The sequence below is a fragment of the Tenrec ecaudatus genome, chromosome 3 (genome assembly GCF_050624435.1).
Source record: "Tenrec ecaudatus isolate mTenEca1 chromosome 3, mTenEca1.hap1, whole genome shotgun sequence".
NCBI classification, from domain to species: Eukaryota; Metazoa; Chordata; class Mammalia; order Afrosoricida; family Tenrecidae; genus Tenrec; species Tenrec ecaudatus.
This window is the reverse complement of record NC_134532.1, coordinates 134,130,903-134,419,260: the sequence shown is the minus strand read 5'-3', so window position 1 is coordinate 134,419,260 and position 288,358 is coordinate 134,130,903. Positions and strand designations below refer to the sequence as shown.

At 42.3% G+C, this 288,358-nt stretch overlaps 5 protein-coding genes, 1 non-coding gene and 1 pseudogene across 6 annotated transcripts in view; 3 read left to right on the top strand and 4 right to left on the bottom strand.

Moving 5' to 3' along the window:
- The window catches only part of PPM1K (protein phosphatase, Mg2+/Mn2+ dependent 1K), a 31,737-nt gene extending 362 nt beyond the window's left edge, over positions 1 to 31,375 (bottom strand). Inside the window, exons 1-7 of the mRNA XM_075544028.1 lie at positions 31,237 to 31,375; positions 17,462 to 17,978; positions 16,039 to 16,139; positions 8,161 to 8,326; positions 7,851 to 7,995; positions 5,998 to 6,132; positions 1 to 3,760 (exon numbers count right to left, since the gene is read on the bottom strand). The exon at positions 1 to 3,760 is cut by the window's left edge and continues 362 nt beyond it. Coding sequence (XP_075400143.1) covers positions 3,629 to 3,760; positions 5,998 to 6,132; positions 7,851 to 7,995; positions 8,161 to 8,326; positions 16,039 to 16,139; positions 17,462 to 17,901 — 1,119 coding nt within the window. The 5' untranslated portion in view covers positions 17,902 to 17,978; positions 31,237 to 31,375 and the 3' untranslated portion in view covers positions 1 to 3,628. The remainder of the gene's footprint in view (positions 3,761 to 5,997; positions 6,133 to 7,850; positions 7,996 to 8,160; positions 8,327 to 16,038; positions 16,140 to 17,461; positions 17,979 to 31,236) is intronic.
- A 109-nt stretch (positions 31,376 to 31,484) lies between these two features.
- Positions 31,485 to 105,977, bottom strand: LOC142442362 (protein shisa-5 pseudogene; annotated as a pseudogene).
- On the top strand, positions 34,562 to 34,706 carry LOC142443948 (U4 spliceosomal RNA). Its single transcript, XR_012783651.1, has one exon. It is a non-coding gene; the product is annotated as a U4 spliceosomal RNA (small nuclear RNA).
- Positions 105,978 to 137,652: 31,675 nt separating the features above from the next.
- On the top strand, positions 137,653 to 199,664 carry HERC6 (HECT and RLD domain containing E3 ubiquitin protein ligase family member 6). Its single transcript, XM_075543547.1, has 23 exons — positions 137,653 to 137,890; positions 140,258 to 140,417; positions 142,169 to 142,245; positions 144,066 to 144,293; positions 145,852 to 145,946; positions 156,140 to 156,267; positions 157,918 to 158,054; positions 159,654 to 159,721; positions 160,025 to 160,146; positions 161,548 to 161,607; positions 162,230 to 162,323; positions 165,534 to 165,723; positions 170,655 to 170,803; positions 173,761 to 173,874; positions 174,313 to 174,420; positions 180,648 to 180,818; positions 181,452 to 181,595; positions 186,700 to 186,866; positions 192,350 to 192,416; positions 193,394 to 193,464; positions 196,607 to 196,790; positions 196,888 to 196,990; positions 199,367 to 199,664. Exons 1-23 carry the CDS (start codon positions 137,653 to 137,655, stop codon positions 199,609 to 199,611), a joined length of 3,120 nt encoding a protein of 1,039 aa, XP_075399662.1. The 3' UTR covers positions 199,612 to 199,664.
- A 4,996-nt stretch (positions 199,665 to 204,660) lies between these two features.
- Positions 204,661 to 273,861, top strand: HERC5 (HECT and RLD domain containing E3 ubiquitin protein ligase 5). The gene is made up of 23 exons (XM_075544027.1): positions 204,661 to 205,268; positions 207,478 to 207,598; positions 208,812 to 208,891; positions 211,791 to 212,012; positions 213,475 to 213,566; positions 213,819 to 213,949; positions 217,091 to 217,236; positions 221,190 to 221,266; positions 222,766 to 222,869; positions 223,810 to 223,869; positions 224,125 to 224,218; positions 233,034 to 233,223; positions 235,101 to 235,255; positions 250,260 to 250,373; positions 251,319 to 251,432; positions 253,120 to 253,263; positions 257,873 to 258,016; positions 258,324 to 258,490; positions 263,096 to 263,162; positions 264,091 to 264,161; positions 272,236 to 272,419; positions 272,997 to 273,099; positions 273,603 to 273,861. Exons 1-23 carry the CDS (start codon positions 204,980 to 204,982, stop codon positions 273,806 to 273,808), a joined length of 3,075 nt encoding a protein of 1,024 aa, XP_075400142.1. The 5' UTR covers positions 204,661 to 204,979; the 3' UTR covers positions 273,809 to 273,861.
- Positions 273,862 to 280,208: 6,347 nt separating this feature from the next.
- On the bottom strand, positions 280,209 to 280,473 carry PIGY (phosphatidylinositol glycan anchor biosynthesis class Y). Its single transcript, XM_075544025.1, has one exon. The coding sequence runs from the start codon at positions 280,471 to 280,473 to the stop codon at positions 280,258 to 280,260; it is 216 nt and encodes a 71-aa protein (XP_075400140.1). The 3' UTR covers positions 280,209 to 280,257.
- A 94-nt stretch (positions 280,474 to 280,567) lies between these two features.
- PYURF (PIGY upstream open reading frame) lies at positions 280,568 to 284,217 on the bottom strand. Its single transcript, XM_075544024.1, has 2 exons — positions 283,940 to 284,217; positions 280,568 to 280,715 (listed from the first exon to the last, which is right to left on the bottom strand). The coding sequence occupies exons 1-2, from the start codon at positions 284,140 to 284,142 to the stop codon at positions 280,568 to 280,570; spliced, it is 351 nt and encodes a 116-aa protein (XP_075400139.1). The 5' UTR covers positions 284,143 to 284,217.
- Positions 284,218 to 288,358: the final 4,141 nt, after the last annotated feature.

Here is a 288,358-nt window from a genome sequence, read left to right as displayed (position 1 = left end):
AACAGACATCTCAATGAGGTTTGTTCACCTTGTACAGATAAGCCAAAAAAAAACAACAACCAAAATCACTGACCTTGAGGCAATGCTGACTCACAGTGAGCCCCTGTGGGTTTCCAAGACTGTAAGTGTTTACGGGAGTAGAAAGCCGGTCTTTCTCCTGAGAAACTGCTGGTGGTTCGGGACTGCTGACCTGCGAATTGTCACTATATCATCGGCTGCTCTATTCTGCTGAAGCCGTCCAGAGAAGGGAATCTGGCACTTATAGTAACATGGAACCCGATCAAATATCATGTCAGTTTGCCCAGACCTGGGGTCGATGACCATTGAGCTGCTTAAGGGAAATATAAATGCACATTTGTTTTCAACTGTTCAGTGCTAAATGTCCGTCCATCATCCCGCTCCCGTTCTCCGGTCCCAGGGTTTCCTTACTGGCATGTTACCATGAAATTAGATCCAGGCCTGCTCTTAGAAAGGAAACCAAATGTTCTATTTTATACTGAAATAAAGGCCATCGTGGTTAGAACTGGCCTCGCCCTTCTTTGCCAAGCTTCTGAAAAATAAAAGTTCATTTTGAGTAGGCAACGTGTGTACAAAAATAATTTCTAGTTTTTTTTTCTTTTTTTAAATTTTTTAAAATAATTTCTAGTTTTTAGATCAACTGCTCATAAAGTCTTCAAAATAAGTAATGTAAAAATAAACTGTTAGAATTCAGGAGTTCACATCAGAGGGTAGAAAGAATTAAAAACAGATCCTTCCCAAACAGATTTTTTTCCCCCCAGAAAATACATAAGGTCAATTAACTTTGAAAAACTTAACATAAAGACCTACAACAACCAAACAGTTTAGGAAGAGAAAGCATGCCTGTGCTTTTGAGTATATAAGTACTTAGAAACTTAACACTTGTGGAAAATCACAATGCTTTAAAAATTATTCTGGCAAATAAAGTTTGGCAACACAGTACCCAGACTAACGCAACATATTTCAAAGATTTCTACAGTACATAGAAATGAAAGGCGAATATAAATACAACTTATTTACGTTTTGCTATAATAATATAATTTAGACCATATCTACAGCCACGTGGCAAAACCCATGTGGCAAATTCACAGTTACAACTAAGAACGCTGTACTTGCTAGCATGTTTTCACTATTATTCGCATAATTTCCAATAAAAGAAGCCGAATGCAAGTATGCTTACCTTGGTGGATTATAACAACCTCTATCTGAAGTTAGACTTTAGCATCTGACTTGAAAAACAGAAACGCAAGTAGGTTCTATCCTTTAGTCAAATTTGGCTGGTTTCGAGTTTTAATATGTTTTCAGGTAAAGGAGAACACTATCCTACCCATTCTTCTCTGTCCAACCTACAACCCATGTCAGCCTGTGAATCAACTCCACCCTCCCAGGACTCGATAGGACAGACTCTAGGAAGTGTCCCCATACACTGCCAAAGCTCTGGTGGTGCTGGGGGTTAGGCACCGGGTAGCTAGCCCCAAGATTGGTTGTTTAAATCCCCTAGCTGCTCTGTAGGCGAAAGATGAGGCTGTCTGCTCCTGTAAAGTAGTCCAGTCTCAGAAAACTTAGATAGGGTCGCTATGAACTTGGAACTGCTTTCCCGGCAGTGGGTTTGGTGTGGCTGACCTTTGGGGACGCAGACTGCCACACAACTGCATCGCGAGGGCTCTTTAAACAAGGGGCAGGAGGCATAATCCTTTCCTGGGATGGTCTTCCTTCTGCTGCCCAACTATCTTCAAAAAACATTTATTTAGCATTGATTTTTTAAAAAGGACAATTCCTGATTACTTGAGACAAGAGAACTCACGTTTTAGTTTCTTCTCTTCTTGAGGTGAGAAGATGTGAATATTTATATTGGGCCACCTTTCTTCTAATAAATCTTCAAATAAAACTTAAAGAAAAAATCAACTCTGAGAACAGAGATGAAGGTATATGCTATCTTAACCTTTTCTTTTTGGGTTATATTTTATTTCTATAACAAAACCCAATGTCATTCTTAACATTCAATATTTTCCCATATCCTATTCTTTAAAACAGAAAAAGCCTTGTTGGTGCTGAAGTATGTATTGGGCTACTAACAGCAAGATCGGTGGTTCAAACCCAACCAGCATTCTGCAAGAGAAAAGTGAGACTTAATGCTCCCATGGAGATTTACAGCCTTGGAAACCCTGTGTATAAGGTCACTGTGCATCAGAATCCACTTGAAGGCAGTAGGCTTGGGTATTGGTTGGGTGTGCTATTTTAAATACAAATGATCTTAAATACAAATTATCAAATGGTAATTTAATTTCCACATGCTAACTCTGTTCCTAAATTTTCCAGGGGAAGTATCAACTGTATTTCTCTACTGTCTGTCCTAGTTTCCACATCTGACAATGACCACTCGCTTGACTCCATCAGAAAACGGTCCTCAGCTTCTCTGATCAATAATTCAAAGCTCACTGGTGAAGGAGCTACCCAGGATTGTTCCCTTTAACTTTATATTACTCCCAAACATACAAATACACAATCACATATAACACATGTACATACTATGCAGAAAGAAACTGCAGATAAAATTCCAAATACACACTTAGAGATTCACATTTTAACAGCAAAAAAAGCACGCAGAGAAAAGGAAGTTTTTACATTGCTAAATTACATAGATTTATTCTTCCTCGTTAAATCTTAGGGATGAGCTAAAAAAATAAGAAGACATAAATCAACCTATGCCTTTAGCAACATTACTCACTGTGGTATTGTTTTTACTAACAAGGTTCTCCAACTTACTGACACTATATCAAAAGGCATATGTACATATAAGACACAAACATCTATTTAGAGATAACAAATTAAAACTGTATATAAAACACTTGATACTGTCAGTATTTAACCTTGGGCTGTTTTGACCAAAGGCGTCTTAGTCTATGCATTTTCTGAGAATAAGAAAGAGTCACAACTATGTCACCTTCTCTTACCCACAGAAAACAGGAATGGGCGATGGCCAGTGTAACACATGAGTGCTCTGGTCACAAATATACACAGGATTTAGTAACGTCGTAGGATCGGAATCGATTTTGTTCACATTAAACATCTACCGGTAAGTGATCCAGAACAGAACACATAGCAACTGAGACTTCCATTTTCAGACTTACGCCTTGGTGCAGGTGTTAAAAATAAACCCTTGCAGATAACTCTGCCTGTCAAAATACTGACTTTGTTTTGAAGAACTTGGAACCATGAGGCTCTTCAAGTGAATCAAGAGCACCAACAGGACCGCGAGAAACCCAGAGCTGCCTAGGAGTCTGAAAAGTGAAGCAAGTGAACACTCTCACCAGGTGTATTAAAAACCATGGGTCATCTGCTCGTGAAACCGTTGTTCCCTCCAGACTCGCAGGAGCTTCATTCCATGGATCTTTATAGTGAGCGCGGTGGGCCGATCATACATCCAGGAGGTCTTTATGAAACACTACTACATACGCGGTTACTAATTTTACACTGACTGTGTACTGATTTAGTGCGTCATAGCGTCATGCTGGTACACGTGACGGGTTTGATTGATCGTCTAGTATCCCTACGTGCTCCGTGAACAAACTCCGGCACAAAAATCGCAGCCCCAGCAAGCGATCAGGGATCAGGCCCACCGTCCACTGGAGGCAAAGCTTCTGCTGAAAGAGAAGTTGGTCTCGGAGTTCTTGTATTTGCCCCAGGCGCCAAAAGGCACAATTACCGCGGTAGTGTTATCTTCTGCTCCGTACTGCATTGCCTACGAGGTTTTTGAAGGAAGGGCGGGAGAAAGGGTGGAGATTAGAGCCTGCACAGAGAGACATCGCATGGCAACGCTTTATGTGCAGAGGAGACCTGGCCTGTCCCATCGGGGCTTCAAGACTGCGACTTTTCAGAAGTAGGCCGCCAGGTCTTAATTCAGAGGCGCCTGGACACAATGGACAACTAGTATCATCACAAAGAGAAGGAATCACCCTCCCTTGGGTCGCATACACGGCTACTCTTCCGACGATGCCACAACGGCTTGGTTGCTGTAACTCTGTCGTGAAACTTAAACACCACCAAACCTGTTACCATGACGACAATGGCTCCCTTGGAGCAGTGGGTGGGTTTGTAGTGCTGACCTTACAGTTAGCAAGTGCCCAGGCACTTACCAAATGGCAAAACCAGGAACATCAGAGGTGACCTGAAATAACCATATTACCTAGATCCCACTGTAGTAATTTGGGTCACAGAAACATCGGTTAACTAAGTTGCAGCACGATATGCAGATCCTGAGGAAGAGACACAGAAGGCCCAAGACAGAGTGTGCTACACAGCGAGGCCTGGTAAGTATTAGCTTTGACCTCATATTTCCTCGAGGAGTTTAGTCTTAGGAAATAACAATGTAAGGAAATGAAGGTGATTAAAGATACAACAAAAGACAAGAATGTCTATTATACTTCTTATAAAATGGAAAGATAGCTATAAATGAAATGTCCTGCATTAGAAGACTTGTCAATCAATTTTAGGAACTAATTAAAATATTAAAAAAGCAAATGATGTTGTAAGAAGTGCTTCTGATTGTATTTGGCACCGAGTATATTTTAAACCGCCTGACAGCATGAGACTAAAATGTGAAGGAAAGGTTGATTAAAAATGTCTGGTGGAAAAAGATTAAATAATTCAAACAGACATTTACAAACAAACAAAAAACACCCCAAAATGGGCAATGTTGGACAAAGCACTAATAAACTTAGTATATTGGAGTTGCGCATAATAATTATGAAAACAATAAAGACACCAATAAATATTGGGAAAGGGGAAGAGAAGTGATCATCCCAAAGAAGATATGCAAACAGCTAGCAGAGACACAATTCTGAACCTATGGTTTTTATCATGCCTCTCAAATTGGCAAAAAGTCGTTGAAACACTATGGAGAATCACAAACTGCAAAGCATGCCAGTCAGCGTGTACATGGACATGATATTTCTAGAGAGTGACTTGGGAAACTTATCAACAGCTTTGCTGTACTGTGTCTTCTTCTAGCAGCAACAAGTTTACTCCAAGTATACAGCCTGAGCAAATAGGAACTGAGGAAAACCTCAAGGAAATAGATACACACAAAACAATGGACAAGGGAATCCATATCATACTACAGTGCTCTCTGTAACATGGAAAATGGAACCTGAATGAAGTTTGCTGACTAGAACTTTTAAGTGAATTTAAATGAAAAAGCCAAACTTCTACTATTGAGTCAATGTCAGAACTAATTCAGAGCATCCCTATAGGACAGGGTAGATCTGCCCTTGAGAGTTTCTGATACAGGAGTGGAAAGTCCTGTTTTACACCCTCGGAGCAGCTGGTGGTTTCGAACTGCTGACCTTGTGGATCACAGCCCAATTCATACGCCACCAGGGCTCCCTTAAATGAATGATGGTGCACAACTTTGGTTCTCACTATGATCGACAACTTGGCAGTCATAAATATCACTGCCCTGGTGCATCAGGGCGCACATATCTGTCTGTAGGACACATAGTTGGAACTAAGAAAAAAATACTCCTCCATGGACCCTGTCAGACACCTTCTTATCACCAATTAATGTGTACAAAGAAGCTTCAAAAAGTTCACAGAAAAATTCAATTCTCCTTTAAAGCCATTTTTGCATGAATTTCTTGAGGCACTCTTGTATAACTTAATAACCAAGAGAAGGGTTATGTCGACATATTTTGCTATTATTATTTCTTATTATCATGTTAAGGGAGATATAAAAGCCATAAAATGAACACAGCACATCTTCTTGGTTTTTTAATCTTAATTATTTGGGAGAACTGCAGTACTATTTAATGGAAATCTTGTCGTATCAATACAAAAATCCTGACTATTGGAGCTAAAACACAAGATTTCCAAGAAACCTCATGGTGGTCCTGCCAGGCTGCCTCAGGACCACGTGTCCAAATCGTCACTTTACCCCACTCCCTACTTTGGACTTTGGGAGCAACCGAGCAGGAGGGTCACCTGTTCAATCACCACGTGGGCTGCTTCACTGGGGTCATGGCACTGCTTGATGAAGTCACAAATCTCTTGACTATTCACCATAAAGTTAATCCCATCTGTCGTGAGGACCAGGAAGCTGTCATCAGCATGATGGAGCTGCAACCCGAACCAAATGCACATGATTATAAAGCAGTCCCAGATTTTGCATGATCTTGAGAATGCAAAGCGTTCGTCAGTCATCTGATTGGCAATCTGCATGAGAGCTACAAGAAAAATCCAGCCGGCACAGCTGGGCACTAGGAGTCGCTCACCTCCCTTGCACTTACAAAGAGTGGAAAAGGCAAGCCTTTATCTAGGACCCAAACAGGCCACATTAGCTCTCAGCTGCTGAGGACCAATGTTGCACTGTGTAGTCATAACACCACGATAGAAGAGGTGTTGAGAGGCAGCTCAGTGCAGTGATGCTGGTGAGGAGCTCTGTCTCTGGAGCCAGGAGTGTTGGGTGTGAAACGTGGCTCTATTATTTGGTTTGAAGAACATTGACCATTTGTCTTCTCTATGGCTTAGATCTTATAAGGAGCTCTGGTAGTGCAGTGGTTACACATTAGGCTGCAATCCGCAAGGTTGGCAGTTCAAAACCACCAGCTGCGTCGAGGGAGAAAGATGGGGCTATCTACTCCTGTAAACACTTTCAGAGACTCACAGGGGCAGTTCTACCCTATCCTATGGGGTCACTATATGTTGGCATCTATTTGATGGCAGTGTGAGTTTACATTTGCTTTCTTTGTAAAATGGGGCTCTTGAAAAAACTCTCACATGTACAATACCATCAATAAGCTGTCATCAGTGGGGTCCACTTCATGGTGACCTCATGTGTGACAGAGGAAAACTGTTTTGTGGTTTTCCTGACTGCATGCTTTGTAGAAGTAGCCTGCTAGAACTTTCTTTCACGGTGCCATTGAGTGGGTCTGAACTCCCAACCTGCAGGTGTGTAGTCGATAGCAAACCGTTTATGCCACCCAGAGACCTAGTATTAAGACCTGTCTCAGTATTTGTGAGAGTAAATAAGTTTAAGTGGGACAAGAGACACAATTCTTATGCAATGAGGAAAGGTTAGTGGTCCACACAGTGGTCTACACACTGCCATCTTGAAAGCTTACACTATACCCTGCCAGGGAAAATAGTAGGCTCAGAGATTTCAGAGTTGCTGGGGGACTTGGGGGCAGACTGCAGAAGATGTCACAGAAATAGCAGGAGGGCAGATATGACGTTTGGTGGAGAAGAGACGTCACCAAGCCTTCTAAGAAGAAGCAACACCGGATGAGGGACAAGCAGGGAAAGGAAGTAGAAGCCTTCCATCTAGAATGCTTGCTAGAAAATGCCACGGCTGGGGTGGAACAAAAGCCTAAGCAGACATCAGGCCCCTGTTGTTATTGTAAGCTGCCACACAGCCAGCTCCACCTCACAGCAATGTTATTTCTAACAGAACCCAACCTTGCCTGGTCCTGTGCCATCTCCAGAAATGGTGGTGTGTGTGAGCCCGTCGTTGTTAATAATGAGTCAATCAACACATCATATACTCTCAAAACTCCCTAACTCACTGACTCACAGTGACCCTACACAACAGGGTAGAACTGCCCCAAGACTGTAGCTCTTTCTGGGAGTAAAAAGCCTCATTCCCCACCCCACCCCCTACCAAGGTGTTTTGAACGGCCGACCTTGCGGTTTAAGTCACTGCACCTCTTTTATCTTTCTACATATTGTTCCCTCTTAGACATCACTTTGCTTTCAATGGGCACTTCCAAGAAAGGCTCTCGTTGGAGACAATTCGGCATTCCTTCCTTGGGTCGGGCGCTCACAAGGTCCTTTCTTACCTTCATCCTCTTTGTTTCAGGTTCTGCTATCACGCCATTGGCTTTCAGGTCCAAATCGCCAATGCTCCTTGTCATTGCGAGTCTGCCATTTACGTGAGGCTGCCCCAAGCTGTTCCAGGCTACAAAGCCACCACATTTCTTGATCCTGGTCCAGAAAAAGTTCAAAGACTGTGACATGCTATGAATACATCAATGGTGCTGTTAAACATAAGCATTGAACCAGTTTTTAAAATGCCAAGTGCTATTTCTCTCTTGACTCATGAACACCACCCCCCATAAACTAGTGTTGATCAGTGACGAGAGGTAGTACCTTTCTTTTTCATCTTTTCTTTCTGGAGTGTGGTCAACGGTCAGTTTCATGGGCTTTCCTTTTCGACACAATATAGCCTGGCTGTCCCCCACACTGGCTACAACCAGTTCAATACCATCTCGCAACAGGGCTACTGTGGCAGTAGTCCCAGAGTTCAGAAGAGTCGCTACAAACATCATGAAAAAGAGTACAAGTAAGTGACAGTCAAGTGATGGAGTAGATATTATACATCTATTTTACAAACTAAAACACAAGCAGGATAAACTAATGCTGAAATGCATCATTCTGATTTAACTAGAGCTACACAAGTAAGAGGCAAGTGAGCTACAAAAGAAAGAGCATGCAAGGAAAGAGTGATCTAATTCGGTAACAAGGTTTCATGCAATCAAAAAAAAGAGTTGCTAACTGACGTTGGCAAACAATGCATCCCTGTTTCCAAGTGGCGGCTACTTATAAGAAATAGAGCTGGCTTGCATTTATAATCAAAATGACATCTTTGAATGCTCATTAGGTATCAGGACTCAAAGTCTTAAAACTCAATGAGATTGGCTAACACGTCAGGATCACCAGGGTCCACAGATCTTACTCAGGTAAGCAGACTTCTCTAGGGAGCTGGAAGGGTTTCCCTTCCTTTCTGACTCCACTGTGAGACTACTCAGTTAATGGGCTACATGAGATATGCCAAGGGCATCTCTGCGTTTCAAGGGCTCTGTCCTCAATATTCTTCCCTTATGTAACTGTTTCAACTTAACAAATGTTCACCAAAAAGATAGAAAGAGAGAGAGAGAGAATCCTACAATTCTAAAGACTTACATTCTTTTGTTTATCTTTGTTCTCCCCAAACATGAAACAAAGTTACAGGCATCATTTGTTAGCAGAAAGTGCTGAGGGTCCTGAATGTCACTCTAGTTTCCCACAAGCCCGGTGCAGCTTAGCTCCTAGCTCCAGAAGAATCGAATGCAGGCTGTATCCAAATGCAGTAGAGTATACTGCCAAAGAAAGAACATGCAAAGAAAGAATGTTCTTTGCCAAATTCTACACCTGTGGTCCTGCCAGGGTCCAGAGAATACCAAGAATATTAATTTTCTCTAAAAATAAAAGTAAACGTTACTGGTCTTGAGGTTGCCAACCGCTTCCTCTTTGAACATCAAACTGTGCTTTACGTATTCAGGTGATTGACGCTAAGTTCCTTCCTGTGATCTGCCTGGAATTCCTTGCCACTGGTTAAAAGAACTGAAATGCATTGAGCCTTGCCAAAAAGTGAGTACACTGAAATTATGGGCTAAAAGCAAATGGGAAGGAATTTATCAAATAATTTATTTAAAGCAGGTATTGTGTCCAGTAACACCATCAATTCTTTACGGCACCAAAGTGAAATATTCAGGTGACCATTCAAAGATGGCTTGACCCCAACCATCTTTATAAAGGAAAACTCTAGCTCTCGATTTGAGTGATGGAGGGTCCATCTTTCCAATTAGCCTTTTCCCCAATAGATCATTTTTAGAACTTCTTAAGGAAAAAAGATAAAACGAATTCATCAGTAATTGTAAAGAGAAACACATACTGTCAAATATTTCCCCAATCAGTATATTAAAATACCTGCTTTAATCAGAAAACTAAAGTGGCAGAAACATGACTAAGCCCCACGTAATCTTGTATCCCCATGCCGAATTTACTCGTTCGAGGAAAAGCATTTACGGTTGTGCTAGCTTCCCACTCACCTCTTGGATTTTGGAACTGTTGTGCCAAAATAATAGCTCTGCGATGTTAAAATTGCATATATTTGCCGTAAACATTTTCCCCTAAAGCTTAGTGATGTTTTATAAAACTACTGTGTCTTTCTAGCTGACTTAAATGATCAACTAAACAAGTTAACTTGAGTTTCCCCAAACAACTGAAAAAAGGACTCTTACACTTTAACAACTGCGAGATTTTCAAGTGACTGAAAGGGCAGGCAAGAAAGCCCGGCTGCTACCTTTGCAGGGAGATTGAGTATTCTTCCCTTTAGTTTAAATTAAAAAGTGGCAACTTCAGCGTTTTAAAAATCTGTTTCTAATTGGCTAAAGCAAGAGAGTCAAAATTTCTTAAGTGGACAAAATCCAGTTTAGCTGTTTAGTCTTATAACTCACAGCCAAGCCACCTACACAGTTTAAAAAAAAAAAAAAAAAGCTTGGTATTTTACCAACTCAACTTCACAGTTCCAAAATCCCAGGATTTATGGGAAAGTTTTCAAAACTTAACTGCTGATTCTAGTTTGCTAAGCATCTAAGACTATTAATAACTGAATTGGCACTTATTTCCATTTAACATTTAACATGGAAGTACAACTTCTCAATTATTTTCCCCCTAACAACAAAACTATATAAAAAAGAACTAAGACATCTTGCAATAAGTTCTTAACACTCACTGGACAATTTCTACTGCAAGTCATCTCAACTAATGGGGCAAAGAGGCTGTGGGAAGCTTCCAGTAGTCCAGGCTAGGAACCGCCGGACTCCTTCACCTGGGACAAAATTAAGCAGGTCTCTCTTCCCACTGAAGCCCAGCGTATAGCGTCCGCGGGCACCAGGTCTAGAGCTGCTGACCGGGCACTGTTCTCTGCCACAAATGACACGCACAGAGGCAAATAGGAAATTCACCCCAAAACTTTGCTCAAACATCACAAGCCTGCAGCACAGGGGAGGAGAGAAAGAGCTGCAAAGTAAGGGGAAGGGTTTTTATTTTGATGTAAATGTCATCAGAAAATCCACATAATATTCCCAGAGATGCCGATCAATGGTTCCAAACTCTGTTTTGTTCAACTGATGGTATTTCGTAGTTGAGCCCTTTTAGTGCTTGCTTTATTTCCCCCCCTCTTGTCACAGAGGCACAGTTCTTTCTTGGTTTTTAATGGTTTCTCCAGGCAGACAAAAATATTACATCCACATACAAACACTTGATGTGGGCCCACTGATACGTATCTGCGTACTCATGGGCACGAGCTCCAAAACTCGACTTTATTGAATGGACAAAGAGACGCTGTCTATTTGTTTGGTAACAGTATCTCAGAATTGTCCCAGTAACAAGAGGGGAAATCACTGAATAATTAATAATTGCCAAGCAGTAAGTATTTATAGAGCATGTGAGTGGCAGTATACCATCAAATTATTGGAACTGAATGACAGACCAAGAAGAGAATCAAAGCATCTCTTCTATCAGGTACAAGGACTAACGCCATTGGTTAATGGTGCGGAGTCCAGGAATTGCATAGCTAGAAAGCATTCTTCAAGTAGGACTACTTAGGTAAAGGTATTATTTACATAAAGGCTCCTGAAACTCTGGAGCTGGACACCATGGGAACAATTTTACATGATTCAGAAGGTGGGTATTTCTGCAGCTCCCTCTTTCCTCTGTGATACAGGGAGATACATCAAAAGATCAAGATTTTAAATGGTAACATAAAGAGTAAAAGCTGTACTTTTCAAAGTATACCAGCCCCTGATCATATCCCATTGGTAAGGAAGAATACGTATAAACCAACACAGTTTCAACGCTAATTAAAAACGGATGTTCTAGACATTTATGACTTATGAACACCAAGATCCCAGTATGAGCTGAAGCAGTAACAGCACAATAAAATGATGTCTTTAAATGCTGTTCCTTCGTTGTTGTTGTTGTTCCCTAGCACAAAAAGAGTATTCAAAAATGTTGCATTTTATAACACTGGTTATTTTTGGGTTTCATTCTTTCACAACTAAATCGCCTAATAGGAAGAGCATGGAAGGTGGCCCCTGAGACTCACGATGACGCCATCCGCGCCTCCCGCTCTGAAGGTCAGAGCAAGTCTTGTCTTCCAGAACCTTCTGCCGTGGGTGGCTTTCCAAGCGTAAGCAATCTAGGAACACTTTGAAGAGTTCATAGGGTTGATGGGACTCTGGTCTAAGTTCTCTTCCACCACCGGGTTAATTTTTAGTGATTGCCTTTGTTTTTAAATGGATGTTTTTTTTGAGGGTCCTTCCAGAAATTCATGAGAAAAGTAAATTCAAAAGAATTTTTCCATGAACTTTTTGAAGCTCCCTCCTATTAGATCGCTTCATTAGCTGTAAAGAGACACAGGATGGGTATCAGCGGAATACAAACCAACCTCAAGGATGGTCATGGGTCCACACGAGCACATTCAAAATGCACAAACAGGCAAGCAATCAAGATAACTGGCAACTGATGGGAAAAGCAAGAAGGTGGCCTTATTCTTGCTGCTGCTTTTAAGTGGCATCGGATCTTGTTTGGTTGGAAATTATCCTTGGGGCACATGGAAATGTTGTTGTTAGTGGTCTTCGGGTTGGGTTTTCAAGACTGTGGCCTTTTCAAAGAACTTAGAACGACAAGCCTATCTTTAGAGCCAACTCTGGACAGGCTCCAACCACCAACCTTATAACTAGTAGCCAGTGCTTCACCATTCACACTACACATGGACCTAAATTGAAAGAGTGAGCCCTTTAAATGCTGGCAAGAGCAGTTGAAATGTTTTAAGGAGTCCTGGTGGTGCCCTGGGTTAGATGCTGGGCTGCTAACTAGAAGGTCAGTGGTTCAAATCCATTAGTCACTCTGTGTCTACTGCCATAAAGATTTACCGTCTTGGAAACCCGGCACAGGGTTCCTGTGGGTTGCAATGGACTCCATGGCAGTGGGTTTGGGTTTTAGGTAAGCAGATGGGAGGACTTAGGAATTCAGTCTTGAAAGCATCAGGCAGTGGTTCTCAACCTGTGGGTCATCGTGACCCCTTTGGGGGTCGAACACCCCTTTCACAGGGGTCTCCTAAGGCTATTGGAAAACACAAATATTTCATAATATATAATTATGTGATTAATTTTGTGATTAATCACTATGCTTTAATTATGTGTAATCAAGAAAATACATCCAATAGGGCTGATGCTAGAGGAGAAAAGGTGAAGAAACTTGGAGAGGGCAAATTGTACTTATTCACAATGTTGTGTCCCTAATGTAGGCTCTTCTTACAGCGCGACCAAAAGAATATTATCCACTCTAACAATACTGATACTGCTTCAGTTCTTACGAAACACAAGGGACCGTTTCAAATTTGGATAGGTACTTGAAAATCTGAAAAGGCTCATGTTTCCATTTTAACCTACAAATTGAAAAGTCAATTTCAACAGGCAATGTTTTTTCCATTTTTGAAAGCTTTAGCAACAAAGTAAAAGTGAATCTTAACATTTCTCTCAAACCTGTGTCCCAAATGAAAACAAAATCATGGACTAATTGACCTCTGGGAAGATACACACAATAAGATTTAACAACAGCATGTCCCGATAGGCCTTTTTGATTTCTGGTAACCCACGAAGCACCATTCTGTCTTGCTCTGTTATGCCCGCCAACTCTGGCCGCTACATGGAAAATATTTTAAAGTGTCTTATGGAAGTTCCAAGATCATTGCCTCAAAATCTAGGATAAGGAAATTAAAAGAAGCACATTTCAAATGAAATAATGTTTTATGCTTAATTTTTTGGCCGATTGCTTGTGTGAGAAGGGCATCTTTGGAAACTTGCTTTGAGGACAAGGAAGTTCACTAATAACGTCTCCCCAAGCTCAAAACTATCTTCAATGATAACTTACTATTTAATAAATGAAGGTTATCCTCTCATGTTTGAAAACTGATGTTATCACTGATTTTCCTAAAAATCAAGAGTGCATTACACGCAGGGGGCAGGGCGCTAATGTTCTCTCTTGTTATTGGTCACATACCCTTGACAAACTTCAATATTCTCTTCTGCAACCTAACTGAAAACCCGGAGACTGTTTAGCAGCTGTCCACATACCACGGGTATTTAAGCCACATACATGGTGCAAGGGAGAGCCAAACTCAGCCCCCTGGTAATGCGTGAAATGAAAACACAATTAAATTCAGAAAGTTATAAAAATAAAACCACAAGCAGGCATTGTAATATCCTCTCTTCCCCTTTATGTATTTTGTCCAGTAGGAACAAAGATTCATGTTTAAATATTAAACATAACATTCCCCTTCTCTCAGCCCTTTTCTTATTAAGACAAGGGGTGAGTAGAAAGTGGGTGGGAGGGGATTCCAAAGGAATGAAGACATAATGGGCCTGCATAATGGAATAAACTAGACAATAAGTCCCTAACAAAGAGAGAGTTCAGTGTCATGCTCTTCTGAAGAGTAAAAAGCAGGAAACCCACAAGATGGCACTTCTGCCATCCCCCTGCTCCAATCTAGTTCTTTAAATACAGCCAAAGGAATCTCACTGCCATCGAGTCGATTCTGATAGGACAGGGTAGAAATGACCCTGTGGGTTTCCGAATCCAGAGCTGCTGGTGGATTCAACCTGATGACCTTGTGGTTACCAGCCTGCTACATAGTTTACTCTGCAACATCTTTCAGAAAACTCACTGCCATTGAGTCAATGTTGACTCACAGCGACTCCCTGTGGGTTTTCAAGAATGTAATGGTTTACAGGAGTAGAAAGCCCAGTCTTTCTCCCTCAAAACCACTGAAGGTTTCGAACTACTGACCATCCAGGTCACAGTCCAGCGTGTAACCACTACACCCCAGGGTTCCTCTACTATGCTACCGGGGTCCCATTTTTAAAAATATATATGCTAGTGGAAGAGACTACATTCCAAACCCACTGCCATCTAGTAGATCCCAACTCACGGTGACCCCTAGAGGAAGGACAGCGTAGAACTGCTCCTTTGGGTTTTCCAGGTTATAAATCTTTAATGGAGCAGAAAGTTTCATCTCCCTTTGGTGGAGAGGCTGTTGGATTTGAACAGCTGACCTCGCAGTCAGTAGCCCAGTGCTTAGCCTATTACACTACCAGGGATCCTCAGAGGCTCCATCAGGTGCCCCAAATCCCAACCTAACTTGCCACTGACCGTTACCTTCCTCCGAGCTTCAGTTTCTTGTCTGGAAAATGGGGCGAATCTCCATCCCTATCTACTTGAAGAGAAAGAGCGTGAAAATGATCTTTTTTGTGGTGTGCTCTAGTGAAAAGGATGCCCTAAACACAGATGAACGTGACTGTGTCATTCCTTCACTTCGATGACCCCTGAACAAATCTTCAAAATTAATTTTATGAGTGACAGATTTGGGATCAGCTAACTAGAAAAAAACATTTTTCGCTAGATTTTCCTGACACCCTTTTGATAAATTCAGTAAAAGTCAGTGCCATTGTATTGGACACGTAAGGGCAGGGCGGTCATTTTTAGCGCCATCAGGCACGCCCTTAGGTGACGTCGACAAGCAGAACTAGCAGCAGGGCAAAGAAATCCTGCACACCAAGCCTTTTTATTTTTTAAGGAGGAAAAATATCTTTCATCTGATTGTAAATCAGTGCACGTTAGCCACAGTCCCTTACTGTTGTCGGACCAATTAGCATGTGTCTTGCTGTCTGAATCTAGACTCACCTAGACATGATATGCATGCGCTTTGTTTCTGCACTTTCTCGTCAGATTCCTCTACCCATAAAGGAACCCCTCTGAGAGTAGGGCCACCTGGTCCACTCAAACGAGCAATCAAGCAGATGAACGTGCTCCTTAAGTCCTCTTAAAATTAGAACCCAACATCAAAGTAAATTATTGTAACCAACAGCTTTGGAACTTATCTTTCTGAAAAATTCTCCAACACATTTCATTTAAACGTGAAGAACAGATATCACTTTGGATTCCCAAAATGCATATAAAGGGATTCTTCAAATGAAAACATTTACAATGATTTTTGAAATAAAAATGAAATCCTTATAATTAAGCATACAGTACATTTCCCACCCCACCCCAAAGGGTTTATAACTTGTATCTTGTTGACCCCACTCCCACCCCTACCCCCACCGTGTGACAGGTCCTAGGAAATGTGATTGTTTTACGTACCATCCGCAGACAGGTGGGCATGCCTGGAAAAGGCTTTATCTATTTCTAGAAAAGCCATAGTCAACACTCTCTCCAAGTTCTTCTCTTTAGAAAGCCAGTCCCTTGGTAGAGGAGAAACAATCAATCATTTTATGATATGTTTTCTGTCTTCCTCAGAGTTGCTAGGAGTCGGAATCGATTTGATAGAATGAGTTTAGGGATTTTTTTTCTCTCATAGTCACTCTTATTTAGAGGAGTGGTTATTAAACAATCTGACGATCTTGGCTTCTCTTTAGGGGTCTACTGACAAAAGGCTTGTTCGTTAAGCAGTTATGTGTTCGTTAAGCCGGCCGTCTTGGAATCATGGAGACTGCACAAGAGAACTAAGTGCCACTGCATTGACACAGACAGCCACGATGGGCTGGAACAACTGTGAGGACCACGCAGTGTTTAGTTCTGATGTGCTTAAGGTCACTATGGGTCAGAAGCAATTTGATTTTGCACTCCCAGCCCCTTGGCAAGTTGTGGATTGTGCTGTCACGATCCACCACATTCTCACTGGCTGATTTTTCATAAGTGAAAAGTATATTACCAGCCCTTTCTTCCTAGTCTGCCTTGGTCTGGCAGAACGCGGGCCAGCAAAGCACCAAGTGGTGACAGACAATGGTGGCTGCACATTGTGGGTGCAGATTGTCTTAAGGTGCACTCTGCCACTTGGGAGCCCGGGGATTCTGAGCAATAGAGTACACCTTAAGACATGCAGCTCCCCCAGGCTGCTAACTTAAAAGGTCAGTGGTTCAAACCCACCAGATGCTCAGTAGAAGGTTTGGCTATCTGCTCACATAAAAATGTTGGCCTAAGAGACTCTTTGGGGCGCAGTTGTCCTCTGCTATATTGGGCTGCCAAGCGTTGGACTCGACTTGACCGCCCACCACCACCACCTAACCATGCCCAGGAAGGCAAGAAAGGCTCACTTGGTCTAATTCTGCCCGCTTCACCCTCAGTGATGATAACGCCAGGCCATCACGGCGTCCAAGTGAAACTCCTGCCTGCCACGCACGCCTCCCACACGAGCCAGTCTTCACAAAGGCGAGGACTGGTAGACCAATGGCCACTGATTTACTGAAACGCTGAGTGCCAAGAGGAATTGCTCCGTACACGGTCTCTCGGGCACTTTGTGTGGATTTGCTTAACATAGTCAGAACTCATCACACACTAGAAATTCAGGTCCGGACTTCCCCCCTGGAGTTGTTGAAAAGGCACATTTCCGAAATGGTCTCTGCTCATTAAAGCAGTGGCCAGCAGGAAGGGTCAGTAAAATCGGTGGGTGGGCGTCCCTTAGCTACCGCTCTTTCAGGAACAGCCAAGCTTGGCAGTCCCGAAGTTGGACGCTGACAACCTAAGCATAAAGCAGACGGCAAAGAGTGGAAGTCATTGTACGTACATAATGCATCTCTCCATGTGGGTGTGACAGAAATCCGCGGCGCCCGGTCCCCCGTGCCCATCGTACACGGCGAAGTACAGCACCTCCTCCGTTAACTGAGCCACGTCAAAACGGTCCTCGTTCTCTCTCCGTTTGCCAATCTGCGAGGCGCAGCCCACTTTTCCCAAGCTGATTTTGGGGATGGGCTTGCCATACTTAATGCTGGGTGGCAGCAGAATTGGCTCATCGATGCGATTATCCCAGATCCCAAAACTGTCCCAGGTGGCTGGCCGCCCGCTGCCATCGGGGTCAAAGCGGGACCACCTGCGCTCGGAGGTGGAGCCGTGGCAGGCGGGCGTGGCGCGCCGGTCTTCCTGCAGCAGGCGGGAGCTGAGCAGCACCCGCCTTGTCACCTGGCTACGGCCATGTCTTGCCAAAGTAATTAAGGCAGCTGTTGACATACCGCAGCTCCAGGGGACTTAGCAATGAGGGAAAGGCCACAGGAACAGGAACGGACTGTCTTCAAGAGATGATGAAACTGGGTAAAAGGAAAAAAGAAAGGGAGGCTCCATTAATCATTTTTAGTAGAACACATCGCTGTTGCCTGCCACTGAAGGGATCCCAACTCATGACACCCCCTATGTGCAGGCTGGAACTGTGCTCCAAAGGGTGACCAGGGCTGTCACTTTTCCAAGCACACTGCCAGGTCTGACACAGGCACCTCACAATAGGTTTCAACGACAACCTTTTAGCTTCTAGTCACTGCCTGGGCATAGTACTGTATATCAGATAGTTACATGACGATTGAAACAGTAGCAAAATGACAGTGATGTGGTAGCAACGAAAATAATTTTATGGTTGGGGGTCACCACACATGAGGAACTGAATGAAAGGGTCTCAGCATGAGGACGGTTGAGAACCACTGCCTTAACCCCTCCTCTAGCCTATCTGACAGATAAGCAAGAAACATTGTAAATCTTACTCATTGGCAGGTGTCCTCTCCTGACCCCCTCCCCAGGTCCTGCCTGCAGGATAGACAAAGAATGTAACTACTGAATGTTCCCTCCCAATCCAGCCCCTGGTTTAACTGTTGCATAGAGCCTGTCTGCTACCCTTGATGGGGGCGCTAACCTCCTTTGCTTGACCCAGCTGCCTGTAATAAAAGACTGATCCTTCAATCTTAATAAAGTGGTGTGATTTGATCTTGCATTGCAAGTGCACCTCCACTTCCTGACTTTACTCACAAGCTCATCCTTCAAGCCTATCCAGGCATTCCCGAGTATAGTCAGGGGGATTCCTTGGCACTGACAACATTCTGTAGTGCCCGGATGGGTGGGGGCGAGCTCTGTTTCTGGTCATTTTCTACTCAAAGTTGTAAGCAATTATTCATCTCCAGCATCCCATGTTCAGTTGTAGTAAGAACGAAAACCAACTTGAGAAGATGGTAGATTTGAGAATGGCAAGGGTTGGGTAGTCTTATCTGTTGATGCAAAGGCGTGGCTCCCAACTTATTGCCACACCAGGCACCATCCAGTCCCACCATTGTGAAATGGAATGTTTCCATTGGCCTAGTCAAGGGTGACATTCTTTCACCTTACAGGTTTGAATTGAGACACAGGTTTGAATTGAGACACCTTGGTGGCACAATGGTGCAGTGTTCAGCTGCCAAATGAACCCATTAGCAACACCACAGGGGAGAAGACATCCTGGGCAGGAAATCATGCGAGACAATTCTCCCCTGGCCAGCCAACTGGAAAAGCTCTGTGTTCGTGCCCACTCTAGATAACAGAACACGGGATTATCGAACAGGGTAGCATGTAAATGAAATTATGCTGAAGATTATTCAAAAGTGGTTATGGCAATATATCAAGCAGTAATGGCCAGACACTGAAGCTGGATTCAGAAGGCTGATTCAGAAGGCTATGGAACAGGGAGTGAGATCACTGTGGATGCCAGACAGATATTGGCTGAAAGCAGTGAATACCAGAAAGATGTCCGCCGATGTTTCATTTGATCCGACTTCCTCTTTGTCTCCATTCCTTCTTTCCAGGCCAATCAGAAATTTGTATAGATGCTGCTCTTCGATTGTAAATGCTTGATTAGTTTGAGGTGCAGGCTTCTCCCTAGTCTGGTAGTTCCCCCTAAAGACCTGTCTGAAAACCGAGCCCCAGCGTGGTTTCATTTGCACACCCGAATGCCACAGTCTCTGGTGTTCTCCCAATCTCCATCTCACCAGCAAACCTTCCGTGATCTCTTGGATGATTTTGAGATTGTTCTACATCCTTCCCTCACTCTGTCTAGGACCTTCTACTGTGCCCCTTTTCAGCGAAGGTGGTGGAGGTAGCTGGGCACCACGCAGCTCATCTGCTTCAGGGTTGTCAAGACAGGTGTTAGAGTGATCCATTCATCCATAGGACTAATTGTTTGCTTGTGCCTTTGATTTTCACCACTTTTCTTTCTTCCAGACAGGTGAGACCAACAATTGCAGATGGCCACTTACTAGCTTTTTTTTTAAATGTTTTATTGTGATATCCTTCACAGATCATGCAATTTAATCATCCAATACCTCAGTTACTACTTACCAATATAGGATGTAGAACATTGTCTCTGAGGACTATGTTAAGTCAAAAGAATGTAGTGTCCCACAAATGACAGTCCTGAGCCCACATGTGCAGTGATTACTTCCCTCGGGGTGTTTGATTATGCCTAAGGTATTTTCTTTGTGCAATGAAGGTAAACCCACATGTTGAAATACCCTATCTCACCATCCTTATGCAATCTGTATGCTAAGCAAACAAGAATTGGGACTTCATGACGATCACAGCATGAAGATGGAAGGAAGACTTATTAGCAACCTATGACAGGCAGAGGTTACACCTTGTTGCTGAAAGTGAAGAGGATTTGAAGCAATTACTGATGCAGATCAAAGACTACCTAGTCTTCAGTATACCTCAATATAAATAAAACAAAAATCCTCACCACTGTACAACTTATTTAAGCAACATCATGATAAACACAGAAAAGATTGCAGTTGTCAAGAATTTATCTTTACTGGGAAAATTATTTTACTCCTTCCATGTCCATGGAAGGAGCAGTTCAGCAATCAAACCATGGGCAAATCTGCGACAAGATATCTTTTCAAAGCAGGTCTGGGAACGTCCAGTCCTTAGGACACTTAAGGACCCCCAAATCATCAATACCAGCTAACATCACATGCGCCTCACCGAAGAGAAGCAGGTCTGGTCATTACTATAAGGATGAATTAATGAAATGTTGGACCAAATATAGCAGACTAATTTTTAAGTTGACAATTTCATATGGCCTGTAAATGATGTTATTGTTAGAGTAAGCCCGCCTTTAACAACTTCAGGGTCTGTAGGTACAATTGTACGGTGATAATACATAAAGGTCATAGTAAAGTCACAGATGAAAGGAGAGAGAATAAAATAAAGGAGTCAGACATGCTCACTATGGTAGCATGCTCACTAAGCCCCACTTGATGGTCCACATGGATGTGGGAGTTGAGAGTAGGAGAGGGAGTATAATTCTAACCAAGGATTATGTCCACTTGGGGAGCATGCAAGCCACCCAGATTACAGGTAACCACATCGTAACAAGAAGGAGCTGTTCAACAGGCATACACGTGACAGGAAGGGGATGAGCTAGTGTTACACATGTGACAAGATGTGCAGATCCTAAGGCAGCCTAACTTTGATCTTCCTTGAGTTGGCTTGACCTTGTCTCTGGGCTTCTCCTTCAGGGAAACAATCCACCATCCTTATCAGACAATAGTGTGATTGCTCTAGATGGCTGATAACCTCAGGGAGAAAATCTCTAAGCAGCTTGCCTCCAAGTGTGTAGTCATTTACCATGTGTTGCAAGTAGCATCCTGGGTTTGGCATATATTCGGGGTACAACCTGGGGAAAAACCCTTTTGCATCCCAGTTATAAATATCCAAATGATGCTTGGCAAGAACAAAGGTTCCCCACCCCTGCTTTGAAATATTACATAGTCAAGATATCCTTTTGAGGGAGGATGAGGTACACCTGACCCATGCCATGGTCCTTTCACTCATCTCATCAGCATGCAAATGTGCAGGAAAGAATTAGGAAACACAAAGAATAACTGATGCCTGTGAATTATTGGTGAAGAATATTGATTCCTCGATATTGACTACCAGAAGAACAAACAAATCTATCTTGGAAGTACAGCTAGGATGCTCCTTGGAAGTGAGGATGATGATACTCCATCCTATCTACATTGGACATGCTATCAGGAGGAAGCAATCCCTGCAGAAGAGCATCTTGTTAGGCCAACTTGAGGGTCAGCAAAAATTTTAAACAAGGAAGACCCTGAATGAGATAGATTGACACAGTAGCTGTAAATAAAAAAGGGGGGCTCAAAGGAAACAAAAATTGTGAGGATGGTGCTGGGCCAGGAAGTGTTTCCTTCTGCTGTGTGCTATGTGGCCACCAAGAGCTGGAGCTGACTCAAAGGCACAAAACAACAATAGCAAGAGCAGGGAAAGGTCATGTCCAGTCACTGTTGTAAGTGAATAATTCATTCAAGGGTGGACAAGAAGTAGGTTTAGGGGTTCATTCATTCACTTCTGATTTGTAGGTTACATTTTCTTCAGCAACAACAGCTCTACACATATCCCCCATTTTTGAACGTTCTCTCTATGCCAGTTTGCTTTTGTGAACGACTTCCATGATGACCTGTTTCTGTTAGGTAGCTAGCAATAGGAACTGGGGTGCCCATTGTGCCTGCTCAGAGGTTTGAGCTTCTGCCCAGAAAGGGGTCGTATACCTATTTGGGAATTACACCTGGATTGGCCTATCTGGACCTGGTGAATTCAATTCAGCCAATGCTGTCGACCACCCCTCCCAGCGGAGGACCTGAAATGCTAGAATCCAGTCTTGTGACCCCTTCGGCTTCTCAAGCTGCTCCTCTGAGGCCGTGCAGCGATCTCCTCTGGCCTCAGGATTCCACGTGCGGCGATGAAGGGCGCTGAGGTGCCTGTGTAAACCTGAGACTTCTTCTATCTTTCATAAAACTCACTTGGATCATGATCCAGGCTTCGGAGTGAATTCTTTCTCAAGCAAAGTCAGGGACGGAGGTATATTTCTCCCATAAGAGAGCTCTAAAATACTGGTACCATGACTCGGCTCTAAGGTAAGCCAGCCACAGATATTTTCCTGCAGAGACCTTCACATCCTAGTCTCACGGGTTTTGGGGGCACCTTCTGGACTTTTTAATCACCTCACCACCCTCGGGAGACAGCGTGTAATTGGAAAGGAAGCTGGGCTGAACTCCTCCCACCAAAACACCATGGAGGTGGGCTCTTGGGGACACACATAATGTATTGTGGCAGCCCCATCCTCTTCTGTCTGTCTTTTCATCTATTCTCATTGGAATTTGGGGCTCTGTACCTGCCTTTCTGTGTTTCTAGGGGCTCGATTCCTGGGATGGGATGGAAACTCTATGCCTTTTTGATTTTCAATGGTTTGCCTTGTGTTCTGGCCAGCTAGGTGGCTGGGCACACCTGCGTAAGCCATGTTGTTTTCTGCAGGACTCTGCAGTTGCTGCCCCCCGACCCCCCGCTGACTTTCAACTAGGCTGCAAGCTTTGGCCATCATTTTCCCAAACAAGTGACTCCCTGTTCTCTGGCAAAATGGTGTCACCCAGTGTCCGCCATTTGGGCTTCTGGGCAATGGAGCGTATGACCCTGGCCAAGATGGTGCCTGCCACTTCAGACATGGGGTGGGGGGACAGTGCCTAGGTCACTGGTTGCTTGGGCCCTGGGAGTTAGCCCTGCCTAGTCCTGGGAGCCAAATGCTTCCCTCCCCCCACTCTCCATTCCCTTTAGCTTTCTCCTGGTTTTACAAACAAGCTGCTTTAGTGTCGTCCAGCATGGGGTTGTCCTTTTCCTACCAGCTGGTCTCCCGTTGCTCAGGCCTAGGCCAAAGGCATGTGGAAGCTTAGCCCGAGTGACTGTTAACTTTCACCTTTCAGTGATACTGCCTCCAACACCTTTGGGGACAGCTCTTAACACGGTTCTGCTGCCCCAATTTCCCTAAAGGTTCCCTAGTTGCTGGACAAACATCCCTTACTTTCAGAGATTTGAGAGTCTGCTCCTGCAGACTGTGAAGGCTGTGGAGCCACCCCAAACAGTGGCCCTCCTAGCCTGTGGTCTAGAGAATGGTCTGAACCTACATTGACTGCAGAGACTGGTTCCCAAGGGAGGGGAGCAAATGCCTGAGACCTCAGATTTATGGCACCCTAGAGGTGTGTGCTGAAGCTGCAGTTATTGACCTTGAGGTCAGTTATTGACCTCAATAACCTCCTTGTTGTGTGTTTTCTAGATGGGACTTACCAGCTTGACACCCAGGAATTGCCCACCCCCACGCCCTACCCCACCCCACCCCCGGATGTATTCTGTCTAAATGGGATAGATTTGATCTGGAGAGCCTGGACAAACAAGTTGATTTTGTTTTGTAACTGTATTGTTTAGAAAAAGGAGAATCATGGCCAGAGAATGGCACACTTTCCCTTCCAGGCCTGCTTCGGCTAGACCAGTTCTGTGAAGGGACGGGAAGTGGGCAGAGCTCACACAGGTTAGAGCATTGTTCCTTTTGAAGAGCAGTAAAGACCTTTGTTCCAGTGCACCCAGGAACGCTTAAGGGACCATGAGGTTAGTGACAACTATTCCCCTATCCCTGAACCTGCCAATGTTCTACCCATAGGAGAGGCAGCTGGAGTGTTTGGTCCCCAGGCAGTCTGCAAGTTTTTCACTCTAATTGAACTCAAGAAAATTAAAAGTGACTTGGGCACTTACTCTCAGACCCAAATAGTACCTAGAACACTTTCAGCACCTCACTCTAATCTGGAAGGGTGTCATGGTCACACTGGGACAGATCATGACAGACATTGAGAAAGAACGAGTGCTCAAAGGTTCTAGGAAGTTTACAGAGGAGTTACATGTGATGAATGATACGTATCTAGTAGGGGACACTGCTCTACCTTCAAATGACCCTGCTTAGAAGCAGAGTGATCCCGAGGACAAGTGGGCTTGTGAACATTTCCTGGTGTGCATCACGAGTGGACTAAAGTCAGGCAGGCGAAAGGCCATTAATTATGCCAAAGTGACAGCAGTTCACCAGGGAACTGTGGAACCTCCTGTAGGCTTTTTAGAGTGGCCAAGGAGGTCCTGAGGAATCGTACTGCCATAGACATAGATTCCTATGGGTGCAAATCTTACTCAGGGACAAGTTTCTCACACAAGCTACACCAGACATTCTCAAGAAGCTCCAAAGATTAGTGCAGAAACGTGAAGGACTACCCACGAGGAGATGGTTACTTGTGCTAATTCGGCCTTTTACCACAGGGAGCAGGAACCGGAGGTTCAGGCCAAGGAGAAGGCGAGAAGGAAGGACATCAGACATCCCCAAGTGCTGGCCACACTTGCTAACTGCCCGTCAACCGCCCCCCCCCCGCCAGGTTTCCCAGACCCGTGACCAAAGTGTCAATGCTATGTGTGTCAGGAACGGGGCCACTAGGCACAGAACTGCCCTAGCCTGCAAAGACCCGCCCAAGGGCCATGCCACCCCTGTAGGCAAGCTGTCCTATGGCAGATAGCCAAGAGGGAGGATGCCCACAGGCCATTGAGCAGCTGCTCATTAACGATTGGCCCTGCCCAGTCAGCAAAGCAGCAGGAGAGCTGTAGCGGGTCTGGAACCTCAGCTGATCAATGTGGCAGCAAGGTCAGTGGGTGTCCTCCTAGACACTGGGCTGCCTGTCCTGCCCTCACCTTCCCTGGACTTCAGGCACCATTCACAGGTGAAACCCTGGAAGCTGTTGCACCCAGACCCCTCAGAAGTGGAGCACACAGACCAGCACCCCTGAGAGCTGTGGGGGGTGTTTCTCTGCCACCTCAGGACAGATGAGTGCCCCACAGAGAACTCTACCTCAGACCCCTCACAGTCTCAAAGCCAGTGGATGCTTTTACCCCACTCCTGGGTTTACAGGGAACAAGCACCCAGGCCTGTCAGTCTGAAGGATTTTTGCTTCCCATCACACTAACCAAACTCCAAGGGCACTGCCACCTCACAACCTTACCCCTGTCTCACCTAAACTGTTCACCTGTTTCTTTTTTCCAGAAGTTCTCAGGTTACCAAGGTCTCTGAACCAAGTGTGCCAGCTTCAGGACCACCATCTCCTGGACCACCTCAACCTTATCCATCCTGGGCTCTGAGTGGACGACCCCTTCCAGCAGAGTAGGAAGGGTGTGGACCTAAAGCCCCACTCTGCCCCTTTAGCTAGCAGGAAGTAACTAGAGATGTCATTGCCCAGTACCCTAAAGATTTGGGTCCATATCTCTTCAGGGAGGAAATGTTAGGTAGCTAGCATAGGGACTGGGGTGTCCATTATGCATGCTCAGAGGTTCGAGCTTCAGGCCAGGAAGGGGTGGTACACCTATGTGGGCATTACGCCTGGATTGGCCCTTCTGGACCTGGTGAATTCAAGTCAGACAATGGGGTCGACCAGGTTAGTCGACCATGCCTCCCAGTGGAGGACCTGAAAATCCAGAATCCTGAGCCTTGTGGCCCCTTCGGCTTCTCAAACTGCTCCTCTGAGGTCATGCAGTGATCTCTGGCCTCCGGACTCCACGTGCCGGGGTGAGGGACCCTGAGGTGCCTGTGTAAACCTGAAACTTCTATCTTTCATAAAACTCACTTGGTTCATGATCCATGCTTTGGAGTGAATTCTTTCCTGAGCAAAACCAAGGACAGAGGTATATTTCTCCCAGGAGAGAGATCTAACATTTCCTCTAGCTGAAAGAGATCCAAAGAGGACCTTCACTTGTACAGAAAGCAGCCTTCAGCATGTTTTGCAGTCAGACCTTAAAAGAGGCAGTTTGGGCAGTATGCCCTTAAAGGGGCAGCAGAGGTGGCCTCAGCCATCTCCATTCTCAGGGGTCACACTCAGGCTCCTGGGAACTCCGAGAACACTTCCTACAGAAATGCATGGTCCTGGGGCATAAATCATTTTGGCTTACGTGGGTTTCCCAGTAACACTCTACATTCCTCTCTGAAGAAAACTGTTGCGCATTTCCAGACCCATAGCTTGCCTGACCAAATGATACCAAATAACCCATCACGTAAAACCGAAACTAACACTGACAGAGAGTGTTCACGGTCACAGTTCAAAGCTATAGTGGCTTGACGCTTAGATGCTGAGCGCAGCACCTGGGGGAGGAGCTTGAAAGCAATGCCAAACAAATGCCAAATGCGAGTTTCACTTTTCACGGGCTACCTCTATAGAGAATGTCCTGTGGTGCATTTCAAATGATAATGCAATCTAACAATAGAAATCCTAATTATTAACAGGGATCATGTACAAAGTAGCTTTATACCATATAGATAAAAGATACCTTATACCAAACTCCCTGCTGCCGGCCTCATGCCAACTCCTAGTGACCCCACAAGGACAGAGCAGAACTACCCCTTTGTGTTCCTGAGACTAAATTCCTTCTTTCTCCAGTAGAGCGGCTGCTGGTTTTGAACTGCTGACCTTGCAGATCGCAACCCAATGTGTGACCCATTATGCCAGCAGGGTTCCTTGACCTAATTTTTTTTAAGTATTAGGGGAGAGGGGCGGGTGCAGATGTCACAGTAAGGGTATAAAATTGCTATGCCTGTTTCTGTTTTCTTCAAACTCCATTTGATAATCCCTCCAGAGTAGCTAATTTTTAGAAAAAGGAGGCGTTAACCCTGGTGCATTTGGGATTTGAGTCAAGCTCCTCTTGAAATGTTGAAAAGCAGGTCAAAAGGGCAGTTTGCTGTGGTCACTAGAAGCAACTGCCAAAATTCTTCAGGAGTTTGAAGGACTCAAGTACTAGTGAAGCCTGCTTAAATTACCTCCAGCAAAACAAGCTAAAGAAAGCATTCATACCTGCCCACTTTAAAGCGGTCCTCCCATCTGGTTATATTAACATGACTAGACGCCCACATGAGAAACACAAGGATATTTCGGAAAGTCTAAAAGCAAATATCCCTGATCTAAGAAAGGACCTGCACAAATCTGTTTATTGCATCCCAAGAAATTCAAATGATAGGAAAGCTTCCACAATGTATTTCTCTGCCTGGGGAGTTGAGAAAGAATGAATATGTCTTATCTCCCCACGGGAAACCCCAAAACACACGGCAGCCACAACAATTCTTGAGTGAGAAAGGAAGTAGCAGAGGCCCACCGGACTTCCCCTAGGCTGGATGTGGAAAAGTACGCATTATTGTAGTCCTGTAGGTGACCTTTAAACTGTTCAGTTCACGTGGACCCACGCCACAGATCATCCCCCTTAGACTTCCTTGGACAGACATGTTTCCCTCCCGTTCTGTACTATAGGACCAGCACCCTCCTCTTCCTACTTCACCACGCCTCCAGGGGAGGGAGATGTGTGTGATGGTGGCCCTGGAGACTGATGCGCAACATGTGTAACTCAATTTCTAGTGATAGTGGTGGGAAATAGGCACTGATCATGGGTGATGGCTACATGTGGAATATAAAACTGTAAATTCACTGCCATCAAGTCAGTGTCAACTCATAGCGACCCATCTGTGGGTTTATGAGACTGTAACGGGTTACACATGTAGACAACCCAGTCTGTCTCTCTCAGAGGTGCGAGTGGTTTCAAATTGCCGACCACGAGGATCACAGCTTAAAAAGTAGCTACTACGCCACCAGGCCAAAGTGGATGCCACTCAATTGTAATGGATGCCACTCAATTGAAGGCAGGAAAAACATTGAACTGGCAATTGTTGGGTTCTATACATTTTACAACAATAAGTTGCCTAACTGAGCTGTTTTAAGATCCAGTGGTGCACACTAAACCTACAGGGTGGGGAGAGGGGCCGGCCTGGCACACCCACACAGAACAAATCAAGAGAAAAAAAGAGAGTGAGGGACTGCATCCTGTACTGCCCACCAAGCCCTGAGGATGACGGCTCTGCATGGAGCTGCTAAGTCACAGAGAGGACTATAGGGCCAACAACTCAAGACATGATGTCCCCTTGCTGGAGCACACTGCAACAGAAGACAATACAGGGGACACATGACAGGGAGTGTGTCCAATCTCAGCTGACACCCACCCCCATAGTGGGGTGAACCAAGAAGAGAACATACAGATAAGCAATGGGAGTACAGCAAAGCCACAAACCCCTGAGGAGGCCCTCAAATAGACTTCAGGCCAGGGCGGGCAGGTTCCAGAACCCCCCAGGACCAGTGGGGAGATACTTATAAAAGTAGGCAGACAGACCTGGAGTTATGTATGCTTTTTTGGTTTTGTTTGACTAGGGTTTTTTTTCTCTCTCTTTTTATTCAATCTTTTGTTTCCTTTTTGTTTTGTTTCTGTTGTTTTGCCCACACATGTAAGATAAGACTGGGAAGCAAGGTCGAGGAGAAAGTAACTAGATGATGGCTCCAGAGGGACTTGGGGGAGGAGGCAGGGGAAGGGAAGAGTGAGCAAACAGCTCCATGGACAGGGGAACAGCTAGGAAATTAAAATCAACAACAAGGAGGATGTAGAGATCTCAGTGGTGTTGGAGAAACAGCAATTGAGCTGAGAGGAATTACTAAGAGGCTGAAAGAAGGGCAATGAGTGTGATTGGGGGTGGGGCGTTGGAGGAAGGTAAAAGGAAACAGGAAAAACCTAGGAAGCAAAGCTATGGATAGAGATATAAACATAGGTGTGTACATACGTCAATATATTAAATTTTAAAAATAGAGGTATTGCCCTATGTACATATATTTGCATGGCAATACATTGAAGAAGTGGATATGCAAGAACACTATGTTCTAACAACTTAGCATTCTGTGATGCTCACTGTCCCGGCATGATTGATGAAGACAAATGAAAGCAAATATGGTGAAGAAAGCTCATGGTGCCTGGCTATCAAAAGATGTAATGCCTGGGGTCTTCCAGGCTTAAAGTTAACAAGCGGTCATCTAGCAGAGAAGCAACAAGCCCATAGGTAACAGCCATCAGAAGACCACCCCCCCAAATAAAAACATATCATTTTGAATACAAGGGGTTCAGGGCAGAAACCCAAAACCCATCTGTAGACAGTGGGACATACACTTGAAGAAGAATCACAAGGAAGGGATGAGTCAACCAGGATGCAGTATAGCACCGATGAAACACAATATTCCTCTAGTTCTTTGAAGCTCCCTCACCACCCCACTATCATGACCCTGTCCTGCTTTTCAGTTCTGGCTAGATGGAGTTTATACACCAAAGCAGGTAGCGATAAGAACTCACAACACAGGGATACCAGGAAGGTAGGAGGAAGGTGGGGGGAGGAGGGAAAACCATTTGCAATGATCAACGCCACCCCATTCCCAGGGGGCAAACCACAGAAACGTGGGTGACAGCAGTCTGTGTAAGATATGAAAATAATAATAATTTATAATTCATCAAGGGTTCACGAGGGTGGGAGCATGGGGGAGCTGATACCAAGGGTTCAATAAAAAATAAATGTTTAGAAAATGATGGCAACATATGTATAAATGTGCTTGATACAATTGATGCATGGATGTGGTAAGAGCTGTAAGAGCCCCCAAATAAAATGATCTTTAAAAGAAAAAGATCCAGCGGTCTCTCTGCTCATCTCCAGTAAACAGACACACAGTGACACTCGCGTTCTTCATTCTTCTTTCAGGCACACCACCACACCATAACAATCTGTTACATCCAAAGCCATTCCAAAGCCATCTGACCACCTCATTCTATGCACAGGCGGTGCCGGAGAGTGCAAAGCCTATGGCCTTGTTGCACATTCACAGAAAGCCAGGAGAGCTTTAGGGCACTCGCAATCCTCTGGCCATTTGTACGCAGAGCCTTGTCTTTGTTCCTTCCGGCGAATTCTAGAAATTTTCAGACAGCAGCTACAAGCCTTGAGATCATGGTTCCTCTCCTGGCAAATGAAATCCCCGAGCCCACAGATCAAAACCAATGAGACGTTTGCATCCTTCTCGACAAGGATCCCCTGTAAGTCCATCCCTGGGCAGTTCATGATCCTGGACTCTAGGCTGCAGCTTCTGGCCGTGGCATATGCAGCTAGAACACCCTCCCCAAGCGCCACACCCCAGCACTGGCAGATGCCTTGGTTCTCCCAGTACCTTCTGCCGCTGGGTCTCCCACGTCCCAACCTCTAGCTCTTATACAGATCCCAGGCGTCGCCCTGTCTCGCTCGCTTGGGCAGCAGCAGCAGCTGCGGCGACAGGGCCCTGCTCCCTTCAACAGCATCCTTGCTTCCAGGGGCTTAGAGCTGGGCGCCCTCGGAGTCTCACTGGAATAAACGCAGGCAGGCGAGATGGGAGCGGGCAAGTCCTGCTTCCCTTTCATCCTCCCTGCCCGCCTCCCTCCGCCCTGGGAATCCCCACCTCTCAGACCCAGCCCACCCTACCCGCTGGAAGATAGGTACCACATGCACCTTCAGAAAGGGTCAAGTTCAAGGCTTGGCGTGCGATCTGGACAGGAAACGCCACTAGTGGGCCGCACGGCGACAAGGCTCTCTCGACCTCAAAAGGGAAGAGAGATTTGCACCGCGAAGAGCGTTTGACTGTGGGGCTTGGTCCCAGGGGTCTCCTAATGAAAGCAACCCCCCTTCTTTTTAAACCGCCCTTCCCTTTAATCTCCACTCCAGGGGGCTGGGGCCGATGGGGTGAGCCCCGGCCAATAAATAACATTATAAACGGTTAGCAGAAATAAAGGGATCGCGTTCTCTTGGCCGCTTACCTCGTGGTTATGTTCCTGCGAATGTGTTCATTAGCCAACGGAGGGGAGGGAAGGGCGTTCTCGGCCTGTCAATGAGATCGCCCCCTCCGTCGTCCTAATCTCCAGAGCAGGCTTGCCTGCTGGAAATTCTCGAAAATAGTTCAGTGCTGTTGGCCTGATGGCCAAGGAGGGGAGTCTGTTTCCGCGGACTGACAGCTACGCCCGCCAATCGGCGCCGGGCGAGTTGGCGCGGAGGCCGCCGGCGGCAGCTAATCACAGACGCCGCTGGGAACGAGCCTCTCCCGCAACCGCACTTGGACTTCGCACACATGCAGCTGCACTCGGCAGAGCGACGCGGACCGGGCCCAGTGGCGGCTGGCGACGGCGCCCCGCCCTCCACGGGCCTGGGAGCGCGGGCCAATAAAGGGGTTCCTGGTGCTGGGTGGGGCCGCGGGCTTTGCACCAAGCCGGGGTGTAGAGGAGGAGGGTGGGGCGCTGTGGTCAAGGGGGCGGGGTTGTGACCACTAAGACACCAAATGCCTGCACTGGCAGTCCTTCTGTCTCAGAAAGTCTACCCGTTTCCTGCTGTTCTTTAAAACGTTCCTGTGAATCGTTCTTTGCTCGCCATCCGTGCTCTTCAATACTCTAAAGAGGTCGTGTGCAGGAGTATTTAACGCAAGGTGTCGTGTGATCTCGTGACTGCTGCTTCCAGGAGCATTGGTTGTGGAACCAAGCAAGAAAAAAATCCTCCAACCTTGCACTTGCCAAGGATTTGGGGTGGTTGCCAGAATATCACACCCTTATTATTTCAATGTACTTCTTGCTTTATTGAGTTATATATTCATCTGGTAGGCCTCGTTCTGCCATTGCCAGTGAATATTATTGAAGTTTGCCTTATTGCCAACACCCTTTGTTTGTGTAAATAGCTTCCAGCCACTTAAGAATTTAATCTGTACGCGTCAATAATTCATGTATTGTTGTCGATAATCTCCTTTTCTCAACTCTGTTTTAAATGCCTTGCCAATTGGCTTAATTAATGACATTTTCAACAGACTGGCTTTATACCCCATGGAGATGATTGATAATGTTCTCTAAAATAAAATGGCAATGATGTCTCTAAGTTGAACCAGAGACATATATAAACCCTAGATATATAAGTGGATGTGGGGTTAGCACTTAAATCTAGCACCAGCCCCCCCCCCAAAAAAAATAAGCTTTTATGACATGGGCCTGCTTGGTACTCACCCTTGTGAAGAGATCACTGAAGATACGGGTGCTACAGCAAAATGTAGTGAAGAAATTTGATGGTGCCTGGCTATCAGAAAAATAGAATCTAGGGTCTTATAGGCGAGTCTTCAAACAAGTAGCCATAAATCTAAGTGAGGCGTCAACTAAGTCCACATGGAATAAGTACAGCAACCTTTGTGATCTGGGGATTGAAAATGATAAAATCCAAACACAAAGGAGGAAATGGTATCCGAGCTTAAATTGTAAACACCTGGTTTCCAGAGGCTATGGATTACAGCAAAGCCCCCAACCCATTTGCAGGGTCCACACATGAATTAACCCTCCAGTGATTTCCCTCGAATCATAGTCATGGGATGTGAAAAGCTTTGTTATCAGACAGAGTGTTGTGGAGATTCCCGTAGTAGAAATAGCAAGGTGAAAATGTAACAACTGATTTGATTCTTCCCTTTGGCTCATTTAAAAGTTTGTTTATTAAATCATTTTATTGGGGCTCATACAATTCTGATCACAATCCAAACATACATCCATGTGTCAAGAACATATGTACATTTGTTGCCATCACCATTCTCAAAACATTTGCTTTCTACTTGAACCCTTAATATCTGCTGCTCATTTTCCCCCTCCCGCCCCACTCCCCCCTAACTCATGAACCTTTCCATCATTCATAAATTATTATTATTTTGTCATATGGTACACTGTCTGATGTCTCCCCCTGCCTTCTTCTCTGCTGTCCATCCCCCAGGGAGGAGGCTATACGTAGATTCTTGTAATCAGTTCCCCCTTTCTACCCCACATTCTCTCTACCCTTCAGACATTGTCACTCTCACCACTGGATCTGAAGGAGTCATCTGTGCTAGATTCCCTGTGTTTCCAGTTGCTATATGTACCTATGTACATCCTCTGGTCTTCCAGTTAAGGGAAAAAAAGAAATATACACATGGATTAAGATTTCGATTTGGATCACTTGTTGTTCCCTTATCCCTGGGTTTGGTAACACCACTTCCTTTCCCCCCACCTCCTCCTCTCCCATGTCTCCCCAGAAATGTTGGTCCCATTGTTTTCTTCTCCAGATTGTTCATCCAGCCAATCTTCTTTAGACAGATCTGCGGAGATAATAATATGCACAAAAACAAGACAGAGCAAAATCAAGCAACAAAATAAAACAACAACAAGCCAATGACAAAAACAAAACACAACAAGAAAGAAAAACTTGTAGTTAGTTCAAGAACTTTTTGTTGGTCTTTAGGAGTGCTTTCCGGAGGAGTCTGATGGGATACCAAGCCCTGACCCCAAAGTCTATTTTTGCTATTTCCTGGGGATTTCGTTGCTCTGTTCCCCTTGCTAGTCTGTTCCATGCCCTTGGTGTTTTTGCCTCGGTGTAGTGGGAGGAGATTGGGAAGAATTCCCACACTGTGTCTCCAGTGTTGTCCCCTATAGCACTATGGGTCAGTGAGGGATGTCGTATCTCATAGTGGGGCTAGCCATATGGTCCTCTCTGTGCATTGGCTGCTCTGAGTGGGAATATGATCCTCAAGGCTTGGTGGGTCAGGTTGTGCTCCACCCCCACCCCCCACTTCATTTGCTCCTGTGTGCTCTGATCAGATATGTCCCTGAGCTGCAGCTCCCTGCACTGTCATCTGAAATAAATTCATATCATTGTGAATAAGGGGTGTGTGGAGTGGAGACACCAAGCCCATCTGTAGGCAATTAGACATCCCCTTACAGAAGGATCACGGGCAGGAGATGAACTAGTCAGGGTGCAGTGCAGCAACGATGAACCATAGAACTTTCTCCTAGTTCCTAAATGCTTCCTCCCGCCTCCCCGCCACCCACCTCCACACTATCGTGATCCCAATTATACCTTACAAATCTGGCTAGACCAGAGGATGTACATTGGTACAGATAGGAACTGGAAACACAGGGAATCCAGGGCGGATGATCCCTTCAAGACTAGTGGTAAGAGTGGCAATAACTGGGAGGGTGGGGTGGTAAGGGAGAACCAATTACAAGGATCTATATATAACTTCATCCCTGGAGCATGGACAACAGAAAAGTGGATGAAGGGAGATGTCGGACACTGTAAGATGTGACAAAGTATAGCTTTGCACAATCAGTGGCAATATCACAGCAAATGAGATTTACTAGAGGCACGATTATTGCTAATTGAAAACTTTTCCCAATACCCCGCCATGACATCTTGAAATATAGTTGGCATTGGCAATTTTTGACAGACTCCACGGAGACTGAATAATCTGGTATAAAAGTAAGTTGTACTTTCTTCATAATTTTTCCAGGTATAAAATATACCTTTTAAGTTACAAGTACTCCAGCTGGGTTCTTTTGTCCGTGTTTGCTAGTAACTCAAGTATGCTGGGCAGAAGTGTTGTTTACAGGTTTTGTAAATTAGAGACGATTTTGCTGTTAATGAGTTTTTTATTTTCTTGGCTTATAAAACCTACTTAATGGAAAAATATGACAAAATGATAATTTGTAAATTATCAAGGGTTCATGAGGGAGGGTGAAGTGGGGAGGGATGGGGAAAAATGAGGAGCTAATGCTAGGGGTTTAAGTGGAGAGCATATGTTTTGAGAATGATGAGTGCAATGAATGTACAAATGTGCTTTACACAGTTGATGTATGTATGGATTGTGATATGAGTTGTATGAGCCCCTAATAAAGTGATTTTTAAAAACGATTCCAGTAAATCCCCTCTGAACACAGACCAGGGATGTGAGTAACCTTGCTATCATATAAAGTGCATTGGAAAGCGAATTGTTGCAGATATAGTTAGGTTAAAATCGAACACCTAAAAAAATTAACACCTTATCATTTGATATCCCTTTTGACCTATTTAAAAGTTGTTCTAATTTTTAATATTTTTGTTTTCTTTTCGACTCGGATCTTTTCTCTACTTTGTTATTGTAGCTAGCTTTTTTGTGTTTTTGTATGTTTCTTGGTACATAAAATGCAGGATGAATGAATCTATAGAAACTTAATGGTTCTTTGGGAGTGTGGCAGGGAGGTTTGAGAAAATTGAGAGTTAATAACAAGAAGTATAAAAAAGCTAATGTTCAGGAGCAAATGAAGGGGGAGGAAGAGAGAGTGGAGCACAACCTGGCCTGGCCCACCAAGCCTTGAGGACGATATGCCTGCGCAGAGCAGCTAATGCACAGAGAAGATCATATGACTGAACCCACTATGAGACACAGCATCCCTCACTGACCCATAGCCCTATAGAAGACAGCACTGGAGGCACAGTGTGGGAATTGTGCCTAATCTGACCCCACCACACGGAGGCAAAACACTAAGGGCGTGGAACTGATCAGCAAGGGGACCAGAGCAAGGAAGTCTCGAAGGAGTACCAAAAATGGACTTCGTGGCCAGGGCATCGCACCCCATCAGACTCGACTGGAAAGCATTCCTACAGGTGAACAAACAGACCTTGAGCTACGTATAGGCTTTTCTTTTTTTGTCATTATTTTGTTCCTGTTTTGTTTTCTTTGTTGCTTTATTTTGCTGTGTCTTCTTTTTGTGCATATTATTATTTCTGCAGGTCTATTTAGATAAGATAGGTGGGATAAACAATCTAGAGGAGAAAACAACAGGACTGACAGTTCTGGGGGGGCACGGGAGAAGGGGAAGTGGGGGGAAAATAAGTGGTGTTTACAAACCCAGGGACAAGGGAACCAAAAGTGCTCCAAAATCAGTGGCGTGGAGGGTGTAAGAGGCCTGGTAGGACTTGATCGAGAACAATGTAACCGAGAGGAATTACTGAAACCCAAATGAAGGCTGAGCATGATAGTGGGACAAGAAGAAAGTAAAAGGAAATAGAGGAAAGAACTAGGAGTCAAAGGGCATTACAGAGGTCTAAATACAGGCATGTGCATATGTAAATATATTTATATATGACAATAGGGAAATAGATCTATGTGCATATATTTATAGGTTTAGTATTAAGGTAGCAGATGGACATTGGGCCTCCATTGAAGGACACCCTCAGTATAAGAACACTTTGTTCTATTAAATTGACATTCCATGATGTTGACCTTCCCAACACGATCGCTGAAGACAAATGAATACATAAACAAATGTGAAGAAAGCTGATGATGCCCGGCTATCTAAAAGATATATAGTCTGGAGTCTTAAAGGCTTGAAGGTAAACAAGTGGCCATCTAGCTCAGAAGCAACAAAGCCCACATGGAAGAACACACCAGGCAGTGTGATCATGAGGTGTCGATGGCATCAGGTATCAGCATCAAAGAACAAAAATCATATCATTGTGAATGAGGGGGTGTGCGGAGGGTGGACCCAAAGCCCATCTGTAGGCAACTGGACATCCTCCTTACAGAAGGGTGGCAGGAAGAGAAGAGCCAGTCAGAGTGCAGTGTAGCAATGATGAAACATACAATTTTGCTCTAGTTCTTCAATGCTTCATTCCACCTAAGTATCATGATCCCAATTCTACCTTACACACCCAACTAGACCAAAAGATGTACACTGGTACAGACAGGAACTGGAAACACGAAGAATCCAGGACAGATGAACCCTTCAGGACCAGTGGTGTGAGTGGTGATACCGAGAGGATAGAGGGAAGGTGGGGTAGAAAAGGGGAACCGATTACAAGGATCTACATATAACCCCCTCTGTGGGGGATGGACAACAGAAAAGTGAGTGAAGAGAGATGTCGGGCAGAGTAAGATATGACAAAATAATAATTTATAAATTATCAAGGGTTCATGAGGCAGGGAGGAGGGAGGAGGGAGGGGGAAAATGAGGAGGTGATACCAAGGGCTCAAGTAGAAAGCAAATGTTTTGAGAATGATGAGGGCAACAAATGTACAAATGTGCTTGACACACAGTGGATGTATGTATGGATTGTGATAAGAGTTGTATGAGCCTCCAATAAGATGATTTAAAAAAATAAAATGTGTACAAATTAAAAAAAAGAGTTGCATGAGCCCCCATAAAATGATTTTTTTTAAAAGAAAGTGAATGTTCCAAAATTTATTGGGATAATGATTATACAACTCTTCTTGGTATGAGTGAACTATTAGATTGTATGATATTTGTATTGTATCCCCCAAAAACTGTTTATCAGAAAAAAGATGTACAGTTTTGGAAACCCACAGGGACATTTCTAACAGTCCCGTAGGGTCACTCTGGTTCAGCATTGACTTGTGAATTAGGTAAGAGTTTCTGCAGGCGGGCACTTACCAGTCAGTGATTAGAAAGAATTCTCCTGGGGCCCATTCTTCGTGGAGATCCCAAGTGGATTCCATCCTTTCCCTGTCATCATAGCCTTCCACAAACCTAATGCTCAGAATCTGAAACTCTCCTTTTCACCGATCCTCTACTTTGCCAAGCATATCTTTAGATAAAGGTGTGAAACGTACCTTTACGGGGAAGGGTGCTTCTCTTCAGGGGGATGGTTAACTTTTGGAACGAATAATAGTTAACCGCGTAATGAACCCACTGTCACTGTAATATAAGATGCATTTTCAAATATTCTGTTACCAATACATATCTACCACAGTTAAAACATATTCACATCCCGTTCTAAAGTGGCCCGTGAACTTAGTTTAGAAGGAAGTGCATTCATTAACTGTGAAATGAGTACAGAAATGAATGTTCCAGGCAAGAGCGGACAGCAGAGCAAAGATCCTGGGCTTGGGCAGCTGGCATTTTGGAAGACAATCAAGCCTTCCAGTGTGTCTCTAGCTTCGTGAGGAGGTGGGAGCAGCCTGGCATGAGTAGATGAGGCAGACAGGGGCAAGACCTCGGAGTCATGCCATTGAGCTCGCTTTATATATTTTAAATTTATGGAGTCTGCTCAGGCTTTGTACACAAAGCGGGGAAAGCCTCTAATGTGTGGAGAACTGCTAGAACAGGCTGTTGAGTGAATGGTGAAGAGTCAATAGTAGATGCATCTCAAGGTGACAGGTTGTGGGAAACAGGACTTGGAAGAGAGTGTATTTGGACAAACCCTCAACACAAATGCTTCAAGGAGTCTGGGAGTCTGGGGCTGCCATAGGGGGCAAGCTTCACATCCGTAGGTTGGAGATGCGTGCCAGTCACATTCTCCTAAGTAAAATTTATTCCCCTCAACGTTCCCCCAGGATAGTGCCAATTTTGTTGTGCTGTTTACAAGGACATGGTCGCTTGCTCTTCTCTCAAAGGGTAACTGCTTGAAGGCTACTTCCCTGAAGGTTGGCTGCCATCAAGAGCAATCAGAGCCTATTGTCTGCCGCATGCTAAGTAGGGCCCGATCCTGTACCTTTGTGTCACATATGTGCATCTAGTTCAGCGATTCTCAATCTGTGGGTCGCTACCCCTTTGTGAGCCGAATGACCCTTTCACAGTGGTTGCTTGATTCATAAGAGTAGCAAAATTACAGTGATGAAGTAGCAATGAAAATAATTTTATGGTTACAACGTGAGGAACTGTATTAAAGGGTCATGGCATTCGGAAGGTTGAGAACCACTGCTCTAGTACCTGCCCTTCCTACTGCATGTATACTCCTAGCCTGACCCCCTCATGTTCTGTGAATACAGCCCCTTCCTGTTTGCTCTGTGCTTAGCAGGGCTTGCATGCCTGAGATTATGTAAGGCTGGAGAGAATAGATTATTGCCGCATTCTGGTTCTGGTCTCCATCAGAAGAGGTGGCCCCCTTCATGCTTTGTCTCGTGTCTCTTTAATTTACCCCCCAGTCACACAACTGCCCCTTAGGACACATCTGGATGTGGGGCTGGATCCCACGGAAGATGACTGGGTTTGGACTATGGTAATGCCACTGGAAGTAGACAGAAGCAGAGTGACTGGAGACTTTCAAGGTAAATGAGTATTAGCTCATTTTGCCTCCTTAGGTGTCCTTGTCCAGCAACAGCCGTTCTGAATCCAGTTCACCGAACACTCCGTTCAATGTCCCAGTGTACCCCGCTTGGTTCATCACACCGATGGCTCTCAAATCCCAATAATGACATCGCGGATTATTAGCTTGCGTTGACACTTGATTTCTGTGAGCTTTCTGGCATTCTTTAAAACTTATTATGAAAGCACATTGGTGTTCTGATGGCACAATTGATTGCCTGTTGGGGTGCTCCCACAGAGTCACAGTCTCAGAAACCCTAGCGAGCAGTTCTACGCTGCTCTGTAGGGTCACTGTGAGTCAGAATGGACTCCATGGCAATGGCTATGGAAGGATACTACATATGTAGAAAAGTGAACATATCCTACAGCTCAATACCTTTTCACTCTGTGTACCTACGCCACTAAACAGATCAACCTTCTCTCATGCCTCCTTTCTAACTTCTAACAACATAGATTAATTTTGCCCATCACTCACTCTCTCACTGCTATGGGTCAATGCTGACTTGTGCTTAATATATAGTGTCATAAAATGTGCCTTTTGTGTTTGCCTCCTTTAGCATTTAGTTTTTAAGATCCTTCTATGTTGTATGTACTGTGTTAGTTACATACTTGTGTTAGTCTTGGTAGATGCGAGAAATAAATCCATAGAAACTCACATGTGTGTAAGATAGAGGATTATAGACAAGAGTAATTGAATATTGAAAAAAACATCCCAGGCCAGTTCAGATCAAGTCCATAAGTCCGTATGTCTGATACCAATCTATAAAGTCCTCTTCAGACTCACAACGCACATGAAATGACAGGAAAAATAATCTCCTGTCAACTTGCTAAAGGAAGGACTCTAGCCCGTCAATCAGGCCATAGCTTGATGACATCATTTGCAGGTATGAAGGAGATAAATAGCTCTCTGATCCATCTTCCTGCTTACAAACTAGATGTTCTACACTGATGAAGCCAGAACCCTGGGACTGGAGGAGCCGTGTGGAGACCCACACCAGTGCTGAGATGCTTCCACTGCCACTGGATCCACACAACTCTCCACCCACTGGCCTTTGATCTTTCTTCCTGCATTCAGCATCATTGCATGTGCTGCATGAGCCTGAAGAAGAATTTATTGACTGGTAACAAACAAATGGGCTAATATCAGATTTACAGACTTGACCTGGACTGGGCTGGGATGTTATTTTAATGTACAATTGTTCTTTGAGATAAAGTTTTCTCTGACACACATGAGTGTCTATGAATTTGTTTCTCTAGTCTACCCAGACTAATACATGTACATATCATTCAATTTATTCATTGTGTGACTATACCATAGATTATAAATTCAACATTATAATGATTGGCATGAGGGTTGTTTCTAGTTTGGGTCTAATATGAAGAGCACTATTATGATCATCCTTGTATATGCGTTCCAGGAATGCCCCATCCTGTTGGGAAATTTTGATTATTGAATTTTAACTTCAATTCTGTCCACCAATACTATAATGCCATTACTGGTATAGGTCAAGCATTTGGACCCCTGTTGGGGACAAATTATGAAGGACATTGCTCTTATAAACGTGCCAAACTTTTTGCAACACCATGGAATCATTTGAGCTAGGAAATGTAAAATATTTTTATTAATTTTATTTTGGCTTTTTTTTTTATGCACTTTGGAATTGCTTATCCAGAAGTTTAGAAAAGCATGACTTGGATATTATCCTCTTACTATTGGATACTAACACACATTCACCTGCTAAGCAGGTCAGTTCAGGTGTCCTGACTAATATGCACATCATAGGTCTTATACAGTCCTGGAGCTCACAGTTAAAACTGTACCATTCTATGTCTTACTACAATTGACTGCAAATAAAGCCTTCAGCTTACTGCTTTAAAAGTTGAATGATATTTTGACAACTTTTGCTTTATGGAACATAGTAAAACATATTACAAAGAGTTTACCACAAGACTGTTTCAATATTCAGACCACCGCAGAATACCCAAAAGAAAGCAGAGTGTGATAGTCACGTAATCTGGTGTCAGTTTGGGACTTGAGGATTAAGAGTGAAGGGGTGGAGTCTAGTTATCAATTGAGTCATAGCCAATGAGGTTTCTGTGTGGCCATGGTTTTCTCCTGAGAATTCTGGGAACTTTGGTATTTCCTCCTTGGAGGTGGGAGACACCTCTCTCTCTCTCTCTCTCTCTCTCTCTCTCTCTCTCTCTCTCTCTCTCTCTTTCTCTCTCTCTCTCTCTCTCTCCTCACTTCCTTGGAGACTTTCTACTAACAAAGCTGACTCCCTGAGAGACATTCCTGAGGAGAAGCCACATGGGCCTACCCTGATGCAGCCAGAATCCTGGACCTGGAGAAGTCAGGTGGCGACCCTTGCCAGAGCTGAGATGCTTACAATATCACTGGATCTACAAGACTTCCCACCCACTGGCCTGTGATTGTCCTGCATTCGGCATCATTGCATGTGTTTCGTGAGTCTGAAGAGGACTTTATAAATTGGTGCCAAACATATGGGAAAATATCAGACTTATGGAGTTGATCTGAACTGGGCTGCGAATTGTTTCCCTAGCTTACCTGGACTAACACAAAGATGATACACAATTTTATAACTTCAAGTTGACCTATTTCCTTTTTCATTTCATAGTGGGAAGAACTGAACAATTCCTGAAAACAGGGGCTTCAATCTGAGTTGGAAGTGAGTCCACAGTAGTTTGGGTTTGGTTTAGATTATCAGGAAATTTTCCCCAAGATAGGTATCTTAGACTGGGTTCTCTACTGAAGCAAATCATCTCTCTCTCTCTCCCTCTTCCTCTCTCTCTCTCTCTCACACACACACACCACGCATACAAACTCATTTGTAAAAATAAATTTATAACAAGAATATGGTTCACACAGATGTAGGAGTGGCCCAGTTTTCACAGGCTAGTGGTGTAAAGGTGAATGAATCCAAGTTCAGCAGGTCAGATGGCAGGTCAGTGAGGGTTTCTGTGATTGGCATGTAATATGTAGGCCACTGGCTCAAGTCCAAAGGACTAGAATGAGCTAGATGGAAGTGAATGAAATAGACAGAGAATCCATCCAGTAAAAATCAAGCAAGAGCTCTTGACACATGGAATTCAGGACAGGTAAAACCCTCGGGAACAGTAGTGGGAGTAATGATATCATGAGGGTAGGGGGATGGGGAGGAAACGAGGAGAAAGGGAGAACCCATCACAAAGTTTTATATATACCCCCCTCCCCACCAAAGAGGCAAATGACAGAAATGTAGATGAGGGGCGACAACAGACAGTGTAAGATATGAAATAACAACAATAATATCTAATTGATCAAAGATTCACGGGGTGGGGGTGGGAAGAGGGAGAGGAAACGTGAGGAGCTGATACCAAGGGTCAAGTAGAAAAAAAAATTGGAAATGTTGATAGCAACATATATATAAGTAAGATCCCCTCAATAAAATGATTTTTTTTTTTAAAAAACCACTGTGACCTGAGTAAGGGGTTGATTTCCACCTGAATAGTGTTGCAGATGGTTAGTTGCTCTCTGAAGACCCTTTATGGGGGATTACTAAACCATAACTGCCAGACCACTAGAATACTGACCCCGGCAAATTGACACAAAACCTAACTGCATACTGATTGTAGGACTGAGGGTAGGTGGGTGGGATGGAGGCTTATAAAATATCAAGTAAAGGGCTAGCATGTTTGGGGAATTTTTCAAATTCGGAACATACATAAAATAAATATAATGTGTGTGGGGATGGGATGCAGTGTTACTTCCTTTTGACCCTCTTTGACCATCTTCTAATCTTTCGTGCTTCTAGGAGAATTGGGAATGATACCCACTCTTCTTAAATGCTTTAATGCAAGTATTTTCTGCTGAAGACTAACATGAGAAGTGGAATGAAAACAATAGAATGTACTCTACTTGATATTTTGTCAAAATGTAATCAAAGACTACTTAACTCAATTATTAAAAAGAAAGAAGGGCCCATTATACAGCATGTATGTCATTCAGATGCACCTATTGTGTTTTCAGATTAAGGTGTCTAGCAATGGGTTGCCTACTATCTTGAAAAAACAAAATTAATATTGCCAAATATTACAGTTTTGTTTATATTGTATAATTAAGTGTACAGCTTTCTTTTATTGTATATTTAAGAATAATGCTAATAACCTATATAAATTTAAGTGACTTGAGATTTAAAGTACAATCTGCTACTTAGCTAATTCATAAATTCAGAGGAAAGGTTTCTAAAGGCATAGGAACCGAATCTATCTTGTCTTCAAAACCTAGTAACTTTATATATCTCCTGTTAATTGAAACAGGTGTGTGTGCACATATCTGGTAAACCATTAGATATTTAAAGCTTTTTAAAATCTTTCTAATCAGAGAAGTGAATAAAACTTTTTTTTTGTCATTTGAAAATTCAAAGTATAAGGAAGGGAGGTTGGGGAGGGAGGGGGAAAATTGAGAAGCTAATACCAAGGGCGCGTATATTTTGCAAATGATGATGGCAACAAATGTACAAATGTGCTTGATGCAATGGATGTATGTATGGATTGTGATAACAGCTGTACAAGCCCTCAATAAAATGACTAAATATACATAAATTCTATAATTTAAAAAAAATAAAGAAAACTCAAAGCGATGAAAGCACGATTAGTGAAAGTGCTGCAGCAGCAGTTGTAAAGTAACCAAAAACCATGTTCTTTATTTACTGGTCTGTGGCCTTTATTGTGCTTTGGATCAGAATTCTTAAGAAGATTAATAAATAACTCCAGTCTTCATTTTTAAAAGAAAAAAAATCAAGTGAGGACCTAGGAATCTGTGTAAACCAGTTGAAATTTAACCAATTCTACCCACTTTTCTTAATGATTACTAGCCCTTCTATGATTTAAACACTACATAAGAATGAATTTTTAAAAACTAATAATACTCTAATGAATAATCAAAACGCCTTTTGCTGAAAAATTTGAAATGGATATTTTTGTATCTTTAGAAAAACAATTTTCCAGGTATCTGCCTATGTGGTACGTTTGACTTCATGCCTAAAACAAGTGCCTGGGATATTTTCAGGCCGTTTTCCATGGTTAGGGCTATTCTGGTGGCTGTGGATTATAAATTGGGTTGCTAACTGCAAGATCAGCAGTTGAAACCCACCAGTCGCTTTTCCTTGGTAGAAAGATGAGACTTTTTGCATCTGTAAAATTCTATATTTACAGCCTCAGAAACCCAAAGGAACAGCTCTACTCTGTCTTATAAGGTCTCTATGAATCAGCATCAACTTGGTGACAGTGAGTCTTATTGCTGTTTGGGATCTTTATTGCTAGATGTCACATCTTTATGCCACTGGGATAACTGCCGAAACATGGATGTAAATAAGTTATATATTTTGCTCTTCAGTCCAATGAAACTTCCACCAGTGATTTTTATTTTAACCTCCCTGGCAGTCTAATTATGTCAGTAATTTAGTACCCAAAGTGGTATATTATTTTGCATAAAACTTGTTGTATATTGCAGGCCTATAATTCTTAAGATATTTTCATTTTAATCTCTCTAGTAGACATTCCAGGTATGATAAACTTTCATACACAGTTAACATTTACCCTAAGCCACACTCAGGATTACTGCCAGGGAGGTTAAAATAGAATTTTAGGGGAACAGTACAGAAAAAGGATGAAATGATAGAGGAGATAAAGACCATACATCAAAGGGAATTAGCAGATCCACAGACTTCGCCAATCTACTGGAGGAGGCAGAGGACTACACCAGTGACCTAGAGGACAGCCAAATAGGCTTTAACAAATGCCAACAAAAATATAATAAGATCATCAGAGAAGCTTTAAAAAGTCTAAGAGCTATGTCTGATGTATGAAGGGGAACAACATCCAACAACACCCTTTGGTAATGGGATCACCAAAGGAAGGCACAACAAAGAAGTCATCTGCAACAATAGTGAGAGTGAATGAAAATCAGGCAACCATCCAGGAGGCTGAAGGACCACCAGCTAGACTGAATCCCAAGAAGAAGGGAGGTGCTATTTGTTTATGTTTTCATAGGCAAAGGAGATAGGTGAAGTTCTCTTCAACCAGCAAGGCCCAGAAGAAAGGAGGATGCTGATGCTATGACCTGCGAGTTTAGAGAACAGCCCAGAGATCCCTGTCCTGTTAGTGAAGTTATCTAATACATCAGGAAGACCTTGCAGACTTGTGAGAATGGCAATTGCTGCTGTCCTGATACTCAATCATTTCCGCCATTGCTGATGTTACCAGACAGACATTATCATAACTGAAAATTTTATACCATAGTGACTGGACTATTACAATAAACTGTTCTTTTGCTAGAAAATCAAATCATGGACTTGCAACATCAATTAATGTTAAAATGTGATTGGAATGTATAATTCCTTACGCATATAATAAGAAATTGCATGATTGGGATTTGATTAGAAAACATTTGCAAGGGCTTAAGGGAAACATTTAATTAGATGTTAATCAACTAAAAAAAGGATATTTTCCATACATTCAAAGACAGACTCAAGACATCCCCTGGCTCTGATATGATTAAACAATCGGATTGGACCTTCCACTTTGGTTCAAAGTACTGCTCATAGCCTGGGTTTCAGCCTAACAGTGCTGCTCATAATCATAATTTTTGTCCTGGGTATCATGTGTTGCTTCTATAGAAAGCTAAGGTGTATGAAGGAAAATCATACAGTCTTCATTGCTCTTTTGAATTTTGTGCATAAAGCAAACACTGGGGAGCAGAGAAAGGGAAGAGAGTGTATATTTATATATTTATTTTTATTTATTCTCATGCTAAGAAGCCTGGCGGACTGCGTGTCTAGAGGTGGAGGGAGGCCTTCACCCTTGTGAGTTATAGGGAAGTCCTAATCACATGCTCATGATAGTGTTCCCCACTTCACCCTTCAATAGGTTGCTGACTTCAAGTCATCTCTTACAAGCACATAACTGATTGCTGTATGACCATCAGCTTTAACTATAGAAGCAAACATTCCTAGTTTGCTCTATCTCTTCCCACCGTGGCATCCAACTCTCTCATACCTTTCCCCAATAGTAGATGGGCATGGAAAGATTTTATTCCCAACCTAGATTCAAAATGCTTGCCATAAGCCTGAATTTTTCACTTGGCTACTTTAATATTGTCATCAATTTTGTCTTGACAGCTTTCAAGGTATAGAAACTGACCATGTAGCCACGGTAGCTCCTCTTGGTTTTAATACATAAAACAAAAGGGGAAATTGTGAGATACAGAAAGATTTCTCCCAAGTTTTCTCCCCCAAATATATGCCAAACGTAGTTGCTTGCCACACACGGTAAATGACTATACACTTGGAGGTCAACAAAAGTAGTTCAGAGGTTATTCTCCCTAAGGGTTATAAGTCAACTAGAGCAGGGGTCCTCAAACTACGGCCCATGGAATGTATGCAACCCATAGAGGATATTTATCCAGGTTGCTGGGTGTTTTTGCCCCATTTTTTTAACTTCAAAATAAGATATGTGCAATGTGCAGAGGAATTTGTTCAGTTTTTTTAAACTATAGTCCGGTCCGCCAATGGGCCTGAGGGACAGTGAAATGGCCCCCTGTTTAAAAAGTTTGAGGACCCCTGATCTAGAGCAATCCAACTGTATAGTCTGTTCCACCCTAAATAGGGCTCACTCCCTTCTGATAAGGAGAGTAGTAGCTTGTTCCCCTGAAAGAGAGCCCAAGGAGGTCAAGCCCACTCAAGAGTGACCAAGGTTAGGCTGCCATATTGAGTCTAGGGCCTGCCCTTTTTGTCATATGTGCACCCGTAGTCCCTCCTTTTCCTATAGCATGTATACTGCTAGCTCATCCCCTTCCAGTCACACTTATGCCTACTGTACAACCCTTTCCTGTGATATATGTCTTTACCTGTAATTAAGGGCTTGCACACCCCCAAAAGATATGTAAGCCTTGGTTAGTAATAAATCTCTCTCGCTCTCCTGCCCTCTCTGCCTACGCTGTATGTGGACCTGGCTGTTGAGATCCTGGTCATCCAGGAGGGGATCATGCTACCATGAAATGTGTATGACTTCTTTATTTTACTCTCTCTCTCTCTCGTCTCTCCCATTTCTCTGTGACTTTATTATAATCTTTATATGTTTTAACGGTACAATTGTGCATACTGAACTCATGATAGTGTGAGGGGCTGGCTTCCTCACCATATGATATCCAATTAAAAAGGAGGGGAGAAAAGAAATAAAAAGAAATGGGTACTGGGGGAACAGGGTACTAACCCACCCAAGGGAAAGAGGGACCAGACTTTAACCCAGTGCTCCAGGATGCGAATGCAACTTACCGTCATGGAGTAGGGAACCAGTGGAGAGTTCTCAGGGGCTGGCCCCAATTCCAACTATGGGGACACCTGACCCTCCTCACAGAAGGATTTATTTCAGAGGACAGCACTGAAGCTGCAGCTCAGGGAGAGGGACATGTCTGATCAGAGCACACAGGAGCAAATGAAGGGGGAGGAAGAACGAGTTGAGCACATCCTGGCTCACCAAGTCTTGAGGATGATATTCCTGCTCAGAGCAGCCAATGCACAGAGAAGACCATATGACTGACCCCACTATGAGGCATGACATCCCTCACTGACCCATAGCCCTACGGGGGACAACACTGAAAACACAGTGTGTGAATTGCACTGGATCTAACACCACCACACCGAGGCAAAACATTAAGGGAGTCCAGCAGAACAGAAAGGGGACCAGAGCAAGCAAGTCCCAAAGGAGTACCAAAAGTAGACTTTGGGGTCAGGGCATGGCACCCCATCAGACTTGACCGGAAAACACTCCTAAAGGTCAACAAACACATCTTGAACTACTTACAGGCTTTTCCTATTTTTGTCATTGGTTTGTTGTTGTTTTGTTTTCTTTTGTTGCTTTGTTTTGCTCTGTCTTGTTTTTGTTCAATTATTATCTCTGCAGGTCTATCTAGATATAATAAGCGAGATAAATAATCTGGAGAGAAATCAATGGGACTGATGGTTCAGGGAGGGCATGGGAGAGGGAGAGGTGGGGGAAAGGAAGTGAGTGCTAATAACCACAGGGACAAGGAAGCAACAAGTGATCCAAAATCAGTGGTGATCAAGGGCAATGTAATGAAGAGGAATTACTGAAACCCAAATGAAGACTGAGCATGATAGTGGGACAAGAGGAAAGTAAAAGGAAATAGAAGAAAGAACTAGGAGGCAAAGGGCATTTGCAGAGGTTTAAATACAGGCAAGTGCATATGTAAATGTATTTATATATGACAATAGGGAAATAGATCTATGTGCATATATTTTAGGTTTAGTATTAACCTAATGCAAGAACACTTTGTTCTATTAAACTGGCATTCCATGATGCTCATCTTCCTGACATTATTGCTGAAGACAAATGGGTGCCTAAGCAAACATGATGAAGAAAGCTGATGGTGCCCAGCTATTAAAAGATATAGCGTCTAGAGTCTTAAAGGCTTGAAGGTAAACAAGCAGCCATCTAACTGAGAATCAACAAAGCCCACATGGAAGAAGCACACCAGGCTGTGTGATCACGAGGTGTCGATGGGATCAAGTATCAGGCACCAAAGAACAACAACAAAAAATCACATCATTGTGAATGAGGGGGTGTCCAGAGTGGAGACCCGAAGATCATCTGTAAGCAACTGGACATCCCCTTACAGAAGGGTTTCAGGGAGGAGAAGAGCCAGTAAGGGTGCAGTGTAGCACCGATGAAACATACAACTTTCCTCCCCTCAATTAGCATGATCCAAGTTCTACCTTAGAAATCTGGCTAGACCAGAGGATGTATACTGGTACAGTTAGGGACTAGAAACACATGGAAGCTAGGACAGATGAACCCTCATGACCACTGGTGAGAGTGGCAATACCAGAAGGGTGGAGGGAAGGTAGGATAAAAAGGGGAACTGATTACAAGGATTTACATGTAACCCCCTCCGTGGGGGATAGACAACAGAAATTTGGTGAAGGGAGACTCCAGACAGTGTAAGACATGACAAAATAATAATAATTTTTAAAGTATTGAGGTAGTTAGTTTATTGTGCCAACCTGGCCGATAAACACATGTGGGGTTAATTGAAGGGTGGAGAGATAAATGGCTTGGTGAGCCTCGCCTTTCTAGTTCTTGGGTCTCTTGCTTTGTGATGGTCAGACTAGGGTGCAGCTACATTAGCCAGTTCCCTGCTTCATCTGGCAAGTCTCCCGTCCTGCAAAGCATCCTTGAGGAGAAGCCACATGGATCTACCCTGATGCAGCCCTAAGTACTGGAGCACCCGTGAGGAGACCCCTGCCAGCTCTGAGATGCTTACACATTCACTGACTCGGCTTTCCTCCTGCAGTCAGCATCATTGCGTCTGTTTTGTGAGATGGAGGAGGACTTTGTGAATTGGTTTCGGACATATGGGTTAATGTTGGACTTATGGGCTTGGGCAGCACTGGGTTGGGATGTTTTATGGATGCGCACTTAACCTTTGTATAAAACTCTCCCTTATACATGAGTTTCTGTGGATTTGTTTCTCTAAAGTACCCAGACTATCAAAATTATCAAGGATTCATGAGGGAGGTGGAGGGAGGGGGAAAATGAGGTGCTGATACCAAGGGCTCAAGTAGAAAGCAAACGTTTTGAGAATGATGATGGCGAAAAATGTACAAATGTGCTTGACACACATGGATGGATGTATGGATTGTGATAAGAGTTGTATGAGCCCCGATAAAATGATTTTTAACAAAACAGAACTTTCCTCTATGTGTAATTTGTCTCCACAATGTAGAACACATATGTTTTGCCAGTACCAACCCACTGCTATGGAGCAGATGTTGACTCATAGCAACCCACAGCGACCCACAGGAAGGATGGAATTGCCTCCTTCATTTCCTGAGACTGGAACTGTTTCCAGGAGTAGAAATCCCTGTCTTTCTCCCAAGGAGCTGGGGGTTTCACACCGCTGAACCTGTGGATCTCTGCCCAGTGTGTACCATCCACGCCACTGCCGAGTGCCAGTGGTAAAAACATTTGAATTATCATTCCTTTTCCATCTCCGGCTTATCTGACCAGCTTCAACTATTTAATTTCACATGTGTCAGTCTTTCATATGAAACCTTGATGAAGATAATTGCATTTTAAGGTAGTTTAAATTAAAAAATTAAATTTTATTTCAAGCACAGAAGTTCAAAATCAAGGAAAATTTTTTTCTCACTTTCTATCTTCTAGGTAGTTCCTGGTCCCCCTTCTGGCTAATATATAGACCATGTGACTGATTCTGGCCAATGATGGTGAGTGGAAAGAATCAGTGCGTTTCTGATTTGGATCCTGCTCCAGTAGTGCGAACCATCCTCTGACATTACAGCCAATAGCATTCCAGATAATGCCTGCTCCTTCAGCTCACATCCCTGCCTAGCTATGAAGAGTAGTCTCCCTGGCAACCCACCAATGCCATGTAGCTTGAGTGAAAAACACACCTTTGATGTGTGAGCCATTGATAATTTGATGTTTGCTGCTGTATTTTAACCTCACCTCACCTGGAGCGTCCCAGTGATGTTCTTAGTTATACATCCAACAGCTAAGTCTTGGTTGGTGGTTCTAATCCATCCAGAGGTCCTTAAAAAAAGGGGGCTGTGTTGTTTTTGTTTTTGATGGTCTATTTTGCCAAGCATGGTGTCCTGTTAGGGACTGATTTCTCTTGATAACATTTTCAAATAAAGTGAAACAATGATTTTTGGTTTTACGTTGCACCAGGTTTGATACTAAAATCAACATGATCTTTGATTTTTTTAAAATTGAGATTAAGCAGAGGAAGTTAAAACACACCCACTGCGCTAGAGTCGGTGGGTTATGAATTGGATTGCTAATCACTGGGTCAGCAGTTCAAAACTCTCCACCACTCTATGGGAGAAAGAGGACATTTTGTACTCCTATAAATAGTTACCATCCAGAAATCCACAGGGGCACTTCTACCTGTCCTATAGGGTTGCAACAAACCAAATTGAATCTATAATAGTGAGTTGAGCAACCCCCTAAGACAGAATACTACTCATCAGTATTTCTAAGATGTTAAATCTTTACAGAAAAAGATGACTTCATCTTTCTCTAGCAAGGCAGCTGGTGGGTTTGAACCACGAACTTTTCAGTTAATAGCCATCAGCTTAACTCATGTGTTAACCAGTCTTCCCTCATAGGGAGATGATAGGAATGCATTTATGTATTATGGCTGCTGCAATGGGAAAGTATACTATTCTCTAAGTATTATCAGTGGAAACCGGAGGGTGTGGTGGCTAAGCTAACCCTTCTAAGTGAAAGGTGGGAGGTACAAACCCACTAGTCTTTCTTTCTGCTCCCTGGCAGATTTGCAGTCTTAGAAACCTTGTGGAGCAATTATACTGTCATTCTGAGTTAGAATCCACTTGATGACAATGAGTATTAACAGAGAGTCATATAACTTATCTTCCCTTGTCTTTTAAGATTTAGTCTGTTTTGAACCTGATACTATTCTGCCTAGAAATAATAGGGCAAGATAAAACAAGTCCACCGATTGGAATGTCTACTGGTATCATGGAAAGTATACTTACCTCTGGAGTCCAAGATTACTTTAGTACAATGTGACACCTTTGCAAGCATTTAGCCGCTCTGTATTCTGCTTCATCATCTGTAAAACAGTAGCAAACATAGTCTGCCCTTGTTGTCTTACATTTGACTACCAGAATTCAATTAGCTACAAGCAAATGTCCCATCAATACACATGAGGTTAGTACCTTGAAGCACACAGTATGTCTGAGGTGCGTCTAAATGCCCAGTTTTGGACAAATAATGAAACTACATGGAGCACATATAAAACAAGACATAAACAAATTAAAATTACTATTGTATACTTCTAGTTGAGAGACATAGTGTAGAATGTCCTATTGAGAAGTACACCTGTGGCAGTGTTTATTGCCATGTAATGTGTACTGTCACATAATAGGTACTGCTGTTAGCATATGTCTGAAAGGGCAAAAATCCCCTGATGTTATTCAAGAATAGTAAATACTCTCCTTGTCAATAGACTGGAAATAAATATTTGAGTAACTACCGTCATTTTTAGCAGATGGTGAACAGCTCCAGCTACACAGTATTTAGGGGAAAATGCCATCATTTTTGGAACTTGCTGGCAAGGATAGATGATCTCCTGAATGTATTCCTCTCTTCTGAGGTGCATTAGATTACAGCACAGAAGCTCAAGGTAACATTGTAGGAGAACATGAAAGTCATCTTTGTCACTGGTTGCCTGGCAACCAGAAACATGAGTTATTGGCTTGTACAAATGCATATCCTTATTTGGTTCCCAGAGTGGGTGTAGGTGCTGAACTTTGCTTCTACTGGCCAGTCTCTCATCCAATGGTAGAAAAGAGAGTATTGTTTTTCCAGCTAATTAGCATACTCTGGGAAAATACCCAACTGTCTCTCTCTCTCTCTCTCCCTAGTAGTGTTAAATATAGACTTAGAAATCAGGGCTAGCACTTAGTTATTTTATAAGTTATTTTAAAAATAAATATATTTTGGCATTGAGTAGTCTAGATTTTATATGCAAAATACTTCAGAATAAGTTTTTTAAATTCCATAGATGAATTGCATACAATTGTTACGCTCCTTTGTCTTCGTCTCTTAGTGCTGCAAAAGCAGCGGCATTACAAGTTTTATGGTTTTGAGGAATAAAAACGTATTTTTTCACAAATGAGAAGGCTAGAAGTCTGAATTCAGTACCCGGCTTTAAGGGAAGACTTCCCTGTGCATTTTGAGGGAATGTCCTGGTTGGTTCAGCTTCTCTTCCTTGATTCCTTGGTTATCTCCACACACCACATCGATCTGCCTCCACTGATGCTTCCTTCTGGGTCTAATCTGCTTTTATATCCATTTAAGACTCTACCCTGCAACCGCCTCATTGATAGAACGATGAATAAATCTATTCCCAAATGGGATTGCATGCCCAAGCATGTGGTTGTTAGGGGCCCTGGAGTTGATTCTGACTCACAGAGATGCTGTGCACAACAGAACCAAATATCACCCTGTCCTGCAGCCATCCTTACAACTGTTATGTTTGCGCCCATTCTTGCAACCACTGTGCCTATTCATCTCATGGAAGGGTTTCTCCCTTTCTTCTGACCTTTTACAAGCGTGAGTTCCTTCTCCAGAGACTGGTCTCTCCTGACAATTTGTCCAAAGTATGTAAGATGAAGTCTTGCCCCCCTTGCCTCTAAGGAACACTCTGACCTTACTTCGTTCATTATAGAATAATTTGCCCTTTTAGCAGTCTCAGGGACTTTCAGCAGTGCTCTCCAGCACCACAATTCAAATGAATCGATTCGTCTAACATGTTCCTTATTCAATTTTCACATGCATGTGATGCAGTGGAGAACACTATGGCTTGGGTCAGATGCACCTTAGTCCTCAACGTAACATCCGTGCTCTCCAGTATGCAGTGCATCATTTGATCTCTTGCTTGCTGCTTCCGTGAGCATTGATTTTGGTTCCAAGCAATACAACATCCCTGACAACTTCAACGTTTTCTCCATTTATCATAATGTTACCTATTGACCCAGCTGTGAGGATTTTGGTCTTCCTTACATTGAGTTGTAATCTATACTGAAGGCAAAAATCATTGATCTTCATTAGCAAGTGCTTTAATTCTTCCTCACTTTTAGCAAGGAAGGCTGTTTCATCTGCACATCACAGATCGTTAATAAGCCATTCTCCAATCCTGATACCACATACTTCTTCAAATTAGCCAGCTTGTCTGATGATTTGCTCAGTATACAGATTGAACAAGTATGAGAAGAGGAAACAACCCTGACACACACCTTTAAATCATGTGTGACACACTTATGAATTTAAATTGTGCAGTGTTCCCTTGTTCTGTTCTCACAACTCCCTATTGATCCATGTACAGGTTCTCTACGATACAATGAAGTGTTCTGGAATTCCCATTCGTCTCAAGGCTATCCACAGTTTATTATGGTTCACACAGTTGAATGCCTTTGCATAGTCAATGAAACACAAATAAACATCTTTCTGGTATTCTCTGCTTTCAACCAAGATCCATCTGACATCAGCAATGATATCCCTCTTCTCAATCCAGCCTGAACTTCTGGCAGTTGCCTGTCAATGTACTACTGCAACCATTGTATAATCTTAAACAAATTTTCCTTGTGTGCGATATCAATGATATTGTTCTAAGGTTTAGATACTCTGTTGGGTCTTTTTGGGGAGTTGGGGGCGGACACAAATATTGATCTATTTCAGTCAGTTGGCGAAGTTTCTGTCTTAAAATTTTCTTGGCATAGATGAGTGAGTGCTTCCAATGCCTCTTCAGTTTGCTGAAACATTTCTCTGGGTAGTTCATGAATTCCTGGAGCCTTGATTTTGGCTAATGTATTCAGTGCAGTTTGAATTTCTTCCTTTTGCATGATTGGTTCTTGTTCATATTATCCTACTGTTCTTTATGGTAGTGACTATGTTCTTTCCATCTTTGGGGGAGCTTCCTGCATCATTGAATATTTTGCCTATAAGACCTTTAAGTTGTAACTCAAGACTTAAATTTTTTCTTGAGTTCTTTCAATTTCAGATATGCTGAGTGTGTACTTCCCTTTTGTTTTTCTAATCCTAGGTCCTTTCACATTTTATTATAATATTTGAATTAACCATCTTGAGCTGCATTTTGACATTTTCTATTCAGTTCTTGACTTCATTCTTTTCCCCATTTGTTTGAGGTATTCTACAATTAATAGCAAGTTCCAGAATTTCTTCTGACATCCACTTGATATCACCTTTCTTTCTTGTCTTTTTACTGATCCTTTGCTCTCATCATGAATGATGGTCTCGATGTTCTAACACAGGTCATTAATGCTCAGTGCATCAAATCTGTTCTGGTGATGTTCTTGAAGTTCAAGTGGGATAAACTCAAGGTCATATTTTGGCTCCAGTGGTCTTGTTTTCATTTTCTTCGGCTTTATCCTGAACTCACATATTAGCAATTGGTGGTCTGTTCCACATTCAGCCTCTGGTCTGGTTTAAGCTGCTGATATTGAGTTTCTCCATCTTCTCTTCCTGTACATGTAGTCAATTTGATTTCTGTGTTTCCATCTGGGGAAGTCCATGTTAGAGTCACCTTTAATGTTATTTTTAAAATGGTTTTTTGCTATGAAGTCATTGCTTTTGCAAAATTGGATCATGAAATCTCCAGCTTCATTCCTGTCATCAAGTCCATATTTCCCAACTACTGTTCCTTCCTCTCCCAACTTTTCCATTCCAATCATCGATAACTATCAATGCATCTTGATTGCATGTTTGATTGTTTCCTGATGGAAGATATTGGTAGAATTCTTTCATTTCTTTTTGGCTCATGCATACATTTGAATCATAGTTGTATTGATTGGATTTTCTAGAAGGTGGATAGATATGATCCTATCTACATTGCACTTCAAGGTAGATTTAGCAAAATCCTTTCTGACAATGAATGCCATGCCATTCGTCTTAATTGCGCTATTCCCAGCATAGAAAATCATGATTTTCTAATTCAATCTGGCCAATATGGTGGGAAACTGAGAACCTAAAAGAAGGGTATGAAGCCTGCTCCCAGAACTCGTGAACACAGGGCATGATGCACGTCTCCACAATCCAAAATATGGGGAAAGCACCTCAATACACAATATTCCAGGAAGGATGTTTCTCCATAGCACATCTCCCCCGTCCTTTCCCCCCGCCCAATAAATGCTAATATAAATCTGTGTCCTACAGACACGTGACGCATCATGTAGCCAGTTAAGGGATGCCTTTTCCCCTCTCTCCCCCTCCTTTCCTCCCTCATGAACCCTTGATAATTTAAATACTGTTTTTTTTCATGTCTTACACTGACTGATGTCTCCCTTCACCCACTTTTCAGTTGCCCATTCCTCTGGGAGAGGCTTGTATGTAGATCATTGTGATTGGTTTCCCCTTTCTCCCCACCTTCCCCTTACCCTTCTGGTATCTACTCTCATTATTGGTGCTGAGGGGTTTATCTGTCGTGGATTCACTGTGTTTCCAGCTCTTTTCTGTAGTCTAGATGGATTTATATGGTAGAATTGGGGTCAAAATAGTGGGGAAGGGGGAGCATAAGAACTAGAGGAGAGTTGTATGTTTCACAGAGGCCAAACTGCACCCTAACTGGCTCATCTCTTCCTTGTGACTCTTTTGTGAGGGGATGTCCAATTGTCTACAGATTGCGTCTCTATTCCACACTCCCCTTCATTCAAATTGATATGATTTTTTTCTGGGTCTTTGATGCCTGGTACCTGATTCCATCAACACTTCATGATCACACAGGCTGGTGTGCTTCCTCCATGTGAACTTTGTTGCTTCTCAGCTAGATGGCTGCTTGCTTATCTTCAAGCCAAACATGATAGTGGGACAAGAGGAAAGTAAAAGGAAATAGAGGAAAGAACTTGGAGGCAAAGGACATTTATAGAGGTCTAAATACAGGCATATACATATGTAAATATATTTTTATATAACAACAAGGAAATAGATCAGTATACATATATCTATCTGTTAATTATAAAGGTAGTAGATGGACATCGGGCCTCTACTCAAGTCTTCCTCAACACAAGAACACTTTGTCCTAATAACCTGGCATTTCGTGATGTTCACCTTCCCTGACATGATTGGTGAAGACAAAACGGGTGCACAAGCAAGTGTGGTGAAGAAAGCTGATGGTGCCTGGCTATCAAAAGATACAGTATCTTGCCTTAATGATCATTTGCACCCCTTTCTCTTGCATACCTGGTCTCCCTATGAAGAATTCCTCTTAAGGGCTTGGAATGTTCACGATCAGTACATTGCCCATTTGTTTGATGGATATGCATAGCTTGCATGCCTCAAGAACTATAAAAACCAATTTTGAATAAATCTCAGACTTTTCCCTCTTCTCTCTTCTCCAGAGAATGGAGTTGAGTCCCCTGTGCCTCTTTTTCTGTATTATTTTTTCTCTTCTTCAATTATGCACATCACTCCACGGGACCATTTGACTGTGGAGGTGGACCCCCCACTAATCCAGTCCATTTAAGCTCACTGATGCGTAGGTTATCACTCTTCATGCATTCCGGTATATTTTTGACCACTGCCAAGTTTTCTAAATTCATACTTTGCACATTCCAAGTCCTGGTCATGAGAAGAATTTTGCCACTATTTCTCTTTACCTTGAGTCATGTCCCACCAGCAAAAGAAGATCCCGAAGTCTCCACACCTACAGACTGTCCCAGACTAACATCACCATGGTCAATTCCCCTCCAAGAAATCATCTCCTTTTCAGTTACATTTCTAGTGCCACCTCTCAGCAGTATTTCCGACAATGCTCTGTTTCTTTGTTTAGGCTTCCAGTATTTGACAGTTCTTCAAAGCTCTGCATAAGGTTTCCAGGAGCTTCTTCCTCCAAAGTGAGGATCCCAGACCTTAGTTCTTTGCTAAGTCTGGAAGCTCCACTGACATCTCTTTACCATCAGTGGATGGGTTTCAGCGGAGCTTCCAGACTAAGAACAGACAACGATGATCACCACTTGTCTGGGAATTTGTCCTACTGTTGTATTTTGTGTGTTGCTGTGATGCTGGAAGCTAAGTCAATGCTTTTTGGCATAGCTTGCAGAGTGTTGTAGGGGATGGGGAATAACTACAATAAGGAGAAAATGCCAACTATAGATCAGCAAGTGTTTTCTTTTATAGAATTGAGAGTAAACAAGGATAGGAAAAAAACAGATATGGGGAAATGAAATAAAAGGATAACATCATGGAATATTAAATGCAAATGTTCTACACTGAGATGTCTCTTTCTCTGGAGGGGTCCTTATGAAATAGTATATTCATTCGTCAATGAGTTGGTTTGACATGGTGGCTGCAAAAAGAGGCTCAACCATAGAGACAATTGTGAGGATGCTGCAGGACTGAGCAGTGTTTTGGCCTATTGGGCACAGGATCACTATGGTTTAGCACCGATGACATGACAGTTAACAACAACCAACAACAACATATACAATTAGGCTGAGGGTGGCTGGACCTTGAGAGCCTCGGGAGTGGAGACAAGCTTAACCAATGTCTGGTTAAGGAGCATTTTATAGATGATTGATCAGTAGGGACAAGCAATTCAACTATTCACTTATGAGAGTTTGTATCTGGCCTTATCACAGCTAAACAAGGTATCTGTGAATCTTCCCTTTGTCCTATAGAAGGACTGGTCATTTGTAGTGAGCTTTTTTCCAGCCACAGAGGGTGGCAGGAAATCCCTAATCATCACTCATTTCCCCCTGTGTTAGTCCGGGTAGACTAGAGAAACAAATTCCTGGACACTCTCATATGTATAGGAAAGAACTTTATATATAAGAAGAGTTGAACATTGAGAAAACATCCCAGTCCAGTCCAGATCAAACCCATAAATCCGTTATTAGTCCATATGTCTGCTATGAATCTATAAAATCCTTTTCAGACTCACAGAACACATGCAATGATGCTGAATGCAGGAAGTGGGTGAAGCCAGGCCAGTGGGTGCAAAGTCTTGTGGATCTTGTGCAAGCATCTCAGCACTGGCCAGGGTCTCCACTTGGCTCCTCCGGTTCCCAGGTACAAGGTCTATCAGCGTAGTGCCATGGGTCTTGTCAGTAGAGCATCTCTCAGGGAGTGAGCAGAGAGAGACAGTGTCTCCTGCCTCCAAGGAGGAAATACAGGTATTCCCAGCATCCCACAGGAAGGCCAGGCCCACACAGAGGCTTCATTGGCTATAACCCGATTGACAGAATAGACTCCACCCCTTCACTCTTAATCCTCTCAAGTCCCAAATCGACACCAGACTATGTAACTACTACACCCCCATCATAGAACTCAGGTAAAATTTAATATTAGCCATTCTCACTTTTGTTCCAGAAGAATGGTGTTCATTTGTCACTGAGCAGTCTAGAAAGGTTATGAATTTCTGGATTGGCGTGAAGCTGGGCTTAAGAAATAGTCCTTGAGGACTCAGGTTGTAATTGTGTCTGCAAAGTCAGTTGTGCCATCTGTTGAGAAGGGATGGCAAAAGCTGTTTTAGGATCCCACCCACTGTCATCAGTGGGAATGATTTCTTTTAGAAAATGAATGCTAGTCCCAAGAAGGTGGAAGTTAAATATGTCCCAAATGTCCCACTTTGCAATCGCAACTTCCACTCCTCCTACTGATGTCCCAGGGTTCTAAAATTTGCTGCAGTAGTCAAACGGAACTCACAGCAAGAAGGAAAATGGCTCACATAGTTGTGGGTGCTGGTAAATCCCCAAATTCCAAAGCTCAGATATCACACCTTCATGGGCTAGGCTTCAGAAACTGGGTCAGGTGATAGGCCAAAACTCCAGTCCCAAGAAAGAGAGGTCAAGCAAAAACAAAGGCAAACCAGACACAGGGTTCAAAGGACCACATCTATTTCTGACTCTTTCCTAACTGGTAGTGTGATCTCACACCCTGCTTCTGAGCTGGTTCATTTTGTACACATCAGGATGACAATCACAGTTAGCCCTGCTAACAATCACTCACAATCGAATCATATAAACCATCAATCTCTGCCCCCACCACCCCCTTCTTACCCAGACCCATCAGGGAACTATCTGCTGCTTCCTCTTGAAATGGTTGAATGTTGACTAGTTGTTTGTTTGTTTGTTTTGGTGCAGTGACTCTGTGTATTCTGTCCATCTTCTTTGGATGCTTCCTGCATCATTCAATATGTTATCCATAGAACCTTTCAGTATTGCAGCTCGAGCCTTGAAAATACACGATAAGCTAGTGTCTCAATAAGGCTGTCGGCCCTCGGGGAAAGCTGATGATGCTCGAACTTTTCAAAGGACTCTCAGACTGGAGTTTTTAAAAAATCCTCTCAGGGTCAGGAAACCAAATTAAGAACTTGCCATCAGATTTTGTCTTTAGTACTTGTAGAATCCAGCAGGGTTTTTTTTATTCAGTGGTACATAGGGTTGTTATGAGTCGGAGTCAAGTGGACGGCACCTAAGCCTCTCTCTTTTTGAGGTCCCCAAATTGTGTATTGCTTGGGGATACCATGCAGTGACTTTCTTTCTTTACCTGTAAGGCTGGGAACTCTGTAAACTAAGTCCCAGGCTAGTTTTCCTGGGAGGGGTTTCTATGTGTTGGTTCCACCAAGTCAACTTTAGCTCCCTTGATGTGGAGTCATCTCTTATTTATGAGCATCAGTCTCACATATGATGTCCCAGCCAAAGCTTTGCTAAACAGCCAATATTCCCAATTATGCCCTTTTCATTAGAAGCACAAAGCCTTACTGAGCCTATGTAAACAAGTGTATTGCCATGAAAATAAGAATACTCAATGAAAGTTTTCAAATCTGGAAGGATCCGGCTGAAAGACAAAGATAAATGCTTGATTTCTGTAACAATAGCATAGGCTACTCAATGGTTAGGAGTTACAAATCGCTTAAAGGAAAAAAATGTTTTTAGTGAATAAATCCTTTTATTGGGGGCTCTCCCAGCTCTTATGACAATCCTTACATCTTTTTCCGAGGCTGTGCTTTTCTATGGGAGCAGAAAGCCTCATCCTTCTTCCACAGAGTGGTTGGTGGATTTGAACTCCTACTGGCTGGCAGCCCCACTTATGACCTAGTACAGCACTAGTGCTCTTAAGAGAACAGAAAGGATTCCTTATAGAGAGAATAGAGCGTTACAGCAACAGCAGCGTTCCAAACAAAACTCATGGCCATCCGTCATCCACTCCTTTAGCCCTGTGTATGGGGAAGCCTGTGAGAGGCAGATGTCAACAGGACTGCCCTGCGTGTCCAGGTCTCCCAAGTTTTCTGCCCTTGGTGGAATGCAGTTTTAGCACTTTTCTACCATCTCTACACTCAATCAAGGGAGTGAGTTTCCCTTTTCTAATATGTCTCGATCCTATGTAGGTCCTGGCTTTCATAGGTTGTCCGGGTATCAATTCCTGTTCTGTTTGAACTTCAGTTAGCAGTCTCATGAGCCCATCCACTCTACTAAACTGGTTGTCATTGATTCATTTCTGACTCAGGGTGACCTCATGTGTGACAAGGAAGAACTGTGTCCATAGGGTTTTCTTAGTTGTTATCTTTATGGGGAAAACATAGAAGATGTTCAGGTGTTTTGTCGGAGGTACTATTGGGTGACTTCAAATGGCCAACCTTTGGTTTGTATCTCAGTGCTTAACCATTATACTATACAGGCACCTAGCATTCTGGAAATCCTAATTCAGACCAGGGGTATGAGCCCAGTTATTTAAGCAATACCATTAAAACCTGTTCTCAGAGTGTTGGGAGCAATCTTCTCCATGGGTGCCTGAGTCAGTCCTTTTTGTTTGAAGATTAAGTACTATGCTTATAGGCATTTTTTAGAGAAACGCCAGAGTAAAGCAAAAATGATATAGATAACAACAGAGTTAATCTGATGTGATTGATTTTTTTAGTAATTTTTAAATGTGAAAAATTAAAGCAATCCACTGAAAATAAAATCTGGTTGTTTCTGTGACATGTGATTTTTTTAATTAGGTACAATTATGTCTGATTACACAGCTGTTCAGAGAAGATGAGGCAGTCTGCTCCTATAAAGATTAATAGCCTCAGAAACTGTGGAATGCCTGTATGGTCCTATATGGTCATTCATATAGTGACCATCCTATATGGTCACTGTGAGGTCAGAGTAGCTTGATGACAGTGGGCTTGGTGCAGACAACACTTTACTGTAGTCTAGGGAGCCTTTAATATGAAGTGCAATTCACTGTAAAGAAGACCCAAACCCTCACAACTAGACCAACAGGTAACCTCATAATAAATGGAGAAAAGGTTGAAGTTGTCAGAATCGTGTCTTGCTTCACAGTCAATGCTCATGGAAGCAGTAGTCAAGAGATCAAAAGAGAAATTGCATTGGGTAAGTCTGCTCTGCAGGCCCTCTTTAGATTATTGAACAGCATGGATGTTACTTTGAGGACTAATATGTGTCGGACCCAAACCATGGTATTTTTCACTTGCCTCATGTGCATGTGATTGTTGGGCATTGAATAAAAGAAGACCTAAGCAAAATCGATGCATTTGAATGTGGTGCTTCAAAATAGTATATAAAGTTCTATGGACTGCCAAAGAACAAAACAAATCTGTCTCTGGAGAAGTAGAGCCTAGAGGCAAGGATGGCCAGACTCCATCTCGTGTACTGTGGGTCGCTGGAAAAGGCCATCGTGCTTGACAAAATAAAGCAGCAGCAGAAGGAGGAAGACCTTAAACAAGATAGGTGGACACCGTGGCTGCCACAATGCGCTAATGTGCAGGAAAGATTGTGAGGATGGGGCGGACGGGACAGTGCTTCCTTCTGTCGTACAGAGGGTCGTTATGAGTCAGGATCTACTTGATGGACATAACAAAAACAACAATGAACTGGGGTGTGTGAAACACTAAGAGACATTGGTCAATTGCCATTCTTCTGGGTTTAAGAGAGCCACCTTGGAAGCAAAGAGAGACCGTCATTACTGTGGTTGCCATGGAAATCTATAATGAGGTCCCCCTGGACAGGTAGACAGCCCTATTAGTAGGGTGAGGGATGCTGATGGGAAAATCAAGTCAGGAGAGGGGAGGGGGAGGAAACACATCTGGAGGAACACAACTGAATGTCTGTTGGTAGGAGAAGCAGGAGGACTGACTTCCAATTGGGGGAAGAATGACTAAAAGGCTTTGGGGGAGCATTGGGGGGAGTGTCTGCTGGTATGCACCAAAAGGGCCATATTGACCCTGGCTTCTAGGTGTATCTTGGGGACCCAGGCTGGGTGCCGTGGAACACTGGGGCACTGAATCCTCTATGTTCAAGGTGCACGGCACACTCCAGAGGCTGTAACAATGAGATCTGATTCAGAAGCTCCACTGGGTGAACTAGACTGCCTCAGACACACTTGTAACCTGAGGACGTAAGTCGGGAGATACCTGGTGTCTGAGGAAGCAGAAGAGAATTGTACCAAGAGTGTTGAACTGTTGGTAAGCCGACAAAAATGGCCTTGCTACATCGATAGCCTATATGTTGTATTACAATATGTATTATTCTGGAAAACCTGTGACAGATGTTCTGTATTACTTTTGGAGTTTTTTGTTCATATTAGGGGGTATCTCAGAGGTCTTATGTCATTGGGGTCACCCTCTTGAAGTTGTGTTGTATGTTTTTCTGGTTTTCGGTATATGAAACCCAGGACTGGTGAACCTATAGGGACAACAAGTAGAATAAGGGTTTCTTGGGGAGAGGAGGGTAAGTACAGGGATGGTGGTGGAGTATAAGGCAGAAGGATATTAAGGAGTTCCAAGAATAAAAAGTATGTTTGGAAACTGATTATGGGAGCAATTGTATAATTCTCTTGATGTAATTGAACTATGGAATGATAGAAGTATTAACTCTCAATTAATAATACATAAAAAATACATCCAGGAATGTATTTGGGGCTTGCACTAAATTCCTAGCTCCAAGTTAAGAACAATTTGCTCTTACATCACGGCCCTGCTGGATACTGGTCCTCAGGAAGGGAACTCAGGCACTATAGCAAAATGTGGTGAAGAAATTACATGGTGCCCGGCTGTCAGATAAAATAACATCTCGTGTCTTAAAGCCTTGTCTCCAAACAAGCAGCCATCTAAGTGAGATATCAACTAAGTTCACATGGAAGAAGTATACCATTATCAAAAGAATTGTAAATCATAATACAAAATTGAAGGAGGGACTAGTATCAGAGCCTAAAATTTGAGAGTCTGGGCAGCAGAAGCCTGTGGGCTGACAGTGAACTGATGTATGCTGGATCTGATCTGGTTTTCAACATTTTCTGCATTTTTCTCTGTTCATATTTGGGTGTATCTCAGAGGTATTGTGTAATTGCAGGTCACCCTCATGAGGTTGTGTTATGTTTTTCGGTTTATGAAACCCAGCACTGATGAACCTATAAGGACAGCAAATAGAATAAGAGTTTGGGGCATGGGGTTAAAAGGGAAACGATGTCAAGGTGTCCAGAAAAAAAAGAATGTTTTGAAATGGATTGTGGTAGCAATTGTACAATTCTGCTTGACATGAATGAACTATGTGTGTAATGACATGATATATGCACTAACCCCTAATTAATAATAAAAAACTTTTTATTAATTAAAAAAATAAGAAGAAGAACAAAAAGCCCCAGTGGAACATTTTCCAGATTCTGATCTGAAGTGGCAAAGGTAGCAGAGGGTGCGTCACCAAGTCCCTTACTCTGTTTTATAGAAGTTGCCCCACCATTCCTGTCCTCCCGTTCCCCTAGGTAATTACTAATCCAGATACTGTTTCTATAGATACATCTATCCTGGATTTTGTATAGAGAAAATTATAAAAACATAAACACAAAAACAACCCCCAAACCCAACAACGATGACTAGATAAGGAAAATCTCAATTGAACAGAAAGTAGAAAATATTAAAAATCGTAATGTCTTTGAAATGGCCAAAATGAAGATCAAATGATAAGTATTGCATTTTAACCTCACTACATCTGCCACCACTGACTTTATAACCCTCTCTGATACTAAGACTATTTAGAGCCATTGCCTGTGTTCACAGGGGATTCGCCAGAGGTTTAACCCATATGTGGCCCTGGCAAATGGATTGGGGGCTTTCACTGGCTTCTACAAGCTGGATGTTCACAATTTAAACTCCGATACCATTCCCTTCTTTGGATTTAAATTTTATTATTCAGAATCCTTGGATCTGAATAATAAAATTTAAATTATGGTGCACTTATTCTGGGTGGACTTAGTTGGTGCCTCACTTAGATGGCTGCTTATTTGAAAACAGCCCAATTAGACCTCTCAAGCAATTCTTTCTGATAGACAAGCATCATCAGATTTCTTCACAATACTTTGCTCTAACACCATATCTTCAGTGATCGCTTTGAGGCGGAGCATCAAGCAGGGCCATGCTGTAAGAACTAGTTATTTGTAGATTGGGTATAGAATTAAGTGCAAACCCACACTCCATTCCTGCATGTATGTGTGTGTATCCACATCTCTGGTTCACTTGAAAGACATAAAAAGGTAAGATTTATTTTTGAAAACCCGTTTTGGTCAGCTCCTGCTGCTACAACAGAAATGGATGGCTTTAACAAATGTTGTTGTTCCCACGGTTGTTGTTGCTGCTGTTAGGTGCCATTGCATCATTTCTGGCTCATAGCCTGGCCCTATGCTTTTCCTGGTAAGTGTGACGTGTGAGCCTACTGTTGCGGCTGTAGCCTCAAGATATCTCCTTGAGGATTTCCCTCTTTTTCATTGTCCTTTCACTTTGCCAAGCACACGATCCTTCCCCAGGAGTTGGTCTCTCTTGATAGCCTGTCCGAAGTTTGTGAGATGGAGTCTCACCACCTTTCTTTACTAACTCAAGGGTCCATTGCCAGAGGTGGATTTCCCCAAAACAAAACTTTGAAACTTTGTTCTGAGAAATTGAAAATAAAACAAGCCCTTTCACCATGGCCCATGCTGTGCTCCTAGAGTTTCTGGAAGTCCAGCCATGTATCATAGCTCAGTCACCTGAAACAAACTCCTTATTGGACACACTGTAATGCCAACTTTTGCACCACGCTGCCCGTGGCTCTTGGCGTCCCCTCACAGACCCTCTTCTTATACACAGATTACAGTGGGCTAAGCCAAGGGTCTCACCAGGTGGATGTGGTTTCATTTCTTGTCCTTGCCAATTACTGCTAAATATTATTGACTGAGTTATATAACTTCTCAGAGTTTCTGTATTCCCACATGAAATAAGATTAGACGCAAAATGTATCTGCTGTCCTTTCAAAATATTCCCTGCACAATTGTAGACATAAATTTATGCTCAAATTGTATCCTGTTGCTCAGAACCCTTCTTTGTTAATTTTGTTTTCATTCAATATATTATGGATAGCGTTCTATGTCAATACAGGTAGTTTAATCAATAGATAGCAGCTTTCTCTATCAATATGTACTTCTTAATAGTTGCCTAGTGTTACTATATTATGGCTTTAGCATGAGTAACGTAAATATTTATTTGGAAGCAAAGTTCATTTTCATACTGTTTTATTATATGCAGTACAAATGATGCAATCTATGTGTTTTAAAGATCATTGCAATCTTCATCCTCATGAAGAGGTCTCTGATGATATGGGTCCTTTACCAAAGTGTGACAAAGAAGCTAGATGGTGCTCGGCTATTAGAAAGAACAGGATCTTGGATTTTAAAGGCCTGTCTTCCAGCATGCGGGCATCTGAGTGGGGCATCCACTGGGCCCACATGGAAGATGCACACCAGCCTGCGTGATCTAAAGATTGTGCACGATACAATCCAAAGGATGAAATGGTATCAGAGCTTAAATTGTGATCACCCAGTTTTCAGAAGGTTATGATGACAGCTAGAGCCTAAAAGTCCTTTGCAAGACCCCACATGGATTAAGTCTCCATTGAATACCCTCTGACCATAGACCGGGGATATGAGCAGTCTTGATATCATGCAGAAGGCAGTGGGATTTTCGTTTTGTTTTGCTTACTATGTTTTTCTGTATAAGAATTCCAGGACCGGTAAAGCCATGGAGCCCATGCCTGCAGGGAGGGTTTCTTTGGGGGATGGGGGGGGGGTGGTTGGTGGGAGGTGAGGAGAGGATGACAATGAGTATACAAAAAGAAGGCAGTGTTCAAAAGTTGATTGTGGATTGTGCACCTCTTTTAAATACGAATGAACTATTGAATTGTGTGATATGTGAAACATATGCCAATAAAAGTGTTTAAAAAATCCTTGCTACTTTAATGTACAAATAAATCGGAAATGTAAGATCGATGCATAGAAAAACAGCAGAATACATAAATAGGACAATTAGGCAATTTATAGATGAAATAAATGGAAATGACCACTAAATATATGACAATTGCTTACCCTGATTAATCTTCAAAGAAGTGTGAACTATGATCAAGTATTATTTTCAATTCTGTTGTACTGGCAGATATGAAAATCACTGATAATATCATGGGTAGCAAGGGTGGAAGAAATTCGCACTGCCCTAAGCTGGGGGTGAGAATGTCAATTGCTACACCCTTCTCAGAGGGTAATTTAGCAATATGTCTATTGAATTATGTTCCAATTTTTTATTTAACCTGTGTCAATAACACTATTTTCTTAAATAGATTCTATCTTTTAGAGATTGATGGTGAATTACTATGGATTTTTATGGTAATCTGGATTGTTTCTTTTTCTTTCTTTTTTAAATAAAATCATTTTACAGCTCTTGAATAATCCATTCATCAAGCATATTTGCATGTATGTTGCCATCCTCATTTTCAAAACATTTTCTTTCTACTTGAGCCCTTGGTGTCAGCTCCTCTTTTTCCACACCCTCCCCACACTCTCACCCTTGTGAACCCTTGATAAATTATAAATTATCATTATTATCCTATCTTACACTGTTCACTGTCTCCCTTCCCCTAGGTTTCTGTTGTTTGTCCCCCTGGGGAGTGGGGGAGTTATACATTGATCATTGTGATCTGTTCCCCCTCTCTCTTCCTTCCCCCCCATCTTTCCCCTACCCTCATGGTGTCCCTACTCCCATAATTGTTCCTGTGCAATTTGTGTGTCCTGGATTCCGTATGTGGAGAGGTATTATCTGTACCAGTGTACTTGCTCTGGTCTAGCCACATTTATAAGATAGAACTGTGGTCATTATAATTGTGGTAGGAAGCGTTAAAGAACTAGAGGAATGTTGTGTGCTTCTTCAGTGTTATACTGCACCCTGACTGGGTTGTCCCTTCCTTGTGACCCTTCTGGGAGGTGATGTCCAATAGCCTACAGATAGCCTTTGGATCTCTGCTCTGACCGTCCTAATTTGCATAGATATGATTATCTGTTTTGGGTCTTCTGATGCCTGATAACTGCTTCTGTTGACACCTCATGATTACACAGGCTGGTGTGCTTCTTTCATGTGGGTTTTGTTGCTTCCTGGTTAGATGGCCATTTGTTTAACTTCAAGCCTTTAAGACTCCAGACACTATATTTTCTAATAGCTGGGAACCATCAGCTTTCTTCACCACATTTTCCTATGCATCACTTTTGGCTTCTGCAGTCATGTTGTGAAGGTGAGCATCACAGAATGCCAGGTTATTAGAACAAAGTGTTCTTACGTTGAGGGAGTGCTTGAGTAGAGGCCCAATGTCCATCTGCTACCTTGATATTTAATATAAAAATATATGTACATAGACCTATATATGTATCATTATATATGAATATATGTGCCTATATTTATACTTCTATAAATGTCTTTTAGTTTTTTCTCTGTTTAACTTGGACTTTTTCTAAACAGTCTAGTGGTATACAAGGGTATATAAGGGTTTATTACACTATTCTCTTTACTTCTTTTTTTTCTTTTTCTGTTTTAGCTCGAGGAAAATGACAAATTTAGAGAAAAACACATAAACATGCCCTTAATTACGTTTGCCCACTCATGAAGCATCTCCACCAAGTTGTTTCATATTTGTTTGTATGTTTGTTTTAAGAGAAGGATCCATTCTAACTTCTACCAAAGCATTTAACTTGTAGGAGCTGTTCAATCGATAGTTGTGGCAGACAGCCTCATCTTTTTGTCAAGGATCAGCTTGTTGCCTCGAGCCGCTGACCTTATAGCTAGCAGCCCAGTGAGTAAACCAGTGGGCTCCTCTGGTTACTCCTCCAGCTCAGATTAAAAACAGTCTATATAATATCCTGACTTTAATGCTTTGGAGAAGACTTCATATAGAATGTGATTTTACGTCACAACTTAGTAGAGCACTCATGTCTGCGGGTTTGTCCAGTGGAAAGGACACTGAGAGAGCAGTCTTATTCTCTGGGCTCCAGTCTTGCTTTGTCACAGTGAAGTTGTCTGACATCAAAGCCCTGGGAGATGAAACTATGTACCCAGGTTCCTTGTATATAAAATCGAGATCTTAGACCTTGAGGATCTAAGGACCCACTTAACTGGACTATTTAAGGAGCCTCTTTGATCTGTGCTGTTGCCAGTTGAATGACTGCTTATAACACAGGAGGGCAACTTTGAAGGGAGAAACCAATTTGCAGCCCTTAAAATTTAACTCAGTATTTAGTATTGAGTAAATATATCCTGAAGGAGTCATCAAATTACTGGGCTAAAATGGATTCACAAAAGTATTCAACATATCAGGGGGCTTCAAAAAGTGTGTGAAAAAAGCTGACTGTGTCAGTTACATAATTTCATGGCAACTTCATAAGAAAGTGTAGGGTGGAGTCTAGCCTATCAGTCAGGTCACAGCCTAATGATGCCTCCTTGTGGGTACGGCCTTCTCATGAGGATTCTGGGAATGTCCTCTCTTCCTCCCTAGACACAGGTCACATTCTCTTTCTTTGCTTCGCCTTCCTGTTGAAGAGCCACACTGGGAGAGCTGGAGGAGCGATGTGGAGTCCCACACTGGTGCTGCAGTGCTCCTACTGCCATTGGATCAGAAAGACTTTGCACCCACTGGCCTGTGACCTTCATTCATTTTGCATCATTTCATGTGATTGAGTGCATCTGAAGAAGAGTTTATGAATTAGTATTGTGATTATTGGCTAATATGGGGCTTATGGACTTGATCTGGGTTGGGCTAGGATATTTTCTTAATATACAGTTACTCTTTGATATAAAACTCTTTCTTATACATATATGATTGACATTGAAGTTGTTTCTCTAGTTAACCCAGATGAATACACTGACTTAAAAGATAAAGGAATTTTCCCATGAATGTTTTGAAGCCTTTTTGTATCTTTCTAAAATCAAAACTCTCCATCTGGATATTGAGACCTATTTAGGCAAAGCTATTTTGATACTATCCCAAAAAGTCAATTCATTAGTAGCCCTGGCTCAGAAGAAGAAATGCATTTCCAAGCAAAAAGGAAAGTGCCCACCACCTAGTCACTGTTTTGATAAATGATAGCCACTGATCTTAGCTACTGTATAAATGAAAATTCAAGTGATTTCTAAACAAGGAGATATGATGTTCAGAGTTACTATGTTTGAGACCAATCTATAAAGTCCTCATCAGGCTCATGAAACACATGCAATGATGCCGAATGCAGAAATATCACAGGTTTCCTTTAACCTTCAGTCTTAGAGAAGAGTTTTCTTCATGGTACCAGATTTTTTCCAGTCTCAAGTGCAAACCACTAGTTCAAAATTTAGAAATCCATGTAGATCCCCCCTTTTTCCCTTTCAATCTGTCAACCTCCTATTAGGCAAGGCTCTTGAAATGCAAATGTCTTGAATACTCCAAAGCACTGGGTGGGGCTTATCTTTTCCAGAGCCTTCCATGCAGGCATGATCTAACCCATTTAAAGATTCAAATTTTAATGGCTGAAGGCAAGCCTTACAAACTCTCTATTTTCATACTTCCCAATAATTATTTATATCAATCATTATTTCAATAACAATAAGCAAAAGAAACAAATATAAATAAAGTAGAATCAGATAGTAAATTCAAATCTTGAAACAGTCAAGTTCAATCCTTATCTCTTTTATCTTTTTTTTTAACAATTTATTAGGGGCTCATACAACTCTTATCATAGTTCATACATATACATACATCAATTGTATAAAGCACATCTGTACATTATTTGCCCTAATCATTTTTTTCTCCTCTTTTCTTTTTTCACATTTTATTAGGGACTCATACATCTCTTATCACCATCCATACATATACATACATCAATTGTATAAAGCACATCCATACATTCCCTGCCCCAATCATTCTCAAGGCATTTGCTCTCCACTTAAGCCCCTTGCATCAGGTCCTCTTTTTTTTTCCCCTCCCTCCCCTTTCCCCCCTCCCTCATGTGCCCTTGGTCTCTTTTATCTTAATCCTTATATAAACTATTCAATTGATACAAAATATGGGATTGGGGCTCTGACAGCAAAGCCAGGCTTTCTGTCAGCAATTTTAAGCTTCTTTCAGTCATTTTTCCTAAGCAGCACGGCATCTGAGAAATTCAAGGGATGAGTTCTACACCTGAGCTCAAAATACACATTAACAATATTCATTTTCATCATCTCAAACAGAAATAGCCAAAGACAACAACCAAACAAAAGAATCAAAACGTCAACTTCCCCTATTCTGTCCAGAAAACAACCCAGTAAACTACATGGGCATATCTGACTTCTGGCTAGCCAAAGAACAATATCTACCATGAGGCAGGGGTCAAACTAGCTTCCATTCTGCAGCGTTATGATAGGTTTCTTTAGTACCCACTCCTAGTACCATAATGTGTTAGTCTAGGTAAACTAAAGAAACAAATTCATGGACACTAATATGTGTATCAGAAAGAGTTTTATATCAAAGAGTAATTGAATATTGAGAAAACATCCCAGCCCAGTCCAGTTCAAGTCCATAAGTCTAATATTAGCCCATATGTATGATACTAACCTATAAAGTTATCTTCAGACTCATGAAACACATGAAATGACACCAAATGCAGGAAGATCACAGGCCAGTGGGTGGAAAGTCTTGTGGTTCCTATGGCAGTAGAAGCATCTTAGCATTGGGGTAGGTCTCCATGTGGCTCCTCCAGCTCTGGGCTCTGGCTGCATCAGTGTAGTTCCATCAGGCTCATCATCAATAAAGTCTTACAGGGAGTGAGCGTGTGTCCCACCTCTAAGGAGCCTCCTAAGTGCCTCCAAGTGAGGTCATCAAACTGTGACCAGATTGACAGGCTAAACTCCACCCCTACACTTTTAAGTCTCAAATTGATAGCATATTATGTAACTACCACAGTTACGCACAGTGCAAGTCTGAAGTTATGAATAGAAATGTGCTGTTTTACTTGTCACTGTTCTTGATGGTCATTGCTTACATTGTGACTGCTCAATACTGAACCTACTGTTAAGATGTTCAGATGTAGCTTTCAGTGAATTGGTTGCCAACAGTACTAAGACCAATTTCTAAAATAGGCTTTTGATCAATTTTAACATTTCCAAAGACATAAAGGTTCATAAGAATCTATCTCGTGTACAATACTGTATATAAATTCTTTTTTACCAGATATTATACAAATACCTCACCTCATGCTGTATGCAATCAATAGTAATTTTAGAGTAAAGGCACAGACTATCTATTTAAAAATATATTGATACCAATAAAATATTCACATTTTAAAAATTGCACAATGTCCATATATACTGTTAGAAAGCCTACAACAATAGAATATATCTTTGTTGTTTATAGACAGAACATATATAGTTTTGAATTGTTTTATTTAAATGAACACATAAGTGCAATTGGTAAAAAGTAGCTAAGGATAACAGTATACTCATGTGCTAGTTATCTAGTAGGAAATCACTCCAGAAGTGCCAAATTACTTTTATTTGCCTAAAAAAGACCAATAAGCAAGCATTTATTAGTTCGCATGTTTTCTTAGGGCCAAGAATTTGGGAGCTACTTAAAAGGGTGGTTCTTTACAAGGTCTTTTTTTATGGTCTTTTTAAAGATGCCAGTAAAGATGTCAGCTAAGGTCATCATTTTCTAAGGACTTGACTGGGACAGAAGGATCTACTTCTGAGATGACTCACTCACAGTGTTGGCAAGCAGATGTTCTTAGGAGGCTCTGATTATCACCACATGGATATTTTCAAAGGCAGGTGAATGTCCTCCTTACTGGGCATGTAGGCTATGCTGAAGTGAGTATCCAAGAGCATAAGGTACAATTGACAATGTGAACTAATCTTAGATGCCACCCTCCATCATTTGTCCACATGAAATTCAAGAGGGGAACGTCAGAATCGACTTGCCAGGTAATGTCAGAATCAACAAAATAGAGCAAACCAAAACAATTTTACTTTACTGCTCTATCTATGGTTTAATTTCAAGGTTCTTGCTATCTGTCTCCTGTGTGGCCCTCCAAATCTACCCTCCAATCTCTCCTGTCTAGAGACTCATCTGTTAGAATCACTACAGAGGTTTCTCTTGCCAGCTGGCTCACAGTGAGATCCACCCATTGGGGAGTCCTAGCAGGTGAAGGGAAAGAGGAGAATGAGGTAAGGGTATTACGTAAATGTCTTTGTTCCCTTGCTCAAGCTGACAGTAGCCTGAAGCCTAGACCGCAGTTCTCAAGACACTCTTTGCTTTCCTGCTCAAATAACCATGCCCTCCCCTTTCCCATCCAGGCCTAGAGTTATTACTCGACTGGAGGCAGTGAGCAAGGAGAGTGTTACTAACTCCAGGGGATGGCACTATCTCTGGGGTTATCCTGCACTTTAATCTTCCCTAAAATCATCCACCTCACGAACCCACATAAATGGGTCTGACCCTATTTTATGTTGGGATGTAAGAGAAAAGATGTGCCCCTGTTTGCTATTTTGAATAGCTGAATGCACTGTCTCATAAAAACTTTGCTGCTCATATATATCAGGATTTCTTGGGACCATGGAGACATTACAGATAGGGGCATATTTGTGGTCTAACTAAATATATTCTAATAGAATTTGAAATGTAAATACATTATAAATGGGAAACATATTTAAATAGCCAGTTATCAAAGGCATTCTTCAAACATAACTATCATGTATGCATCCACCCATCCATTCGACAACTATTTGTCAAGCACCGATGTTAGTAATACAGCAATGAACAAAGCAGAGTAAACCCTTCCTATTCAGGAACATTATTTTAGGATTGGAAACAAGGCAAAAATGTGGTGGCATGTCTTTTTAATGTCAGATTGGACATTGCTATCAGGCTCATGAAGAATTATTTAATACCCTAGGAGGGAGAGACAGCGTTCAAATCACCCTTTTACTCTTGAGGAACCAGTTGATGCAAGTTGCTTCCAACTCATGGCAACCCCATGCATGTCAGTGGAGAACTATGCTCTACAGGGTTTTCAATCATTGATTTGGGGGAGTAGATCACCAGGCTTTTAAGGAATCTCTGAGTGGACCTGGCCCTCCAGTTTTTCAGTTAGCATCGTTGAATAGACTGCTCAGTTAGCAACTAGGCTCTTAGGAACCTAGGGACCCCTACGTTGGCAAACTTAGTGAAGGTACATGCTTTGTTTCTTTCCCTAGTGATGAAAAGATAACCCCAAAGGTTGTGATTTATAAAATTCCTGTATTCAATTGGATCTGGTCTTAGCTCTTTTGGGTTCCTTATTAACTAATTAGTTGATTGGGTTCCTTATTAACTGATTAGTTCATGATATACTTCTAAGATATACTTCTAATTATATTCTGTCATCCTCATGGAACTACTCTTCATGAACATACCTTCCTTCTTTGTTTTCTTTTTACAGTTTAGGTTTCAAACCAGCCAGGTGACATAGCAACATGTTCCGGGGTCATGTTCCTTCTTTCAGAAGCTTTTCTGGATACTAAAGAAGCATATCAGCCCTGGGCTCATACAGTTCATCAGCAATGCAGATGCCAGATGGTGGATGAAGTCCTGGTGTTATCGTGTAGTTGGATCTTAACAGATCAGGCTGAGGACCAGACAACTGAGCTTCTGCAGGATCACAAATCTGTGAATTGTAGAAGAAGAAACTGCTCTCACTGGTTCTTAATGTCTTACTAAGTGACTCTGCCTCTGGTTATCATTTTCCCCTGGGATGAGACCCCAGTCAAGAGTTCAGCAATGCTTTCCTACTCTCTGCCTTTGGAGAAACTATCCCTACTCAGCTGGGCAGAGTCCCGGTTCACATGAGGGTGAAATGGAAGATTTGGGAACTTCAAGTATACACAAGTAATTCAGCGCAGGGCACCTAGATGGATTTAAATGCATCTTAATCCTTTTTGGCTGAGTGCATGCCCATCTGCCCCTGTGCGGGTTTTCTTCATTTCCCCCTCTTTTTCCGTATTTGGATATTCACTCAATAAATCTTTGTTGGATGCTTATTCAATGTGGTGGAGATTGGAAATTAATGAAAACAAAATAGTTTCTACATGCTATGGAGTTTACAACAATTCTCTCTCCATGAAAAACAGCAATAATAATAATAATAATAAATGCTAATATATAAGAATGAAACCTGCTGCCTCTAAAAGCTGGTGGCTTGGACCCACCCAAAGGCTCCATGGGAAAAAGATCTGGAAATATATTGCTTTAAAGATAATAGCCTAGAAAACCCTCTGGGGTGGGTCTACTTTATCACATGGGGTCCCCAGGAGTTGAACATCCACTCACTAGCTTCTGGCAACAGCCATCCATCGACAGTGCTTCCTGCGTGCCAGGTACGCTTACGAGCAGCTTATATATGTTCACGTTGTTAAACCTCACGCAACCATAAAGAGAGGAGCTATTAGTGCTTCTAGTTTATGGATAAGGAAACTGGGGCGCAGTGTATTTAAGAATTTGTCAAAAGTCACATGGTCGAGCCTGTATACTATTCCTTCTTCTTTAATATAGCTGTCTCCTGAGATAATGTAGCTAACCCATTCACTCACTAGTTTACTCATTCGCCACACATTTATTAAACATCTTTGATGTGCCCAGCATTTGGACTGGATTATGGGTAAACCAAGAGAGATAAAGTGTTCTCCTTGTCATTAAGTAGATTATAGCCTGTTGTAAAGATAGATTCATAAACACATAACTCCAGCCCAACCAGTTCAGTGCAAAGGTGGGGCTACGTATCAAGTGCTGAAGGACCAGAAAAGAGGCAGTGGTTAACGTTGCCTGGGATTGTTGAGAAAGACTTCACAGAAGTGGGTGGGGTGGGTGGAATCCCACTGGGTTGAAGGTTAAGAAGCAATGCATTGGTTAAAAAATAATAGGAGATCAGTAGAGTGAGAGGCGAGGGTATGTGCACAGACTTGGAATCACGCCAGTGCAAGAGATACACAAAAATAATAACTAGAGTTGTTTTTCTGTGGCTAGAGCATTAGGCAAAGCCCCACCCCCCAATAAAAAACAAAACCTAAACTCACTGCTATACTGACTCTATGTAGGACAGAGGAAAACTCCCCCTTTGGGCTTCCAAGACTGTTCATCTTTACCAGAATAATACACTTCAAATAAATAAATACCTTTCTCCCCCAGAGTGGCTGGTAGGTTTGAATTGTGGATCTTGGGTTAGCCCACCTCACTGCCAGTGCCTTGGGCAGGCGGTAAGAAATAGCAAGAGACATGAAGATGAAAGTTTGGAATGGAAACAGATTGTTGAGCATATTCAAGAGTTTGGTCTTGATTCAATCAGTGAGACTTGAAGATGAAAGTTTGGAATGGAAACAGATTGTTGAGCATATTCAAGAGTTTGGTCTTGATTCAATCAGTGAAGGAGTTTACACTGGGCTCCATGCGTACGGACCTGTATTTTAGAGAGGATTTTTCACACCATTTTAAAGGACACCTAGTGCAGAAACTGGTGAAAGCAAGGGGAAAAGTTGGTAACTGTTGCATCCATCCAAGCAGGGGCTGATGAAACAACGAAGGCAGCAGAGCGGAGAAAGTGGACTTGAGAAACTAAACATGGTGACTGTCTCAGCTCTGGGAGAAAGACGAGCTCGGCGGGTCGGTGCACAGTGGCACCAACAGAATCCCCGCCATCGAGTCTATGCTGACTCAGGGCCCGCCCTGTGGGCTCCTAAGATCGTAGCTGTTTATTCCCAATCCCTCTCTCTCTTGAGGAGCTGCTGGTGGTTTCAAACTGCCAACCATCACAAGCAATGTGCTAAAAATAGGTTGCAATGATAAATAAAATTTTCTAAGAGAAATGACCATATGTACTCGCATATAAGCCGTCAAGTATATACAGTATGTGGATGAGGGAAATCATCAGCATGGGGCCATAGTGGTGTCCAAAGGACTCATGGCCACTATATTATCCAAGAAATCAAAAACCAAAGCCATTACCTTCCAGTTGATTCCAACTCCTAGTGACTCTCTATCAGGTGTCTGCGGCTGTAAGTCTTCATGGAATCTGGATAGTTTCATATTTCCCATGTGGTGCAACTCCAATATTGAGAAGTCCAACACTTACCCAATGGTACCACTAGGACTTCTTAGAAAAATCAAACTCGTGGCCATCATATCAATTCTGACTCATAGTGATCCTATAGGGCAGAATAAACTATTGCTTGGGTTTACAAGGCTGTAAATCCTATGGGAGCAGAAAGCCTCCTCTTTCTTCAACAAAGCAGCTAGTGGTCTCTAACTGCTGATCAATTTTTAAAATACTCAGAATCATGATTGGTGGATGATCAATTCATCACTGTTGATGACCATGATTGGGATGTGTACACATTTGCAAATTAGAAATGTTTCCAGGATTGATTCAGAGGTCTTTGGACCACTGGGCTGCTTGATGGTCAGGGTATGACTCATGACCATGGAGGCCTAGTACCCAACTTCCAGGTAACGACTCACATTTGGAAATCATTAAAGACATGCCTACGCAAATTCACCCCGGGCAAAATCACTCTCTATGAGAAGTCTAAGAGTTATGATCTACTTTCAAATATGCCCTTCCTTGGGGAAAATCTGCCACATTGTTGGTGAATGATCACAATGAATTCACAAGGCTGTATTAACTCTAACCAAAAACCCAAACCAAGCTACTGTGTTAGTCTGGGTTGACTAGAGAAACAAATTCATAGAGACACTTTTATGCATATAAGAATGAGCTTTATATACAAAAGCAATTGAATTTGAGAAAACATTACCTTAAGCTAACTGCATTTAGTAAGGAGATTTTTTTTATCAAACTACATAAGTAAAGTAAATTAGGCCACCCTGTTTGCAATTTCTTTAGTGGATTGCCTGAGATGCATCACACTCTGATTTAATACTTAATCAATATTCAAACTTTTCTTTCTTTTCTATTTTTCTGGGTTGGGAATTGAGGAAAATGATATAGGGGCATCTCAGGCCTCCTCTGGCAGCAAAATGCAGAAGGAGATGACCACTCCACCCCAGCCTAGGTGTGATCGCTCTAAGACCCCTGCCAGATATGCCTCAACCTTCAACACTTCTTTACTCTTTTCTAACATCCCTGTCCTCCCAGGGTGGCTTTGCTAATTCATTGCCATGGCCACAGAACTCAGACACCACCCACAATTATGGGGGTTTACTAAGGAAGCTCACAGGCTATAAAACAGTAAGGATACATTTGTTGTTCCCCCCACAACACCTCTTCTCACCAGCCTAGCACACCTGTCTTCTTAGTTCTTGACCTCTCAGGGTGTGTCCAGTAGCTTCTCTGTTAACCGACCCAGATCTCCCAGGGATCTGCTAAGAAACAAAGACAGAGACTGCATGAAGTTTAAGCGGGCAAACTACTTCAGTTGATCAGGCAAGAAGCAAACCAAGACTAGAGTTGTGATGGCAAGCTCCTGAAAAGGGGGTTTGCCATTTTTTACATGTATACCAAGAAGTAAATTGAAGGGATTATAGACATGTAACAGACATCTCGGGAACAATCATGAGCAGGCATGAGGGCGGGTTATAATTCTTGACAGGATATGGCTTATCAGACCCCATGCTTTTCAAATGTCTTTCATCTTGATCTGGGGACATCTTTCAATCATGGAACTTTTGGTTTCTTGAAAAGAGTACTTTTCTTCTAGGGTGACCTAAAGGTCATAAGTATCCTTTCTGCTCATATTTTGGCGTCTGGTCTGGTCATGTTTTACGCCAGGTCTGGTCATAAATATCATAAATAGTACTTGCTTACTGGAATGGATCATGTTCCCAGGAAAAGAAGGGTTCAAAGAAGACAGATTATGAGGAATGAAAACATAGGTTCATCATGTGCCATATACAGTATATAATTCAACTCAGTGGCGTTGCATGCATTGACAAAAAGAACATTTCAAGATCTATCTGGAGGCAAAATAATGTCTGTGCTAGGACAAGATGTATGCACACACAAGGAAATCCACCCAAGCATGCTCTGCCTCACAGTCTCTGTGCCGCTCCTCTGTCTGACCGGATGGTCTCATCATTTCAGCGTGACTCTTTTGCTCTGTCTCATGCTCCCAGTTCTTTAGCTTCCGGTGCCTCTGTCACTTCAGGGAGCAATCTTTAGGGCCCTCCACTGTTGATTCCTTTTTCTGGATGAAAGCAATTTCAAGTAATTTGGCTTCATCACAGAATAAAACTCACTGCCATCTAATCAATTATGATTTATAGACGACCGTTAGGGTTGCGTCAAGTTGGTTGGTCCAGCATTCTCAGTTTTTTGGCAGTAATTCTCCATGATGGGTTTTAATAAAATGCAATGAACTCTGTGATAGTCTCTATCATAATGCCATCAACTTTGTGAGCAGCCCGAAGCTGTGGTGGGTTAGCCCCTTTGATTAGGTGGCAGTCTTGATAAAACTGGAAGAAAGTCTCTTTGGCTGTGTAATCTGCTCCTTTTTAGGCAGATTGTGTGGGAAAGCTTCACTTTTACCGTGTCTGGATCCTGGTTCATTGATCATCCTCCATATTGCCTCTCAGTCCCAGCAGTCGTTAATGAACTGCTGACCTTGGATTTGCTTGACTTTGCACCTACCAGCCGGTGGTTTTCCTGCTTCCTGATTCATCAGCACCCTCAGCTGCATAAGTTAAACCTCCAGTTGACCTCTGAACCAATGATGTGAACTGGACTGACCTTGCCTACTTCTGGAACTGTGTGAGCCCTTTCTTGATATCAGTCTCTTTTTACATACGTACACCTATTAGTGTCGCTACTTATGCTCTTTATCAAAGCTATCCTAGCACAGCAACCCTAGAAGATTGAGTAGAGCTGCTCCTGTGGGTTTCCAAGACTAGAAGATTGAGTAGAACTGCTCCTGTGGGTTTCCAAGACCATAAATCTGTACAGGAACAGAAAACCTCGTTTTCCTCTCTCTCAGAGCGGCTATGGTTTCAAAGTGCAGACCTTGTGGTTAGCAGTCCAAAGTGTAACTCTACCATATCTCTACCATATCTCCTTTAGTTTCCTCACATCATTTATGATTCAAAATATGAAACTCAATTCTATTTGTCTAACATTACCAATGTTAATTTATTAGTTTTGACACATGTATCATGCTTATTTAAGATACTAACATTAAGGGATGAGTGAACAAAAATTATATGGGCATTTATTAGATTCTGGCTCATAGCAATGTGGATACGTGGGCACATCTACCCTATGGAAAGGTATGTCCTAAAATGTGTATTAAAAGGTGGTAAATATATGTATGTAAACCTGTTCCTGGAGTCAATCAAGGATTCCTGGTTGTATTTCATTACTTCCCCTTTTAATTCCATTGTTTCATTCCCTCTCAAAGAAAAATTATTGAGCAGATAACCCATACTAAGACATAGAAGCTAATCATGTTGGGGTGGCTAAACTACTATCACATAGATGGGGATGACCACATAGCTAGCTGAGAATGAAATCAACAAAGAGGAAAATAAACCTGAAGATACAAGTTTCTATTGAGTCAACTCTGACTCATAGCCACCCTATGTATATCAATATAGAACCGTACTTCCTACGTTTGTAATAGCAGATTTTTAAAGTAGATCATCAAGCTTTCCTTCTAACATGTCCTGGGTGGACTTTCAGTCAGCAGCCAAATCTGATACTATTTGCTCCAAACATGGACTCCAAGATGAAAATGGGGCCTGAAAATGGAATAGAAAAGACGATTACATCGTGTGTCTGCATAAAGCCTTGCTCAAAGCTCATTCCTTGATCTTCCAGCTATTGAGCCAGGAAATCTGTTTTCATGTAAACCAATTTGAGATTTTCCCATTTATAACAGAAAGCTTCCTAACATACATCTTTTGTGTTATGTTGACTTTTATGACAGTAACTAGGAACCACCTCCACTTGATAAAATCAAGTTGGTCACTTTGAGCCCTGGGCTCTCTCCAGTTGTCTTATGCTATTGCTAAATCATATTTCACAGTATAGATTGGGCCTATTCAGATTTTCTCATTCCTAGAGGCCTTCTGCCTGGGTCAGATTTAAATATTTTTCTGGCAGCATTTATATAGTGTAGGAAATGAGTACTCAGTTGATTTAGATGAAGCAATTCTGAATATCATCTCTTCCTGGGAAACTTCTCTGATTCCCACACTTAATTGCACTCCCATTTAAGAAAATCTCCTGTTGGGCCGGGTTCTCTAGAGAAGCAAAACTAGGAATGCTTGTACGTGTATGTCTGCAGAAGGAGCTTTATGTCAAGAAACAGCTTACACAATTGTGAAAGTAGGTGAGTCTAGACCAGTTCAAGTCCATAGGTCAGATGTAAGCTGGAAACTTCTGATTTAGGTTGCTTCAGGAACTGAACAGGGAGCAGATGGGCCACAGACTGGTTGAGGCAGAGGAGAATGAATCTGAGGTTGACCAAATGAATCCAAGATCAGCAGTCTGCCGATGGCACCTGGGAGATCCATGAAACAGACAGAATACAGATCCACAGAAGGTGAAGGACAAAAGAGGCCTCAGTTCTTTTCAAGGTCTCAATTACACAAAAGACCACATCCCCAGTGAGATGTCATCGGTCTGGGACCGGATTGATAGGTTGGGCTTCCACTAGCACCTTCACCTCACTGCCCTAAGTGGTTGGCGGCTCATAGTGACCATCTACGACAGGATAGAACTGCCCCTGTGATTTTCCAAAATTTCAACACTGGAACTCTTTGTGGAGTAGAAAGTCCCATCACTCTCTCTCGCTCAGGGATGCTGGTGGCTTTGAACTGCTGGCCTTGCAGTTAGCAGCTCTATGCTTAGCCATTATGCCACCAGGGTTCCTGACTTAGGTACATGGAGTTGACATAAAATCTAACCATCACTCTTCCATAGCATCCTGTGTTTATCCTTAGTTTAGATTTTAGCCCTCTTACTCCATATAATCATTCCCTCCCTGTTTTGGGGAGCCCTGGTGGTGCAGTGGTTACAAGTTAGACACTGCTAACTGCAAGGTCAGCAGTTATAAACCCCTAAACAGTTAGTCTTAGAAACCACAGGGCCAGTTCTTCCTTGCCCTCCAGGGTTGCTGTGTGTCGTCATTAACTCAATGACAGTGAGTTTTTTGCTTTCTTTCCTTTTGAACCTTTTGTCTGAAGTGTACTATGATCTCATTTTGTTTTGTTCTTAATCTCCACTCTAATATGAATGCGTCATACTGAGTAGGCACTTCACATTTGATTATCAAACAATTGGATAAATGATTGCCTGAAAATTTTATTATATTGGCAAAAAATTAGGTGCCTTTCATACATTTTCTATAAGAAGGCTGCAAAAGATCAAAGGATGCATCCAATGGTGAGATTCAGATAATTTAACACCAGTTTGCTGCCCTAATGACCATTTCAAGTATAAAAAAAGATACACTTAAAGGTACTTTATTATTTCACTCAGTTAAAAGTTAAATAAGAACAATAAAAGAGGTACCTAACACTTGATTATGTTTATAAGGAAGATATTTAAAATATTAATGAAAATATTTAAAAACCGACAAAAACAATAAAAGTGTTCGTTAAGGTATTTCCATGTTGCTTCTTGATTGGACGCCTCACTTGCAACATTCTTCGCTTTTAGCTGAACATCATTAGTTGTGTGTTTTTTTTTCCTTAACCATCTTCTCACTGTAGGAGTGTGTGTTAGTCTGGGTCAACTAAAGAAGCAAATCCATAGAAACTCATATGTGTCTAAGAGAGAATTTTATATAAAGGGTAATTGTACATTGAGAAAGCATCCCAACCTAGTCCAGTCCAAGCCCATAAGTCCGATATTAGCCCATATGTCTGATACCAATCTATAAAGTCCTCTTCAGACTCACGAAACACATGCAATGATGCCGAATACAGAACTATCACAGGCCAGTGAGTAGAAAGTCTTAGGATCCAGTGGCGTTGTAAGTCTCTCAGTGCTGGCAGGGCTCTCCACATGCTTCTCCAGTTCCCAGGGCACGGGGTCTATCAGAGTGGTGCCATACGTCTTGTCAGTAGAGAATCTCCCAGCGAGTGAGCAGAGAGAAAGTGTCTCCTGTCTCCAAGGAGGCAAATCCAGATTTCCCAGAATTCTCAGGAGAAGGCCATGCCCACACAGAGGCCTCATTAGCTACGATCCGATTGACAGACTAGACTCCATCCCTTCACTCTCAATCCTCTCAAGTGCCAAATTGACAACAGATTATGTCACTACCACAGAGTGGGATCCCATGCCTTTAGAGATAGATCAGTTAGATAATATTCATTGTGTTTGATCTGTTAGACACAATTAGGTGACCTCTTATCTCTGAACATATTATGTTCATCTTTGACAAAAACCCTTTCCACTTCTGCTGAACTTACAGCTATTGTTCTGATAATATTTTTAGCTTTTGGGACACTTTCAGGAATTGCATAACTCACTCACAGTGTCTTTTGGGATGCTCAGGCAAAACTCAAAGCTGAAAGGAAGGACAACATATCATCGTCTGGTAGTTTGGTACTTTTTTCTTGACCTTATATGTTTGTTTACTGGAGTAGCAAACACAAGGGAATAAAAATGTGATATTTCATCAAAAGTATAATGAATTTTATTAAATGAATAATACATAAATATTACAAGGATACTTCCATCTAGGTTTTTATACCTATGGTGGGATGAACATTACTACAGATGCTTAGACTACACAGATGAACATTAAAAAAGAGTAATGAATGTAAATTTGTGATTTCCACATTGTGATTTCCCTCTGAGACAATATAGATGACAAGTGCCATTATAACAACTGGTTTACCAAACTCAACAAAAATGTAGGCGTCAGTTCTGCGGAACCCGTGAGAACTGGCTGAATACCACCACTGACTACCTCCCAGAATTCTGTTCACTGATCTTGATGCCTTATCTATCTACCAATGAGTCACCCTTGAAGATGGATTTAGCAAGATAAAGTGCTCAAAAGTTAATAACCAGGTAAAGGATGGGAAATTGTGACAAATGAAGAACAATGGAACAAGTGAAAGAACTGGATTTTAGTTTGAAAAGGAAGCCTTAGGGTTGAGAAGACAAGGATTTCGAAATATTTAAAATAGGTAGAACCCAGGGCAAAAACCATGCCACTAAACTCAGACTGATGTTCTTTGGCAGTGGAAAACTTGAACATTTAGGGCAATCTAAGATTAATAAAAAAACTTATTCTACTGAACATCTGCTTCCTGTTTAATGTAACATTTGCAGGTGAAGAGTCTTACCCTCTGCTCAAATGTTCCCCTGATGGAAAAGCCATCAATGGCGTGGCTCGGGGCTTCCGCAGAACAGGATAGGGAAGCAAGGAAAGGCCCAACATAGCATGCTTCTCAAACCTAAGCTAAAGGTTTCATTAGTGTAACTTTGGTTCAAGGGAGTGTGTGTGTGTGTGTGTGTGTGTGTGTGTGTGTGTGTCTGTGTAATTCTTGTTTGCTGTATTCAGGTCACTACCAGCAAGTCAGTGCCGACTCATAGTTGTGGGAAACAGAAAGATTTCTCCCAAGTCATCTCCCCAAAATATGTTACACTTAGGACACTGCTTGCAGCTAATAATTGTCAAGTTACTTCCCTGAAGGCAGTGGGCTGCCAGAGTAGGCCAGAGTAGGCCTGCTCCCTGCTGCTAAGGACAATGGGCTACTTCCCCCTAAAGGCTTATAGTCATTCATTTGGTTCCTGTAGGTGGGGTTCACACCCTACTAATAATGGTCTCTAGTTGAGCCAGGGAACAGGTCAAACTGGCTCAGTGACATCCAAAGTTAGGCTGCCATCTGAATCTAAGATCCGACCATCTTGCCACATGTATACCCTCAATCCCTCCTCTTCCTATTGCGTGTATACCCCTAGATCACCCCCTCCTATTACTGTATTACCTATAGCACAACCCTTTACCATGAGGTATCTCTTCACCTGTGATTAGGGGACTTGCATGTCCCCAGATAATATAAAAGCCTTGGTTAGCATTAAATATGTCTCTTTCCGCATGGACCACCAAGCTGGGCTGAGGTGAGCATGCTACTATGAAATGTGTCTGACTCCATTATTTCAATCTCTCTTCTATCTCTCATGCTCTCTATGACTTTGCTATAGTCTTTACTTAATATCGCTGTACAATTGTGCCTACCGGACCCGTGATGGTGTGTTAGGGGCAGGATTACCCTGACACATAGTGACCTTTTAGGACAGGGTAGAACTACCTCCGTGAGTTTCTGAGAAGTAGAAAGCCCTGTCTTTCTCCTGAGGAGCAGCTGGTAGGTATGAATTGCTGACCTTATGGTTAGATGCTCCATGTGTAACCAACCACTATGCCACCAGGACTCCTTGTCTTTAGGTAGTGGATGCTTAATTATGGATTCCGGTCCTTCATGTGAGAACCAAGGGCTGTGTTTCAAAAGAGTAGTCTAAGCACCACCTGTACTAGAAACTCTTATTTGTTAAAGTTTGTTAATATGCATAGTTTGGGGTACCCATTCAGACTCCCTAAATCAGATTCTTTGTGGGTTGGGCCCAGGAATCTTCATTTTGAAAAGTTCTTTCCAGTACGCATGGTTGGCAGTGAGGTTTGAGGTCGAGACTTCAGGAGGAATCAGGATAGCAGCGAGAGGCACTGTTCTCGAGTGTCAGGAGGCTAGTAGGGAATAGTTCCGCTGACTTTTTTAGTTGCTAATTTCCTGTGAGGGGAAATGCCTTCAATTTGAATGGCAAACATAAAAATCATCCTTTTAATTATTAAATAACTAGAAACATATTTTGAATTATAATAATATAGTTTCTCATTTATTATGTAATGTCTTTGATTGGAAAGAAATCAAGGGTTTGGGGAAATGGGGCACTTGATATATTTGGGGCCTTCAAACAATACCATTGATTAGTTTTTACAAAATTCTCATGTTAAAATAATGAGGAATTATAAATATGAAGACACAAGTGAAAGTCTCACACCTCCACTGGAAATCAAAGGTGTGGTGAAAAGATTACATACCATTTTCTATTTTATACATTGCTCCTAATGGGCACTATTACAGGTCATAGAAAATAAGCTAAGTGCATGACAATTATATTTGAGTTCCACATGTTGTTCTAATTAGGGCATTCTCCCTTGTTCATAAAAAATATCCCAGTCAAGAGGTGTTTGGAGGAAGTTGGAGCACACAGACTGAGGGGTCAGACTTACTCTTTCCCGTAATGACTACAAATGAAAACGAACAACTTTAAATGAAAAGACCATTTCCATTGCAATTTCACATTTCGTTGACAAACAGAGCATGGTCCAGCCAGTATATCCAAATTTCAGGAGTGTATTTCAGAAATGTTTGTATTCTAGCTTTGGCTTTGATTACTGATTTCTAAACAACATTAGACTTCACTGTGTATCCAAAGTGTTTCCAATGATGGTAAGTTGGGTTCTGTGAGTCAGAAGACAATGAGTTTGGTTGGTTTGGTTTGGCTTGTCCTACTGATACTCACTGTGAACAATAAGCAAGTAAAAAGGACAATACAAAGGACAAGTGGTAATATAAATAGGAATCATTTTTCTGGGGTTTTCAATAGCAGTTGAGCCCCCAGTCTCAGTCTATATTTTGCACTTTATTTTTGTAGTGGAGTGAAATATCTTAATTCGGCTCTGCTGCTCAAGACTCTGCGGCTGTGCAGGACTATGCAAATAGGGAGTATGTAATAGAAATAAAATGGACTGGTCCATTTTTATTACATTCCCCCTGACTATAAAAATGAGCCATCTGTTAAGCAGCAGCAGCAGCAGCAGAGAGTGAGAAAACCCTGGACCATCAGAAGAGCACATTCCAGATCTCTGTCTGAAGCGGTGGAGTCAAGATTAGAGGCACTAGACTGCGGCACAGAAACTATGGGACCATCAGCCAGAGATACAACTGGTTTCCTGGTCTGTGGAGGCAGAGGCCTAGAAACAAAGTGGCCGAGGTTGAGGACCAGAGACTTGGCTGCTGGCTAAGGAGAGCCGCTGCTGTAAACTGTATTCATATGGCTTATTGGTTCCTGCTTTGTGGTAAACCTTCCCTTATCAATCTCCATAATCGTGAGGATGGGCAATAAGTTCTGTGTGGCCAGTGAAGCCAATAATTGAACGTAGCATAGAAGTAGAGTGCTGTGAGAAGAATGATTGACGTCAGAGTGGAAAAAGAGGGATAGAGGGTGGAAGCATGTGGGATCCTTGCCTGATAGCAATAGGGAAGACTGAGGAGCGCAGATATCATCCACATTCCATTGAAAGCAATTTCTGATGTTCGAAATGCTGAAGCTTAGACAGCATTCTATTGTCAATGACTACTAAGTTAACAACCAAAATAGCATGGCCCTGTACATCTAGAGACTAGAGTTTTGAGGTGACTATGCAGTGACAATTAGACACGTTATAAGATATTTTGTCTTTGAGATTAAAAGTCAGCAATATCACAGTCTATTGCATTGGCAAACTGCCAGAGATAAGTATTAAACGAAATATAATTGACTTCATTTGATACAGCATACTTTATGTATTGCAATTTTTAAAACCCTTTCTTTATAAATTTACATTGATTTGGTACTGTGATAGTTACATAATTTGTTGTCAATTTGAAACTTAGGAGAGAAGGGGTGGAGTTTACCTGTCAATCAGGTTGCAGCTTGATGACTTCATTTGGAGGTGCTAAGGTGACAAATAGCTTGCTGGAGGTGGGACACTCGCTCACTCCCTGTGAAATATTTCTGATGAGAAGCCACATGAAGCTACCCTGATACATCCAGACCCCTGCGAGCTGTAGGAGCCACTTACAAGGCCACGGGATCCACAAGACTTCCCACCCACTGGCCTGTGAGCTTCCTGCATTTGGTGTTATTGCATATGTTTTGTGAGTCTGAAGAGGACTTTATAGATTGGTATCAAACATATGGGCTAATATAGGGAGTTGGTCTGGGCTGGGCTGGGATGTTTTCTCAATATTCAATTGCTCTGGTATATAAAGCTCTTTCTTTTACACATATGAATGTCTATGGATTTGCTTCTCTAGTGTACCCAGACTAACCAGGTACACTTAATTTTAAGTATATGTTTCACATTTTTATATATGTGTATTCAAAGTAACTTCAATTATGATCAAGATATAGAAAATGTTCAACCCCTTGAAGTACATTTTTATAGCATTTTAAAAATGCATTTAAATGCTATTTCAAATGTCTTAAACAGGGAGATCAAGAGGAAGTTTTACATGGAACAGAAGGCAATTTCACATGGCCCAAGAGGCAATTGGGTGAACAAACTAAGAGACTACTGCATGGTTTTAAATCAGGAAAAGTGTGATTCAGGCTAGTATTTTTTCACCATATTTATTCAACCTGTATGCCGAGTAAATCATCAGAGAAGTTAGATTATATGAAGAAGAATAGGGTATCAAGATGGGAGGAAGGCATATTAGTAGCCTAATGCATGCAGATGACACGACTTGCTTGCTTCAAGGACTTGAAGCACTTGCTGATGAGGATTGTAGCCTTCAGTATATGTTGCAACTCAATGTACAGAAGTTCAAAATCTTCACAACTGGCCAATAGGAAGCATCAATATAAATGAAGGATGCTTAGAAGTTGTCAATAATTTTGTCTTGTTTGGCTCCACAATCAATACTCATGGAAGCAACCATTAGGAGATCAAAAGGTACTTTGCATTGGGTAAATTTGGTACACAAGACCTTTTTATAGTATTGAAAAGCAAGGATGTTACTTTGAGGAGTAAGGTGTGCCTGACCCAAGCCATGGTATTTTCAATTGTCTCATATGCACGTGAAAGTCGGACATTGAATAAGGAAGATGGAAGAAGAATTGATGCATTTGCATTGTGGTGCTGGAGAATATTGAAAGTACCATGGACTGCTGAAAGGACAAATGGAACTGTCTTAGAAGAAGTACAGTCAGAGTGCTCCTTAGAGGCAAGGATGATGAGACTGCATTTTACATACTTTGGACAAGTTTTCAGGAGAGACCAGTCCCTGGAGAAGGACATCATACTTGGTAAAGTAGAGGGGCAGCAAAAAAGAGGAAGGCCCTCAAGGACATGGACAGACACAATAGCTAGAACAATGGGCTGAAGCATAGGAGGAACTGTGGGGATGATGCAGGACCACGATGCATTTTCTTCTGGGTGTGCATAAGATCACCGTGGATTGGAACTCACTCAATGGCACAAACAGTCATAAACAGGGGAGAAAGGGAATATGGCTGCCAGGTGACAAGCATGGGACAGTCCTTACAGCATCTACCTGAGAGGTCCACTGGGAGGCAAATCCTGCACTTCTTGGCATTGAGAAAATCAATGTATATGCTAAATAGCCCCAAGTTTCTTAATGTGAGAGAACAGCAAAGCACACTGAAACATTCCCCTTTAACATTGACCAAAGGCATGAGCCCTGTGGTAGTTACATACTGTCATGTCAACTTGAAGATATAATAAATGTGTAGGGGCGGTATTCAACTTGTCAATCGGGTCACAGCCTGATGGAGCTTCCTTGTGGGCCATAGCCTTCTTATAAGGAGGGTCCTGGGAATCTCCCCTTCTCTCTCTGCTTGGACCTTCCTGCTGCCTGACCCTGACTGTGGCAAGAGTCCTGTGATGCTTTCACTGCCATTGGATCCACATGACTCTGAGCCCACCATGCTGTGATATTCCTGCATTCTGCATCATTGCAGGTGGCTTCGTGAGTCTGAAGAGAGTCTTATGGACTATTATCAGACTTGGTGACTTCTGGGCTTGGATGCTTTCTTGGTATTTAATTACTTTTTGATACAAAGCTTTCTCTTATACATATATGAGTGTCACTGGATATGTTTCTCTAGTCAATCTGGCCTAACACATTATAGTACCTGGGGAGTAGGGTACAAGAGACACAATTCATGGAGCTGGAGAGTGGATGCTGGAGGTCAATCATGACAATGAAGTTTACTGGGATCTTTTCTGGAAAGGACATGGGAGATGAAGGTTTTGATTCCTAGTTGTCTTTGGCTATTTCACTATGAAAATTCATTTTCCAGGTGAAAATGAATATGATAGATGCAAATTTTGAGCTCAGGGAGAAAAATCACTTCTTGAACTTCTCTGAGGCCATGATGTTTAGTCAAAATAGCTGGCTGAATGCCCAACCTTAGTGGTGGAGCCAGAGGCCTAAGGCCATATTGCATATGAATGGGATAGTTTAGATTTAAAAAATGATTGAATTTGACTGTTTTAAGAAATGTGTTTAGTGCCAAAGGGACCAGGGATAAGGCATCATGAAAAAAAAAGAATATGTGTGTGTGTGTGTATGTGTACATATACATATATATACCATATATATATATACCATAGTGAATGAAGGGGGAAGTGCAGAGTGGAGACCCGAGGCCCAAGTGTCGACCACTGGAGATCCCCTCACAGAGGGGTTTAGGAGGGGAGATGGGTCAGTCAGGGTGCCAATGAAGAACACAGCTTTCCCCCAGATCCTGGATGCTTCCTCCCCCCAACTGCCATGATCTGAATTCTACCTTGCAGGACTGGATAGGGCAGAGGCTGTACACTGGTGCATATGGGAGCTGGAGGCACAGGGAATCCAGGGTGGACGATGCCTTCAGGACCAGGGGTGTGAGGGGCGAGGCTGGGAGAGTGAAGGGTAAGTGGGTTGGAAAGGGGGAACTGATTAAAAGGATCCACATGTGACCTCCTCCCTGGGAGATGGATGGCAGAGAAGGGGGGGGAGGGAGGGAGACTCCGGATAGGGCAAGATATGACAAAATAACAATCTGTGGATTATCAAGGGCTCATGAGGGAGGGGGGAGCGGGGAGGGAGGGGAAAAAAAAGAGGACCTGATGCAGAGGGCTTAAGTGGAGAGCAAATACTTTGAGAGTGATTAGGGCAAAGAATGTATGGATGTGCTTTATACAATTTATGTATGTATATGTGTGGATTGTGATAAGAGTTGTGTGAGCCCCTAATAAAATGTAAAAAAAGAAAAAGAAAAAATGTGTTTAGGATTTAGCTGTACTAGGATTATAGTGATTTCTTCTAACTATTGTTATTTTAGAAAGTTTGTAATTCTACTGCCTTTAGCCATTAAACTGGATCTGTTAAATGTGTTAGTATGCAATGCTTGCAAAAAAGGCTTAGAAAAGGGAAGCCCTACCCAGTGCCTTGAGTACTCAATATATTTGCATTTGAAAAGACTTACTGAGAAAGCTGTTGGAACACTGAAATGTAATAAAAGGAGACTTCTGGCCTTTTTGCAGTTTGAACTGGCAGTTTGCTCCTGATGATGGAAAAATATGGAGCCATGAAGAACTCTCCTGTGGGCAGCCTGAAAAGCTCGTGGGTGACCACCTAGATCCGCTTGTTGGGCGAACGTGGGAGGAAAGCACTGATAAAGAGCTGGGTTGAGTCTAGCCACTGACACCTGTGGACCTGGTTCGCAGGAACTAGAGGAGAGACGAGGGCAGGTTGGCTGGTCTGAAGTTTAGAGTTGAGCGGAACCTGAGCCTTTGGCATGACCTAGCCCAAGGGGCTAGGGATGTTGAGAATTTGTAAAGGGGCCCATGGTCCAAAAGCGAAATGGGCATCCTGGTGAGGCTAAATGAGGCAGCACACATCGAGCTGACCAGCCGTGACCAGATGATGATAAGATATTTGAGCCTGTGAACTGGTGCATATTGCTGCTGACTTCTGGACGGCCTGTCCTGATTCGACTAGATAAGGGAGTCATTTGTCACCACTCTTACTCAATATCAGGGTGGAAGTCTTAGGGAAGAAGTATACAACAAGAAGCAATCAAGGGAATACAATTGGGCAAGGAGGAAGTGAAATCTCACTATTTGAAATCTCACTAATCTCTATATGATTTTATAGAGAAAGAACCCCAAGGGCTCCACAAAAGATTGTTAGAAGCAATTGAGAGATTTGGTAAAACAGCAAAATAAAAGAGTAGCAAGCAGAAATAAATCAGACTCCTATCTTCAGTGGAGAGAGCTCTAGACATCTAAAAAACAATACCACTTACAGCAGCCACACAAAAGATGAAATAACTAGGAATGAAACTAACCTAATCTATTGCACAAGACCTCTTCAAATGTTGAAAATCAAGGATGGTACTTTGAGGACTAAGGTGCGCTTGACCCAAGCCATGGCATTTTCAACTGTGTCATATGCTTGTGAAAGTTGGATGCTAGGAACGCTCGGTGTATTTGAATTTTGGTGCTGGTGAAGAATATGTAATGATCTACGAACTACCAAAGAGCAAAAAAGCTTTCTTGGAAGAAGTAGAGCCAGAATGCTCCTTATAGGCAAAGATGACCACACGTCATCTTGTGTACTGTGGACATGTTGTGAGGGGAGATCAGTCCCTAGAGCAGGACATCATGTTTGATAAGGTAAATGGGCAGCAAGAAGAGGAAGACTCTGAACAAGGTGGGTTTCCACAGTGGCTAAAACAATGGCTTCAAACATTGTAACAAGTGTGAGGATGGCACAAGACTCGGCACTGTTTCGTTCTGTTATACAAAGGGTCACTATAAATCAGAACCCCTGGATGGCACCTAGCAACAGCAAAGCTAAGAAACAAAAGACCTGTATAAAGAAAATTACTATAGGAAATTATGACAAGAAACCAAAAGAGACCTACACAAATGGAAGATTATCCTGTTTTAATGGATAGGAAGATGTAAAATTGAGAAAATGTCAATACTACCTAAAGTAGTCTACAAAAACAGTGAGATTCCAATATAAATCCCAATTTCATCCATTAAAGAAATGAAAAAAAATTAATTATCAACTTCATATGGAGAAGGAAGTGGTTCAGGTTAAAGGAAGAACTGTTCAAAAAGAAAAACAAAATAGGAGGCTGTATACTACCTGGCCTCTAAAACTGCTACACAGCCACAGTGGTCAAAGCAGCCTGGACCTGATGCAAGCATGGATGCACATACCGATGGAACAGGACAGAAAACCCAGAAATAAAAGCAGCCACCTAAAGCAGTGGTCCTCAACCTGTGGGTCACAACTCCTTTGGGGGTCGAATGACCCATTCACATTGGTCACCTGATTCATAACAGTAGCAAAATTACAGTTATGCAGTAGCAACGAAAATAATTTTATGGTTGTGGGGCCACCACAACATGAGGAACTGTATTAAAGGATTGTGGCATTAGGAAGCTTGAGAACCACTGACGTAAAGGCAACTGATTTTTGACAAAGGATCAAAAAACCCCAGTTAGGGAAGCAACATTTCTTCAACAAATGGTGCTGGAAAAATCAGATCTCCATCTGCAAAAGAATGAAACAGGACGCATAGCTCACCCCATGCACAAAACAAACTCAAAATGGGTTAGAGACCTAAATGTAAATCTCAGAGCTATCCAGGTCATCAGTGAGAAAAGTGTTACAAGGCATATACAGAAAACCAAATTAATAGAGGAATTACATACCATGGGAGACAAAATAGATGACTAGAACATATTAAAATTAAAACCTGAACATCAAAAAACACTTCATCAAAAGCGAAACGAGAGCACACGGATTGGGGAAAATATTTAGTAATGACACAACGGACAGGGGACTAATTAATAAAAGTCCATAGAATTCTGCAGCACCTCAGTGAAATAAAAAATCAAATAATCCAATTAAAACTGGGCAAAGAACATGAACAGTCAATTCACGAGGGCTGACACTCAAATAGCTACAAACACATGAGGAAGTGCTTGTAACGACCAGCCAAGGAGTACATGTAAACCACAGATATATGAATGGCGTTCGGCCCATACTTCATTCTAGCCCCAATCTAAGAATAACTGGTTCTTATAACATGGCCCAACTTAATGCTTTCCCTCATGAAGAGATCACTGAAGACATGGGTGCCACAGCAAAGTGTAATGAAGAAACTAGATGGTGCCTGACTATCAGAAAGAATAGCTCCTGTGGTCTTATAGGTCTGTTTTAAAACAAACATCCAGCTACATGAGTTATCATCTATGTATACATGGAAGAAGCACACCAGTAGATGTGATCCAAGGATTGTAAATTTGCGCAACCATTCTGCAGAATTCTGCAGAAAGCTATGGGTGACAGTGGAAGCCCAAAATCCATTTTCAGGGACCTCACCTGGGTTAAGTCTCTGGGGAATCCCCTCTGAGCATAGTGCAGGGAGATGAAGAGCCTTACTAACAGATAAGCGCATTATAAAGTTTATTATGGCCGATACTGTCAGGTAAATATAGTAATACATTGTCACTTGATCTCCCTTTTGAACCATTTTAAAATTGTTTCCGTTTTAATATTTTCTGCTTTATTTTTGATAAGTTTTTGTATGTTTTGTCCAATTGGGTTTTTTGTTGTTCTTTGCTTTCTGCTTATGTTTTATGATTTTATGTCTATGAAATCCTGGCTAGGCAAATCTATAGAGACAGTAACTAGACATGCCTAGGGGCATGGCGGGGGAAGATAGGGGGAACAGGGAACTAGCAACAACAACAAGAAAATGTTCTGAAATTGATTTTGGTGATTATTGCATAACTATTCTTAATATGATTGACTGATTAAATTGCATGACATGTGAAGTATATTTCAATAAAACTATTAAAATAAAATGTTTACGTAAAATAGGATCTACCATTGCAGAAAATTTGAAAATCTATGAGGAGAAAATATATTTTCAAAATGTTCACCTTAACATATTTTCATGTATAGAGCAGACTATACTTATCTTAACTATTATCCTCTTGTTAGAAATATAGTTTCTTCCTGCATTTCCCTTTTTGCTGTTATGAATACTTTTGTATATGAAAATTTTTCATTTTGGTAATGAGTTCTCAAATGTTCATTTTACTAAAAGCAAAGCGAACAAACACAAAACCCTATCATTCAGTACATTTGCCATGATATTAACTTTACGTAATTTCATAGTCAGCAAACATGATCATAGTACTCAAGTCTAGAGAAAGCTTTAAGTTTTCTTTCCAGTATTTCATGACATTCTCCCGCCCTCAGGCTTAGGAGTGTTAAAATCCCTAGGATAATACTATGCTATTCCTTGTGATTTTCCTATACCTTTCCCACACTTTGGTAAATCATCTGTGTAATAAATATATTTGACTGTCCTAATTTGTGCGCGTCATCTGCTTCCTGTTTCCTGCTGGGATGTCTGACTCATTTTAGAGATGCTCTTAATGAATGTAGACCAGAGTGTCACAAAACAATACTTGTTTGCTTTGCTGATACAAATGGCCGAAGTTTCTAGAAAAATATTGACACGCTCACTCTATGAATGCATGCTGTTTTCCATCTCTGCATCATCAGGTCAGAACGAGAAGCAATTTCACAATGAGGTCACACAGTAAAGCTCATCCACTCTGCCTTATGGCTTGAAGCATTTTTTGGGGGGGGTTTCCTTTAAATTTCAGGTATTGAGCTCATTAAATTCCTGTCAGATAAACATCTGTCCAAGAGATTTTAATAATAGTGCAAACACATGATATGAAGCCTAATTGTGTATTTTTCCTTGGTGGATAGTCACTGAGAAGCAGACTATTGATGAAATAGCTAATTCTCTATCCAACGTTAAAAGCAATAGCGTGTCAAGTGTATCTACGTAGCTTCCTATTTCTAAGGGAAGACTGGAATAATCCTTCCATGCCTTTGAGCATTCTTGGGCAAACTGCTCTCTGAATGTGTACTCACTCCAGCGTTTCCCTTTACGTGGCAAATGCTTTCTGAGTTCCTGAGACACCAAATGGATTGTGGCCTAACAGAATTGTTACAGTAATTATTTCCTGTTAGGAAGAGTGCTTCAAACCAGAGACCTGTCTAAAGTGAGGATGTCCGGAGGATTAACTCACTCTATTGTATAATGTATTCCTACATCCTGACCCATGAGGTCCTTTCACCTTCTGATTTGTAGCTGGGCTTGTTTGGTTCCTGTCAAAGGAGAGGGTGTGGTCTGTGGAAAAATTCACTGCAAGTCTGAATCACAGCCAATGAAAGTCTTGGCTTCAGTTTCAAATCTCATCCATTTCCATGCCTCTAATTACTGTAAATCAAAAATGACTTCCAAATCACAGAAAATAAACTACTTCTCTTTAGCAAATGCACAATTATCACCAATAAGTTCGAGTTATTTATTGATAGGTCTATTTCATCTAAACATTAAACAAACAATAAGTAGTGTCCTCTTTTTTAACTAGAAAAATAAAAGTTTGGTATGAGAAAAATCTTTAATAAAGTGATGAAACCTTTTCACTTCTCCCTTTATTTGTATAAGGGTGAAAATTAATTTTTCTGAATATCCCATGGTAAAACACTGCCTATGCATCTTACATGTTCACGTCCCTCTCCTCACCATCAGCCAGCCTCAAGCACCTTCTCTCTAGCCTTTGCCATTCAGAGTGGGGTCACCAGTTGGACAATCACTGGTCTTCACACAAGCTGTCCATGTGGAGCATCCAACTCTGATCCTTGCCACCTGGACCTAGATCAGAGCTCACGAGTAAAAATGACATCATCATTTAAACTTCCAACCATATCATGAACATGAGCTTAGACCTTGGGATCAGAGGGTACAGTTATTCAGACTTACGGCTGGATACCTCGTGATCTGTATTGGGTGTACTGCGAGATTTGGCACAATGTGATTAATAGCTATTTATTTGGAGCACACCAATCACACCATCATGTATCCGTTTGATATTTAAGTTGAATTATGAATATATCTCCACCCAACATTTCCATAATTCAGTCTCCTGTCAAAATATGAATATACACAAAAAGGGATCTCTTTCTCTTCCATTCCTTGTGGTCCAGACAATTAGATTTGAATATGCCAGGTAGCCATCCAATCAGCCGGCCGGCTCCTAGCACAGCCATTGATTACCCAGTCCTTGTGCGCCCTCCCTTTGCCTTTCCCTTTTCCTCTCTGCTGATTGACTGAAGGTCCTGCCAGCAGTTCCCTCTTTTCTGTTCCCACAGTCAAGGCTATCCCAGCTCCTCCCATTGTACCTCCACAGGCACGCGCACTGACCAGTCATAGCTTCCTTCCTCCTCCTCCTAAGCCCGACCATGTTATGCCACAACATGTTCCTTGCTGTAGACTCATTCCAGTTGCTGGGAAATCAATTCCAACTCTGGGAAATCTCATGTGCCTTAGAGGAAAACCGCTCCCGAGAAGGTTGTCAGTGCGTTGCTCAGTTTTGAAGTGCATCGCCCGGTCCTTTCACCATTTACACCACCTGGGGGTCCCAAGACTCCAAATGTCTAAGATTATTTACTTCAAGTTTTCCACTCACCAATTCATACCATTTTTTTTCCATGGCCTGGATGGGACCCTCCAAATGTAGCATAATCACGTATTCCACTTCCTCTCTGTTTCCCTTCGTCTTCTTGGCTAACCCCTCTGAACTTTGTCCTTGGGTGAATGCTGCCCTTTTGATCTCAACGGGTTAATTGTTTTAAAGTGTGCACGCCTCTTTAGTGTTCCCATGCCCCTGGGGTTTTTTGTTTGTCTGTTTTTATGATTCTGAAGTGACTTTGAAAGATTTTGAGTTTTGTTCTGCATTTTCCTCCCATCCTTTATAGGAACCTCCTATTTGACTCCTTTAGAGTAATTGGCAGTGCGAGTCTAGAAGGTGCCTGCAGTCAGGGCTGCTGAGTCCAGAAGGAGTTTGCGTCAGCTTGGAGTTGGGGCAACTTTGGTGTTCGGGTGCCTGTTCTTAGAAGGAGATTTTGTAGGCCCAGAGGGCTTCAGAGAACAGGGTGCCTGGTCTGGAAAGAGTTCCTAAGTTTCAGAGGGCAGCTTAGGTCAGGGAATCTGGTCCTAGAAGGTGTCCCTTTCTGTAATTGTTGCATAATTTTATGTCAACTTGAAGATATAGAAGTGTAGGAGTGGTATTCAACTTGTCAATCAGTTCACAGTCTGGTGGTGCCTCCTGTGGGCGTGGCCTTCCCATAAGGGGGCCCAAGGAACCTCCCCCTTTCTCTCTGCCTTGATTTTCTGCCTTGCTGACCCAGAGAGCTTCCAGAAAGCTGCCATTTATCCACCAACTTTGGATCCACTGGCCTGTGATCTTTCTGCATTCTGCATCATTGCATGTGGCTGCAGGAGTCTGAAGAGGGACTTATGGACTTGAGTTGGACTGAGCTGGGATGTTTTCTTGATTTATAATTACTTCTTGATATAAAGCTCTTTCTTACACATATAGGTGTCACTGGATTTGTTTCTCCAGTCAATCGAGCCAAACACACTGTCCATCCAGGGCCAGACTGCTCATCTAGCACTGGAAGTTTCTGCTGGTCCCTCCAGGCAAAGAGTGGCATGTCCACATGCAGGGAAGAAGTGCTGGCACCCAACCCTGGGCCTCAGGTGGAGCAGAGGCTGTGCAGAGAAGGGTGCTACCAGACACAGGGGGTTGCGTTTGTGAGGGGGGAAGCAAACCCCACTTCTGAAGTGACTTTGAGTTTTAAAAAGCAATTCTTTATAAAATAATTTTTTAAATTTCGATCAAAAGGAGTTCTTTTCAGGTGATTGGACACTTGGAAAGGGATGGGAGTGATGGTTGCATAGCATTGTAAAAATGCCACTGAACTACACACATAGAAAGGATGAAAATAACAGAATCCTTGTTACGTACATCTATATGCATGAGGGCATCGCAAAGTCACATACATCTGCAAGCATGAGGGCATCGCAAAGTCACATACATCTACATGTATGAGAGAGCATCGCAAAGTCACATACATCTACATGCATGTGTGGAATCCTCTAGGGATGGGAAGGGCCTTGCTTTGAAACACAGTGCATTGCAAAGTGGATAATTGCAGATGTAGTCAAGCTAGAATTTAACACCTTATAGTTTGATCTCCATTGTGACCTGCTTTATAATTGTTCCATTAAAAATATTTTCTGCTTTCTTTTTGATTGAAGTTTTTCTCTCTTTATTTTGTCCTTGTTGTTGATGTTGGTTTTTTGGTATGTTTTTCAATATGTGAAACCCAGGATAGGTAATTCTACAGAGACAGTAACTGGACTGAATGTGTCCTTGAGGCATGGCAGGAGAGGTTAGCAGCAAGTTGGAAGCTAACACTGAGTTCAAGAAGGAAGAAAATGTTCTAAAATTTATTGTGGTGATGCCTGCACAACTCTTCCTAATATGACTAAAATATGGAGTTGTATGGTAGGTGAAATATATGCAAACAAAACTATTTTTTAATCATTTTATTGGGGGCTCATGCAACTCTTATCACAATCAATACATATATCCATTGTGTCAAGCACATTTGTTGCCATCATCATTCTCAAAACATTTGCTTTTTACTTGAGCCCTTGACATCAGCTCCTCATTTTCCCCTCCTTCCCCAACCCTCCCTCATGAAACTTTGATAATTTAAAAATTATTATTATTTTGTCATGTCTTACACTGTACAACGGTATTAAAAGACAATGGAATTTTTCCACGAACATTCTGAAGCCCATATATTTATTATAAATATATAACCACTGTTTAAGAAAGTTTTTATAAGAAATATTTTTGTTTTATTATAAAAAAAACATTGCCTAAGAAATTTAGAAATTCACATAAATTCAAAAATAACAATTCCAATATGTAATATTGAAAGAGTTCATACTGTAAGCCTTGAGCTAGCAAATTTACTTTCCTATTTCAATTTCACATCTGAGGAAAATCCACCTTGCTAAAAGCCTCTGCTGGAGTCTATACTTAGTTTGAGTCTCACCCCCCCCCCCAACCATGTAGAGCTTTAGGATATTTCCTTCCAAATTTGAGCCTCCACCAAAAAGAGTTGTTTCCCAAATCAATAAACTAGTGTCCTGAATTAAAAATTATAACCTCCTGAACTATAAGAAAATAAATTTATGTTTTTTAAAATACCTAATTCTGGTACTTCTGTTAAAGCAGCTCTAGATTTTCCCTGACCTTCTCTTATTGCCAGTACATGTACAGGTAACTAATTTTAAAATACATATATTTTAAGAGGGAAGAGAAATACGAAACTCAATACAGAATTTTTGGGGATATTTAAAGCCATTCAAGTAAAAATTGTCTGAAGATCATCTAACTATGGTTGCAGCGGTACATTGAAAAGGAGCTAGCAGGGGTTCAGGTGGCTTCAGAAGAGGACATGGAACAGGGAGATCATTGCTGATGTCAGATGGATCTTGGCAGAAAGCAGAGAATATGACAAAGATGTTTACTTGTGTTTTATTGACAGTAGCAATGCTTTCAACCATGTGGCTCCTAATAAACTATAGACGGCCTTGAACATTTCATTGGGCTTATGCAGATCCTGTACATGGATGTGTGCACACAACAAGGGACTACTTCATGACTTAAAACCAGAAGGATGAGGATCCTGGTTGTACCTTCCTGTCATATTTATTCCGTCCCCACGCTGAGCGAATAATCGAGGAAGCTGTATTATGTAAAGAAGAACTTAGCATCACGATCAAAGGAAAGCTTATTAACAACCTGTGAGAGGCAGATGGCACAGCCTCCCTTGCTCAGAGCAAGGAGGACTTGAGAAACTTGCTGATAGGGTCAAGGACTGCAGCCTTCAGTGTGGATGACAACTCGATGTAAGCAAGACCCAATCCTCACACGGACCATGAGGTAACATCGGGAAGAGTGGAGGAAAGGTTGAAGTTGTCAAGAATTTTGGCTTGCTAGGATCCACAATCAACGCTCATGGAAGCAGCAGTCAGGAGCTCAAAAGGCACATTGCATTTGGGTAAATCTGCTGCACAAGACCTCTTTAAAATATTGAAAAGCGAGAACAGTACTTTGAGGACTAAGGTATGGCCGACACATGCCATAGTACTTTTCATGGTCTCAGGTGCGTGTGAAAGTTGGATATTGAATAAGGAAGACTGAACTACGGTCAATGCATTTGAACTACGATGGCAAAAAAGATCCAAAGTATCACATACTGACTAAAGAACCAACTAATAGGTCTCAGAAGGATTCGTCTCACATACTTTGGACCTGTCAGCAGGAGAGACCAGTCCTTGGAGAAGAACACCATGCTTGGTACAGTGGGGGGGGGGGCAGCCAAAAAGAGGACGACCTTCCACAAGACAGAGGGACACAGTGGCTGCAACAATGTGCTCAAACATGAGAACAATTGCGAGGGTGGCCCAGGACCGGGCAGTGGTTTGTTCTGTTGCACACGGGGTCCCTGTGAATCAGAACCGAGTTAATGGCCTCGAACAACAACCGAGAGTCACATTAGAAAAGGACATAAATTGACAATTCTCCTTGGTTCAAAAAATAGCCTGATATGTTGATTTTAATAGTTATTACTACAAATGAATAGCATATGAAGGTGGTGGGAAAATCCATTCTTTAAAGAGATTCCTGTTTGGGTGGGGGGACTTGCTTCTCTGTCAGACTGAAGAGAGAAGAACCCTTAGAATGAAACTCAGCCTGTTCCTTTGTCTTTGTGTCTGTCCTTCCACAATGCCTTTAGTTGCCTGGAGCGAATCAGTCAACCAGTCGCTACTTGGAACTTCAGGCTAAAACAAGCAGGGACAACCGTGAGGCCCCTGTGAAGAATTGTGAAAATGTGTAAATGCGCAGTCTGAAGGCCATCTGACTAATCCTGGGTGGAATGCAGTGAGGGGATATTGAATCCAGATGGAGAGGCTCAGTCCTGAGCAAAAAGTCTTGCCAATTGATGGTGCTAAGGAAAAATGCCAATGAGAAAATTATTTTCTTACAGCAAAGCTCCCTGAAATAACTTATTTTTCTTTCCTGCCCTCGCAAAAGAAAGCCATGGATTTCGGGGTTTTCACTCGCTGTAAGAGTGTACAATGGCAGGAAAGCGAGTCTTCAGGCAGACGGGTTAACCAGAAGTCAGAAGGCTGCAGCTGGGAGAATGTTTAACACTTTGTCCCACCCTCTATTTTTTGTTTAAACAAGAAGCTGCTTTGCTCACTGTGAAGGAGAAGTAGTGCCGAGATCCTAAGATAGGCAATTCTGCTGGTTCTGTTTCGTTAGTCAATAGTCAAGTGTCTACTGAGTGCCAGTAATCAGCCAGGACCAAGCCTTTCCCAGCAACAAGACTGACAGACAGACACCCTGCTTGGAAGGAGCATGCAGGTGGGGGGAAGCCATGAATCAATTAGATCAGTGCGGTCTATAATCTTGACCATTTTCATCAAGCCAGTTCCCATTGATGGCAACGCCTTGCGTGTCAGTGTAGACCTGCGTCCCGCAGGTTCCCCATGGCTTCTCTTTTAGAAGTAGATTGGAGGGCTTTTGGTGAGGGAGCTTCAGATGGACTCCAAGTTCAGAAGGTTCAGTTAACAGCCGAGCGCATTAACCATTTCACAACCCAGGGACTTATTATAACATTCATTGTTGTTGTTGTTGTTGTTAGGTGTCGCTGAGTCTGTTCAGACGCATTGTGACCCCACGTTCAACAGAATCGTCCCGGTACAGCACGTCAGTCGGGAGCCAACCTCACAATCATCAGGTTTGAGCCCATGGTTGGTCACTGTCATTGTGTCACTCTTCTCACTGAAGGGCTTTCTCCTTACCCATTGGGCTGTGATCCACATGGCTGGCAGTTCAAAGCCACCAGTAGCTCCTTGGGAGAAAGACTGGGCTTTCTACTCCTGTGAACAGTGCCCATCTCAGAAACCCACAGGGCGTCGCTGTGAGTCAGCACTGCCTCGGTGACAGTGAGTTTGGATTTGGTCTTCGTTCACCAAGTGTGGTCACCTTTTCCAGGAACCAGTCCCTCCTCCTGCCCAGTGCATGTGAGAGAAATTCTCACCATCCTTGCTACCAAGGAGCACTCTGGCTGCACTTCTTTCAAGGCAGATGTGTTTGTTCTCCTGGAAGTCCCTAGCATTTCCCATATTCTTCCCCAATATCACAATTTAAATGCACAAAAATGTCTCCAGTCTTCTTTATGTATTATCCAGCTTTTACCTGCATAGAAGGGGACTGAGGTCAAATGTACCTTAGTCCTCAAAATAACATCTTTATTCTTTGAGCTTTTCATAGGTCTTGTGCAGCAGATTTTCCCAATTCAATACATCATTTGTGTTCTTGAATGCTGATTTTAGCAGCATTAGAAGAGATTATTTAGGAAAGAAGCATAAAGCTTAAACAATTCAGTTCTGACAAAACCCAAAACTCACTGCATCAAGTCCATGCTGATTCACAGAAACCCTATATGACGGGGGCAGAGCGACTCCTGTGAGTTTCTGAAACTGTGCTTTTCTTACGGGAGCACAGCCAATTATAGAAGAATTGCTAGAATTATAATGCACAATCTAAGAATTTCAGTAGGCTGCATGGATTCTTGTCCCATGTTCTGGGGAGAGGTCTACTTTAGTTATTATCTATTTCTAGCCATTTCCTGGTTTTGACATTCCAAAATTTATGAAATTAAGTTATTCAGAAACTGATGTGAATTCCCTTCTGTTAAAAACCTCTTTGGACACGTTCATGACTAAAAAGGGAGGAAGGGATATTGATTAGGTGTTCCCTGAGGTGCCAAGCTTCTACTAGGAACTTTTCATAAGGCAGGAATGTTGTCTCCATCTCTAGAAGAGGAGAGTGAAGTTCAGAGGAGCCCATAACTCACCTGAGGCTAAGTCACAGAAATAAAAGTAAACAACACCCAGCAGCCAGGTGACCTCTCTAATCCCTCAAATTTCTGGTGGTGGCATGGGCTAACCCTTGGACTGCCAACGACGAGGTCAGTGGTTCAAATCCACCCCATCATTTTTCTTTCTCTGAATTTCTTCCACTTCTATTCCCAGACCTCTACATGCATCTTTAAATTAAATGGTGATTTAAAAACCATAACTAAATAGTAATTTCTGCTGTGATTTGCCAAGTTACATGGAAGGTAGAAAGTTAGAAGGGCAAATATTTAAGGGCCTGAGTCACGCAGCATGAGTCCTAGGTCCTGCCGTTTGTGGTGGAGGTTTGGCAAAGACTTGCTGAGCTAAGCTGGCATCGGAGAAATTCCTCTGGATTCAAACGTCTGTATTAGGCTCTGATTGAATCATAGATCTCCTCCTTTGTTCAAGTTTTTCGTAGTAACTCCTCATTACTAAATAAAGTTCCGGTTGAGGAACTGGCTTCTAAAACCAGGCATACTTTCTTCTTGCCACCCCGGCCCCCAAATGTGTGCCTTTATTATAACCAGGGGACCGAGTGCGGGGCATTTCTCAGAGATGCAGCCGCGGAGACCCAGGCCAGGATGGGACATGGCCACACTCAGAAGGCCTGAGCTGCCTGCACTCTGCCTTCCCCACCCTCCGCCCCTCACCCCTGCCCTTGGTCCATTCAACCCCTTGGCCAGAGTGTCCTGCTCAAGATGAGTTGTGGCTGAGGTACAAGGAGCTGATCCCACTGTGCTGGTGTCAGGGACTAGGGACTCAGAGGTCAGTCCCCCAACCCCAGTACCCAGGAATTTCAGCCTCCCAACAGTGTCACAGGTTGTGGGGCAGAACACAGAACACAAGGGCAAGTATTTGGCTAAAAACCCTGCAGGGCAAAGACCAAATTCTAAAGACCGCAGACAGAGCCCCCGGCCCATTAAGGCAAGGACTGCAGGCAGCTGGTCCCAGGGGTGCAAGGCCAGACAGACAACTGTTGAGTGCTGAAACTGGCCCTGAGAACAGTCTGGGGTAACAGAGATAGACCTGCGGGGTGCTGGCATCGCCGATGCCCACTGGGCAAGACTCAGGCTCCCGGGAGCGCTGGGACTTTGTCCAAAGGATGAGAACCCAGCTTAGCCAGCTCCCCACTTGACTCATTCCCCTGCAGCCTGGCTAGCTGGGAGAGGAGCGCGCATGCCCTATGAAGCCACGGCCCGACTGACCACTCTGCCAGGACCAGGACCCAGAATGCTGGCACATGCTGTCAGCAGTCACCCCTCTGGATGTGCATTCTTGCCCAAAGAATGCTGGGCTATCCTAGTGTGCCAGGCTCAGAGTATTCTAGAAAGAAACAGCCCCACCCCCCAACCTGACTCCCTTCCTTAGAGTTTGCGGGATTGTTCAGCAAGCTTAGGTACAAAGGAAGGGCGAGGACAAAGAGTTTGGTGCCAGCCCACCCTGCGAGGGTTGTTCCCTACCCCCTGAGCATCAGATGAAGCCGCGAGTACAGAGAGAGTAGACACTGTCACATAGACACATGCGCATCACACGACAGGGCAGAGAAGAACCATGCCAGCAGATACATCACACACACACACACACACACACACACACACACACACACACACACACACTGGCAGCCAGGGCAGGCTATGGGGTCTGCCTTCGGGGCAACCACCTAGGCTGGGTTGAAAGGAGGCTGGCTGGCAGGATAGGGTGCAGTTGAACCTCCAGTCAGCTCTCATGGTAGGCAGGCAGGCCCACAGGCTGGGCCATGTAGGGTGGTGGGTACTGCATAGGGAGGGTGCTACTGAATCCCCTGGCTGAGGCAGCATGGGGTGGGAGCCCTGGTCCACCAGTCCCGGGTAGCTGGGCAGTGCCCTGGGAGGCTGTGGGTAAGGGCTGGTGGAGGGGGTGGTCACAATAGGACAGGGTCGGCAGCACATCTCATACAACCAGCAACAGGTGCAGGTGAAGCAGATGATGCTGGTGACGATAGAGAGCACCACAGATAGTCAGGCGATGGCCACAGTCTCCTCAAACCGCACGTTAGCCTCTGGCTTCCTCCAAGGGTTTCCTGCATTCTTTCCCTCCTGGGTCAAGCAGCCTCGGTCTCTTCCACTTTCAGGAAAAGGAAAATCTGTCTCACCTTCTTCTCTTTATAGCTGATCAAGCACTTCCACATCCATTCCAGGTCCTGGACAAATTGTTCTGGACGACTTCCTCACAGAGAAGGGGTTCAAGAGACTCGGACGCTTTGGAGCTTTACATTTTGAATGTTACATAGAAATCACTCTACCGATTTCACTTTCCCTGTCTTTCGTTTTTCATGACATTCCCCCATGTCAGGTGCACATCTCTGTCCGGTGAAATTCTTCACATTCCTTAAAGCACCGTAGCAGCGGTAATATTCTCCATGAGATGTAATCTCCGCTCCGTAGCCATCTCTAAAGGTCTATAGCCTTTCATTTATTCTCCAATCATGTTGCTTTTCTCATACAGATTTTACTCATGTTATTCGTATGCACCCATGAGCACACACACCAACATGCAGACCATCGGTTCGGTTAGATTTAATCATCTTGAGACAAAAGTTCCATAACGTTTCTAAAGTGATATTCCTCGACCCTTTGGGGGATGGGGGACAGGGGGAAAAATTGGAACTGTCCTATAGCCCAAATATAATTATACAGCCACATTTATGAAGTCTTCAACAGGGTGAAAGCAAGGCAAAGACAAAGACACTTCATCTGGATGGGAGACCATCAGCCTGAGGCCGTCACGGCAGCCAAGAATTTATCGAAATTCAGCCATTTAAATGACACATGGAGTATAAGGGAAACTGTCACAAAAGCGTGAGTGGTGTCAGATCGCCAAAACATCCCAGTTGCAGGCAGGGCTGCAGACACAGGAAAGGGACCATGAGTGGGATGCGCCCACAATTCTAGAAAGGAAAGCCTGCAAGATGGGTTCAGGATCCCCTGACCAAGGCAGTCAGGACAGAATCAGGATCATGGGTCCCACCAAGGACACACCAGGCAAGTCCCTTAAGGCTCGCCTGCCACTGCCTAGACTGGCTACGGGAGTAATCGTGATCCGCTTTCAAGCGCACTCTGGCTGAAGGCAAACCTAGTCAGATCACTGGCTAATAGTCAGAAAGGATTGTGTGGAGGCTAGATCTAGGAGGAGACTCAAAAATGAATTTGGGGCTTTCACTGTAAACCACAGCCTTGCCCAAACCTATAGCTCAGAATTTAAGAGCTAATACACTACTTAAGAGTGAATGCCTCCTTAGGTGGAAAATGCTTTCCCCCTAATAAGATATGAAATCATTCTTATTGTGGTCAAAGAATACAAAACATCCACCAATTCAGTAATTTATACATGGATATCTCAATAACATTGACTGCATTTTTCCTATTCTTCAACCACTACCACTATCTGTCTTAGTTACCCAATGCTGTACTAATAGAAATAAGATAAGTGGATTGCTTTGATGAACAGGCATGTATCCTCTCACAATTTAAGAGTCCCGATGACTGAACTACAAATGTGTGCTCTCTGTTGGCTTTGGAGGAAGATCCGTTTCACTTTTCAACATCTGTGGCCTAGCTTTGCTCTCTTGAAGAACTCCACGTGTCTTGGCATCAAGCTTCTCTGGGTTTAGGAGGTTCTCAGTGCAGTGACCCTGAGTCCCAAGGATGCATTCCACTCCTGGCTCTTCTGTCTTGGTGATAGGTGGTCCCTCTGACATCTCCACGCTGGTTTAATCTCTTGCACATCTCATAAGGGATTAACTCAAAACACAACCAAATCCTGTCAATTATGTCCTTCCTCATGTATATGCATCTCTAGTTCTCCCTCATAACATCACAAAATCACTGCCATCGAGTCAATTCCAACTCATAGCGACCTTCTAGGGTAAGAGAGAACTGACTCTGTGGAGTTTGGAGAATATAGCGTTTTACAGGAGTAGAAAGCCTTGTCTTACCCCCGTGGCACAGCTGGTGGTTTTGAACTGCTCGCCTTCTGGTTAGCAGCCCACCATGTAACTACTGTGTCACCAAGGCTCCCCGATAGGTTAGGATTTTTAACACATTGGCCAATTATATCAGATCATAAAATGGAGGGTATTACATAATACTGATAATCATAACCTAACAAAGTTGACATATATTTGGGGGAACACAATTCAATCTATGGCACGATTCCTTTCCAAAGTATTTAATACCGTTAGTATCAACTCAGTGCCTCCTGTGTTACGATGGGTCCATTTTATATGGTCTGTCTAACTCTAATCTTGTAACTCCCACCAATGATTGGGTGGTACTGTGCCAATAAGGTGCTTTGGAGTACCAAGGAGGTCGCATAATTTGCTAATAGTGCAAACAAGGTGCATGGAGCCCTTTGGAGGATGGGACCATGTAAATAGAGTGTATGGAACATGAAGAAAGAGATTGTTTAGTTTTTCCATCCTGCACAACTTAAGAGAGCCAATACCAGACAGAATGGCTATTTCACAACCACCGAGAAGAAAAATGGGAACAGAGTACACCCTTCAGAGCTGGTGTCTGGTTGCTGGTGTCTGGTTCACCAGCCAGCGGCCTTCGTGCAGCTAGGGCCTAATTCTCCCAAGACCCCGAGTGCTTAAAGTGGGAATTTTTTGTACAAGGAAGAAAACAAGACATAGGGGGCAGGTGGTGACTCAATATATAGGAAAGGGGGAACTTGGAACAGGGCTTTAGACACTTTACAGCAAAATTAAATGTAAACGGCACAGTTTAGCAGTGACAGCAGTTACAAGAGGAATTACAGGTCTTGCAAATTGGTTCTAGTTGGGTTAGTACAATGGCTATACTCAGGCTAATTAAGACAATATGGTTGCATTGTTAAAATGACTAGGACATCATGGTTCCATTGGGGTCCATGGTGGTGGGTTGCTACACAGGTAGTTCCAATGCCATAGATCAAAGTAAAGTGGTTGGAATGGGAGTGTTGACCTCTGAACAAGAGAGCTGAGTGTCTTCAAGCTGAGGTTCATGGCACTTACCGGTGTTGCTAAAGAGCTTTGTAACACTTGCCTGAGCAGGGCAAAGACCAGGTGGAGGGAGGCGGTCCTAACCAAAGAACTGTATCCTGAGTCAAGCCTGAATTGTATCCTGTTCCTTCCCTCATAAGCTCCAGAACTATGAGTGTTGTGTGTGACTTCTGGTGTGGCCATTGCAAGCAATGAGCAAACACAGCGGAGTAGGAGAGCGTGCTGTTGGGGAGAGAAGTGGTGTCAGAATCGGTACGATAAAAAAAAAAAAGGTTGGAGGGTAGAGATTCGCTTGACCTCTCCCTCATAGAAACCTGTTTAGGGCTGATGCTGATGTTGAGTCTCCCTCCTCCCTGGTGAAGTAAGAAACAAGCTCTGACGTTGCCACCCCCTGTTTTTTAAACCTTTAAGTACAAACGCCCTGTCCCCCACACTCCACCCCACCGCCCCCGGTAGCCACTAAACATCTTTGGTGCCTATGTATTTGCTGATTTCAAGTATTAGATCGTATGTAATTTGTCTTTCTGAAGCTGATGTACTTCACTCAGCTTACTGCTTTCAAGTTTCGTTGATGTTGTAGCATAAATCAGGACCTCACTTCTCTCTATAATTGCGCGTAGTGCATTTTGTTTCCCCATTCATCTGTTGATGGACGCCTCCCTGGTTCCCATTGCTGAGCTGTCGTGGGAAATAGTACAGTGATGTTGGCAAACCAAGCAGCTCATTTGGGTGGAGGCAGAAACTGGTAAGGAAATAGCTTATAGTTTGAATTAGAAGATATGAAAATGAGTACAGGTGTCAACTAGTTCCTGATTATTAATAACAACAATAGTTACAAACCTGCTGTCATCTCATCTGCCCACAAGGATATTCACTGCGTAGCATTGCTCCTAAGGTACAAGATGCCCTTAAGCAAGTAGTAATGAGTCTCCTGATGGAAGTGTGTGGGTCTTGGAAGATAGAGTTCACCGCTTCCGATGCAACAAACTCTCTCACTGCCATCCTGTCTGTTCTGACTCGGCACCGCCCTGTGGAGCAGAGGGCAGCCACTCCTGTGGTTTTCTGAGGCTATGAATCACGATGGGAGCAGAAAGTCACATCTTTCTCCCTTGCAGGGGCTGCTGGCTTTGAACTTCTAACCTTGTGAATAATAACCCCATGTGTAACTCACATTACCAGGGCTTCTTTGCAACCACATAGGGAGCCATGAGCCAGTCAAGCACAAGTCCCTTACTTCTGCTGATAAGGGTGTGCAGAAAAATATTTGAACGGGGGTTGAACTCTGGTCCCAGAGAAGTGCAGAGTGGAGTGGTTGTTATAGATAACCCCACTCTCCACAATATGGGCACTGCAAAGGCTGGGGACCAAGAATAAAGCCTTTTTCTCAAGGCAACCAAAAGTTCTGTTCCATTATAGTGTTCATCAGGAGGACAAGATGTTCCATTACCATGTTCATCACTGAGTAAGAATTATTGCTAATGTGTTTAAACACAATTTCAGAGTCTACTTTATGCTTAATTTCCCCCTTCTTTCCCAGTGCATCAGCCATGAAATGCCATTAGATCAATGTGACCACTGTTCCTCAAATCAGATCTTACATTCCAACCTTAATTTTCTAGTGCTGCTGTCACAAACCCCACAGTGGGCAGGTTGAGGCATCAGTGCCAATGAAGCCACAGTGTCTGCTCCAGTAGTGTAGGTCACTGGCGGGAGGGCACCCTAGGACAGCTGGGATCAAATGGTTAGGGGAGATGGGTGCTGTCTGCTGAGTGGTAGCCGTGTGGCTTTTGGGTGAGGTTCCCCAGAGAGGAAGGTGACCCTGTCAGAGGGATGACAGGAGAGGCAGCACCATTTGGGGGAATAGGTGTGCATGTCTGTTGAGGGAAAGGGAGTATCCCGGGCACCCAGGCAGGGGGCTGTGGAATGCTAGGACACTGAATCCTGGATGTTTGGGGTGCACAGCATGCTCCAGGGCTACATCGATGAGACCCCATGCAGGAACCCCCCTGGGTGAACTGGCCTCTACCTCAGACACACTTGGAACCTGAGGACGTAAGTCATAAAAGACCTGGTGTCTGAGGAAGCAGGAGAGAGCTGCACCAGGAGTGGTGCACTGTTGGTGGTGGACAAACAGGGTCTTGCTGCATCAACACCCTAGATGCCGCATGAAGATAAGTATTATGTCAGCAATCCTGTGACGGGCATTCCGTTTTGTTTTGCTTATGCTTGTTCACATTAGGATGTATCTCAGAGGTGTGTTGCTGGTGGCGGTCAGCCTCTTGAAGTTGTGTTATTTGTCAGTAAATGAAACCTAGGGACATTGAGCCTATAGGGAAAGCAAATAGAACAAGGTTTTCAGGGGGAGCGGGGAGAAAGAGGAGGTGGGGAGATAAAAGGGAAATGATGTCAAGGAGTCGAGGAAGGAAATGTACATTTGGAGACTGGTTATGGAAGCAATCGTACAATTCTGTTTGATGGGATTGAACTATGGAATGATATGACATAGGCATTAACTCCCAAGTTACAGCAAATTAAAAGAAAAACAAAATAAAGCATAATCCAGGAATGGGTTTTGGGCTCACACTAAATCTGGTTCCAACTTGATTACAATTAGTTCTTACATCATGGCCTGCTTGAAACTCACCCTCAGGAAGGGAACACGGAAGGTATGCATGCTATAGCAACACGATGGTGCACGGCTATCGGGTAAAATAGTGTCTGGGCTCTTAAAGGCTTATCTCCAAACAAGCAGCCATCTAAGTGAGATGTCAGCTAAGTCCACATGGAAGAAGTACACCATCATCAGTCACCAAAGGATTGAAATCCATATCATCCGAAGTTGAAGGAGGGACCAGTATCAGAGCCTACATTGTGAGACTCTGGTGTGCAGAAAGCGATGGGTGACAGTAGGAGCCTAAGAGTCTGGTGGAGCTACCTAGGAATCCGCTTCCAGAGAACTCCCTCTATCTAAAATGGAGGAATGGGAGGAAATGGACCACTGAACTGAGTGCTTGGGAGAGATGAGTATCGAGATCAAAGGCAAACATCTGACCTGAACAATTATAATTTTGTCAATAAATCCCCCCTATAATGCAGAGTGGATCTGATCTGGTTTCCAAATGTGTCTGTGTTTTCAGTTTGTATTGCTTTGTTTGCTTTTTGTTTGTTCATAGCGGAGTGTATCTCAGAGGTGTTATGCCAATGGAGGTCACCCTCTTAAAGCTGTGGTACGTGCTTTTAGGTTTTTTGGTACATGAAACCCAGGACTGATGGACCTATAGGGACAGCAAGTAGAATAAAGGTTTCGAGGGAAGTGGGGGGCGGGGGGAGGCAGTCGCGGTGGTGGGATAAAAGGGAGACAATGTCAAGAGTTCACATAGAAGAAGAACGGTTGGAAACTGTGGTCGTAATTGTGCAATTCTACTTGATGTGATTGAAATATGGAATGATATGTTATATGTATTAAATCCCAACTATTAAAAACAACAACAAAACAAGTTGGGCTGATAAATGCAAGGTCAGAAGCTTGAAACCATTAGCTACTCCTCAGGAGAAAGATGGGGCTTTTGACTCCTGTGAGCAATGACCGTCTCAGGAGACTCGTGGAGAAGTTCGACCCTGTCCTAAATGGAAGCTACGAATTAGCATCGGCTGTGTAGCAGGGGGATTGAATTTTGGAGATGCTCCTGACTAGGGGTGGAGTAAACCTGTCAAACGAGTCACAGCCTGATGACACCGACTTGATGTCATAAGCATTTTGTATAAGATCAAGATGAACAGAAATGCTCTTTCTCTGCCCCTCTGCCTTCCTGCCTGCTAGAATTCTGCCTGTCTTGATGGATGTCCTACATGGGCCACCCAATCCTGAGAGCTGTGGGCACTTTCCCATATGTCCACTGAACTTGGATCCACATGACTCTGCAGCTATGTGAATTTAAAGAGAGCTAGTTCTTTCATTGGCCTTGCAGACTAGAGTTGGATTAGGCTGGGATGTCTTCTTTTGATATATGATTATTTGATGATATGAAGCTCTTTCTTATACATTTGTCAGTGTCACTGAATTTGTTTCTGTAGGCAACCTGGTCTAACACATTTACATAAGGGTATAAATTGAATCTTACCCTTTTATAAGACTGTGATTAAATTTTTTAAAAGACTGTGACTCAAGATACACCCCACACTGATAACGGCCGCGCTAACATATGGAGGTTAGAATTTACAATACATGACAAAATGAAGGATTATGACATTGGATCACAAAAGAGAGGGTGTTCACATAAGAGTGGGAATCATGTCCTAGCCAAGTTGACACATTTTTCGGGGATGTGCACAATTCCCATTGCCACCAGGCTCAGGCCTCTCCACTCTCGTTTTCACTTTTGCCACAGAGTCTTACCTTGTGTTCCGATCCTGGGAGGCCCAAATCCACTCGCCCATGTCTGTGGCGTGGTTGAATGCTATAAAGTTTGCAACCCAGAAACCCCTGTTTGGGGTCATCATTCTGAGCCACAGTAAGTTTCACCCTGAGGCATGGCATCACTGGTGTGTTTCGTGGTTTGGTATGTAAGAAGAATGCTGCTGCCACGTTATCCAGTGTCTGACCATGGATGCCCTGGGAGCCTGGCCAGCAAGGGCAGGAAATCAACATGACCCTGCCCGTGTTCAGTTTTCCTGTTTTCGGTAATACTGAGTGAGCCACGGGATGGTACCACAAGTACTATCAGATCTCGTACTCACCTGTATCTGCCAGTCAAACCACATGCTCAAGATCAGTCTCATGAAAATGAGGACAGGACTCTCTATGCACCCCCTCCTGCACATTTTGCTGTCAAATCGATTGTAACTTATGTTAAGAGTAGGATTTTTTTTAATTTTTAAATGATTTATTTCCAAAGGAAAAAAAAGAGATTTTAAATGTGATCTCAGTCATATCTGGAATTAACATCTTTTTTTATAGATTATGTTTATTTTTTATTTATTTTTAAGCAATTTATTGAGGCTCATACAATTCTTACCACAATTCATACATATACATACATCAGTTGTATAAAGCACATCTGTACAGTCTTTGCCCTAATCATTTTTTTCTCTTTTCTTTTTTTTACATTTTATTAGGGACTCATACAACTCTTATCACAATCCATACATATACATACATCAATTGTATAAAGCACATCCATACATTCCCTGCCCCAATCATTCTCAAGGCATTTGCTCTCCACTTAAGCCCCTTGCATCAGGTCCTCTTTTTTTTTTTTCCCCTCCCTCCCCATTCCTCCCTCCCTCATGTGCCCTTGGTAACTTATACATCGTTATTTTGTCATATCTTTCCCTATCCGGAGTCTCCCTTCCCCCCTTCTCTGCTGTCCCTCTCCCAGGGAAGAGGTCACATGTGGATCCTTGTAATCAGTTCCCCCTTTCCAACAAGAGTAGGATTTTATCCCTAGGATCTTACCATGGTTGTGGTCTTTCTGAAGTAGATGGACACCAGGCACCCAGCTCTTCCCTGTTTGCACCGCCCAGAATCTCCTAGTGTAATATGGAAAACAAAAGAAAAAGAGCAGCACCGAATGGCTTCTCTCTGAAATCTCCCATGCTGAGGGATCTCTAGAACACTACTTCCCAATTGGGACATGATCTTTCAGAGAATGTGGCTGGAGATCAGCAACATGGTAGCCGTAGCTCCTATAGGATGACGCTGCGGTGTCCTGGGTCTCCTCTGTGAAGATCCTGGCAGGGCTTCCACTAAATCCCCTCGAGTCCCTCCACCATCTCTCCCCCGTGGGCCCTAGGAACCTTATTGTCAAGAGCGGGGACACCCTTCGCTGGGCTGAAGAGCTTCCTGCAGCTGCCAGACCTGCTTTCCCTCCCTGTGTGGAGAGCTGATGGGTCTGTAAAGTGCCGGGGGAGCGCTTAACCCGAGAAGGATGCAGAGGAAAAGACTGAGCGCCCTTGCTAGTTTCGCTGGAGCGGAATCCCACGAAGGGCAGCTCACGTGGGTCAGAGTCGTACAGTGCCCCAGGATGGTCGGTGGCTGCTTTGTCAGAGGGAATCTTCTGACTTTTCTTCCCAGGTGCTGGCAAGCACTCCGCTATTTATTCTTCCCATGGACGCCTCAGCTGCCTTGGTCCAATAACATCACACCGAGAGCCCTCTCTGTCATCCAGGAAGGGGACCTTCGCTCCGTTTGACTAAGGTCACTGCGATGTGGAGCTGACTTTTTGCTGCCACCTAACTCCAGCCGCACGTGCTTACTGAGCACGGGAACTGCGGCCAGTCCACATTGCGGTTGGCTGTGTAGGTAAATTATACACCAGAGCTCAAGGATTCATATGAACCAAACAGTGCAAAGTGTAGCTCGTGAATTATTTTTATGTTGGTCATGTGTTAAAATGATCAAGTTTATGCATGAATAATTAAAGTTAAATAAGGCATATTGTTAAAATAGCTTAGCCTAGCTTCAGTTTTCTGAGAAATTCAGTTTTATTCTTTAATTGCTAGCTCTAACAGCTGCGTCTCTATCCTGCTCTGTTGAAACATGCACGCCATCTCATTGCTCTTGGTTTGAGACTCTTTCTTTGTAAAGAAGAGCTCCCCTCGTGGCCACGCGCCTCTTGTTCGCTCCTAATTCTCTGTTCTTAGCCTCATGAGCATCCTCCCCTTCGATACTTTTGCCCATTTAAATGTAAGCAGGACACAAGGTTCTGGTTTTGATCCATTTTACGTCTGACTCTAATGCCCATCCCTTGGGGACCTTATCCTCATTCCTGCCCTGGCTTCAGTGACGCCTGGTCTACAGGAGTACAGAGGTCACATGCAGCAGAACCAGTGTACTTGAATTGTGGTGCTGGAGAAGAATATTGAAATTACCACATGTTGTGAAAAGGACAAACCGATCTGCCTTGGGAGAAGTGCAGCCAGCATGCTCCTTAGAGGCAAGGATGGCGAGACTTCATCTTCCATACTTTGAACCTGCTGTCAGGAGAGACCAGTCTCTGGAGAAGGACGTTAGGCTTGCTAAAGGAGAGGGGCAGCGAACAAGAGGAAGGCCCTCAAGAAGATGGGCCTTCAACAACAACATTTCCACAGCAGCAGCACTGAACTTTGGTCCATTTATAGAGATGCTCTGCCAACCCACAATGTTTAAGATGTGGGAAGGGGGAATGTATGGAACGTAATATCAAAAAACAGCTCCGGGGTCAAACCTAACTTCCTTTGCCTACACAAGGGAGAAGGAGAATCCATCTCCACACCGGTCCGAGGCAGAGTGCCACAGACAGAGGGCAGACAGGCTTCCCACCTGCTCTGTCTTTCTTTCCTCTCTTAAACAGGCCTCCGCTCTCCATCATGCTTCACTCAATGCTGACACCTGCTGTTCCTTCCACGATCCTCTGTTGTTCTGCTGGGTTTCATGACTCATGCAGTGGCCACAAAAAGCTCACAGACAGCGCTCACAATTATGGGGGCTTATTAGGAAAGTAAGAAGTTACCACACACCTGGATCAGAAAGTATGAAGGGTGCAGCTACTGGTCCTCAGCCAGCTGCAAAGTCTCTGGCTGGTGCTCAGCTTCTTAGCTGCAGGGTCCCTTGCTCAGTCAGCAAGCCCACCCACTGCTCTGCCGAACAGGCTCTTAGTCTGCTCCTCTGGTCTGTCTCCTGAACCCCTTGCTTCTAGTCTCAGCCTCTGCCATTGTACGCAAACATCTCAAATCAGGCTCCACGAGTGGTTCTTCTTCCTCAACAGTCCAGGAAAGTTCTTCTTCCTCGACAGTCCCTCTCTGCTTCTGAGGAGGCTTTCTTACACACAGGGGAATGACCATCAAGAGCAATCAATTCCCTCTTCCAGTGTTTCCCTCACATGATTTGCAGAGCTCCTCCCCTTCATTTGGTGGGACTTAGAGAGACCTAGAGAGAAAAGCCATATTAAGAACTTTGACTTCACCATAGTGATGGACGAGTATTTAAATGAGAGTGAATGGTAATGATTTAAATTGCAAGCTTAAGATTCTTGCCCACTGAGAAGCTTAAGACTTGAGAACAAGTTAGATAAGTTGATGAAACTATTTGAAACCTTTGCATAGCTTGAGAGAGTTATCAACCTTGTCCCAAAGCTGATTCCATACTTTGTGGGGCCCATGTAGTGTGAAAAAAGGGGACCCTTTATTCAAACACAAGAAAGTAGTGCTATTAAGGGTACTACAATGTAAAGCTTTTTCTTTTTGTATACGAACTCTCTTTCAACATGGTATTGGTGTTTTTTATTTGTTATTGAAAGCTTCTAATTGTTTTGATTTGTAGTTGTCTAAGTAAAGGAAAACTATTTTAAATAATAAAATGAATTTTACCATTCATCTTCATATTGTGTGAAGCCAGTTTGAAATGAATCTAAGTGTATTTAATGCATATGCAGAATCACTGAAATTATGTAATTTATATTTTGCATCTCTTCATAGACACATGTATTTTGTTCTCACTAGAACAGTGGAAATACTGCAAAACCCCATCTCAGCACTTTGTGTGTGTTTCAAATACATACAATAAAACATGCAGCATCTCAACTTTCATGTGCATAATTTAATGATACTTGTGATACTCTTGCAAAACGTATTATGCAACCATTCTTGTTATCCCTTACCAAATCGTTTCACCGACATCAACTGCTTCTATGTTACTTATTTTTTATCTGTTTATAAATTTTTTTTGTGGTTTTATATTTGTTTACAACATAACATTTGCGTTTGAGTCATCTTGAGGCTCTAATTGAGTGTGCAGTGGACATTCATTACTCTGACCAATGTTATGCAACCATTACCACTACCTAGGTCCCAACAGAAACTTCTTATTCATTGCACTGAATCTTCATTCTTCCTTCCACCAGTTCATTAGTCACCAATAATAAAGGTTTGTCATTGTATATAAGTGGATTCCAACGATGTCTGCTCTCTTGTAATGGACATACTTCACTCAGTATATTATTTTCTAGTATTTATGTTTTTTTCTAGCACTCACATTGTAGAATGCATCAGAACTTAGTGTTTCTTTATGACTGAATGATATTCTATTGTATTATGTACCACATTTTGTTTACCTATCTATCTACTGATGGATATTTGGGTTGCTTCCACCTTTGGGCTATTGTTATCGTGTATGAAAAGGGTATGCATGTTTTGCTTTGTGATACCTGCATATTCAACTGAGAGTCTCTACTCTGGGCTGACTGATAAGGTATGACGGAACTATGGATTACTCAACCAGGCTTTTGCTTCAATTTTGTCAATTTCAGTCAAAATGCTTGGCGAATACAGGTAATTAACACCAGTAGGGAAAAATACAATTCCTTGCTTATTTTGATTTGCGAGAATTCTATTGCTTTATTTCTGCTTTCAAAGTAAGTTCAAGTTTGAACAGAAAGCAAGGCCCCGGAGCTCCCATGCATCATGAGTCCCCTGGAATGTTGTGGTCACGGGACAGGATGACTACTCTATGCAAATATAATGAAATGTACAAAGATCTGGAGTTAAAAAAAAACAGAGAAAGAATTTGCTCTGTATTTCTCCAGTTGAAAACCCGGAAAATAAAAATTCAAGTATCTAGTTATACTATCGCTTCTATGGATTTTGCAAAGAAAACAAAAATTCTCACAAGACTAACAGACAACCTTATAATAACCAGAGAAAAGCTTGATGTTGTCAATAGTTTCATTTTCACTGATTCCACGATCAATGCTATGGAAGCAGCCATTAGAAGTGAAACAACATATTGCAATGGGTGTGTCTGCTGCACAAGACCTCTTTAGAGTGTTCGAGCGCAAAGATGTCACTTTGAAGACTATGATGCTCCTGATCCAAGCCAGGGTATCTTCAGTCATCTCGTGTGCAAATGGAAGCGCGGCAATGACTAGGGAGGATGGAGAAGGATGGCCGCATTTGCATCAGGGTGCTGTTATCAAGAAAGGCGGTCCTGGAAAGGGACTTCGTGCTTGGTGAAGCAGAGACTCAGTTAAAAAGAGGAACACCCTAATGTTAATAAGTTCTGAGAACTCACTACCATCGGACCATTGGGAGCCAACAGGACACCCCTTACTGAAGGGTTGTGGGGAGGAGATGAACCAGTCAGGGCACAGGGTAGCAACGATGAAACATATAACTTTCCTCTAGTTCCTAAATGCTTCTTCCCCATCACTATCATGATCCCAATTCTACCTTACAAATCTGGCTAGACCAGAGGATGTACATTGGTACAGAGAGCAACTGGAAACACAGGGAATCCAGGACAGATGACTCCTTCAGGACCAGTGGTGAGAGTGGCAATGCCTGGAGGGTGGAGAGAATGTGGGGTAGAAAGGGGGAATTGATTACAAGAATCTACGTATAACCTCCTCCCTGGGGGAGGGAGAGCAGAGAAGGCTGGGGGAGATGTCGGACAGTGTAATATATGACAAAATAATAATAATTTATGAATGATGAAGGGTTCATGAGGTGGGGGGAGTGGGGAGGGAGGGGGGAAATGAGCAGCAGATATTAAGGGCTCAAGTAGAAGGCAAATGTTTTGAGAATGATGATTGCAACAAATGTGCATATGTTCTTGACACAATGGATGGATGGATGGATTATGATAAGAATTGTATTAGCCCCAATAAAATGATTAAAAGAAACAAAGAGGAAGACTCTTGAGGAGATGGACTGGAGCAGTGGCTATAACAGTAAGCTCACACGTAACAATCATCATGAGAATGATTCAGGACGGGGCTGAGCTCCATTCCATTGCACAAAGAGTCGTTATGACTTGGAATAAATTCAATAACACATAATAATAACAACAAAGGAAAACTACTGAACGATGCAGGAATCATCTAAAGAAGATAGGACCCTGCAATAATGGTGATCTATGAAGAGATAGGCAGGTTGAAGGGGTGTGTGAGGAAAAGTGGGGGCATATCTACAAATACAACCAAAATAAAACCTGGAGTCTATTCCACAGGAATTTCAAAAACATCTCAAGAACAGATTGGAGACATTGAACACTGATGTCAGAAGACCTGATGAGCAGCGGGCGGTCAGCAAGCACATCATTGGTGAAGACAGCAAAGGTAGTTAAAAAAGACACAAAACAAATAAAAGATCAAAGTGGACATCAGAGGAGACTCTTCAAGTTGCTCTTAATCATAGAGTAAGTAAGGCAAGTGGAAGAAATGATGAAAACAAAGGGCTGAATAGAAAATTTCAAAGGGAAACATGAAGACAAAGGATCTCTCTCTCTCTCTCTCTCTCTCTCTCTCTCTCTCTCTATATATATATATATATATATATATATATATATATATATATATATATATATATATATAGAGAGAGAGAGAGAGAGAGAGAGAGAGAGAGAGAGTGTTTCATTGGGGGAATCTTACATCTCTTATAAAATCTATCAAGCACATTTGTGCATATGTTGCCATCATCATTTTCAAAACATTTTCTTTCTACTTCAGCCCTTGGAATCAGCTCCTCTTTTTTACCTCCCTCTCCCCCCTCTCCCCCTCATGAACTTTTGATAAATTATAAATTATAATTGTTTTCACATTTCACACCATCCACTATCTCCCTTCACCCACGTTTCTGTTCTTCGCCCTCAGTGGGGGGATGGGTGTTGTACATTGACCCTAGCAATAGGTTCCCCTTTCTCCCCCTACCTTCTCCCTACCCTCATGGTATTGCTACTCCCTTTGCTGTTCCTTGGCCGTTATCTGTCCTGGATTCTATGTGTTGACCGCTCTTATCTGCACTAGTGCACATGCTCTGGTCTAGCTGAGTTTAAAAGGTGACGATCACTGGGGTGATGATGGAGGTGGGGGAAGAAAGCATTAAAGAATTAGAGGAATGTTTTGTGTTTTGTCGATGCTATATGACTGGCTCATCTCTTCCTTGTGACCCTTCTGTGAGGGGATGTCCAATTGTCCACAGATGGGCTTTAGGCCTCCACTCTGAGCCCCCTCATTCCCATCGATATGATTGTTTTGGGTCTTCTGATGCCTGATACCGACTCCCGTCGACACCTCGTGCTCACAAAGGCTGATGTGCTTCTTTCATGTGGGATTTTTGTTGCTTCCCTGCTAGAAGGCTGCTTGTTTAACTTCAGGCAACAAAGGCAGATATTATAATGATACATACTATTCCTAAAATTAGGTAACCAAAAGAACTCATTCAGCATATCTTAAACTGAAAGAACAAGAGATAAAATCCAACTCTTGAGTTGCAGTATTGAAAGATTCTATGGTCAAAATATTGAATAATGCAGGAAAGAATACACAGAATTGTGAACAAAAAAGAATCAGTTGACATTCAACTATTCAAGGAGGAAACAAATGAGCAAGAGCCAATGGTGCTGATGGAAGAAGTTCAAGCTATACTGAAAGCATGAGCCAACAACAAGTTCCTGGAATTGATGGAGTACCAACTGAAATGTTTCAACAGGTTGATGAAGCACTGGAAGCAAGTACTCATCTATGTTAGAACATTTGGAAGAGAGCTACTTGGCCACGTGACTGGAAAAGATCCATATTTAGGCCTATTCCAGAGAGGTGACCCGCAGAATGTGCAAATTGATATCATATGCAAGTACAATTTTGCTGAAGATCCTCTATCTATGGTTGCAACAGTACATTGACAGGCAGGATTCAGAAGAGGAGTGGAACAAAGGATATCATTGCTGACAGCAGACGGATCTTGGCTGAAAGCAGAGAATACCAGAAAGATGCTTACTTCTGTCTTATTGACTCTGCCTTGACATTTGACTGTGTGGATCATAACAATTATGGATAGCCTTGAGAAGAGTGAGGATTGTGTTCCTGTGAAACTGTACATGGCTCAACAGCAGCTGTGCTAACACAATCAGGAAATACTGCATGGTTTAAAATCAGGGAAGGTGTGTGTCAGGGTTCTATCATCTAACTATACTTATTCAATCTGTATGTTGAGCAAATCATCAGAGAAGTTGGATTACAGGAAGAAGAACGGGGCATCAGGACTGGAGGAAGGCTCATATTAACAGCCTGAGATGTACAGATGACACCAAGTTGCTTGCTGCAGGTGAGGTGGGATTGAGACCCTTGCTGATGAAGATCAAGGATTTTAGCCTTCAATATGGATTTCAACTCAATGTAAAAAAGACCAAACTCCTCAAAACTAGACCAATAGGTAGCATCGTGATAAGTGGAGAATAGATTGAAGTTGCCATGGATTTTGTCTAGCTTGGATTCATAGTCAATGCTCATGGAAGCCACAGTCAAGAGATCAAAAGACGTACTGCATTAGGTAAATCTGCTGCACAAGACCTCTTTATAGTATTGAAGAGTCAGGATGTTACTGTGAGGACTAAGGTGCACCTGACACAGCCATGGTATCCTCCATGGCCTTATATGCATGTGAATGTTGGACATTGACTAAGGAAGATGGCAGAAGAATGGATGTATTTGAATTGTGCTGGAGAAGAGTTTTGAAAGTGCCACAGACTGCCCAAAGGACAAACAGATCTATTGTAAATGTATGGTCTGAAAGCTCCTTAGAGGCAAGGATGGTGAGATTTCATTTTACATACTTTGAACACGTTTTTAGGAGAAACCAGTCCCTGGAGAGCGACATCATGGTGCATTGAAAGAAGGAAAGGCCCTTCAATGAGATGGACTGACTCAGTGGCTACAGCAATGGGCTCAAGCACAGGAACACTGGTGAGGATAGGGTCGCTGTGGGTTGGCACCCATGAGATGGCACCCAGCAACAACATAGAAGCTTGTGTGGCCACCATTTCCAGGACTAACTTCTGAGAGTGGCGAGGTGACCAGTAGACTTCATATAAATAAAGTTTTGCTATTATAACAACATGTGACTGTAGCATTTTATCTTCTTTTCATTGTAATTCGAGCAATAAAATACTGCAATACTGCAAAAGAAATCCTTATAGGTAATGACAAGATCTGTACAGAAGAGAGTTAGCACGCTGCCTACTAACCCCCAGGAAAGGAGATCTAGCTGTTTCCTAAGATTCAAAAGAGCAGGTTGCCTAATACTGCCACCTAGAGCTGAAATTCAAAATTACTGTTTCCTGTCCTTAAAAAACGTTGATGTCCACTGAGCCTCCCACTGAACCCACGTGTGAGCAGCTCTACACGGCACGGAGTTTTCACTGACTGAAAGAAGCCATCTGACTCCCCCCACCCCCACCCCCCAACCAGGCATCTGTAGATGGGCTTGAACTTCCATCCTTCCCGTTAGCAGTGACTGCATTATGTATAACTCGAGGCCATTGAGGAGTCCCGATGCTCATAGCCACCCCCCGAGGGATTCCGAGACTGTAACTGTTTACAGGAGTAGAAAGATCAGTCTCTTTTCCTCCGAGCTGCTGGTGGTTTCAAACTGCCCACCATGCTCATCATAGCCTAACCCATACCACTACATCAGTCAAAATCAGATTTCAGAAGGCCGTTCTCCTTCTAGAAGCCCTGGTGGCAGAGGGCTCCTTCTCGGGGAGGATCATGAGGTTTTCTATTTCAAACGTCAAGAGTAAGCGTTTCAGACACCCACAGGGGCAGCGCTTAGCCTGCCCTATGGGGTCACTATGAGTCTGAATCAATGCATGGCAGCGAGTTTGATTTTCCGTTTGGTGTTCCTTCTACTGGGAAACCACGCCCATGTGCAATGAAACCCGTCATACCATTTGCCAGCGAGCCGCCTGGGCGTGATGGAAATGGCACTGCTTCGTTGCCACTGCACTTGACTCTTTTCTGGCAAGGGAGTGGAAAGGGGAGGGCTGGGCTCTGAGGTTACCCACTTAGCTTAGACTTGGGGAGGAGATCAAATTATTTAAATTTTCTCAAGCTCAGTTTGTTCATTTGTATGGGTGTATGTGTGGACCTTGCGGCGCTATTACGAAGCTTGTGTCTGGAAACACTGTGAAAGAAATGGGCATGTGTGAGGTACGTAGGACAGTGTATTGTTTCACTGAAACTCCTTTCTCTGCTTCACAAGTCACGTTAGCGGAAAATTAGTACAAAACAAACACATAACCACCACCACCACCACAACCAAAAAAACTATGGTATGAAATGAGTTTTAAATAGCCTTCTCCAGAATGTGATCTTAAACATGAGATGGCATCCGTTTCGGTCAACTTTCGGTTTCCCATCAGGGTGTTCTTTGAGAAAGAGCAGCTCAGTAAGCACAGGCACCACGCCCAGCAGAAGAACCGGTGGGTCCCAGCGAGTGCAGCCAGCATCGGACAGCATGGATAATGCAACAGTAAGTGAAGCTTTGTTTAAGATCCTTCCAACACCGTGGCGGCAAGACAGCAACAGAGAACTGCCAGAATCCAAGCAGCCTCAGAGGAGCACACTGAGCGAGGAACATCATTGCCCACAGCAGCTGGATCTGCGCTGAAAGCAGCCACTAGATGAGAGAGATCTACCTGGGTTTCAGTAACTTACAGGCCTTGGACTGTGTGGATCAGAACAGACGTCGGCTCACATTGCACAGAAAGGGAATTCCGCAACGCTTAGCTGTGCTCAGGCAGAAGCCAAGAGACAGTCACTTGAACAGAATGATTGCCTGGTGTAAGATCATGAAAAGCTACTTAGGTAAAAATTCAACATCTTTTCATTTGATCTCCCTCGTGACTCACTTTAAATGTGTTCTAGCTTTTAAAAATTGTGTGCTTTCTTTTTAATGGAGGGTTTTCTCTGTTTTACTTTGTTATTGTTGTTAGCTTGGGAACTTTAGAGAAACAAATTCACAGAAATTCATGTATAGGAAAGAGTTTTATATAAAGGGTAAGTACACATCAAGAAAGCATCCCAACCCAGTGCTTCCCAAGCCCACAAGTCCAATATTAACCCATATATATCCAACACCAGTCCACAAAGTCCTCCTCCATCTCACAAAACACACACTATGATGCTGACTGCAGGAGGAAAGCCAAGTCAGTGAACGTGTAAACATCTCAGCGCTGGCAGGGGTCTCCACACGGCTGCTCCAGTACCCAGACCTGCATCAGGGTAGGTCCATGTGGCTTCTGCTCAGGGATGTCTGGCAGGAAGTCAGCCTTGCCAGCTGAAGCAGGGAACAGCTAAGGCAGCTGCACCCTGCTCCGATCATCAGAAAGCAAGAGACCCGAGAGCCAGAAAGGCGAGGCTCACGGAGCCATTTATCTCTCTGCCCTTCATTGAACTCCACATGTGTTTATCAGCCAGGCTGGCACAATAAACTAACTAACTCATCTTGTTTAAGATATGTTTTTCTGTGTATGAAATTCAGGATAGCTAAATCTATGGAGATAGTAACTGGCTTACTGGTTCCACGGGGGTGTGGCAGAGAAGGTTGGAGCAATGGGGAACGAATAACAGTGAGTACGAGAAAGAAACAAATGTTCTAAGGTTTATTGGGGTGATGATTGCACAACTCTTGCAATTTGGTTGAACTATTGTACAACGTGTGAATCATATGCCAATACAAAAGTATGTCAGAAGCAAAATCATGAAAGGGCCGTTGTATCTTTTACCATACTTATTCAATCTGTAAGCTGCAGAAATAATGGAAGAAATAGGACTCTAAAGAGACAGTGGTTAAAATTTACGACACACATTTGGGAGGAGCATAATTCAATCTCCATAATGCTCAGTAGATACCATCCATGACATTTACGTTTCCAAGATAAAATTGCTAATGTTGCACTACTTCGAAGGAGCCCTGGTGGTGTAAGGAATACGATGCTCGTTGGCCTGCTCGAGACAAAGTCAGCATTTCAAATGACCAGACTTTCTGCAGGAGAAAGGTTTCAGCTCCCGTCAAGAGGTACAGTCTCGGGAACCCAAAGGGGAAGCTCTCTCTGGTCTGAATCAAGTTGACGCAGTGCGGCTGGGCTTTTGTTGTTGTTGCTATTCATGACAGCCTACAAGCATCCTTCAAGTTATGCTAATCTTCGACCAAGAAACTGACCAATGGGTATGAGATCTTTCTTGATGATTACCTATTTTTTAAAAAATGGTTCCCAGGAAATCTTCTTGGCTTACATACTTTTAGGAGACACAGTGTGTTAGTCCAGGTTGACTAGAGAAACAAATTTATAGATGCTCAAATGTGTATAATAAAGAGCTTTATATGAAAAAGTAATTGCATATTAAGAAAACATCCCAGTCCAGTCCAGCTTCAAGTCCATAAGTCCCACATTAGCCAATATGTCTGATACCAGTCTGTAAATTTCTCTTCAGACTCACACAACACATATATGATGCCGAATGCAGAAAGATCACAGGCCAGTGGGTGGAAAGTCTTGTGGATCTAGTGGTGGTGGAAGTACTCAGTTCTGGCATGGGTCTACCTACACATGGCTCCTCCAGCTCCAGGGCTCTGGCTCCATCAGCGTAGCTCCATGTGGCTTGTCAACAGGAATTTCTCAAAGGGAAAGTGTGTACCACCTGAGGGAAGAAGACAGGCGTTCCAGAACCCTCGGGAGTAGGCCATGCTCACACAGAGGCCTCATTGGCTATGACCTGATTGATAGGCTAGACTCCACCCCTATGACCTATTTAGCAAGTTGACATGCAATTATTTAACTATCACACAGAGAAAGAATTTATAAAGTGAGAACTGAAACTCAGAACTTGAGGGAGCTGCCTTGATTTTCTGGCTCTCGGGAGTTTCCGTCTTTGACAAGTGCAGTTTTGCCACTGTAACTTAGACTTAGCCCCTGTTTGCAGCTCGTCAAATGTAGTGTTTGCCAGCTTCCTTACCTTGGCCTTTGTGAAATATTTATAACTTTTTACATTGCTTACAGAGAGGTATAAGACATGGATATAGTCAGGATGATTTGGTCTGGAGGGCCTTCTGAGCAACTGTGCCTGGAGGTTCATTAAGGAAACATGGAAGGAGAGTGCTTGTGTATCAAAAATGCTGTCTTTATCCTTTCATCTAATTGCTGTGGTGGACCTAGGGACTTGAGTAACAGAAAGGACCTGTATAAATCCATGGCTCTCAAAATGTGCATTGCTGTATGAATGTATATAAACTATATGTTTTCTGATCACAAATAGGACTCCATCTCTCCTCCGGTGTGTGGCAGAGTGTAAATTTTTGCACACAAAGTTTGCAGAAGGCTATGGTTTACAATGGAAGGCCTAAACTCATTTATGAGTCTTCACTTAAATTCTTCTGACGATTAATCAACAGCACAAAACAGTTTTGCCTTCAAGCAGAGTACATTAGGAAGTAGATTGATTGCTACTACTTCCTTAGCCGGTTCTCTCTCTCTCTCTCTCTGTGTGTGTGTGTGTGTGTGTGTGTGTGTGTAGGAAGCAGGGGTTAGGAGCAATAATCTCTCTTTAGAGACATGTTTAGGCAAGCGCCTTATGGAACCACAGGGTATTTATTAATGGGTGTATCCTGACGGTCTTGATCAGAGGGCCCTGGACCAGTCTTGTAAGCTCTAGTCTAATGTGCCCGTTCCAATTTTGATGCCAGTCTCACTCTGTGATCCTATCTGATCCCCCTTTTCTGACAGTTTCCTTTGCCCTCACCTGCCCTATTTACATCTCCAGTTCTCTGTATACCTCTGGACATGCTTACAACCTCATGCTATTGGGCTCCCTCATCGAGATGATGCGTCTTTGTCTCTGTCCTGTTTGAGATGTAATAAATGTTATTTTTAATTTTTTTTAGATTTGGGGCCTTTTTTGGACCCCCAAATAGGTGTCAGGTTCAAATAAACTTTTTTCCTTCTCTCTCTAACCTGCTGTTGTTGTTAGTTCTGACTCATAGCACCCTGTGCACAACAGAGTGAAACACTGCTTGGTCCTGCACTCTCTGCAGGACCTCTGCTTGAGCCCATTGCTGCAGCCATTGTGTCAATCCATTCCATTGAGGGCCTTCCTCTTTTAAGCTCCCCCTCTACTTTAACAAGCATGATGTCCTTCTCCAGGAAGTGGTCTCTCCTGACAACATGTTCGAAGTATGTAAAGTGAAGTCTCTCCATTCTTGCCTCTAAGCAGCATTCAATATTCCTCTCCAGCACCACAATTCTTCTTCTTCGATCTATCTTATTCTATTCCCAACTTGCACAGGAATAGGAGGCAACTGAAAATACCATGGTTTGGGTCAGGCACATCTTAGTCCTCAAAGTAACATCCTTGTTTTTCAATACACTGAAGAGGCCTTGTGCAGAGGATTTACCCAATGCAATGTGTCTTGATCTCTTGACTACTGCTTCCCTGACACTAACTTGGAGTTTGTGATGTCACTCTGCTGCTTGAAGGTGCACATTCTTCTTAGAAGTAACAGCACTTTTCTATATTCTCTGTTAGTGGAAAATATGAATCAAAGCTTTCCTTGAACAGATTCCCCCCTTAAATAACTTGTGACCTTCACAGGTTTTATTGTAATTACAAGTTACTTAAGGTGAATTCTGAAAGAATAGGGGCAGAGGGGGGAGGATCCTCTTCTATTGTTTTCAGCCAAGAGTCTTGGTAGCACCATGGTTAAGTGCTTGGCTGTTAACTACTAGGCTAGTGTTTCAGATTCACCAGTTGCTCTGAAGGAGAAAAGATCTGGTTAGGACAGCCTAGGAAACCAAATGGACTAGTTCTACTCTGTCCTGTAGAGGGGGGATCTCAGTGGCAAACAATAAAGGTTTCCAGTTTGCATTTTTGTGTAAACACAGTCTGATCCACAACAAATCTTGAGGATGACTGCAGGTGTGTTTTTATTGTTGTTTTGCCTGAGGTCTCTAGGAGTCAGGTCTACTTGAGGGCAGCTAATCACAACAGCTTAAAAGGTGGTGATAAATAGAGGGGAACTGCTGTAATGAATAATAAAAGAGTGGGGATCCTGATGACAGCTAACTTTGCCAACATTGCCAATAATCTACTTGGAGGGACCGGTTCCTGGGGGGACAGGGTGAGGAGTGGACAAGTCTTGTGAGCAAGACTGCCACCACTATGATTTCAGTCAGCCAGGTTTACATAGAATCAATTTTATTACATGCTTATTATTGATTGTTCTGATTGTTTCCAAGGATTCAACAGGAGCTTGGAGTGTTACTTACTAGTTGAACCCTGGATGGAGTTCAATTGACCCTTCCCTATTTCTTGGTCATTATATAAGATGGCTTATGGGTAGTCTGTTGGAAAGTAGATGTCTAAATAATGAATTATGAAACTCTTATTTTACGTATTCACTATTTCTTATGTACTTGCTGTGTTTTATGGTTTTGTGTAGTCTGTCGTGTACTAAGAATAATAGTCCACTTCATGTAATATGTGATTAATATTGGTAGAAGAATTAGTCTACACAGAATTTGGAAATTGGGATAATTCTTTTTGTAATTTATTAATTTTTAAAAATCATTTTATTAGGGGCTCATACAACTCTCATCACATATTGTGTAAGATATATTTGTACATTCATTGCCTTCATCATTCTCAAAACATTTGCTCTCCACTTAAGCCCCTGGCATCAGGTCCTCATTTTTCCCCTCCCTCACTGCTCCCCCCTCCCTCATGAACCCTTGATAATTTATAAATTATTATTTTGTCTTATCTTGCCCTATCTGATGTCTCCCTTCATCCACTTTTCTGTTAACCATCTCCCAGGAAGGTGGTCACATGTAGATCCTTGTAATACGTTCTCCCTTTCCAACCCACCCTCCCTCAACCCTCCCAGTATCGCCACTCTCACCACTGGTCCTGAAGGGATCATCTGCCCTGAATTCCCTGTGTTTCCAGTTTCTATCTGTACCAGTGTACATCCTCTGGTCTAGCCAGACTTACAAGGTAGAATTGGGATCATGATAGTTGGGGGGCAGGGGGAGGGGAGGAAACATTTAGGAACTAGAAGAAAGTTGTATTTTTCATCGTTGCTACATGGCATCCTGACTGGCTCATCTTGACCCTTCTGTAAGGAGATGTACAGTAGCCTACAAATGGGCTTTGGGTCTCCACTCCACACTGCCCCCCTCATTCATTATGGTAAGATTTTTTGTTCTGATGATGCCTTATACCTGATCCCTTCGACACCTCATGATCGCACAAGCTGGTGTGCTTCTTCCATGTGGGCTTTGTTGCTTCTCAGCTAGATGGCCACTTGTTTATCTTCAAACCTTTAAGACCCCAGACACTATATCTTTTGATAGCCGGGCACCATCAGCTTTCTTCACCACATTTGCTTATGCACCAGCTTTGTCTTCAGTGGTTGTGTTGGGAAGGTGAGCATCATAGAATGCCAATTTAATAGAAGAAAGTATTCTTGCATTGAGGAAGTACTTGAGTGGAGGCCCGGAAATTTGGATAATTCTAACACATACTAAGAAGCCTTTGTTGCTGTTGATGCTCTGTTGGCTAGCCTCCAAATAATTTTTCTTCTTTCTTTGTTCGATGTGGAGCAGCTAGTAATTAGATCCATCTCTCCATGGTATGGACCAAATAGCAACATCATGTTTGTTAGAGAGATCCCCAAAGAGGGAGACCTTCAACAAGATGGATCAACACTGTAGCAACAACAATGGTCTCAAGTACAGGAACATTTGTGAGGATGGTCAGGATCCGGCAGTAGTTTGTTTTGTTGTATGTCCTAGGAGATAAAAGTTACCCCGGCATTCAAATATAATTTATAGACATATATTTCATATACCTTAAACAGGACAGAGACAGGAAAAATAGACACATCATCAGGATGAGGGATACTATAAGCCTGCAGCTATTATGCTATCCCAGGAGTCACAAACACATGGAACTTAAATAGGACACAGAGAACAGAGTTAATCATCATAAGATCGTAACTGATGGCAGATCAATCCATCACAGCAGCAGGCAGGACTACAGAAGTGGAAAAGGGACTGTGACTGGATATACACATTATTACAGCCTAGAAAATCTTACAAGACTGGTTCACGGCCCTGAGACCAAGGTGATTTGGGGGGATGCGTGACACATGGCAATGTGGCCCTAGTAGACCAATTTCCATCAAGAGCACACCCTGGAAGGTCCCTAAGAATGAGACTCCTTCCCTGGGTTGGTGAAGGGAGTGGTAGTAATGCACTTTCAAATACACACTGCCTGAGGGCAAAGCGTTTCCCATTGCTGGTCAGTGGTCAGAAAAAATTCACAGGAGACTGACCGTGTAAAGATTCAAAAGTAGCTTTAAAGCTTCCCTGTAAACGGTAGCCTTCCACATACCAAGTGGTCAGAATTTAAACTTTAATACACATATAGGGTGGCTATGGGTCAGAACTGACTCAAGGCCCTGTTGTCACCAGTTGCAGCCTAGCTGATTCTGCTCAGAGTGACCATCTATGTGTCAGAATTTAATTGCTCCATAGAGCTTTCCCATCACTTGTCTGTTAGTTTGCCATACTGTCTTGCTTGTTGTTGTGACACTGGAAGCTATGTCACTGGAATATAGCACAGCCCTTATTTAAATTCATGTACCAACCACTAAAGTTAGTGATGAAAAACTTGAAGACTTTTACCCATGAATTTGTTCTGAAATTGATCAAACATATAATCAGGATGCATTAATGATCTATTAAATTAGAAATCACATAATCAAATTTTGCAAGACCAATCACTTCTTCACAAAATCCTTTTTCCAACAACGCAAACAATGACTACACATGTAGGTGGAATTCTCCAGATGGAATACAAATTGAAATTGGCTACATTTGTGGGCAGAGACAACAGAGAAGCTCAATATCAGCAGCTAAAATGAGGCCAGGGACTGACTGTTGAGCAGGCCATCAATTGCTCATGTAAGTTCAGACAGAGGCTGGAAAAAAATTTTAAATTCCATGAGAGCCAAAATGGGACCTGGCATCTACCCCACTTGAATTTCAAGAACATCTCTAGAACAGATTGGAGGCATTGAACATTAATGATGGAAGGCTTGATGAGCTGTGGAATAACATCAAGAATTTCATGTGAAAAGTACTATGAAAGTCTGTACTACAATGAATTCAAAAATGTGGAAGACATGGACAAATACATGGAAAAAATCGCTCACTAGATTATCCCAGAAAGAGATCAAGAACCTCAACAGACCCATAAAAAATAAGAAATAGATACGGCTATCAAAAACTACTTAAAAAAAAAAAGCTCCCAGACCAGACAACTTCACAGGAGAATTCTACCAACCATTCAGGGAAGAACTGACACCGATCCTCCACAAATTATTCTTGAGCATAGAAAAAGTTGGCAAACTCCCAAACTCATTCTACAAAGCCGGTATAACTTTGATAACCAAACAGGGCAAGGATCCAAAAGGAATAGAGAACTACAGACTGATATCTCTAGTGAACATATGAACATACATGCAAAAATCCTCAACAAAATCTTTTCCAAAAATACAAAGTATATAAAATATATCATCCATTATGATCAGATGAAATTAATTCCATGGATGCAGGGGTGGTTTAATGTCTGAAAATTCATCAATATTATTCACCACATTCATAAGAAGAAGTATCAGAATCACATGATAATATCAATAGACACAGAAAAATCATTTGGCAGTATCCAACACCCATTCCTAACTAAGATACTCAAGAAGATATGAATTGGAAGGAAAATTCCTCAAGTTAATACAAGTTATCTTTATCTATGAAAAGTGAATGGCCAACATCATAGTCAATGGGGAAAAGACTAAAACAATCCCACTGAAAAAGGGAACCAGACAAGATTGCCCCTAATCTCCACTTCTATTCAACATCGTACTGGAGGCCCTGGCTAACAACGTAAGAAAAATTGAAGCACATTAAAGGTATCCAACTGAGGGAGGAGGAGGTAAAACTATTGCTATTCACAGACAACATGATTCTATCATTGAAAATTCAAAAAAGTTCCACAAGAGGAGTACTGACAGCAATAGAGGAATACAGAAGAGTGGCAGGATACAAGATCACCAAAAATAAGTCTATTGGTTTGCTATATACATCAGACAAGATCATGGAAGAGGAGATCAAGAAGGCAGTACCCTTCACAGTAGCCAAGAACAAATGGAAATATCTAACCAAAAAAACGCAAGACATAAAAGGAGAACTACAGGACACTACTACAGGAAACCACAAACAACCTTCAAAAATGGGAGAATATCCCATGCTCATGGATCAGAAGCCTCAATATAGTAAAGATGTCAATCTTACTTACCCAAGGCATTATATAAGTTTAACACTATCCCAGTTAAAATACCAACAACCTTCTTCAAAGAATTGTAAAAAAATGATCACCAATTTTATATGAAGAGGGAATAAGCCCAGAATTAGAAGAGAAGTCCTCAGGAAGAAAGGCACAGTCAGAGAGCTTGCATTACCTGATATTAATACCTACTACACAGTCACAGTGGTCAAAACAGTGTAGTACTGGTATAATGACAGATACTTAGACCAATGGAAAGGAACAGAAAATCCAGAAATAAAACCATAAACATGTAGACAAGTGATCTTCGACAAGGCCCCCAAAGCATCAAGTGGGAGGAGGATTCCCTCTTTAACAGTGGTACTGAAAACAACGGATATCCACTTGTAAAAAAATGGGTCTTGTTTACCCTTACCTCACCCATGCACAAGAAAAAAGCTCAAGGTGGATTACAGACCTAGAAGTAAAACCCCAAACTATCAGGAGCATCAATGAAGAAACTGGGACAAACCTAAGAACCTAGTCTCAAGGAATACATGGGTCAACTGCAATAGGGAAGGGTACATGCACAGGTTAACCTGAAATCCAAAAGTGGATAACTCGGAATAAAATATCTGCATGTGTCAAAAGGCTTCATCAAGAAAGTAAAGAGAACCCACTGCAGTAGTTACATAATCTGGTGCCAATTTGAGACTATTACAGTGAAGAGGTAGAATTTAGCCTGTCAAACAAGTCGCAGCTTGATAATATCATTTGAAGGCACTACAGAGATAAATTGCTCAATGGAGATGGGACACACACACTCTCTGCTTCATCTCCTTTTGAGGCATAACTTTTGACAGGCCACATGGACCTATGTTGATAGCAGCCAGAGCCTTGGAGCTGGAGGAGCCACACAGAGACCCACCGGCACTAAGATGCTTCCACCTCCACTGGATCCACAAGACTTTCCACCCACTGGCCTGTGATCTTCCTACACTCAGCATGATTTTGAGTGTTGTGTGAGTCTGAAGTGGAATTTACAGGCTAGTGTTGGACATATGGTATAATATTGGACTTATGGACTTGATCTGAACTGGGCTGGGATGTTTTCTCAATGTACAATTGCTCTTTTACATAAAGTTCTCTCTTACATACATATAAATATCTCTAGATTTCTTTCTATAGTAGATGCATACAGCTTCTATGGAAAGTGATCTGGTGAAATTTAAAGCAAATGGAAATCAAGCTACCTTATGATCCAGCTGTCCCTCTACAGGGCATATACCCAGAAAAGATAAGAAATAAACAAGTTGTCTGTGCTCCAATGTTTATTGCAGCACAATTTACACTAGCAAAGAATTGGAAACAACCTAAATGTCCACTGATAAATGAGTGGATAAGAAAACTCTGGCACACACACAATGGAGTACTACCTATCACTGAAAAAACACTGATGAGCTCATGAAGCACATTGCTTCATGGGAAGAATTGGAGGAATTTATGCTAAGCAAAGTTAGCTAATCACAAAAGGACAAGTACAACATGAGTCCCCTGAAGAAAGTATAATAAGCACAGTAGGTGTTGAAGAATAGTCACCTATCTCACACTCTATGGGTTGAGGTACAGGCAGTCGGTTGGGGGTCCTACCAAACCCAAGGATGTACATGTTATTCCAACACAAAGAAGGGAAAGGGGGGAGGGCAAGGGAGAAAACAGGTGGTGGAGATGATGGCATGGTGGGGGTAGAGGAGCAGGGCACTAACCACCTCCCCCAGGGGGAGAGTACTGGTTAGGTCTCCGCAGAATGGGGAGTGTGCATGCCGACCCCACCATGGCACACCAAACCTTGAGGGCAATGTAACCACATGGAGCAACTCATGAACAGAGTGGGCTACAGGGTCAGCCCCAACCAGAGCCAAACTGACCTCCCTAGAAGTACGTGCTACAGAGGACAACCCTAAACCTACGGGTTGAGGAGAGGTGACCAGCCTGCCACACCCACACAGAAGCAAACCAACAGGAAAAACAGATGGACAGTCTAGATCCCATATTGGTACACCAAGCCTGGAAGACAACGTCCCTGCATGGAGCTTCTAAGGCACAGAGAGGACTGTAGGCCCAACAACAGCTCAAGATATCGTGTCCCCTCACTGCAGTATACTGCGACAGAGGACAATACTGGGGACACACAGCAGGGAGTTAGTCTGAATCCCCCTGCAGCAGGGCAAAACAAGAAGAGAACATACCAGTCAGTAACAGGAGCAAAGCAAAGCCTCCGTGGAGCCTCAAAAATGGGCTTCAGGCTAGGAGAGGCAGTTCCCGGAATTCCCCCAGGACCAGTGGGGAGATAATCATAAAGGTCAGGGGACAGACCTGGAATTATACATGTTTTTTTCTCTTCTCTTTATCTTCTTCTTCTTTTTTTTTTTTTTTTGCATTTCCTCCTTTTTTTTTAATCTATTGGTTTTTTTTTGTTTGGTCTATGTCATTGTTGGTTTGCTTACTTATATAAGACAGGCATTGGAAACAAACTTGAGGAGAAAGCAACAGGAACACAGGTTCTGGAGGGACTTAAGGGGAGGAGGAAGTGGGGGAAGGGAGCGGTGAGCAAACAGCGCCATAGAGAGGGGAACAATTAGGGAATCAATAATGAGGAGGACATAGAGATCCTGGAGGTGTGAGAGCAACAGCACTCTAGCTGAGAGGAATTGCTAAGAGCCAGAAAAAGGGCAAGTGTGATGGTGGGGACAGGAGGAAGGTAAAAGGAAACAGAGGAATGATCTAGGAAGCAAATCTATGGATACAGGTATAAGTATAGGTGTTCATATATGTAAATACATTAATCCATAAAAACAGAGGTATTGGCCTATGTACAAATATTTCTCTTTTTTTGTACAAATATTTCTATAGCAATACACTGAGGTAGTGGATGGACTTCGGGCCTCTGTTCAATCCCTCCCTCAATGTAAGAACACTTTGTCTGACAACCTGATATTCTATGATGCTCACGCTCCCAGCACAATAGCTGAAGGCAAAATGGGTGCAGAAGAAAATGTGGTGAAGAAAGTGGATGATAAAGGCTTAGAGTTATGCAAGTGGCTATCTAGCAGAGAAGCAACAAGACCAACAAGAAGCACACCAGCCTGTGTGATTATGAGGTGTCATCGGGATTGGGTAACAGCCAGCAGAAAACCACAGACAAGCAGAAACCATATTATTGAGAACGAGGGGGCTCGGAGCAGAGACCTATAACCCATCTGTAGACAATGGGACATCCCCTCACAGAAAGGTCACAAGGAAGGGATGAGCCACCCAGGACGCAGCACAGCACCAATGAAACACAATATTCTGGTTCCTTGAGGCTTCCTAACCTCCCCACTATCATGACCTGAATCCTGCCTTTCACTGCAGCCTAGACCAGAGCATGTGTACAGTTATAGATAAGAGATAAGAGCTCACAACACACAGAATCCAGGAACAGGAATGGGAATAACACTACCAGGAGGGCAGAGGGAAAGTGGGGAGAGAAGAGGAGGAAGGGGGAACCGATCACAATGATTGACATATAGCCACCCCGCACCACTATAGGGGGACCAACAACAGAAACCATGGGGGAAGGGAGGTAGCACAGCTGTCGGTGTAAGACATGAAAATTGTAATAAATTTATAATTTATCAGGGGGTCACAAGGGTGAGGGGAAGGGAAAATAGAGAAGCTGATACCAAGGGCTCAATAGGAAGTAAATGTTTAGAAAATCATGATGACAACATTTGTATAAATATGCTTGATATTATTGATGTATGGATAATTATAAGAGCTGTAAGAGCCCCCAATAAACCAACCTGTGAGTCACGACCCCTTTGGGGATCGAAGGACCCTTTCAAAGGGGTTGCCCAAGATCATCGGAGAACACATATTTTTGATGGTCTTAGAAACCGACCAGGCGGTCCGCCCACATGCAGATATGCTCACATACATGTACCGGCATGAAGACTGTTACCCATGTTACACCATGCTTCAAGACCAAATTTCATTTATTTGGAATTGGAAATAAATATTTCACAATACATAGTTACATATTCTTTTGTAATTAATCACTATGCTTTAATTATGTTCAATTTGTAACAATGAAAATACATTCTGCACATCAGATATTTACAATACGATTCACAACAGTAGCAAAATTACAGTTAGGAAGTAGCAATGAAAATAATGTTACGGTTGGGGGTCACCACAACAGGAGGGACTGTATGAAAGGAAGAGGCATTAGAAGGCTGAGAACCACTGAGAAGGTTTTGCACCACGCAGCGACTGCTAACTGACAGCACTCTACAGTTATCGGTTTATGTTCTCAAAATGCTTAATCAGGTTCCTCCCTGGTTGCCTCACCTAGATTGTGCTACTAGGGACCAATTGAAAGTCAGGCAGAGATCTGAAAGGGGCTGTACCACCCAGCCTCCAGATTTCCGAAAGTCACAAAACACATCACTTTCCTTTGGGATCCTGTCCAGGATGGAGCAGTCAGCGCCTCCTGGAGGGGCTCCGTCTCAGAGCCAGAAGTACCTGTGCTGGGTGGAGGGCTCCAGGGGTCCCCTGTGCCAGCAGGTGGCTGGCAGCCTGAGACTGCTGCAGGCGGCCTCCGGGGAGCGCCACTCGCTGCTGCTGCTGAGTGATGGCGCTGTCCACGCCTGGGGTGACAACTCCAGGGGCCAGCTGGGCCAGAGAGGCGAGACCCACCGTTCGCAACCAGGTGAGCGCCAGGACCCAGGGGCACAAACCGGAGGGCTGGGTTGGGGCGCCAGAGTTGAGGACACCTACTGGGACTCCTTGTGACAGGTTGCCCGGTAAGGTTTTCTAGGCTGTGATCTTCAGGGGAGCAGATCTCCAGGTCGCTGCTTGGGAGGGCGGCAGGCGAGTTCCAACAGCTGCTCTTTGCGGTCACCAGCCCAGCGCTGAAAGGACCCCAGGGACACTGGGCTTCTTCCTTGAGCTAAAACCGTGTCCCTCTAACCGTGTCGCCCAAGCCTAGCTAAGATTCGGTTTCGAGATCTGCCTGGGGTTTGTTTTGGTTTCAAATGTATCGGTAAAGTGAAACTGAGAACCGAAACTAACCTGACTGCGCGCCTAGACTGGGGTGTGGTCCAGGGCGCCTGCGCTTCCAGCAGCCCCTTGGTCTGCGGATGCCCTGAGGGGAGGAGTTAGCCTGGCGGTCCTACCGCGTTAGCTCCCTCAGAAATGTGCAGGGGCGTCACTTGTGTTAACAGATCAAAAATATATATGTTAAGGCGTTGTTGTTATGGTAGAAACACAGGAAATAAATCGCTTATAATTCCAACACCCAAAGACAACTACTGCTAATACTTTGATGCATTTCCTCTTTGTATATCCATATACCCAAACCCACCTCACAGACACCGACTGACTTAGAGCGACCTTAGAAAGCCCAGTCTTTCTCCCGCCAAACTGCTGGTGGTTTCGAACTGTTGACCATGAAGTTCTTTATAAAGAATATATATGATATGTAGTGTTACATATAAAAATCATATATATCCTTTATTAAAACCATGGTCAGTTTTGTAGATGAAGGGTTTATACAACCCTATAGATTATATTTTCACACCACCAGGAAGAGCAGGGTGTGTGTGAACACCTCACTGCCATGGGGTCGACTCTGACTCATAGCGATGGCAGACTGCAACCGCCATTGTGCGTCTCTGAGACGCTAACAGGAGTAGAAGGACTGACTCGTCTCTCTTCCAAACCTTGTGGTTTGCAGCCCAGCGCGCAGCACTACACCAGCAGGGCTCCACAAAACAATGCGATGACAATAAAAGCAAAATAAAAAGTCCAGTCTCTGGCCATTGTGGAGATTCCAACTCCAAAGGGCTCCCTGGGGTTTCCAAGACAACATTGCGGTGGCGTATTCCTTGTTGATCAACCCGCCGGTGGATCTGCTCTAGTAAGGGTTACTTCCTAGGAATCCCTCTGAGGTGTTTCTGCTTCACATTTGGTTTGCGTATCTTAAGGATAGCTGATTGCCAGACCTTTCTTCCAAGATACCAGTGGGTTTGAACTTGCTAATCTTTCGTGTAGTTTCACTCTGCCAGAGAGTCGATTTTGACTCGTAGCAACCCTCTAGACAGGGTATTACTGCCCCTGTGGATACCCCAGACTATAACTCTTTATAGGAGTAGAAAGCCTTTCTCCCAGGCTATCGGTTTTGAATTGCTCAGCTTCAGTTTAGTAGCCCAATGTTTCATTCCTACACCACCAGCGCTCTTTCTTAGGTTAGTAGCCCGGGCAAGTTACTGACCATCTAGAGCAGCGGTTCTCAGCCTGTGGGTCTCGACCCCTTTGCAGGTTGAAGACCCTTTCACAGGGGTCGCCTAAGAGCATCAGCAAACACATTTCTGAAGCTCTTAGGAACAGAGACACTGCTCTTCTATCCGTCTCCAGGTGGGTCGCCCACATATAAGTACATAGAGTACCGGGCCTGATGACATCATCGCCCCAACCTCATAGCACACACCCCGTACAAATACAGGTGTATGTGACAGGGTAGAAATCAATTGCTGTGTTGAAAGCAGCAGTATTGGAAGTAAAGCGACACTTCATGAGTTATAATTACTGGGTAAATGCTTTAATTAATGTGTTAATCACTATGCTTTAATGATGTTCAATTTGTAGCAATGAAAATACATCCTTATTTCAGATACTTACATTATGCTTTGCAACAGTAGCAAAATTCCAGTTATGAAGTAGTAACGAAAATAATGTTATAATTGGGAATCACCACAACATGAAGAACTATATTAAAGGGCCGCAGCCTTAGGAAGGCTGAGAACCACTGAACTAGAGGTTTTGAAAGAGAACACTGCCTTCACTCACTGCCTTTTGATTCCTGACACAACTGTAGGGAAGGTCGAACGGCCCTTGTGGGTTTCTGAGATGTAATTCTTTACTAACAGCTGGTGGTAGTTTGGAATTGTGGAGCTGGTAGTTAGCAGCCCAACACGTTATGCCTTACGCCACCAGGGGGCCTTCCAGCATGGTCCTGAATCTATTCAATTAATCATCTGGTGGGAGTTTTGCTTTGTTTTTGCCTTTTTTAAAACAGGACCGATTCGGGCACTGGAAACTCTGAACGTGGGTCTCCTGAGCTGTGGGAAGGAGCACTCCTTGGCAGTCTGTCTCAACGGAAGGGTCTTCGCGTGGGGAGCTGGTTCCGAAGGACAGCTGGGAATTGGAGAATTTAAGGAAATAAGTTTTACCCCTAAGTAAGTACTTCGATTATTTTAGTATTTTTTAGAACCATGTACAAAGATGGCCATGGAAAACAAACCCCTGACCACAATGACGACCATCCAATGAGGAAGGGCGACAAGAAGAACCGCTTTAACATCGATTATGATTTCATTCGCATCCTGTGAAGAGAACGGGCAGGGTGAAATGAGAAGATATCGGCTGCTAACCTCAAAGTCAGCAGTTTGACGCCACCAGCCTCTTTACCTTCTCCCGAAGCTCTCTACTGCCCTACAGAGTTACAGTTGGGGAGGGATCAGTGCTACCCTATGCTAGGGTTTCTGTGAGCCCGATTTGACCTGATGGCAGCGAGTTTGAAGGGTTTTGTTGGTTTGTTTGGGGGAGGGGAGGAATACAACGTTTTGCTCTACCATGAGCCATTGGGTTCAAATACTTTTAATTAATAAAGTGGGGTTCACATGTCTTCAAAAACAGGGCAAGTGACAGGATAGGCAGTCAACTCTGCATTGTATGTGATGAATTACCTACTTAACAAAGTTTAAAGCTATGGGTCTGTTTGTTTTTTATATTAGGAAGTTGCTATTTATTACTGCCTCTGGATATTAAATCTTGAGAGATTTCTGTAGCTCTGTGAAATACGCCTTGCACTTGGAATGAAAAGACCAGGGTTTGAGCCCATTCTCCAACTTGACAACTGTTAAGCTTCCTGAGGTCTTTCAGGTTGAGCCATGTGGGATTATTGGTAATTATATGGTTTTGACCCATTAAATGGGAATCGCGTATGACTTCACCTCATGGCTTTTTAATCTCACAGAGATTAAATTAAGTCTTATAGGTAACAAAAAAAATCAAATTCCATACCCTCAAGTTGATGCTGATTCAGTGACCCAGAGGACAGGCTAGAATTGCCCCTGGGGGGGGTTCCGAGATGCTAACAGTTTTCTCCCACAGAGTGGCTGGTGAATTTAAACTGCAAACTTTGAGGATCACAGCCTAATGCCTAGCCACTATGCCACTAGAATCCTATAAATTCTGTGCTTTGTGAGTATAAAGAAAACCCTGGTGGCCTAGTTGGCTATGCACTGGACTGTCAAGCCATACGATCAATAGTTCAAGTACACCAGCCACTCCTCACATGAGAAAAGAGGCTTTCTGTTTCTATAAATATCTAAAGGCTCTGAAACACTTGGAAGCAACTCTATTCTGCTCTATTGGGTCCCTGTGAGTCAGAATCAACTCACTGGCAGTGGGGATGTGTATGAAGAAAAACATTTTTATTTTAGGTTGTCTAGTATCTATAAAAAAATTAAAGCATCATATAATGCATGTTCTGTCCTATAGTCAGCAGTTGGGACCCACCCAGCCACTCAATAGGGCTTCCTACTCTCATAAAGAGTTATTGTCTCAGAAACCCACAAGGCCAGGGGCGGGGGCGGGGGTGGGGGTGGAAGGCAGTTCTATTCTGTCCTATAGCATCACTATGAGGTGGAGTTGACTCATTGGCAGTAAGACTGTGGGGTTTTGTTGTTGTTTTAGTTTATATGACATTATTGTCCATTTTTGCATAGCATGATGCTTTGGATTCAATCCTGTTGATACCATGTTTTTTAAAGTTCGTGGGCTTTGGGAGAAAGGTGCTACAGAAATACAAGAACATAGAATGGCTTCCCTAAGTCACATGCATGACCCGACTTAGTTTGAAGTATTTAGTCCTCTTGGTGACCTGCCCTAAATGATTAAAGGCTTTATCTTATTTTTATTATAGGAAAGTAAATGCTTTGGCTGGTATAAAAATAATACAGGTTTCCTGTGGACATTACCACTCCCTGGCATTAGCACAAGGTAAAAATGTGATTGACTTTTGAGCCTCCTGAGTATCAATAGGAAATAACTGTTTTTAGGTCGTTAAAGCACATAGTTTATTCCGCCTTCTGCTTTCATGCATTTGTTTTTGTAGCGGTGCGTACACCAAGAGACACCCTGGTCCGACAATTTCTACGCAGACAGTGGGCGGACGCCGATTTCCTTCTCTCTCTTTTTTGGCATTTGTTAATTTTCTTATTTGAGAAATAGCCAGCTTTTTTACAAGCTTAACTTTTAATTTAAATTTTTTAAATTTATTTTAAAACTATTTTAATGGTGGCTTGGGCAAAGGCTTACCGAACAGCTTGTCAGTTTCCCACTCAACCATTCTTACACATTTTCTTTCAAGTCATCTAGTGTGCCACCATTGTCCCACTCCTTCCCTGTGCTCCCTGCTTCCCAACCCTCTGCACTTTGTCCTTGGGGAATTGCTGCGTCTTGGTCTTAAGTGGTTGGTTATGCTAAGGTGTGCATACCATGCTAGCATTGTTGGTGTTTCCTTTACAGATCTGTTTGTTGTTCAGTAAAAATTGAGCCACGGGGGGCTCAGTTCAGTGTCAGACTTGAAGACGGACTACCGTTTTTACCCAAGTGATTCTACCATTGTCTTAAACTCATTACCTTTAAGTTCTCCTCGACTTTTTGTGTTGCTGTCTTCAATTTGATCTCACTGAAATAATTGGTTAAAATGAGCACAGTGTTCAAAGTCGATGTAGTTTACTGAGATCAACTTTTTGTATGTTTGTTTGTTTAAAGAAGACTTTAGGGAATAGTTTGGACTTAAAGTGTAAAGATGGTCTCAGAGCAGTAGTTTCAGGGATTCATTCAGCTTCAATAGATCCAGAAAGTCTGAGTTCCACTGAGAATTTAAAAATCCTGTCCCACAAGGAAATGACATTTTAAGTACAAAGGATAGCTTTTTCCTTGTTTGTTTTAATGCATTGGGGTTCATTTTAATATACTTTGAAGTTTTTAGCACCAGATTTTCAAAAATGTGTTGCTCTTCATAGTTTTCCAACTTTCTTTGTTCTTAATATACACTACACAGTATCTAATTCATACCCCATGTCATAAAGAGCCCTCTCTGTTCACACGACTTGACTGGCAGTTTCTTGGGGAACTTGGGCAAAGTTCAATTTCCAGCCCTTTGCCCTTTGCTCACACCATCAAGCCAGGATAGATGAAGCTATTTGTTTGACTGATACCCAAGAAAGGAAAATCAAGATGTCAAAACCATGACTCACAGTTTTCTACTAACCTCCCAAATCCTGTGTCCATCTTCGATCTTGATTTCCAAATGGAGAAAAAACATTATATTGCCATGGCCTTCTGGTGTTTTCTCATGTATCTCTGCAAGTATGCCTCCATTCCTAGGTGAATTATGAGCTTTCTACCATCACAAATATGTGTACATTTCAGCGGTAACCTACACAATGTTGTACAACAAGGATACTTGATTGAAGCTGGGGGCTCCAGAGTTTGGGGAGTGTGGAAGAAAGAGGATAGTCAAGGCTGACTCCAAGATTGCTTTTAGACAGAGCAGCTGAAAGAACACAATTGTCATGAATTGGGAGGGAGAGGAGGCAGTCGAAGAGGTGTTTGATAGTGGCTTGATCATCTTCCTTGGCAACAGACAGAGCACTTTAATCCTATTTCTTCTGTTATCACCGATTTATTCTTTAAAGGTTTGTAGAGCCAGGGTGGTCCTTTCTACTTGAATGTAGTATTTAAATGTATATGCAAATCTGAATTTCTCTCTTCTTCTCTCTGTCTCTCTGTATGTGTTTGTGTTTTGGTAGATGGCAAAGTATTTTCCTGGGGAAAGAACAGCCAAGGTCAGCTGGGTCTCGGGAAGGAATTCCCCTCTCAAACCAGTCCACAGAGGGTGAAGTCCCTGGAGGGGATCCCACTGGCTCAGGTGGCTGCCGGAGGGGCTCACAGCTTCGCCCTGTCTCTCTCTGGCACTTCATTTGGCTGGGGAAGCAACAACGCTGGGCAGTTGGCACTCAGTGGCATCAATGCCTCAGGTAACAAGATAGCTTTGTTACTCAAGTAAATGTTTTTTTGCTTGTTTGTTTGTTTTTTTAATTACCAGTTGGAAATCCTCATGATGGGGTTAATGGATCTATGGATTGATAATCAAGAATTTCACTTTTACTTGGACTCACAGTCACCACCTGTGTTAGTCCAGGTAAACTAGAGAAACAAATCCATAGAAACTCCTATGTGTCTAAGAGAGAGTTTTATATAAAGAGTAATTGTACATTAGGAAAGCATCTCAACCCAGTCCAGTCCAAGCCCATAAGTCCGATATTAGCCCACATGTCTGATACCAATCTATAAAGTCCTCTTCAGACTCAAAAAATAAATGCAAGGATGACGAATGCAGGACGATCACAGGCCAGTGGGTGGAAAGTCTTTGGATCCAGTGGCATTGTAAGCATCTCAGTGCTGAAAGGGGTCTCCACGTGGCTTCAGTGGTCTAGTTACACCAAGGTAGATCTGCGTGACTTCTCCAGCTCAGGGCACTAGCATAGCTCCATGTGTTTTGTCAGCTGCAATGTCTCCCAGGGAGTGAGCAGAGAGAGAAAATGTCTCCTGCCTCCAAGGAGGAAAATCAGGATTTCCCAGAATTCTCAGAAGATGATCGTGCCCACATAGAGGCCTCATTGGCTATGACCCGATTGACAGAGTAGACTCTACCCCTTCACTCTTAATCCTCTTGAGTCCCAAATTGACACCAGATTATGTAACTGGTATCATGGAAACAATAATTGAGAGATTAATTGATGTATTTTGGCCAAGATTTCTTTGGGCATACCTGCTGCAGAAGACTACCTATAAATTGTTGAAAAGCCAAGAAGTCACTTTTAGGATGGTCTAAGGTGCACATGGCTCAAGACATGCTATTTTTAGTGGCCTCATATACATGTGAAAGCTGGTTAGTAAAAACTGGAGACCAATGGCTGCCTTTGAATTGGGAGGTTGGCAAAGACCATTGAATATAATGTGACTTCCAGAAGAAACAGCAAATTTCTCCTGGAAGAAGCACAATCAGAATACTTGTGTCTCGTATTTTGGACATGTTATCAGAAGGGACCAGTCCCTGAAGAAGGTCATCATACTTGATAAAGTAGAAGATCAGAGGACAAGAGAAAGACCCTTCCTAAGAGAAAGGGGCACACAGTGGCTGCAACAAGGGGCCCCGCCCACCCAGTGATGTTTGTGAGCTCCGCACAGGACCAGGCAGTATTTCATTCTCTTGTCCCTTCTTAACCAAACTAATAACAGCAACCACTGTGTGACATAAATGCCTGGGAGACAATGACAGTAGGCAGTCTTGAAGTGTCGTTTTAAGATTAATACCCTCAGGTCTTGCAGAAGGTTAATTGCTTCCAGAAAGAAATTCTGAAATGCCAATTTTTTGTTTTTCTTTTCTAAAGCATGGATTCCCCTTTCTTTGTTAATATGCATAGTTGTGATTCTTTATACTTTGAAATGGTTTTAATTAATTGTGTAGATGTTTTATTAACAATGATGAAATCTGAGCTTGTTTCTTTAGAAATTCTGCTTTGTTTTTAGCAGTGCAGAGCTACAAGCCTCGCTCAATCGGTGCACTGAAGAATCTAGGTGTGACATATGTCAGCTGTGGCTATGAGCACACTGCGGTGCTTACCCAGGTAAATCCGATGCGTTACAATGATTTTTAATTTCAGAGAAATATTGCCCCAAGGTATGTGTACTGATAGCTCTATATGTTGGGTACAACCCAATGTACACACATCGTAAAAGGAGAGGTTAACCAAATATAAACAAAGCAATTTTCAAATCTCATACAAAGGCCAGTATCACCTTTAGAGAATTTTAGATAACTATTAAATTAGATTTTCACAGGCGCTAATCCTTCCAACAACCATTCTCTCATAATGTAGTTTTACTGATGAAAATTTTTATAGAACAATGTAATTTTTAGCTTTCAATAATTCATAGTACAGACCAAAATACACTTTCTTCAAATTTCTTGCTCTGCACAGTGTTGAGCTACTCGTCTGAATTTTGTTCTCTCCTTTTATTGGCTATATCATACATTCTAGCAGCGTGGGTTTTCTCCGTAGTCATAAAAAGTAGACTTGACAATTATTTCTGTGATTGAAATATTAATTTTTAAGCTATATAAGCCAAGTCATTTTTAAAGTTTTATTGAACTTGGAGTGACTTTTTAAGACAAATTGGTTTTCCATTCAATAATGTGTATCATGTGCTTCTAGGGCATTGCTGTCCCTCCCCACCCTGTGACATCACTCTTCCCACTGCCTCTGGCCTCAACCATATTTGTTCATCCGTTTTCCTATCCCTTCTTGCCTTCGGAGCTTTACCCATGGGCGAATGCCCCTTTGAGCTCATACGGTTGATTGTTCTAAGGAGGCACACCTCCCAGGTGTCTTCGTTCATGTAACATGGTTGTAGGCTGGTGCCTTTGAGTGGCTTCTGACTCACAGCTACCCGGTGAGCAACAGAACAAACCACCACCCAGTCGTGCTCCATTCTCCTGACTGTTCATAGATTTGAGCCCATTGTTGTAGCCACAGTGTCAGTCCATCTTGTCCAGGGGCTTCCTCTTATTGCTGCCCCTCTACTCTCCCAAGCATGGTGCCCTTCTCAAAGGACTGGTCTCTCCTGATAACATGTCCAAAGTTTATGAGACGAGGTCTCACTATCTTTTCTTAGGAGCATTCTGGTGGTCCTCTTTCAAGACATATTTGTTTTTTCCCTTTTGGCAGTGCATGGTATTTTGAATATTCTTCTCTGGAATCATAATTCAAATACATCAGTTCTTCAGTTTTCCTTATTCAGTGTCCAATTTCTACATGGATATGACATGATTGAAAATACCATGGTTTTGGCCCGGTGCACTCTAGACACTGAAGTAACATCAGTGCTTTCCAACACTGTCAGGAGGTCTTGTACAGCACATTTACCCAGTGCAATATGTTGTTTGACACCTTGACTGCAAACAAGATGAAATCCTTTGTCTCCATTTATCATGATTTTACCCATTGGTTCAATTGTGAAAATTTTGGTTTTCTTTACATGGACTTGTATTCCATAATGAAAGTTGCAATCTTTTATCTTCATCAGCAAGTTGTTCAAGTCTTCATCACTTGTAGCAAGCAAGTTCATGCCATCTGCTATCACAGGTTGTTAATAAATTTTCTTCCAATCCTGATACCACATTTTTCTTCCTATACTTAAGTTTCTTTGATTATTTGCTTAGCATACAGACATATCCCTACCAGGAGAACCAATTATGTAATACAATTATTATTCAAATTCACATACCAATCACGAAAGCGAATGGTAAATAAATTAAGGAATTCTAACAACTTCTATCTTAAATTGATCACATGTGTAATCAAGATGTATTAATAATCACAAGTAATTAGAATACAAAGTCAGGAACAAAGAAGAATGATCAGTAGTTGTAAAATATGGCCTTGGTGCTAGAAATGGAGCTGGGGAATATATGATCGAATTTTCCAAAGAATAACAATTTCCTCATCACAAATATGTTTTTTTAAACAACATAATCAGTGACTATGCACATAGACCACGTGAGCTGGAATGCACAGGATTCAAATGTACATTTATGGGAAGAGTTGATGGGGAAGTTCATTATCAGCCCAAAGTGACTGAATGTTCTGACTTTAGAGCAGGCCATCAATTGCTCATATATAAGTTGAAGAAAATTAAAACACAAAGACCAAAATACAGCCCTGAGTGTGTCCCACCTGTTTTTGGAGAACATCTCAAGAACAGATTTGACACGTTGAACACTAACGACAGGAGACTTGACACACTGTGGGATGCATTTAAAAAGTTATACACGAAGAAAGGAAAATAGTCATTAGGAACACAGGAAAGAAGGAAAGAATCAAAGTGGATGTCAGAAGGGATTCTAAAACTTGTTCCTGAGCATAGGGTAGCTAAAGCAAATGGAAGAAATGATGAAGTAAAGAGTTGAACAGAAAATTCCGAAGGACAGCTCCAGGAGACCGTGTAAAGTATTTTAACAAGATGTGTAAAGACTTACAGAAACAAAAAGGAAGAACATGGTCAGCATGCACTAAGCTGAAAGAATGGAAGGGAACATTCAAGCTGAAATATTAAATGTTTCTGTGTTTCTTTGAGCAACATAAGGATCCCTGGCAGCATAGTGGTTATGAGTTGGGTTTCAATCCTCAAGGTCAAAAGTTCAAAACCACCAACCACTCCATAGGAGAAAGATAGGGCTTCCTACTCCCATAAAGAGTTTTTCTTAGTTGTTACCTACCATCGAGTTTGTTCTCCCTCATAGGGACCCTATGCAAAGGAATGAAACACTGCATGGTCATACACCACCCTCATAATTGTTCTTATGCTTGAGCCCATTGTTGCAGCCATTGTGTCAATCCATCTCCTTCAGCACGTATCAGAGTCTCTTCTGACATCCCTTAGATCCATTATTTATATCCTGTATTTTTAAAGACCTTCTGATTTCTTCCTGAGCGAGGGCCTTAATGTCCTCCCATAGCTCATTAGATCTTCTGTTATTAGTATTCAATGTGTCAAATACATTCTTGAGATATTCTCAAAATTCAACTGGGATAGACTTACGTTCATAATGTGGCTCTTGCGGACTTGTTTTAATTTTCTTCAGCTTTATCCTGGACTTACATAGGAGCAATTGATGGTCTGTTCTAGACAACCCCTGGCCTAGCTTTAGCTGCTGATGTTGAGCTTTTTCATGGTCTCTTCTCTCAGATGGAGTCAAAGTGATCTCTGTTCAGTCCCTCTGAAGAAGCCTATGTGCATAATCAATTTTGTGTGACTGAAAAAAATATATTTTCTATGAATAAGTCATTGGTCTTGCAAAATTCTATCATGGGATCTCCAGTTTTGTTTCTGTCACCAAGACCATGTTTTCCAACTACTGTTCCTCTTTGTTTCCACCTTTTGCATTCCAATCACCAATAGCTATCAATTGATCTTGTTTGCAAGTTTGATCAGTTTCTGAGTAAAGTCATTGGTAGAGTTCTTCAATTTCTTCACCACTCCATTTTGTGTTTGGTGAATAAATTTGAGCAATATTTGTATTTATAGGACTTCCTTGAAGGTGGATAGATATCATCCTGTCACAGATAGTGGTGTACTTCATGATTAATTTTATAATATCTTTTTGGCCATTAATGCCACACCATTCCTCTTGATTGTGTTATTCCCAGCATAGTAAATCATATTATTTTCTGGTTCTGAATGGCAATACCAGTCCATTTCAGTGCACCAATGCCTAGGATATCTATATTTATGTGTTCCTTTTCATTTATGGCCTCTTCCAATTTTCTTAGATTCATACTTCTCATATTCCAAGTTCCTATCATTAGCAGATTTGGGGGGCTGTTTCTCTTTATCTTGAGTCATTCCCAATCCACAAACGAAGACCCTGAAGGGTCCACTCCCACACGATTTAACTGACTCATGTCACCATGAACTACTCCACCCGAGAAACCTTCCCTTCTCAATCACAATTTGAGTGCCCTCCAAGCAGCAGGGCCTATCCTCCGGCAGTATCTCCGACAGTATTCTCTGTCTATCATTAGTTCTTCAGTACATGACCATGTTTTGAAACTATTCATAAGATTTTCAGTGGCTCCTTCCTCTGAAGTGGGGATCTGAGTCCTTCCCTGTTGTCTCTTCTTAGCCTGGAAGCTTCGTGGAAACCTGGGCGCATTAGGTGAACCCTGATGGCATTCTAAATACCAGTGACATCACTTCTCGCATCACAGTGACACTCAAAGCACCGCAGTACAACAAACTGATAGACAGATGGTGGCATAAAGAGTTATTATCTCAGAAATCCACAGGGGCAGTCTGAAAAGGTTACTGTAGGACATCAGCATAGACTGGTTGGCACTGAGTGAGAGTGATGAGCATCATCATGAATGATATAGGAAGCGTCAAAAGAGATGGAGGGAATGCACAGTCACTGTACCAACAAGAATTAGTCAATATGAACCCATTTCAAGAGGCATTATGTAATCAAGAACCGATGGTTCTGAAGGAAGAAGTCCAAGCTATACTGAAAGCATCAGTGAAAAAATCGACCCCAGGAATTGACAAAACGCTGTTCAAAATGTGATGCAACACTGGAAGCATTCACTCAACTATGGAAAGAATTTTTTAAATCATTTTATTGAGGCTCGTACAATTCTTATCACAATCCATACATCCATCCATGTGTCAAGCACATAATGTACATTTGTTGCCATCATCATTCTCAAAACATTTGCCTTCTACTTGAGCCCTTAATATCGGTGGTCATAACCCCCTCCCTCCCCATTGCCCCCTACCTCATGAACCCTTCATTCATGAATTATTATTATTTTGTCATATGTTACATTGTCCCCCTACTCTCTTCTTTGCTGTCCCTCCCCCAGGGAGGAGGCTTTACGTAGATTCTTATCATTAGTTCCCCCTTTCTACCCCACATTCTCTCCACCCTCCAGGCATCACCACTCTCACCACTGGTCCTGAAGGAGTCATTTGTCCTGGATTCCCTGCATTTCCAGTTGCTATCTGTACCAATGTACATCCTCTGGTCTAGCCAGATTTGCAAGGTAGAATTGGGATCATGATAGTGCGGGGGAGGAAGCATTTAAGAACTAGAGGAAAGTTTTGTTTCTTCGTTGCTACCCTGCACCCTGACTGGCTTATCTCCTCCCCACAACCCTTCAGCAAGGGGGTGTCTGGTTGGCTACCGATGGGCTTTGAGTCTCCACTCTGCACTCACCCACATTTACAATGATATGTTTTTTTGTTCCTTGATGCTCGACACCTGATCCCTTTGACAGCTCATGGTCACGCAGGCTGGTGTGCTTCTTCCATGTGGGCTTTGTTGCTTCTGAACTAGATGGCCACTTGTTTATCTTTGAGCCTCCAAGACCCCAGACACTGTATCTTTTGATAGCCGACCCCATTCAGCTTTCTTCACCACATTTGCTTATGCACACGTTTGTCTTCAGTGATCATATCAGGAAGGTGGACACCCACTGATATGATTTTTATTCTTTGATGTCTGATAACCGGTCCCTTATACACCTCGTGGTCAGACAGGCTCGTTTGTTTCTTCCATGTGGGCTTTGATGCTTCTCAGCTAGATGGCCACTTGTTTATCTTCAAGCCTTTAAGACCCCAGACACTATATCTTTTGATAGTTGGGCACCATCAGCTTTCTTCACCACATTTGCTTATGCACACATTTTTCTTTAGCAATCGTGTCAGGAAGGTGTGCATCCTGGAATGCCAGTTTAATAGAACAACGTGTTCTTGCATTGAGTAAGTGCTTGAGTGGAGGCCCAATGTCCATCTGCTGCCTTAATACTAAACCTATATGCATATAGATCTGTTTCCCCACACTCTAATATAAATATATTTACATATGTACATTACAATCTTTAGATCTCTATAAATACCCTTTGTCTCCTAGTTCTTCCCTTTATTTTATGGCAACAATTTTGCAAGACATCTACCTAGACAAACAACTGGAAAGAATCCATATTTATTCCACAAAAAAGTGTAGAACTTTTCAAGCAATATCATTAATATCACATGCAAGTAGAATTTAATGAAGATCATTCAACAAGAGTTGCAGCAATACATTATTAACATGGAGCTACCAAAAATTCAAGCCATAGTCAGAAGAAAATGTGGCATGAAGGATATCCATGCTGATGTCAGAGAGATCTTGGCTCAAAGCAGAGAATATCCAAAAGATGCTAATTTTTGTTTTATTGACTATGTAAAGGCTTTTGACTCTGGATCATAACAAGTTCATTATTAGTAATAATAACATCAGTCCTTTGGGCTGATTGTTCTCTTGCACTTTTGATTGTCTTCTTTCTTCTTTGCTCCGAAAGGGGAGAGACCCATAGTTGCACCCTTGGTGGCCACTTACAAGCTTTCAAGGCTCCAGTGCTGCCCATCAAAGTCTGCAAAGCTGTAATTAAGAGCTCAAATGATGCACAGCATTGGGGAAATGTGTTAAAGTAAGATATAGAAAAGGGCTTCAAAAATGTGGAAAAATTTTATCATGAACTTTTGGAAGACACGTATAGAATGCTGTCTTTGTGCCCTGTGTGTTGTCTCCTGAGACTGTGGTCCTGAGCTTCCAGGCCCAGCAACTCATTTCTTCAAGGTGCTAAGTTATGGCTAAGAAGGTTTCATCGCTTTCCTCCTGTATACTCTACTATATTCATGGATCTATTTGTAGCACATATACATACACATGTTGAAATAGCCCTTGTCAAACTATATATATCATCCCGGTGGTAGTCCCATTTGCCTTCCTTTACCTGTTCAACCTGTATGTCTATCTATATATCTACTCGTAAATTATTACCATTACTGTTAATGCAGCTAGCTGTATTTGCATTTGTTGCTGTTAACGTTTATGCTCCTTCTAGTGTTTTCCGATGGCTTGGGTGCTGACCTCCCCCTTCTTGTATATCACCTCTGCCTTCACACAAACAAAAACAACCCAAACACGCTGCCACCACATCTATTCTGAGTCATAGGGTTTAAAAGGCTGTAAATCTTTATGGGAGTGGATGGCCTCATTTCTCTCCCACTGCCTTCACACAAGGTAACACATGTCTTCCTGTGAGATAAGGATTTGGGGTCTCTTGTATTAGGGTCACTAGAGTTGGAACCAACTCAACAGCACCTAACAACAACCGCAGATTGAGATTTACTCCCCCTTTTGATTCCTGGCAACTATTAAATACGTGTCTCTGTAAAACTTTTCTTTTTATACATGTGATTTCATACAATATTTATTCTTTTGTGATTGGCATTTCACTCAGCATAAGATCCTCTAGAGTCATCCATGTTATGAGCTGTTTTACATATTTTATTGTTATTTTCTAATGTTGTGCAGAATTCCATATCATAGCTTGTTTATCCACACATCTGAGGGTGGACACTTAGGGTGTCTCCATCCTTTTCCTACGTGAATAATGCTGAGATAAACTGTGTACAGCTATCGTCACATATGACTCTTATTTCTCTAGGACATTCATATCTGGTATTTCTACTTACATACCTTTAAGGAAGCACCATACCATTTCCATAGTGATTGCACCATTTTACAGTTCCACCAGCAGTATATTAGGGTTCCAATCTCACCAGCTCCCCACCAGCATTTTTGCATTTCTGTTTTGGGGGATTTTGGGGGGATTTTTAAAATTTAGCTATTAATTCTGTGGTGAGGAAATAACTGGTGTTTTGGTTTTTATCTCTTGAATGACTAAATACCACAAACACTTTTTCATGTGTTTTTTGCCTGCCCAAATGTCTTCTTTAATGAAATGTCATCTACCCATTTTTAATTGCATTGTCTCTTCCTTTTTAAAAAAAAAAAAGTGTTAAGGCTTTAATAAATCTTAGAGAGTAGCCCTTTGTCCAATATATCATTGCAAAAAAATGTTTCCCAGTCTGTGGGTTCTTTTTAAGAAGTCCCAGTCATCTAGCTTGTCTCCTACTGTTTGTGCATTTGTAATTATATTTGATAGTGTACATATATCATGTACTAGGACCTTAACATTGCCCTTGTTTTCTCTTTGATCGTCTTTATAGTTTTAGGGCTACCTTCAGGATCTTTGATCGATTTAGTTTTTGTTTATGTGAGAGACCTGAATCCTGTTTCATTTTCCCTGAAACAGATACCCAGGTTTGCCAATACCAAGATGCTCTCCTCCCCACTTTATCGCTTCAGCCTTCGTCAAAGATGAGCTGTGCATAGGTGGACAGACTTACTTCAGGGTTCTCAACTCTAGTTCTTTCTTTATGTGTCTGTCATTGTACCAAGATGAGGCTATTTTGAATACGACAGCTATGCAGTATTCCTCCTTTGTTCTTATTAGGAGCGCGTTGCTTATCTAGGATCTCTTTTCCATATAAATTTGGTGATTGATTTTTCTATCTCTTTAAAGAATGATTTTGGATTTTGGATTCTGGATCAGGATTGTATTATATCTCTAGACTGTATTGGTTTTCACAGTTGCAGTCTTCCAAAAACATGGTATATTCTTTTATTTATGTAAGTTTCTTATAGTGATATTTTATAGTTTTCTTTGTAGAGATCTTTCGTATATATTGGGTTGATTCTTAAGGATTTTAGCTATTGGGTGACCATTGCAAATAGCATTGTTTTTCTGATTTCCGTTTTAGAATTTCCTTTCTCTGTTGTTGTAGAGGATTCTGATAGAATTTATATACTAATCTTATACCTTGTCACTTTATGGAATCATTATATTAATTCCTGTAGGTTTCTTGTTGAGTCTCTGGGGCTTCCTATCTATAGGATCACATTATGTACAAATAAAGGTAGTTTCACTTCAGTACCAATTTGAATGCTTTTTCCTTCTCTTTCTTTCCTACTCCATTTTGAATAGGAATGATGATAAAGGATACACTTGTCTAGTTTCATTTTGCTACAAGAATATTTTCAGCCTCTCATCAGTGACACTAATATAGGCCATAAGTTTTTTGTATATGTCACTGTCATTAGGTGCCTTTTCCATATGAAAGCTCACCATCTAACTTAATAAACTTTCTGGATGTACTTCTTCCAAGACAGGTTTATTTGTGTATAGACCCTTTCCTTTACTGTGTTGAGGAATTTCCCTTCTATTTCTATTTTGCTGAGAGTTTTTTAATCAGGAATGGGTATTCATTTGTCAAATGTATTTTCTACATTGATTTGATTTGTTAGTTCATTTATGTGGTGAGCTATATCGATTGTTTTTGTAATGCTGAACCATCCTTGCACACCTAGTATGAATTCTACTAGCTCATGATATATTGTTAGATCCCATTGGCTAGGATTTTGTTGAAAAGTTTTGCATGTATGTTCACAAGGGATACTGCTCTATAATTATGTGATTTTGTTATTTTAGTGGTATCTATGACTTGTTTTAATATCAAGGCTATGCTTTGCTTTATAGAATGAGTTGTGAAGCAATCCATCCTTATCTAGGTTTTTGAAATAGTTTGAGTAGAATTGGTGTCCATTTTCCTCTGAATGTTTGGCAGAATTTACCAATTAAGCCATCTGGGGCAGGCTTTTTTGTTGTGGTGGTTTGTTGTTGTTGTTTGGGGGGAGAGGGAGTAGGAAGGTGTCAATGACCTGTTCAATTTCTTCTTTGGTGATGGATTTGTTCCAGAAATTTTTTAACCTTAGATTGTGTAAATAATGTGTTTCTAGAAAGTATCACATTTCTTTGAGGTTTTTATGTAAAGTAATAAAAAATTAGTTTTAATTATTTGTCCCAAATACTTGCATGCATGTGTATGTATATATATCTATATATTATATATATTGAACCCTCAGTTTTTTTCAGTTACTATGTTTTTCATAGTTGGTAGTTGGTAGGAGAAAGCTAGAATTGCATTTACTTACCAAATCATCTTTTCAAAAGAGATTATCTTCAGGAAAATACTCAAATAAATAAGATAACTTTATACTTTCATTTTGGCATAAGTCTAAAATGAGTTAATTTATGCATTCATTTATTCCAGTGATTTTTTTATGTTGTATTGTTAATTTTGAATTCATTAGAAGGAAGTAAGGACACATACCCAATTTAAAGTTTGTATCTCACAATCTATTTCCATACAAAAGAACTTTAAAAAGTTCATTGAAAAACTGAATTAAAAGAGATTTTTTTCCCCATGAAGTTTAGAAGTTACCTCCTATTAACTTTCTAGTCTACTTAATCCTTATGCTGTTGGTAATTGTTTAGGTGGAAATAATTCTGATGTCTCTCCTTTTAAACAGGATGGGAAGGTGTTTACATTTGGAGACAATAGCTTTGGACAATTGGGACACAACTCCACAGCTGAGAAGAGAGGCCCGCAACTTGTGGAAGGAATCGATGGCCTAGTTTCGCAGATCGACTGTGGATGGTGATAGCTTGCTTTATCATGAGTAACCAGTACTACTTTGCCATGAGTAACCATTAAGTGGTTGCTGTGGAGTCGATTCGGGCTCCTGCTGACCCCATGTGTTCAGAGTAGAAACGCACTTCCCAGGGTCTCCTGTCTGCCATCTATCAGAAGTAGACCTCATGGCCTTTTCCCAGGCACCTCTGCGTGGATTTGAACTGCCACCATAATGCTGAGTACCATCCAGCAATGCCTTTGTCTAGATAGAAAGTATTATATTTTCATACATAGACATCACCCATGAGGAATTTTATTAAGCCTGTCCCCCAAATCAAACTCACTGCCATCAAGCCTCAGCAACTCTGTAGGTCAGGATAGAACCGCTGACGTTGCGGACTGCAGCTGGACTTGAGATCACTGTGCCACCAAAGCTCCATAAGCACTTTAACATGTAGCTGCTATTTTCAGAGATATTTCCTTTATTCATATTCATTTCTTTATAATAGAGTTTAGAGTGTCCAGGGTTCTTTTTTCTTGCCCTAAAATATTACACAAATAGCAGTACTTGCTATTTGAGTTGATGAGACAAGAGCGAACAAAGCACTCTCAAGTGCGTTGTCACTTGCCATAGAGTAAGCTCTGACGCATGTTGATCTTTTTTGCATAACATGATGACCTGTTTCTCAGAAAATATCCTGTTGTGATCCAAACATTTCTGTTAGCTAATATTCGGGAATAGATCATCACACCTTTCATCTTAGTCTAATGTAGTCTGGAAGCTTCAGTGACCTCTGTGCACCTGAGTGACCCTTTTGGCATTTAAATACCAGTGCCTAAGGGCCCAATATCACAGCAACATGAAAGCCACCACAGCGTGACAAACAGAAAGACGGGTGTTGGATAGCACCTTTGTTATATTTTAGATGATGTATATTTACATCTATAGTCAAAGCTTTCTATAACCTAATGATGAGGACATATTGGAATATAATGTGTGCAATTGCCTCAGATGCATTTGAAAGTTGGACAATGAACTGATGCATTTGAATTGTGTTGTTGGTGAAGAATACTAAAGATCCATTGGTCTGCTAGGAGAACAAACAAATCTGTCTTGAAAGAAGGATGACCTGAATGCTCCTGGAAGTGCAGATGGAGATATTTTATCTCACGTACTTTGGACGTGTTATCAGGTGATATTAGACCTTGGAAAAGAAAATCATGCTTAGTAAAGTCGAGGGTCAGCCAAAAGAGAGATGAATTGACAGACGACTGCAATAGTGGCTTCATACGTAATCACAATGATGGGGACAGTGCAGGAGCAGGTAGTGCTTTGTTCTATTGCACACAGGCTCGATAAGAGTCAATGGCCCTTATCAGCAACTACTAACTATTTACTTAGACAAACAATTATATTTAAAACAAAAGTGGTAGAAACCGCATATAGGCCATCGCCCATCAATAATATTCCACTTTAAAGTTAATAATCAGTTAATAGCATCCATTGTTATTTAGAACCCTCCTCAATATTTAGACCCTTCCGAGAGTAGCATTGTGAAAGGATATTGGGGTACTTGGATAGAAATCCTTTATTTTGTGTGAGGGCACATCAGCCCCTCCCACCACGAGCAGGAGCACTCCAGTCTTCGTTGTGTTGTATTCTCTCTCCTGTAGCTACCACACCATTGCATATGTCCACACCACTTGTCAAGTGCTATCTTTTGGCCGTGGACCAAGTCACGCAAGCAGCTCAGCTCATCCGGATGCCCTGACGAATAACTTCCATGTCAGCTGCCTGATTTCTGCTGATGGTAAGACTGATTCCTCTCACCTATGATGCTGTGCTAAGTGATGCCACCAAGGAGAAATAGTATCCAGCTGCCTTTGGTTCTCTCAGTACTTTCATTTTAAATTTGTACTTCATGATTTTGTTTCTTACGTGTGATTCTTACCATATTTTAATCATTTCTAACAATTGAAAGATTGCAAAAGAAGATGCTAAATCAGTCTCTTAAGCAACCGGACATTTATATATGAGGGGATTCCAAAAGAATCCATGGAAAAGTAGGGGTAATCGATAATGGAAATTAAAACACTGTTGAGAAAAGGAATTTATACATGTGTACGATATCCTTTTAGGTTGCTTTATGCCCTGTGGGGATGATTAATGTTGAACTCCAATAGAAAGATAATAAGGTCTCTAAAGTGAGCCAGAGACATACGTGAACCTACATGTGTGAATGAATTTTGAGATCGCATTTAATCTTAGTCCTAATATAAGAACAATAAGTTCTTATGACATGACCCTACTTGGCACTCACCCTCATGAAAGAAATCACTGAAGATATGGGTGCTACAGCAAAATGTAGTACAAAATTAGAAATCAGATGGTGTCCAGATATCAGGAAGAATGACATCTTAAAGGCTTTTCTTAAAACAAGCAACCATTTAAGTGAGCAGTCAGCTAAGTCCACCTGGAAGAAGCACAGTGGCCTGTGTGATCTACGAACGGTAAGTAATAAAATCCAAACCCAGAGGGCGGAATGGTATCAGAGCTTAAATTCTAAACACCTGGATAATAGTGCGAGCCCCAAATCCACTTGTAGAGTCCCCACGGCGATGCAGTTCCAGTGAGCCACCTCTGATGGAGTCTAGGGGTGCAAATGGCCTTAATATCAGACAGAGAGAATTGCAAAGTGGGTTGGAGCAGATTTAGTTTAGATGAAATGTAAGGCCTTACATTTGATCTCCTGTTTGGCCCATTTTGAATTTATTCTAGTTTTTAAAATATTTTCTGGGCTTTGAGTGAGGTTTTTCTCTTATTTGGCCATTGTTGCTGGCTCCTTTATGGGGGCTTTTTGTTTTGTTTTGTTCTTTTACAGTATCGGGAATTCAAGAGAGGTAGACCTGGAGAGACAGTAACTGGACAAATAATTACCTAGGGCCTGGCAGGGGTGGGTGGTGGAGGGAAGCGGGAGTCAACAACAATGAGTACAAGAAAGAAGAAAATGGTCGAAAGTGGATTATGATGGAGTTTGCATGACGCTTTCTAATACAATCAAACTGTTGAATTGCACGATATGTGAGCTATATCTCAATCAAGCTATGTTGTATAAATAGGTCATGGAGTTTCCCCGGGAGCTTTTGGGAAACCCCCTCACCTATGTAGTCAACCCTCTTGAAAGCATGTTCAACAGTTTCATTATGCAAGTTTATAAGAAGTTAACTTTTGCACTAAGTGAGTTATATGACTCTCCAACTTATCAAAGTTAATATGTTATGCTGTTGTGGTCACCATCCGTTCACAGACATGTAAATTGTGAGTTAATAAGTAAAGTTGACATGGGATTGCATCAGATCTACTTTTACTTCTAAAACCTCTAATCATGGTTTTTAAAATTTTTTTCCAGAACTTGCAAATGCTCACGTCAAACACATATTTGCTGGGACACATGCCAACCTTGTAACACTATATCAGGTATTACACTTCCTATTTTAAAATATATACTTCCCACCTCTAGATTTTAAGCTTAATAAGAACCCAGTGGAGTAGTTACTGTTATCTCAATTTTTTAAAAAATGATGAAACTAAAACTCAAATTAAGCAAAATATCCAGGGACAGAAATGGAAAACCAGGCCTGAATCCAAAATCCAGTTCACCAAACCCCCTTCCCTCCGGGTCCCTCTTCCATGAGCACCAGCTGCCTTGCTGGGTTAGTTTTTCCTCAGCATGATGAGCACACGCTGACTGACCATTCTTTCTGTCTGTCTTTCTTGAAGGATACTGGTTCCCTGAGTGTTTCCAGGAAACTCTTGCCAGAAATCATCCGAATTAACCCGCCTCTGGCAGAAAAATGGATAACCGTGGAAAGAAGAAGCAGTCAATATGAAGTGGCTAAGAGGTTACTTAGACTGAAAAAATATAAATCGCTTTTATCTGATTCTGAAGGCTTGCTCATTTTATCCTAGATTTAAGAAGGAGATCATGGGCTTTATTGTAAAGGCCTTTGCATGACAACCCGACTTCACTCATGCGTTATTGAACAAAGATGGTTTCAGGTTATACAACATCCAGCCAACTCGCTGGGTGATGGAGATGTAGCAGTGCGTGAAAGCGCTCTTTCTCTCCACAGACGCTTCAAAAAGGTAGAGGGTGTTTAGATCTTCATAGTCTGTTCTCCAGCGCTCTATGCATTTGGATTTTCAGTAGGACAATTCATACTCAAATCTAGATGATTTGAGCAATTCATCTCTGAAGTTGTCATAATATTTAGCAACAATGGGAACCAAATAAACTTCATATTTGAAACTTGTAGATGATACTATCATTAACTCCATGTCATAAGTTATTTATTCACACAAAGGAGATGCATTTTACTGTAGGGACAAATCTGTATTTTATTATTCAGGCTTGTTACAGTTACAAAGAGCCTTTGCAAGACTTGAAAAGGTTTGGATGTTTTTACTGGAGAGAGGGACACCCCTTCATTTCAAAGTCTTGCTTTCTCGCGCTTCATGGGGATGTCCCAAACGACTCTGTGGGCTCAGCAAAATGTATCAGCTTGCTCAGAAGCTTTGGGTCAGACACTAAGCCAAGCCAAAAAATCAAAGCCATGGACTTTAAGTTGGTTTTGATTTGTGCTCACCCTCAAGGCTGGAGTAGAACTGCTTCATGGGCTTTCAAGGTTGTATGTCTTCAGCTCTCTCCCACGCAGAGGCTGGTTGGTCCAGCCATGGAGCTTTTGGCTCGCAGAAAAGTGCTGTAACCACAGTACCGTCAGGGCTCCTTGGACACTGAAACAAGCCAAAAAACAAACCACCATTGCCAGAAAGTCCGTTCTCGCTCATTGTGACTCTTGGACAGAGTAGAACTGTTCCCTAGAATTTCAGAGACTGAACCTTTTGATGGGATCATACAGCTTCCTTTTCCTCTTTCTCCCAGAGAGCAAGTGGTGAGCTTGAACCACCAACCTTGTAGTTAGAAGTCGAATGCTTAGCCCACCATGCTGCCAAGTCACCTAAACATTAAATAGATCCTCTTAAATATATGTTTTGATGCTTAGGAATTCTGTAAGCCTTACCGTATTTGACCTCAAAATACATGAAGGATGTTTGCTTTCTTCTCTTTCCCTCTCTCTGCTCTTTGTTTTCTATAAGAAAGACCTCCTAGTTTTTGCTAGGAGATGTGCTTCTACTTATTAATCCTTTTTAAACCAAACGAGCTCCATAAAAATTAATCTTGTCAGACTATGTACCTTTTAACAGTAAATTGTAATTTAACTGTTATGCTATTACTTTTGCAGTGAAATTGAAAAGATCTTTTCATCTCCTGCTTGTCTGGCTGCAAGTTTTTTAAAGAAACGGTAATACTGACATGAGATTTACTTAGAGGAACAACTCTAGAGGAACAACATACTGATCTAGTAAAGATCTAATATTGCTACAGAGCTGATAAACTGTTGCCCAGTCTCTTTTAACCAGAGGCTCATAATATATGGCATTTGTGTATGCATGCTTGTCAAGAAAGTTGGTTATTTGAAAAGAGGCACATTTTAAGAAAACAAAAATAACCCCCCCCCACACACACACCCCTCCAGGGGGATGAACAACAGAAACTGCGAGGGAAGGGAGATAGCAGGTGGTATAAGATATGAAAGTAATAATAATTTATCATTTATCAAGAGGTCACGAGGGTGGTGGGTGGAGGGAGGGAAAAAAGAGAAGTTGTTACCAAGGGCTCAATAGAAAGTAAATATCTAGAAAATAATGATGGCAACTTATGTACAGATATACGTGATACAATTTATGTATGGATTGTTATAAGAGCTGTAAGAGCCCCAAATAGAATGATCTTTTAATTCAAAAAAAAGCAAGAATAGCTTGTATCTGAAATGTGAAACAAGTAGTGATGTATGAACTTGAGAACTATCACTTTCTATGTCTATGTGACTTAATATATGTATGTAATTTTTTTAATGTCCAAAGAGAAACTGGAGGAACAGTTTCCACTGGCGTGGACTTAAAGATGGCAAGAAAAACCTTCAAGAAGTTATTGAAAGAAGAATGGATTTCTTTCCTGGTAATAGTTAATACTCACTGCATACGTATAATAGCAGAAAGTACTGTGTTTACTATGGGGCGTCGTGGGCGAAAAGGGATTATAAGGAGACTAACACAAAGGGGCTTTAAACGTTCACAGAAGAAGTGGCTGAAAGATAATGAGTGTTTTCCCCACCAACATTTAACCACCACAAGCTCCGTGTGTTTATTATGAGATGGCTGTATTCCAGTTTACATTAGAGGACAGCTGTTTTTCTCCCCGGTGAATAGCATGCTTTCATTTTCAGCCAACACAGTCCATGCTGCCGAGGCCCGCCTCCTTCAGTGGTGTGAGCGAAAGAGCTGCGGCGGGCAAGCGTGCATTTCAATCGTATCTGTCAGAAATGGTTTCTCAAGGATTAAGTGTGCACATGAACGTATGAGCTTTATTTTTTCCATCGGCAAATCAGACCCTCTTGTCTGGCTGGGAGTCTCACCGGAGTCCCAGAGTATAGTGCATAGGAGGATCTCTGTAAGCACAGACACACAGGAACGAGCAGGCGATACGGGGCAAATTTCAGATGAGCTCTTCGGGCGTACTCTTTCCTTATTGTGGACCGAGGGGAAATTTTTGCACTTCATTAAACTAAGCAATCAAGTCCTAAAAGGCTAGGTTAGGTTTCCCTGTTCCGGGAGAGTTAATTGATTGACTTGGGTTTCGCTCCTGCTTGGATCAGGCATGTGCCAGAAAGAGGGATATAGTCAGGTTTCAGGAAGCCTGAGTGGCACTGTGGGTTGAGAAAGGGGCTGCTAATTGGAAGGTCAACGGCAATTTGAAACCAGACCTGTGCAGCAGGAGAAAGATGAGACAAGCTGCTTCCATAACGATGTACAGGGGAGTAGTTCTCCCTGCCCTCCAGGGTTTGTATGGGTCAGAAGAAACGAAGCCTCAGTTAGTTTTACGTTTGCTGCCCTGAGGCTGAGCACAAGTTCCTATGGCTCCAGCCTATAACCAAAATCTCACACTCACTGTCAGTGAGTCAACTCTGACTCGTAGTAACCCTATCGGACAGGGCTGGACTGCCTTCTGTCTCCGTCAGTTTTGGAGACTGCAACTCTTTAGGAGCAGAAAGACACCGCTTTCTCCCAAGGAGTGGCCGGTGCCTTCAAACTACCGACCTTGTGGTTAGCAGCTCACTGTGTAAGCCAGAACACCGCCAGCGCCCCTTCCTCTGGGCCCTCGTCTGTCAGATTAACATCCTTTACTCCACTCAGATGCTGCGCCTGACTTAACCCTTACCCGCGGTCAGTCGCATATTCTTTCCCCGTAAGTCACGCAGTACTGCTATCAGCATTTCAGCTCACAGATGCAGGGGCTTATTCCAAACCAGTCTCAACACATCCCAATGATCGATACGCAGAAAAGAGCCATGTTGTCAAGGATTTCATTTTACTTGGCGATACAGTCCATGCTTGGGGAAGCAGCAGCCAAGAGATCAAATGTGCAGATGTGCTCAACCAAAGTTCAAGAGCGCCATTGTCACTCTGAGGACTGAAGTGCACCTGACCCAGGCCATCTTCTGTCACCTCATCTGCACCCTATATGAATAAAGAAGACTGCAGAAGATTTGATGCACTTTAACTCCATTATTGGTGAAAAATATTGACAGTCCTATGGAATGCCAGAAGAATAAACGCATCTGTTGTGGAAGAAGTAAGAGTGCACCTTAGAAGTGGGGATGGTGAGGCATTGTGTCACACACACGCTTTGGACTCATTATCGGGAGGAGCCAGTCTAAAAGGAAGATCCTCCATTAGATGGATTGATACGACAATGGATTTAAATCAAACTGTGTTTGATTCTGCTCCCACGGGGTTGCTATGAAGTGAAACTGACGCAGCAGCGCCTCCCATGAAGTATGATCGGCGGGTCACTGCAGACAAGCTCTCTCAGTCAGATATTTGTTTTAGTCTCATGAGGGGACCTTGAAGGAAACAAACAGGTCCACTCCAGACGACGACTTGTAAGCGGTTCTGCTAGGCCAGTTTAATTCAAAACAAGGAGGTCAGCTCAGAAAATTAGGGCAACTCTTTTGTGTTTTGTATTTGCAAGGGATCGTCTTGATAGATCTTCCCAAAGTATGCGGCACTGGGACTTATTAGGTAGAAATTTTAAGAAAATTGAAAGCTGTGTTAGTGAAGAAAATGTGAATAAGGATGTGCTAAATAGGTTTTATCCCCACCATGACAATGCACCGGGTCATTCTTTGAGCAAGGGCTGTCCTACCAGGATTTCGTGGGGAAATTTTACCCCTTCCACTGTACAGCCCTGATCTCTCTTCGGCTTCTTTTTTCCCCCTTCAAAACTCAAAGAACATTTCAAAAGAAGAGAGTTTGAGTCCCTCGCGGAGGCCAGAATTCAGTCATCTGACCATCTAACTGGAGGGAAGGCTAGGGAACGCAGTCTTTCTGGTTGACCAGCCCAGGGAGAAAATACAGCAGGATTGGTACACCGCGAGATGAGCACATGGCATGCTCTCCATCACGGCAGATTTAGGGTCAGATAAATGTGGATGTGGTCCCCGGCTCTGTCACTTTCTGAGTGGGCCCAGTGAGTCTCTCTTTCCTCATTTGTAAAATCAAGGTCAGAAGCACCTTTACATGGCTAACACAATTAAATAAGAAACGCTTACATGAGATGACTGACACAAGGTGCCTATTCCACGAATGTTCAGACACAACTATAATACCTTGCAGATGTGTCCCAATAAGCTCATATCAAGCAAATGTGTGTGTGGACCTGCCCTCTGTCTTCCAAGCTTAAAAGAATGCAGAAACTAATATCACAAGTCAGTAAACATTTTCTGGAGATAATTCAAAAACAGGCGCAGCAGTTCATCCAGAGGGAACTACTAAAGATGCAAGCCAGATTCAGAAAAAGATGTGGAATGAGGGCTATCGTTGCTGATGTCAGATGAATCTCAGCTGAAGGCAGAAATCCAAGACAGACCATTGCTTGTGCCTCATTGACGATGCAGAGGCATTCCCGTGCTAGAAGACGGGGGTGGCTGTCACATTAGGGGCCTTTGGGAGACGAGGCGTTATGGGGTTTAAAGAGAAGATTTCAGAGACTGTTTTATTATTCCACTAAGAACTTAATAGAATGAAATCCCTGGTTTCATGTCTTTCTTTTTGTGATACTTCGTATTTCATATATCCTCAGCTGTTTCCCTACATATTTTGATCACAGATAATTACATGTCTCAGAGATAATCTGCTAGCGAACCTTCCGATGCGTTCTCCACACCAAGAAGCATTAGAAGTTTTCCTCCTGCTCCCAGAATGCCCTGTGATGCAGGATTCTTACAACTGGAAGAGCCTGGTGGTTCCATTTGCAGATGCGGTTTGTAAAATGAGCGGCACGTCTTTAGGAGTCCTGAGTAAGTTTCCTTATACTTTCTGTTCAGTTTCTCTGTACACACAGAGCTGCCACAAATTGGAATTGAATTGAAAGCAAAGGGCTTCATTTTCGTACCTAATTCTCATTGGAAAGTCACAGTCTCAAGGAGAAATCATAGTGAAGTTTGGATATAGAAATCAGCAAAGTTTCAAATGTTTGACAATCTGTTCTTTGAATAACCCAATAAAAGATTAAGCTAAAGCTATTATGATCACTACTCTTCTCATACAAACCAAGTGTGGTTGCTGTTGATTGGTGCAGTTGAGTCAGTTCCAACTCATAGCAACCGTATGTACAAAAGAACGCAACACCACCCTGTCCTGCACCGTCCTCATGGCCCATTGCTGCAGCCATCACATCAGTCCATTTGGCTGAAGGCCTTCCTCTTTTTCACTGCCCTCTGCTTTACCAGCGTGATGTCCTTTTCAAGGACTGGCCTCTTCTGTCCAATGTATGTGAGGTGAAGCTTTGCCAGCCTTGCTTCTAAGGAGCATTCTGGCTGTACTTCTTCCAAGACAGATGTGTTTGTTCTTTTGGCAGGCATTGATACTTTCAAGATCAAATACATAGATTTTCCTTCAGTCTTTCTTATTCACTGTCCAACTTTCACATTCATCTGAGGCAGTTGAAATGACCATGGATTGGGTCAGGCCTACCTTAGTCCTTGTGTTAGACAGGCTGGCACCATAAACTAACTATCTTAGTCCTCAAAGTAACATCCTTGCTTTTTCACACTTTAAAGGAGTTTTTTACAGAAAATTTACATAATGTAGTGAATGTGTCTCTCGATTGCTACTTCCATGAGCATTGATTGAGGGATCCAAGCAAGGTTAAGTCCTTGACAACTCCAAGCTTTTCTCCATTTACCATGAGTCACCTATTGGTCCAATTGCAATGATTTCATTTTTCTTTACATTGAGTTGTAATCCATATTGAAGGTTCCAATTCTTAATCTTCAGTTCTGACATTGAGCAAGCAAAATTGTGTCATCTGCATATCATAGATTTTTAATAAGCCTTCTTCCAATCTTGATGCCACATTTTCCCTTTCCAAATTCTAAATCAGACAGTATTCTTGTGTGCTGTTTGCACAACTGCCTCTTGATCCATAGCCAGGTTCTGCATGAGCACAATGAAGTGTTCTGGACTTCCCTCTCTTCTCAAGGCTGTCCACACTTTGTTATGACCCACATAATTCAATGCTTTTGCACAGTCAATGAAACCTAAGTAAACACCTTTCCGGTATTCTCTGCTCTCAGCCAAGATCCGTCTGACATCAGCTATGATATGCCTGGTTCTATGTTCTCTTCTGAATCTTGCCTGAACCTATGGAAGCTCCTAGTCAATGTACTGCTGCAACCATTGCTGGATGATCCTCAGCAAAATTTTATTTGCATGTCCTATTAATGATATTGTTCTATAATTTGAGTATTCTGTTGGGTGACTTCCCTTTCGAATGAGTACAAATATGGGTCTCTCCAGTCAGTTGTCCAAGTGGCTGTCTTCCAAGTTTCTTGGCATAGATGAGTAGGTGCTTCCAATGCTTTACAAACTTGTTGAAACATTTGTTTGTATTCCTTCAATTCCTGGAGCCTTGTTTTTAGCTAATGAATTCAGTGCACCTTGAACTTCTTCCATCAGCACCATGGGTTCCTGTTCACATGCTGCTGCCTGAAATGGTGAACTGCTGGCTAGATCTTATTTGTACCCACGTGACTCTGTGTATTCTTTCCATCTTCTTTTGATTCTTCCTGCATCACTCAATATTTTTCCCATATAATATTTCAATGACCCTCCATAGAAGTCTGAACTATCATGTCACCCAATTCTATAAGCTTATGGTATAATTCTATTATCTTATAATTCTATTTTCCACTAACTTTTTATAGCCCCTCTTAAATGAACAAGAGATTGCTTTAAAAATTGGAAAATTGGAATTGAAAGGTATTTGAATTTTTCCACAAACCTTTGAATCATATCTAATTTTATCATATATATTCAAGTATAAGTTAACCCGAATATCAGCCAAGGGACCTAATTTTACCACAAAAACGGCATTAAAAATGTTCTGAAAAACTCAGCTTATAAACAAGTATATGTGGTATCTATAAAACAGGAAGCCTGATAATATAGAGTGTTGTACATGCATTATAAAGCTAATCACAAGGCCAGTAGTTTGAACACACAGTTTCTCCATAAGAAAACGATGAGAGTGTGCCCCCATAAAGACTTAGTCTCAGAAACAAAACATACAACTTTCCTCTAGTTTTTCAATGCTTCTTTCCCCCCACCCCCTACTATCATGACCCCAATTCCACCTTACAAATCCGGCTCGACCAGAGCACGTACACTGGCACAGATAAAAACGCGCAACACAGGGAATCCAAGACAGATAAACCCCTCAGGATCAATAATAATAATATACCAGGAGGACGGGGGGAGGTGGGGGAAGAAGGGAGGAGCCCATGACAATGATCAACATAAAGCGCCCTCCCAGGGGGACGAACAACAGGAAAGTAGATGAAGGGTCAGTGTAAGACATGGAAAAAATAATTGATAAATTATCAAGGGTTCATGGGGTGGGGGGAGAGCTGATACCCAGGGCTCAAGTAGAAAGAAAATGTTTTGAAAATGATGATGGCAACATATGTACAAATGTGCTTGACACAGGGATGGATGGATGGATGGATGGATTGTGATAAGAGTGGTAAGAGCCCCCAATAAAATGATTTTTAAAAAGAAAGAAAGATTTAGTCCCAGAAACCACGTGGTCGTTCTATTACTGTCACAGGATCCCTATGGTCAGAATGGACTTCATGGCAGTGGGTTTATATATACATATATGTACATATGTATGTATTTAGAGATATTTTTTGTATTTTTGATGGCTCTGTAACATTCTCATTCTTTGATAATCTGATTTTCCCACTTAATAGTATGCTGTGGAGATCATTCCGTTATAGGTCATACAGAACTGCCTCATTCTAAGGACTGAATGGAGTTCTTTTGGGATGATATACCATAATATATAATTAACTAATCCCTTATTGTTATTTGAAAATTATTTCCAAGCTTTCACTGTTAGAACAATGCCAAAAACATTTATTTTTACATATATAATTTTTATTGTCATATATGGAAAAATTGCAAAATCTCAAGTTGCAAATATTTTCCTTATATTATTTTAAAAATTTTTACTTTGTAGTATTTTTCCATAAATAAATATTTTTAAAATTTTGTATCCAGCCTAATAAATTAACATTTTCTTTAATAACTTCTGGATTTGGAATCACACTTAGGTCTACTTCACTAAATTAAAAAAATTCATATACCCTTATTAGAATTTTTATTGTTTAAATTTTATGCTCAAGTCTTTAATCCATATAGAATTTAGAGTAACTTTTAAGCTTTTCTTTATAATTTTAGACATCTCTCAACACTTTTATTGAATGATCCACTTTCTTCCCATTAACATAAGGGGACTTAAAAGGTTCATTACCTGTTTTTATTTTAAATTCATGTGTCTGAAATGGTTTTGTCACAACAGTTTAATTGGCACATAATTTACATATCATAATTCAATCATTCCATCATATCAAGGGAAATTGTATAATCACCACCACATCTATCTTAGAGCCCGACCACCCAACCACCCCCACCCCCAAACCCACCCCCAGGTTAAACTGCCTTTAAAATGAGTTGTACAATTACTATCAGTACTCTGGAAATCCCCTTTTCCTCCCTATCGCCCCTCCCCCACCCCTGCATTCCCTACAACCCCTTGTATCAGTTATTCTCATTACGCATCCACTCCTCCCGAGCTTCCCAGCTGAGAAGCCCAACAGGAAACAATGAGAAACAAATCACACTAAGGGGGTGAGGAAGGCAAAAATACAAATAATGCGTAAGACAGAGAAGATCTCATCCACAATCAAAAGCCCAGGGAAGAAATTCCTGTCATGGAACAACTAAGAGATACGAGCACCAGTATGAATTCAGGCCATGTCTATACGAAAGTCAACTGGCCGAGTGTCGAGTGCGACCCCACAAAATCAAGGTTACAATGGTCTCTGCCTGACAGTAACGCTCTTGGGGCTCTTACATTTGGCTAGAGTGGATCTGCCAGCGGGCTCAGGCTGACTGAAGACTGCAGATGGCGTTGGGACTCATCACCTTCTAATTCCATTTTTCCATGAGCTTTTTAAAGCCCTCTTGTATGAAATGCCGTCTGTATCATGTACTAATATCTGGTATGTGTTAGACCTAATTCTAATGTCTCATGTAAATTGGATCTCATTCTAGAATCTCTGGTCTGTTACATTAACTTGTCTTGATGCTCCTCAGCCATACTATTTTAATGATACTAGTTTGATAATGCGTTAACATTTGATGGGTTTGTTTTCTATGCATCATCCTTGGGCACAGGACAACAGTTGCAACCTTAGAAATATAAAAATATAATTATTAAGCTGTTTTATATTCCATATATCCTTTTATATCCCAGCTGTTTACATTTCATGGATAAAAATGTCCTTAATGATATAGATATAACCAGAGGCATAGAGTTATATATCAATGGTATTTTCAGAATTCATAGACATATGGTAAAGTTTTCAGTTTAAGAATTATAAAGTCAAGCATCAAATTGAAGTATCATAAATTCTTCAGAATGTTGAATTCTAGTATTTAAGGATAATGATAGTAAATCAATGATTAACAAGATGGCTCTTCTCATATGTGGGAGCAATGAATAGTAAACTGCATGATTCCCTTATGGAAGATACTTTGTGAATTGTCACATCAAAATGAAAAATATCATCTATTTCTTACATTAAAAAAATCAACAGAAACTGAGGGATTTCCCCCTCTCCCTTTTTGCCTGTATTTATGGTTGCTGATTTTACCCCCTCAGAGAAATGTTGGGCATCTTTGCATGAATCTTCTCTGAATAGATTGGTCCAGATGCTTAAAAAGGCCATCATTTCTCAAATGGATTGTTGGACTGAAGCCAGTGCTGGTGATACTAAAGTTCTTCTAAGAGTGATGAAAGAAGTGTATAAGGTAAGGGCTCGTCTAAGGGAATGTCTTAATATTTTGCTAACTCAAAATCTTTTAGGCCTCACTCAGCCTGTTGCCTTTTTAAGAATCAAATATTAGTTAGTATTTTATGAAGTGGTATGTAAACGGGAAATGTTTGGAAGAAAGTCATTGGCGCTTTCAAAAGCGATCAACCCCAGGAAAACCTAAGACAGTGGTTCTCAACCTTCCTCAGGCTGCAGCCCTTTAATGAATATGGCTCCTCAGGTTGTGGTGACCCCAACCATCAAATTATTTTCGTTACTACTTCATAACTGTAATCTTTCTACTGTTATGAATCATCATGTAAATATCTGATATGCAGGATGTATTTTACTTGTTACAAATTGAACATAATTAAAGCATAGTGAATAATCACAAAAAACAATATGTAATTATATGTTGTGAAATAGTTTATTTCTAGTTACAAATAAATGAAATTTTTTCTTGAAGCATGGCATCACATGGGTAACAGTCTTCCCACCAGGTACTTGTATGTGGGTATATCTGCATGTGGGTTTTATTAAATTTTTTTCTGTATACAATTTTTCCTTTTAAACAATTGTTACTGTATTTTCTCTTTTTAATATTTCTTAGTAAAGTCTTTTTCCCCCAACCATGTTATTGGCAGGTAATTTACATATCATACAATTCAATCGTATCACGGAGAGTTGTACAATCACTCTCCCATAAACCTTGGAGCTGTCCCCTAGCCCCATGGTTAAGTCACCTTGAAGATGATTTATGCAATTGCATTCCATTCTAGTGCAGCCTGCATACATTTTTATTCTCTTGGACGATTACTCAAATACCTGCCCAATCAAAGTCAACACTCTTATGCTTCCTAACTTTTACCAGTAGTCAATTATAGGTATGAATTAAACAACATATTATTAAATCTAAAACTGAACAACTAGCCTGGGAAACGGAATTAGAAGACATTCACCTGAACCTCTCTTCACATGCTCCATGAATTGAAACTAAGAAGCTATCCAGCTGATACACTTTACAGAGAAAAATACCTAATTAGTTTTGAACTGTATATAAATACTTCCCATTAAGAGAAAGACCCCTTGTAATTCATGAACTACTCTTAGATCCGCTGCATTGGTCTACCCTAATAGGCTACACTACCGTCTCTCTTTGTGCAATTTATTCTACCTGGTAAAACTAAGCATGTTAAGGTTTAAAAGTTTACCTCTGCTCCTCTCGCTCCTCTCACCAGATATACAGTTTCCTCCTTTCATTCTGTTAGTATTGTAAACTAACCTTGCCTCCTAAACTAGTTGACCTTGCACGTGATACGTTATTTATATATGACATATATAAAGCAGGATTCTTCTCTATATAATTAACAAACCCAGTTTGCTAATATTTTGCTTAGAATTTTTGTACTGATGTTCATGAGGGAGAATGGCCTGTTAAGTTTATTTTCTTATAAGCTCCTTCTCTGGATTCTGGATCAAGTTCCCATGAAATAACATGGGAAATATTTCCTCTTTTTCAGTTCTTTTTTTAAATCATTTTCTTAGGGGCTCATACAACTCTTATCACAATCCATACATACATCAGTTGTGTAAAACACATTTGTACATTCATTGCCCTCATCATTCTCAAAATATTTGCTCTCTAAGCCCCTGGCATCAGCTCCTCATTTTCCCCCTCCCTCCCTACTCCTTACCCCCTTATAAGCCCTTGATAATTTATAAATTATACTTTCTTTCAGTTCTATGGGAGAAAATGCATGTTTTTTCCTCAGATGATAGATAGAATTACTCTGTAAGCCCTCTTAAAACTAAAGACTTCTTTATGGTACATTTAAAATGTGGAGTTTAATTCACTTAACAACGGTTATTCATATTTTTCTGTTTCTTCTCGTGTCTGCTTTCTTTTTCTAGGAACATGATTACTTTATCTAGATTCCAAAACTTCCTTATTTTTGTATCTTGTGAGCACAGAAACCCACGGTTTCCCAGGTCCCCTTAGTCACCCTGGTCCCCATCGGCATGCATGACTGCTTCTTTTTACCTTTTCTGTTTCTCCCTTGGACCAATTTTATCAGAAAAGTTTTGTTTGTTTGTTTAAAAACCCAGCCTTTTGGTTTGGTGTGCCCCCTTCTGTACGTGTGTTTTAATTTCCCTTCGTGTGTATTCCTAGATTCTTTTTTCCTACTTGACAGCTTTGGGATTGCTTGCTTGCATTAGAGATTTAGTCGTTGATTTTCAAGTATTTCTTCCTCTGAGAAGCCTTCTTCAACCTCTTAAGTCCTTCCCCACCTCTACAGTGTCTCACGCAGGGCCATGAATGCGGCTGCTAGTCATTGCTACCCACTCGAAGTGGGGCCGGCCAACTTTTGAGATGGAAGAGCCAATCCTATCCCTCTCAACAACTTAAAAACTATTACAGAGCCAAAAATATCTTTTTACAAACAAATGAAATCACTATTCACTAAATAACAGTCCTTATTTTCATTTTCCGTTTTACTGCGGAGCCACATGCACACACCGAGTCATACAGGGCTCAGGATCACTAGATTGCCGCTGCCCCTGCACAACACTATGCAGAACAAACCTGTGGGCCACGCACTTTCTTCTTTTAGTAAATAATAAAATTTTAAAACACACTCTTGCTGATTTGTTTACGTATCATCTATAGCTGCTTTTGTACTGCCGGTGCGGAGTTGCACAGTCGTGACAAGGACTGTATGTCCCACAAACCTGGAATATGTGTTGTCTGGCTATTAAAAAAAACAGTTTGATGCATCTTGCCTGCGGTAGACAATAAATTATGCAGGATCAATTCAAACTGGAACAGGACCATGGTTTGTGCCATGCCTGACAAATTTCGTGTGTCACATTAATATGCATTAATTAGTAGAGACATATGCATCATATATTATTTATTAATAGAAAAAGAAATTCACAGTTCACACTCTCTTTAAGGTCAACAGAGTCAATTCCCGACTGCCTACAAATGCTTTCCACATAGATGAGCTCTCCAGTGTTCTCAACTTTCCTTTGGACAGAAGGAGACTACACTTTCGGAATAAAGGCATGGTGAGAGCAATGGTTTTGCTTTAGAAAAGTTTCCCATGTTAACGGAGACACATTAGTAATTGTATAGTTTGGAAATTACCTCATTGAAATCCTAAATTCACTAAATTAGATGATTGGTGAAGACTTGAGTATATTTCACTCACAAACACAAATATATTTTTAAAGAATTGTAACTCTAGGTAATTTGGATTCTTTTTTTCTTAATAGTCATAATTTTATTTTGTATTGAAAGATCATTTTATTGGGGGATTTTACAGCTCTTATAACAATCTATACATCAATGGTATCAAGCATATATGCACATATGTTGCCATTATTATTGTTTGGAACAGATTCCAAAAGTATAGGTGGAAATAATTTACAGTGATCAGGTGAAAGAATGAAGTTTCTCTCTTTTAAAAAAAAAATTATCAAACCATTTGTCTGTTTCTTTTTTAGATACCAGAAGAAAGTTCCAGAGTAGTTATTTTCAGTGAATTTCCATTTGTCTTTAATTTTGTCTCTAAAATGAAATTACTGGAAGCTGATGCATTTCTTAAAATGCACGTATGTATGCCGTACTTTTTATTATGCCAAATTGCAAACATATATAATAATTAGCAGTATTTTGCAGCATTTGCCTCATTTCACACTTTTCTTTACTTGTGTTACATTCACCTCTTCATAACTCACCGCATTGTGTCTAGCTGTCTGGCTCATACTGAGATTTATCAATGGATTCACATGGTGACCACATGATTCTTCCATCATAAAGTTCCCCATAAGCCTTTTACTGAACAATTTCATCTATTATGATCTATGCCTTTTTATAATCATTTGTTAACTTTTGAAAATGTGCCCATTCCTCACTTCCTGACGTGATCTTTATACAAACTAGCATTATGCAAAAATGGAGAAAGAACACATCAGGTCATTAGAGGGAGATGGCTCACTATATCATCACATCCCTGCGGTGTCTCTGAAAACCATGACCCAGGCAAGTTGCTGTCTAACGTGGCCGTCCCCGCAGCGTCACTCTCACCTCCCCCTTCTGCATTCATCACTGCTAGAGAAACATCGATGATGTGCGAGAAGGTTGCATGGCCATTTTCTCACTATGACTGTGACTGGGAAATGCCAGCGAGATAGTCCACAGACGAGAAACAAGTGTAGTGATACTATGAGGAAGCTTTAAAAAATATTCATGGGGAAAGTTTCCATGATTTTTCCATTCCATGTTTTTAAGGCCCTCGTATAATTATGTGGTTCTTTTTAGAAATGTCAACAGGATGTCTCCTGTTTTAATAAATAGCAAAGAACGTTTTCTCATTCTTCAGGGCTATTAGGTTATTTTGAAAGAAAACATAGTGGAAAGGTGGCATAGTGCTTCATCCTTCCTCTTTAATGACAACTTTGCACGGGAAGCAGGAAGTGCTAAAGCTGCTTTGAATGGTAATGAGGAAGATTTTATTGTTGACTCATAGCAACCCTGTATGACAGGGCCGGCCTGGGTTTCCGAGACTGTAACTCTTGACAGAGTAGAACCCTTGTCTTTCTCCTGAAGCACAGAGGTGCTTTCCACCTGCTGGCCTTGTGGCCAGCAGCCAATAAGGAACTCACTGCGTCCCCGGTGTGCCTTTCTCTGCAGAAAGAGATAAAGGAAACCTACAAATCATATGAAACCTCGAGACCCCCTAGTAGCTGGAGCAATTGTGAAGGACAAGAGTAAAACAGGAGGACGCACGCTCCCTGATTTGCAAACATTCTACCTTATGAAGCCCGAGCAGTGAGCCCAGGCTGATCTTGCTGTAATAGCCGACAGTAGAGGAGAGTGGGTGTTCGGGAAGAAGTCCTTACGTGTTTGGTCAAATGAGTCGTAACAAGGGTGCCAGACACATGCAATGAGGAAGGAAGGATCTGCTCAATAAATGAGGTTGGAGATGTTTGATTTCCACACGGTGATGGATCTGGTTTTTCTTCTCTCTCCTATCGTTTTGATTCTTATGGCCTTTACTGCAGCTTTTTAGTGCATAGCTCAGTGCTGGTGAGTGGATGCTGATACATACCGGCCCACATAGCTCCCCAGGCTATAAATCTTGACCGAGACAGAGCACCGCATCTTTCTTTGATGGAGAAGCTGCTAACTTTGAACTGACAACCTGGCAGTTTTCAGCCAACCACTTTTCAGCTCTACACTAGCAGCGCTCCTCTATTTAGTGCATTAGCATTGATAATTGTTATACGTTAAGTCTAATTCGTGATTCATCAACTAAATTTATGATTTAATCATAATTTATCCATTACTTGGTAATTTAGCATTATAATGCTCTGCCCTTTCTAATTTGCACATTCCATTGAGTCTCCTGTCTTTGCACTGGGTACAAATATGGATCTCTCCCAGTCAGTTGGCCAAGTGACTGTCTTCCAAATTTCCCGGGAAAGATCAGAGAGTGCCACTTCCAGTGCTTCATCAGGTTGTTGAAACATTTCTATTGGTATTCTGCCAACCCCTGGAGCCATGATTTTGGCTCATGCATTCAGTGCAGCTTCGACTTCTTCCTACAGCACCATTGGCTCTTGTTCACATGCTGCCTCTTGAAATGGTTGGAGGTCAACTAGTTCTTCTTGGCGCACTGGCTCTGTGCCCTTTCCATCTTCCTTTGATCTTCCTGCCTCCTGGAATATTCTGCCCAGAGAATCGTTCAAATTTGTAACGTGAGGCTTGGGGGTCCTATTTTGGCTCTCATGAACTTGTTTTCTACCACGTGTCTGTCAGTTTGTCACACTGACAAACTGACAAAAAAAGGTTTATTTTCATTTCCCTCAACTTCAACTTACATATGAGCAATTGATGGTCTGCTCCAAAATGACCCTGGCTGCATTTCAGCTGCTGCTATTGAGCTTATCCATCGTCTCTTTCCACAGATGTAGTCAATTTCCATATATTCGATCTGAAGAATTCCACACATATATTCACTGTTGAAAAAAAAGGTATTTGCAAGAAGAGAAGTCATTAGTCTTGCAAAATTCTATCATACAATCTCCAGTTGAGTTACTATTTTTGTTGTTTCCAGCAACGTGGTAGTAGTGCATTGACAGGGAGCTTCCAGAGGTTCAGGCAGGATTCAGAAGAGGATGTGGAACAAGAGATATCATTGCTGATGTCAGATGGATATTGGCTGAAAGCAGAAAATTCAAGAAAGATGCTGACCTGTGTTTTATTGACCATGCCAAGGCATTTGACTGTGTGGATCATAACAAACTTTGGACAGCCTTGAGAAGAATGAGAATTCCAGAACACTACTTTGTGCTCCTGCAGAACCTGTACATGGATCAAGAGGGTACACTGCAGGGTTTAGAACCAGGAAAGGCGTGTGTCAGTGATGTATCCTTTCACCATACTTAGGCAATCTCTATAATGAGCAAATAATCAGATAAGCCGACTTACATGGAAATGAATATAGCATCAGTATTGGAGGAAGGTTTATTAACAACCTTTGATATGCAGATGACACAGTCTTGATTGCTGACAGTATGAAGGACTTTAAGCTCTTGCTGTTGAAAATCACCGATTGCAGCCTTCGGGGGTTACAATTAATGTAAAGAATGGAGACATCTTCACAGCTCTACCAATAGGTCGCATCATGATAAACAGAGAAAAGATTGAATTTGTCAAGTATTTCATCTTGGTTGGATCCACAATCAGTATCATGGGAGCAGTAGACAAAAGATCAAACAACAAGTTGCACTGGGTAAATCAGACACAGCAGTTCTTCAAAATGACAGCAAAGATGTTAGTTTGAGGATCAATGTGCACCTGACCCAAGCCGTGTTATCTTCAATTGCCTCATATACAAGTGAACCTAGGACATTAAATAAGGAAGATCTAAGAATTGATGCATTCAAATTATGCTGCTGGTAAAGAATATGGAAAGCATCATGGACTGCCAAAAGAACCAACCCGAATGCCCCTTAGAAGCAAAGACAGCAAGACTTTCTCTCACACACTTTGGACACATTGCCAGGAGAGACCAGCCCCTGGAGAAGGACATCAAGCTTAGTAAAAGAGAGAGGCAGTGAAAGAGAGGAAGGTCCCGGACAAGATGGACTCACACAGTAGCTGCAACAAAGGGGCTCAAGCCTAGGAACAGCTGGGAGGATGGGGCAGGATCAGGGGATGTTTAGGTGTGTGGTGCAGGCGGTCATTCTGTGTGAGTCTCCATGGCAGCTAACATTTTAAATATTTTTGCCCCGACTATCTGCTATCAAAATCATATTTTGAATTTTACATAAAACTATCATTGCTCTTTTTCTGCTTTATGCCATATTTAATGTACATATAAATTCTCAGTCTCTATGTGATTTGTTCTAACTTCTTTCTTTTATTTTTCATTTCTTTTAGAATTCAGGAAGATTTTCCTTTTGCATGGTATGTACCTGTAATATAATGATGTGACGTTGTAGAACACAGTAGTCTTCATTTTCTTTAGATGCTAGCCATTGCTTTCCCATTCTGAGCAATACGGAGACGATCTAGTACCTGCTTCATTCTCCTCCTTGATCTAGCTTAGTGATGACTGTGTGCTTGGTCTGGAACTCTGGTGACACAGTGGGTTAGTCATTGGGTTGAGAACTTGCCAGATTTGGTTCCAAACCATCAATCACTGGGCTGGAAAATAAAAAAAGATGAGGCTTTCTGCTCCCATAAAGAGTCACAGCCTCAAAAAACAAAGGGAATGGTCTACTCTTTCATATAGAGGGGTAATGGTGGCAGACTCCATGACAATGAATTTGGTTGGAAACATAGAGGAGTTGGGGGCCTCGTGTCCATTAAAGAAGCCATTCCAGTTATAAAACATTTCTGCTTTACATCATCTTACACAGCTTGCATTATAATTCCCAATGAATCACGTAAGCAGCCTGCATAAAGACACTACTTCTAGCTAAAGTGTATATGTGCCCAGAGATCGGTCACCAGTATGTTACACAAAACGCTAACTGGACCATTGCTATTTGTCGACAGTATCTCTAGTGTTGAAAGTTCTCCAGAATCCATCATAAGGGGATAAAATGGACTACGGCTGCTGCGCTTTTCAAATCTGAACCCCCCTTAGGGTTTCTTTTAAACAAGTCGCTCCCTCTAGGGTTCTCTGGTACAATGATATTTTTGGCTTATGTAGCACAAATGTTTAAACACTCAACTCAAAGGTTCGTAGATCAAAGCCACAAAACAGGCCTAGGGATCTGGTCCTAAGTAGTCAAAGCCTCGGCAACTTCTGCAGCAATTCCCCTCTGCACACCTGGGGACACCATGAGTGGGGATTCACTGGATGACAACTAACAACCACAACTCGCCTACAGTTGTTGGAGGAGCTGGGCCAGGGCAGGTTGCAGGCCATGAGAGATGGCAAAGACTCGAGCACGTGACGCTATCAAGTCTCTGCCGTGGGTGCAGCTGGACAGCCAACTCCAGAGTTCTGTCCTTGAGGAAAGCTGAAGAGTATGGTCAGAGTGGTCCTCTTCAAACAGGCTAGCAATTAAAACAGATAAGAGCACAGAGGCAAACCCAATGTAGAGTGAATTTGAAGAGGGAAGCTGAGAAACAAAATGAGATGCAGGTTTCTAGACCCACACCTAGTGGGGTGAGAGAAGGTTGGGCCTGTAGCCAGCCACAGACACTTCTCCCTGGTGGGGGACATTGCTGGCTACTCCTTGTCACTCACTGTTGCTAAGTGTCCATAAGCTACAGACTCCTTGGCTGTAGGATGGAGAGGGCCTACTACCAGGAAGGACTAGAAATAGCACGTGTTCAATTTTCCTTTAAGCCTGCAGCTCCGTCTGAACAACCTGGTAAGGGAAAAGCAGAGCCTATTATAGAATCATGCATGAATGTCTCCGTCAATAATGCTTGCAAAGACTTTGGGGTAGGCTATCCCAAGCTCCGATGCAAGGCTGCAGCCGAGTTGCTGGTAGAAAGCTAACATGAGCAACTGCCCTCTACCTGGGAACTTGTTCTCCACCGGTCCTCCTGTCACTATGGTGGGACAGGCCTCAGGAGAGTTGCATTTGCTTGCATTCTAAATCCTCCTGAATTTTCCTTGTGATAAACCAGAAGCCCTAGAAAATAGCTTAAGCTCAAGGCACGGAGAGCAAGTTCCCCTGTTAAGCTGCCAGTCAAAGAAGGTAAGACTCAGAGTAAGAGAGTGTTGAGAACTCAGAAAAGCTAAAGGGGAGTGCTAGAGAAGGTGGTTGGAGCAGAAATTGATACAAACGGAGGCTATGAGGGGGGAGGGATATAGTTTTAGGGAGTTACTCAGTCGATGCTGTGGCTATACCATAGTTATTTGGAGGAGAGTGAATCTTCTAGGAGCAAGTCTTCCAGACTTTGCCTTAAAGCTAATATCAACATAGAGCTCCCAAATTGCCTTTATTGATAAGGCAGCTTAAAGATTGATGCCAGGTGAGCGCCTCCGCGAGTCGGGTGCCAGCACTGCCTGTAAGGGTCATGTTTACTCTATAACATGTGATCTGAAACAGCTTTCAATTATCTAGATATTCTTCCATGGTGATTGATCCCAGGTACTCAATTCCCAGGTGCCATATTTTCTCTACCTACTGTCTCTCATTTTCTACAGTGTAGCTATGATGTCCTTTGCCTTCAATCATTACAACGTGAGCACATATAGTAATAGCAAACATCCATGTATGCGACCTTAAAATGCTTATTTGAATGCAAATACTTGTGGTAGATGAGCTAAAAAAGGAGAAACCCAAGAGAATATTTCTTTTTCTAGGGGCTAGAAGGCATAGCATACCAGTATCGGATGCAAATGATTTTACAAAAAAGCAATACATTTCCTTCACCACCCGAATTTCAACTTAGAGTCAGACGGGAGCATGTGGTTGAGGATACTCTTCGCCAATTAAGAAGAGCTGAAGACTTGGACCTTAACAAATTCTTGGTGGTACAGTAAAGGATCGCTCTGGATATTTTAATGATGCGGGGCATGGGGAGGTGAGGGGGGAAATGTTTATAAAATATTGCAGTCTCCTTTATAGAATCCAGTACCTCTAATGATGGTTATCCATGTTATGGCTTCTGTAATTCCCCTCTTATCCTTCAGAGAACAGCTATGGGGTGTGTCATTGCACATTTGGTTATTCGTGAACTATGAGTTGCCCATGGCTAGGAAAACCTTGCATAATGACTTAAGCCAGTGGTTCTCAACCTTCCTAATGCCGCGACCCTTTAATACAGTTCCTCAGGTTGTGGTGACCCCAACCATAAAATTGTTTTTGTTGCTACCTCATAACTGTCATTTTGCTACTGTTATGAATCGTAATGTAACTACCATATCTGGTATGCAGGATGCATTAGGTGACCCCTGTGAAAGGCAGCCCACAGGTTGAGAACTGCTGATTTAAGCTAAGGCGGAGCAGCAATGAATGGTTTCCCATGTGTACAGTTCAGTTGGAGATGCACTGAGCTCAGTCGAGCCAGACTGGGTTGCAGGTCTCATCTGAGTTTGTGCAAAATTCTGGGAGATCAAGACATTATATTTTAAACCTAAACCTGGAAGTGTGTCTTCGGTCCTCAGGTTGAATTTATGCAAGAGATTGTTTCTGAGGGTCAAGGAGTCAAGTCCGAGCTCTTCTGCTGTGTGTTTGAAGAGATGATCCAGCCAGCTTATGGAATGTTTGTGTATCCTGAAGACGGCGCCTGCATGTGGTTTCCAGTCGAAGTAAGTTTTCCTTTTGTTTCCCCCTCCCCCCCAAAGTTTTTTTTTTTCAGAACAGGAAAAAGCTCAGCAGATGTATCAGTTGGGTTGACTAGAGAAACAAAGTCATAGACATTCAAATGTGTGTAAGGGAGAACTTTATATCAAAGAATAATTTTATATTAAGAAAGCATCACAGCCGAGTCCAGATCAAGTCCATAAGTCCAATATTAGCCAGTACCAATCTATAAATTCCTCTTCAAAATCACACAACACGTGCAGTGACGCTGAGTGCAGGAAGATCACAGGCCGGTGGGTGGAAAGTCTTGTGCAGCCAGTGGTGGTGGAAGCATATCAGTGGTGGCGTGGGTCTCCACGTGACTCCTCCAGCTCCAGGGCCCTGGCTGCCATCAGTGTGCCTCCATGTGTCTTGTCATTGGGAATGTGAAGCAGAGAGGGTCTATATTAAATATATCTGGCCTCCAGTGAGATATTTATCTCCTTGGCACCTCCAAATGAGGTCAACAAGCTGTGACCTGACTGACAGGTTAGACTGACCTCTCCGAAGGTTGACACCAGATTATGTAACTACCTCAGCAGATATTGCAACACTCCAACTATAGAAAATACTATTGCTTAGACCACCCAGAACCTTGCTATCTCAAAATATGGCCCGTAGACCAGCAACTACGGCATCACTTGGAAGGTATTAGAAATGTAGAATCTCAGGTCCTACCCCAGATCAAAAGACCTGCTGCATGAGGTGAATCTGCTACACAGTCTTCGTTAGAGTAATAGAAATCAAGGCTGTCCCTTTGAAGACTAAGGTACAGCTGACCCAAGTCATGGTATCCTCCAGTGCATTGTATGCATGTGAAAGTTGGACATGAATAAGGAAGATCGAAGAGGAATCGATTTATTTGAATTGTGGTGCTGGAGGAGAATATTGAAAATACTATGGACTGCCAAAGGATAAACCAATCTGTGTTGGAAGATGTATGATCAGAGTGCTCCTTAGAGGCAATGATAGCAAGACTTTGTCTTACATCCTTTGAAAATATTGTCAGGAGAGACCAGTCCCTGGGGCCAAAGCAACATGTTTGGTAAAGTGGAGGGGCAGCGGAAAAGAAAAAGATCCTCACGGGTAGAATTGACACAGTGGATGCAACAATGCATTTGGACCTGGGGACAATGGTGAGGATGGCTCAGGACCATGTGGTGTTTCATTCCATTGTACATAGGGTCATAATGGGTCAGAACCAACTCAATGACACCTAACAACAATCCCACCCCCTTATCTAATGAGTCAGACCCACGTGCTAACGAGGTCCCCAGGTGATACAGAGGCACAGTAAATTTCTTAAACAACCATAACTGTCAGGCAATTAAATTGCATAATTTTCGATGATACAAGTTCCTACGTTTTGCTGTACTTACCTCCACCCTTCAGAAAACAGGCCTTTGCCATCAGATTGATTCCGACACCTCGACGCTCCGGGGTGGAGTGAGACTGCTCCAGCGGGTTTCTGAAGCTGTCAGTCTTGACACTGCCTCGGCTTGCTCCCGCGGAGCTGCGGGTGGGTGTGAGCCACCAGCCTTTCACTTAGTAGCCGGTGCTTTACACACTGAGCCGCCAGCGAGTCTGTGATGTACTTATTATACCCATGAAAGGATGTAAAAAAACACAACTAAAGATTTTTTTCATATTTCTTTCAAAACTCTCCCTCCTGCCTTCTCCGACACTCAGGCAACCACCGATCTGCTTTCTGTCACTATAGCTTTGCTTGACTTTCTCTAAATCTTATATAATGGAATCAAGATGTCGTCTTTTGCATCTGCCTTCTGTCACCACCATAATTATGTTGAGATTCATCCATGCTATGGTATGGACCCAGAATTCATTTCTTTTTATTGCTTAGTGGTTTACTAAGGCATAGGTCAGCAAAAGTTCACGTCAGTTGCCTCAAGTTGTAGCCCATTTGATGGTCACTAACCACAAATTACTCTTCTATGCAAATAGCATCGTTCATTTACCCAGATGCCTCTTGATGGATAATTTGGTGGCTTCCCAGATTCTGAGAAGCTCTCATTGAGAGTATTTCAATTTAGGAGAGAAAGTATTGATTGAATCTGAGCAATAACTGCCAATTTTAATAAGCTGAACTGATTCATTTTAAATAAAGAAATTAATAAAGATTCCCTCCAATAAAAACATTTTTCCTTCTTGATGTAGTGAAAGACTTGCCCTCTTTTCTCTATTAATAGCACAGAATAAATATCTCTAGAAAGAACCACATGTTGAGCTTCTACTTATTGACCCCCTTACTCTTAAACTTCCAGATGTCATTTCAAATGATCTAGTGAAAACTTGGGACCCAGCAGAGACAAGGAAGCGAAGGAGAAGGATGAATGGGTGGGAAACAACAGAAAGGTCCTGTGTATCACTTTAAGAAAGATCAAGCCTCCAGCTGAGTGTTTTTGTGCTGCCCTCTCAGAAAGACCATTACTGCCACCCAGTTGATTGCACCCTGTAAGCCTTTCCAGGACACAAAGCCTCATCTTTCTCCTGCTGAGTGGCTGGTGGGTCCAAACTGCCGACTTCTTGGCTAGGACCCCATCCTATAGTCTATGACACCACCAGAGCTCCTCAGAAATACCATCACAAGGTGGCTTTTTCCAACAGAAAAGTGTTTCTCATCATTTAGGAGGTTGAAGTGTGAGTTGAGGTTGCAGCCTTAAAGCAGTGTTTCCCAATGTGGGCAGTACTGCCCCCTGGAGGATACTGAAATGACCTACCAAGAAATACCTAATCGCTGCCATGGAGACAGTGGAGCCTTAAGAACAGAACTGCTCCAGTGGGTTCCTTGAGACTGCAGCACCTGACAAGAGTCGAAAGCTTCCTCTTTCTCCTGAGAAGCTGCTGGTGGGTTCCAACCACTGACCTTGCAGGCAGCAGCCCAATGCCCACCCACCACACCACCAGACGCTTTAATTCTCAACTCTCCAACTCACTGCCAGCAAGCTGACCCCAACTCATAGGGACCTACAGCACGGTAATTCTCTCAAAATAACAAGGTGGGGAGTAGAAAGCCTCAGCTTTCACCCCCAGAGAAGCTAGTGGTTTTGAACTATTGACCTTGGGGTTAGCAGCCCAATGCATAACCCACTACACCACCAGGGGGCTGCAAAAGCAGATTATCTACATTTTATCCTGGATTATGATCTATAGTTCAAAATTTTTTATTGTGCAGGGGGTCCTCCTGATCATGTTTTGTTTTGCTTTCTTCTGAGAAGGGGGTGGTAGACCAAATAAGTTTGGGAACCAACGCTGCGGGATGGTTCTCTCTGTGGGCTCTGGGGAAATATGCTGTCTCCGCTTCTGTAGCATTCATTCTCCAGGTGACATCGGTCCATCAATCTGCCTCCATTTCTCCTGTTCCTTCTGTGCCTGGTCTGCATTGTTATATCTCAAAAGTGGTTGGCTTCAAATACAACCTACACCACAGACTCTCAAATTATTTTGTACACCACCACTTTTTTAGGGAAAAAAAGTTAAGCATCCTACTCTGGTAAAGAGCTTGAGTCTCAGAAACGCACAGGGGACCATTCTGCCATGAGTTGATATTGACTCGACGGCATGGGGTATCGAGTGAGTGATCTCCCCAGTGGGCTTAAAGGATGGCCTGGCCATACGAGTAGGATGCCAGTGAGAAAGACTTCACAAAGTTCATGGGGAAATGGAATGAAAAGATATTGGAATTCCTCCGTGAACTTTGTGAAGCTCTCTTGTCTTTCATTCGGGGCTTCAGAGTATAGAAGGGAAACAAAGCCAACACCATCAGGGTCTTCCTTCCTTCCTTCCCCCCACATCCATAGTTCGCAGCATCAGTCACGTTCCCACCCAGATGCTTGGCTCCAGAGGAACCTACACTCAAGCTGTACTGAAGTATTGCTGAAGGAGACAGCCTTCAGAGCCTTCATCTGCCATATGCAATGTCCTTTGAAAGTGTCTGGGTTTCCTAAGCTTGGCAACAGATATGCCACGAGGCAAGCGTCAGATGCACCACCAGCCCACGCCCATGGTCAGAAGACTAGCAGTCTGAATTCCAGGCTCTCTCTCACAGTTGTCGGGGAAGCAGGCCTTCCAACCAGCTTTGTTCTGTTATTCTCGCTCCAATCTCTGGTGCCAAATGGTATTTCCACCGCAGAGATATTGAATCAGAATCTCTATTTTAATAAGAGATTTGTATATTCACGAGTCAATTGGGGGTCTTCATAAACTGTAGATTCTCGTTCGTTATTGGATGGGAATGTAATCCGAGACGCGAGTTGCAATATTGAAAGATTCTCTGGGCAGCACAGCGAACGATGCAGGAGGCAGCAGAGAAGGTGCGTCTTGGCCCTGTGCTGGCCTCCGAGTGTTCATGTTGGAGCACCGTTGCAGCCACCGTGTCAATCCATCTTATTAAGAGACTTCCTCATTTTCACTGTCCTTCTACGTTACCAAACCTGATGTCCTTTTTCAGGGACTGGTCTCTATGGGGTTGAGATGGGTTGGGGGTGAGGGTGGAATGGCCGTGGACACAATCAATCCATAATACTCACTTCCTTTCAAGGTCATGTGTTTTCAGGAGTTTGAATCGTTTCATTTCACTTGGAACCTATACTGAGAATATGCATCCCCATCTCTGGTACACTAAATCAGAATCTACGCTTTAACTAGACCACCAGGAAACAGAAATTCTCAACAGGGTTTTGAACTGTAATGAACCATCTTGAAGCCTTGAGCATTTCCACATGCATTTGAAGGCAATGATAATATTCAATAGTAAAAACTATATGGATTATCTGAGTATATTTTTAATATTCCATATGTGCCAGTGATCACAAAAACTTCCTGTTCATTCATTAATGTATTCATTAATTTGCACTTAGAACTATGGAAGACACAAATGATATTATAGTCTGTTTAAGAGTCTCAAATGTCTGTTTTCCTACAGCCTATTTTGCTTCTCATTTGTAACTTTTAGGAAATAAAATACAGAAAATTACTAATTTACTTATCCCTTTCTATATTTGGTTATTTATAATACATTATGTTTTTTTTTCCCTCTCTCTCCTTTTTCAGCCTGAAATTGAAAAGGACAGATATTTCCTCTTTGGCATATTGTGCGGCCTCTCCTTATTCAATTTAAATGTTGCCTACCTTCCTTTTCCACTGGCTCTGTTTAAGAAACTTTTGGGACAAATGCCAACTCTGGAAGATTTAAAAGAACTAAGTCCCGTTTTGGGGAAGTAAGTAAATAGATTATATCTATTCCTAGATTATATCTATTATGTCTTGGCTGTGTAGGCAGAGATAAATAATATTGTACACACACATAGGCTGGATTTCCAATTTTCATAAATGTATGTATGGGTACTTCCATTCACTTGAATTTTAGCATGCCTTGCAGATTAAGCCTTCAGCAACGAGTACAAGCCAAATGGTTCTCTCTTTAGGAACCAGTGCAATAAACAGGCAGTCTCTGGAGAGGGTAGTGAGCATGCTCCTCTGCTAACTAGAAGGCTGGTGGTTTGAATACACTCAAAGGCACCTCAGAAGAAAGGCCTGGTGATCAACATCTGAAAAACAAGCCACTGAAAGCCCTCTGGAACACAGCTCTCCTCTGATATGTGGGGCCACTGCGCATCAGAATCAATGTGATGGCAGCGAGTATTGGTATGATGCTGTTGTCCCTTCAAATTGTTCACAGGGAAAGCAACTGTTACAGAGAAAATCATCCCTACTACATACATTTCGCTCAAATACTTCAGCAGGTCATAATTTATTTAGTAAGGGTTGGAAAATACTTGTTCTAAGAGATAAGCCCTGTAGAGGAAAATACTGATGACATCTCAGATAGACCAGGAATCCTGGCTATAGAAATATATGTGTGTTATCACACGTAGAAATACATGAGGGTAAGTTTGAAAAGGGCTGCTCCCAGGGTTCCATTTCGTACATGCACGGGCGTATCTCAAGCAAAATATGTTTGATCACGTCTCTGCACTCACTGGGTGGCTGCAGGCATATTTCCTCGATAATGTATTTGTCTTAGTCCTGTTGAGTGCCTGTTAGGCTGGGTAGATTAGAGAAACAAATTTACAGACACTCATAGAGGGTTATATACACGAGCAATTGAATATTGAGAAAACATCCCTGCTCAGTCCAGATCAAGTGCATAAGTCTGATATTGGCCCATATGTCTGATACCAATCTATAAAGTCCTCTTCAGACCCATGAAACGCAGGCAATGACACAGAATGCAGGAAGCTCACAGGCCAGTGGGTGCAAAGTCTTGTGGATCCAGTGGCGGTGGAAGCATCTCAGCGCTGGCAGGAGTCTCCACTTGGCTCCTCCAATTCCCAGGGTGCAAGGTCTGTCAGTGTAGTGCCGTGTGTCTTGTCAGTAGAGTATCTCTCAGGGAGTGAGCAGAGAGAAATGCCTCCTGCCTCCAAGGAGGAAATACAGCAATTCCCAGAATTCTCAGGAGAAGACCATGCCCACACAGAGGCTTCATTGACTATGACCCAGTTGAGAGACTAGACTCCACCCCTTCACTTTTAATCCTCTCAAGTCCCAAATTGACACCAGATGATGTAACTACCACTGTGCTGTTAAAAAAGATCCAATCAAAACAGTAGATTCTGAGGGCTTATGGTGGGTCAGTTAAATTCCAGGCAAAGAGGTCAGCTAAGAAGGTTGTAGTGACTCTTTTGGGGGATCCCTAAGGTCTTATCTAGAAGTCCTGGTGGCACAGTGGTTAAGCATTTTGGCTGCAATCTCAAAGGTCAGCAGTTCCAAACCACCCGCTACTCCGCAGGATAAAGATGGGGCCTTCTATTCCCATAAAGAGTAGAAACTCATGGGGAAGTTCTACCCTGTCCTGTAGGGAATTGAGAGGGGGTAACTGTGATAGAATTTCTTAAAGGACATAGGATGGTCATGAAAACTTAATATGCAGCAGTTTATGAACATGGAAACTTCATTATTGAGGAGAAGGCCAGGGAAATGCCCAGGAAATGTTTCCTACCCAAACAATGTACCTTCTCGAGCTACAAAGGTAGTAAGGGCTGTTGAATGTGAATCTTGTTGGGAAACTTCATCCTATCTATCCTAGAGACCTGGCCAGGCCCCTTTAGATTTCTTTTCATTCCCAAACTCAAAGAAGACGTAAAAGGATCATGATTTCATTCCCTCAAGGACGCCTAAACTGTTTTGATATCATGCAAATTGAGGGGCATAAAATTCTTTGCATAAAGGTTATAGAGATGAAAAACAGTAGTTTCAGAAGTACATAGACTTTGAGCATAGGTTCCCAAACTTATTTGGCTTACTGCCCCCTTTTCAGAAAAAAAAAAAATTATGTAGCATTCCTCACTTGGCAATGGAAAACTTTGTACAATAGCCTAGCATCCAGGAGAAAAGCAGTCTGCTTTTCCCCCAGGGATCATTCCAGAAGCCCCCATTGATGGCTTTGGGAAACACTGACCTAAATGGAGGGTGCATTGAGAAACAATAGCTTCACATTTTGATATTTTTAGTTAAGAACGTTTTCTTTGGTTTTGTAGCAATTTTTTTACTTACCCTCATGTATTTTGCTATATAAATATAAATGTTGGCATGCATATTGTTGTTGCTAATTGCTACTGAGCTGAGATTTATAACGTGTCAATGGACATACAATAAGAAACTGACAGAGTCAGAGTATGAATTCAGGATGGTCTACCTCGAACCTGGTATGCTGGATACCAAACAAAGAGAGGGAAATGAGTGATTAATTCAGGAGTCTGTGGAAAGGCTAAATCTAGGTCATGTAAAGAGTTAGCGTTCACTAGTAGGCAGCAGGTTGATGGTTGGACCTACCCAGGTTAGCTCCGAAGACAGCCCACTGAGTTCCTTCCTGCCGGTCCCAGCTTTCCTATCCGGGCCGAGCAGAGCCACTCTGCACCTATACGGCCTCACACTGACCCCCATTGGAGGTCGCTAACGGAAAAGGCATGCTCCGGGAAGCGGCAGCCAAGAAATCAAGCAACACGTTGCGCTGGGTGCATCTGCTGCCCAGACCTCTTTAACGTGTTGAAGAGCAGGGATGTCACTTTGAGGCCTAAGGTGCGCCTGACCTGAGCCATGGGGTTTTCGGTCACCTCATAAACACGTGAAAGCTGGACAGCGCGAATGAGGAAGGTCGAAGAAGAATCGATGTATTTGAATTAGAGTGCTGGTGGAGACTATTGAGACCACCATCGATTGCCAGAGGAAAACAAGGCTCTGTCTCAGAAGGAAGCCGGAATGCACGTTAGCAGCCAGATGGCAACACTTCATCTCGTGTACTTTGGCTGTGTCGTCAGGAGAGACCAGTCCGTGGAAAAGGACGCCGTGCTTGGAAAATTAGAAGGCGGAGAACAAGAGGAAGGGCCTCGAGGAAACAGACGGGCGCTGTGGCAGCAACAATACACTCCGACCTAACAATAGTTGTGAGGACGCCGCAGGACTGGGTGTCTGAGCTGCTGGGGGCCGGAGCCAACTTGATGGGACCACACAACAGTCAAAAAAGGAAAGTCTGCTCATCTTCACTAGACTGGAAGCAACGGATTGAGATGTCTTTTCCACTTACAGATCGACAACTGCTGAAGTCGTTTTTGTTAGGAAGTGTAGGGGTGGCAGAAGGTTCGGGAGAAGGGCTCTCTGCTCTCATGTACTGTCAGCAGAAGAATCAACTGCCTGGATTTACCCTGTAAGCCCTGACAGTACAGATCAGGGTTTATCAACAATCTTGACATTTTAGGCTGGAAAGTCTTTGTAGTCGGTGCTACCTGTGCATTGTAGGAAGCCTGGCAGCAATTCCACTCAATGCCAGAAACAGCCCCCCTTCTAGTTATGACCGCCAAGGCTATTACAAAACAACTCTTTGCTCTCAAGTCAATGCTGACTCATAGGGATGGTAGAACTGTCCCTGTGAGTTTCTGAAATGCTAATTCTTATTTTTATTAATTTGTTTGTTTCTATTTTTTCAATTTAATTTTACTTTCCATGAATATGAAAACAAAATAAGTTTTTTTAAACTTCCAAACTCCTTTAGCTTTCCAACCACCAAAGGTTATTCATTCAGTCCAAGTATTAAAAATCAAAACAAAAACTTTATTGGGACATAATCCAAATATCATATAATTCAATAGTTCAATCATATCAAGAAGGGTACAATCATTGCCACAATCAATTTTAGAACATTATTGCCTTGTACTCTTTGTTACTAGCTTCTCATTTCACCTCAAGTTCCCTTGCTGTACTGCCAGCTAATCCAGTCACTGTCTCTGAAGATTTATCCAGCCTGTATTTCATATACCGAAAAACATACAAATATGCAAAACAAAGACTCAAAAAAGAAAGCTAACCCAAAAAGAACAACAAAATAAAATGGAGAAAAATCTCAGTTGGAAAGAAAACAGAAAATATTAAAAACTAGAACAACTTTAAAATCAACCAAAGAGAGATCAAGTGAGAAGGTGTTAGATTTTAACCTGGCTGGACCTGTCTTTTTCCTTTTCAATGCCTTCTGCGTGACAGCAAAGCCTCCACATCCCTGGTCTATCATCAGAGGGGATTCCCCGGAGGCGTCGTCCACGTGCAGTTCTCTTCACTTTATTGTTTAAAGGAAATTTTTGCGTCCCAAAGAGGGTCAAATCAGATGTTACATTTTAACCTATTATAATGGATTTTCATCTATTATAATCATCTACAATACTCTGTCTGAAAACCAGGCTATTGTCATTCCATGACTATGGCCAGAGGGAAATCACCAAACGGTCCATTTATGTGTAGATCCTCTGAATGGATTTGGGACGTCCATTGTAATCCGTAGCCTTCTGCAAATCAGGAGTACATAATTTGAACTCTGATAACATTCCCTCTTCTGGATTTGGATCATATTATTTACAATCTTTGGATCACACAGGCTGGCGTTCTTCTTTCATGTGGACTTAGAGGATGTCTCCTCACTTTTTTGAAGACACGCCTTTAAGGTTACACACGCTATTCTTTGGAACAGCTGGGCACCACCCACATCGTCACCACGTTTCGTTGTGGCACCCATCTATTCAGTGCTCTCTTCACAAAGGGCATGGATCAGAGACCAGCACTTTTGGTGGTGAGGGTCCCGTCTTTCTCTCTTGGAGTAGCTGGTGGTGTCAAACCGCCCACGTTGCAGATCGCAGCCAAGCCACTACACCAGCAGAGCTCCTTAAAGATGACTCCAGCCTCGGTTCAGTGTCTCTTAGAAGGCAAAATCACCCCTCTGAGGATCACTGGTCTAGGTCAGGGGTCAGGAAACTGCGGTTCTTGAGCCTTTCAGTAAATACGTGTGACTGAAGTAAAATTGAAAAAAAAAATTAATGGTGATGTCATTTGTTTGTAAATATATATTTATGACTCTGAAACTATTTTTAGATGGTTGTGAGGGACAGGACTTCCTCTTCCATCTCAGCAGTTTGCGACCTCTAGTTTGGAGGAAAGGATGCCTTGTTGTTCCCTTTGCTTCCGCTGAGCCTCTGCGAGAGCAGACGGCCAACAATTCCGACTCCAGAAGTTGACTCTGGGAAGGGGCACTGAACGTGGAAGGGAGGCCACTGATCTTGCCACTTCTCCCAAAGTTCCGTTTTTCCCCAAGAAATGTTTATTATTTTTGAAAAGTTGAAGAGTTCAGTCTATACGATGTTTAAACCCAAATTTTCTTCAGGAGTTTGCAGGAGGTCCTCAGTGATGAGGCTGACGACATTGCCGAAGAGCTCTGTCTACACTTCTCCGTGAGTACTGAGCCAAGCCATCGGATGGTTTAGGTTTCGTCTGGTTGCTTGAGCTCCCCCCGCTCCCAGCCCACCCGCCCCACTCGCCATAAACAAAATTCTATAACACATCACCAAGTAACACTAATTACAGTGGTAAAATATTTTTTACTTTTAGTTATTTAAGATGTAGCTTTTGCTCCCATAACGAGTCATGGTTTCAGAAACACTGCGGGCCTGTTCTCGCCTGTCTATGAGGCCTCTAGGAGTCGGCATCGGCTCAGTGGCAGTGAGTTTGTGAGTTAGATTTCTCCTAATTGATGTTCCTGAGTAACACAGACTGTTTAACACCCGGCGACTAGCCCAAAGTGTGGGTGTTCACGCACACCCAGAGGTACCTCTGAAGAAAGTCCTGGTAATCTGCTTCCAAGGGGTCATGGCCTTGGAAAACCTGTGGATCAGTCTGACTGACATCAGCTAAGAATAGCAATGATGAGAATAACAATGGTGATCTCACAGTGGAGAGGCCGCTTTTTAAAAGTTGGCATAACAAAATAAGTTTCCATTTACCAACTTCTACACAAACTAGTCGCTGATGCTGGTGACATTTTCTCAGAGGTCATCATTCCAACCTGGTCGAGGGACCGTCATTTCTTGAGAAAAGTTCACATCTGCACTGTAGGACTTCCCTCCCCTCCCCTCCTCATGTAATACCTTCTAGCTATAGATTGACAGCTGAAGCGAAGAGTCAGCGGTTGGAGTCTTAGGAACGAGGCCAACAAATACAGGGAATACTTTCTATTGTAGAACATGGACACGTTCCAGGGGGTAGTGGGTGACTGATGGCTTTTTAAAAGGCTGAACTGCCCAAATAATTATTTCCTTTGTTCTTTTAAATGTTGTAAAGAAAGATGGTGTACAGCAACACTGGGGTATAGGCAGTTGGCGACATGATGATGTTCTTTCATGTTTTCTATTGGAATACATTTTGGTTACAGATATATTGGGACAAAAAGCATGCTGATTTAATACCAAATGGGGTGTCTACACCTGTGGACCAAACCAACAAGTAAGTTTTGAGATGTGGAAGATCTATATTAAAAATAATCATAATTTATAAATTATCAAGGGATCATGAAGGAGTAGGGAGCGGGAAGGGAGGGGAGAAAATGAGGAGTTGATACCAAGGGCTTAAGTGGAAAGCAAATATTTTGAGAATGACAAGGGCAATGAATGCACAAATATGCTTGGCACAGTGGATCTATGCATGGGTTGTAATAAGAGTTGTATGAGCCCCCAATAAAATGATTTAAAAATAATAATAAAATAACATTTGATGTTTTATACAAAGAAAAAAATGTTGGAACCAGAATTTCATGAAAAGTGGTTTGGCTCCAAGGCTCCTGCGGAATCTAATGATATTAACATAAAATATTTTTATTCTTTAAAGTTAAAAAATGTTCTTGAAGTTTTATGCTATAGTTTTAAGATTTTAAAAGACAAAAAAATCAATATAATAATCTGGTGTCAATGATAGTACAAATAAAGATTGACATTTAGCAGACACAGCTAACAAGGCCAAGGGATCAAACAAATGCAGGGCAAAGGAACAAAAAACTGCACAGAGGAAACATATCAGTCCTCTGTCTGTCTGTCTGTATCCCAACAAGCACTCGGGGCACAGGGAAAGTTACAAGGCACAAAAATAAAGGATTATCCCCCCAAAATGCCTTCTCCCTTCTCTGATGAACAGTTGAGCTACTTGTCATTCGGTAAGGGAGAAAGGCTGTAGAGCGGAAGGGGAGAATGGAGACAGGGTTCAAGACTGCCCTTGCTGTGCTGTTTGCTACTTAATCTACTTAGCAAATACTTTGGAATCCCTACTCCCAGGTCCTGGTGGCTCAATGTTTTGCATGCTTGCCTGAGTACTGAAAGCTAGGCAATTAGAATCCAGCATGCAACTAACTCTGAAGAACACTCTGGAGGTTGTCCTGCATCAGAATAGGCTCCATTGCACTCAATTCCAAGTGCTTGACAGACATCAGTGAAGCAGACAGACAAAATATGGAGCTTGAATTCCAGTGGGGTGGAAAACCAATGCACACATAAGTGATTATCAGATATCAGTATCAGATAAGGAGGTGGTGTGCCCATCCAAAGGCCCATGGTTCAAAGTCATTGGCTGCTTTGAAAGAGAAAGGTGACTATCTGCTCCCATAAGGATTGGCAGTGACAGAAACAGATCCATCTTGGAAAAGTACAGCCAGAATGCTTCTTGAAGGCCAGAATGGTCAGAATGGCCAGGCTTCATCTCCCATACTTTGGACATATTCTCAGGAGAGACCAGTCCCTAGAGAAGGACAGCATGCTTGGTAGAGTGGCAGGGCAGCGACAGAGAAGAAGGGCCCTCCACCGCAACAAAGGGCTCCAACATCCGAACAATTGTGAGAATGACACAGGGCCGGCAGTGTTCACTCTGCTGTCACTGTGAGTCAGCACTGACTATATGGCATGAGTCATATTCAACTCGATTATGGTGGGTTTCTCCTACCAGATGAGGATGAGTCCTCTAAAAAATATTAAAGCCAATTTTAATGCTAAATAAGTCACAGTTTCACTGCTTTTAAACTGTTTCTGACTCATAGTGACCCTGTGTAGGTTCTCCGAGACTGCATATCTTTATTGAAGCAGAAAACTCATCTTTCTCCCTCCAAGCAGTTGGGATGTTTGAACCGCTGAGGATACAGTTAGCAAGCTAATGCCTAATCCATAGCCCCACCAATTGAGAAACGAGTGTTACACATAGTGACCCACTGGAAACAGCTGCGACCAGCCTGTGGGAGCTGATTGTTAACATTTCAAACATTTTGAAAGCTGGTTGTTGAAGTATTAGTCGTTTGACATCTACTGATGTGTGAATATTTACACCAAGGAATGGGCAAATGCTGGCTTGCTCTAGTGTACACGTGCTCTTTCTCTTTCTTGTTTTTTCTTTTATTTTCAGAGATCCACTGGTTAACTTTTTATCAACACATTACTGGTTTCAGGGGAGGTCTGAGAGGGTTAGCTCGATTGAGCTAAACTGGTCCAGGAAGAAGGAGCTCTGTGAGCATTGACTGTGGGTTCAAGCAACATGAAATTCACCAACCTTATGATTCGCAGCCCTATGTCTAACACATATTATATATGTGTTATATGTAAATAAAACATATTAAAATTCACATGTATAATTCATATATATGCATGCATAAAACTTACATGAATCTAGACCACAGTGACTTTTTTAGTTAAAAGCATGTGTTGAAGCATCAGGAGGAACACAGGAGCTGGTTCAGCATCTAGCAGTTAGCGCTTAGTGGTTTCAGATTAAATGTGGAAAACCGAGATCTACTACGTTCTCTGGGATGCTGGACTTTTCTAATAAGTGTTGTTATGGTTATCATTGTCGTTCTTGTGGTTCATGTCACCCATTGCTGTCAGTGAACTCCAGCTCATGGTGACCCGACAGGGCAACTGCCCAACAGGTCTTCCAGGGCTCTCATCTGTACGTAAGCCGTCTGGCACCTCTTGTTCTGCTTGGGAGCGAGTGACCGGTCTGAACCACATTCCCTTTGATTAGCAGCCAAGTGCTTAACCACTGCACCACCAGGGCTCTGTGTAAATAGATCAGTAGCAAATCTCTTGTAGCTTCAGGAGTCATCACAAGTTCTGCCCCTTGCGTTGTCCAACCATCACCATGCACGGCTTCCCATCATTTCCTCCAGCACCCTCAAAAGCTCAGTGACCCCCAAGCACCATGTCCCCCTTCTCTCTTCCTGCCACCAGTCCCTGACAACCACCCATAAACTTAGATCGCCATACACCTATCTATTTGAGACATTTTGTAAAGTGGGATCATACGATATTAGCCATTTTTGTGACTGGCTTATTTCATTCAGCACAACGTTCCCAAGGTGTCCTTCATGTTGTGCCATGTCCCGGTTGCCTACCTTTCATCTGGTGAGAGGTATGAAGGTGGTTTCTACCTTTTGGCTACTGTAAGCAGAGCTGCAATAAACATGGGTGTACAAGTATCAGTGGAGGGTTGTTTGGTGTTTTTCCTGGTGTGATTGTCCATATTTCATGCTTCCTTCTATAATATAAACAATTTTTTTTCTTACAAAGCACAATCATTGGCCACTTTCCTTTCTATCCCCCTTGCGTTCCTGCAGGAGGGACTATGTGTCTAAGCATGTTGATTACATCTTCAACACCTCCATAAAGGAAGTATATGAGGAATTCCAGAGAGGATTTTACAGAGTCTGTGACAAGGAAATAATTGAGTTTTTCCAGCCTGAGGAACTAAGGTCAGCAGTCACTGGAAATACTGATTTTGACTGGGAGGAATTTGAAAATGTAAGTGACTCCTGAAGTGTCTCACAGTTCTTAAAATAGCTACTGTCCACGCCCCCGGCCCTCACTCCACAAACCTTGTTTCTCTCTTTTCCTCAAGAGTGCAACGTATGAAGAAGGGTACCACAAATCACATCCAACTATTGTGATGTTCTGGAAAGCTTTCCACAAACTAACGCTGGATGAGAAGAGAAAATTCCTCTGTAAGTATTACATTAAAAGATGGAACTGTAAATATGTGTATTCAGGTATGCGTGCTTGTGTATAAAAATTGGCTGATGGCAATGAGTTTGGGGGTTTTAATGCATGTAAATATGAAATTTTAAAAAGTTTTTTACTTCATATATAGAGTTTGTATGTATGTGTGTGTATATATATATGCGCTTTTAAAAGCTTGTGCAAAAATTCTATTATTTCTCTACTGCATTCTCTGTGTACTTTTGGAAGCCCCCTCATATATAAAATAAACGTTGTGATAAAATCATTATTAATGGTGAAATGTGTATTCATGGTAGAGTAATTATTAGAATCCAAATCCTTCACCTTCTTTCTCTTAGATAAGCTGTTTCCCAGTATGATGGTGGTGGTGGTGGTGGTGGTGGTGGTGGTGGTGGTGGTGGTGGTGGTGGTGGTGGTGGTGGTGGTGGTGGAGGTGGTGGTGGTGGTGGTGGTGGTGGTGGTGGTGGTGGTGGTGGTGGAGGTGGTGGTGGTGGTGGTGGTGGAGGTGGTGGTGGTGGTGGTGGTGGTGGTGGTGGTGGTGGTGGTGGTGATGATGATGGTGGTGGTGGTGGTGGTGGTGGTGGAGGTGGTGGAGGTGGTGGTGGTGGAGGTGGTGGTGGTGGTGGAGGTGGTGGTGGTGGTGGTGGAGGTGGTGGTGGTGGTGGTGGTGGAGGTGGTGGTGGTGGTGGTGGAGGTGGTGGTGGTGGTGGAGGTGGTGGTGGTGGTGGTGGTGGTGGTGGTGGTGGTGGAGGTGGTGGTGGTGGTGGTGGTGGTGGAGGTGGTGGAGGTGGTGGTGGTGGTGGTGGTGGTGGTGGTGGTGGTGGTGGAGGTGGTGGTGGTGGTGGAGGTGGTGGTGGTGGTGGTGGTGGTGGTGGTGGTGGTGGTGGTGGAGGTGGTGGTGGTGGTGGTGGTGGTGGTGGTGGAGGTGGTGGTGGTGGTGGTGGTGGTGGTGGTGGTGGTGGTGGTGGTGGTGATGGTGGTGGTGGTGGTGGTGGTGGTGGTGGTGGTGGTGGAGGTGGTGGTGGTGGTGATGGTGGTGGTGGTGGTGGAGGTGGTGGTGGTGGTGGTGGTGGTGGTGGTGGTGGTGGTGGTGGTGATGGTGGTGGTGGTGGTGGTGGTGGTGGTGGTGGTGGTGGTGGTGATGGTGGTGGTGGTGGTGGTGGTGGTGGTGGTGGTGATGGTGGTGGTGGTGGTGGTGGTGGTGGTGGTGGTGGTGGTGGTGGTGGTGGTGGTGATGATGAACATCATCGAAAGTTTTAGGTTATGCTCTCTTCTTTTTTTCCACTCCACTCGACTCTTTATTTCTTGTTAATGTAAATATATATGCAGCACCAAGACCCCACTGCTGTTGCATTGATTCCTATTCAGGGCGACAGTATGCAAACTTTCTGAGGCAGTAAGCATTTTTCGGAACAGAAAGCCTCATTGTTCTCCCCCAGAGTGACTGGTGGGTCTGAACTGCCAACCTTGATGCATTCTCTCACCTTCCCCTCTCATTTTATTACTGTCTTAGTTATCAAGTTCTTCTATAATGGAACTACCATAAGTGCATGGCCTTAAAAAAAACCAAAAATGTGTTTTCTCATCATTTAAAAGGCTAGAAATGCAAATTCAATAAACTAGCCTTCAGGGAAGCGTTCCTCGGTCACCTCTGGGGGAGGGGCCTTATCTCCGCTGAGTGTTTCCTGACTCCTTTGAGAGCTCTGTGTGGCACAGCATCTGCCTTCCCCATCTCTGCTTACTAGCTTGTTTAGTCTCTGGTGGAATAGTAGTTACACATTGGGCTGCAAACCGCAAGGTCCACAGTTTGAAACCCCCAGCCACTCAGTGGGAGAAAGATGAGGCTTTCAAATTCTGCAAAGAGTTACACAGTCTTGGAAACTTACATGGCAGTTCTGCCCTGTCCTTTATGGTCTCTGTGAGTTGGAATCAACTCTATGCCAGTGAGTTTGGGTTTGGGATATCTCAAAAGAGATTGATTCAAGATATAGTCTATAATGATCCTGATTCATTAATATAACAAAGAAACCACTGGCAGCTACACTGGAGAAAGATGGATGAGCTGATCCCATAAAGAGTTACAATCTCAGAAACCCACAGGGGCCTGTCCCATAGGGTCACTCTGAGTTGGCATAGACTCCAGGGCAGTGAGTGGACAATGGAATCACGAACATAGACACCAAATGTCATGATTGTTCCACACTCTGTCTACATGGCCTTGTATAGCTTTCTCCACAAGAACCCAAACTTTATTTTTTACGTGTGATTCAATTTTTCCTTCCTTTTAAGTTTTGTTCCATTAAAAACCCTTTCAAAAACAAAAATATAAAAAATCTTAACCAGATTCTATTTCTTTCTAGTTTTTCTTACAGGAAATGATAGGCTGCCTGCAAAAGGCATAAAGAACGCTGGGATAGTATTTCGTTGTCCTGAAAGTCTCAGTGAAAATGATTACCCATCATCGTTGACATGTCATAATATCCTGGACCTCCCCAAATACACCACAATGAGAAGAGTGGAGGACGCACTTAAAGTCACCATCCAGAACTGCCGAGGGTTCGGATCCTTCTGTTCTTCCGTCCATGTAACAAATACACCTGGTTGATGCATGTTACTTAGAATCAATTGGCAAGTGTTGGAACAGACCATAAGTTATGAATCAAGGATGATATTTTTAATTGAATAAAATTATGAGGCAATACTGCTTGTCTTCCTGACCTTGTTATTTAAGATGTCTGCTTTTTTTACTGAATAATTATAATTTTAAAATAAACTAAATGTTAGAGACTGACCTTTCTAAAAATTATGGTATGTCTAATATATAGTCTAAAAATATAAAAGATACATTGATGTTTGAGTAGAATACACTAAAATATAAATTAATTGAACATTTTAAATATTTTTGAGTTATGCTGATGTATAGTTTATATTCATAATCTCTATTGAGCTCTGGTTTTAGCATTCTGCTCAATAATTTATTTGAAAAGTCGAAATGGTAAGGGATTAATTAATTAATTATTACATATATATTCTATATCCCACGAACCGTTGTAAGTGCAGATCTGTATGTGCAGTTGATTGAACACTGAGCCAATTCAGGAACTCCTGTTTAATTTTAGTTGGGAAAAGGTGAAGAGGATAAAAGATATCATCATCATGAATTATTACAGGCCACGGTGGGAAATGTATAGCATAATGGTTACACATTGGACTGCGAATGGCAAGGTCAGCAGTTCAAAACCACCAGCCACTCCACAGGAGGAAGATAAGGCTTTCTGCTCCTGTAAAGAGTTCTAGTCTCAGAAACTCACAGGGGCAGTTCTACCTTGTCCTGTGGGGTTGCTATGAATTGGCAGCAACTCAATGGCAGTGAGTTTGTTTTGTTTTATTTATGGTGGGAAATTGCCAATCAGTTTCTTGGAGACATTATATCTGAGATTAAATTTTGTACTGTAAGCTAGGTTGCAAATGTCTGCTGTTCATTTCAAACCTTACACAGGATCCTTCTGTAGTGATACTTTGAGGAATGAATGAGTGGAAGAGGTGGGAGAGATCGATAATTTATGAGAGCCAAGGACACAGAAGGTGTGATGCCTAGAAAAACATGACCCAACCACCCCTAACAAATTCACAATTATGTCAGAGATGTCTGATTTCCATAACAAATAGAATGAAGACCCCAGTTTATTCTGTTTGACCCTGAAGGATGATCTTCAACTCTTAGGGATTCGCAGCCACCTGACTTTTAAGATACGCTCTTCAGGGCTTTCACGTCAGCATATTCTTTCCTGGTGAAAAGGAGCGGGTTCTACCCAGATTCAAGGAAGAAAGGACACCAGTCCTCTACAAACTCTTTCAGAAAATTGAAAGCGTGGGAATACTTTCCAATTAATTCTATGAAGTCAGTATTACCTGCTACTGAAACCAGACAAACACATTACAGGAAAACTATAGCAACATGTCTCTCATGAACATGCTACTGTTAGGGCCCATCCAGTTGATTCTGACCCATAGCAACCCAATGCGCAGCAGAACGGGACACTGCCTGGTCCTGCGCCATCCTCACAATTGTTTGCATACTTGAGCCCATTGTGACAGTCACTGTGTCCATCCAGCTCCTTGAGGGCCTTTTTTTTTAAGCTGTCCCTCTACCAAACATGGTGTCCTTCTCTAGGGACTGGCCTTTCCTGACAACATGTCCAAGTCTGTGAGATGAGAGCTTGCCAGTCTTTCCTCTAAGGAGCACTCTGGCCTTACCTCCCCTGCAACAGATTTGTTTCTGCTTTTAGCAGTTCAAGGTACTTTCAATATTCTTCTCCAGCACCACAATTAAAATGAATCAATTCTTCTTCAATCTTCCTTGTTCAATGTCCAACTTTCTTTTTTTAAGTTATTTTATTGGGGGCTCATACAACTCTTATCACCATCCATACATACATCAATTGTGTAAAGCACATTTGTACATTGGTTGCCCTCATCATTCTCAAAACATTTGCTCTCAACCTAAGAGCCTGGAATCAGTTTCTCATTTTCCTCCTCCCTCCCCACTCCCCCCTCCCTCATGAACGCTTGATAATTTATAAATTATTATTTTGTCATATCTCACACTGTCCAACATCTCCCTTCAGCCACTTTTCTGTTGTCCATCCCCCTTGTCATCGGTTCCCCCTCTCCACTCCAGCCTCTGTCCACCCTCCCAGTATCATCACTCTCACCCCTGGTCCTGAAGGGATCATCTGTCCTGGATTTCCTGTGTGTCCAGTCCCTATCTGTACCAGTGTGCATGCTCTGGTCTAGCCACATTCGTAAGGTAGAGTTGGGATCATGATAGTGAGAGGTGGCGGGGGTGGGGAAGCATTAAAGAACTAGAGGAAAGTTGAATGTTTCATTGTAAAATCCAACTTTCACAGGCATAGGGAACCATTGAAAATACCATGGCTTGGGTCAGGTGCACCTTACTCCTGAAAGTAAACTCCTTGTTTTTCAATCCTTTAAAGAGGTCTTGTGCAAGATGTAGATACTTTATATAGAAAGTGATCCCAGGTAAGCAGGAGTGAGAGAGTTCAAGGAGTCGACAGAAAGAGATGACAGGGTGTGTGCTTCTTAGTGACCGAGTGCAACAGACAACTAGGTATATCCCAATGGCTGCTTCCTGAGGGAGCGTGCCTCGTGATTGCCTATTGGGGGCAGGGAAGAGACCCTGGAGGCCTTTGCCTACTCCCTATCTACTGACTACGTTCTGTGTTAGCTCTCCCTTTCGCTCCAAATAGGTCCTCTAGCTCTGGTAATACCAAAGATCAGCAGTTGGACAGAGAAGGGATGGCAGCTCGCTTAGGTGGGAATGGTTATAGGGGCGTAGTCACCCTGAAAGGTGACTACGGACTGGAGTCATGGGTGCTTCACCTGTCTCTACTGGACCTGTAAGCTGATCTTGTTTATGAATTTGACTTTGTTCCACGGCTTTCTCCAGGGCCTTCTAGTGTGGTTCTTTTCAGAGCAGTTGGTAGTGGTAGCGGGGCTCATGTGCGTCTGGTCGCAGAGCTGTGGGGCTGATGTTTGAGTGGTCCGTGAGCCCACGGGACTAATTGTTCCCATCTGCCCGTTGGTTGTCACCATTCTTCTTTCCTCTGGAAGGAGAGAGATCAATAACTGCACCATACAGAACCACGTTTTAAATTTTTTAATCATTTGATTGGGGGCTCTTACAGATATGATAACAATCCAGAAATCAATTATATCAAGCAAACTTGAACCTATGTTGCCATCATCATTTTCAAAACATTCTCTTTCTCCTTGAGCCCTTGGTATTAGCTCCTCTTTTTTTCCTCCCTCCCCCACCTTCCCACCCTCATGAACCCTTGATAAATTATATATATTTTTTCATATCTTACCCTCTCTGCTGTATCCCTTTACCCATGTTTCTGTTGCTCATCCCCCTTTGGGGGTGCACATCCACCACTGCTATCAATTTCCCTTTGATCCCCCTCCTCCCCCTCCACTAATAGTGTCGCTATTCCCATTACTATTTCTGAGGGGTTTATCTGCCCTGACTTCTGTGTGTCGAAAGCTTTTATCTGTACCAATGTACAAACTCCAGTGTAGAAAGATTTGTGAGGTAGAGCTGGGGTCATAATAGTGGAGGGAAGGAAGCATTAAAAACTAGAGGAATGGTGTGTGTTTCCTCAGTGTTAAACTGCACCCTGGCTGAATTGTCCCTTCCTTGTGACCCTTCTGTGAAGGGATGTCCAATTGTCTACAGATGGGCTTTGGGTCTCCACTCCAAACTCCCTCATTCACATCGATATAATCATTTGTTTTGGGTCTTCTAATGCCTGATACCTGATCCCGTCAATAGCTTGTGATCACACAGGCTGGAATGCGTCTTCCATGGGGCCGTTGTTGCTTCCCTGATAGATGGCTGCTTGTTTCATTTAAGCCTGTAAGACTCCAGACACTATATCTTGTAATAGCCAGGCACCACCCTCTCTCTTCACCACATTTGCTTATGCACCCATTTTGTCTTCAGCACTCGTGCTGGGAAGGTGCGTGTCACACAGTGCCAGGTTTTCTATAACCCCCTTTGGAACCTCAGTCACGATTCATCAAACAAGGATGTAAAAGATCATCTTTGTGAGCATCATTGATTGACCATCCCTGAGACGATGGTCCCGATCCCCCCAGGCTCAGCTGCTCATATTCCTTCACATCCAAGGACATCTTTGCAGAAAATACCCATGTACAAATATTCTCTACCAAACCTACATATACGTGTGGGTATCCCTCCACACTTTCCCTTTCAAGCTTGGTCAGCCTGTGTGTCTATCCAAACATTGCAAGATTGTGTCTAAGAGGGTTACTTCTGTTGCCTAATATAGTGACCCTTGTCCCCAATTACAGTCATGCTTCAAGCCCAGTGCTTTGGTCTGGACCTCAGCACAAACACTGCTATTGTTTCCACTGCTGACAGTGTTTTGATAGTCCCGGATTTATCAAGTGTTCTGATGTTTGGGCTACACTATGGTGGTACATGAAATTTGAAACCTTCTGGCAACACGGTTTTTATGAGAATGAATATAGGAAAAGAAGAAAAACATTGTAAAAGTTTTCTACCGAGTTGCTGGTAATGCTGTAATGAATAATGTTGCAGTTCAATGTAGAAAGATTTTTATTCATATAATCCAAAAAACAGTTCGTTTAGACATCCTCTAGGCACTGAGTCCTCCTGCTCAAAGCTATGGAGACAAGTCTGGACCATCAAGGGCGCATCCTGGCTGTAATTCCTCCGAGGAAGAGCTACCGTCCATCCAAGCTTCTTCGTCAGCACCTTCATTCAAGTGCTTCCATTCTTCCCTGAGATGGATTGGTGCAGTGACTGCAACTGCGGGCTCCAGCCTAGCGACTTGTGAGGATGGCGCAGGGTCCCTCTGAGCTACCAATTTACAGCTATGTGTATCTCGTGTGATTCTACCATTAAAAATGGCCCGTAAACATGATTAAGGATTTCATATGGTCCGGTATGGGGGAGGGGCGAGGGGGTACGTCCAATGGGGGGAGGAGGAGTGGGAGGACCAAGTGAAACCGTGAGTTAGCAAGGTGGGTGCCACGAGCCCTAGTGACCTTGCATCTGGTCACTCTGTCCAATCCCTTCACAACCTGTCACCAACTTGTTGACTGTGGCCCCATCTCAAACCAGCCTTGAATCTTCTGAGTTTCCCTTTCGTTTTCCGCTTCTATTCTGCAAGCTTAGAAACCAAATCAGTTTCGTTTCCCTCGAACGGCCGGCCTCGCCCCCAAACAGCTGGCTACATAGGCGGCCGCCTGGACAGCGGCGGGGCTCGAGGCTGGGGCTCCGAGGACTCCGGAGGCTGCGGGCGCCCTGAGTCGCCCTTCGCCATCCTGTCCTTGCCTCGCTCCGCGGGCGGCTCACTCCGTTCCCCCCAGCGCCCGGAGTCCCGGCGAGCGGCGCGGGTGCCATGGATCGCAGCCGGCGAAGGAGGTCGCGGGGCCGCGCGCGCTCGGCGCCCCGGCCGGATCCCGAGGGGCGCCCCCGCGCACCCCGCCCCGCAGCGTCCGTGGGCCCGCGGGCCGCGGGGCTCTGGCTCTTCCCCAGCCCCGCGGGCCTCCTCCTCTCCTGCGCCCGCAGGCCCAAGGAGACGCGCCAGATCTGCTGCTCCGGGGAGCGCCTGGCCGTGCTGGAGCGCGGCGGCGCCTCGGTGACGGTCCACCAGCTGCCGGCGAGGGGCGACCGGGCCGGGACGCTCAGTGAGTGGGGCGGACGGCGCCGCCCGGCCTTCCAGTTCGGGCGGGGGTCGTGGGGGGCTGCGGCTGAGACCCTTCTCCCTATAGTGCCTGGAGTGGGGGAGGGGGGGAGCGGCACGACTCTTTGCTAAGTGGAAATGGGCGACCAGTAAGGGACCTAGCACTGGGGCTGTCTCCGGTTGCCCTAGAAACTCGAGAGGCTCTGAGGCCGTCCTTCCCATTCGCTGGGAGCCGGAGGTCCTTCATCCTGGGTCCCAGAGCGCCCTTCTCAGGATGTTGATGCGAAATAGATGGTCGGCCCTGTAAACCGAAGTGATGTGGAGGGTGTGAGCGTGGACCGGGCAACACGTGGATCTTGTTAGCCAGGTGCTCCATTCACACACACACACACACACACACACACACACACACACACACACACACACACACACCCAGCGCCTCCTCACCGCGCCCCGCCCCCACATGCCCACATTCCCCTTCTTCTTGGGACAAACCTGCCTCCACCAGCGCCTTAGCCAGAGAGAAAGGATGCTTTCGGCATCGCGAAACTCGATGAAACCGTTCTACTGTGCCCTGTGGCTATTCACAGAGATATCACACTTCTGAACTTCCTTTTAAATAGATGTTAATAGTGATTGTGTAAATTATCACACAGAATATGGCACTCTTCCGATTCCCAAACATCGTAAAGAGTGCTTTCAATTGCACTGCTCTGAAATCCCTCCCTCTCTGAAGAGTCAAGGTAGGGACCGTGGCTCCTCTTTACAGGTGGTGGTTGGGTGCCTTCCACGGGGTCTGACTCAGAGGGGCCTACAGGATAGAGCCCAACTGCGCCATGGGGTTCCCTAGACTTCAGGAAGTGGATCCCACAGCTTTCTTCCCCAGAGCAGCTAGACCAGTGGTTCTCAACCTTCCAAAGGCCGTCACCCTTTAATATAGTTCCTCATGTTGTGGTGACCCCCAGCCACAAAATTATTTTCGTTACTACTTCATAACTGTAATTTTGCTACTGTTATGAATCGTAATGTAAATATCTGATATGCAGGATGCATTTTCATTGTTACAAATTGAACATGATTAAAGCACCGTAATTAAAGTATTAATTAAAGCATTATCCAGTAAGTATCACTCATGAAGTGTCGCTTTTATCTCCAATACTGCTTTAAACAGAGTAGCTGCTTTCAACAACAGCAGCTGCTTTCTACCCTGTCACATACACCTGTATTTGTACGGGATGTACATGATGTGGTTGGCACGATGATGCCATGACGCCAGGTACTGTGTACTGGTCTGTGGGCGTATCTGCATGTGGGCGTATCTGCATGTGGGCGACCCACCTGGAGACGGATAGAGGAGCGATGTCTCGGTTCCTAAGACCTTGGGAAATATGTGTTTTCTGATAGTCTTAGGCAACCCCTGTGAAAGGGTCGTTCAACTTCCAAAGGGGTCGCGACCCACAGGTCGAGAACCACCGAGCTACACTGTTCTAACAGCGATCTTGGTTTACTTAACCACTGCTCCACCAGGATCGCCTGTTTTTCCAGGAAGGGGAAAGTAAATACCTACATTCTACTAATAATTTTACAATTTACGTTCCTATATTTAAGTCTTTTGATAGATTTTGTGAGTTTGGTTCTGGGGTTTGGATCCAGGTGCATTCTGTTGCCTGTGTAAATCCAGTTGTCCCCTCACCATTCATTCAAGAGAGGATTCTTTCTTACTGGATGACCCGTGGAACATTGTTGACAGTCCATGCACAATGTGTACAGTTGTAATCTTTGAAGTATTGCCTAGTTGAAACAATGGCATCTAACTGCTGTTTTGTTTTTAATGTCTAGAGCATCTTCCCAATTGTTTATTGGTCCTTGCTCTTTTTTTTGTAAACCACTTGTTCATATCTCTGTCCCAACTAATTAAATAAGAATCGAAAAGCAAATAACTGCTTTATAATTTAAGGGTCAACCTCAGTTAAAGCAAAGTATGAATCAATCCTTCCTCAAAGTGAAAGAAATCCTTTGTTAAAGCAATAATCACTTCGTTTTGTAGGCTTTTAATTCTTGAATTTTTAAAAAGACAATTTCATGTTAAGTCAAAGGTTTATAGTTGTAATTTTCAAGGCGTTTAATTGTATTATCATGAAATCAGTCATAAGAATCAGGGTGATCAGTAATGATCAGACTGATGATAGTTCCTGATTGGATTGACTCTCCAGAGCATATTAAATTAGAAAGAAAAATGAAGATACATTCCATGGACCAGGGAGCAGAGCACATGCTGATTTTATCCTCGGATGGAAAACCATTTGAGTACAACTTTAGTATTAAAGATGCAAGGTAAGGAACTATTTTAATTGTATTAAAAATTACTTAAACAGACCAGCCAGAACAGAAATAATGAATGTGTTTATGCATTGTGAAGAATGTCACCTAACAAGTTGTGTAGAAATTATTGAATGGGGACCTAAACTGTTCTGTAAACCATCACAGAAAACACCATGAAATATAATTTTTTTAAAGTAGAAGAGTCTGAGAAGTCCCAATATCAGCAGAAAAGGAAAAACATAATAATTCACTTACAGCTAAAACTAAATTCACTGCCATCAAGTCAGTGCTGACCGATAACTCTTTCTAGGAAAAGGTTGCCATAGATTGTCCAACAAAAGTTAGGTATTCAAAAATTAAAGGTGTTTCTTTGTTTGTTTCCTTTTAACCTTTTCTTGCCTTTTTATTAATCATTTTATTGGAGGCTCTTACAATCTTATAACAATTCATCATTCAAATGTATTAAGCACACTTGTACATCTGTTGCCATCAACATTTCCAAAACATTTTCTTTCTACTTGAGCTCTTGGTATCAGCTCCTCCGTTGCCCCCTCTTTCCCCTACCTTTCCACCCTCGGGAATACATGATCAATTATATATTATTATTTTTATTTTGTGTCTTAAACTGTCCAATGTCTCTCTTCACCCACATTTCTGTTATTCGTCCCTCTGGGGGGTGGCTATGTATCCAACCTTGTGATGGGTTCCCCCTTTCTCCCTCTTCCTCCCTTCCCTGTCCCCCTACCCCCCCTACCCTCATGATATCACTACTCATACTACTGTTCCTGAGGGTTTTATTTGTCCTGAATTTCAAGTGTCTATAACTCTTATCTGTACCAATGTGTGTGTTGTTTTAAAACATAGAAAAACTGCATCATATGGAATTATGGTGAGGCTTGATAGATGATATGAATCACAATTTATTTTCATCCTGTATTATTACTGCATCTAAAATGTATTATTTGCAAAAGATTCTTTTGGAATCATCTTGTTATAATTATATAATATACATTATTTTCCACCAACTGAAACTTGTCTATTTTTCATTATTTGATAAATAATATTTATGTCCAAATGTGACAAAGTATATTTATTATTATTGTTTTTAACTTTAGTCTCAGTCCTAATGCAGTGGGCTTGGTAGCTTGTTTTGTTCTTTTAAATAGTTTCAACTTTGATCATCGTGACTTTCTATGTTGGTGACTGACGAACTTTTCCCCATCAGGTTGCAATGTGTTTTACAAGGGGAAACTCCCATCATTCAGATCGCATGTGGAGATTATCATTCTCTTGCACTCTCCAAAGGTACTTTGTCCTTTATAGATGGCTTACAATAAGCAACAACTTAAACTCACTGCCATGGAGTTGAGACCAACTAACAGTGTGACCCTATAGGACAGGGCAGAACTGCACCTGTGAGTCTCTTGTGGGTTGTAATTCTGCAAGAATAGAAAGCTACTTCCTCCCAACCCCCCCCCCCCCCAGGAGCAGCTGATGGTTTCAAAGTGCTAAGCTTGTGGTTAGCAACCCAACCCATAACCACCCTGCTGCCAGGGCTCCAGATTGCTTTTTAGGGACAGCAAATGATTTAATAGAATTTATGTACTTCACCTTGTAACAGAACAGAAACATGATTTGAATTAGATATGGCTTGGAGCATTCATTATTAACCAAACGAACAAACTCACTGCCCCAGAGCAGATGCAGACTCATAGTGACCCTATAGGACAGGGTAGAACTGTCCCTATGAGTTTCTGAGACTGCGACTCTTCACAGGAGTAGAAAGCTCAGCCTTTCTCCCTCGTGCTGGTGGTTTTGAGCTGCTGACCTTGCAGATCGCAGCCCAATGTGCGATCACTATTAAAGGAGCTGCAAATGAGACCACTATTAGACAGCTAAATCTTCTCCTTTCTATAACTACTCTGAATACATTTTGTTCCATGTATTTATTTTTTAAGACATGAAATAATGAAAATATTCTGAATAATCAAAATTGTCCTCTCTGGAATGAGGACCTGGCCCACCCTTGTGAAAAACCTTCTTGCCGTTTCCTGTACTCAAAGTCAGCACTTTGAAATCCCCAGCTGCTCTGCGGGACAAAGACAAAAGCTTTCTTCTCCTGTAAAGAGTGACAGCCTTGGAAGTCCACAAGAGCAGTTCTACCCTGGCCTGTGGGACCATTACCATTCCATGGGAGTGAGCTCACTCACCTCCCACAGCAGGTGCGCAGACTACCTCAGGTTAACCTCTGAGGTACTACAGCAATTTAATTTTTGGATTTAGGGCTTCTTTATTGTTTCCTGTTTTATATCAGAATTCATAAGGATGAGAAATGGCTAGTTGAAGGGGGAGACATAAAGAAACTTGGCTTTGAAAAGGATAATTAAGGCAGGAGGTTGATTGAGGGGAACTCACGATTAAGAGAAAATGTGAGTGGATGCGGCAAATAGAAGATGCTTATAAAAGAAATGGAAGCTGGGGTTCGACCATCGGCTCCAGGTGCAGCCAAGTTGATGTTGACACATGGAGTTATTGATGGAGGGTTTTCCAGCTGTAGATCACCAGGCCTTTCTATCACAGCACCTCTGGGTGGAGAAACTGCTAAGCTTTGGGTTAGCAACCGAGTGTGTTAACCATTTTCACCACCCAGGCAATCCTTCCAAGAGACCTGGCTCGTAGCAACCGTATAGGACAAAGTAGAACTGCCCCATAGAGTTTCCACAACTGTGATCTTCACAGGGCCAGGTGACCGCATCTGCTTCCGACAGAGTGGCTTCTGGGTCCCCACAACAGGGTTCCAAACGTCCATGGCCATTGCGTCAGCTCCAATTCAGAGCGACACTGTAGGGCTTCTAAGACAATGCATTTTTACAAGGGCAAATAGCCTCATCTTTCTTCCTAAGAGTGGCTGGTAAATTTGAACCGAAGACATACATCATGCTTAGTAGCCCAATACTTACCCCTTAGCACCACCAGAACCCTTACCAGGGTTCCTACACGCTGCTGCCATTGAGTCCAATTACAGCTCATACTGACTTTATAGGGCAAGGCAGGGCACCCTAGAACATCTCAGATTTTATGGGAGCAGAAGGCTCCTGAGCAACTAGTGGATTTGAACCATTGACATTTGTGTTAAATCATTCTATTTGTGTAAAATATAATCAAAACGTGTGGAGGAAAGGCTCTGTCTCCCACCAAATCCTGTAGTTATTCATTCTCTGATACCTTTGTCTGAGTCTGTGTGACACAGTTAACCCCAACAGATGCCACCCAAGGAAGGGTCTTCCTGAACAATAGGCTCCATGTGTTCAATTGTGCTGTAATTCCAAGTAGGTTTTTAAGGCATTTGAGATGTGTAGGCAACTAAGAGGGGAGTAGAGAAAAAGAACAGGTCCACAGTGGGTTTTCCCGGTCGGAGCATGGTGGCTGCAACAGTGTGCTCAGGCATAGAAACGAGGACCGTGAAGTGTTCCGTTCTGTGTGCATTGGGTCGCTCTGGGCTGGAACTGACTCGAGGGCACCTAGTAACAGCAACCGCGGGCTTCTGGTTTTCATGAGCCTTTTTGTGGGCCCTCCAGGAGCTGGATTGACACCGTGGCTGCAACAATGGGCTCAAACATAAGAACAGTTGTGAGGCTGGAGCAGGACCGGGGAGTGTTCTGTTTTATAGTGCATGGGGTCGCCATGGGTCAAAACTCACACTCTGGTGCCTAATGACAATTTTGTGGGGTTTTTTAAAAGACGTTTTACCATGAATTTGAGTGTAATACATTCAAATCGCTCTCCTGTAGCTTTTAAGGTGGAGGATGAGGATTGGGTGTGATTGCTAGCGCCGAAGGGAAGGTTGGTCTATATTTTCTGATTCAAACATATGCAATCTGAGAGGTCTCTCATTTGAGTACAAGATATTTTGATATTATGTTATGTACAGGTCAGTCTCTGGAGAAGGGGAGCATGCCTGGTTAAGAGGAGGGTCTGCCAAAAAGAAGACCCTCATCAAAATAGATTGGTACAGTGGGGGCAACAATGGGCTCAAAGTGCAAATCCGGGCAGTGTTCACCTCTGTCGTGCCTGGGTTTCGTGTAATTCAGATCCACCTCAGCAGCACCTGGCCCCCACAGTGGTAGCAGTTCCATAACCTATGGCAATGTCTGCCCCTTGTAAACTGAGTCCATGAGCATTGTCCTCCTTTATTTTGGTCAAGGCGGTGAGCTTTTTGCCTGGGGGCAGAACTCGCATGGACAGCTGGGAACTGGAAGAATGATGAACTCCACCCCCACACCACAGCTTGTGGCACATCTCGCAGGAGTGCCCTTGGCGCAGATATCTGCAGGAGAAGCTCACAGCATGGTCTTATCCATGTCCGGAAACATTTACTCCTGGGGGAAAAATGATTGTGGACAACTAGGCCTGGGCCACATGGATGGTATGGAAATATATTTTCAAATCGATATGATCAAGAAGTGTATTTGTTGGATTAGAGACTAATGTAACCTAGACCTCCCTATTAAAATGAGTCAAGTACTTACTTTTCGTAGGCACTGTTCATTCCGATCATCTCTCTGATTTTAGGGCAGAATCAATCTAATAGGTTGAGGCGTAGTACGGAGGTTGTTTGGGGGCTATGTGGGGAGATGGGGGAGGGCACTGAACCATGGATCAGAATGCACAGACTGGCCAACTGCAGGACCTTGCCAAATCACTTATCATTTATCTGTTCATCTATCTAAACTCACTGCCACCAAGTTGATGCTGACTCTTAGTGACCCTATAGGACAGGGTAGTGTTTTGTTCTGTGGGTTTCCCAGGCTGTAACTCTTTGCAGTAGAAAGCCTTGTCTTTCTCCTAAGGTATTTTGGAACGACGGCCCTTGAAGTTAGCAACCCAACAAGCCTCGTTGGCATAGTGGGGGACACATTGGCCTGCTAACTAAACAGTCAACTGTTCAAAACCACCAGTTGCCCTTTGAGAGAAATATGGGGCTTTCTACTCCTGAAAAGAGTCTCGGAAACCCACAGGGACAGCTCTACCGTGACCTATGGAGTTAGAGTGGGTCAGAATTGACTTAATGGCAGGAGTTTGGGGTTCTATCCATCTCTCTTTCTACACACACACACACACACACACACACTCACACACACACACACTCATTTCGGTGAAGTGCCAAGTTTGGACAAGTTGATCTCCAATGTTTCTTTGCACTTAAATATCTACTAATATAATAATGATACCTATTGTTAACCTAGCTCTACAAAGCCGATGGCAAAGTTCCTCATGTAATAAACCTATCAGCCCCTGCTCATTGGTCCAGCAACGCATTTCCCAGTGACATGGTCCAGTGCTAATTACATGAGGTCACCCCTAAACCAGTGTTAGAACCACTGTTAAAAGAAGAGAGCGCAACAAAGGGCTAGCTCAGCTGTTTTTGCAAAATCTTCTCAGGTGGACCATAATTGAGAAGGAGGGAAGAGGAGGCAGTATGATGCAAAGACGCTATAGTGGAGAATTTACTAAAAAGATTGTGTGTGTGTGTGTGTGTGTGTGTGTGTGTGTTTAGAGGACAAGGTCGTCCTAAATGAGCATTGGAAATATCAAATATTCTACAGTTAGAACTAATCAAGTCAGCTTCGAACAGAACAGCCTCTGGGAAGCGTGTGGTTGGACCGTTCCTTACGTAGACTCTTCCAAGTGCGCCCTCCCCTGACCATTAGCCTAGAACTTAGGCCCCAGTGCGCCAGCTTGGAACCTTTCCTATCAGACATAGGTATGACCATGGTTTTTGCTGTGCTGAGAGGCATCAGTTCAGGTGTTTCACCAGTAGCAAGTACCTGCACAGTGAAACTCAATCTGAGCTTTTGGTCACTTCGACGTTTCTTTACCATGTATAGATGAAGTGTTTCCTTCTCTGATGGAAGAGCCAGATAATCGGGAAGTTGAATTTCTCACATGTGGTGGCTCTCACAGTGCTCTGTTGACAAAGGTAGGTGTATAGTGTTGTGTGTCTTTTCAGTTGCCGGTTTGCAGCAAGCTCTTCGTGGGGAGGAAAGCAGGAGACTAGGTGGTGGGGCAGCAGGTAGGGATTGCCAAGGGCGAAAGCTCACTTCTGGTGAACCGTTAATTCTGATCGTTTGACAGCTCGACTTTGAGAGTGCTGTGGGTAAAGTGTCACTAATGCAATGGTGGGTATGTCAATATTGTTGCTAAATTCTAAGGTGACATTCTATGTCTTTAGGATGGGCTAGTGTTCACTTTTGGCTCTGGAAAATGTGGACAACTTGGGCACAATTCAGTACAAAATGAGCCAAGACCTCATTTGGTGACTGAGCTCATGGACTATAAAGTGACTCAGATAGCATGTGGCAGGTAAGTTGTTCAGTTTCAAGAATGACGCAGTGCATTTAAATAGAGACTTTAATAAAAGGGCTCTCAGTCTCTCTGATGGGGGTGTAAGTATCAAGCATAATTAAATGTCTACACAATCCAAATAAGTCTCAATATTAATATGCATGTTCCTTTTTTAATGAAGAAATTGAATTACTTACTGTTGCCTTTCTCATGAAATACTTTTGTAGCTTTTCTGATGTGATTTTTTTTTAGAAAAACAAGTGTTTAGTTTATGTCTGTGAGGGCAATAAATGAACACAAATCACAAAGGATTATTCATCGATACAATCATCTTCTCTCACAATTCCTCCAGACCTCTAAACTAAAACAAAACTCACTGCCATCAAACCAATTCTGACTCATAGCAACTCATAGGACAGAGTGAAACTGTCGCTGTGGATTTCCAAGACTGTCAATCTTTGCAGGGGTAGAAAGCCTCATCTTTCTCCTGAGGAGCAGCTGGTGTTTTCAAACTACTGACCTTGTGGTCAGCACTCCAACTTGGTCTACATACTGTTTACAGCCATAATTCTTTCACAGCGGCGACACCAGCGGTAGTTTGAATGGCACTTGCTATTCACAGTGCTCTTGCGTAGTTTAAGTAAAAGAAAACATCTAGTTCCAGTTCTTCAGTTTACATCATTATTTTCTTCTTGGGTACTTAGGTTCAGCAATCTATTGCTTACCAGTGGGATGTTGGGTGTTGGTGGAAGACTTCCGCTTCCTGTAGACAATTGTTTCCTCACCAAACAAACAAATCCACACTCTGGCAGAATACAAGGTTTTACTGTTGCTATAAAAATAAAAACCACAGTATTTAAACTCTCCATGGATGGTGTGACCATGGAGCCTCTCCCGTGGTCATAGAGTACAGTTACATGAATGAATATTAGATAATATTAGAATTTGGGGCAGATATTTTTTGTGTTTTTGCTGTCTGCATTAACCCAAAAGAGCATTATTAATGTTTTCAATTCTTCGTAACCCAACATATCTTGAATAACATGTATTAGGAGAGAAAGAGCCTAATTAGACATGTCTTCATGCAAACCTGGGCAGTGCTCTGGCTGACTCAGAATTATGGCTGAGTCCTTTGTGGGGAAATGGAGATAGTAACTAATCATTTCTTAGGGTTATGGCAGGGGATATTGAGGGGAAATGGGAACTAAGATTAATGAAAACAAGAAAGAATAAAATGTTCCAAAATGATATGGCGATGATTGTGCAGCTCTTTCTAATATGTTATCTTAATATATTAAAATTCAAAATAAATTGTTGAACTATACGATATGTGAATTAAATGTCAATAAAAGTGTTATTTTTTAAAATCGATGTAATGGAGGTATTTGGAAAACCAAGCAGAAGCTCAGAGAGGGCCACCTAATTTAATCTTCTAGAATGAATAGAGAAGGGAGTCAGGGATGATTTCCAAGAGGCAGTGACTCTCAGTGTAAGACTGAAAGACAAGGCGAGGGAACAGCCTGTGTAGCCCATGAGAAAGGCTGGCATAGAGGTAGACCCCCACCATGGGCCAGCCGAGGCAACTCAGACACACACTGTGTTTCCAAATGGGTGCAGAGTAGAGCTGAGTACCATAGAGGTTTACATGGCTGGTTTTCTTTCTTTTGTTTATTTATTTATTTATTAATTAATCATTTTATTAGGGACTTATACAACTCTTTTTCACAATCCATACGTGTATCATTTGTGTCTAGCACATTTGTACATATGTTGCCATCATTATTCTCAAAACACCTGCTTTCTACTTGAGCCCTTGATATCAGCTCCTCATTTGTCCCCTCCCTCTCCGCTCCCCCCCCTGAACCTTTGATAATGTATAAATAATTATAATTGTATCATATCTTACACCATCCGATGTCTCCCTCCAGGGAGGAGGTTATATGTAGACCTTGTCATCTGTTCTCCCTTTCTTCCTCACCCTCCCTCCAACCTCCTGATATCACCACTCTCACCACTGATCCTGAGAGGTTCATCTGTCCTGGATTCCCCGTATTTCCAGTTCCTATCTGTGCCAGTGTATATCCTCCAGTCCAGCCAGAAATGTAAGGTAGAATTGGGATCATGATAGTGGGGGGAAGGAAGCATTTAAGAACTAGAGGAAAATAGTATGTTTCATCGTTGCTACACTGCACTCTGAATTGCTCATCACCTCCCTACAGTCCTTTTGTAAGGGGATGTGCAATTTCCCCCAGATGGGTCCTGGGTCCCCACTCTGCACTCCCCCTCATTCACAATGCTATGATTTTTTTTTTTTTTGGGTCTTTGATGCCTGATACCTGATCCCTTCGACGCCTTGTCATCTCACAGGCTGGTGTGCATTTTCCATGTGGGCTTTGTTGTTTCTCAGTGAGATGGCCCCTTGTTTATCTTCCAGCCTATGGGACCCCAGATTCTATATATTTTGACAACTGGGTACCATCAGCTTTCTTCACCACATTTGCCTATGCACCCACTTTGTGTTCAGTGTTCGTGTCAGGGTAGGCTGGTGTGCTTCTTCCATGTGGGCTTTGTTGTTTCTTAGCTAGATGGCAGCCTGATTGTCTTCAAGCCTTTAAGACCCCAGATGCTATATCATTTGATAGCCGGGCACCATCAGCTTTCTTCACAACTTTTGCTTATGCACCCACTTTGTCCTCAGCGATCGAGTAGGGACAGGATAGTGTGCTTCTTCCATGTGCGTTTTGTTGTCTCTCAGCTAGATGGCTGCTTGTTTATCTTCAGGTCTTTAAGACTTCAGGTGCTATATCTTTTGACTGCTGGTTTTCTTAAACATCTTTGAATGGACTCAAACCTCCAGCCTTTAGAGTAGATGGTATTGTTTTGTTAGCTGTAATCAAATCAGCTCCAATTCATGGTGACATTAAAAATAGCAGTAGAAAAACATGGGAGTTACAAAGGCAGCGCAGCCATGGATAAACAATTTGTTGGTTCTCCGATGGCTCATTTCACCTACTGGGGACTGGTTAGCTCTTCCATGCTTACTGGGTAGCCTGATTTCAGCAGGTGATCAAATTGCTACAGTGTGGATGACTGAGAATTGACCATATGCTCATCGGTATGGGTGATTGAGAATTGACCTTCTGCACTTTTATTTAATAGGTACCACACACTTGCCTATGTTTCTGACTTGGGAATGGTCTTTTCCTTTGGTTCCGGAAGAGAGGGACAGCTGGGAAACTGTGGAACACAGAATCAGCTGAAACCACTTCCCATGAAGTTGCCATCAAAAGAAGACCTCAAATTTGGTAAATTCATAGAAGCACAGCATTTGGCCTACAAATCCATCTAGAAAAATTAATTTTCCTAAGTACATAATGTGACAAGGGCAATGATGCATGACTGTGAGAGGCGTTTTTCCAACCACTGGTTTTATATTTCCTTCAAACAATTTAAAAGAGTCAACCTAACTTATCAAGTCAAAATAATCACAACTTTTCCCTTACCCCTTCCAATCAGAATGAAGGTGGACTGAAGTGATATAAAAATAAAATATCCCTATGGCTTCAGAAGCACACGCGACTCTAATTCGAGAGGCCTTGCTGTTAGGAGCCACCAAGCCGTGTGCGACTCACAGCCACCCCATGAGCAACAGGCAGACCCTACTCGGTACTGTGCCATCTCACAGTTGTTACTTATTGTGTTAGGCTGGGCTCTCTAGAGAAGCAAAAGATGGAGCGAGAGTGAGAGTAAGCGAGAGAGAGAGGCGAGAGAGAGAGAAAGGAAGACAGGGAGGAGGGAGAAATGTATATCAAGACAATGGCTCCCACAATTGTAGAAGTGGGTGAGTGAGATGTGGCCAATTAATATGACCCTTCTAGCCATCATTTCTTATGTATTATAATTTTGAACTCTATGCCTGTAGCAATAGTCCCATTTTGGAGGAAGTTCTCTACCAATAGACAGGATTAGTTTCATACGAATGGGCAGGATTAAGGTGGACTTTTATTCCTGACCTTGGTACAGGGTATGAGCCAAGTCACACCCTTTGTTTTGTTACCTTGGAGGTAGGGGCTGATAAAAGACAACAATCGCACGTCTGTCCAAGCCATCTCTCTGTGTATAAAAGCCTTCTCAGACACAGAGAAATCCCAGGATTTCTAGAAGAAGAAGAGTATGTTGCAGATCTCCAGTTGCAGAGGTGGAGGCACCGGAGACTGTGGAACGGAGTGAAGGAGCCAGGCCCAGAACAAAGACTGAGGCAAGGCGCCCAGGAGGTAGAACCCAGGGTTAGCACTGGCTCCGTGGCAGTGAGTGGAGATGGTAGTAGAGAAGTAGAGTGGCATGGGAGGAATGGTTGGCGTCAGAAGAGGTATAGAAGGATGGAGCCTGGAGGGATGCCTGATCCCTGCTTTGTGGCAATAAGGAAGACAGGAGGTCAGATATGGTCACATCCACCTGTTTTTGCTGTAAGTCCAGTCCTGTTGAAGTTTTTGGGTCGGATGCTAAGCTAGAGGCTTCTCCTAAGTCGTGTGGAAGTTAGCAAACCAGGAAGCAGGAAGATAAACCAGGAATCAGGAAAACAAAAAAAGGAAGAGCACAAGCTGGTAGCTAGGGAGGCAAATGAATGCAAGAGTAGCAGGGTGGGTGGCTACAGAGCCTAGTGACTTGAAGTTCCTTCAGTCCTTGCAGCTGGGGAAATGCTGAGTGTTCTTTCCTTTTAGTTGTCGAACTCCCGTTCTCTCTACATATCATTGTAGTCTTTTACTCTGTCTTCTCAAGCTGGTCTGTGAATTTTTTTCAGTTATTTTGCCTCATCAGTTTTTCCCTTTTGCTTCAACTACTTTCGAGAGCAAGTTTCTGACATCTAATTTTTCTTTTTCGTTCTGCCCCATGTTTTGATGAACTTTTTTTTCATAACCTTCCCATAGCCTTTGATCACTCAGGTCTAATGGGTCGCATTACTTTTTATTCCTCTAGGTCTGTTCTTGAGATGGTTTCCACATGGAGGTAGAATAGACTCAAGTTCAGATTTTACCTCTAATGAGTTTGTTTTCATTTTCTTTGGTTTTAACTTGAACTTGCATGTGAGCCTTTGATAGTCTGCCCCACAATAATTCCCTGGCCTTGTTTGGGGTTTATGATTTTGGGCTGCTCCATTGTCTCTTCCCACACATGTAGACATTTGATTGCTGTGGACTCTATCTGGTGTGGTCAACATATATTGTCACTGTTTTTGTTGTTGGAAAAAACTATTCCCAATGGAAAGGTCGTTGGTTTTGTGAAAGTCTGTTATGTCATCTCTGGCATCATTTCTATCACCAAGGACCTATTTTCCAGCTACTGCCAACAACTTCTACATACCAGTGAAGGAGCCCTGGTGGTGGAGGAGGTTACAGTTGGACTGCTAACCACAAGGTCATAAGTTCCAATCCCCTGCCACTCCAGGGGAGAAATATGTGACTTTCTGCTCCCGTAAACAGTTACAGTCCTGGAAACCCCCAGAGGCAGTTCTGCCCTGTTCTGTAGAGTCACTGAGTCAAAATCAACTCAATGGCAATGTGTCCTGCTGCCCCAACCCACCATCTTTCATTGTTTCCAACATTCACATTCTAATCATCCATAATTATTAATGAATTTTGATTTTATGTTCAATCAATTTCGTATAAAAGAAATTGGTAAAAAAAAACACTTCAGTTTATTTTTGGAATTAGTAATTGATCCATAAATTTAAGTAATAGATGTCTGAGTTGATTTATCATATTGCTGACAGCATTTTACATGAAGATAGATCTTGAAATGTTCTGCTGGTTAAAAAATGTGACAAATGTACCTTCCAAAAAAGTTGTCATTTCCAGCAGAGCAGACCAAATGATTGTCTAATTCAAAATGGTCCACACAAGTCCACTTCAGCTCAATAATGTTCAAGATATCTATCTTCAATCATTTCATTTCATTTTTGCTCCTTTCCAATTTTCCTAAGTTCAGACTTTATACATTTCAAGTATCAATTATGAATGAATGTTCACAGCTGTTTCTTCCCCTTTGGAGTCATGCCATATCTGAAAATGAAAGTCCCAAGTGCTTTGCTCCATCCACAACAAGCTCAGCTCTCTTAAGGAGGCAGCGCCTTTCCAGTTGTATTTTCGTACCTTCCAACCTGGGGGGCTCATCTTTCATCATGCATCCGACAGTGTTAGGACTATGCGCGAGACATTAATTCCGTGATACTCATTTATGTGCCTGGTGAAACTGATCCATGGTCATGTAGCGTGCATGATGGTAAACAACAGACAGATGTCCAGGTCTGTAACTGCATTCAATTTTTTATGCATTATCTCAACCAGTCTCCTTAAACATTTTGGAAATATGTTCTATTATTTTCATTTTACAGGAGAATACAGAGACTTTGTTAACTAAAAAGTTAACTAGAGTCTTGCAGGATATAAGTTGTCCAGCTGGATTTGAACTGTGAGTTCAGAACCTGAACTCCAAAGCATAACTGTACAAGTGCTCTGAGTACTTCTGTTACGTGTTTCTGAAAGTTTAGTGATGACTTAAAATAACAGAATTCTCTCAGTCCTATAGAAATGAACAGGCATTTCCACAAGCAGTCTACACCGTATCTCTTGGGGAGGCTCCTTGTAACTAGAGAAGTGACCCAGCTGGTGCAGTTGGTCAAGGCATTGAACTGCTAACCTAAGCATAAGGTCAGCCATTCAAGCCCAGCAGCCACTGGCTTGTCTGTTTTCATAATGATTTACAGGCGTGGACACCCAGGGAACAGTTCTACTTTGTCATGCAGGGTTTACTACAATTTGGAATCAACAGAGTGGCAGTGAGCTGGGCTTTGTAACCAGTTAGGTAAACTTGAAGTACTTATTTATAGTCAACAAAACCAACAGGCATGCTTAGATCTTGAGTTTTATGACAGAAATGTCAGTAGTGGGAGTTGACCTCAACTAGGGGACATTCAAATGACCAAATATGTGTTTGACTTGTCTTGTATAGGAACACTTACATTAATTATGCTTGCTAAATGATGCCATATATCTTCCATATGAATCACTTGTATTTGTCAACCAGCCTTTACTCTGAAAGATTATATTTTTGTTTCTTAATTGCTGGACAATGGATGGGATATTTATATGCTTAAGAGTGAAATCATTAAGTCAAGAAGAATCTGAAATTATTTGAAGTGGATGTGCCCCTTTGTGCCAAATGATCTCAAAAATCCATACCTTTTATATATCTCTTGCAGAAAAACACAGCTCAGAAAAGGAGCTGATCTTGGTTGCTGGAGGAAATCAAAGCATTTTGCTCTGGATGAAGAAAGAGGTAAAAATAGATCTCATGTTGCCATGAGAAGCAGCCCAGTTGCTACCAGCTAAGAGGTTGACAGTTTAAAACTGCCCAGGGGTGCCTACGAGATAAGCCTGCCTGGCCTTCTGCCTTCAGAGGATCGCAACCTTTAAAACCTTATGGGACAGTTGTCCTCTATGCACAGGACAATATGAGTCAGAATGGATTCAATGGCAACTGACAAACGGCAAGATGTTCTACATCTTGGGGTTATAAACGGCATAAAAGGTTCCATAATTCGGCTTGGTGAATTCCAGAAACAGGTGATGAGGCTGAGTCTTTAAAATAGAATGTGGAGACGTTCTCGATTTTTTACTGTCTTTGAGTAACCATAAAAATCAGCACAGGTGTCCCCAGGGGATGTTCATGTAGTGCTTGCCTTCGCCTCTATTTGGTTTTCTTTTGAGGAGAGGGTATAGAGGGAGCCTTGCTGATGACACTTAGTCAGTGTCTAAGTGAGCCAGCAGTTGGAGAGATTCTAAAATGACTCTTGTCGGGGGAACCAGCCTCCAATAACCGAAGGGCCAGACAGCACAAATGTACGGCGATGATATATCAAGATTATAGTAAAGTCATAGAGGATAAGACAGATAGGAGCGAGAATAGAATAAAGGAGTCAGACACATTTCATGGTAGCATGCTCACCTCAGCTTCTCTTGATGGACCACGTGGAACTGAACGCGTTGCAGAACTAGAAGCCGTGAGAATGAGTCTTTATTATCTTGGGATCTTTATAAGTAAACTTAGGACATGCATATTCAGTGGTTACATACATCACAAGGTGGGTCCCTGGGCTCACAGGTGAGGAAACCTAACAGCTGCATGCAGGGAAGGTATAAAGGGGGCTGGGTGTCACGGCGGGAAGAGAGAACCAAAGGATAATGCCTGCTTCTAGAGGGAGATATAATCAACTCTGTGCTCCCTTGAAGGCAGCAGAGCCGTTATGGGGAGAATCTGTGGGAAAGATTTTTAAAGCAGGATCACGTACCTGGACCTTACCGAAGTGGAGGCTTTCCTACCATGGAATGTCAGCTTTCCAGATTCCCTCTGTAATAAGTTAGGGAATATAGTTCTGATCAACTTTCCCTCCATGTTAGTTTCCCACAGACGTTGCCAACAACTACCATACAACCAGTACATAAGCCCCTTGTCCTGTCCCTTCCCCTTCCACAGACAGCCCTTTTAGGATCTCTCAATGCTCAATTTCACCTGTGTTTATCTAATTTTAAAAAGTGAGGGTTAGCTTACTCAGAGAAATGGATTTGGGATCAAAGCAAGGCTCCGTGGGCAAGAAATGAGCAGCCAAGGAAATGACTGATGTCTCCTTGATGGACTCTCGCGTTCTGATTGTCCCGAGCTGTGCCATCCTTTCTTAGAAAGCAGCATTGCCCTCTGTTCCTAGGACATGTTCGGAAAGTTGGACATCTGGCGACGTGTGTGTTGACATGGATATTTACGGTTTTGTTTGTTGACAGAATTCCTATGTTAATCTGAGGAGGAAGATCGCGACGTTGAACGAAGGGACTATAAAGAGGTGGCTTGCTGGTGTGAGCACGAAGCAGCGGCACAGTACAAAAAGGTCCATCCCCTCTGTCTGTCTCCTTGTGTGTCTCCCCAAGTGTCTCTGCAGCATGCAGAGACATGAGGCTCTGTGGTCCCTGGAGACAGCTTTCTTTCCTGCAGTCCTCTCCCGGGTCGTGTGTATACTGATTCTCTGAGCAAGAAATGTAGTCCACAGCATTTCCAGCTCCTTCAATATGCCGCCTCGTGTGTATGCCTCTCCTAGTCACAGCGGAGGAGTTTGGCCAGCCCTCCTCTGTAAGCCACAGAATGCCTCCTTTCTGTAAAGGTGACTGATCTTCCTGCTCGCAACCATTGTCCCGTCCATTTTCATGCATGGCTTTCGAGTTCTGAGAAATGGCTGCGCATCGTACTGTGCAGATCACAGATGATTGAGGACCCTCGAGCCCTCTTGGCCAGCTAGCCACAGAGGAGCATTTGAAAGCCACATTTGCGAGAAAGACGAAGCTGTCTACTCCTTTACAGCGCGGCAGTCTGGGAGGGCAGGTTGGTTCTGTCCTGTGGGGTGCAGTTAAATAAGAATTGACTCGATGGCAGTGAGAGAGAAACCTGGCCCCCTATGAGTTCTGGTATTGTTTTGTTTCAACTTCGGTGCTGCCAAACAAAAATAAATAGAGGCTGGGGAGCTGCGAGGATGACAGTGTTTTATTTGCCCACGAAAATACTGATGTCGAGTCAAGTCTTTTCTTCTCTCTCTGTCGTGCCTTTCTATTTCCCATGTTTGCCCCTGAAAGACCAGATTTTTTTTCAAATGAAATAAGCTCTTTGGATGCCTGTGGTACATCTCTCATGCAAACATGCGGGAGGTAGAAGTTTAGAGACCCGTTATGAGATGTTTTACTTACCACGTATCATGGCATACAGAAGGATGGTCCTGATGTAAGGAAGGATTCAGTAAGAATTTATTCCTTCTAACCACTGTCTTATTTCTGATGCAGGGAAATCAGAGAAATATTTTCATTTCCTGCTTGTCTGACTGGGAGTTTTCTAAAGCCAAGGTAATACATAAAATAACATTCTACTGAAGATACTGTGGACGTTCTAAAAATGTTCTAAAAATGCTTGTATTTTCAGATAATATATTCAGTTCAGTGTATTATTTTTCAAGGGCCAAGTAATTTATCTCATTTTAAAATTTACTTTCATTTAAATCTTTGTTTTAAACAAAAGCCAATACATGATCTCTGGAGAAAAGGCCACAATTAAATACATTTATTTATATATCCTCTTATCTATTTGTCCTGTTTCCACAGAAAAGCTGCAGAACCAACGTTTATTCACTTGGATTTAAACAAAGCCAGAGACACATTTAAGGAGTTAACCCAGAAGGACTGGATTGCTCCCATGGTACTGTTCTTCACATTATCTGTTTAGAGAATCTAGCACATTTTATCTGAAAGGTTTTGTTTGAGAGATTCTCAGAGACCCTTTGGTATATACAGCTTAAGTAAAATTTATTCAAAAGTTTACTCACTGGGTAAAAGAATTGGTGTTGTATTCGTATAAATTACAGTCTAAATAATTGATTTGGACACACACACACACACACACGCACGCCCACACTCTACTCAAGGGAATCCTTTCAACGCAGGGCTTTGGGAAGAGAGGTGATTGAAAGACTTGTACAGATTGGCACTCCAGAATAAGAACAACATGGAGATAGAAGTATGACCGTCCCCACCACCAAGGAACTGCCTGGATTCTTCCATTGGGCATCTTCCTTTTTAGTAGGTTCCAGAAAGCTCTTATTCTTTTTGACACTGTTGCTTCCTTGGTTCAGTACCATTATTACTGTGTTGTTGTTTTTTTCCGTTTTATACCTGGAGCTCTCTATAGGTGCTTTCTTGATTACTTTAACCATTTTAAAATCCAGCCTTGAAGGACCCATGCTCATGCTGTGGGTTAGGTATTGGGCTGCTCACCACAAGATTGGCAGTTCAAACACACCAGCTGCTCCACAGGAGAAAGGTGAGGCTGTCTGCTCCTGTAAAAATTTATAGTCTCAGGAACACTATATCGGGTCAATATAATTTGGAATTGACTCAATGGGAGTCAGTTTATTAATATATTTTTTTAGTCTGTCGTATTTCTCTGCTTTTTCTAGGAGTGATAGTGTCAGGGTTCTTCTGGCTACCTATTTTTTTCTGTCGCCCTCTGGTGTTTGTTCTGTCTGTCTGTCTCTTCCTCTAGTGTACACACATGAACATATACTTGGCTCCTCTTCAGTTTACTACTGCCTTTTTATGTCACTCCTATGTTTCTGTGTCTTTCATTCTCCTTACTTCTCAGTCATGGTCTCGCTCTCACCATCTTGTAAACCCCCCTCCATTCAGCTCCTTCACCTCTTCTCTTGCTTTGTCTTCCGTAGTCGGCAGCCTGCATCTTAACCGCAAATTCACTCACGCACACACTCCTTTCTCTCACAAAGTGTTCACAAGTTCAATTTCGTTAACTTTGACAGAACTAGAGTTGAATAGGGACCCAAGGACATGCGGATTGCTAATTATGCCATGCCGTCACGCTTTATCAGGTCCGGCAGCACTTAGTGCTACCTACAACATAAGCCAAGAACTAAACTAGGGATTCTTTTGAAAACATTAATTCTTGTTCACTTTCTATAGATTATCTAAGATATAGGGGCCAGTTTTCATTCTCAGCAAGATTCTAGGTGATTATTAAAAGGATAGCCATGGAAAGATTATTAAAACCAGAAGGCCCTTTCTGCTTCTCTTAAGGGAAGAGGTTAGACAATTTCATTGCTACTAATTTTACCTGGGCTGTGCATGAAACCAGCACTTAATGCCCACAGGACATGTTCCTAGGGTGCTCTTCTGTGAGCAGGGATTGTTGGATTACAGGATATCAAGGGTTCTTTCTATTTTGACCATATTTTATATGGATTCATGGAGTTGCTATTCCTTCTTTTTAAATAAATATTTAAATAGTCACTCTACTCTGGGTGATACAATGAAGATTTTTAATAAATAGTGAAACTCATGGTTTAATAAGTTAGACAGACATAAGTGTAGTTCTAAATAGGAGACAGGTTGTGTTTTACAGTCTGCTGCCTTCCCTAGTGCCCAACTTAGAGCTTCTTAGGTATACAATACGGATTTTTGAATGCATGCATTCAGGCAATATAAGGACAATGAATGTCAGGCTTACCAAGAAAATCCAGAGCATGCTAACCAAAAGAAGTAGGGGCTAACTAAGTGTCTACATTGCAGACAGCCATGTACAATTGTGAAACACCAAACTGTCTTGAAACATTACAGTGTCAGTAAAGGGTTTGGGGTATGACTAAAGATGCCATTGAGATGTGTTAAAATAGAGTGGTCACATATGCATAACTCTAAGGACTGAGCCTTATCATAGGAATCCAATGTGATACTTTGATATTGAAAATAAATTTTTTAAAGAATCCATACATTTAGAAATATCATTTAGCCAATAACCCATTATAAAATCCAGGACAGACAGCTGCTTAGTTATTTGACTTTGAAAATGTTATGTAATTTCTCCAAGGTGCAAATTCCTCATCTGTCAGATGATGTTAACACATCAAATTTGTCACAGGATATGAATACATTATATATATATATTACCTAATATTTATAGATCATTTAGATTAATAAATGAAAAATAACTCCAAAAAACCTACAGCCATAGAGTTAGTTCCAACTGTCAGCAATGCTATATAAAGTTTCCAATGCTGTGGATCTTTATGAACGTAGATAACCTTGACTCTCCCCATCAGAGAAGCTGGTGGGTTTGAACCACCAACCTTGAGATTAACAGTCCCACGCTTGCCCAACATCACAAAGATCCCTTAATAAATAATAAAACCAAACTCATTGCCATCAAGTCTATGCTGACTCATAGCGACCCTTCTGTGGGTGTCTGGGACTGTAACTCTATGGGAGTAGACAGCCCCGTCTTCTTCCTGTGGAGTGGATGGTGGTTTCAAACTGCCTACCTGTGGATGGTAGCCCAGTGCCTAAAGACTGCACCACCATGAGTCTATCTTCTCATTGCCTTCAAGTAGATTCTGGTTCATAAGGACCTTAAAGGGCTGGGTAGAACTGCCTCCTATGGATTTCCAAAACGGTAGCTCTTCACAGGAGTAGACAGCCTTATCTTGATCCTGCAGGGTGGCTGGTGGTTTCCAACTGCTGACCTGGTGCTTAGTGGCCCAAGATGTAACCACTATACCATCAGGGCTCCAAGTTAGCTTCTTAGAAGATTAAAAATTATTACAACACATACCAAGTAAAGTTCCAGAATTCTGGTTTATTTTGTTTTGTTTTGTTTTGCCCTGAATAGTTGAATTCTGAATTGGGGAAACTACACAGGAATTGGATGAATTGGGAACTAGTGGATTGAGTTTGTGATTAAGACTGGTGGTCCTTTGAGAAGCTAATAAGAAACTAGGCTGATTTGTGTTGTCGTGGTTTTCATTGTTTAGTTTTGTTTTTAATTGTTGGTTTGCTTTTTTTTTTCTTGTTCTAATACATTCTTATGTTTAGAAATCATCAGGTGTCACAGCCTGAGTCAGAGGGTAGAATGTAGTACTTAATATTGGGGGAACTATTACTTTTGAAAGCAGTCCAGAATAATCCTCGCGTATGTGAATTCTTCCGAGCTCCTTCCTGCACTCCAACCATTAAATAGAGGAATTCTGCCTGCTATCTACCACTGTGTACCACTTGTGTGTCAGGTTGTCGTACTGCGGTGTCCCGCACATTGCTGTGTCACTAGCATTTAAATACTAGAAGTGCTATGCCACGAGTGGACGGGTTTTAACATAGCTTTCGAGCTAAGAGCGACTAGGAAGCAGGAAGATCCAGCCCACTTTTGAGAAACTAGTCACTGAAATCTTAGGACTAACAGTAGAGCATTGTTGGATAGAGAGCCAAGGGAGGAGCCTCTCCCTGGAAGGCACTCATGACACGACTGTGGAAGAGCCTCCACATGATGTGGACGGAGTAATGATAGGACCATCACTGCGGACGGGCACCACGCACCATGAGGAGAAACCGCTCAAAATTGCTATTAATAATTGGAACTTGGAAAGTACAAAGTATGAATCTAGGAAAACTAGAAGTCATAAGAAATGAAACGGGCCGCATAAAGATAAATATCTTAATCATTAGGGAGCTGAAGTAGACTGATATTGGCCATTTTTAATCAGGCAATCTTAGAGTTTACTATGCTGGGAATGATAAATTCAAGAGGAATGACGTCACATTCACCATCAAAAAGGGCATTTCAAGCTATATCTCGGAGTACAGTGCTGACAGTGATAGGATAATATCTACTCATAGACAAGGAAATCCAATCGAGACTGCTATTATTCAAATTTACACACCAACCACTAAAGCTAGTGATGCAGAAGTGGAAGAATTCAACCAACGTCTGTAGTCTGAAATTGATCAAGCATGCAGTTGCTGTCAAAGAGACAATTACTGCTGCTTCGAATACTAAAATTTTAGAATGCTAAAATTGGACACAAAGAGGAAGAGTCAGTAGTTGGAAATATGGCCTTGGTTATAGAAACAACAATTGAGACTACATTCAACATCATAAAACTTACAGGAGGACCTTACCAGACAGAATGTACAGGAATGAAATAGAAACCATCTGTAGGAAGAGATAATGGAGAAGTTCAATATCATCAGCCAAAACAAGGCCAGGGTGGCGTAGATCATCAATGGCTCATAGGCAAGTTCAGGTTGAAGAAAATTAAAACAAGTCTACCTGGGTCAAAAGATAATCTTGAGTATATCCCACAAGTGGTAGGACAATATCAAGAACATTAAAAGATTATTAAAAAGACAGGAAAGAAGAAAATACCAAAGTAGATATGAGAAGAGACTCTGAAACTTGCCCTTAACCTTAAGAGTAGCTAAGTGAATCGAAGGAGCTAAACAAATTCTCAAAGGATATCACTGGAAGACAAGTTATTACCATGAAATGTATAAATGCTTGGAATTAAAAATCAAAAAGGAAAGAACACACTAAGCATCCCTCCACTTGAAAGAGGTAAAGGAGAAGTTCAAGGCTTGAGCTGCAATGTTGGAAGGTTCAATGGACAAAATATTGAAGATACAGGAAACATAATCTTCAAAAGAAGGTTACAAGGAACACGCGTGAGTAAACAAAGAATTCGCTGACTCTCGACCATTTCAAAATGGTTGACCAAGAACTAAGGTAGTGGGGGAAGAAGTTAAAGATACACGGAAGCTATTGGCAAAAACAGGCTCCAGAAATTGACAGGATACCAATCGAAATGTTTCAGTAAGCCGACGCCGTGCTGGGAAATTTGGATGACAGCTCTCTTGCCAACCACCTGGAAGAGATTCATATCGGTGCCCGTTCCAAAGAAAGGTGACTCAACAGAATAGCGAGCAAACTCATTATCAGGCACTATTATGATCACTAATAGCACATGCAAGTAAACCTTTGCTGGAGGTGATTTTAAAATAATCATCGCAGAACATCAACAGAGTGCTGCCAGAAATTCAGTGAGGGATATTATTGCTGGCACCCAAGATCATAACTGAAAACGCCCGAGAAGGATGTTTACTTGTGTTTTGTCTATCATACAACGGTATTTGACTGTGTGGATCATGGCAAGCTGTAGATAACAAGATGAGGAATGGGAGTTGCCCTGAACTTGAATTCATGTGGAATCTGCATATGGTTCCCCAGGCATTCGAACAGGACAAGGAGATAATGAAGGGTTTTAAATAGTACAAACAAAACGTTCCCAAACTTACTTAGCCAACTGTCCCCTTTTCAGAAAAGAAATTATTCAGTGCCCACCTGATCATTCAAAACTTTTGAACTATAGCCCATAAACCAAGATAAAGGGTAGGTATCTGCTTTTACAGCAACCCTGGATTGCTCCAGCACCCCTCAGGGGGCTATATCTCTCACTTTGGAAAACACTGGTTTACAATTAGGAAAGTTGTGCACTTGGGGTGTATCTTTTCACCATACTTATTCCATCTGTATGTTAAGCAGATCATACAAGAAGCTAGGCCACACCATCTAGCCCAGAAGCAACAAAGCCCACATGGAAGCAGCACACGAATGTGTGATCATGAAGGGTCGAGGGGACCAGGTTTCAAGCACCAAAGGCGGGGGTGGGGAAGAATCATATCATCGTGATTGAGGGGAGCGTATGATGGGGACCCAGTGCCCATCTGTACACAGCTGAACATCCCTTTCAGAGGGTTAGTGGGGAGGAGATGAGTCATTCAGGGTTCAGTGTAGCAATAATGAAACTCACAACCTTCCTCTAGTTCTTTAACGCTTCCTCCCCCAACTATCATGATCCCAATTCTACCTTGCAAACCTGGTTATACCCGAGGATGCACAGCGGTACAGATGGGATCTGGAAACAAAGGGAATCTAGGACCGATGAACCCCTCAGGACCAAGGGTGAGAGTGGCGATACCCGGAGGGAAAGGGTGGTAGAAAGGGGAACCGATCTCAGGGAATCAACATATAACCTCCTCTCTGGGGGATGGGCAACAGGAAAGTGGGTGAAGGGAGACGCCGGGCAGTGTGTGATAAGATAAAACGATTTATAAATTATTAAGGGTTCATGAGGGAGGGGGGAGTGGGTAGGGAGGAGGAGGAAAAAAAGGAAAATGAGCTGATTCCAGGAACCCAAGCAGAAGGCAAATTTTGAGAATGATGAGGGCAACGAATGTATAAGTGTGCTTTACACAATTGATGTATGTATGGATTGTGATAAGAGTTGTATGAACCCCAATAAAATGATTTAAATTAAAAAAATAAGTGGTATGAGCCCCTAATGAAATGATTTATAAAATAATAATAGGCATTTATAATAATAATAAATATGTTGTAGGCATTTAACATGAATAACATTATTTATCAAAGGTGTACCACCAACAAAAAAACTAGGTTAAACCATTAAAGAAAAAAGAAAATGATGATGGCAACAAATGTACAAGTGTGCTGGACACAATGAATGTATGGATGGATGTGAACCCCCAATAAAGTGATTAAAAAATAATAATAAAGAAAAGAAACTAGGCCACATAAAGAAGAACACGATATCCTTTGCAACACCAGACCTGGAGAAGGCTTATTAAAAACCTTTGATATGCAGACGACACAATCTTGCTTACTGAAAGGGAAGAGGACTTGAAACACTTGCTAATGAAGATCACAGAATTTATACAGCCTTTGATGTGGATTATACCTCAATGTAAGGAAAACAAGTTAACAACTGGACCAATAATCACCGTTGTCAATGGAGACATGAGTGAAGTTGTCAAGGATTTCATTTTACATGGATCCACCGTGGGTGTCGATGGAAGCAGCAGTCAGGAAATTAAACAGTGTATATTGCATTGGACAGATCTGCTGCAAGGACCGCTGCTGTGATGAACAGCAAGAATGTCACTGTGGGGACCAAGGTGAACCCGACCCGAGTCATGGCATTTTCAGTGGCTTCATATGGATGGGAAGGCTGTACAGTGAAAAAAGAGGACCAGAAAGTACTCGATTGAATTAGGTTGGACTTGAAGAATCTCGAAAGTACCAGAGAATGCCTGAAGAGCAAATGAATCTGTCTCTGAGGAAGTGCACTTCAGAAAGGAGGATGGAACCACTTGCTTTCAGATGCTCAGAACCTGTTATCAGGAGGAACTAGTCCCTGGGGAAGGGCGTCATGCTTAGTTAAGTTGAGGGTCAGGGAGAAAGATAAAGACCCTCTACTTTATTGATTGGCTCAACAGTGGGCTCAAGTCTAGCAGCAATTGTGCAGATGGAACAGGACTTCATTCTGTTGTGTATAGTGTTGCGCTGAGTCACAACTGACAAGGAGGCACCGGACAACAACCACAACCTGTTATAGATTACAATGGGTGCCCCCAAAATAAAAGTAAAAACTCTCACTTCCATCCAGTCAATTCCAACTCACAGCGACTCTGTAGGACAAGGTAGAAGTGCCCCCTGTGGGTTTCCCAGACCATACCTCTTTATGGGAGTAGAAAGCCTCATCTTTTATGCATGAAGCAACTGATGGGGTTTAAACAGCTGGTCTTGTGGTTAGCAACCTAATATGTACCCACAGCACCACCACACGTCTAAAGATATGACTTATAAATTCTAATGTCTATGTCTATGGTTGTAATCCCATGTTGGAATGCGTTGTCCGTTGTTATCTTAATAAGGCAAATTTAGTATAAGGTGTTTCTTGATTCACTCTCTTACAAGATATAAAAGAAGCAAAGCGAATGGTGCAAGAGATACCAGGCCGCATGGAGATCTCCAAGAAACCAGTCAACAGAAGCTGAAGATACAGAATCTCTCAGCGCCAACACACAGAACATCTTTTCTTAGAGCCAGCTCCCGGAATTTAGCCATCTAGCCTCCTAAAAAGCGAAAATCCATTTTTTGTCCATTAAAGTCATCCGCTGTGTGTTTCTGTTAAAAACAGTCCTAGCTAACTAAACCCAGACACTGACTCGTGCATTTTAAGAGGGCAGGTTAGATGACATACTCACAGAATGCAACTGTTCCTGTGGATTTCTGAGGCTGTCCGTTTTTATGAGTCTGTCCTTCTCCAGTCTTCTACTCTGTCCTGTAGGGCTGATGTGAGTCAGAATGGACTCGATGGCAGGGAGTTGGGTTGGTAACTTTCTCTCGTCCCTGGAGGCCATCATAGGGTCACAGTGGAAAAGAAGAGGGTCCTCAAGGAAATAAATCGACACAGTGGCTGCAACAGTCGGCCCCAGCATAGGAATAATCGGATGATGCAGGACCGTGCAGTGCTTTGTTCTGTTGTACATAGGGCCACCATGGGTCACAACCAACTCAATGGCACTTAACCACAACATCTTTCTCCGGTATCATTACTGATGGGTTTATTTGAATCACCAACCTTGACATTAGCAACTGCTAACCCAGCATTTAAATCAACTCACTCAGTGGCAGTAAGTTTTTTTTATATTGAAACTTGAAGTGGGGTTTTTAAACCTGAGTTTCAGCATAACTTAATTATTATTTCAGTGTCATGAAGGAATGAAATTCTGGTCTGCCCCTTGTCTCATTGTAGTAATTGACCCAGTGACTATCTGCTGTGTCTGAAGTGCCTTTCTCCTGCCCTTTGTAACCACAGATAACCACCTGTCTCATGGATAATCTGTCCAGAAATCTTCCAGTGCATTCTTCACACCAAGAAGCATTAGAAGTTTTCCTCCTGCTCCAAGAATATTTTGTGATGCAGGATTCTTACAACTGGGAGAGCCTGGTGGTTCCATTTGCAGAGGCTGTTTGTAAAATGAGGGACCAATCTTTAGGGGTCCTGGGTAAGATTGTTCACATTTCAAGGAATACTTTGCTTTATAATGAAATGTATCGCAAAGCCTACTTAAATAATTATAAGTGTATTCATATTTCTACTCCATAGACTTCAACTCCACTCACTGCTATCATGTTTACATTCTTAGCATAGTCAAAAGATATTGCATCAATAAATTGATATTTTTTTAGAATTTGTGGAATGGTTTGGCCATGGAATCTTTTGTTCCCATCTTTTCATTATGAAATGTTTCAAACACAAAGAGAATTTGGGAGAAGAGTCCCAGGATACACTCTGTGCCTTAGATTCAATTAGTAACATGTTTGCATATTTGCTTTATCTATGCATAGGCTGCATTTTTTGTTATGAATTATTTGAAAGTAAGTTGAAGATTTCACTCTTCATACTTACACATGCATCTCTTAAGGATATGGACTCGCACCTTACCGGGACATCATTACTACCAACAAAAATTATCAGTAATTCTTTTACATTACCTAATACCCAGGCTATCCTCACATTTCCCCATTTGCCTCAAAACGCTTCTTATACTTTATATTTTAAAGAATTTAGATTCATTGTCTAGTAGTAGATTCCAGATCTGTCTCTTTCTTCCGATTACTGTACTCGCAATACACTGAAAGTTAAGTCACGGAGGCTTACTTAGATCTAGGCTTTCTTCCCACATTCGTAGTCCATTCTTATGTTTTATCTAGTATAGAAAACTTTGTTAAGTGATGAACAGCTGTTTTAAAGTTATTTTTTTAATGCTAAGAGACTTTTCAAACGAAACATTTGAACCAGGCCACACACAAGAAGCTGTGCATTCACAAACAATTCTTAATCTAATTTTTAATACAGTATATTATCTGATTTCCCTGAAGAATAGGATTGATTTCCTCATTGTGTTTTCTTCCCAAATTAATTAAAGCTGTTTGTGGGTTTTTAACTGTTAACATTTTTTCCTCAGAATATTTACATCCTTATCATTTAATTATAATTATATTCACTGAAGAATTTATTACAAATATGGTTTGGTGATGATGATATTCAAAGGTAAATCAGAAAATGTTGCTTGTAGGCTTTTTATTTATACTTAGACAGATGGGTTGTTCCAAACAAAACATGTTTAGACATCTTTGTTGTGTTCAGGTGCCTCCCTCCACAAAAACTCCAATCCAAACAGTGACTTCTGACAGCATCTGCTGAGCCAGTTCAATTCAAGGCAGCAAGGGACAGTTCAGACAGTTGTTTGGGGAATGCCAAAGGTTAATACAAACGATTTGCTTCAAGGACTCATGACAGAGGTTTATTATGAAACTTTTAAAGAGAAAATGGAAAGTGCACAGTTGAGGAAAAGCCAGGACAGTTATGCCAAGGCGTTTCCTTCCATCAGAGCAATGAGCGAGCTGTGAGGTAGCAAAGGCTGCTCTGTGAGCATTTCAGTGAGAAACGTTACCCTAAGGACCCTTCAACCCTCTTCTTTCCTTTCAGACGTCTTTGTCGTCCCCAAACTCAAAGCACCGAAAAGGAGCATGTCTGTATCCCTGACGGATTGCCAAGTCTCTAGTCTTTGAATTGCATAACTCAGAGAGAACAGGACTCTTCTGAGAAGGGTTGGAGAGAGGGGAACACCACGTTCAAAGTGCATAGACAGGTGGAGGGTAATTGAGAAACAATAGCTTTACATGCTGACATTTTTGTTTAATAAAAGTATCTATGATTCTGGAGCAATCGATTTTTTTACTTACCCTTGTATTTTTTAAATACTTTGTCATCAGTTTTAGAAAGTATTAACCATTTTGTATCAAGAATGTAAGAGAACCTACACTTTGTTTGTAGATATTCTCTAACAATTATATTTACCTTCTTTGTATCCTTCAGAGACTTATTGGGCATCTTGGGAAAAATCCAATTTTGACAAACTGGTTCAGATGCTGAAAAAAGCCATTGTATCACAAGTGGTTTCTTGGGAGAAAACTGATATTGATCCAACTCATATTCAAGCTCTCCTAGAAGTATTGAAAAAGCTGCACAGGGTAAGGCCTCATTTAGAAACTTAGATATCTTTAGTCTATAGTAAAAACACCCTGTTTTAATTGGCCTGAATCTTAAGTAGGTTCACATTAAACATTCCAAGTTTAAATGGCCATTTAAAGATGTTATGTTTTTTCAAAATATCATGCATTTTATAAAGTGTATATAGAATATGTATGGCTTAAAGAATAGTAATAAGCATCAGTGTCATTGATGCTTTTAAAAGCAGACATTTCTAATACGTTAGCAATGCCTGTGAATCCATCCCTCCAAAACTTTGCCATGATCTAGGAAGTTGGGGTAATCTTTCTGTTTTAAGACTGTGTATATGTTTCAATAGATAATATGTTGTGTCATATAGTATTTATTGAACTTTATATTAATGTAATACATGCATCTTACAGTCACATATTGTTTTATCATTTTACCCATATTAATGCTTAAAGCAGCATGTTATTCAGTTTTATTTTTGTATGGTAGTGCATAGTGTGCAGTCTTCTGCTGATGTTTGCAGGTGAGTCAAAAATCATTGCTACAAATAAAAAAATCTTTATTAAACAAAAACATCACAATGTGAAGCTCTTGTTCCTCCACCTAGCCTCCACTTTGGTCTGTACACTGTACATATTTCTTGGTGTTCATGTACCAAGAGTTGGTTTTTAATGCACTTGGTAGGTTGAAGGATGTGTGTGTCTTCATCACTGGTGATGGCAAAGGTCTCTAAAGTCCACAAATTTAAATTCCCTCTAGGACTTGATGAGCATTATCTATATCTTATCTTAACATTTTGAAACTAATTTAGGTGTGAAATAGTACCACATAATGGTTCCCATCATATTTCCTTGGTTCTAATACAATCAACCATCTTTTCGTATTTGTTGGTTCTTTTTCTGTGAAATGTCTGTCCTTGACTTTTGTTTATTTTTAAGTGGGTCATTTACATGTTTCTTACTAATCATCTAACACTGCTTTTGTAGCTTGAAAGTAAACATAGGCAATTTGTAAATTAACGGTGTGGCTATTGTCCAATAAAACCTTACTTCCAAAAACTCAGGAGAAACTGGCTTTTCCCGGATATGAGTATTATAACTACAACTCAGAGTAAGAAAACAAATGGAGAACCATATGTTTTTATGAAGGGTCATCAGAAAGTTGAAGGAAAAATTCCACTTTCTTTCTATTCAATTTTTTCACAAAATTTTTGAATCCTTTTTGTATGTCTAATATTTTTAAAAGTTAAAAAAGTAATATATACTGTATCCACCCATCTTAGCAAATAAGCTAAGGAAAGGCTCGATTTTAATTTAGAACTGCGGATTTTTAACATCTTTCTGGACTGAAAAATAGAAGCTTGGAAAGAGCCCTTCCTGAATCTGGGGTCCTGATGAAGCATTGGAAGCATTTATTCCAGGAAATTTGGAAAGCTAGTACTTGGCCTACTGACTGGAAGATCCATATTTGAGCCCATTCCCAACAGAATGCTCAACCTATAGAACAATATCGTTGATATCCTATGCAAGTCAAATTGAACTAAAGATCATTCAACAATGGTTGCAGCAGTACATTGACAGGGAGATGCCAGACATTCAGGCTGGTTCAGAAGGGGACAGGGAAGAAGGGATAACGTTGCTGATGTCTGATGGATCTTGGTTGAAAGCAGACAATATCAGAATGATGTCTACGTGTGCTTTAATGACCACACGAAGGCATTCAACTCTGCGCAACAAGCCAACCGTGGCTAAGCTGGAGAAGGATGGGAACTCCGGAACAGTTCATCATGTTCATTCAAAACTTATACATCGATAAGAGGCAGTTGTGTGAACAGAGCAAGGAAATACTGAATGATTTAAAATCAGGAATGGTGTGCATCCACATTGAATACTCTTGCCATACTTACCCAATCTGTATGCTGAGCAAATAATCAAAGAATCTGGATTACATGAAAAACACAGGATTGGAGAAGGGCTTATGAGCACCCTACGATGTGCAGATGACAAAAGCTTGTGTGCTGAATGTGAAGAGGATTTGGAAGATTTGCTGATAAAAATCAAGAATTGCTGCAGTTAATATGGATTACAACTAAATGTAAAGAAATCCCAAATCCTCACAACGGGACCAATAGGTAACAACGTGATAAATGGAAAAAAAAACTGAAGTTGTCAAGGGTTTCATCTTGCTTGTGTCCACAATCAATGCTATGGAAGCAACAGTCAAGAGATCAAAGGACGCAGTGCATGGGGTAAATCTACTACACAAGACCTCTGTATAGTATTGAGAAGTGAGAACATTATTTTGAGGACTGAACCAAGCCATGGTATTTGCAATTGTCTCAAAAGCCTGTGAACATTGAACATAGACTCTATAAGACCAGAGAGAAATCAGTACAAAGAGAAATCAATATGTTTGAATTATGGTGCTGACAAAGAATACGGAAATCACCATGGGTTGCCAAAAGAATAAACAAATATGTCCTGAATGAAGGAAGGGCAGAGTGCCCTTTAGAGGCCAGGATGACAAGAATTCATCTTACATATTTTGGACAGGTTGTCAGAAGGAACTAGTCCCCAGCGAAAGACATCATGCTTGCTAACGCAGAGCAGTAAAGAAAAAGAGCAAGGCCTGTAGAAGATGGATCGACAAAGTTGCTGCAAAAATGAACTCAAACCTAGGAGCAATTGTGAGGATGGCTCTGGACAGGGTGGTGTTTCATTTTGTTGTATTTGGGGAAACTGAATCTGAACTGACTCTCTGGCACCTAACAATATAGGCAAAATATTTAATGATACAAGAAGTATCAACAGAAGATGGAAGGAATACAGTTACTGTTCCAAGAAAAGTTGATCTGTCGATGTTAAACTATTGCAAGAGGTAGCATATGAGCAAGAACTGACGGTATTGAAAGAAGTCCACCTGCACTGATGATATTTGCAGAAATCAAGGCCCAACAGCTTAAACATATTAACCAGTTGAAATGGTTTAACATGTATACAACACTGGGCAGGACCACTCATCTATACTAATTTGGGAATTTGCAAGACAGCTACTTGGGCAAGCAACAGTAAATAGATTAATATCTGTGCCTAATTCAAAGAAAAAGGATCCAACAGAATGCAGAAATTATCAAATATTACCATTAATATCACATGCAAGTAAAGTTTTGCTGAAGGTAATTTTAAGAGACTTGAAGCAGTGTGTTCACAAGGAACTGCCAGAAATACAAGCTGGATTCAAAAGAGAACATAAGGCAAAGGATGTCATTGCTGATGTCAGATGAATCTTAAAAACAGAAGGTATACCAGTAAGATGTTTACCTGTGTTCTATTAACTATGTAAAGGTACTCTATGGTTTGGATCATAGCAAACTATAGATAATATTTCAAAGAATGGGAATGCCTGAAAACTTAATTATGCTCCTGCAGAACCTGTACATAGACCAATAGAGTAATATGCACAACTTGACTGTAGGGAACTGCATGTCCCTCAGCCCTGGATCAAAAGCCATATACAACCTTCATGTATTTACTCTCGGTTTTCTGTCATATAAATTGTGCCTAGTGGTCTTCCTGCCCTTGTTTCCCCTGCGGTCATTAGTTACTTGACCTTTGCTAGGATTGGTGCTCAATTGCTAGCAGCCGCTATGCTCATTGGACAACACACACCTGTCGGCACTTCCACCAGGCGCCCGGTATGCCTCATTAGCATGCGGACCTGTTTCAGCGCAATTGCCCACCATTTGGCATGTGCGTGACTATTGGCTACCCCAGCTATACCTTATTTCCATATGACGTAATGGTGCCCACCTTTCGCTGGCTATTTAAGCCTCTGCTCTCAGCTCAATAAACGAGACTTGATCAGACTCCTGTCTTGTCTCCATTTTCGGTGTCTCTTGCCTATCTTCATTCCCAGTCCCTCTTTCAGGTACCCACACTGTTGATGACCCGCAGGATGGGTCACTTGACTAGTATACAGATCAAACAGAACAGAAGCTGGATTAAAATTTGGAAAGGTGTCTTTCAGAGCTTAACCTTTCACCATCCTTATTCAGTCAGTCCGCTGAGCAAATGCTCCAAGAAACTGGACTATATGCAGCAGACTGTAGCATCCTGACTGTAGGAAGACAGACACGTAACAACCTGAGATAATGCAGGTGAAGCAACTTTGCTTCCAGAAAGTGAGAGAACTTTGAGCACCTCACTGATGAAGTTCAAAGGTTGCAGCCTTCAATATGGATCATACTTCATTATAAAGAAAACGAAAATGTGCACAACTTGACTACTACACAGCTTTGTGGTAAATGGGAAGAGACTGAAGATGTCAAGGATTTTAGTTTATTTGGATCCCCCAACCAGTACTCCTGAATGAAAGCAGCAGTGAAAAAATCAAACTGAGTGTTCCATTGGGCTAGCCTGCTGCAAAATATTTCTATAAAATGTTAAAAAGCAAAGATAACCGGTGTTTATTCATTTGCTTTCTGTGCCTGCGAAAGCTAAACAATGAATAAGGATAAGCCAAGAAAAATTGGTGCCTTTGAATTACAGTGTTGGTGAAGAATATAGAATATGCCATGGATTGCCAGAAGAGTAAACAAATTTATTAAGACATGCATTCAGCATACTCCTTGAAAGCTAGATTTCATCTCATGTTCTTTGGACATGTTAGCAGGGGGGCCCTGCCTCAGGAATAGGACATAATTCTTGAAAAGGTGTTTCTACTACTCATTTACAGAAGTTTTACATCACCCTAAACAGGACATTGGTACCCTTTCATCAGTAAATCCCATTACCTCCTCTCCTAACCCTCAGAAATCTGCTAATAAACTTGGGTTTGTGCAGTTGAAGAGTCTACATATTTTATGTGTGTGGAATCATATGATGATTGTGCTTTTGTATGTGACTTATTTCACTCAGCATAATGTTTTTAGGTTTGCCCATACATAGTAACATGTATCAGAATTTCATTTCCATTTTCTGCTTTATGCATCTTACATATCTTTTAAAATCTACTAACCTATTGATGAAGATCTGGAATTTTTCTACCTGTGAACTGTTGTGAATAATGCTGCAGTCTCCACATGTTTTCATTCCTACTTTCGGGTCCACTGAGTATATACCAAGTAGTGGAATTTCTGGGTTAAAAAAAAAAAACCCATTTCCATCAAGTCCGTTCTAACTTATCGCGATCCAATAGGACAGAATAGACTGCCTCTTTGGGCTTCTGAGATTCAACATTTTTATGGAAACCATGGCCCACTCAGCACCAGCAAACGGGCTAGGGAAAAACCTCTGCAGCACTCAACCTGGCCTCGGCTCAAGCCCCCAACAGCACCTGTGACCAAGCTCCAGAGTGAACCTCCGGCGTCAGCAGCCAGGTTCTGGCAAAGCAGCCCTACACCCACACCACAGCCAAACACTAGCACCAAGCACCAACCCCCACGGTGTCAGCAAGGAGACTCCGCAACACAAGGCCCAGAGGCCAGTCTGTATCCACCTCAGGTCCACACCTGGCACCAAGATACATTCACAACTGCTTGCCCAGCTCTTGCTGACTACAACGACAAAGCTCTTAGAACATGGAAACAGTCCATCTAAGTGACCTTTTATACTCCACTTTTTTTTTTCTTTTTTGGCCCTTTAACTAGTAGCTCATGCCTATGCTTTCTCTTTCAAAAATTCCCTGTGTTGTTTTCTATCTCATATTTTCTTCAAATGACCTTTACTTTTTTTCTCTCTTTCTCTTCCTCTCCTTTTTTTCTCTTGCCTCTTCTTTCTCCCTTCTCATTCCTTTCGACACTTTCTCTTATTCCATTCCAGGACCACCTGACAGAGCCAACTAACCCACATGACTCAACAGCCCACCCAACACCAACAGCTGTACCACAATGCAGTCAACACAGTACACATACACACCACAGTCAATTGCAGCAGTCAATCACAGTACAAATACATGCCCAGAAAACCAGGAATACAAAAAATACACAGATTCAGATGAATATTCTGGAACGAGGAAAAAATTAAAAATTTTAAAATGATATTCAGATACTTTCAAAAATGGAGGAAACAATAGAAACCCTACAGCAAGTAAAATTGCAGAATATAAATAATCAGAAAATAACCATTCAAGAAGCTTAGAGAACACAGAGAAAGACATGGCAACATATTGTGGTCAAAGTTTTCTGAATCCCACTTGGTCAGGGTGAATTATTTTTTTATATGCTTTTCTATTCTATTGGTCAGTATTTTGTTAAGGATTTTTAAATTGATGTTCTTTAGGGATATTGGTCTGTAGCTCTCAATTCTTGTGGTATCCTCGCCTGCCTTAGGCATCACAATTATACTAGCTTCATAGAAAGAGTTTGGGAGTTTTCCATCTCTTTCTGTGTTCTGGAAGAGTTTGTGTGGGATTGGTGTCAGTACTTCCCTGAATGCTTGGTAGAATTCTCCTGGGAAACCATCTGGCCCAGGGGATTTTCTTTTTTGTTGGTTATCCCTTAATAACCTTGTCTATTTCTTTTTTTCCTATGGGTCTGTTGAGATTCTTTACATCCATCTGGGATAGTGTAGGGAGGAATTGTTGTTCCAAGTATTTGCCCATCTCTTCCAAGTTGTTGAATTTTCTAGAGTACGGGCCTTCATAGTACTGTGTAATTATCCTTTGGATTTCATTAGGTTCCATTGTGATGTCCCTGTTTCCTCCCTCATCCTTGCTATTGAAATTTGTTCCTTCCTTTCTTTAGTTAGGTTTGCCAGCGGTCTATTAATTCTGTCAATCCTTTCAAAGAACCAACTTTTAGCTGCATTCATTTTCCCATAGCTTTCTTGTTTTCCCTCACCTGTATCTCAGCTCTGATTTTATTATTTATTTATTTTTGCTATAGTAGGATTTCTCTGTTGACTCTGCTCTAATTGGTGTAAATTTTGTGCCAGCATATCAACCACAAATCTCTCACATGTGCATGTATTGATATCAGCCTTTCTCTGATAAATGCCTTCGATGTCTCCCAAAGGTTTTGGTATGTGGTATTTCCATTCTCATTGGTTTCTAGAAACTTCCTGATTTAATCTCTGATATGGACCAATACCCAATTCTTTTTCAATAGAGAGTTATTCATCCTCCAATTGTTTTCCCTTGTTTTCTTCATCGTCCTTTTGTTGATTTCCAGCCTTATGGCAGAGTGGTCGGAGAGAGATATCTCTATAATCTCTCCATGCTTGAATTTACGAAGGTTTGAACTATGTCCCAGCATGTAGCCTGTCTTTGAGGATGTGCCATGTTGGATTGAAAAGAATTTTTTGCATTTGGGTGGAAAGCTCTGAAAATATGTATCTAGTCAAGTCGTCCAATTGTGCTGTTTAGATCTGTAGCCTCCTTGTTGAGTTTCTTTGTGATTTTTTCAGAGAGTGGTATATTAAAGACACCTACTATAATTGTTGAACCTGGGATTTCTTTTTTCATCTTTTGAAGTATTTGATTTATAAATTTAGCGGGTCTCATTTTGGGTGTGCATATATTTATTATACTTACTGTTTCTTGGTCTACTGTAACCTTGAGGATTATAAAGTGCCCCTTCTTGTCTCTTGTTATGAGTACTGATATGTCAACTTTTTGAAACGTATTCTGTAAAAAAATAATTGCATATCATTTTTCCAAAAATATATCCCAAGGGGAGAGAGCTATTTATAAAAAATATGTATCAAAATACGAAACTCCATTGTAATGATTCTTATTTGTGTAGCCCCAGTAGAAATGTCCTCATTTTGATTTCTGATTTAGTAATTTAAGTTTTCTGTCTTTAACCTAGCTAAAGGCATGTCAATATTATTCATCTTTTCAAATAAACAACTTTTGGGTTCATTGATTTTTTTTCTTTGTGATTTTCCTGTTCCCTATTTCATTAATTACTACTATAAGCTTTTTTTTTTTAATTTGGATATGTTTTATCTTCTTTTTCTAGTGTCCTAAGTGGAAGGTTAGGTTATAGACTTGTAATTTATTCTCTCTCTTAATACAGGTTTGCTTAGTGATGTCTTTTCAGAGACAAAGTCCTACCAGAAATATTTCTATGATCCCACATGGGTTTGTTTGGTGTGTCTTTTCATGGAAAGTAATTCTTCTATTATTATTTTACCCTTACTAAAGACCCCAAAACCCAGACTTTGGCAGCACTGCTCCACAAGTAGATTCAAGTAGGCGAGTCAGAGGGCAAGATTCTGGGCAAAGGCTCTTAGCTTTGTCTGGAGAGCAGTCAGAGGGCAAGTGCTTCGGGCCCCAGGTTACTTCTGCTCAAGTGGGCAGCCTCCACTATGTCATCACGCACTTGCTCCTGTTCCACTCCTTCCTTTGCCGTCTCAGACTCTTCACTGCCCACTTTTTTACACCAGCCTCCACCAGCAGCTCTAGAAATGTCAGCAGTGGGAGCATAAGGTTTTCCTATGGTAGTCACATGGTGTTCAATTAAAAAAATACCCTAGTTCACAGAACAAACCATGAACAATAAGTAATTAACAACTACATATGCATCCAGAATTATAAATGTCCTTCTAAGCTTTGCTTTAACTGAATCCCAAAGGTTTGGGTATATTGTGTCTGTTTTCATTCCTTCTGAAGTACTTTCTGTTTTCCATCGTGATTTCTTCTTTTACCCATTGATTATTTAGGCGTGTGTTATTTAAGTTCCACATACTTGTGAGATGTAGGGCTGGAAAGTCTCCCATGATTTGGTAGGAAAAGATCATCTATAAATTGCATATTGTGAAACTTTGAAGAGGTTAAGCCACTTCAAAGTCATTGGACCCTAAAGTAATTTTGATTCATTTTGTACTGTTTTCATTCTTTGGATTAAAAATTCCCTGAAATTTTTCTTCCAATTGAAAAAATTATACAGTTAAATCCTAGGTTTTTGTTTTTTTAAGTAAATCATTTTATTGGGAGCACAACTCTTATAACAATCCATAAATAAGTTGTATAAAGCACATTTGTACATATGTTGCCACCATCCTTTTCAAAACATTTTCTTTTACTTAAGCCTTTGATATCAGCTTCTCTTTTTTCACCTCCCCATAATGATCTACCCACCCTCATGAACCCTTTATTCTTTATTTATTTATTTTTAATATTGAATATTTAAAACTAATTTATTCTCACTCTTAATTTATAATTGTTCACCTTTTCATATCATTCTCTATTCTTGATTTGCTTTCTTTTTTATAAACAATTTATTGGGGCTCATACAATTCTTATCACAGTTCATACATATACATACATCAATTGTATAAAGCACATCTGTACAGTCTTTGCCCTAATCATTTTTTCTCCTCTTTTCTTTTTTTGTATTTTATTAAGGACTCATACAACTCTTATCACAATCCATACATATACATACATCAATTGTATAAAGCACATCCATACATTCCCTGCCCCAATCATTCTCAAGGCATTTGCTCTCCACTTAAGCCCCTTGCATCAGGTCCTCTCTTTTTTCCCCCTCCCTCCTCTTTCCCCCCTCCCTCATGTGCCCTTGGTAATTTATACATCGTTATTTTGTTATATCTTGCCCTATCCGGAGTCTCCCTTCCCCGCTTCTCTGCTGTCCCTCTCCCAGGGAAGAGGTCACATATGGATCCTTGTAATCAGTTCCCCCTTTCCAACCCACTCACCCTCCACTCTCCCAGCATCGTCCCTCACACCCTTGGTTGGTCCTGAAGGTATCATCCACCCTGGATTCCCTGTACCTCCAGCCCTCATATGTACCAGTGTACAGCCTCTGCCCTATCCAGTCTTGCAAGGTAGAATTCGGATCATGGTAGTTGGGGGGAGGAAGCATCCAGGATCTGGGGGAAAGCTGTGTTCTTCATCGGTACTACCTCGCACCCTAATTAACCCATCTCCTCTCCTAAACCCCTCTATGAGGGGGTCTCCATTAGCCGACACTTGGGCCTTGGGTCTCCACTCTGCACTTCCCCCTTCATTTAATATGGTATATATATATGCATATACATATACACACATATACACATACATACACACACTTATATCTTTTTTTTTTTTTTGCATGATGCCTTATACCTGGTACCTTAGCACCTCGTGATCGCACTGGCTGGTGTGCTTATTCCATGTGGGCTTTTTTGCTTCTGAGCTAGATGGCCGCTTGTTCACCTTCAAGCCTTTAAGACCCCAGACACTATCTCTTTTGATAGCTGGGCACCATCAGCTTTCTTCACCACATTTGCTTATGCACCCATTTGTCTTCAGCGATCCTATCATGGAGGTGTGCAGTCAATGATATGATTTTTTGTTCTTTGATACCTGGTAACTGATCCCTTTGGGACCACTCGATCATACAGGCTGGTGTGTTCTTCCATGTGGACTTTGTTGCTTCTGAGCTAGATGGCCACTTGTTTGTCTTCAAGCCTTTAAGACCCCAGTCACTATCTCTTTTGATAGCCGGGCACCATCAGCTTTCTTCACCACATTTACTTTTTCACCCACTTTGGCTCCAGCCATTGTGTCGGGAGAGTGAGCATCATAGATCATGAACCCTTTATAGTTAATAAATTATTTTTATTTTCATGTCTTACTGTCTGCTGTCTCCCTTTACCCATGTTTCTGTTGTTCATCCCACTGAGGTGGGGGTGGATGTCATAAGTTGATCGTTGTGATTGGTTCAGGAAAATAACCCCTTCACTCCCCACCTTCCCCCTACCCTCATGGTATGACTACCTTCATTATTGTTCCTGAGGAGTTTATCTGTCCTGCGTCCTGTGTGTTGAAAGCTCTTATCTGTACTAGTGTATATGCTCCCGTCTAGCCAGATTTGTAAGGTAGAACTGGGTACAGGATAGTGGGGTGTAGGGGTAGGGGTGGAGGTAGCATCAAAGAACTAGAGGAATGTTATATGTTTCTTCGGTGCTATACGGCAACTTGGCTGGCTTGTGCGACCCTTGTGACCCTTCTTTGAGGGACTGTCCAATTTTCTACAGATGGGCTTTGGTTCTCCACTCTGATCCCCCTTCATTCATATCAATATGATTATTTGTTTGGGGTCTTATAATGCCTGATACCTGATCCTGCCTCCACCTCATGATCACACAGGTTGGTGTGCTTCTTCCATGTGAGCTTTGTTGCTTCCTTGCTAGATGATCACTTGTTTTATGTCAAGGCTTTAAGAGCCAAGACACTATATTGTCTAATAACCGGACACCATTAGCTTTTTTCACTACATTAGCTTATGCACCCATTTTGTTTTCAGTGATTGTGTCAGGAAGGTGAGCACCACAAAATGCCAGGTTATTAGAACAAAGTGTTTTTGTTTTGAGGGAGTACTTGAGTAGAGAGGCCCATGATCCATCTGCTACCTTGATACTTAACATATAAATATATGTACATAGACCTATATCCCTTATCGTTATATATTAATATATTTACATATACACATGCCTATATTTATACCTCTATAAATGTCTTTTGCCCCCTAGTTCTTTCTTGTATTTCAGTTTACTTTCCTCCTGTCCCACTGTCATGTTCAACCTCCATTAGGCAATCAGTAATTCTTTTTGGCTGTATCGCGCATGATCAAACTCACGAGGGTAGTCTGAGGGGGAAATCTGAGTGATTTCTGTGTGCTTCAATTTACATAGGCTCTACTAGTGCCCCTAGTATGTGGTGTGTCTTTGAATATGTGCCATGTGGGGTTGAAATAAATGTGATTTTTTGTTGTTGTTGTTGTTTTACGTTTGGGTGAAGAGCTCTGAAAATGTCTATCAGGTCAAGGGGCCTAATTGAAGAGTTTAGTTTTTTAGCTTCCTTGTTTAGGTTCTTTCCCTGTGATCTGTCTTTCTTGGATAGAGGTGTATTAAAGTCACCTACTATGATTTTGGAGCCTGTGATTTCTTTTTTCATCTTTTGGAACGTTTGATGAATTCTGTTGGTCTCCCTTTGGATGCATTTATATTTATTATGCTCATTGGTTCTTGGTCTACGTTTCCCTTGAGCATCATATATAGTGCCCCTCCTTATCTCCCGTTGTTTCTTTCACCTCGAGATTTCCCCCCCCCCCCAGAGAATAGGATTTCAACCCCTGCTTTTTATGGGGTGCCATGTGCTTGGTATTTTTTTCTCCAGTGTTTGATTCTCAGCCTATTTTTGTCTGCAAGCTTGATATGCATCTCGGGTAGGCAGCAGAGCAATGGGCTGTGTTTTCTAAGCCAGTCCACTAGTCTTTGTCTTTTAATCGGAGAGTTCAGTCCATTGATATTCAGAGTTATTATCTGTGGGCTCTGTGATGTCAGCTCACACCTTTTTTGTTGAGTTTTTCCAACCTCCCTTCTTATCAGTGTATTATGAATGTGTGTTTGGGGTTCATTCTTGTCTTCTTTTCATCATTGAGCCAATATTATCTTGGGCACTGTTTTCAATGTGTTGACCTCTGGGTGGAGTTGTTCTATGTCACAGTCTCTTATATGTGCTTGGTGAGTATTGTTCTTCTTCCCATACTGTGTAAGAGTTTTTTTTTTTAGAGAGCTGTGTTTACTTTAATGTATTCTTTGAGCTCTACCTTATCCCAGAAGACTCTTACTTCTCCATCTGTCTTGATAAGTGATTTGGCTGGGTAGAGTGCTCTTGAGTTTACATTATTTTCTTTCAACTTTCGGAATATGTTACTCCACTCGCTCCTCTTCTTCATGGAGTTCGCTGATAGGTCTGAGCATATTCCTATTTGGGTGCCTTTATAGGTGACTGGGTTACTTTTCCCTAGCAGCTCTTATGATTTTTTTTCTTTTTCCTCAAAGTTGGACAGTTTAACTATTATATGCCTTGGCAAAATATTCTTGAGATCCAGTGTAGCTGGTGTCCTTTTGGCCTCCTGAACGGTTGCCTGATTTTAATTTATTAAATTGGAAAAATTTCCTCTAAGAATTCCCTCACTTTTTTTGCTGTTGACTTCTACTGTGTACCTTGTTCCGGTAGTCCAATTATGCTAATGTAGTTCCTCTTCATATCATCAGACATTTTTCTTCTGTTTTCGTCAGCTTATCTTGCTTGACAATCCTTCCCATTTGTTGATGTCTGTCTGGTTATCCTTGAGGTCACTGGTATTGTTTTCTGCTTCTTCTCGCCTTTTGATGATGTCTGGATTTTTTTATTTGTTTTTGTTACCTTGTCCCTTAACTCTTGTATTTCTCATAGGGCATGGCCTTTATCTTTCTATTGTTTCATACTTTTTCTGCATTGCTTTCCTGATATCCTGTATGACTCCAAGCAGCATTCTGAAGATTTCTTTCTGTGGCAGATCAATGTCTGCTTCTTCTATTAACATAGTTAGGGTCAGGTCAGTTTTCTGTGTATATAGTGTTTTGGAGGAGGTCGGCACTGTTTTCCCCGAAGTTTAAAAGCCCTGGGCTCTCTCTTTGGGAAGTTTAGAGGAAAGGTTTTTGGGGATGCCTGTATTCAACTGTCCTGGGGGTGGGTGTGTGAGGGGGTCAAACTATGGATTTATCTTTCCGGGATTTCCCTCTCACCCTAACCTATTCTGTGTTTTGGAGTGTGGGTTGGATGGTCCTCTCAGAGGATGCTGGCCAGTCAGTTGTAGGCCAAGGGTCTGGTACTGTGTAGGCCAATCGGTCAAGAAGCCTCTGCAGTTTGGTGCAGAGCATCATAGGGAAGCCTGGGGGAAGGGGGTGGGGCTGATTGAGGCCACAAGCTGTCCGCAGACTAAGTTGCTGGTCTGATGGTGTAGCCGAGGGCCCAGGGGTGCCCTGGTGGGCGCTCAGTGAGGCCTGGGGCTGCATGGTGGAGACAAACTTGTTCTGGCAACTATTAACAGTCTTTCAGAGACTCTTCATCAGGCTCCAAACTGTTGGAACCAGTTTTTGACCTGGGGTTCAGCTTTCAGCTCCTGTTAGCTTTTCCTGTTTTGTTATGAGGCTATGCTCCATGCTTGGGGGATTTGCTATCTTCCTATTTTGTTATGTTAAAACTATATTAATTGACCTGGTTTCTGGTGGCTTACATTCAAAGTTGCACAAAGGAACAGCCTCTGATTAAAAGTATTTTAAAGTTTTGCGGGGGTTTTCTGTTTAAGTGATGGGTTTGTAGGGTGCCCTGGTAATCAGTACTGTGCCATGCTGTCCCCAAGGAAGGAGGACCAGATTAGCTGAGTGGGTTTGGGGCTCACTGGATCTGAATTGCTCCAGCTCTCTCCTACACAGCTCCACAGGCTGTGCTCTGTGGATCTACTCTCTACCAAGAGTATATGTCCTAGGTGCCCTCCAATTCCAGCAAATTAGTATCTAATTATCTGTTCTCACCCACACTGGCAGGCAGGGAGCTGAGCAGAGGTGGGAAAGAAATGGCCAATGCAGTCGCTCTGTTCCTGGCTGGGGAGAAGAGATGCAAAGCCTGAGAATTCAGGAGTGAGAAGGGTTACAGAGAGGAGACCTCTGGTGTGAACCCTTGTGGCTAGTTCTCAGATGCTCTCCATGAACCCAAGGTATGACCACCTTTAGACAGAAGTCTGGGGAAACTACTGCATGCTGTGGGTCTCGGATCTTGGTCTCAGGACGAGATGGCGCTCATCATTCCGCTTGACCTGGTGAGGGATTAGTGGAGCCCTCTGGAAGATGCAGTGAACTTAGAGCATTCCAGTGAGTCCTTGAATCTCTCTGTGGGCAAAAATCATAGGGGCAGATCTGACTCACTTACCGTAGTACACTTGAACTCTATTTCTGGCACCCTGTCTCCCACTATTGGCCTCCTTACCTCCTAATTTTCCAAACAGCAGGAGCACTGGGCAGGTGATTGTACCTGGACTCCATCTTGGCATTCCTCCCCTTAGGTGTTCTTTATGTTCTTGAAAATCTGGGTCTTGGGCCATTTAGGAATGGGATATAACTTTATCTGGTCATGAAGAAGAATGTTTAATTTTCTGTTCATTCTGATAATCTAATTAATCCATAAGAAAAACATAAAATTTTCTCATAGGTCATATTTATTTATTTTATTCTATTCAAGGTAAACCAGTCTACCTGTCAACTGTCTGAAAATGCTTTCCACATAAATGAACTCTCAGACCTGCTCAATTTTTACTCCCAGGCCTTGAAAATAACCAAGTCTGAAAACATCTGGGTAATTATTATATGTTGTTTAAAGGGGTAAACTAATAGCTACTTGATGCATTAATATGAGTATTTCTGTCCCAACTTCCTATATAAGTTTCTGAACCACCTCTCATTCTGCAAAAGTGTATAATAAAAATCTTAGGGATTATAGCAAAAGCAAGACAGAGTTCTCAAGACCTCTGTAATTGTAAAGCTGGAGTACTAACAGAAAGGACAATTGCTATCTGGGGCATGACGTGTCAACTAGGCAAACAGCTCACAGAGTCAACCATGTGAACATGATAAATGGACAAAAGCGAAAGCAAATGCCTAGCAGTCTATCCATGCTTCAATTAGAAGGGGACTGGTAGTGCTGGGATCACACAGATGGAAGTGTAGCCCTCGGCTCCTGGTGGTGCTGTTCATGTGAGCACAGAGCAGCCAAGGGCTGCCAATATAGAGAGACAACTTTTAGGAGGGTACTTGAGATGTGGGTTCTCTTTGCATTTATTTTGCTAAAGGTTTCTGCTGCCCTTATAGCAACTGGCCTGTAGTTTTCCCCTTTTCTCTAAAGATAATAATTCTCCCAATTCTACCCTGTCTGCCCGTACCCAACACAAATCATATATGGGCCCAATAGTTTATGCATTGCATCACCCCATTATGCCAAATACATTAAAGCTCACTCATACTGTGAAAATGCAGGTCGTGGAAGATCAGAGGCTTTTCAAAAGTGCTCCAAGTGTAAAATGAATTCCCAAATTCAATAGTTATTGAAGAGATTACCTTTCATTGATAACTATGATATGCAGTTCCTTAAAATTCTATATATCTAAATATGGTTGTAGAGCAATTGAATTGCATTGACTTGAGGTGATGAGATTGAAACGTCTCAGGAATGTAAGGCTGTGGAGGTAAGGGATAATATTTCTGTCTTTCAATTTATCAAAATTATTTTTATTTGCATTTTCAGGAAACGCCGTTAGACATTGAAAATTTTCTCAACTTCAGTCACTTTCCATTTGTCTTTAATATGCTGTCAAAAATTAAACTATTACAAGCTTACTTAAATTTTAAAATCATAGAGGTATGTATGCTTATTTCTTTTTTGGCCTGAAGTGACATAATCCACATGCTAAGTATCTTAAGATAAATATGAGATTTCGGTGATGATGAAGCTAGCTAGCCATTGGTGAGACAAATGGCCACAGATAGAATTTAAGGAGCTTATATTCTAAAGCATTGTTTCCCAACATGGACGGTGCCACTTCAAGGGTGTGGGAGAGTGGTGATAGAATGATTCAAGGACTTCAAAAACATATATCGACACTTTATTCTGGATTATGAGATACAGGATGACATTTCTAATTGCCAGGGGGTATGCTGAATAATTTTTTTCTGAACAGGGTGTGGTAGGCCAAACAAGTTTGGGAACCTTTGCTGTAATGCAAAAAGAAGAGCAATATGAGTTGCTCAAGTAATTTGAGTTGGATTGGTCTTGAAGCCTATAAGAGTATGTCAAAAAGTATTGCTACTGCAATTTCAGTTCATACGTGCATACATTTATTCCAAACTACATTTGTTAAACATTTCTCTGCATCTGTGGCTGACTTTAGACCAATTCTCTCAGTTGGCTCTGACTCATTGAAGTGCCTGCAAGAGAGATCCAAATGAAAGTGACTTCCGATGGGATCGTATACGCCAATTAAATTCCAGGCAGAAAGTTCAGCTCAGAAGGTTATAGTAACTGTTTTTGATAACCCAAAAGGGTACTATTGCTAGGTCTCTTCAAAGGAAACAGAGCAGCCACAGGGGCTGCAGAGGTCATTAAGAGAATTGGAAAGGGCCTTGGGGAACAAAAGGCCAGGGAAGTTGCACCAAGGGCTTTCTCCCCAACGGGACACTCTACCTGCTCATTTATAGAGTGTAACACTGACTGATGTGATCAGAATTCTCAGGGAAACCTTACTCCATCTACCTGAAGCCCTTATACTGACCCTTCAGTCTTCCTTTTGTTCCTCAAACTCAGGGGACATTGGAAAGGAACATGATTTGAGCCCCTTAAAGAAGGCAAAACTGCCCTTTGGATACACCGTCAATCCAAGAGTGCAGAATGGGGATAGAAACACGGCTTTCGGAAGTGTAGGGGCCCAGCGGGAAGAGAAGTTGAGAAACTATAGCATTACATTTTGACCTTTTTGTTTAATTCACGTTTCTACGATTTTGTATCAATACTTTTTTTTCAACCTTTTAGCAGAGCCTCGGTAACAAAGGTGGAGCTTCTGCAACTGACTGAGTTGTTGGGCTTTTACCAGATTTGGGTAGTCTGTAGTCTTCAGAATAGTACTCAGAGGGGCATAGTATACTTGGACTAGATTGGGACTAGCACCAATATCTCAGGAGGTCCAAAAAAAGAAGGAATACAGGTAGCAGAAGATTTTTAAAATGTGAATGCTAAGCTAATGTGGTTTTCAGGTTCATTAATATTAGGACTCAGGTAAGGGTTGGTGCTCTGTGATGGTGCCATAATGAATATTTATAAAAGATATGCCCTGCGTGAGAGCTGAGGGTGAATACTGAATGCATAGCTTCTCTCCAATAGTATCTATAAATCCCTTGTCATAAATGTTTTTGATGTTCATTGATACATTGAACTCACTTATTCCACTTATTTTTAAGGAAAACACGAAATCCATTGTTTGTTATACAGAAATTTTATTCCATGTTAAATAAAGTCCAGTGGCCAGATGAAATATGACACTCTGCTTTTCCAGGGTAGAATCATGGGGTTTCCAGATGACTCTCAACCACCTGTGGCGCCCACATTTAATCTAAAAGTCAGAAGGAGTCACTTGATTGTGGATGTTTTTAATCAGTTAAGTCAGTATGAGAATGAAGACCTGAGGAAGGAGCTAATGGTAAAGTAAATTATCACTTAATGTTTCTGTTTCTGAGAAAAGTAAAATGTTAAAAATATAGCAAAATGCTTTATAGAAAGGAAAATAATTTCTTCTTGCTACTGAGCTTGTCTGTCTTAGGATTTTGAATTTCCGAGTTAGTATATTGACCAAGAGGCACCTACTTTGGACTTGTTATCGGGAGATTCCAGCTCCTGGTAAAGGATATCATGCTTAGTAGAGTAAAGGGTCACTGAAAAAGAGGAAGACCCCCAGTGATATCGACTGACACAATGGCTGTACCAGTGGGCTCAAACATAGCAGTGGTTGGGGGGATGGTACAGAACTGGACAATGTTTGACTCGGTTAGATAGGGAAGCAGTGATGCGAGTGACTCAACTGCACCCAACAAGGACAGCAGTGGGACATCCAGACAGGCATGTGGAGCAGGTCTTGGGAAGTGGGTGTCTAGCCATCAGGAGAGAAGCTAGGATGGGGCTGAAGGTTTAGACTATTTAATTAATAAGTAAAGTTGAAAGTTAAAATAAAGATCATGGGAAAGAGCAGAAAAAACTGGTGACAGTCCAACAATAGGACCACAGAAATAAAATAACAGGTGAAAGAGAAAGAAAAATTTGAATTTTATAAGAGAAAATAAAGGAGAAAAGAGTGCCCCCAAAGGTAGGAGAGTAAAATGAGTTAGTAAAATCAAGGAGATGAAAATGAGGGAAATTTCCTGGAAGTGGGGATTAGCAGAGTTTTAGTAGCATATGATCAAAACCCGTGGCATTGAAGGGAGAAGTCCAAGCTGCACTGAAGGCACTGGTATGGAAAGAAAAAGCTGGGGGGTTGTCCAGGAGTTGGTGGAATACTGATAGAAATGTTTCAAAAAGCTGATGCAACAATGGAAGCACTTACTTATCAGTGCCAAGAAATTTGGAAGAGAGCTACCTGGAAAACCAACCAGATAGATAGATAGATAGATATTGCCTGATCCAATGAAATGTGATGCAACTGAATGTGGGAACTGCAAACAGTATCATAATATCACATGCAAGTAAAAATTTTGTGAAGATAAACTTAAAATGGTTGCAGCAGCAGTATATCAACATAGGACTACCAGAAATTCAAGCTAGATGCAGAACACATGTGAGAAAATGGACAAAGGCCACATCTGACTTCCTTTGGCTACGCAAGTGTGTGGGCCACGTTGTCTAGAGGAACAAATGCAGTGACTCTCATCTATCTCCAAGAAAGAGCTTTATATCAAGAAGTAATTATATATAAAGAAGGCATCTTAGTCCAAGCCATAAGTCTGACGCTGGTCCTTAAGTTCTTCTTTAGACTCACATGCTAGTGACGTGTAATGGTGAACCAGGAAGCAGAAGATCACAAGCCAGTGGCACAGGGTTACATGGATGGAAAGGAGGTGGAAACATGGCAGGGTCCTGGCAGCTCTCAGTAATCAATACAGAGTCCTCTCAGGCAGGAAGACAAAGTATAAGAGTCCCAGTGTCCCACATTCTTGTACCAGAAGGCTTATGCCATCAGTGAGGTGCATCATCAAGCAGTGACTTGATCGATAGGTCTGACTCCACACCTAGCCAGCAGTGTTCAGCAGACACAAAATCATCCAACTACCACAACAAGGGAGATGAAGAATCCATCTCTTTCTCCCAAGGCCTATTGCCATGAGGCAGAGAGGAGACATGCCTCCATTCACCATCTTTCTTTTACCCTATGCTAACAACAACCATTCCTCCCACAACCCGCTGCTTTCTCCTGGGTTTGCTCATGCGTGCAGCGGTCACACAGAACTCACAGACAATGCTGATCAAGAGAGGCTTTGAACAGGCTACCACAGGACAGGACAAGAAAACATTCAGGATGCAGCCGTTGGTTCATAGCAACCCCTCTCTCAACTGGCGGCCAAGTTTCTCTCTGGTCATTGGTCGTTCAGCCACGTGGTCCCTTGACCTCTGCCTTCCTGGGCCAGGATGCTCACCCACTTCTTGCCTCACAGTGTCATATCGCAGCACTGCTTCTCTGCTTTGTTGTGGCCTTCTTACCTCGGTGTGTAGTCTCAACCTGCATCCCTTGCTCTCTTCCATGCCCGAACCGCTGGTGCTTCTGGTCTTGCCCTTTGCCACTTCTGACAGAAATCTCCAATGAATCCACTGTTTGCTCGGCTTTTCTTCATGGTTACAGGAATCCACTCTTTTCCTGCTTCGGAGATAGCTCTCTTCTTTGGAGATGTGCTTTTTGTCTTTCAGCCAAGCACATTCCCAAGGACACAAAGGATAGTGACTTGGTTCACATGCTCGAGTAAGGTGGAGACTCAGAATACATCCCACCACAATCATGTACCAGAGAACACCCTTGAAAATGGAATTATAGCCACAGGCAAAGAGGCTGGAATCGACAACACATCACAAAAAGGACTATGGCTAGAAGGACCATGTTAAGCAATCTACTGCATCTCAATGTTGTACAAAGTACATCATTGCTAATGTCAGATGGATTTTAACTGGAAGCCAAGAATAGCAGAAAGATGTTTACTTGTGTGACATTGACTATGCAAAGGCATTCAATAAAGTAGATAGTAATGTCATCAATAATATTGCAAAGATGGGAATTCTTGCTGAACACCTTGGTTGCTGAAAGGGAAGACTTGCAGCACTTGTTGATAAAGATTAAAAAACGGCAGCCTTCAGTATGGATTTCAAACTCAATGTAAGGAAAACAAAAATCCTCACAGCTCAACCAATAAACCACAGCATGATACACAGAGGATAGGTCGAGGTTGTCGTGGATATTATTTTACTTGGATCCATAATCAATGTTCATGGAAGCAGCAGTAAAGAAATCAAATGATGTGTTGCATAAGGTAAATACGCTGATCTATTTAAGATATTAAAGAGCAAAGATGTCATTTTGAGGACTAAGGCATTCTCGACTCAAGCCCTGGTGTTTTCTATCACCTCATGTGCATGTGAAATCTGCACAGGGAATAAGGCAATAATGAATTGGTGCCTCTGAATTATGGTGTTGGCAAGGACTATTGAAAGTGACATGGACTTGCAGAAGAACAACCAAATCTGCCTTGGGATAAGTGCAACCACAATGCTGCTTAAAAGCAAGGATACCATGATGAAGTGAAATTACTTATGAATCTTCTACCCATCTCTCTGTATCTCTTATCAAATGACTGAATAGGAGCATGCAAACACAGTGCAGAAGGCTAACCTGGGGACTGGGCAGTTTCGTCATTCTCTGGATATAAGCGAGCCATCCGAGAAGCAGGAATGGGGGCAATCCCACAATCATCAAGAAAGAAGAGCCACCGGCATAGAGCGTGCAAGACCCCTGTCTGAGTTGACAGGGTAGCAAAGACACCATAGACCGACATTGAGCCCATGAAACAGAGCAGAGGGGGACACTGAGCCCATGTGGCCGAATGGCAGAGTGGTAGAGCAACAGGCTTCCGAGGCCCTAGGCACGACCAAGGGACTATGTGCCTGAGAGACTGAATACCAGAGAAAGACATGGTTGCTGGCTGAGAAGAGACGCTTAGGGACTAAAGACTGCATCCTTAATGTTTCTGACTTGTGGTAACGTGTTAGCTCCCCTAACAAGCCCCCATAATTGTGAGTGTTACCTATGAGTTCGGTGTGGGTTTTGCAACACATTCTCGAACGCAGAAGAGCAGTAGAATGGCATGGGAGGGGTGGATGGTGTAAGAATAGGGTAAGGGAAGATGGAGGGTGGAGGCAAGTCTGCCCGCAGATTTCAGACCTTGAGCTGGTGTGGAATTGGATGCTCCTTCATCTTATTGAATTTGGAGGAGGTCAGACATAGGCCCTTTGGCATTTTCTCACATGCGTACTGTGGAAATGTTATCAGGAGGAACCAGTCCCTGGGAAAGGGCATCAAGTGGAGGGTCAGCGAGAAAGGGAGAGACCCTCAAAGAGAGGGAGTGACACAATGGCTGCGAGGATGGTGCACGACCAGCCAGTGTTTTGAGCTGTAGGAAGCGACTCAAAAGCACCTAACAACAAAACAACACGTTCTTGGGCAGCATGGAGCCATTTAAGTAAAAAAGTAGCGTTGGAAGTTGATGTGCATTCTTCTCTAAAGTTTGGCGACTTAGTAGGGTAGAAGGAGTTGGTGTTGTCTGGATTGGACACAATGGTGTTGACTTTTGTTGTTGTTACTTATGGATAAGTGAGAATCTAACACTTTTGTAAACTGAGGTGAACCATTCTAAAAAGGAAAGATGGAGATAGAAGGGGAGTAACAGGTAATACAGCTGGGTTAAGATGGATTCATCTTGGCGAGGGATTGATGCCACCTCTCTAAGGAGAGAATAGGCAAGCTATCTGTAAATATTTACAAATATGTTATACATTTTAATGAAAATTACAATATGTATAATTTCTTTAATGTTTATTCTCAGTATACTTTGTTTCTGATGACTTGTATGTGTTCACTGTTATTACCATTTGTAATAAAACACATACGGTGCTTACCACAGTGTCTACTAGAGGCCACAAATGTTGCTAGTTACTAAATTAAATTTAATAATGGCCATGCGGAGCCCTAAATGGGATGGGTGATGTATTCTCTCTAGATTTCATTCAGTGGGGAAATTGACTACGACTTTGGAGGCGTCAGGAGAGAGTTCTTCCACTGTGTATTTGAAGAGATAATCCACCCAGATTGTGGGATGTTCATGTATCCCGAAAAGGCTTCCTGTATGTGGTTTCCTATCAGGGTAGGTCTTCTTTTCTTTGCTTCTGGTATTTTGTGACCAAAACAAGTGGATTATAGAAAACTGGCTTGTCTCAGTGAGGATACTTGTCTACAGGGTCATCACTGCTGACACCGAATGGACCTTAGTTAAAAGCAGAAAATACTTGAGAAATGCTTACCTGTGTTTACTGGCCAGGCATCAACATTTGACTTTCTGGATAAAAAATAAATTATGTATAAAAATGACAAATAATAGAGAAAATTTTGCTTAATATAAATATTCTATTGTAATGACAAAAAATTAATACTTTAAGAGTTTTCTTTTTCAGTCTGAATTTGAGGAGAAGAAATATTTCTTCTTTGGGATACTATGTGGACTCTTAGTATTCAATTCCAATGTTGCCAACATTCCTTTTCCTCTGGCACTGTTTAAGAAACTTCTAGGCCAGACACCATCCATAGAAGATTTGAAAGAACTCAGTCCTAATTTGGCAAAGTAAGTGAACATATTTCCTTTTCCAGAACCATGTATAACATATTTAGATAGATAATTAAGTATGCACATACACTAATAATAAGTTCATGTTTTAACAGCATTCTACACCATTTATGAACATTTTAACTTTGGTAAGAGTTGTTGTATAATAAGGTAACTTTCTAAAATGAATAAAGGTTCCTATAGTTAGTCCTCAGGTCTTCAATTAATCTTTGAACTGTATCGGTGTAGAGCAGTCCCAATGGACATGGCACAGGTTCCAACTCCATGGAACACCTACAAGTGATGCCTGTTTATTTTAAACGGACTTCATTTCTAGAGCATCCGTGATGTTCATTTTAACTCTTGTTTCATGTCTTCCCCTGTGCTATCGGGCAGGGAGAGGATTCAACATCTGTGTCAGTTAGGAAAGTTTGTTGTTGGGACAGATGTCCCTGTCCAGTAATAGCGACTTAGAAGCTGATTTGTATTTGCAGGGCCCTTTCAGCGGTGACATAGTAAACCAGTGGGGATGGGGAGGTATTGCTCAGTAATGGAGCTAGACAACGTTGATATCCACCTGCGGGAGGGGAATGGAAGGAGATCATTTCCTCATGCCATGCACAATAAAACAACTCCATGTGGATGAAAGATGTACAGTTCAGATAAAAAAATGATGAAAATACAAGCGTTTCTATATCTTTTAGAATATTTGCTCATACTTTTGAGATTTCTTTAATACATTTAATTGCTGTAATATGAAAGAATTTCCCTTTTTATCAAATAGTACCTTAATGAAAAGGACAACACACTCTTCACACTTTGTAACACATATTGGAGGTGGTAGAAAAATGGGATTGTAAAGTAGAGGATCGACAAAAATGAGGGGACTCCTCAATGAGACGGATCAACACAGTGACCAAAAGAATGGCCTCAGACATGGCAATGACCGTGAAATAACAAAGCCTAGGCAACACTTTGCTCTGCTGCACGTAAGAGGTCAATATGAGCCCGAGTCAACTCCACAGCCGCTAACATCAAGAATAGGAAGAGGAGGTTCCCCCTCAGGTAAACATAAGATACCATTAGTGTTTTCATTGTTTGGGGAGTTCACAGGCATTCATCATAAACACTCATTAGGAAATAGGCAAATAAGTCATACAAATGATGTGTGACTATCACGAGCCAAACATTATCAGCAGTTGTATCATCTGAGTACCTATTCCCTTCCTCAAAAATCACAATGGCTGTAACATGGTTTGTTTTATCATAATCCATTAATAAAGAAGCCCGGGGGTGGGCAGCTGTCCCCCTGACATGTATTCCTCTGGAAAGACTTAACTAAGCTCTTGAAAGCTATTCTTCCTCCATTTACATACTTCTCAGGCTGCACATACAGACCTCGCTGTAAAACAGGCGTAATGATCAGTCGCCTATCGCGTGCACCAGTCTGAGAACTAATTGACACTGATTTCTTAGCTTCAATTTCCATTCATTATACCTGCCACACCAGGTGGTTAAATACATGCTTATTGATTGAGTGAATGAGTCAACAATGCAATACGAAGCCTCATGTTAAATGTTTACATAGATGTATTTAACATAAGAACCTCATATTGCATCTTACATAAAGTACCATAGAACTGTGGAGGATAGAAAGATAAAATGAGCTGCTACTATCTCTTCAAATATAAGCTCTAGTCTCATACCTCAGTCACTGCAACTGACTCAGTTCCAACTCATAGTGACCCGTCTTTCTCCCATGGAAAGGCTGGTGATTTTGAACTGCTGACCATTCAGATCACAGCCCAACTTGTAACCATTATGTCACCAAGACTCCCAAGGATTCCTTGAAACAATTAAGGTAGTAAATTTTAGGCCTTATGCTAATGATACCAAAACAAGACCTATGAAAGATCTTTTGGCCATCTGCCTCTCAAATTTCTGAGCAACACTTGACATTTAGGAGGAAACCTACCATTTGTTCTTTAAGTAACATTTAAATCAAAACAAAACTAGTTTGAATGAGATTGATTATTAATATTGTCAATCTTGTTTTCTAAATAGAATAAAATCAGGAGGTAATGGAAATTAAAGTTGAGAAAGAGTTGGGAATTACGAAAGAAGCCTGCAGATTGGAGATGACCTTTTAAAACTCACACAAATGGCAAAGGACCGTGGTCTCGGGACCGCTAAGTCAAGTGGCATAACACAGTTCACAAAGACAGTAGTCTCCATCCTACTGTGAGTAATGACGGGGTCTTGAAAGCTAGATCCCACCATCTGATGTGCAACTGCTGGTCTCTCATCTCAAGCCAGGAAGAATGAAGAAAAGCAAAGACTCATGGAAACACGAACCTCAGCCTCCAAGATCCTGAACCCAGGGCCCAGCTACCACGACTGACTGCTCTCAAAGGTCCTGGGTGAAGTAAGCGGAAAATGTGGAACAAAACTCAAAATCATGAAAAGATCGACCTTAGTGGTCTAACAGAAACCAGTAAAACTACTGAAACTGTGACCTTTAGTTATCCTTCTCGTGCCTGGAACTGAACTCATTTCCGTGTCTCCACTTTAAGCCAGTGTGCAGCTCTCTATGGTGAACTGTCTTACCAGGGAGGTACCCATTCTTTAGCACAATAAGCCACTTGACATCAAGAGAGCAACATTTTCCCAGGTATAAAACTCAGAGGAAGATAAAGTCATTTGACTGTGTATCATAACTAACCATGGATAGTCTTGAGAAGACGTGGAATTCCAGAACATTTCATTGTACTCACGTGGAACTGGAACATGGATCAAGAGACAGTTGTGCAAACAGAACAAGGAATATATAATAGTTTAAAATCAGGAAAGGTGTGTATTAGGGTTGTATCATCTCACCATACTTATTCAACCTGTATTTTGAGCAAATAATGAGAGACAGTGAATTATATGAAGAGCGTGGCATCAGGATTGAAGGAAAGATAATTAACCCGCAATGTGAAGATGATACAACCTTGCTTTCTGAAAATGAGAATTCGAAGCACTCGCTGATGAAGATCAAGGATTGCAGCCTCTAGTATTAATTACAACTCAATGTAAAGAATGTCAAAATACACACAAATGGACCTATAGGTAACATCATAATAAACAGAGAAAAGATTGAAGTTGTCAAGGATTTCATCTTGCTTGAATCCACAACCAATGTTCATGGAAGCAGCAGTCAGGAGATCAAGAGATGCATTGCATTAGGTAAATCTGTTTCACAAGCACTTGGAAGTGTTGAAAAGCAAGGATGTTACTTTGACGGCTGAGGTGTGCTTGGCTCAAGCCATGGTAGTATGAGTTGCCTCATATGCATGTAGAAGTTGGACCTTGAATAAGGAAGACCAAAGAAAAACCAATGCATTTGAACAATAGTGTTGTCAAAGAATATTGAAATTACTGTGGACTACCGAAAGAACAAACAGATCTTTTTTGGAAGAAGTACAGTCACAAGGCGCTTTAGAAGCAGTGATGGTGGGACTTGGTGACATATTGTATGGAAATGCTATCAGGAGAGACCAGTCCATGGAGAAGGACATTATGCTTGGTAAAGTGGAGCAGTGGAAAAGGGGAAGGCCCTCAGTAGAATGGAGTGACACGATCCTTGCAAATATAGACTCTGTGACAGTTACATAATCTGTCCATTTGAGTGAAGGGGTGGAGTCTAGCCTATCAATCGGGTTTTAGCCAATATTGCTTCTGTGGACCTGGCCTTCTGAGGATTCCCGGAACTCCTGTATTCCTCCATAGAGGGGACACACACACGCTCTCTGTTTAGTCTTCTTGTTGTCAAGACATACGAAGCCACACTGATCAAAGCCAGAGCCCTGGAGCTGGAGGAACCATGTGGAGACCCATTGCCACCACTGAGATGCTTCTACCACCACTGGATCCACCAGACTTTCCACCCATTGGCCTGTGATCCTCCTGCATTCAGCATCATTGCATGTGTTGCATGAGTCTGAAGAGGAATTTATAGACTGGTATCAGACATATAGGCTAATATCAGACTTATGGACTCGATCTGCACTGGGCTGGGATGTGTTCTTAATATACAATTACTTTTTGCTATAAAGCCCTCTCTTATACACATAGGAATGTCTCTGGATTTGCTTCTCTAGTCAACCCAGACGAACGCAGGCGCAAACATAAAAACAATTGCGAGGATAGCACAGGGCCAGGAGATGTTTGTTTCTGTTGTGCTTAGTGTCTCCATGAGTTGGAACCCAGTTGATGACACCTCACAACAACAACAAACTTCGGAGGCAGGAAGGAAGAGGAAAGATTGACAAGCGGAGCCAGTGAGAAGAACGTTCTTATATTGTGGGGATTGCAAATCAGTTTCGCAAAACAAAATGTGCACGGGTGATTGAATAGAAAACCAGTTTGTTTGGTAAACTTTCAAACAACAATAAAAGGTTGCAAAATAGCAACAGCAGCGCTCACATTTTCAGCTGAGGTCTGCCTCTGTCTGGATTATCAGCACAGAGATTAGGAGTTGCTGGGACAACAAAGGCCTGACCTTCACCTTCAGTATAGCCGTGCACTTCACAGTGCGTTTACAGAGCCATCACGATGAAAACAAGATGATTTTTTCCCTAGGAGTTTGCAAACCCTTCTCGATGATGAAGGTGATGAATTTGAGGACACGTACGGTATCTGTTTTCAGGTGAGTAACAATAAAAACTAGATATCCGATCAGATCTTAAAATCTAAACCTAAACGCATGTCTTTTACTGTTATTTTAAATATTTGATTCGGTTAGTGAAAACATTCATGTTTTCTTATTTTTCATGAGAAGAGCCTAACAAACAGCTCTAAAATTTAGTGGCTTAAGATAATGGTTCTGTGGGTTCCTTGTCTGGACAAACATGGCCTGGCAGGGTGATGTACAATGGCCTGACATCTGGGAGTTGGCAGTGTGTCTCTGTTCCACATGGCCTCTCATCCTCCAATGGACTTCTGTACAGGATGGTCTTTGGCATAAGCATTATGGAGGTGGGAAGGGCAGCCTTTCATCTACTAGGGGGTGGGTTCACCGGCTGGCTCTGCCCATGGAGGTGAGACTATGAATTAGTGCACTAGGTGACATCCACCCTGTGATACCACTGGTTCTAAGGTTACAAGGAATAATAGAAGCTAGCAAGCCTTAATACCTAAGAATGTTTCCAAGTGTCTGCTTATATCAGATCCCATTGGCCAAAGCAATTCTCATGGCTATACCCAGATTCAAGGGACGAAAAAAAAAAAAGACTCCCATAGCTTGATGGGAGATGTTGCATTTTTGTAGCCTGTCATCCTAAATTTTTTCTTTAGAAAGTAGATGGTGAGGGATAATGATTTTCCAGTGGGTTTCTTCAGTGTGATCAGTTAAAACCAATCATTCTGCTTTTATAAAATGCTTTTGCATTCTGCAGAATAAAGTGGTCCTTTTCATGTGATCATATTTACTTGTCTATATCTTTCTGACTTTATGAATAGATACATGCTACTATAACTCACTCAGGAAAAGGGGTATGGTCTTGGGTGTTTTTATTAATGATATATTTTTCAGAATTATTTTGGAAATATTTCCTGAGTTTACTTTTTGGTTATAGGTCCACTGGGACAAAAGTAACGTCGAATTAATTCCAAATGGATGTACCATAATGGTCAACCAGACTAACAAGTAAGTATTACCAAATAAAACACCAGTTTTGCACATAGACGTTGGATTTCTTTCAAGGACCCCTGGTGGTGGTGGCGGGTAAATGTTGGACCACTAACCACAAGGTCAGCGATTCAAAACCATCAGAAAAATGAGGCTATCTGCTCTTGTAGAGATTTATAACCTCAGAAACCTTTTTTAGGGTCACTTTGAGTCAGCAGTGGGGTTGTATTTCTTTCACTAGGTTCTAAAAATTCCTTTTAGTTCTTATAAATTTCCATTCCCATTAATCATTCATTAATAAGGCCAAGATGTGTGTGTGTGTATGTGTGTGTGTGTGTGTGTGTGTGTGTGTGATGGAATTTATATTCTGGAAGTGAAAGGGAACAGCTTTCCCGAGAGGCCTTTCCGTATCCTCTTGTCTAAAGGCATACCATTAACCTCTGTCCTTCTCCAACTTCTCTTTCTGTTGTCTCTTCACGTATTATCTACCTTCAGGGCTTACTCCCCAGCCAGTGTTTCCCTGAGTACTGAAAGCTTCAGGGCCTGGTCTCTCCTCTTCACTACTGTGCATCCAGTATTGAGTCTGCCATAGGTCATGGCACACAGCAAGCACCTAGTAATTAATTGCAGAGTGTACAATGGAATCTTGACTTCCCATCACTGGTGGGCTGTTACTCAAAGCCATCTAGTTGGAGAGTATAGAATATCCCTTCAAAATAATCATTGTGACAAAGACGCTTCTAGGGAGCCTTCTGGCCTAAACCAAATATGGTTTTGTTATAGTTAAAGTTATTTTTAAAAACTCGCAAGCATAACAATACATACAGATATGCCCACAAATTGTATCTGTATAGTCCAACAGTCTTCACAAAGGCAATACACTGTGTAATTACCAACCAGATCAAGAAATATAAGAATATTTCAAATTATATTGCATGATATGACTATAATCCAATTTATTTGTCCTTAGCATTACTGATGTGCATAACACATTTCTGGTGTTGGGCTGTTACAAATAATACTTCTGTGAATCTTTTTTTTTTTTAAATCTTCTTGTATCTTATTGGAAACAAATGGCGGGATATGTGGTTGTCTCGTGTGGGGCTGCTATGGTGATTAAGTGAGGCATTATTTTAAAAACACTGACTACAGACCTCCCATCCAAAACTGGTTTGAAAACTGATGCTGATGATGCCACGCACATCCTAGAGGGCCTGAAGATGTCTATTGTTCACATTATGAGTGCTGCAGGGAAAGCTCTGGACTGTTGGCCCGGGAGAAGGAAAGGGCAGAGGGCTGTGGGTTCTACTGTGTTTTTTCGTGTGTGGTTTTTACTGTGGCTAGGGTGTGCGACCAGAATGAGCTTCTATGCAAGCCACACTTGCATGTTTTAACCTTTCCGAAGCAGGGAGCGCAGGTGGCTCTCTTACTGAGTCGTATAGATGTGGAACAAAAGGAGAAGGGAGGAGTCGGACCTGAAAGTTACCAGCCATCCACAGCCAAAGTGAAGTCAAACCCTTCATTACCCTGGATTGTACATTTTGAGGCTGACCAACTGAAATAGCGATCGCGGGGCTGTTTTCTAAAGTGATGACAGCAACGTACCTTTCCGTCCATCAAGTATGTAAATGAGGGTTCGATAATATACAATATCATGTGTAGCTCTCTATTCTATTAGTAGTGCCAGTCTTTTTCACAGTAGCCATTTGGGCATATCGTGTGGTAGCATTTCACTGTGTTGTTTTAGTGTCGCTCTTTTAAGGTCATGTGCCCATTCTCTGGCTGCTTTTAATATTTTCTGCTCTGCTTTGATCATCCAGCAGTTTTATTATGCTATGCCATGGTGTGGTTTTCTTTTTATTTATATTGCATAGTAGTTAAGTCTATGACTTGAGGTCTGTATTCAGCTTTCAAAACTAACACCTCAGTGAATCATCACAGAAGCCTACAGAAAGAGAAGAGGTAGGTGTTGGCACTCCGCATTTTACACAGGAGACTAGGCACACATGATTGAGCAACTGCTCAACAGAACTCAGGTAATAGGAGTCAGACTCCCAAAATTTGAACTTCCAGCCCCCATATGGAAGGAGCCCTGATAGCGCAGTGGTTACGCGCTGGCCTGCTAACTGCAAGGTCAGTAGTTTGAAACCACCAGCCGCTCCAAGGGAGAAATGCAGGGCTTTCTACGTCTGTAAAGAGTTACCGTCTTGGAAACGGTTAGGGGAAGCTCTTCTCTGTCCTGTAAGGCTGCAATCTGAGTCTACTTGATGGCAGTGGGAGCCCCCACATAAGTTTCTGCATCGGGTAGGAATGGGGTGTGTCTGGGGTGAGCATGGGTGGAGAATGCAAATGCTGTTATTTTATCCCAAAGAATCCTTTCTAGGGCTCTTTTTTCTTAAAATATCCCTGCCTTCTTGGAAAACAAATGGGATTCTGCTTACTTGACAAGGATTTGTATAAACAAAGGAAGGTACGGTTGCTGGTATGAGAGCCTACAGAGCAAATTAATTTTCCACTCAACACTCCATACCTGTTTTACTGGGTTCTCCTAGCTGCAATTCCCTCACTGTGACCACACTCGTGATTCCTCCTGGAATTCACCTGTTGATTTGAGCAATGCATTGCTCGCAAGTGTTGCTGCCCCTTCACAGGCCTATCTATGGCATGGCTGCACGGAGATCCCCAGGCGTGCGTTTCAGATCCAAGTTGGAAAGATGTCAAAAGGCCATCGTCTCAGGCATTGCACCAGTCTCTAACAGGACGGCAACTCTGGGGTCTCCTATTATTGTTCATTTTGTTCGACCTTTTTCCCCTTTGATGCATGACTTTCATAGTCTCAGCCGGAGCTGCTGCTGCTGGTGCTGGTAGCGAGGCGCCATCTAGCTCTGGTCTCAGGCAGTGGAGGCGGGGGTTCACGCTGTCCTTCAGTCCTTCGGAGTAATCGCTTTCTTGCACCTTTCATTTTATTCATCATGCTTTACATTGGTCAGGGATAGATCCTAGATGTTGGCTTGAAAGTTGTTCAGATCCAGGTCACTGCTTGCAAGGTAAGATGTAGAACATTTTCTTTGTGGACTATGTTATACGCCAGTCAGCAGAATTGTCCCTGAAACTGTGGTCCTAAACCTCCAACCCCAGCGAGTCTTTTCTTCAAGGTATTTGGTTCTAGCTAAGAAGTTTTCATACTTTTGCCCCATTTGCTTCAGTATATATGAATTAATATATTTAAGCACATACTAATATGTATGTAGAAAGAGCTTCAGTCACCCCTATATATGTGCATACACATTGTGTTAGGCTGAGTTTCTAGAGAAATAAAACCAGTGACACGTATATAAGAAAGAACTTTATATCAAGAAAGAACTTTATTTCAAGAAAGTGGCTCAGTCCAGGCCAGCTCAAGTCCTGGGTCAAAGGTTAGCTGGAGGCCCTCCAGACTCATGGAGTTTCTAGTAGATGAAGCAAGTGGCAGCTGGGAGATCATAGGCCAGAGGGTACAGGGCTCAATGGATGCAAAGCCCTCAGGAACGTGACAGCACCAACAGGTCCCAGAGTCGCAGGCCACGTGACCCACTCACCCCACACATGAGGCTCAGCACCCAATCAAGCAGGAAGGGAAGGGACAGGAGAGAAAGAAGTTCCCCACAGTGTCGCTCTTAAAAGGTCGCACCCTGAAGGAGACTTCATTAGGCTGTGTCCTAATGGAGAGGTTGAACTCCACCCCTACCTTCACACAGGTACTTCAAGTTCAGCTCGCATGCCGATTTATTCATAATAATCACATACTATTGTTTATTATCCCACTATTTGCCTATCAGTTTGTTGTCCTGAGGTAGCTTGTGTGTTGCTGTGATTCTGGAAGCTATACAAGCAAATACAAACAACACCACCCAAAGTAAACAGATTTCAGCAGAACTTCCAGATTAAGAGGAGACTACAAAGAAGGGGTAGGCGCTCCACGTTAGAGGAACTAGCCTCCGAAACCTTATGGAGAGCATCGGATTCCGTATTGTCAGACACAGAAGCCCTCGTGAACAGAAGCAGGACATTGGCAGAGAGAGTGCCGCAAGATGAGCCCCTGTGGTCAGAGGACACTCAAAATGTGACCGAGGAAGAGTTGATCCTAAGGACGTGAGCGGAGTAAAGCCTGCGAGAGTAAAGTCCTGAGGACATTCCTTTGCTGCTGGGGCATGACTCAAAGTGAGAAGAAACAGTTGCAGACATCAATTGATAATGTGTCTTATTAACATTAATCATGCGACTTTGGGGGCTGTTGGAGCCCTGCCATGTAACGAGGGACTTTGCATCCAGTCAAGTCGATATCTGTGGCCTCCGGTCTCCCAGATTCCCGCTGGCACCTAACAAGACAGCACCTAACAGTAATGGCAATAGTTTTGATATTACAGATATTGCAGGAGTATCTCTGTAGTAGTATTTACCTTGTCTGTAACTCTTGTCCTCCTCTGCCTCCTATGGTCTACTGCCCTTCCCGTCACCATAACTGATGTCTATACTCAACCTTAGTGATGTTGTGCTAATGCCGTTCTTATTGTAGATTGCCTTGTCTTTCAGCAAAATTAATTCCTGTCTACTCTTTAATTAGTGATTTTTTTCTCTCACTTCCTGGAAATCAAAGAATATTTCTTTCTAAGTGTGATCTTTTTGGGAGGCTTCTTGTAATAGTGATATCATGTAATATTTGTTCTTTTATGGCTAACTTATTTCACTGATCATAATGTTCTCCACGTTCATCCAGGATATAAAGAGTTTCATGGACTCATTCTTACACTTTAATCTTACATAATATTCTGTTGTATGTATGTGCCATAGTTTCTTTATCCAGTCATCCACTGATGGGCACTTAGGTGGTTTCCATCTTTCTGCTCTTGCTAGCAATGCTGTGATAAACATGGGTGGGGATGCATATGAGGGAGCTTCAAAAAGTTCGTGGAAAAATTGAATTATAAAACAACGGAATTTTCCTACAAGGTTTTTGAATCCCCACTATAGCTGTTCATATCACTGTCCTTCCTTTTCTGGGATGCACGCCTATGCGAGGGATTGGTGGATCAAATGGCTCTGTTTCCAACTTTCCATTTTCTACAGCAGTTGTACCATTTACAGTCACGCCAGGAGTACGTGAGGGTTCCAGTGTCTCCATACCCTTGAACTTTGCTAGTGTTGCTGGAGTGGGGGGATATCTCATTGTTGTTTGGATCTGCATCTCGTTTTTAGCTAACAACTGGGGGCATTTCGTCGCGTTTTTGTTAGCCACCTGAATGTCGCCTTTGGCCAAGTACCAAGTCATGTATTCTGCTCACTTTTTGATTTGAGGACTTGTCTTTTCTGTTCTTGAGGGTGATGTTTTTCAAATTAATTTTAGAGCTTAGTCCCTGGTCCAATGTCACTGTCAAAATTTTTGTTCCGGTCTATATGTGCTCTTTTTAGTCTTTTTGATGCACATAGAAGCTGGATGTTTAGAAGAGCCAAGTCATAGAGTTTATCTTCTGCGTTGTAATTATATTTGGCACTCATAGGGTACTTACTCCATGAATCAGGGCCTCTAAGTTATTCTTAGTTTTCTTTAATGATCTTTATGTTTTTAGGCTTTACACTTTTGTCTGAGACATCTTGAATTGACTTTAATATAGGCCCTGAGTTACGGATCTCATTTCATTTTTATGCAAGTAGATATCCAGTTTTGCCATCACTATTTGTTGAAGATGTTGACGAGACCGTCTCTTCTCCATTTAATGTATTTGGGTCCTTTGTTGAATGTCAATGGATAGATAGGCTTCTGGGTTCGCAATTCTGCTTCATTGGTCTGTTATTGGTAAATGTGAGCCCTCCAGACTTGTTCTTTTCCCTCTAAAGTTGGCACTAAGCTGTTCTAGCTACTGAAGGAAGGTTCGTGGAAACCGGATTGAGGTGGCAACCTGCTTATAGTTCAATTGGGGTTGTATTGGCATTTTCATAATGTGAGGTCTTCTTATTCATAAACATTTATGTAGGTATCTTGATCTCTTGCTAGGGTGTTTTGTAGTTTTCTTGGTATAAGTCTTTTGTAACTCATTCTTTTTTCCTAAGTATTTTCTCTTTTTGGTAGATACAGTAAATGGTATTTCTTTTCTTATTTAATTTTCAGATTTGTCTTTGTTGATGGAGAGATATCTGACTGATTTTTGATTATTGATATTATGCCCTGCCACTTTGATGACTCTTTCTATTAGTCCCAGTAGCTTTTTTGCTGAATCTCTGGGATTTTCTATGTACAGGATCACATCTTCTGCAGAGGGGTAGTTTTACTTCTTCCTTTGTGTATTGTTGTTGTTGTTATGTGCTGTTGACTCGGTTACTACTCCTAGGGACCTTATGATCAGTAGAATGAAATACTACCTGCTATGAGATCATTTTAATTTTCTTTTTGTTATTCATCCCTGAAATTTTAGTATTAATCATCTGGATTTCTAGTTACAGTTTTCATGTGATTTCTGATTATCTGCCCTTTTTGCCATGTTGTTCTTGTATTGTTTTCCTGAATTTTCCTTGAGAATTATCCGTGGTTTCCATGATTTCATTTGTGGTTTCCTTGATCTCATGGAAGGCCTGTGTATAAGTGTTTTGAATTACTTATTAGCGAGTATCACTACCATTTCTTTCTTAGTGAAGTATCCTCTTACTTGAGCCAACTTCTCGTGTTTCTTTTTAATTTGAAATTATCCATTACCTCTGAGACATTATGGCATTGTGTTAGCCTGGGTGGACTAGAGAAACAAATTCATAAATACGTAAATGTGTATAAGAAAGAATTTTATATATAAGAGCAGTTGAATGTTGAGAAAACCTCCCAGCCCAGTCCAGATCACGTCCATAAGTCCGATATTAGCCCATATGTCCAATACCAATCTGTAAAGCCCTCTTCAGACCCACGGAACACATGCAATGATGCTGAATGCAGGAAGATCACAGGCCAGTGGTGTTGCAAGCATCTCAGCGCTGGCAGGGGTCTCCAGGTGGCTTCTCCAGCTTCCAGGGCTGCATCACGTCTCACAGGGAGTCAGCAGAGAGAGTGTGTGTCTCCCACCTCCAAGGAGGAAAATCAGTAGTTCCCAGAATTCTCAGGAGAAGGCCATGCCCACACAGAGGTTTCATTGGCTATCTCCGGATTGATAGGCTGGACTGCACCCCTACACTTTTAATCCTTAAATTGACACCAGGTTAGGTAACTGCCACAGGCATTGTTGTATTTATATATTGTTTATACATTGCTTTGTTTCATTTTGATTTTTGTCTTAATTTTTTAATGTCTGAGTGGGCAAGGTGAGCATGCTACACCAGTCAATAGTTTGGTAGCATTGGGCTGCTTAGTCCCTGTCCTGCGGGGTTGAGGTGGCAGGTGGGAGTGTAGTAGGTTTTAACAACTACATTCAGCTAAGCCTTTTCCCGCATCAAGAATTGGCACGTGTTCCAAGGAGAGGGGACAGAAGCAAGCCAAATGTGGGCTCACCTCCCTTAGCTTCACTGGCTTCTCTCTGCAATCTTGGTCTCTTGAGTCCTGGCTCATATTTGGAAGCCTTGAGCCAGGTGTATTTGTCTGGCTCGTGTACTTCTTTACAGGTAGAACGTTTGTCTGACCAATGTTCCTCCACCAGAGCCAGAGTCGAAAGCCCCTCTTGCGTTTAACCACGGAGGCTAGTAGTTACTCACGGTGACAAATTTAGACAATAGGAGCATAAAAGAAAACAAAATAAAATGTGAAATGTCCCTTCTCGCTCAAGTGGTGATCACTCTGAGCAGTTCAGGATTTAGTCTTCCATTCTTTTTCTGTCTTAAATAAAGTCTGATTCTCTTTACCTGTGTGCTCTTGAACGATCATTTAATATCACCCTGTTCATTTCTGTTTTACTGAACTGTGCAAAATGTGAACATTTGTTTCAGGCTGTTATGGAGATTCAATTAGATCACATATGAAAAATAATTGGGAGAACTCAATCGATATTCCCATTTTTACATGTCACTCCCTGCTGCCCCCACCTCCAGTTTCATCCAGGAGTATTGTAGTATGTTGAAAAATGTTTTTGTTTCCATAAAGGAGAGAATATGTTTCAAAGTATGTCGATTACATATTTAACGTCGCTGTAAAGGAAGTGTATGAAGCATTTCAGAGGGGATTTTACAGAGTGTGTGAAAAGGCAATTATTGACGTTTTCCATCCTGAAGAACTCAAGCATGTGCTTACAGGAATTATAGACTATGACTGGAAAACCTTTGAAAAGGTACGTCACAAAGGCCAAATTGTGTGAATTTAACTTTCTTGTCTAATCCTTGGTGGAGCTATGGATTAGTCATTGGGATGATAACTGCAAGGTCAGTGGTTCAAACCCACCAGCTGCTCAATGGGGAAATAATGAGGCTCTCTGCTCCTGTAAAGATTTACAGGTGGCCAGGAATGGGGGAAGGGAACAGTGTGTAGGGGGGGGGAAGGGCACCAAGACACATTCATGGAGAGTGTATGGGATATTGTTCTTTGTTTCATTTCTTGTGATGGACTCTGAAAATGTTTCTTTAACAGCACCCCCACCCCCACCCCCCCAAAAAAAAACCCTTCAGATTCCTTATCCCTCAAACCTAAATAGTGGTTTGAGTAGCTTTAAAAAAAGAAAACGATGAAAAGTAAAACTGAAATAGACTTGGAGTCTTTAGTTCCTCTCAAACTAGCAAACAACAAAAGAAGTATTTTACAGTTTTAGAAACCTTAGATTGGGTCGCTGTGAGTTGGCATCAGCTCGGTGTCAGTGGGTTTGGGGGGATTGGACATTCCTAAATCATTTTTGTTTTTGCATTTTTCTCTAGAATGCCCAGTATTGCCAAGTGTACAGCAAATCGCATCACACCATAGTGATGTTTTGGGAGGCTTTACATAAATTGACTTTAGAAGAAAAGAAAAAATTCCTCGGTATGTATTATATTAAGAAATAGATGAACAATGCTGCAGTTTTATCATTTGATTTGGTTTTGAAGGACAGACAGACCTCTTTTACAAACAGGATCATGGGCAGCTTATTTGTGGTTGTATCGGAGATACTGTGGTCGTTCATAGGTGGTGTGCAGTCAGCTCAGTCTCCTGGAGACCCTGGGTGCAACCAACAGAAGCCCGGTCTGGTAGTTTCCAACTGTGGATCTTGCAGTTAGCAGCCCACTGCCAACCAAGTATGCCAACAGGGATTATGAACAGTTCGACTATCGGCTCCTTAAGGGCAGTGGCTGCGTGCCAGATGGTGTCTCTGGCACTCTAAAGTAAGATGCCCCACATGGGTCCCCAGTCATTTGTGTTAGATCAAATTTCTAAAATTAAAAAAAATCTTAAAATAAAAATTGTTTTGAATAAACATAATTTTTCTGTATAAAAGTTTTGATCTTCATGGGAAATATATTACACAATGTTATTCTTCTTTTTAGTGTTTCTTACAGGGACTGACAGGCTACAAACTCACAGTTTAAGAAATATGAAAATAATAATTCGCTGCCCAGAATATTTCGATGAAGATTATCCCATGACTGCACAGACATGTTTTAGTACTCTCTCCCTCCCTAAATATTCAACAATGGAAAGAATGGAAGAGGCCCTTCAAGTAGCGATCAGCAATAACAGGGGGTTTGGCTGACCCTGGATTCTACTCCTAACTTCTTGTAAATACTTGTTAAAATAAAAACTCAAAGATTAACACAAAAGCCTTGCTCCTTATTCAGCGTTTACCTGTATGGCTGCAATTGATGTATATCTTTAAACATATGCTTTAAGGAATAATTTTAAAGTTTATTTGTTGTAAATATACTATTGTTCTATTTTGAGGGGCCTATTAAATAGTTGATTTCCAAAAACTCCAGTCCCTTGAAGATTGAGGACTTAGGACCATATTCTCAGGGACATCTCGGTGAATTGGAATAATATTGTCCACAGAGACAATGTTCTACATCCTACTTTGACGAATAGCAACGAGATGTCTTTAAAACTTGTAAATGGCTATTACTATTCAACTACTGGTCTCTCCCCACCAGAGAAAGAGAAATGAAGAAATACAGAGATGCAAGGGCACAATTCATCCAAAGGACAACTGGACCACGAGCACGTTGGCTTCTATTGCCCTGACGAACTAGATGGTTAGAAGAACTAGATGGTGCTCGGCTACCAATACCAACCACGCTGATCAGGATCACAATGGAAGAGGCTGGACAAAGTGGGAGAACCATAGGGAACCAAACTCAAAATCATAAAGAAGACCAGACCTACAAGTCTGTTCAAAATGAGTAGAACTTCCAAGACTAGAGTTCTTAGATACACTTCAAACCTGGAGCTGAACACACTTTGGGGAATTAATTTTTAGCCCCCAAATAAAAACTCCATATTCAGCACCATTGAGTCAATGCAACTCATGGTGATCCCTTGGGACAGAGTATATATAACCCCTGTGGGTTTCTGAGGCTTGTGAGTCGTTACAGAAGGAGAAGAAAGCCTCATCTTTCTCCCACTGAGTGGCTCAGGGGTTGAAATGCTGGCCTTACAGATAACACCGCCATGCATTGCTCTCTCCACCATGAGAGCTCCTTGCCAAGCAATCAGCAGGCCTGTGAAGCGACATCACAGAAGAGCACACCATGCAGAACAATCAACCATAAGAGACCAAAGGGGCAGCATCTGCCCTAAAACAAAGGTCAGGAAACAGGAAGGAGCAGAACGAGGATGAAGGAAGTGGGGAACCCAAAAAAGAAAGGACAAGGGCGCAGTCTCATTACTGGGGATTTCCAGCGATGTCATGAAACAAAATGTGTATAAATTGCTGAATGGAAAACTAGTCGGCCTCGCAAGTTTTCACCACAAAAGGTCTTAGAAACAAAATTCCACTACAAATCCCACCAGGCTCCTAGACAAGGATACCACACCTGCTTTCCCTGCTGTCATTCAACATTCTGCTGGACGTTCTAACTAGAGTCATTAGGCAAAGAATTCAACTAAGATAGACACAAATTGGAAAAGAAAAGGCACACACACACACACACACACACACAGATACACGGACAACATCAGACCATTGCTCTCAAGTTGATTCTGATACATAGTGACCCTCTCAGGCAGATTCGAACAGCCCCCGAGTCTTTTTAACAGCAGAATGCCACATATTTCTCCCAGGAAAGTACTCCTGGAGAGTGCTATACATGGGACCACCCGTTTTCTTCTGCTGGCGGCTTCTAAACACAAGCCTTACAGTCCGCCCCATGCTTGATGTGTGCACCACCTGAGCTCCTTATAGACATGACCTTACCCCTAAGTCTCTCTATATAAAATATTAAAGAATCTATATGCAACTGTTTATGCATCTCTTGACAGAGGGCTATTATTCCATCATAAAAAAGAATGATGTTTTGATACGTGCTATATATGAATGTGCCCTGAAAGCACTATACTAAAGACCTGACAAGATATTGTATAACTCCACTTACCTGAAATATATTAAATAAGTAAGTGTATAGATGGCAGAAGTCAATGAGTGGTTCCCAGGGATGTAGTTGCTTAATGAGCATAAGGTTTCTGTCTGGGGCGATGAATGGGGTTTGGAAACATGCAGTGGTGGTGGTTGCACCGCACTAAGAATGTGCCAGCACCACTGAATTGTTCTTGGACAGTGATGCAATGCACACGTCACACGTACACAAATCACACCATTTTCTGCCTCACTACACTTTGAAATATTTATACTCAGTCATCACAGCTGAGAATAAGAAAACCTCGGAGAAATTCTGTTTCTTGAGCTAGGATTTCTTTGCTATTCCTCATATTAAAAAAATTCATTTGAGGAAAAAAAAACCCCGTGATTAACTTACAAGGGAAGGCACGGCAGGGTAAAGCGTAGCACTAATTTCCATGGTGCATTTTATACAACAGAGCAAGGGAGAGAACACTGTCTAAGATACATAGATTTCATTCTGAGGTAAAATGTACACAACTGCCCAAAACCATAATTCAGTGATGTTTGCAATGTGTACAGCCATTATCCAGTTTCAAAACATGTTGCTCACACTATAAGAAAATCCTCCACCTATGAAACAATCATTCTACACAACCCCCCAATCCCTTTCTAATTCCTAGTTGGATCGCTAACTAACCACAAGGTCAACGGTTCAAATTCACCATCCACTCCACAGAAGATGAGGCTTTCTGCTCCCTGAAAGATTTATAGGCTTGGAAATCCACACCGGCAGTTCTACCCTGCCCCATTAGTTGCTATGAGTCAGAATTGACCCAATGGCAGTGAGCTTAAAGTTTAGTTTTTAAATTTATATCATTTACATATTATATTACCTATTTCTGGATATTTCATATAAATAGTTTCACGTAATCTTTTTTCTTTAGACTTCTTTCACATCACAATGTGTTTGAAGTTAATCCATGTTGGAGCATGTAGAACTTCATTTCTTCCTTATGACTAAATATTGTTCCATTGTAAATACACACCCAATTTTTTCTTGGCGTCCACTGGTGAGTGGATGGACATTTGTTTCCCCCTCGTGGCTATTAGGAATGCTTACTAATGTTGCTGTCAGGCACCCTCCTGTCTGGTTCCTGCTGCCATGGAAGAGGTGAGCCTTTGCCTGGTTTGTCTGATGTCTGTTTAATTCGTCCCTTCAATTACACGACCATCCCGTAGGACCCGTCCGGATGTGGGCTGGCTCCCACAAGAGAGCCCATTCACGGCAGAGGGAAACACTGCCTGCGCCTGCGCCATCCTCACAATTGTTCCCATGCTTGAGCCCACTCTGTCAGCCTCTGTGTCACTGAGGGCCTTCCTTCTTTTTGCTACCCCTCCACTTTACCAAACATGATGTCTTTCTCAAGAGATAGGTCTCTTCTGATATGTCCAAAGTTACATAAGATAAAGTCTTGTGAATCTTCCTTCAAAGGAGCTCTCTGGCTTTACTTCTTCCAAAATAGATTGGTTTGTCCTTTTAGCAGTCCGTGTGACTTTCAACATTCTTCACCAGCACCGCAATTCAAATCGAATTCTTTGTTCTTCCTTATCCGGTGTACAATTTTCATATGCATATGAGGCCATTGATAATCCCATGGCTTGGGTGAGGTGCACCTTATTCCTCCAAAGTAACCTCCTTGCTTTTCAACACTCCAAAGAGGTCTTGTACAAATGTATCTAATGCAGTGCAGGGGATGCAGTGATCTCGACTGCTTCCATGGACATCGATTCCATGAACCTTCCTAACAGCAGAAAGCCTAAGCTTTCTACAAAGTGGCTGGTCAATTTGAACGACTGAGCTTGTGGCTACCAGCTCAATTTACAACCCACTACACCAGCAGGTTCCTTTAATTGTGCACCACAAAAACCTCCATTATTTAAAGCAACTCTCCCCACTTTCCCTAGAGTTCCTTTCTCTTCCCACTGTGGACAAAACCAGAGCTGACTCTGCAGCTCAGGGTACAAAGGCATGCTGCCCTGCCCTACCTGCCCGAGGAACATGGCACTGGGCAGAGGATGCGGGACAGAATCTGGTCTTCTCAGCTTGTATTTCTTGGAGAACTTGTCTGAATAACTTGGGGTGAGGTCCATTGGGACGCAGGATTGCATGTCATGCCAGACACCATTTCGACCATATGAATCAGAGCTGCATCAGTTCTAAACTCTGGCCTCAACTTATCTGGATTGTAGCCTCTTCAACACATACGTTATCTGTGGGGGCGGGGGCGATGAGAAATGCTAGCAGCTTTTTCCTCGTGTAGCTCCTGATCTGGAATTGGGAGAACCGTGTTCTTGGATGCATCCCCTTGGAGTTCCTCTCATCCAAGCCGGGAAGGGCATTACGAGTCATGGTCCCAAAGCAACACTCTCGGTACTTTACTATAGGAAGCAAACAATGCCCTCAAGGAAACGTCAATCGATTGGTTGCTCAGTGGGTTTCATTATGGGAGTGATGTTACATCTCATCATGGAGGATGACTGAGTCTTAACTGTCAAACCACTGGCCCAGCCAATTGATAAAAAAAAAAAACTGTCACATCAGGGAAGTGAGCTTTTGGGAGAAGGGAGTACTTTAAAAAGTATCTGAGCTCATTAAGTGCTGTCCAGACGGTTTCCAGTCAGCGCCCACGAGCACAACAGAACACAGCATTGCTCAATCCTGCACCCAGCTCACGGTAGTTAGGTGTGAGTCCATTGTGGGAATGACTAATTCCTTGGGGCTCTTTATTAATAACCTGCAAGCTTTATCAAGGACACATGTCAAGAATATATGAAACTGTACTTCCACCAGATTTGTTCTGGCAGTCTGTGGTGCTAGGGTGGTAGTCCGTTCTAGCCCACCGTGACCCTATGCACAACAGAAGGAAACACTGACCGAGCCTGTCATCCTCAAAACTGCTCCACGTTTAAACACTTGTTGTGGCCCGTCAATCCACCCAGCAGTCTACAGTGCTGTAAATATCCTAACGGCAACAGAACTCAGAGGCTTTGTTGTTACACCAGGTTTCCTAATTCACCTTTTACGTGTATCTGAAGTGACTGAAAATACCATGGCTTGCACCTTAGTCCTCAACATCCTCGCTCGGCAATATGCTAGGAAGCCTTGAACAGATTTGCCCAAAGCACATAGAAATGCTAGGGAAGTTTGCTTGGCTTCTACTGGATCTTCCAACAGGCTTGTGCTCAGTGTTTTAGGCAGAGGTCTGCTACTATATTTTTGGCCAATTGGGGAAATTCTCAGCAGTCTGCCAACTTACCTTCTCACCTTGGAGTTCCTTCCCCTCTGCAGTAGGAAGCCTGTCTGATCTGCTGATCCTGGCCATGAAGGCACACAAGCCCCAAGCTTGGCATCTGCCCTGCAGACTTGGAAACTGCCGGTCCATACTTGTAAGAGCCCCTTCTTTGAAAGAAACCTCTCTCTATATAAGCTTCATTGGTTTTGCATCTCTAAACAAATTAGCCTAGGAGATGGTGGTGAGATTTTACGTCAACTTACACCTGCTTGAAAATAGTCTTTCTACAATCAGCTTCACCTTTCTGCATCATCGGCCTGCAGCTCTGAGTCTGAAGAGGGCCCTGGCTAGCATCACACCCATGGATGTGAGTTGGACTGGGCTTGGCTGCCTTTTTGGTAGGAAATTAATTTTTGATGAAACGTTCTGTCTTACATGTCACTGGTTTTGTTTTTACAGAATTCAGCCTAACACACACAAAGATTTAAGACAGCAGTTCTCAACCTATGGGTTGCAACCCCTTTGGGGGTCGAAAGACTCATTCACAGGGGTCACGCGATTCCTAACATTAGCAAAATTAGTTATGAAGTAGCAACAAAACTAATGTCATGGTTGGGTCACAACATGAGGAACTGTATTAAAGGTCACTGCATGAGGAAGGTGGAGAACCACTGCTCTAAGAGATAGTTCTATTTTAGGTATTAAAAATACCTATAAACATAGCCTCCATTTAAAAATTTAGGACATTTTACATGTCCCCCAGAATGCCACACCATTGACAAAAAGCACTACTACAAATTGTTTCTACATGGGTGTTGTCATTTCATTTCATTAGTATTCATATAATCACAAGGTAAATTTCCAAACTAAGACTTTTGCCTGGTAAGTGAAAATTTCATTTTAAGGTTTTCTATCACACTAGTTTAAATCTATTTCTCTACAACTACTCTTTAAAAAGCTCCTTTGTGATTATTAGTCATTCCTTGCGTGTGATTTGCCTCATGAGCTTGAATCCAAACAAACAGTATTTCAAAAGGTTAACTGTTAAAATGGGAAGATAAAGAAAGTTATCAGCTGATTAGGGCTGTTAATCTCCAAACTATTTTGTCAAAATATTTCTGACAGAGCAGTTGTTGTTATAAACTGGCACAAGATCCTTCACACAATCAGCACGGTCCAAGAACGCGAGCAGAGCTGCTGCAGCCTCCGTCTGCTAGAGTCCTAAACTCGGACAGGAACAAGGCGAAGCAGCTTCCCTGCCAACCAAACGGGAGTTCAATATTTCAGTCTAATTGAGCTTTCAGAGAAAGAGGCCACAAACATATTATTTTATAGACCATCTTGGCTCTGGTTACATTAATTATGTCTGAAGAGTTTAATACCCATCCAAGTCCAAAGGTGGAAGAACACATAAACAGGTATGGTGATTGGCAAGAGCAGACTGTAAAAGCACAGGCTGGTCGTGCTGGTGCAGTCCTGGGGGAAATTTTCTTCTACAGAGGCCGAGTAGAACAGTCCTGCTAGGGACACGAGTGGGATGAGGACAGTCAGGGTAGGAAGAGACAGAAACATTCTTCTCCCCCACGTGGCACCCGCCACACTTACTCTCAAAAAGGTAAATGTTAGTAAGAGAATTGAGCTGTTTGGGTTGTTGGTTTTTTTTAAATTATAGTTCAGTCGGCTCCGCTTTTTCTTTGTTCTTATTTTGATGTGTCATCCTGGCCGCTTGTGGTATCATATTAGGAATGCCATCAATGATTGGATATGCTATTCCCAACTCTTCATTAATTAATTCATTTGTCGATGCCTCATATCTAGGAGAAAAAGAAAAATATCATAAAGTGAATTTTGGAAAACAGAATTCTCAAAAGAGCTGATGGTCAGTAAATAATACTATTTAACTGATTTTTACAGTTACTCCTGCCCAGTATTATTTAACCCTACAAGCTGTAACGGCAATGTTAGTTCCCTTAGAAAATAAACCTGTAATTATTCCCATTGTAGTTGGTTTCTCTCAAATGACCCTTTTTCACTGTATTTCCAAGTTCTGCCTTACTTAAAAATTTTCTCTTATATCATCTCAGAAAACATTTCCTCTTTTTATTCAAATATGCATCTCTTTGGCTATGCTCAACTATCACCATCATTTTACTACAGTTCTCGTTAGGTGCCAGCAAGTCGGCTCTCGCTCACAGCGCTCAGGTCGGTGCCATCCTCACAACTGTGGCTATGCTTGAGTGCACTGGGGTAGCCACTGTGTCAACTCATTTTGTCCAAGGTCTTCCTGTTTTCTGCAGCCCCTGTACTACACCAAGCATGAGGTCCTTTCCAGGGACTGCTCTCTCCTAATAACATGTCGAAAGTATGTGAAACCAAGTCTCACCATCCTTGCTTTTAAAGAGTATCGGAGCTGTATTTCTTTCAGAACTGATTCATCTGTTCTTGTGGCAGTCCATGGTACTTTCGATAGTCTTCGCCACCACAGTAATCCAAATGCATCAATTCATTAGAGTACCTCGTTCAATGCTGAACTTTCACACGCACGAGACAACTGAAATAACAATGCATCAGTCAAGCACACCATAGTCCTCAGGGTAACATCTGTGCAGATCTCGGCTGATGTTTCCACGAACATTGATTGTACACCTAAACAATACTGAACTCTTCAATCTTTTCTCATGCTGTTGCCTATTGTTCCAGTTGTGAGGACTCTGATTTTCTTTACGAACAGTTGTAATCCATGCTAAAGGCTGAAGTCCTTGATCTTCATCAGTTAAGTGTTGTCAGATGCCATCAATTTGGCTCCAAATGATAGCAATTCTACATACAAAAGGAAGAAACCCTGCTCGGTCCTGCACGGCTTCACTGTGAGTCCATCGTTGCAGCTACTGTTGGGCATCCAGCTCAGGAAGGGTCTTCCTCATTTTCACTGACCCTCTAACTTTATCAAGTATCTCAGGTTTCCATTGTTTCTCTAACAGAAACACAAGCAGGTGGCTTTAACAAACAGAACTTTATCCTCTCGTAGGTTTGGAAACCTGAAGTCCACATTCAGAGCCCTGGTTGAGGGGAAGGCTTTCCGTCCTTTTCATACTTGTGAGCCTGGAACTTCTTGGAGATCTGCATGTGTCTCAGTTTTCTCCTGCACCTCGAAGGTTCACACAACATAGGTTCACAAGACAAGTTCCAGTCCAGCTCTTCTTTCTCGGTGGTAGTCAAGTCCCATTTCTCTGCTTGTTTCTTTTGGCTTTTATCTCTTATCGGACAGAATGTGATGCAGGCCGCATCCCAGGGAACACCTCTTACCTGGATCAGGACTATTATCCGAGTTAGGAGGTCACATCCCATCTTAATTTCCTTACAACTAACTGGCTAATCACATCCTTATATAATTCCCAAATTACATCATTACATAACTTTCAAAACACTGAGATTCATGATCCACTCATGTCTGTGGGAGACACCGTTGAATCCATGACACCAGCATGATTACCTTCTCCTGAGTCTGTTCCCTATGGATAACATGCGGAAAATACATGAGATAAAGTCTTACTATCTTGGCTAGTAAGGTGCCCTCTGGCTATACTTCTTCAGATGTAGATCCATTTGTTCTTCTGCTGATTCTTCTGTGTTCCTTGTTCACAGCGCAGCTTTCACATGCATACACAGCAACTGAAAAGGTCAGGGCTCTGGGCAGGGCCATCTTAGTCTTCAAAGTGACATCCTTGCTTTTTAAGACTTTAAAGAGGTCGATTGCAGCAGATTTTCTTGGTAGAATACATCATTTGGTTTCTTGACTGCTGTTCCCACGGGTCTTGATTCTGAATACAAGTAAAATGAAATCTACTGATACAGAAACTAGAGAAAGTTCCATTTCAGGAGAAGGAAACCACTAAGAAATCAAAATAGCTCACACAAAAGTGAGCAAAAGATGGAAAGACAGATATGAGGGAAGCTTTGGAAAGAAGCTGGTCTAAAGTTAACTGGTTACACAATTAGCTGAAAGACCCAATCATAATTTTGAGGTTTCAAAAAAAACTCATTAAAAAACCCTTCATTACCAGAAATATTAGGAAAAGGATAAAAATTAAAATTACTGTAATCTACTACCCAAACACAATCGCTATTAACATTTTGATATTCATTCAGCATATGCAATTTTTAACACTACTGTCTTCAATGTTCATTTTTCGTAGTTGGAATTATCGAGTTGCTTTGGCTAAAAGGTTAAAAATTAGTTTGACAATAACCAGTTCATCTAGAGCTAACAGCCAATGGGCAGCAAACACAGCTCAGCCCTTGGCAGGGATGAAGCCGGGCACTGCACTTCACAAGAATTTGGAAGACAGTGGCCTATTTTTCATTATTATTAAAATATTAAAGCCTCGGGCTTGTCCTGAATTCCAGTCCTGCTGTACAAACGTCGGGGGCTTGAAACTTGGTCCAAGTGCAGGCCAATGGTTTACACACCTGGCTGTGTACATTAGAATCAAGGCCCTGGTGGGGCTGGCAGCTAAGCACCTGGCCGGGGGCTTCCAGGTCGGCATTTCAAACCCACCAGCCAGGGAGGAAGATCAGGCGTTCTGTTCCTAAGGAGATTTACATCCTCAGAAACCCTATGTTAGGTTGCTGAGTCGGAACTGGCTTTGTGCGATTGGGTTTTTGATTGAAGGTCCTTTAAAGAAAACCCAAATAAGCAGGTCTCTGAGCCTGACTTCCCGACAGTGTCGCCATGGGTTGGTCTCCGGAGCTCGGTGGGGGTTTCGTTTTGTGTCTCCTGTGCCCTGGTGATTCGAAGGCACAGCCGGAGCTCCCATCCACCCGTAGACCCGCGCCAGCAGGACGGCCATTTGCATTACGAGGTGCGGGGCTCGGCGCCATCAGGTCTCCTTTTGCCCTTCAGCCCCGAGAGGCGCGGCGGAGGAACCCAGCAGGGCCCGAGTGCAGAAAATGGCAGCGAGAACACCCCGGCGGCCCCGAGGCCCGCCGCTCCTCCCACCCCACGGCCGCGATCCACACACGGCCCGGCTCGCCTCACCTGAGCGGTTTCTTGGAGAGCGGGCACACCAAGAACTCCAGCCACACGGGCTCCGCGGCGCCCAGCGGCCCCTCCGCCTCCCCGCGCCCCTCGGCCGACCGTCGAGGCCCCGGCGCGTGCAGCCCCCGGCGGGCGACTGGGGGCCGCGGCGCGCGTGCCCCGCGCAGCGCTGAAGCGAGCCTGCCGCGCGCTCCGCTCAGCATGATCCAGCTGCCGGCCACCGCGCCGCCCGCTCGCCCGGCGGCCGCAGCCAGTCTTCCGGTTCCGCCAGGCCCCGCCCCTGGTGCCCCGGAAACCCTGCCCCGGAAGCGCAGTCCAGGAAACGCCGCCCCCGAGCAGGCGGAGCCGGGCGCCTGGGTTCCGGAAGGGCTCCGGAACTTGACTTTGGAGACCCGCTGTCCGCTCGCTGACTCTGGCCGCGGAGCGCTGCGCAGGGTCCGTTGCCGGCGTCCAGCCATCGCCTTTACCAGCGTCTCACCTCGCGCGTCTCGAGGTGTACTCAGATGCCTGGGTGCTAGCGACCTGCCCTCCGAGCCACCCAGCGTTAGACTTGGACGTTGGTGGCCAGCTCCAAAGGACGTCTCAAGCTTCTTGTGGAGTAGATTACCGGTCCTTTGTTTATGGAAAAAAAACTTCCTGCAGCCTTGTTGTGGCTTTTTTTTTTCATTAAAAAAAAAAACCCAGAAAGGAATGGGTTAAGTCTCCAAACTGCCCATCCTTCTTGATCCTATTCTGACACCAACCGCTCCCTTCCATGGGACTCAACCTCTCTGCTGGGTTCAATAACCTAGTGTAATGGCCACACGGAACTCACAGACAACACTTACAATTAAAGCACTTATTAAGGAAGCTAATAGATTAAATGTAGGATTAAACAACACCAAAGATGCAGTCCTTGTGTCCCCAGCATCTTTTTTTCAGCCATGGTGGCAGGCAAGTATAATTCTGGGACTCAGCCTTCCAGCCACACAGCAACTTGGCCTCTTCTTACCTGCCCATACAAATGTGGCGGAGCCCTTTTGGTGCTAATGGTAAATGCCCCAAAGGCATCCCACTCTGCAAGCCTGTCAGCCTCGGGTCCCAACACTCAGCTTTACTCCTATAGTTTGGGAAGCCCACTGCTCCTTCCTTTCTCAGATGTCAGTACGGAGGCCTCTGCATCTGCAAACATTACACCTCTGGTGGTGTCTACTCTTTCTCAGTGGTCATGGGATTCTATCTTCCTTCTTTCGAAAGGGGACCCATCCTCAAGTTTGAGTGTTCTACACCTTCTTTGCTTGCTCCACAACACGTCATCTGCAAGGATGGGATGGAAAACTCAGACCAAGTAATGTCACTTCATCACAATCATCCATGGTGAACAGGTTTCAGCGAGCTTCCAGACTAAGAACAGACATCCGCTTGAGCATTTTCTTTCTTGTTGTCTTGCTACAGATCTTTGGCTTACAGGGGCCTCATGCAGCAAATGTGCCCAGTGCATTGAGTTGTTTTATTTGGTGACTACTGCTTGCATGTGCCATTGTAGATCTAAGAAAATGAGATCCTTGACAACTTTAATCTTTTCTCTTTATCCTGGTGCTTCTGATTGGTCCAATTGTGAGAGCTTTTATTTTCTTCACATTGACTTGTAATCCATAGGAAAGGATTATATATATATATATATATATATATATATATATATATATATATCTCCAATTATACATAAATGTATACTTAGATTTTGGGAGTAATATACAGTATAAGTACAAGTTTATATTTCTAAATCTCTCTTCCACTCAACAATGTGAAATTGAGAAATTTCAGTATTATTTGTTCAATCTGTAAAAAAACCCGAAAGATTCTGACATGATTTGTTGTGCTTTATTTACTAATAGGAGCTCTGATGGCGTTGTGGTTACACATTCAGCAGCGATCAGAAAGGTCAGCACTTTGAAACCACTAGCTGCTCCACAGGATAAAGAGTGAAACTTTTATTTCCGTGAACAATTACAGTCTCAGAAATTCACACGGGCAGGGGCAGTTCTACTCTGTCCTGTAGGGTTGCTATGAGTCGGCATCTATTCGATGGCAGTGAATTTGGTTTTTCACTAATGCTCAAAGCATTTCTAAAGGCTAAAACATAACAACTCACTTCCACCGAGTCAATGCTGCTCATCGTGACCCTATAAAACTGCCCCAAACACAATCTTAACAGGATAGACAGCCTCATTTTTCTCCTGCGGAGCCGCTGACCTTGTGGTGAGTGGCCAAACACTTAATCCAATGTACCACCAGGGCGCATTAAGTTGCACATAACGACCCAAAATCAAACTCGCTGCCAATGGGTTGATTCTGACTCAGGGACTCTATAAGGCTGAGTAGACCTGACCCTGTGTTTTTGATGCCGTAAATCTTCTACAGGAGCAGAAAGCCTCTTCTTTCTGGTGAGTGCAAGCAGCTAATCTTCCAGTTAGTAGCCTGACACACAACCCAGTACTAGGCCACCAGGGTTCCTTAAGCTGCATTTGGAATCCTGAAAAAGAAACTCCTTTCTCTGGGGTGATGGACATTCTTAGAGGTCATTACCAAGCTCCTCCTCTCCCCCAAAGTAATGGATCCTGGAGCTTTCCATGATTAGTCATGAATGGAGGAAGGCCTGAGCAGCTGTCAGTGATGTAACTTCAGGAAGCTATTCAGAAATGCTATTTTGTTCCCTTTACACTAGTTCTTACTAGGGCAATTACAAAAATTAAATTTTCAGTTGATGTTAGTTGCTATTTGGGGCCCTGGGGAGGGAGTAAACTATTAGAAAGATATATTTCAGCAACAGATTAAGCAAAATTTAGCTTCTGCCAGCCACCTTAGGGGACTCAGTCCAGATGGGGCAGGGTCAAGGCCATAGACAGTGTGGGACAGGGACAAACAATCATGTTTTAGGCCAACCTCATTAGCCTCAGATAGTCTGACTGACAAAGATCAGTATCAACTGGGTTTCCTAACGAGTCTATAAATAAATTAGTTAGTGTGCCTCTGTAGAGAAGGTTGGCAGATGATCTGTTGTTTGCTTTTATTTCATCCATCTCAGTTTTAGTGGAGAATGGAACGGAAGCATAGGTATGGGAAAATGTCCTGGAAAGTGTAACACCAAAAGTCCACGGATGCTTAAAAAATACTTGAGTATGTATGTGGCTGTCAATTCAAAACATGTCAGTAGTACATTGCAAAATGTCAGAGCTTCCAAAGCATTTCTAAGCAGCACGCAGTATCAAGCAGCCATCAGATCTGCATGGAGTCTACTTAGCTGCACAAGGCAGCAGCACACCGTTGTAGAAGCATGGGGCTGGAGTCAGTGTCTCAAAGGCTAGTCGTTTGGTTCTTGTTTTAAACTACTGGCAAGGCAGTCCCACTGCACTCTACTGGGCACACATGCAATGGCACAATGAGCTTTAGCTGAACATAGCTGTGTGGCCTAGGGGATGTTACTCCACTTCTTTGCCTCGATCTTCTCACCTGTAAAATAAGGTAATAATAATAATATAACGTAACCTTTTGGGTTCACCGCTGAACTCTTAACCATGGTGCCACCAAACCCAGCTCCAAGGAGATGAGCTAGACAGGCATTGAGATCCACTCACTTAAGATTGGAAAGAAAAGCAGAAACCAGCTTCCTGATGCAGGGGGAGCTGACAAGAAAGCTCCAACAGATGGAGATCCCAAGGGGCAGTTCTACTCTGTCATCTAGGGTCACCATGAGCCAGCGTTGGCTCAGTGGAAGTGAGTTTGTTTAGTTTTGTTTAGCCTTTAGAAACATTTTGCTCATTAGTCAAAAAAATCAAACTCACTGCTGTTGAATAGATGCTGACTCATTGCAATCCTACAAGACAGAGTAGAACTTCCTCTTCCCTGTGGATTTCTGAGACTCTATTTAGGGGAATAAAAAGTTCACTCTTTCTCCTGTGGAGCTGCTGATGGTTTCCATCTGCTAAACTTGCAGATCCCTGCTGAATGTGTAATCCTACACCTCCCTGGCTCCTATTAGTGAATAAAGCACATCAGATCATGTCATGATCTTTTTAAAAAATAGGTTGAACAAATAATATTAAAATTTCTCAATTTCTTTTTATATTGCTAAGTGGAAGAGAAGTTTAGAAATCTGAACTTGTAGTTACATTGTATATTGCTCATCCAAAAAATGAAATAATAAAAACCTGTGTGTGTGTGTGTATATATATATATAAAGAGTATACGTGGGGGCGGGGGTCACAGTACCAAAAAGACTTGGTTGACTTTCATTCACTTCAGTGGGTAGCATACGATCAAGGTCTATGGTATTGAAAGAAGAAGTCCAAGCTGCACTGAAAGCAAGGCTCTAGAAGTAACGGAATGACGCGTTGCACTCTCTGGAAGCATCTTCTCGAGTTTGAAGCGGCTATGTGACTG

What these genes read in the sequence shown, in the direction of transcription:
- HERC6 (XM_075543547.1), top strand. Translation starts at nt 137,653, where the DNA reads ATGGAGCAGTCAGCGCCTCCTGGAGGGGCTCCGTCTCAGAGCCAGAAG. An exon ending in CAATATGAAGTGGCTAAGAG is followed by an intron (nt 160,147 to 161,547) that starts GTTACTTAGACT and finishes TTACTTTTGCAG; the next exon opens with TGAAATTGAAAAGATCTTTT. An exon ending in TGATGAAAGAAGTGTATAAG is followed by an intron (nt 170,804 to 173,760) that starts GTAAGGGCTCGT and finishes ACTCTCTTTAAG; the next exon opens with GTCAACAGAGTCAATTCCCG.
- HERC5 (XM_075544027.1), top strand. Translation starts at nt 204,980, where the DNA reads ATGGATCGCAGCCGGCGAAGGAGGTCGCGGGGCCGCGCGCGCTCGGCG. An exon ending in CGACCGGGCCGGGACGCTCA is followed by an intron (nt 205,269 to 207,477) that starts GTGAGTGGGGCG and finishes TTGACTCTCCAG; the next exon opens with AGCATATTAAATTAGAAAGA. An exon ending in TTCTCTTGCACTCTCCAAAG is followed by an intron (nt 208,892 to 211,790) that starts GTACTTTGTCCT and finishes ATTTTGGTCAAG; the next exon opens with GCGGTGAGCTTTTTGCCTGG.
- PIGY (XM_075544025.1), bottom strand. Translation starts at nt 280,473, where the DNA reads ATGTTTCTGTCTCTTCCTACCCTGACTGTCCTCATCCCACTCGTGTCC.
- PYURF (XM_075544024.1), bottom strand. Translation starts at nt 284,142, where the DNA reads ATGCTGAGCGGAGCGCGCGGCAGGCTCGCTTCAGCGCTGCGCGGGGCA. An exon ending in CTCTCCAAGAAACCGCTCAG is followed by an intron (nt 280,716 to 283,939) that starts GTGAGGCGAGCC and finishes TTTTTCTCCTAG; the next exon opens with ATATGAGGCATCGACAAATG.